This window comes from Harpia harpyja, chromosome 7, assembly GCF_026419915.1.
Source record: "Harpia harpyja isolate bHarHar1 chromosome 7, bHarHar1 primary haplotype, whole genome shotgun sequence".
NCBI classification, from domain to species: Eukaryota; Metazoa; Chordata; class Aves; order Accipitriformes; family Accipitridae; genus Harpia; species Harpia harpyja.
Genome location: NC_068946.1, coordinates 35,768,179 through 36,004,026, shown reverse-complemented (window position 1 = coordinate 36,004,026; position 235,848 = coordinate 35,768,179). Strand labels below are relative to the sequence as shown.

General features: G+C 37.9%; 1 protein-coding gene across 9 annotated transcripts; it reads left to right on the top strand.

Annotated features, from left to right (window-relative positions):
- The first annotated feature begins 4,402 nt into the window (after positions 1-4,402).
- Positions 4,403-224,187, top strand: B3GALT1 (beta-1,3-galactosyltransferase 1). 9 transcript variants are annotated; one of them, XM_052791520.1, is made up of 6 exons: positions 4,403-4,538; positions 51,297-51,360; positions 104,389-104,528; positions 161,895-161,999; positions 221,594-221,632; positions 222,208-224,187. In XM_052791520.1, exon 6 carries the CDS (start codon positions 222,437-222,439, stop codon positions 223,415-223,417), a length of 981 nt encoding a protein of 326 aa, XP_052647480.1. In that variant the 5' UTR covers positions 4,403-4,538; positions 51,297-51,360; positions 104,389-104,528; positions 161,895-161,999; positions 221,594-221,632; positions 222,208-222,436; the 3' UTR covers positions 223,418-224,187. The 9 variants fall into 9 exon arrangements, 8 of the variants coding, with proteins under 8 accessions (XP_052647480.1, XP_052647476.1, XP_052647482.1 ...); XM_052791521.1 differs by lacking the exon at positions 4,403-4,538 and adding an exon at positions 47,091-48,654; XM_052791516.1 differs by lacking the exon at positions 51,297-51,360.
- Positions 224,188-235,848: the final 11,661 nt, after the last annotated feature.

Below are 235,848 nucleotides of genomic sequence, written 5' to 3'. Positions count from 1 at the left end.
GGTTACAAAGTTTGTCTACTGAAGCAATCACTGTGTGTACTGAGGTCCTGCTTCCCAGGAAGTGGCTGGACATCACCTGCTGATGGGAAGTAGTGAACGAATTCCCTCTTTTACTTTGCTTATGCGCGTGGGCTTTGCTTTATTAAATTGCCTTTACCTCAAACTTGTCCATCTTATTTTCTGCCTGTCCTGTTGAGAAGGCAGGGTAGAGAGCAACTGGGTGGGCATCTGGCAGCTGGCCAAGGGCAACCCACCACAGCAGGGAATATCCACAGTATTTTATAATTTGGAAGTTTTGTCAGCCTATCACCATCCTGGAAATGGTTTTGTGTTTTCTGGTACTCCTCCTGGACATCAAACCCATATGCAGTTATTCCTCTTTGAAAGTTGGTCTGGGTTAGACTCACCTATTTAGCGCCCATACAGTTATTTCCTAGTAATAAAAAATATGACTCATATCAGAAAACAGTAGCAGGTAATGATGCAATTTATGTATGTCTATAGGTAGAGCTTTCATCCGATAAAAGGGGGGCAGGGCACCGAGAGACAAAGACAACAGATCAATCAGTGGAGAAAAGACTAGATGAAGCATGGAAAATCTGAAGATTTTATGTTTAGTATAGTCAGTCTCCAGCTGGATGCACAGTTAATATAAAAACATAATACTAGGCCTACACTTACTGCTACTTACATTAGCAAAATATCAACTCCCTGTGAGGTGATTCTCTCCAAAACCAATGAATTTCTTACATATAAAAAAATAGCAGAGAGACAAAAAGTAAAATGCCTGTATGAAGTCGTGAACAGAACAGGTGGAAACATCTTGTAACTGAGAGCCTAAACCACTTTCTTTAATTGGGGAGCCACCTGGGGCCACAAAGATTTTCTGCATGGAGATGGAGTAATTTTTCAAAGCGTACACATTGTTACTAAAAAGCAGAACCTCTCCTAAAACCTGATGTTAAAGACCAAATGATATACAGCAACTGTGTTTCTTTTTTTGGAGTTGAATTTCAGCACAGTTCCTACTGTCTGCCAAGGTCCCCAATACCAGCACTTAGACCACAGTTCGCACCTTGTTGGCAGTCTTAACAGCTGAACCAGTGATTAAGTAGGTGTGATTCCTGACTTCCTCCATCACCCCTACAAGTCTGTTGATCCAGGACAGAACGGACTCCTGCTGACAAACTATATGGGGACTGTATTTCTTATACTGTTTCTGCTGTGAGTAAGAGTAGTTCAGCTCCTGTACATCCTGTTAGTGCTTTTCAAGAGTACTATATTGTTTTTCAGAAAGAACTGTCAAACTCTTCTGCCTTATGGGACTGAAGGCTAAATTACAGTTTTGTGGGCTAAACTAATCTATGCAATTTTACTGGGATACAAAAAAACCCCACAACAGTTTACCAAGGTACTAAGAGCTCTGCTAAATTTTAGAAAATGTTACATGTACTGTAAAGCACTTTAATGAACAGGCCCGTATATCAGGTGTGCTGCTTTCTCTTTCTCACATGTTTTCCACTTTTAATTATTTGGTGCTCCTATGCCTGTAACAACAACCTTCCCTCTGAGAAGTTTTGTCTCAAACAGGATATTTAGCTGTTATGTGGTATATCCTCTTTCTGTTTGGAACAAATTCTGCTTAGAAATCTTAATCACTTTTGAAAAATTGTTTTAAGATATATTACTCTCTTTTTTTGTAGCTAAACTGCAGGTTTATGCTGGCAAGTAATGATTTAGTTACTTTACACAACTGAGCTGTGTATATGCTTGCAAAAAGCTGATGTTGAACCTTAAAGGCTACTCTTTTAACATGAAAATAATATTCCAACAGGATATCTGAATTTCTGTTTACATTTTTAGATAAAGTTTAAAATATTAAAAATAATGGCATTTATGTTCTAGTTATTATGAAAGAGCTTCACTTACAAGGATTATTTTTCATATTTCCTCCTTCTTTGTGCAATGCTTTAGTTCTGCAACATCTGTAAAACTCAAGAGTAAATAATGTTTGTTGTTGGGTTTTTTTTCCAAGATAAAGATATAGCTGACATTAAAAGTCAAAAAAACACCTCCTGCTTTAACAAAGAGTAACAAATATCATACTTTTTGGTAAGTATAAAATACTATTATTAACACTGTACTTTCTCAAGGCTTGAGGTGGCTCCTGAACTAATAAAAGCAATTTGCTAGAAGAAAAACATCTCTGAGCTATTGCACAGTGTCTAAACCAATAAATATTTAAAACATTTCTACTTCCTTCCAAACAGAAGTGGGAGTATTCAGCGTTCACACTGGACACAGTAAACTCAAATGTATCATTGCCACCAAAAAAAAAAAAAGGTAAACAGTTGAAGAGCGGGAGGAAAAGAAATTTACCACTGTAGTGGATCAGTCTCACCAGAATAAAATTTGCATTAAAAGGTTGCTATGAAAGGAAAGGGCATGACCTTCAGGTTGCTTAACAATAGTAGCAGTTCTGAACTCAGCACAAATAAGGGTACCTGCATCTGGTACAACCGAACAAGGAATTCTGCCCATAAATAGTATCCAATATTAGTATTAACAATAAATTCCTTTATTAAGACCTAACAAACATTTGCTTATGACCAGATTAACTTGAGAGGTTATTTCATTTTAGAAACATTTCTAAAAAAGCATGAAATATGATGGTAAGCCATTACGAATTAAATAAATCTCCACACCCTTTTGAATCAGCTGATAAAGTACAAAACTGGGTAAGGGGCCTTTCTTGACAAGCAAATGCCAAAACAGTGGATCAAGACCAACGCCACCGAAAAGAATCAAGCGGTGAACCATCTTTCTGAAATGTTTTCAAGTATTATTCACCTAGCTTTTTAGAGAGATTGGAAAAGAAGGAAGAGACATTTATTGTAAGTATAACTGAAAATTTAAGAGAGTCTAATAATTATTAGTTACAGAAAAAGAGTGATAATAATGCAGTTACAGTTGTACCCCTCTCCTGCTGTTACATCCACCCTTCCACTGCTCCTCTGGATCCCCTGATCAGTTTCATTCTAGGTTAGGAGTGTGAGGGGGTGAAAACAGTGATTTGTGAGCATGTGGAGTCCTTGGCCAGAAGGACTGTTCATGTTTATGATTTCTTCTTCCTCCTCTAGGATCCACTTGAGGTCATTTTTATCTTTGCTAATATTTTTGTCTACTTTTCTCTTTCTTCACTGATCTGCAGCTCCAATTTACTATGTACGTTACTCTTTAGATATGTCAGATACTATTTCTTCATTAACCTCAAAAACAGTTTCGTCCAGCTCCAGGCCTGCATTTCTTTAACTGACCATGGGTAAGCCGTTTATGGCCGTTAAGATCTCCAGTACCAAGCCTGTGACCCTTCCCTTATCATCCTATGCCAATACTCCTCTATGGTGCATCCTGGATCCTCACTTCTCCAGGGCCTCTGTGACCCTACCGGGCCAGCATACCTCTACGCTACATCACTGTGGTTAGGGCACAAAAGACCTCATTCCACATAGAATAACAGTGATGCAAAACTATGGTTGTACCCCATAAACAAAAGTTAAACAGAGACACCTGGTCCATCGGCAAAACCGCTGCTACAGCTGAACCAAGCAAAACACAGGTGCAGGCAGGTCAGGCGCAGCCGGTGGGACAAGCCTCAGTTCTGAGGCCTTGCAAACTCGGTACGAACCTCACGGCCAGCCACGGCGACAGAGGGTATTCGAGGGTCCCCCGCCGGGCGCCGGCATGGCACGGCACGGCACACCCAGAGCGCAGCGCGGCAGCCCTTCGGGACGCCGTCCCCGACGCCAAGGTCGGCGGCAGCCGGCCGCCGCGGGGATGATGCCGGCGGACACAGTTTCATTCAGCCTAGCGGGATTCCGCCGAAAAAGATGCATTCTCCCCGCCCTTCCCCCCCCTTTTTTTTTTTTTTTTAAACAAAGCGCCTCGGCGTGAAGTTTGGTGCTCCTGCGCACGCGGGGGAAGGGCGACGCACGTTTCCCACCTGAAAGGCCGGCCCTCAGCCCCGCTCCCGTGTCCAGAGCGGCTGGGGAAGGGCGAGACCGGCCCCGCCGCGCGCGTTACCGCTGCCGGCAGCCACCGCCGGGATGGAGCGAGTCCCGGCGAAGCCGAGGCCCTGCCTCAGCCCCGCTCGGGCCCGGCCCGACTCCGCACGGCCCCGCCGCCTCACGCCCGCGGCGACCCCCCGCTGCCTGGCACCGCTCCCCCCTCCCGGAAACAGGGCTGCCGCAGGGGCGAGCTCCCATTGGTCCTTTTCCGTCACACCTTCCCGCCTCCCCGGCGCAACGCGGGCGGTGATTGGCTACTGGCTGTTGTCAGTCGGAGAGGGCGAGCCCCGCCGGTGCCCGGGCTGCGCTCTCGTGAGGCGGGCGCTGCTGGCGGGTGCTGCTGCCGGGCGCCGCGGCGGCTGGTGCGGCTGCGGGCGGAGCAGTGATGCCGGCTGTGGGGCGGCGTATGGCAGCGGGAGCCCGGCGCGGAGCGGCGTGCGCCCAGGCGGGCGAGGGCGGCGAGCGCGGCCGGTAAGGTCTGGCCGCGGGGAAGGCGGATGCCTGCCTCCGTGCGCGTCCTCGAGCCGAAGGGGCCGGCGGCAGCGCCGGGCAGCGGTGCCGGCGCGGGCGGAGCGGCGGGCGGGCAGGATGCCTGGGGCGAGCGGCAGCGCTGGGCGGCGGTGGGCCGCGGCGGGCAGGGGTCGCGGGCGGGCGCGGTCCCCCGCGCCCCTTGCCGTGCCCTTTGGCGCGGCGGTCCCGGCCGTGCCCCGTCCCAGTCCCCGGGCGGGACCGGCGGCGCGGCGGGAACTTCGGTGCCGCCGCCCGCTTGGCGGCCGCCGGCGGTGCCCGCGAGTGCCGCGGCGGGGGGCGACACTAGCCCGCTAGTCGGGTCTGGCGGAGGGACTGCGGTGCTGGCCCCGCCGCTCCTCCGTCGCCTCAGGAGGGCTGGGGGGGGGGGGGAAGGGGGGCGCCGAATGGTGCCGCCGGTGGCCCCGGCGCTGCGGGTGAGGGGCTGCCGGGGAGGTGGGGATGGTGGCTGGGAAAGGCGGACCGCGCCGCGTCCCCGCACCCATCGGGCGGGGTGCTGCGGGTCCCGCTTTCCGCAGAGGGAGCTGGGGGGGGGGGGGGGGCGGGCGAGACTGCCCGGCGGCCCGGCTCGCGCGGGGCGGGCGGCTGCTGCCCTGCGCGGGGAGCTCGCGCGCGGGTGGGGAGCGCGGCAACGGCCAGCGCGGACGTGCGCGCGGCCCCGGTCCGGCGGCGGCGGCGGTGGGGGTGAGCGGCTCGGCGGGGCTCGTCTGGGGCGGTGGCTTGAAGTTCCCTTCCAAGGAAGGGTTTTACTCGGACGCGGTCCCGGACGCTCAGCTGGGCGATTCACACAGGCGGGGGGCACTAACGAAGGGGGTGGTCTCGTGGCCGCAGACGGTATCTTAAAGTTATTAAAACAGTTAGCTCAAAGAAAAGTTATTTTAAAGTAAGTGTGAGGGTGAGGGTTGATATATGACCGCTGGCTCTGGAGACGGAGGAATTCCAAAGATGAAATCCCATTTATCCGTGTGCGCTCTTCCTCATTGTTCTTCAGCCTGCTGTACTTTTAGGGACAGAAGATAACATTGGAAGGCTTTGAAGTACTGTCAAGTCTTGTTAATTTAGAAAAAAACAGCCTTTAGATGCTCTTTATAAACGTTAATGTAAACATTCAGATTCTTGATTGTATAACATTTTAAGGAATCGTTAGGATGCTGCCAGACTTTGCGATGATGGACATGATCCTTCAATCGTGGAAATAAAGAGTTTTGACACTGATTCAGTAGGAAGCAAGATAGCATCCACAATTAACAGTTGAAGAGAAAATAGTTTCTGTTATCTCTTGATTATTTTGCATGTGATAGGTTGGGCATTTTAAACATTAAGAAACATTTTCTGCAGAAAACATAAAGAGCGTGTAATTTGATTTGGGTTTTCGTTCTTTTGTAGCTGTAAGCTTCCTTCCCTACTTTCTAGGAGTGTATTGATTTGGTTCTCTCTTTCTTGATACAGAGTATTCTGATAAATTAATTCAGTTAGAAGGACACATTCAATCACATCATGCATAACAAGCTTTCAGAATTTTTTAAAATCATGTGATAGATGGCAAGGATGAATAACCAGTGTAAGCACCGTTGTTACAAATACATGCTCTGCTTTGGAGAGCTGAAGCCCAGTTTTACAGCTGAGGGGAAGGCTCTAGTAAGTGTAAAAGATTAGAGGTGTGGAATTTATTACTGATACAGATTAATATTGTTCCCTCCCTGTATACTTATCCACTAAATAATGTTTCTGACAGAACATAAATTGCTAATGAAATTTCAGTTTCTTGTACATCACTGATTCTGGGTAGATCCAGACAGATCCAGCAAATGTCATATTGGCAAACCAGTTTTTCAGAAACCTCATTTCGTTAACTCGAATCAATGTCTTCAGAGTATTTTAGGTTAATTTGGAGAGCAACCCTGATCCAAATACGTTGCACATTGCCATGATGCAATGTCTGAGATGCGCTCAGTTGTGCAGTCTGCCTCATACCTCACCTGTGTTTTCCTTACGTGCTTTCTTAGGAAAGACAACCCCAAATTTTTGTGGTGGTTTTGTGGCAGAGACCAGTAGAATTTTTGCAAAGCTTGCAGGCTGAAAACACCAAGCCCTTTTTTCCCTTGTGAGTGACACCAAATTTAATCTAAAAATCTAGTTTTTAAAACTGTAGAACCTTCAGCACATGAGTAGTCTTTATTCGTCATACTCATTTCACTGGGATTGTTATGAGGACACGCATGCAGGAGAATGTATGCCACTATTTCCTACATAGCCTATCTTTGTCTTAACTGCTTTTTTTCCTCAGAGTTCTGAGGAAACCTTTTCTAAAAGATCAAAATATTTCAATTGTATATCTTCAGAAGGGTACTCAATTCATTGTTGATTTCTCTTGTCTGTTAATAAGTAATGAACTTTTATGGAGCAGGGATCATCCCACCACTAAAGTGAATACAAATGTATTAACTATTTACTTGTTAAAAAATACTCATCAACCATAGACTTACTAATATTCATGATTATTATTATTATTATATAATGCTTATACCTAGTTAAAGCTAGAGGAGAATGCAGAAGTTTCAGAGATTCTTAACTTGCTTTTCATAATTTCTTCCATATAAAAGAAAATGAGTCCATCTGTATGCCTCCCAACTAAAAGGACACACATTAAAATAACAAAAAAAAAATTGATTTTCCTAAGCTGCTTTTGTAGTAGTAATTTTTAAAGGGAAGTATTACTATATGCAATATAATAAGAAATTTGGAACTGAAGCAGTCAATCATGTCACATTCTCCAACCTGCTGCCTATTTAGTTGCTTAGATAAAGATGGATACTAAAATATTCTTGATGTAATTTGCCATGAGTAGTAGGAAAATTATTTCTTTTGATACAGCTAAGGAAAACAAGTGGCATGCTCTTTTAGAAATAAGTACCTATGTACATTTAGTTGAACTACCGAAGAGTTGCAGAAGATGGTAGAAAAGATGAATTAATGATCTATCTCCTAGTTGTATTAGATCATGCAAATGGTACACTGATCTTTTCGGAAAAGCTAATGCTGTTTTTGAACTGCAGTTAAAATACTGGCTTGTAGCTGTTAGCACTGTCTCCAACATACACAGTGACTGTAAACACTGATGTATGGAAGCTCTGCAGAATTCCAGATAAACAGAAGTGTAAAATGCCTCCACATCCAAGTGTTCCCTTGGTCACTTACAGGCTTTAGATGTTTCCAAATGGTGATAGTACCTGCTGCTGCCTAACACTGCCATAGGCATATGTGAATGACCAAAATCACTCTTCAGCTCCTGTATCTCCTGTGAATGCTTTCCAAGGAAGTTAACAAAAGATAGTCTTAAACAGGACATGGGAATTCAGCTCCTGATGCTGAGGACACAGCTTTTAAACAGAGTAACAGAGGGAGAGAGGTGAAGATGGGCAAGTTGTTCTTTGACTGGTAGGCAGGCAGGCGTAAATTTCGGCAGAGCCGTGCAGGCTGCAGATGTATTGGTGGCTGAGATTAGCTTTCTAGAGTTCATCCAGGAGAAAGAAAGGTGTACAAGAGTCTCTCTGAGCCTTGGGCCTGCTTGTGAGTAGTATTAATACAGAGATGAATCAGGGTGTGATAATGAATTACAAATCTCATTCACGAGCACAACCCTCTTCTTATATTGCTACCTAAAATGTAAAATTGCTAGGTATTCTGCGGATGTAGTGGGTGGCGGACACTCTTTTTTTAACCCTTCTGCATTCTGATTTTTGTAGTTCTCAATTTAACCTCCCAAACTAATGGGAGTAATCTAAATATGTGCAATAGTTACTCATCAAAACTGTACTTTATTATTCCCTTAAGAATTGAAACCTATTATTTAATGCATAATTAAATGCATAATTCAATGTATAACATAATGTGTCACTACATAGATTTATGAAATACATAAGTATCCATTCTTTCCTTCTGAATAACAAGTTACCAAATACTGGCGAGAGAGCTAAGGGTTAAGAGTGAATTGAATGAAGAATACGCTATAGAACTCAAACCAAGTGAGAATTCCGTGGAGCTATATTTATTCATTTCTATGGAGTGTTGTCAGCATACTCCCTCCCTTTGCAGAAGGTGTTCTGTATTATCAGTAGCCTCAAAATATTTCAGTTATAATATGCCTATTTCATCTATAAATACTTTCTGTAGAAAAGGGCAGAAAATACCCTATAGATACTGGCTTTTGCACTCAGTTTTTTAAGACTGCTGTCTGAGTACCAGTAAGCTTTAACTCTCACTATCTTTTGAGACTTGCTGTAGTAAAAATGTGAATGACTTACGTGCCCAACCTTGCTTCCCTTTGAGCTGTTCTGCAGCTCTGCTGTTTGAGGGGCTGATGTTTGTTTCTTTTGTCCCTCAGCAGGTGGCTACATTTTCACTGAAATAGCTGATCCTGCTGTGGAACAACATCTGTGGCTTTGTGGGGGTCACATTGGCTGGAGTAATTCAAATATTTCCTCCTGGGTCTGACCCTTATTTTTGTTTAAATATATAGTGCTAAGTTATTGCTTAACATAGGATATTATATGTTAGAATTTATGCTGAAGGTCTGCTGTTATTCAGATATGACCTGTATCTTTCATAGTGGATAAGAAGCAGGAGTGTAATCTTTTTTTGTGTGTGTTTTTTTCAGAGCTTAGCAGAAGATTTTAGAGGAAATTGAAGTTAAGAATATCAGAAAAGCTGTATTGGGTCAGACCAGTGGGCCTTCATATTCAGGGTTCGGTCTCCAACAGTGATGTTAAGGGATGCTATTTAGGGGCTGTACCTAGCCACTTTATGTATCGGTTCCCTTGTACTCTCCCCGTATACTTAGTTTTCATAATGTCTTACTAGCTTCATTAAATGTCCCTTAGTTCTATTACTGGAGGATTTAGCAAGCAGAAGTTTTATGTTAGTTTATTTACCACCTTCGTGGTTGGTTCGATCATATCTTGCTTCAGACTTCTCTCCAACTGAAGAGCCTCTTTAGTATCTTTTTCTAAGGCAGGCACTCCATCCTTGTGATGTTTTGTTTGCCCTTCTCTGACTACAGTCTTTCCTTGAGATGCAGAGACCAGAACTGCACACGCTACTTGAGATGTGGGGGAACCAAGGTTGTATAAATGTGCTCTGTCTTGTTCTCAAACCCTTTCCTCATGACACCCAGTGTTTTGCTAGGTTTTTTGGTTGCTGTTGAACATAAAACTGTTAATTCCAGGGATCTGTCAGTAATGACTCCTAGAGTTCTTCTCCAAGTCATTTGTCAGCATGGTGTGTATGTGTTTTAGATTATTTTTCATTAGATGTATTGGCTTCCATGTATCTATACTGAAGCTCATTTGTCATCTTCTTGTCTGCTCTGAGGTGCTTCTGGAGTTCTTTGTCATCAGCATGGCATTAAGTTCTGTGCTTGAAGGCAACTTCGTGTCTGTCCAAATTTTGCCAACAGTATCATTCCTTACGAGTTTTTTCGTGCGTACATCTGATGTCTGAGAGGGATGAAAGTGCTGTGGCAAATCAGTCAAGGTGTTCATAGATCTTAAAAATGGCTTGTATGTAACACAGGCTTTGCTTTTTGTTGTTTTGGTTTTTTTTTCTTTGAACCTCAGTAAACATGAACTCAGAAGAATAACAGGTTAAGGCTGTGTCCAGAAATCTAGACCAGATAAAAAAAGGAAGAAAACTCTGAAAGATGCCATCATAGCACTTAATCCAACTGCACTGAATGGGGAAATGAGAATGGTAGTATATGGTATTTGATGCACATTGATTGCTGTTAAAATTATGCTTAATTAAAACCAAAGAAGCTTTTAAAAGTATTGGAGTGCAAAGTGATGTTTACTCAAATAAGTTTAATGCTTTCCTAGCCTCTCTACAGATTCACTACACAACAGTCTTAATTCCAATACCGTCTAATTAAGCACCTTCCACTTGTGAACTACATTTCATAGTATCATGAAAATAAGCAAAGCTTCTCCCCTCCTCCCTCCCAGTTTTGTTAGAGGTTAGGCTGGAAGCCCACCATATAAAAAGGATCTCTTCATGTTCCTTGTTCAAAAACAGGCTAGTCATTTGATATTCAGAGCATGTTGCTTAAAAGAGCTACTGCATTACAAACAACATTGAGAGTGAGGTTTAAAGAAACATTAGAAATGTATTATCAGTGTGCTGCATTATTACTTGGTGTTACTTAGTAATAAATGTGGTTTCACAGCAGCATAAGTGACTCCAGCAGCATGTCTGTGATGATCCTGTCTTCCCTTCTCCCAGTCACAATGACTCCATCTTTCCTAAGCCTTTGCAGAACCACTTCAGCACATTAGTCTGGCAGAAGACAACTCCTCCCCACTGGTTTAAAAAAAAAAACCAAACCAAAACAGAAAACCATTTTCTGCCAGCTTGAATCTGCTTCACAGAGGACCTTATGAAGGCTGATGCAAGGGAGGACTTAGAACTATGAAGGTAAAGGCAAGAGGAAAGCAAGATGGTTGACAGGCAGCAGTTAAATTGCCTTATGTGCTTGTCAAACGCTAGCCTGAAGTGCTGTTCTGTTTCTTGATCTATTGTTGTTAAAGTACTTGGCAGAAGTACAGGACTATTTTACTAGTCAACCTATTGCTTTGTTAATTTAAACGTTTAGCTTAAAGAATTATATTCTACATCCTTTTAAGGAAGGCCCCAGCTGTTCCACTATCCATTGATGAGGTCATCTGCTGTGTAAATCTGGCTGTCTAAAAGACTGTGATACCAACTAGTTATTTGCAGCAATAGGATTCTTCTTTTGTTTTGTTTTGCACCATAACACAGTTCACCAAAACAGGTTTTTCAAATTAGCATGGATTCAAGTATGTAACAAACATAATATTTCTACTATTTGAATTCAGTAATGGGCAGTTTAAAGTCAGCTTCCTGATCTATTTAATTGGTGCTATTTGCTAGAATCTGTAGCAGCCAAGACAAGGCAGGTTTTTTTGCCACAGGAAAAGGATTTGGTGTATCCCTTTTGCATGGTATGCTTGAAACTTGCCCAGTGCTACTTCATGACACACATGCAAAGTCATGGTCAGCTTTCTTGTTGGCTGATGCAGCTCAAGATTAGTTTAATGTAGAACAGTGAGTTCATGGTAGCCTGCAAGGATGTAATGGAAGGACATGAACACAGTTAGTATGTAGTCTGCACTGTCTTTTTTTTTCCCCCAGTACTTATAGGCCATGGTAGTGGTAATTGATGAATCTGTGCTGAATACATTTAGCAGCATACTGATAGAGCAGTGCCACTTGCACTGCTTATCTGCCTAAAACAGACTATCATCATAAAAAGTGGAACTTGTCTTCCATTGTTTAATTATGACAATATCTTTTTGTGTTAAGATGTATGCAATCATTCATCTAACATTTTTATAAGATACTTCAGAATCATCAGCCAAATTTTACTATATTCTTCCCTAGAAAAAATACTTTCATGTAGGTAGGATGGTACATGTAAAGGAAGCCACGCTGCTGTGGGCATCCACAAAATACTCTAAAACAATTAATTTCTTCTATGTACATTTTCTAAGACAACACTTTAAATCTCAAGAAATCATTTGGTCTGTTAGGCAGCTAGGAAGAGTGGCATTAGTACATTCATGGCATTGTACTGTAAAAATTTATAAGAGTTTACTTAAACCTTTCAGAATTTGCAAGATTTTTCCATGTAGAAAAATAATACATTTTGCTTGGATTCCAGACTTTGTAGTAAACCCACTAGTCTTTCTTTTTGCCAAGGTTTTGAGTATGCTAGGTGTTTGTTAAAAGGCCTCAGAAGACGCATCTTATCTCAAATGTAATCATAAACCGAATTCTGCTATGTGTAGTTCGCTACTATATTTGCTTAAAAGAAGCTAGGAATTAACAGCTTTGCTAAAAGTTGGGTGAAAGACTCAAAAGCATGAGCATAGTTGATCATACTGCAGGTTTTCATCACATGAATTAAGCTTCAGATGAAAGTTTCTCACCAAGTTAGTGGCAACTAGGTCAGGTTGAGTCTGATGTCTCAAGTCTGCATATACTTGGTTGGGATTCACCTGTACCCTATCAGTTTGTTAAAGAGCACATTACTACTTCTGGTCTGTACACAAATATTTTGCTGTTGCAGCTCAGGTGAAAAAATGTTTTGCAAACTCTGAAGAGGCTAGCCTACTTGCTGGAAATTTATATGTGCAGATTTCAGATTACTGTATGAAGTTAAACATTTCCATTGATAAATCAGGGGTTGAAATAGACTATAAAAGTCTGGAATAGAATTCGAGCATCCGTTCTGCTACTGATGTTGCAAGTTTGATCATATTAAACGATTCACATGGAAAATATACTGCTACTGAGATAAAATTGTTTTAACCATATATTCTGTCTAGTTTATGCAATTAGAACTCAAGGGGAGTAGAATTCAACATATATGTCCTAGTTACAAGTGAGAAGGAGATATTGAAATACTGTATTTATGGATATCTTAATCTGAATATTTCTCTGCAGAAATACAAAATCTTGATAGGTATAGGTATGAACAGAAGAAGTATGCATAGAGGCATAAAACAAACTAGTTAAACCAAGAACTAACTTCTAGAGGTTCTATACTGTTTATTCATTAATATCCTTACTTAAAAAGGAAATGAAATGCTATTGTTACTGGCACAAATTCTAAACATGGACAACTCTCTTGAAAAGTTCCAAACTAAAATGTCTGCTGTTAATTGTTTCTCATTTGTAGAGAAGAAACAGTAATTATTCCTCTTTAAGATTTGGTATTGATATCACCTGAAGTCTTCTGCAAAGTGAATTTATTACTGCACCTCACATTGTAAAATTGCTCTTAAAATGGTCATGACCGTTCCTGAGATTACAGCACTAACTGCGTCAAAAGTAACTGGCAAGAGACTTTGCTAGTAAAAGCAAAAAGCTCACCTGCAGGTTTTTGGAGAGGAAAGTCATGCCATAGCATCAGCTGTCCACTTTCAGACATTTTGTCATTTCAGTTTTCTGAAACAAAATTAATTCTTTTTAGAAAGTAAAACATAAAATGACACCCTGCAAAATGGCTCAATAAAAATTGCACAGAAAACAACTGAGTCATAAGTAATAGGTTTTCTTCTGAAGATGTTACACTTGTACTAGGTATCAGACTATGCATCGAGTCATAGTAAAATGTGTGAATGAACATGGATGATGCAGCAGAAGCGGTGGATCATGTAACAGGGAGATTGACACAGTAGGTTCCTGCTAGGTTTTGTTTGCCCTGCAAGGACTTCTTGGAACAAAGACACCCCACCTGGAGGTAGACAACTTCCCCGAGCCTCTGCCTGTTGCTGCATTTCATCACTGGCTTTTGACTGAGGCAGCTGACTGTTGCTGGTTGGGTTATTGTAGATCGCTCTGGCTGGCTGTCATGGGATCACAGGTCCACTTAGAGGTAAGCACCAAAGCATAGGAGTTTGAGCCTGGGCCAGACCAAACCCATTTTATATAATTTTAAACTATATATTACTATATGTTGTGGTTTAAGCCCAGCTGGCAACAAAGCACCACGAGGCCGCTCTGCTCGCTCCTCCCCCTCGGTGGGATGAAGAGGAGAAAATATAACGAAAAGCTTGTGGGTTGAGAGAAGGACAGGGAGGGATCACTCACCAATTATGGTCATGGGCAAAACCCAGACTCAACTTGGGGGGAAAAAACCAAAATCAATTAAATTTGTTACCAATCAAATCAAAACAGGATAATGAGAAGTAAGACCAAATCTTAAAACACCTTCCCCCCACCCCTCCCGGCTCAACTCCACTACCGATTTTCTCTACCTCCTCCCCCACAGCGGCACAGGGGGACAGGGAATGGGGGTTGCGGTCAGTTCATCACACGCTGTCTCTGCTGCTCCTTACTCCTCAGGGGGAGGACTCCTCACTCTTCCCCTGCTCCAGTGTGGGGTCCCTCCCATGGGAGACAGTCCTTTGTGAACTGCTCCAGCATGGCCCCTTTCCGTCGGCTGCAGTTCTTCACAGACTGCTCCAGCACGGGCTTCCCACAGGGTCACAGCCTCCTTCGGGCATCCACCTGCTCCGGCATGGGCTCCTCCCCAGGCTGCAGGTGGGCATCTGCTCCCCTGCTCCCCTCCACGGGCTGCGGGGGGGGGACAGCCTGCCATCTCACCAGGGGCTGCAGAGGCATCCCCTCCTCCAGCGCACCTCCTCCCCCGCCATCCTCACTGACCTCAGTATCTGTATAGGTGTTGCGCTCACATTCCAATCCCCCTACTCACTGCAGGTTCCCCTTCTTAAATATGTTATATCCCAGAGGCACTACCTTGGCCAGAGGGGGGTGCGACTTGGAGCTGGGTATGCTTCTAGCAGCTTCTCACAGGAGCCACCCCGGCAGCCCCCTCCTCTCCTACCAAAACCACACCACACAAATGTAATGCACTATTAACCACAAAGTCTGTGGAAGCCATGTATTGGTTAATGTGTCATAGCTGAGGTCACCTGGAAATAATCTCCTTTGTAATTTGAAAACTCTGAGAAAGGAAAATTTCTTTATAACCCAGTAAAAGTAAGCAACATACAAGTGCTAATGGAACTTAGTTTTTTGTAAAGTATGTCCCTATTTTCTGTGTGGTCACTCAGCCAAGTTACTATGCGCTTTCATTTCACTGTTAGATAACTTGTTTGAGGTGATTACCCTGTAGTGAGACTTCTGACATGAGCAAACAGGTCAATTACGTCTGAGCAAGTCCTGTGCGCTTTGTACAGTTGTCAGTGAAATGAAGGCTCAGACCTGTTGTATTTCTGTGTAAGACCTTTTGGGCTCAGGTGGTTTTGACTTTGACTGCGTGTTACCTCGTATTTGGGAACTAAGCCTGTACTATCCAGAATTATTGTTAATGCATTTTTTTCTAGCAAAATACCAATAAGGGTTCTGCATGGTTTTTCCAATTTTTATAGATCTACCCAAACTTTTTAAAAAAATGTTCTGTCCGTCTTCCAAACTCTATCCATTTTTATGTTATTGGGCCAATATGACTTATAAGCAAGGTTACACTTATACAGCACAGACTTGTTTGAAAGTAATTTTTAATCATAGTTTTAACAATGTGGCTTCAAGCAGTTGTATTAAAAATATTACATGTTTTTACGTTTTAAAAGGTGTTTTGTAATTCTCTTTAAGACAAAGCATGTGTGTGCAGACAGAATGAAGCGTCTACTATCCTGTATGTTAAAACATCCTCTGAATAAAAAGTACAGTGATTAATACCAGAAATCAGTTTTAGTATTAGTCACATTACAAATGCTTTTAGTAGTTCTTGTTTCTTTACAGTCTTTGAGACTGAATTATCTGTAGAACAAGCTAAGAAGTTTCTACACAGTGCAACAGAGACATGCTGTCAGCTTTGGCTCCCTGATTCCCTGTTGCTCTGAACACCAGAGCAGATTTGCTTAGGCCAGAGCCGATCAAGAGCAGCAGTCCTGACTGGATGTGGTGGATCAGTTTCCAAGTCACATTCTGGCCACTGCATGCTGTAACTAATTGGTCCCAACCACTACAGAGCACCTGGGAGAGCCAGATTAGATCTGCTGGGCCTGAAAGTGCTCTCAGACACATGGACGTACATGTGGTGAAGCTCAAGGATACTACAGTTTGGTCCCCTAGGAGCCTTAGCCAGGTGGCATAAGCCAAATCTGTGTTGGTGCTGAGGATGCTACAGAATCAAGTAGCTGTTAACTGGCTTTGTGACAGCTTGCTTCTCTTGCAGAGTGGAAACTTCATGCACTTGAGGGCCTGGCCTGGCCTGGCCTAGCATTTCCACAGTGATGATAAAAATGCTGATCAGAACTTTAGTTTCATCCTTTCTCAATTCAAAAGCCTTCTAAATATGCAGTATGTACATATTTATTTATGCATGCCTAAATTGTTAATCTATTATGTTGTCTTGTGTACTACCTGTAAATTCTGTAATTGCTTCGGTTTTGTATACGTTTTTCTTATGTGCCAGGATTTCATAACTCACTGGATGACTTTTTTGCCTGATTTGCCAAGAAGGGCATAGTATTAATAAAGGTAGTTCTACTTTGTTATCTGATTGACTATTTCCATGGAGAAAAATAAAATAATTTGTTTAACTTTCAAATATTTTCATTGTTGAAAAATAAAATCATGTGAAGCTTTTGAAGGTGATGACCATGTCTTTCATATGTAAAACAATAGAAATTGTTGTAGTCTTAGTTTCTTTTTCTATATAGTAGCTAGATAAGAATACAGTTACAGTACCAGGTTATCTCATGGGATATTAAAGTTTATGTGATCTTCTCTGTCTCAAAAGACAAAGATGTATAGTCTTTGAACAGTTCTGATTGGTGGTATTATGAAAAATAATTAAAGAACCATGGAGATGATGTGGGGTTTAGAAAATCTGTAATGAAGCCCAGGCTAGTTGAATTGAGGACTTAAAACTGGAAAAACACTTTTTTTTTTTTTTAAACTAGTAAAACTTAGTTAGGCTAGACATTTTTCAATGAGATGCAGTGGCATGCTTAACGACAAATAGATTTTCTAACTGTATAAGTAATATAACAATATATTGTAATGAAAATTCAGGAGGTGCTTCCTGTGAAGCATAGCACTAATATTTCATGTATAACCAATATGGAAGTGATTAAATTGCTTTACAAGGAAAAGTTGGTACCATGGTAGCAAGGAATATTACAAGCTAATACTGCCTCTATCTGAAGATGTATTGTTTTGTGGTAATGAAATATTGTAATAACCTTGCGGACCTCTAGAGAAGAACCTCAACTTTAGCTCTCTAGAGTTATTCTTCAAACAGTATTATTATTCTGCATAAATAATTTTTATGGAAAGAACAGTTACAATAAACAGAACCATAAGAATAGAATTACCATATTCAATGTTAACAAATGCATAGAAGGCAGGCTAATAATACAAGTATGTAGATAGAAATAAAATATTTTTTTAAAAAGTAAAAATAGTTGATTGCAAAGTGAGTTTCACATTAATGTCCTTATCCAAAGCCCACTGGACTAACTAAAAGTGATCTCTAAGACCTCAGTTAATTTCAGTCAGCCTTGAGTCCTTTCCCCTCTTTCATGAGAGTGAAAAGCCAGGGCTTCCCTGAATTTCAGTGAATCCAGTTTTCAGGTTTTAGGTAGTTAATACACCTTCAGTGCATTTAGCAGCTTTCTCTTTCTCGCATGCAACACAGTGTTGCAAAGATTTATAGTTTCCTTTTCCCCAAAAACTGCCGCCTGTGAGTTCATTGGGATAGTATCTGTACTATTTCATAATATTTGTTTTATCAGGGCTTAGGAGAACTTTGTTTTCGTAGTACTTGTTTACTGTCAGGAACACCTTGCTCAATTTTTGTACTGTACGTATTCTGGAAATAGATAAAACCGTGAAAACTGTGTAAGTTTGGGCTAGAAACTTAAGTTGGTGGCATAGCTAGTATTAAAGCTGACATGCATTTTAAGGTTTTAGAGGAGTTTTGAATTCTTAGAGGAAAGGGAACTTTGTTATTTAGCTCATTCAGTCAGGTTTTTTTCTGAAAATGGTGCCTTCTAAGCAAAACAACAGTAGTCTCTTCTCCATTTAGTGTTTCAGTTATTTAATTTTCATTGGTATTAATGGGAGTTTTGAATATATATCCAAGAGACAGCACAATTTGATGTTCAAGAAAGTAAAAATGATGGCAAAGATAAGATGAATAATATTTTTCTCAACCTATGTGAAAATTTTTCTGGCTTTATATAAGCGGTAAAACTGTGACACTTACTGTTATCTTCATCTTTAAATCTTCAAAGATTTTTTTTCTCTTTTGCACAGTGACTTGTCTACTGCACTTGGCTTTTTGAACCAGTTAAACCTTTCTTTTTGAGGCTGCTTTTCTTTTGTTTATTTATTTTACTATCTTTTATTTAACAAAAGGTAAACAAATTTGCAGTTTAAAAAAAAAAAGTTGAATAAAAAAAATATATGCTCTGTTTTACAAGGATGGTTTGAGCATTCCTAGGAAGCTTGTGTATTATTTTTTGTCTTTCTCTGTAAACTATGAAAAACTAGTTTTCAGTTTTTCCACTTCTGATCCAACTGGACTTTCATACATAGGAAGACATGCCATATGCATATGGTGCTTTGTTCCTTTCAAATATACAACTCTTTCATCATTTGGGGAGTAAATATAACCCAGTTATTTCTTGTTATGAGGAAATCCTGAAGGTGTTACCTAGAAATTTTTGTGCCTGTTATTAGCTTAAAAGGGAAATGGCTTTCCCTCTCTTCTTGCTGTATTATACCTTGTGTATTCATATAAAAATTGTTCTTTTGATTAACAGATAGAAGACCTGACCTTGCAGACCTGAAGTACGTAAAGCTCACAGAAAAGTCAATAGGATGTTTGTTCATGAAATGAGCATCTCGCTGAACTGAAGACTGTACTACTACTAATAAAACTTAGCATCAAGCTTAAATTCCTAATACCATACCAACTACACCATATTGAACTCTCATGGAAATGCAGTTTGAACTCCAATGTTTACCCAATATAGAAGCGATGAATACATGCCTCTAATGGAAATGCCATTTTTTTGTGCCAGCTAGTTACGCAGTGACACTGAAGATGATTACTTTGGTTCAGGAATTGAGTGTGTCATTTAGCAGTGTTCTAGCTAGGATTCATTTCAATGGCATTTTGTTAAATATGCCAATTTCTGTATAGTGTTTGACTTCTGGTGGTGGTGACATATGACTTCTTAGAAAGTTCATGTCTACTTCACACAGTCAGATGGTCTCCAGGGTGCTGTTCTAGGGTCATGTCAAAACTTGGCATAAACTTGTATGTGAATTTCATTTGCACTTTTTTTTCTAGGGTCAGTTTCACTAAAGGGTATCAAGGAAGATGCTTAAAGTGTAGCCACATGCAACACATGCTCTGCTTTTTATGAGAGAGGTATCAGTCAACAGGTGTTTATTGTCTTTTCCTGTTGTACTGAAAAGACAGATTTCATTCCCTTTAGAGCTCTGTAATAGTTGGGGAGAGAGAGAATTTCCTAAAGGGAAAGGTTAAGTCTGCTCTGCTTTTGCTATTTGCTGTTTGAATTGCTATTGTCTGTGGCTAGCTAACAGGTGCTGTTTTCTCTTCTGTCCTGGAATTGCTGTTTCTGACCTTCCACAAGGCTGCCTGCCAGTGGAAGCTGATGTAGATCCTAAATTCCTAAGCCTTGATAGGATTTCTCTTCTGAATTGATAAAACTGCATGCATATACTTATTTTTAGACCATTTGCAACTGAAGCACATATGTTTCACAGCATGATAGAAAGGGTGCAGGAGAACTGGTTAAGCATGGTTAGCAATTTTGGAAGCGTAAGGGCAGTGTGCCTTTTGGAAAATAATGTTGCAGAAGAGGTGTTTTTGAAAGTGTGCAGTAGGGGTATTTCAGTTGAATTTGGTAGTGGTGACAAGTGTTGACATCTGTAAAACATGAGCTCATCTCTCTATCCACAAAACAAACACAACACAAGCAGCAGCAACTTAAATTAATCTTCTCTGTGCCAATGTTTTTTATTTGTCTTTTATAATTTAGTATCAATGCCCAGTGAGCAAATTTATACACGCTTTATTTTTTGCTTAGTTACTGCCTTAAGTTAAAGGTTTTTCAGGGTTGATTTTTAATTGCCAACAAGTGTGACAGTAGCAGTGCTTTTATTTTTGATGTGGACAAAATATGCAGTAAACTACTCTAAAGGAACACAACTACACTGAAACTCTACTGTCTCTGTGTGCCGAACAAAGATACCCAAATGACTCCTGTACTAGAAGCAATATAATCACAATAGCATGAAGCTCCTTATATGTTAATTGACTCAGCTGAGAAAATACAACTGTGTAAGAATAGTCTAACACCTAAATTGAGTTGTCTACCTCTTCACTGAACCCAGAGTCAATCATGAGACGTTTAAGGCTCTTGTAATTTTTATGTTGAAGTAGAAAAGAACAGTTCTGGTAGCAGGACTGCCTGTAAAATCTTAATTAGATTTCTTCAGTGTCCATTGCTTTCTTGTATACCAGTATTATATAAAGACAGCAATAGAGAAAATGCATAAATGAATATTATTTGGAACAAAAGTTTCTCTAATGTTCCTTAAAATATTTGCTGTTCAGAAGAAAGAATTAGAGAGAATGGAGCTGTAATCTAATAAAGAAGACAGAAGTTAGTTTTGGACCATTCTCTATCTTTTTGGAAAAGTCAGAAATTCACCTTACACATCATTAAAAGAGGATATTGTGATTTGGTAGGGTTGGGGGGGGGGTGTTGGGATTTTTTTTGGTTGGTTGGTTTCAGTTTTTTACTGTCCAGATTAAGTTATTTGTTCTAATGTTCACTAATGTCATTTCAGCTGCACAAAAGAATCAGTGATGTATTCACTCGCTCTTCTCATGTTGTGAACCCTGTACTCTGTTTCAAAAAAACTACCACCTCTTGGCAGTTGATGGTATGCAGCGCTTTATGTGTATAGACCATCTTTTAGCCAGGGATTTCTTTCTTCATTCTACAAGCATCTTTTATTTAAAAGTTGGAAACCAGTGCTGTTATATACAAATGTACAATGGTTCTGTAGAAGTTACTCCTTGAACATACAGAATTTAATAGATTCTGTATGTACCACTGTAGCATGAACTTGATATAATTCTGTTTGGCAGCAATAGAACTTTCCTTTAAAGCTCAAGAGGTTGTCTAAAACTATAATGTATATTTTACATATATGTATATATCTTACAATATTATTACCCTGTTAAAAAAGCTAAACTTTAGGCATGACTCAAGACAGATGCCAAAATCTAATCATTGCAGATGCTAAACTGTGGTAGTATAGTTATCACTGGTGAGTTATCAGTAAGAGAACTCATACAGTTTCACCATTTAGCCATGCTGGAAGGCCAGAGAAAAGACGGTGAGTTTACAAAACTGTTGTACAGATCCTGTCTCATCATCACAGGTCCTTGGGTTTTGAGATGCGGAGGGATAGAATCACGAGGAAATATGCTTTGCATAATGTAGAATTAGTACTGTGTTATACTCTGGCTATCCTTGTCTGAAGTGACTACTACCATGTTAAGTACAGCAGTCTCGTCTAGTCATGGAACCTAATCTAATCAACCGTAGAGCTAGACTTACAGTTATTAAAGTTAGCATGACATTTTATGTGAAGCCAAATGAATGGTCCAGGTTCAAACAAACTGGTACCAGCAGGTATCAACAATTCATCGTCTGCTCCAGTCTTCCCCTTTTTAGCAATTCCCTCCTCATTTTTTTGGTAATGGTTTTGGTTCACCAGTAGGGCCCTACAGAGCAGCACAACAACAATACCAAACTAGCCATTGCCTAAATGTGCTAATCTTACCAACCTGCATAACATCAGACTTGAAGGCTTGACTTTATTTACGTGGGGAAGTTACTGTCTGCTGTTGCACCCTTTCCCCTGGCAGAGAGGGGAAATTCCAAAATTTTGATGCTGTTTGGTGGAATGTTCTGTTCATGTGTGAAGTATTAATTACCTGTTATTATTCAGTTATTTCCTTTAAAATATTTTATGGGGTGTTAAATGAATACCAATCTCAAAACAGCCAGATCTTATTCACTAGGTGTGATGTAAGCATGAGGCTAGTGTTTTTAAACAAGGCATAGTAATTTCTGGCTTTCCCCAGATATTAACTAAGTTCATTTAAATAGATTTGGGGTAACATAGGGAACAATGGTCTAGTTACAAGCTTATAGTTCTTTGAAAATATTTGCAATCCCATTCAGTATGTGAATGAAGTCCAATCAAAAGACTCTTTCTGGCTTTCCACAAAATAAATCCAGTGTCTCCACTCTTGCCAGCATGCTAGGAGTTTCATTTCCCATATGAAATGGATTTCTAGCTCATGACATGATTATAATTCCTGTATAAATGGTTAGTTTTTATTGGGAAGATATTTCTTGGTTTGGAAAAATATTTTTTTTTTCCTTGGTGCTAAAATTATTGAGGTGGGAGGTTTGCAAGAGAGAAACTTCAGTATCAGAACCCAAACCAGGCAAAGGGCTAAAAATGCATCTTAAGGACCATTAGTCAGAATAATTTGAGCTGACAGTAGCCAAGATTGTTTTATATATGAAGTTCATAAAATAGCAAGTTGGTTTCTTTAGCTAGGAAAAATACCTGAACGGGTACATTTCTGCTGCAGTTGCTAGGGAGCGGCTTATACTGTATCTGTGGGATATAATGGGAGTCATGTGTGAAATGCACTATGCTGATAATTTATCTCAAAGTGGTTAGAGCTGAATATTATGTTCACAGACCACATCTCCTTGTACAAAATAAGAAGATGAGATGGATGCTGTTAGTAATGTTAGGCGACAGCCACTGTGATATACAGGGTACAGTACATGTGTCAGTAGGCTGTCAAGAGCATGTCATTCCTACATGATTCATATCTGGGGCTATGATTAGGTGAGCAGAAAATTAATACATTGGCTAGATGGGAGGAAAGAACAGGCCACATGAGAAGAAGGAAAACCTGTATTTTGATCTATTTGACAGATCTGGGAATGAACAAGGTCCTGGGAATCCCAGGTCATGTACTCTTTTTAAGACAAGCTCATTGACTGGGAGTCTGTGTTGCCAGTAATGTTGTTTAACAAAATGAGGATGGGTGAATTGTGGGGGGATCTGACTCACCCTGCTCCAAAGTGAAGTTGCCACTGCATTTGGAAAAAGAGCTGCTTAGCTATGAAATGTCAACATCTTTAATAGAAACCTTTGTAATTACTTGGTTATAGAACTTCATTATTTTCTTTCAGAATCTGTCAGACTGGAATTATTTTTGTTGAAAACACAGCCGTAACAGTTTGCTATTATTAAAAATGTAAATGTAATAAATTATACAACCATAACACTGATTTCTTATTTTTGTAGCATTAAGCATTTCCAAAAATTATCCAAATATTGCTTAAGGTTTCCATTTTAATATCATATTTAAAATTTCACAAATATTTTTTCCTTATTGAATCAATACAGTGATACTGCCTTGAAGCTTAAATTAATTGCTTCACTTCTTTGAGCACTGGTGCAAGTATTTCTCACATACTGTACACGGAGATCCAGTGTGTTTTCCTCAGCAATTACTGCATTTGTTCAAAGTGAATTAGAAAATCAAAAATGTTAGGAACTCTCTTTAATTAGATGATTAAAGAACTCAGCAAGCAGTGTGATGTTCAGATGAAAATGAAAGGTATTTCTTAGCATTTTTAGGCCATGCTAGAATTCAGACAGGACACTAGTTGTGCTGTGCAGTTAAACTGCCACAAAAGAGTTTGCAGCCTCTTGAAGTTGTATGGCATACGTTTATAGTTCTCAACCAACTTGATCTTTCCAGGCTCAGCTGCCTCACCTTGAAGGATGCTTTCAATAGGCAATCTTACTGTAAGCTGTCTGAAAACATGATGTTATTCCTAACAGCAATTTGAAGCCCACTGGACTTGGCCTTCACAAAGCTTTGTGAGCAGATTCTTGGCTAATACATACTATCAAAATACATCTGAAGTTAATGAAGTTATGACTGTGTATAATAGCCAAAGATTTCCCCCCCAAAAAACTTCATAACCTGCTTTTGCAGATTACAAACTTCTCCAACCTTTTCTAAATGTTAAAGGTCTTTTTTTCTTCTCTAATCAACCTTTAGGTATTTGACTCTTCCTTTTAGCCTTCTTCCAACAGTGTACTTCTGTAAATTTTTCATAAAGGTCCAACATTTTTTCCCAAAGAGATCTTCTGGTATTGAAGCAACATCTCAAATTGATTCCAAAGGCTCTGTTCACTGTTCAAACTTGTGTCATGCCTTCTTTTGAATAGATTTGTTCCACGCACATTGTACTGAGAAACAGTTAATTTCAGAAATGCTCCGTATTAAATAAAATGCAGAAGCCTTTTTCTCTAACTTTTTGTATTTTTACATAATTGATTTCTATGCGGTTTATGTTATCGTAAGTTTTAATTATTGTTATATACATTTACATGTTTTTCATTTAGGTGTTTGGGTTTGCTTCTATGAATGACACATGTAAAACTAATCATTCAAAAGAAAAAAGGACTAGACACTGTAGTTGCTGTTGTATATAGTTCTCTACTATCCCACCTTCATTCTGCTTTACTTCTGAAATAGCATAATAACATTTCCTGTATTAATACAAAGAAGAATGTTTTATTAAAAAACAATCTAACATCTGGAAACTCTTTTTTGGTCTGTCTCTTAAAATATGAAGTACATTATTTCTATTCCTCCTTTCCTCCCAGTCAATTTAACTGTTCAGACCTGTATAATGAGCATGGGAAACACCAAGGCAGAGTTAAATACTTTTGCTTTCCTTGGTACAGTGAAAATCTCTGTATGTTTTTTAAAATATCTACTGTTGCGGATCTTCCTAAGGTAATTTCTTTTAGTTGAAATGGTTGGTACTTACAACTTGATTGTTGTTTTATTACCAGTAATGATCCTAATACTCATATAAGCTGTTACTTAAAATCCTTGAAAAGTCTGTATAAAAGCTAGCTAGGACTAAAAGCTTATTATGCATTCTTTCTGAAGTGTTAGAACTGCTGGAGCAGTAAGAAAACCATTAATGGTAGTTGATTTTGTAGTTTGGCATTTTCAAATCTTCTTTCCTGCCCTGGATAATGCCTGTTTTGTTTAAAATAACAGATAGGAAGACAAGTTTTGTGTTTCTGCTGCAACCTTTTTGTGTTAGATTTATAGTGTGCTCTCCAACTACCCTAACTCTGTGGAAACAGTTACAATTTGTTTTTACAAACCTGAAGCAGAAGATTTGGTGCAAAGTACTGGGTCCAAATATCCAATATCTTAGGGGAAGAAGGGGCAAAACTTGGAAAATAAATCTAGAACTGGATTATGAATGTTTAAATGGTGCTGGTATTTAGAGTAGGCAAAGCACATCCCATCTGGATCTTTTAGTCATTTAAATGGCTGTTTTTTGCTGAAATTCAGCTCTAATTTCTTAGCATCTTTTTGTGAAACTAGACAAAATTTTGTTATATCTTGTTTAAAAAAACCCCAAACATTTCAATCTGCAAATGTCAGGTGAGTTGTCAGATGTTCCCAGAGATGATACTCAGTCGTTTATAATGAAATACTATTTTTCTTTTATGTCTGTGAAGGAAGATGTGATTTTTAGGTAAGTATCTCTTCATAAGGGGCATTTGTAGCAGATTGCAGTCAATTGATACTCTGCTGGAGTTAGTCCTGGTAGTTATATTCACAGAAGTCTGTTACAGCAACATAGTTTAATTTCTGAGATAGCCATATAACATTTCAAAACGGAACATCTTTTAGTGAGTCACATTTCATTTTAGAGCCACTCTATTATTCTTGGTAGTATTATATATAACAGTATTACATATCGGGTTGTTACTATTGTAGTATTCTTCCTTGCATGTATGTAACTTGGATGCCTTTGCGTGAGGCAGTGTAAATGTAAAATAGGACAACAGCCCCTTCTCCAAAGCACTTGAAGTTTGCTGTTAAATGATTCAATCCACATTAGATATATGAATTATAGGGTATCTCTGAATTTGTAATTTTTACTGTCAAGAAAAAACATGTTTAAAGGAAAGGAAATATCTTCTAGTAAGCTGTATTTTTACAGACCTTAGCTTCATATATGATGGGCTTGTTCACAATCACTGATTTCTCTTACCTTGGAAGATGTCTTAGGTCAACTGAGAATTCAAGTTTTCATCACAGATACAAAATTTGTAAACTCAACATGATTAGTGATGTCTTGCAGACCATCTGCAAATTGTCTTTGCGCTTCCAGTATTTTTTATTCTTAAATACCACTTCAAGTTGATTGAGAAGAAATATTCTAAAACATTACTAGTGGAAAAAGGATGTAACAAATAAGCACATTAGCAGTAACCTGTTTTATACAGTAGCTACCTATTAAATTGGTATTTGTATGTGCTAGTGAAATGTATTTGTATTTTTGGAGTGTGAAAAGGCTCATCTTTTTATCAAGCCTGCTTGTGTAAGTCTGGGGTGGGGGAAGGAAGTATTTTTTTTTAAAAGGAATTACATTTTGCACAAGATTGGGGTTTTTGAGGCCCTACAGAGGAAAAGTCCATAGTAATAGTAGTGCATTTTATCATTCACTGCACTTTTCTTTCCAACAAAATCAAGTAGGCTTTGGCGAGCTGTTAAAACTCAGATATTTACGGGAGGCAAAATGAACATCTGTGAATCTCTACTTCCAGAGCAGCAGTCACCCAAAGTGTAGGCACTCATATGCAAATCCTGAGCCCTCTCAGGGAAATGTTCAGGAATTTGAGGTGTGGCCTGGGCAACAATACTGGAATACTGCTTCTGCTCTCTTCATTGTTATAAGTATCTACAAATACAAATATGTAGCTTGTTTGGCTGCAAGGGTAAATTGAACAATGTTGGGCTGATAAAACTTGCATAAACAGTTACAGTCCTGTAGGGAATAACAGTCAAGAGTTGCTATAGTGTGATTATGCCACTGGTGTTAACTCGTGTCTAAGCAAGGGCTAGCGTTCAGTTAATTTGGTTGGTTTACACCACATACATACAATTCTTAAATGTCTAGAGAGAGCAATTTTGTGACTAGTGGAGTAATTCAAAGCTGTAACTTCAAGGTTAAATTCTGACTCCTTGTCTTTAATGCCTTATATTCTATGTTCTTAATGCTACGCTGTTCCTGATGAACCTACAAAGTTTGCAGTCAAAGTATATTCTTAGTGCAGATAGCAGCTAAACTGCAAACAAAATCACACAAGTTTGTATGAGTGTACTGGTGGGCAGTATTTAAAATATTTAAAAAAATTTAAAAAAATAAAAAATTGCACAAGTTTGGTTTTGTCTGTGTGTGCTGGTGGGATAAGGTTAACTTTTTAGAAGCACTGGCATTCAAGCTGACAGTATGTTTCATCATTCACCATGGGCATCAAGTTGATGAAAACAAAATAGATCTTCAAGTGCTCATTTTATTTTTGTAATATGCTCATAATCAGGATGTAATCTCTTTTCTCATGGGCTAGCCACACATACAAATTTACTTGCTTTGTCAGTATTTTACTAAAGACGTTTTTCTTATCCCAGTACGTTTAAAATGTTTTTATTAGATGATAAAGTCCTCATAATTTCTGTATGATTTAAGTATGTGAAGTATCAAAACTTAAGTATTGCAACTGAAGCAGGATATGAAGAATTCTGATAATGCCAGTTATTAAGAAGAAGTTTTTCAGAATAAAATAGTTTTGTGGTTGGTTTGGTTTTTTTTTTCGGAGTCACTTCTAAGGAAAGTAAAAGAACAAGAAATGGATTTCTGGGATTTAAAGAAACAGAAATAAAGGCTCAATTAGCGGGAATGAAGAATTTGTGCTAAGTCTCCCATAACCTCTGTTGAAGTGCCTTTCCCTGAAATATGATCATAAAATGCCTGTTTGTGTCTTCGGTCATATTGCAAGATCACTGACTTCTGTATTTCAAGTCTTAGTCCTCAAACGGATTTTTGTAGCCATAGTGGATAGCTAGCTTTAGTCCCTTTGAAAGATAAATATTATATAAAAAAAAAATTCGTAACAGGGAAGACTAATTTGAAAACATGTATTGTCCATTTATGAGTTATGTTTATGCGGACAGAACCCATATTAGTGAAAGTGGTACAATCAATGTTCATTGGAAGAACTGTGATGTAATTAGAGTTTAATCTGCAAACAAGCTTTCTCCTTCCCAATCATGCATTTGTTCTCTCTCCTGCTTGGAATAGTTTGGGGTGCACTAAACCCAGATAACACCTGTATGTTTGCAAAAGGCTGAATGAGCTGTGGTCTGCTCGGAGATGTGGGCTGGGGGAGGGAGGATTCTTCTCTGCTGTGTTGCAGCCATGGGCTAGGGCTAGAGGCTGTTTCAAGCAGACAGCACTGTAGCTGCGCGAGACACTGTAGTTTATGTAGTATGTGTGTTTAGATAAATATTAAACAGTTTGGCCTTGCTGTGCAGAAGTGATCCAGAGATTCTGAACAGTAGTGAATCATCTTATTCTGCCATTCCACCCTTAATTTTCACTGCAGTGTTTACCCCAGCATTTCCACCCAACTTTGGGACAGCTATAAATTGGTTATGCAAGTTGTAAGACAAAGAAAAGGATCTATAGGAGTGAGACAAAATAGAAATTCCAGTGGATCACAGCTGAGGCCCAGCAGTCCTGTTCCTAGTAAAGATCCCACTATTGCTCCACAAGCAAATGTTAAATTTCAAACATTAGTTTTGACTCATTAAAATCCCTTGGTCCCTCTCAGAGCTCTATTTTCTGACAGAAAAGGTGCTTCTACAGTGTAGTTCCTTTAAGTTAGATAATCCTAGCAAATAGTTGGATTGTGCAAGAAAGACCAAGTGCTATTGTCACTAGACATCTCTTTTATGTTTGTGGATGGTTTCATATTACATTAGCAGAGATATTTTTCTGGATCATTCAGCTTAGCCAAAATCAACTGTGTAACAGAATGGGGAATATTACTTAGAATAAAATTGGCATAGCTGAACATAACGTAAAAAATGCTTCTATTTTAGTATGTCTAAAATGTGATGTATTTAACGTGGTTTCATTCTAACTTTTAAATACTAGGAATTCAATGGTTAACATACTGGACCTTGAGATGTACACTGAGACTGCTTTCCATCAAGGGTTCTCAGGGAATCACCTATGAACTTGTTACAGACCACAGTAACTTTGCACGTGACTGCCAAAAGGTCTTTGTTATCAATCTGTCCTGACTAGAGCCAGCTGGTGAGCGTGGCTGTAGGAGCTACAGGTTGTGTCCAACTGTGTGAGGATCAAGGTGAGGTCAGCCAAAGCAGGTAGCTGCATTCCAGTCAATGAAGAAGAATTTAAGCTGAATTGTGTTAAAGCTGACTAGTATCAGTCTACCCAGGGAGTTACCATGTGTTCCTCTCTACCCACATATTAGCTACTCTTTTTAGAGCCACAGACCTATGTAAGAAAATCTTTCAGTGAAAATTATAGTAAGTCTGAGCAGAGACTGACTAATGGGCAGCTTCCTTCAGCTTGCTGCACTGTGGCATCAAGTTTTGAACCATGGTTGACTCCAGTTACCAGCTATAAGGACAGTCGGTGAGGCATGAATTAAGTGATGTTGCCAAGTTCTCCTTAATGCAACTGTTTAAATGTAAATAAAGTTGCAGGAGTTGCACTGCAAGCTAGTTTTGTTATGATAGTGCCCTTTGGTAGATGTTCTACGTTCTGGGAATGAAGCTGTGGGGTTTTTTTAACTGATGAAGGTAACTAAATCAGTAACAATTACAGTCTTCTTAATTTAACAGTTGGTTTTAAAAGGAAAGTAAGAATGCCCAGTCAGCAATGGCATCATTTGTTATTCTTGCAGATTCTGAAGATGCTGAACAGGTGTCACGTCCTTCATGTGGGTTATGCTTGTTTAATGCAGACTTGGGTTTTGGGGGGTTTTTTTTAGCTGCCAACTAATTTTAAGGACAGTTGTGATCAGCATTTCCTTGATGATAAATGAAGCAGGTAAACAACTAAGAGCTCTTTGTCTTCTCTTCTGAAGTATGGGCCCAGTCAGATTGATAGCATCCACAAAACAGCACAGACATTTGCACGTTCCTACCCTACTGCCGCTGTGTTTGGTATCATAAGATATGGGGTCAAGATGGAACACCAAAATTAATCATTCCAAGACCTTGATGAATAGGAAAGGGGTTTTTGTTCGCCTGTTTTCTAAATAGAATGTGATGCAGTACAAGGATCTTTCAATAGCACTGTATAGGGGATCCCTTCTATGCCTGCATCAGAGAAGCAGAAGGGTAAATGACAGAGTTCCTGCTTCCCTTTCCTAGGACAGAAGATTGGCATGGTATGTTGATTAAAATGGTGAGAGCTTGTAGTCAAGAGAGGCCTCTAAAGCAACAAACTTGCATATGCATTTGTCCATACCGTATCCTTTGTGTCCATGTGTCTGGTTAGTGGACAGCCTGTAGACCACCTACATGCATGAATTTAATGCCCTAATATTTTTTTGGCTACACCTGACAAGCAGATAGTAGCCTTCTTAGGAGGTGATTCTTCCCAAACGTTACAAGGAGTTTCTGTGGTCTAATCTGGTATGTTCTAGACATTCAAAACATAACAGAAGAACTGTACTAAATATATATTCTATAGTCTTCATGAATCTGTTTGGATTCAGAGCCCCCTAGAATTAAAAAAAAAAGTGTATCTAATAAAGATACTCCACTCTGATAATAGCGGTTTAATCTTGCATTGTTGTTCACCAAAATCAGTGGTCCTCCAGATAATTACTTCTAATTTAAATTCTACATCACTGTTAATACCAAGTAAAATTAGGATTACTGCTCTTATATTCACAGTCTTTGTTACACATTTGATGACCGAAAAGATGGTTATGAAATAACGGTATGGTACAGGATTCCTTGGCCTTGCTGCCAATCCTTTATCAACTGAGGTGCAAAACTTGGGGGGGGGGGGCAGTTGGGCTTCTGACCCTTTGAGAAGGGCATCTCCCTTTGACTGACCAAGCTGTTTCAAACCACAAGTCAAGAAACAGGGGTGTGAAAAGCAGTTGCCTCCAGACCATAGCCAGCAAGAAAAAGGTTAAGGCAAGACAAGCAGTAAGGCAGAGAAAGGAAGAAATGAAGAAACAGTGATGCAGCTGCTATTTGTTTACCGATAACTCCACCTAAAACTAATTGTCCTATACAGAAAGCCGAAGGACTAGTCATTAGATTATTTTGGAAACCTCCAAAAAACCCCTTGGAAAACCTATTGCTTTCTACCTCTGCATTTAACATGTGAATTATTTTAATGTAATTCTTTTTATTTATTCCTGAACACAGGAGTACTTTGTTTAGCATAGACATCTTCATACAGAGGAGATGAAATTGCAGTTGACACATGAATAAATGTCTAAATTATGCTGTATGATGATAAGCATTCGGAGACTGTGTAGTATGTCCAAACCATTTTTTCATACAGAATGTTAAGAGCCTAGTAGACAGAAACTGTAATGATCATTGGTACCTATAGGAGGTAGAATAACGCAGGCAGCAAATAATAAGAATGATCCTGTTCGAGCTAGGTATTAGCCTGACTAATTCCAGGGGGAAAACAAAAAGTTTCTGCCATTTTTATAATTTTATTCTTCATTTGTATGTCATGGCCTATCAATCAGCTTTCTTTAACTGAAGCCAGCTGACAGGTGACACTGCAGTTTATCAACCACCAGTAAATAAAATGTTATGCTCCAGAAAAATTCAATTCCCAAAGCCCAGCCCTAAAAATCAATAAAGCTTCTCTTCCAGCTAAGGCATTTCTTATGAACATTAAGTTTCTAAATACAGCACTTTTTTCCTCACATTTCTTAAAAACACAGATAAAAACTAAAACCAAATTAAAAGTTATGGAAACTATGGGACTATAAACTGTAAATCTGTTTTTAATTTTCATAGACATTAAACTGTTTTTTTCATTTGGGTTAACAAGTAAACTCATCTAAAATTAGTAGGGATGCAAAGATTTATTATATAAGTCCTTAAAAACTAAAACCATGTTTTGAGTTTTGAATAGTTATAGTAAAACCTTATTCTCACTTTCTGAAGCTGCAGTTCGCAAGTAAACATCACAAGACCAGTTACTATATTGTATAGGATTTTGCTGCATTAAGGTGTATCGTAATACACCTAATAATGTTGTCTTTGTCAGTCAGTACCCAGCTGTGGTTTAGTTTGAAGTATCAAACTGTAAAGAATTAAGAAAACCCAAGTTAACCTTCATTAGTATTTACATCTTAAATACTTCGATGCAGTGTCGTTCAGGTGGCAGAGCAGGAGTATGAGCAGTCCAGTCATGGAGGCAAAGGGGTCTGTGTGCAAATAATCTGAAGTCTACAGAAGCTGCCAGGCAGCGCAAATGTCTTTTCTATTTCCTTCCAGCACCTTCTCTTGTTCTGAAATATTTTCTTAATAAGCTCAGTTTAGTTATCCAAATACTTATCTGGAACAAATTGAAACCCAATTCTGCTATCTTACAGCAGAGAAAAATTTAATTGGTCTCTGAACAACCTAAACTTTTGAAGACTTTTATGTCTTTGGGCTCTTGTTTAAATGGTTATGTTCAAGCTAAGTCTTCTAATGAAAAGCTCTTGCTTTTCCATCTAAGAAATCTAAGAAGATCCAGTGTATCAAAGCTGAAAATTCTGTAACAGATTACATAAACTTCACTGGTGTCGTGGTTGTATAAAATTAAACCTCCTGGAATTCTTTGTGTCACTCTATTTCTGGTCAGCGACATCTGTAGTCTACAGTGTTGCAGTTCTGGTCTGAAAATTACTGAAGTAGTCAGGCTGCTTTCTGTTCACTTTTAGGATATTAATCATTTGATGCATTCCCCTTCTTTCTGATCTTTTCCAGTGGCCTCTAGAGCTCTCTACCTCAAAGAGGTTCCTACAGCTTGCTGTTGGTGCAAACTGAAGCATTCAGCTCTTCATGGAAGAATCTGTAGATTGGAATATTAGTACTCCTAATACTTTAAAGGGTTATGGGGCACATTTTCAATGGGAAAGAATTATCATCCCCCTATCTTGAAGATGAATCACATGGATAAATTTATTTGGATCAAAAAAGAGATATAAAAATATCTCCAAGAGAAGATGAAATTCAAAGAAATCATAATCAGATAAGACCCAGAAATAATCTCAGGTCTATGTGTTAGAATTGAGCCCATTCACTAAATTAAAAAATTTGCTATAACATTCATGTATTTCTGACAGTTACATTTTCTTATCTTATAGCTGAACATCAAGAAGGACATTATATTCTGATATATTTAGTAACATCTTATTCAATAACTAGAAGTATATTGAAGCTTATATTTCTAAGTAGCATTAACAAGGAGATAACTGCTAAAAATTCTGCCCAGTGTGTGGAACAGGCTGTTTGGGGGGTTGCTTTGTGTCAGCTCTCTCTTTATGCTATAGATGAAAAATAGTTTTCACTAAGGGAAATACAGAAATAAAAGGAAGAACCTGAAAGTCCTGAGAACTTTTTTCCCAGTTGTTATTGCTTGTCTGGCAGTAGGATTTATTTTCCTCTACTGAGTGAGATTTTACGGGCACTACGAATAAAGCACAGCATTTTTTGTGGTTCCACTCAGAAAACCAGTTTCAGTGTGCTAAGAGAGTCCATCACTGGCCTTTTTTTCCACTCAAGCTGAAGCTTACTTGGTTTTGGCTTGCTTACCTGCTAGAATGCGGCAAGCCTCCCTGCAGTCTATGACTGAATCACTGTCCCTGCCTTACATAGCAGCAGAAGTGACTCCTGTCCTCACACACACCTGCAAATTACCAGTCTCTGTTCAGAATGTATCTTTTGTGTAAATAGTTGTTTTCATTTGAAAGCCATTTTTGTCACTGAAAGTCTTTGACTTTTATTGACGGTAGCTAATTGTTACGGCAATGAACTTGCTGTTGGGAACAAATAGCGTTCCAGCACCTCTGGAAACAATACCATGTAACATTGTGGTGTGTTTGGGTAAATTCAGGACACCAAGCTGAGGCTCTGTCTGGTTCTAGCTAGCTTCTGAGGATAAAGATTCCCTAGTACTTTAGCTTTCTGAAAAATGATTTGCCTACATCGGAAAAAGGAAAAGCTACCAGGAAAACATATACAGCTTTCTGTTTTGAAAGCCTATAGAAAAAGTGAAACTAATTTTTTTGCTTTGTCATCTGGATGATAAAATAAATACTGTAATATATTTTTAAAAAATAATCATACTTCATTCTTCACCAAATGATAATATTGGTGCAGAGAATTGAGGAAAGCTGTATTGCACATGCGTTCCCTGATACTCCATTTGCTTCATTCTATTGTAGTTCCCATGTAAATGGAATTACTTGTATGTTAACAATAAACAGAAAAATCGGGACCCTTCGACCATTAGAAAATCTACAGCATCTTCTAACAAGATCTCTTTTTTCCTTCTCACTCAGCTGAGAGGGGGTCAGTCTGTCATGAGGCTCGTACTTTTTACATATCCTAAAAACCCAATGTGGTCAGAAGGTTCAACTTGCTGAGCTTGGAACCACGTGTGACAGAAAACATTGCCACAGCAACCTTCCTAACATTATTTATGGGTGGAACAGGGACAGTCAACACCTGTTACATCATCTTCCTCATCAGCCCCCACCCCAGGCCTGCTGACGTTTAGAATTGGAAACACAGAGCCCAGCATTCAGCTACCTTCTTACAATGAGGTGTGAGAGTCCCAACCAAAACCAGCACAAACGTGAAAAAAACGGGGAATTTGTAATAATGATGAGAGAGATGGCATTGACAGTCTGACGCGGCAAATCCTTGTTTGCAGTGGGAATGACTTGCAGTTAGCAGATAAGGTCAGACAGAGGATGTTTCCTATGCAAGTCATTATCAGCCACAAAAAATGTTGCTACGTCACCCCTAGGCAATTGACCTTGTCATCCACACCTGCCTTTACTATTTTTCCCTGATACAAACCTGACCTTTTTATTCTTGAAACCTGTATGCTAACTATACACATGTGCATCCTGGGCAAAGAAGGTGAAGGGAAGAAATATGAGCTTCCATTATCTAAACAAACATTTAAATACCTAAACAAAGGAGCCAGTTCCTTAGTTTGTTCCATAAGATATTCTGGTAAGTAAATACCTTATTCTTGACTGTATTCATAGCCGTTTTGCCAGGGAAGGTTCTACATTAAGATATAAAAGAATTGTATAAGTATCTCATCCTCCAATATTTATTCTTGGTTTTACCTTTGTGCTATTCCTGAATCATCCCCTCCGTGCTCTGCATCTACACATGCACGGATGTACCAAAGGTCATTGATCCCCAGGGGAAAGGCTGTGTTACACTGAGTAGGGAAGACAACTGCTTCTGTTATGCATACCCCAAGGATAATCCCTCTCAGAGGAGGCATGGAAGAGCCTCATGGATTTCTTGGCATTAATTTCTAACAAAGATGTGAAGTTTTGATGATCCTTTTCAGCCTTGAATTGGCTAGCTAAAGAAGCGTGCTGCTGTTTGAACCCTTTCCAAAATCACTTGAGGTGATCCACTCCAGATCTGTAGTGAAATGTCATAACCTCTTTGGGTATGTAACAACCCAACTCTCTATATTAATTACATAAAAGTGGTGCCTTTTTTACTCTACTCTTACCAAACCTATCCCCTGATACTCATGTGAAAGAAATATTTTTACACCTTTTAATTCCAATTATACTCTGAAGAATGAAGTGTGGCAGAGGTTTAATTCAGTGTCACCTTTTTTTTCTCTCTGAAAGCACTAGTGAGCATGCAGAGAATGCAGGGAGACAGTGCAAGTTCTTACTGTACCTTTAATCTACTAGAAAAATCCTTTTCTTATTAATAATATATGTGAAAGAATGAGCTTCAATCCAGGTGCTCTTACCATATGCCTCAAATGATAACAATGAAAGCAGAGTTTTTAGAGATAGGAGTAAGAAAAGAATGTATTTAATACGTTCTTTTAAAAATAACTTCATATCCATTCATTTTATGGGAACTAATCTAACCACGCACTTTTAACACAATTCAGTTTCTACACTAATCTAGGATTTTGAGTTTTTGTCAAAGTATCCCTGCTGTACCTTTGTCAAGCAGAGTTTGAATAAAATGCCTGAATAGAAAGTAGGAGACACTAAGGAAGAAATCAAGCCATAAAAAAAAAAAAAAAAAATTGCATATCGTAATAACTATATAACATATTGCACTATGAAACAGAAGGAAAGCTCAGTGATTTTCCAGTGCACTCCCCTGGCACTCAACCCTCATCTGTGTCATACCTGCTATAATAGTGAATTAAAATAAATTCATTTTCAGTTTTCATTGTTTATTGTGCTCTTTCTCCTTCTACTTAACTTATTTATTCTTATCAAGTTGACTTCCATGAGGCTATGAAGAATTTTGGTGGAAAGGACAGCATACTTTCAGGCTTCTAATCTTTTAAAATAGGGAATAGATTACTAGAAAGAATAGGAAAATTATTAAACATAAATTGACATAGCTGGAAATGGAACCTCTAAGCTCATTCTGAGTTATGTCTTATTATCAACTGAATTTTGTATAATGTAAATCAAAACACATGGAAATAAAAGTACAAAAGGAAAATTAAATTCTTCTGTTTTTCAGCTTTTCTTTAATACATGTTTCATTCTTAGTAGAGAACCAGATCATCTTCCCTTCATAATTATAAGTAAAAAGCAATAAAAATGAGGATCCTGGTAAAGAAGGCTGGAGCCAGAGGAGTGGAGGGCAGGAGGGTACACAGGAGGGTGACAACTCCAGGAAATGAAATGTGTGTGTGTGTGCATCCACATACTCTGAAGGGAGGACAGAAATGAAGCAGGAGAGGGTGGCAAGAGCTCATTAAAAGACTGATGGAGAACAAGTGTCTAGAAAATAGAATTAAGAATAACTCAGCAAGGAGGTTAAGAATGAAACTTGGAGGTGCTGGGATATGTTTCCTAAGCAGACTGCTGCTACTGTGCAGGCGAGAGCTGTGCGACTGCGATGAAGAGATGGCAGTGAGACAAAGGAGGAAACAAAGCAGAAGTAGGCAGATAGCCCACAAAAGTGGGTTATTTTTGAAAAGGACAAGTCAGATTTGCAAGCTGACTCAGCATTATCACTTACCTAAATATATGCTCTTAAAGCTCCCCGGAACCTGACATTAAGGTTTTAACTTTCCTGTTATATCAATATAAGCAATAACTCAAACTTTTAAAGGTTTATTTTATAATCAACATTTCAGCTAAGCCAAGTGGATCCAACAGACATGTAAGCAATTCAGTTGGCTTTCACAATACAAACATTTTATACTTGCATACTATTATTAATCACTCTTTATGGTCTTAACACTATTCATAGTAGATATATGCTTCTGGATAGTAGTTTTGTTAGCTAGAACTGATGCAAACACTGACAACATATTCTGTACTTTTTAGGTTTTGTTTCTTTAGTAACAGTATAGTAAAACCTGCTAAGGATGAAGTCTATAGCACGTTTGCCAGCAAAATAATTTGAAAATGGCCACTCACCCCTGTAGATGGCTTTCTTTGCACCACGACATAAAACCACAATTTATTATTTTTTAGGCAGACTAAATAACTGCAATTCAGTAATACAGAAACTGAGCACAGGCTGATGTAGGACACTGTGCATGTGCACTGCTAGAGGGAGTGATGGGACCCCAAAGCATCCCATGACAGGGAGTGCAGCGCAGGGCTCTGAGTCATCACCTGTCTCAGCTGCCTTGTGCTACCACTGCTGTATTGCCACCAAACCTGAGCTGGCTCTGTGCCAGCCACATTTGTGCCTTTCATTTCTCATTCTGGGGTTGGACTGTTACTTGCATCAGGACTGTATGAAACCCATAGAAATAATTGAAGATGTACAGAATATAAAGATCACACAGCAGTGTATTAAAACAAATGAGCGTATCACTAAATCCTCATCTGTGAATTTGAAGACATACAGAACCCATGTGTTTCTGTATGCGTCAGGAGAACTTACAGAGTTAAATTTATATAATCTGACAATATGCAACATTTGTAGAATTGCAGCTGGCTTTTCATAGGTATTCTCCAAATATAAACTATTTTATGTGCTGAAAATCCTGAGATGGAGCTGTTGAGAGTAATTATGGAAATACAGTTTTCCCCAGGAGTGATATGCTTTTGGAATCAGATTTTGAATCCTTTTTGTTATGAAGAAGATAACTACTGTTTAAACAGAACCATACAGTTTCTCAGGTTTCATAGAATCATAGAATGTTTTGGGTTGGAAAGGACCTTAAAGATCATCTAGGTCCAACCCTACTGCCATGTGCAGGGACACCTTCCACTAGACCAGGCTGCTCAAAGCCCCATCCAACCTGGCCTTGAACACTTCCAGGGATGGGGCATCCACAACCTCGCTGGGCAACCTGTTCTGGTACCTCACCACCATCATAGCGAAGAACTTCTTCCTTACATCTAATCTAAATCTACCCTCTTTCAGTTTAAAGCCATTACCCCTTGTCCTATCACTACATGCCCTTGTAAAAAGTCCTTCTCCAGCTTTCCTGTAGGCCCCCTTTAGGTACCGGAAGGCTGCCATCAAATCCATGTCTCTCCAATTTAGAGACAAGGATGTTGTGCGGGACAGTGTCAAATGCTTTGCACAAGTCCAGGTAGATGACGTCTGTTGCTCTTCCCTTACCCACCAATGCTGTAACCCCGTTGTAGAAGGCCACCAAATTTGTCAGGCACGATTTGCCTTTAGTAAGCTGTGTTTGCTGTCACCAATCAGCTCCTTATTTTCTGTGTGCCCTAGCATAGTTTCCAGGAGGATCTGCTCCATGATCTTGCCGGGCACAGAGGTGAGACTGACTGGCCTGTAGTTCCCTGGGTCTTCCTTTTTTCCCTTTTTAAAAATGGGGGTTATGTTTCCCCTTTTCCAGTCGGTGGGAACTTCTCCAGACTGCCACAACTTCTTAAATATGATGGATAGTGACTTAGCCACTTCATCCGCCAGTTCCCTCAGGACCCACAGATGCATCTCATCAAGTTCTATGGACTCATGCACCTTCAGGTTACTTAGATGGTGTGGTGGGTTAAACCTGGCTGAACGCCAGGTGCCCACCAAAGCCGTTCTATCACTCCCCCTCCTCAACTGGACATGGGAGAGAAAATATAACAAAGAGCTTGTGGGTCAAGATAAGGACAGGGAGAGATCACTCACTGATTACCGTCACGGGCAAAACAGACTCAGCTTGGGGAAAATTAACTCAATTTATTACAAATCAACCAGAGTAGGGTAATGAGAAATAAAACCAAGTCTCAGAACACCTTCCCTCCACCCCTCCCTTCTTCCCAGGCACAACTTCACTCCCGGATTCTCTACCAACCCCCCGCAGCGGCACAGGGGGACGGGGATGGGGTTTACGGTCAGTTCATCACACGTTATTTTCTGCCGCTTCATCCTCCTCAGGGGGAGGACTCATCACACTCTTCCCCTGCTCCAGCGTGGGGTCCCTCCCACGGGAGACAGTCCTCCACGAACTTCTCCAACGTGGGTCCTTCCCACGGGCTGCAGTTCTTCATGAACTGCTCTAGCATGGGTCCTTTCCACGGCATGCAGTCCTTCAGGAGCACACTGCTCCAGCGTGGGTCCCCCACGGGGTCACAAGTCCTGCCAGAAAACCTGCTCTGTGGGCTCCTCTCTCCACAGATCCGCAGGTCCTGCCAGGAGCCTGCTCCAGCATGGGGTTCCCACGGGGTCACAGCCTCCTTTGGGAACCCACCTGCTCTGGCATGGGGTCCTCCACGGGCTGCAGGTGGATATCTGCTCCACCGTGGACCTCCATGGACTGCAGGGGGACAGCCTGCCTCACCATGGTCTTCACCACGGGCTGCAGGGGAATCTCTGCTCCGGCGCCTGGAGCACCTCCTCCCCCTCCTTCTTCACTGACCTTGGTGTCTGCAGGGTTGTTTCTTTTACATGTTCTCACTCCTCTCTCCGGCTGCTGTTTCTGTCTGTCCCAACTTTTTTTCCTTCTTAAAAATGTTATCACAGAGGCATTACCACTATTGGTGATTGGCTCGGCCTTGCCCGGCGGCGGGTCCGTCTCAGAACCGGCTCATATTGGCTCTGCCGGACATAGGGGAAGCTTCTAGCAGCTTCTTACAGAAGCCACCCCTGTAACCCCCCCCCTGCTACCAAAACCTTGCCACACAAAGCCAATACAGATGGTCTCGAACCTGATCTTCTACAGTGGGCAGTTCTTCATTCTCCCAGTCCCTGCCTTTGCCTTCTGTGACTTGGGCAGTGTGGCTGGAGCACTTGCCGGTGAAGACTGAGGCAGAAAAGTCATTGAGTACCTCAGCCTTCCCCATATCCCAGGTAACCAGGTCTCTCATTTCCTTCCAGAAAGGGCCCACATTTTCCCTAGTCTTCCTTTTATCACCAACGTACCTACAGAAGCTTTTCTTGTTGCCCTTGACGTCCCTGGCCAGATTTAATTCTATCAGGACTTTGGCTTTCCTAACCTGATTCCTGGCTGCTTGGACAATTTCTCTGTATTCCTCTCAGGCTACCTGTCCTTGCTTCCACCCTCCGTAGGCTTCTGTTTTGCGTTTGAGTTTGTCCAGGAGCTCCTTGTTCATCCATGCAGGCCTCCTGGTGTTTTTGCCTGACTTCTTCTTTGATGGGATGCATCGCTCCTGAGCTTGGAGGAGGTGATCCCTGAATATTAACCAGCTTTCTTGGGCCCCTCTTCCCTCCACAGCTTTATCCCATGGTACTCTACCAAGCAGATCCCTGAAGAGGCCAAAGTCTGCTCTCCTGAAGTCCAGGGTAGTGAGCTTGCTGTGTGCCCTCCTTGCTGCCCTAAGGATCTTGAACTCCACCATTTCGTGGTCACTGCAGCCAAGGCTGCCCTTGAGCTTCACATTCCCCACCGGCCCCTCCTTGTTGGTGAGAACAAGGTCCAGCATAGCACCTCTCTTCATTGGCTCCTCCATCACTTGGACAAGGATGCATTCCAGGAACCTCCTGGATTGCTTATGCCCTGCTGTGTTGTCCCTCCAACAGATAACGGGGTGGTTGAAGTCGCCCGTGAGGATGAGGGTTTGTGAACATGAGGCTGCTCCCATCTGTCTATAGAAGGCCTCATCTGCTTGCTCTTCCTGGTCGGGTGGCCTGTAGCAGACCCCCACTATAATGTCACCTGCCCCTGCTCTCCCTTTAATCCTGACCCGTAAGCTCTTTGTTGGCTTCTCATCCATCCCCAGGTGGAGCTCCATGCCCTCCAGCTGGTCATTGACATAGAGGGCAACACCCCCTCCTTGTTTCCCCTGCCTGTTCTTCCTAAAGAGCCTGTATCCTTCCATTCCAACACTCCAGTCATAGGAGCCATCCCACCGCGTCTCCGTGATGCCAATAAGATCACAGCCCTGCAGGCGTGCACACGTCTCTAACTCCTCTTGTTTATTCCCCATGCTACATGTGTTTGCATAGAGGCATTTAAGTTGGGCCCCCAATAAAGCTGACTTACTGGCTGGAGTGGCTGGAATTCGTTTGTGCTGCTCTTCAGGTGCTCTCCTGCTGACCTGTGATCTCTCTGCAGGCTCGGGGCATCTATTGCTGGCACTGGCATCAAACTGTTAGGAGTGGGATGGATTGAGGTTCCCCTCCCCCCGGCAACTTTAATTTAAAGCCCTCTTCACCAGCTTGGCAAGCCTATGACTGAAGATGTTCTTCCCCTTCTCTGACAAATTTGCATAATTATACCTTCATCTTGCCAGCTTACTGTGGAAAGCATCATAATGGAAGATGAGAAAATGTTTTAAGGGTGATGGAAGTTTTTTTATCCAGAAAAATCATTGGTAGTCCTCTGCTATTGTTTTAAAATGTCAAGACATATAGAAAAATCCTCTTGTAACTTGTCATTTTAATTTTATTACAATCAGGATAACACTTCTTTCATGTTCATGTACAATTATTACCTTAAAAGAACACTGAGGTCATGAAAGAAGGAAACACAACCATAGCAAACTTGGGTATCATAGTAGCAGTGTTTTCCTCTATTATTCACTGAGCTATCTTTGGTTCAAATGCAACATGCAGTGTTAAGAACATGCATTTTATGAACTTGAGTTCGGAAGGATTTCCAAAGGCTTCCTTATCAAAATGTGGCTTTTTGCAATGAAAGCTGCAAAATTGCCTACTCATTGCAAGGCTAAAGACACAGAGATGGATGACTTTGGATCAGTGATATACTTTTTGTATATTATTATTTTAGTGATAGAGCAGGAGGAAAATCACAACCTCTCAGTGCCAACATATGACCAAATTATGCAGACACATTCGAAACGAATTAATTAAAAAACAGAACACATGACAAAGGAGATTTGAGAAGTTTGTCTTCCGAAGATTTTAACAAGTTCACTTCTGAGAACTCGAGGCAACCTGTTCCCAATTAAGAACCTTACCTAAGATCTATTAAAATAATGAAAAAAGACTCCCTTTGACCTGGATGATTGTTGAATTAAGTCTTCATCTGCCTAATGGCAGATCCCTCACCTTGCAATGCTGACCTTTGTATGAGAGTCTCATTCTGGGATCAGCATGGGCTGGCCAGCAGGGAGAAACACAACAAAAGAAAAAAATAACTGGAATGTGATTCAAAGCAAAACTTTTGCCTTCCTTTGCAATAGTTGATGGTATTTAAAGTTTTAAGAAGGGGATGCAAAAAATCAGTTTTGGTAACAATACTTTCCTGTAACTCTGTTTGTTACACTTTTCTGATGCAAATTGATCTCATAATTCACAGATCATAGGAAATGCTACACTACACAGCAGACTGCTAAAGAATGACCAGTCACTGATGAGTTCTTTTTATATCAGTGTTTTGACAGCGGAACAATCTTGTTGAGTCTGCTCACACCTTAAACCATAGTGGAAGGCAATCACGTCAGACTGAGAACTCAAATTCTTATCATAGGAAACAGCATAGAGTACCTACTAAAGATACCCATTCAATGAAGTAAAGGTCAAGCACCACTGAGACAAGAGAAAAATCTACTGCACATTGCGCTTAAATTATGCTTAAATTATAAAGCAAGCCCTTTGTCAAAAGTGTATTCTAGTATTCTCAAAAAATAAGAATTTAATAGTCCTGCGGATTTAGATTATTTCATTTATCTTTTTAAAAAATCAAAATATCATACTAAACTCACTTGAAGTGAACAAATTTGGTGTAAAGATAGTTATTTAAAGAGAGAACATATTTTATCTCTGCCAGTAGTAGCAGTATATGTGAAAAAGCCAATCAATTCTGTCATGGACCAGGATGGTGGTTAAGAAATGGAAAACATCTCTCCTGGCAGGTTCACTATTCATTTCTGACACCTGGCTGGTACAATATTGAGCACTTAAATTTATGGAAGATGATAGTCTGAAAATAAACCATTATGCTTTCATCCACAGAACCCCCTTCTGAATTTCTTCACAGCTGATTTGTACAATATTTTTATTTTTTAGTAAAGGCTTTATTTCAGAAAGTTTTCTTACAAATGCTTGGTTATATGTGGATAGCCATTCATTCTTCATGCTTGTAAAAATTCTATGAAGTCTACCTAGCAGCCTTTTGCATCTGTTACAAGACTACAAGACTGTTTTGGTTTTCCTTTGTATTTGATGGGCAATTTAATCTACAAATGGAAAGTGTATTTTGCTTGCATATTGTTTGTAGCAAAGGCTGATATTTTACTAAAGTTTTTTGGCACTGAAACTTGTAAGTCTACTGTTGGCATGAAAACACTCTCCCACCTACTGAAAGAACGGTAGAAACCTGCCTTTTTGAAATGGCACTCAACAGATGAAACAGGTAGACTCCTTCCACAACCCTACATTTGTTCATTTTTCTATATTGCAGTTGCCTTTAAAATGCTAGAATTGTATAGAATTGGTCATACAGCCCCTACTGGAAACAAGCTTCCTTGTTTACTACTTCCTTTTTTATTCAATATATAAACACACAATTACAGAAATCTCAGAACTGTTTATTTGCATGTTCCATAACCTGTGTCCAGAAATTTTATTTGTTTTACTAGCTGTAGTGAAGACTAATGTACATGTCTTTTTCTGTAGATTAGCAAACCTATATAGAAAATAAATGCTCAAAGACACACACATACCCCCCCATTTCTTGCAAATGCAAGAATGCTAGATAATATTTCAAAACTGGTCAGCTACATTGCCACAGTGAAATAGCTTGATACTGAGAACTGTACAATATCTGCATCTCCATTTAACCTTGACTGTCTTTCTGGGTGCTGAGCACTGAAAATGCAAAGCTAGTTTGTGTAAATGCTTTTGTAGTATTCTGTGTACCTACCTTATGGGACTCACTGCAGGATTTGGGCGCAGGGGTGGGGGGAATCTGTGTGATTTCAAGCCGAAATCTCATTGGAATTAAAGTAATTTGAGTAATGGCCAAGATTTTCAAAGTGACCTAGAGGATCTCTGATTTCTTCTGCTTGAGAAAGGCAGAAGTGACATGCTCTAGAAGCATTAATTAGCTAGTCTAATTAAGGTTTTATAAAAATTTACAAATAAATGACTCTATCTTCTTTTGTATGAAACATTCTTTGTTATACTTTGTTCTGCCTACTTGTTAAAAGACCACCCACAGTGGCAGTACAGAAGGATATTACTACTCGGGCATAGACCGAAGTGCATTAGAGGAGATCTATAAAGCTGTAACTCACTGTGCTTTGGGTGAAAATAAAAACTATGGTGGGGGGGGGGGAAGACTTTCAGGGACATGCTTTTAATAAAATCTTGAGAAAATTTGACTCTTTGGAGTTTTAAATGAACACTCAATTTAGCTGGACCAATGCACTGACTCCATTTGATTGCATTTTTTCCAACAGAAAAGTTTGAAATGGCTTTATGTCGTACAGGAGAGCTGTACTCAATATGAAGTGTTTTAATGTCTGGGCAAAATTTGTAGCAATAAAGACTGATGAAATCTGGAAGTCTGAACTTGACAAGGCTGATCAGGACAGCCTGCAGACATTTTGAACCACTACAATTCATTCTTCATAAACACTGAATTCTCTTTTGAGAGAAAGTGTGGGAAAACTTGTTTGTTCTATAAAAACCATTATCTCAGCAGTGCACCACATATAGATTTACAGTGACTTTTTCTTCTAGTAGCTTGGCATATTGATCTTTGGTCACTGCACCGTACAGTAGCCCATCATCAGTGAACTGCTAAACTGGCATTTCTCTTTTAGAACAAGGTAACAGTGAAATCCTAGCTTGTTAATGTGAGTTTCCCCATTGATTTCTGTAACACTGGGACTTTTTATAGTATGAAAAAGTTTTACAGGCTAGAATAGCTACATGTTAATTACTCTGTGATACCTACACATTTCTAGAAACAGAATGTGTAATTCATGTAATTTCATTTTTTGGATAATTGATGGCATTTTCTGAAGAGAAAAACATGAATAAGTAGGTAAAAAGCTGAATAAATTCAAGTAAGTGCACAAGACAAGAAATACATGTCTGTCACTGGTGCTAAAGTTAATAAAAGATTATTTTAAAAGACAAGTTGGAAGACTAAGGAATGAGATCATCAGATCTTTAACACAGGAAGAATGAATGACAGTGAAGAGGAACAGCTGAATAAGAATGTAAACTATGCATATGGAATATGTGGGGTTTTTCTAAACATGTGGGACACATCTTTTCCATAGTGCCCATACAGAGCTTTCAGTAACCTGGAGTCAACCCCCATTTAAAGATAAATCATGTTGTCTCTCAAAATAAACACAACAATGTAGAAAGAGACTGTAAGTCTTTTGTCTTTAAGAAACACAGGTGTGAAAGTGATGCAGCCAAGTATTTTTTATACCTTATACAAACAGCAAGTATTTTTAATGCAGATGAAGGAAAGAAAATGTTAAAAGCTAAAACCATGAGTATTCACTATGAGGTTAAATGTAGTACAGGCAAATCAGGAGGCCTTTCAGAGTTTCACATCAGTCTTATAAAACAAACGTTGTTCCTGTAAAGCCCATGTCAATCTAAAGAAAGAAGAGAACATTTGTCTAAAGTGCTTCTCAGTTGCACAGAGACAGACATTAAGTAGTACAGTATCATTTTGAAAGATAAACCTATTTCTCAAAGAAAGTCACGGATGTCTACATTATTAAATTGCCTTTTGTGGAAACTTTTGGAAGAGTTCTTGATGTTCATTGTGTGCTAGCTATTCTCATTTTGGAACTGGCGGGGTTTGTAAATCCAAGAATGCCAAACACTGTACAATATAATATCATTTATAGTGTTTCCAGTAAGGGGGAAAAAGATTTTCTGAAGAATTAAAATCAAGTCAACGCTCCGTTATCTGCATTGAAAACAGACTGGAAGAAGCTCACTTTCCCAGGCTGAGGAAGAATTTAATTCCGCTGCTTCTGAACCTTGGGTGTGCCACCTGTGACCATCTTTCCCAGAACTGCTCAATGCGCACACTGTGCAAACACATGGAGCCAGTTCAGGTGCTGCATCTGAGTCCACCTGATCCTGTAAGACATTTTTGAACCAGAAGTGCCGGCAGGGCATGGCAGGCATGCTCAAACTGGCTTCACTTCAGCACATTGCCAGACAAGTTATGTCCTGTTTGGCTTCTCCAGAAGCCACATTCTGGCAGCACTCCAGAGCTGGTATCACCTTGCTGGACCTGAGCTGGTCTGGTCTATATCAGTTTTTTTTTTTTTCTCTGCTCATGGTACCCGTAACCCAGGCACTTACATACAAAACCAGGCTGCACATCATGCATGCACAATTCTTTCTTACTTACAGAAATTTTTAGGAAGTGACTTCAGGAGTATTGTCTAAAGTATTTAGTTCCTCTGAAATAAGGAGGAGCTTATTCATTTATCATTGAAGTAAGCTTCAGAACTTGCAAAAAGAAAAAAGTCCTGTTCTGCATAAACAGAAAAGGGAATTATGCCAGGAAGCAACACCTGAGAATAACCACTGGACAACCATTGCATGTCAGAGCAGCTGGAATCTTGTCTCAAAGAAGGTTTAGCTCCTTTGTGCCAATGTATTAGTCTTAAGTGACAAGCAGAACAGGCCTAGGAAGTAAGGCATAATACTTTTCTCCAGCTGTTTTCAATGAGGCATGTGAAAAAGAAAACTTTACAAAAACTAAGCATATAGATAGAACCAAAAATTTCTTAAGTCAACTCTTAATTCTGTTTTTGTTAGCTTTATCATTTGCTGGCATCACAAGGCACACATAGATAATATTGCCTGTCTTTTTGTACATAAGAGTATTGTTAATTGCTATGTCATTAAAAATTGTGGTAGGAAAAGGAGAATTTGTCTTCAGTTGACCTTGCCTTTTGATCCCTTCAATTTCAGCTAAACCTAAAGGTAGGATGAGAGAAGCATAGCACATGACTACATGACTACAGACCTCAAATTTCAGGGAAAGAAGCATTTTGGTAAAGGATCACCACTGAGTGAAAAGATGCAGTATGAATTTAACTATATTGCCAGGGAGTCCATGCAGGGGAGAGATACTATAAATGAAAACCCAGAATATAGTAGGGCTCATAAGATTTGCAGGTTGCAGAACTGCTTTGTTTTCTGTCAGAGAGAGCATATTCTTAGTTTAAATCTATTTATTGGGCACATCTGCTGCCTCCAGTCACTGCAGTGATGGGGACCTCATCTACCTGTAATGAATCAGCAGATACCATGTACTGGAGAAAAAAGAAAGGGGAGGAAAATTTGTTTTCTTAATGACATCCTTGTTAGATGGATGTAAACTGGCTACATCACAATCTAGATTAGGCTAGACTAGCACCAATGTTTTCTAAAAATAAACTTCTTAAATTCACAGATTTTAATTTGGCTGTACTTAGAAACATTAGTCATTTGCCTCGACTTCTGCTGGTATTTCTGATTATCAGTAGTTACTCAGAAACTCAGAACTGCCCTTGCAAGGCAGGTCCACCTTCTCCTGACTTGAGTAGTGTATTTTGCAACCAACATAATTATTTTGGATTTTTTCTTCTAACCTTTTTACTAGGTCACCATCTGTTACAGCAGCTGCATATTTTGTGTGAAGTAGATAGGACACTAATTTTGTATTTAGGAGCATGTACCTGTGAGAACCCAGTGTCCCCTGCTGAGCAAAGACCTTAGCTGAGCACGGAGCCAGTGAGGAGTGCCACCTCCTGAACCACCGCTATTACTCTCTGCAACCCTGGGGCATTTTATTGTTCTTGAAATCAACTGGCATCAGCTGTAGGAGGGACATTAGAAATAACGGTAAGCAATAATGAAATATTTACAAATGTATAATTTGGACAGGGATGTTCAGCACAGTGGGCATGCCAAAGTGCTTCTAGTTTTGGAAGCATTAAGGTTAATCAAATACGAGGTTTGACTCTGCAGTTCTTAACTGAATAAAGACTGTAGATGTTTTTCCTTAAAAGTTACAACAGGATTTGTCCTGAATATCTTAGAAGAATAGATGAACAGAATGATCTGAAAAAGTAAAAGAATTAAATGGCTGATGCCAATATGCAGCTTTCTGTAACAAGCAGATTTAACAGTATCAGTAAAATACGCATGCTGAAGGAATGCTTAACTTTTAACAGATTATGGTAGAATAAATTTGTGCAAAGCCTGCTGGGAAGGTAGCAGTAATACCACTGATTTAGGATGTACTGGACATATTTTTGCAGCAAGTGTCCATAAGGGAGACAATAACTAATCTATTCTTTGTGCAAATAAGGTGATGGGAAGTGAATTGATTGATATTTCTTCATTATATAAAATTATTACTTGTTCAAGAAGATAGCAGTTTGGGGGTTGATGTACCATTTAAAACTATTTTTTGCTGACAAGTAGTAGCTTGTGATACAGATCAGCCACAAAAACATCTCCTCTCCCTCTCCCTGCCCTTCTTTTAACTTGAAATAACAAGTGTGTAACAGACTTCACCAGCAGTTTACAGTCTTAACCACTTTCTCAACGACCTTGATCAACAAGTAGATACAGTTATGGCTGTGTATGCCAGACATATCTATGGAGAATGAATTACCCTTATGCAGAAGTCTGTCTCGTCTATTTTTTATAGATACATAAACAGTGTATATAAAAAGGTATATATTTCCAAAGGTATATACATAAACAAAAAATATATGAACAATTATATACATTTGTATATATTACTAATAGTAGTTAACTTTTAAGCAGTTTAGGAAATCAACTTGACTGTACAGCACCTCACGATATTCCAACCTGCTTTTAATAATAGAAAAAAAAATGCAGATTTTCACTCAGGTGTACAAATTAAGAGGACTTCACTGCATCTGGAAGCATTCAAGTGACTGCTGTGAGAGCTAGTTGCAAGTGTGTCAAATGAATACCATGCTGCAAGGGGACTAGTTCTGCTTCAGGCACCTGTGAACCACATTCAGTGACAAGTCTGGAACTTTTTGATAGCTGCATTTTTTTCACAGAAACTATCTGTTCACGTGAATAATCAGTTTCCTTAGTGATATTCCTTTTTTTAAGTAAGAACTCATCAGAAGAAAGCCCCTTTTGTTTTAGCTGCTTTTTCAAATAGTTTCAAATTAGTTCATGACTCCACACTGACTTATTTCATCTGCAGGATGACAAAAGCTTTCTTGATTGCATGCATATAATTTTCTGTTAATGAGAACTCCTGAGATTTCTAACATAAGCAGTGAATTTACAAAAATGGTTTCTTTTTTTAAATTCATTTCATGAAATACTACTAAATTAGGTCAGGCATGAAAGTTTCAGCCTCATATCTCTAGAAAGAACATAACTGTTATCATTCACTAGTAATAATTCATTTTAATAACATTCAGGTTAAATCTTCCGTCATTCCTGTTTGCCTCTATTTAAAACTACTGTAGTATAAATGAAATATTGGTCCTGTGTTTCAGGTAAAGATAAAAGTGAGTCCTCTGACTAAACTGTGTGATTTAAAGGAAAGTTTCACTATGCATTTTATAGAGCCATTAATAAAATTATTTAAAAATCAATAATGAGATTTATGTTGCTTCTCAATATTATTGATTTTTTTAGTGCAAAGAGTAGGTCATATTAGGCACAATATATTTTCTAGTTTCAGTACTGAAAATGGCCTTTTTCTGTCTTTGAATAGCCAATGCTCCAAAAAGAGAAGGAAGAAGATATTTTTTCAAAATGTTAGTTTCCTATCAGTTTTAATTTTCATTTCAGACCTGAAGAATTTGTATGGTGTATCTAGCCATAATTTCTCCTACTATTGCACATACCTTGCAAAAATTGTTCAACAAACTTATATTTCTGTAAAAGAAATAATAAAAGTCCATCATTATTTGACCATTATGCTATGAAGATTTCAGTGCAAATGAACTGTATGTAGCAGCTTTGTGATCATAATCACTGTTCATGCTAAACACAAAAATTATGTTTAAAAAAACCCAACCCTCATTTGTAATATGTAACCAGTGTTAGATTGATTTTCCTCTGGTGGGATAATATTTACAATAGGGTTTACAAGACTTCATTGACCAGCTGGCATTTTCTTTGCCATCTACAGGGGTTTTTCCTCTGTCTTCAAGTGTAACAGAAGTGATTTTAATTAGTCTTTCATTAGAGTTAGTAATTTAATCTTTATGAGATAAATGCAGGATGGCTCTTAGGATGATTGATAAGAATTCAGGTGTAAAACTGGTACCATCAGAGCAGAGATGGTTTGACTCTGCTGGAGTTTGAGCTATCAAATTCCTCCATGGAGAAGTAGACACTACTAGAAAATCAAGATTTTTCTGCTACTAGAAAACTATGGGAAGTAATTTATAAAGTGAAGAGAAATGCCCTCCTTAGGTAATTTCTGTTTCATATAACTTTTTCAACTCTAGATTAATTTAAGCTGTTTGTTATTTCAGGTTGCAGAAGACTTGGTGATGGGGGAAGGCACGTGAAAGAGAAACTAAGCAACAAAAGGCAAAGGTCAGGTAGAACGAATTGTTAGACTTACTAAGAAAGAGTGCTGAATTCCCTTATGCAGGCTAGTCCTCTCAAATAAATTCTTCCTTCAATTTGATTTTGTGGTGCTGTAGTACTGGGCTAGACTCTAGACCAGAGACCAGTAGCATCTGGAAATCCAGTGGTAACTCTCGAAGGTTACTGAGTTACAGTGTCTTTCTTACAAATATTTAGAGAATATGTGTCTGATCTTTATTATCTAAAATCCTATGTATCAACTCTGTATTTCTCAGAGAGAAAGCTGCAGCATCATTCAAGGCTAGTAGGTGGTACTGGATTTTGTAGAAACCAGTTGTAAAACCTGGAAGTTTAGTGGCAGAGACTCAGGTTGCTGTTCTTTAGGTCTGTCCTTGTACTCATCAAAGAACATTCTAGCAGATATTGATACAAAACAGGAAACCTCTTACTACAGCTTTCAACTTATTAAAGGTTTTCCTAGTTGGCAGTATGGGAATAAAAGCTCTTATAAATGGATTGCAGGGGGAAAGAAATACAAGGAGAAAATAGTTATACGAGTTAATGAAGAGTGGATTAAATTAATCAATTTTAAAATAGTTGACATGCTGAATAAACTTGTTTAAGAAAACATGCTGTCTTCCAAAAGATAGAAGGATCAGAATATAATGTAGAACCTGTAAAACAGCTATTGAAATAATACAAATAAAGAAATGCTTGAGAAATTTTAATATTCAATATATTGTCAACATTCACGCTCATTTTAAGATGCCAAAAGAAATCATTAATGAAATTTCTGAACTTCTGAGAATTAGTTTTGTAAAGGCATGAACATAATTCTGTGAAATCTCTGAAAAATGAGAGTAAAGAGAATATGAAAGCAGCATCATCAATCTTTCTTCTAAATTTTAAACCTGAACAATTTAGTGCTACCTGCCATTGTCCATACATTTGCACCAGCTGGCAGTATTGTTCAGACTTGCGCTATGATTCATACACAGAGCACACTCAAAAACTGTGCATGTCAAAGAGATTGTTACTTCTCTTGTAGTTTCCTACTACGAATCTAGGGGAAGGATGGCATATGTAATCAGTTAACTCTGTGTTATGCCAGGGGTGTCAACTGAACAAATAGATGATTTTTTTTCTGTGTTGAATTAGAACAGTGTTATTTCCACAAGTGTCTGCTACATACACAAAGGCAGAAAGTGCTGGCAACTATTTGGAACTTTTAAATTGTGATTTACAAGAAAGTTACTTAGAGTGCTTGGTTGGGAAGTTCTTCACATCTGTGTACCCCAGTCTCCTGTGTTCATTATTCATTGTATTTCTACTCATTGTTCTTTACTAGTGTGATGGGTTAACCCTGGCTGGATGCCAGGTGCCCACCAGAGCCGTTCTATCACTCCCCCTCCTTCTCAGCTGGACAGGGGAGAGAAAATATAACAAAGAGCTTGTGGGTCGAGATAAGGATAGGAGAGATCACTCACCAATTACCGTCACGGGCAAAACAGACTCAGTTTGGGAAAAAATTAACTTGATTTATTACAAATCAACCGGAGTAGGGTAATGAGAAATAAAACCAAGTCTCAGAACACCTTCCCTCCACCCCTCCCTTCTTCCCGGGCACAACTTCACTCCCAGATTCTCTACCAACCCCCCAGCGGCACAGGGGGACGGGGATGGGGTTTACGGTCAGTTCATCACACGTTATTTTCTGCCGCTTCATCCTCCTCAGGGGGAGGACTCATCACACTCTTCCCCTGCTCCAGCGTGGGGTCCCACCCACGGGAGACAGTCCTCCACGAACTTCTCCAACGTGGGTCCTTCCCACGGGCTGCAGTTCTTCACGAACTGCTCCAGCATGGGTCCTTTCCACGGTGTGCAGTCCTTCAGGCACAGACTGCTCCAGCGTGGGTCCCCCACGGGGTCACAAGTCCTGCCAGAAAACCTGCTCTGTGGGCTCCTCTCTCCACAGATCCGCAGGTCCTGCCAGGAGCCTGCTCCAGCATGGGGTTCCCACGGGGTCACAGCCTCCTTCGGGAACCCACCTGCTCTGGCGTGGGGTTCTCCACGGGCTGCAGGTGGATATCTGCTCCACCGTGGACCTCCATGGACTGCAGGGGGACAGCCTGCCTCACCATGGTCTTCACCACGGGCTGCAGGGGAATCTCTGCTCCGGCGCCTGGAGCATCTCATCCCCCTCCTTCTTCACTGACCTTGGTGTCCGCAGGGTTGTTTCTCTTACATGTTCTCACTCCTCTCTCCGGCTGCCGAATACCGCCGTCCCAACTTTTTTTCCTTCTTAAAAATGTTATCACAGAGGCATTACCACTATCGCTGATTGGGTCGGCCTTGGCCGGCGGCGGGTCTGTCTTAGAGCCGGCTGGTATGGGCTCTGTCGAACACAGGGGAAGCTTCCAGCAGCTTCTTACAGAAGCCACCCCTGTAACCCCCCCCCCGCTACCAAAACCTTGCCACACAAAGCCAATACAACTAGTTATCATCTCCTAAGAGTCCAGTTTGTGGGCATCATGTCAGTAGACAAGAACATTTGTCATTTTGGCTCCTTCTTTTTGTTTTAGTCTTTTTTTTTTCCTTTGTTTTCATCCTTTAAGGTCTTACTAGAAAATGCTTTAAATCTGTTCAGGTCAACAACAGAAAAAGAGTATCCCTCATTTGAATAGTTTTGGCTGAATGATGAGTACATGACACATCATAAAAAGATCAGAAGCGGTCTACCTGCTATTCCATAATTATTGAAGTAGATCTCAAGTTCTGTGTTTATAAGTTGTAACTACCTGAATTAAATTATAGCAATTAAATATATTTTAATTTAAGAAACATGTAAAAGTTGAAAAAAAATCACTCATACACTGCAAAAATAGGTCCAGCCATGATTAATGCAACGTCATGTTTGTGAATGGATAAATAATTAATTATTCAGTGAAATAAGTGGTCTGACTGAATATTCACAGATATTCTGTTACATGCAAATTAAGTAAATATAAATCTGGGGTAATGTTACCAATATGGCTATTTTTTAAAGTGTCTATGTGAGAAAATAGATTTGTGAGGAAAAGAGCAAGGTGAGGTCAAGCTGTGGAAAAGGCAATCAAAACCTCTGAGAGGGCGAATGAAATGAAATTTGATCATTCTCACATCCTGACAAGAAGGAAAGATTTTGTTTATCTTTTTATTGGCGTTTCTTTAAAAATCTCACAGTTGCCTGAAAATGTGGTTGTTAATGGTACCTGAATACTATGGTGACAACAATGCTATCTTAAATCCACACACCAACAGCCTAGGGTAGTATATGAGGAGCTCAGATGCCTTGGAATTGATTGATTACGGAAACATCACCTGTTAAAATGTCAGAAGGAAGCCACATTATGTACATCCTTTGACTCTTTCAGAACTTTCTTGTGTTGGATAACTTCATCATCATTTTGCACAGAGAAATGTGATTTTTTTTTCTCTTTTGTTCCTTAAGACAATTGTATGAATAGTAAGGTTACATATGTACACAGTTTTTATGGTTTGCTTCTCAAGGTCCTATTTAATTCATTTAGAAAGGTCTGACAACTGATGATGAATGACATAAGATGCATTACCAAGCAGGCAATCATTGCTTTTGACTTGATAGAACAATTGGGGAAGGGGGGAATCTGGTGGGTTTTTATTTTGTTTTTTCTTTTTTCTTATTTTGACACTAATACTCATTTAATATACCGTGCTCAGTGTTCCGTAGTTATTCCACAGATAACATCTGTGAAAATCCCACATCACTCTTGAATGACCCAAAGAGGACAGGACACACCAGATTTCATATTCCAGATCTTTTTGAACCAAAGTCTGAGCAAGTTTTAGAGTGAAATGAAATGTGGCACCTTCTGTGAACTGCATGAGAAGTAAGGGGAGGGGGGGTAAAGCTGCTTGTTTTCTTTAGTATCTCCTTTTTATGACATATTTCTCCCTCTGTAACAAGCATTTACATTTTGAGAAGCCAGAAGTCAAGTCATTTTCTATAAACATGTACTGGTAGGGAGGTGTGAACTCCTTTGACATCATTCTGATCCTATTTGAATGTCAGTGGTTGAAAGTTCACTGCTACTGTTCTGAACCCTTTAAGGAAAACTGAAGTCAAAGAGAAGAAGCAGACAGAAAAGTTCAAAGGGGGAAAAAAGGAGGAAGGAGAATGAGGGGAAGCAATAAAGAGCTCTCAAGTAAAGCATGGTCAATGGGAAGACTCAAGAAGAAATAGCGAGGTAACAAGGTGATAATGACTGACATTCTCAATTTTCAATGAAATGTAGATACCTGCTATAGAGGTTATCCTTTTATTCCTGTCTATTCATATAGGTCACATCCTATGCTGCTCTACCTTCCCTGTGAGTAGGATAGAGAAGTTTTTGCAGGAAGTAGCTAAGTTTTCCATTAAAGAGAATATTTAAATAGTGTATTTTTTGTAATTTTTAATATATTATATATATGTATGCATATATATATATACACACATATATATTATATGTATATGTGCATAGAATCGTAGAATCATTTAGGTTGGAAAAGACCTTTAAGATAATCCAAGTCCAGCCACAAACCTGGCACTGCCAAGTCCACCACTAAACCATGTCCCTAAGCACCACATCTACATGTCTTTTCAATACCTCCAGGGATGGTGACTCCACCACTTCCCTGGGCAGCCTGTTCCAGTGCTTGACAACCCTTTTGGTGAAGAAATTTTTCCTAATATCTAACCTAAACCTCCCCTGCCACAACTTGAGGCCGTTTCCTCTCGTCCTATCTCTTGGTACTTGGGAGAAGAGACTGACACCCACCTCGCTACAACCTCCTTTCAGGTAGTTGTAAAGAGCGATAAGGTCTCCCTTCAGCCTCCTTTTCTCCAGGCTAAACAACCCCAGTTCCCTCAGCTGCTCCTCATAGGACTTGCATATATATGTATACATGTATATAATTTATATATATTTATATATAATGTATTTTGTATGGTATATGCATATATGTATAAAAACCACCAATATTCTCACTTTTATTAACTGATGCCATTTTAGAATGCTGAATTGTTGCCTGGGACTATTGCCCTGTTTCAGGGCCTATTTTTTAAGACAATGTCTGGATAACAAATAACAGGTAGCAACTTCTATGTATGTATGCTGGCAGTTTTAGGGTAATGTAGAGCTAAATAAAAGTTTGTACTTTGTAAACGTTATTCTGAAAACAATGCAAATACAAGTCTAAAACATATTGCTGGAATTGACATACTAATTATATACTATTTTATGTTATAATACATTAGTATATATTTAATGTGATCATTATTTATATTATGTTCTTTATGATTCATATGTTCTCATAATAGCAATTTCGAATACTACAGAGGTGATATATTTTACAAGCTTGAAAGAGACCGTGATTTCTGCAAACTAACAAAATAACGCCAATTTAAAAGAAATAGTCTATTACATGTTACTTTATTTTATAACAGAGAGTGGACCCCTATGGTGGGTAAATCACTTTTCTACATACATTTCCAAGGTAGTATGTAGCTCTGAGAGTGCCTACTGAGTGTAACACTGCCAGCTCCTGGTTATCAGAATTATTTCTTCAGGTAAATTAGCAGGGAAATGAAAAAATAACTTACACTTCTATGTCCTCTGTTTGGCACTAAGTGTAACAATTCTGTTTACCATGCATTTTATGACTCCACCTAATAATCAGCAAAACTGAATTCTTGAACAGCTGTTAAGTCAGGCTGAAAGAAGAGGTATTTGAAAGAGTTGAGCTCACTCTAGTTGTTGAGTGTAACTGGAAACAACAAAAAAACCCCATCATGTCTCAAAGGCTTTTAGTCCTAAGAGTCGTAATGCTCGATGGAGTGGTAAACGAGTGTCAGGGCATTAGGGTGATTTTATACTTTCCATATTTCAAAGGAGAGTGGAGTTCTTTGCTTGACTGGTGAGACAAGACCTCTCAACCTGAAAAAGGAGGTCTCAGTAGAGATAAAGTTGAGAACTTCAGCTGTATGTCATTTGAACTGATTGAAACACTGTCTTGTTTTAGCTTGGTTTAAAGACACTAAACATTAACCTACAATGCCCCCCCCAAGAAAGAAGTGCTGTACTCACAACAACTATAGAGGGTTAAATCATGTTGAAATCAGCTGACTTACTATTCAAGTGGAAGACAGGAACGTTCTTTTTTTCAACGTTTCCTGTAAAGTACGTGAACTGATCCATCACTCGTCTAATTTCTTAAATTATTTTAGAGTTTGAGAATAGCATTTTAATTACATTCCTCATTTACCTAATTTAGTTAATCAAATATTAAAATATTCCTATGACTGATACTGCAACAATATGAAAGCATTTAGCATCAAATATCACTTAATTAAAAGCAAGATTTAATTTTTCATACTCCTTCTGTGTTTCACAGTAAGCAACCAAAATACTGGAGAATCGCTAACAACAAAAGGTATTGATTCAGGTTTCACATTTTCTTCTAGCATGTGGTAAATGCTACTGCATTATATAATACCAGGAGACAAGAGGTAAAGCAATTTTTTATATCATATTTATATCCACCAGTCTAAAATAAATTATTTTTAGAAAAAAGTTATTTGTAGAAAACAAACAGCATTAGACAAAGTGGCTTAATACAGAAGCCTCAAGCTGACATTCATCAGCCTCTACCAGAAGGAAAGGTAATTCTAGCTTTCTCTGCTTACTGTTGAAAGTTTGCAGTGCTGTCCAATGGCTACGTCTACCACTAGAGCTTGTAACACTTCTCAGACTCCAAAATGCCTTAGTAATCTTTGTATCTACTCTTTAGAATTTCTAGGTCTAGCTGAGTTTGGCCTATTGGGAAATTGGGCTCTGTAATTATGTTGTTTTCATGTGAGAGTGATTCTTGGAATCCAAATATCTCCCCTCTGTCTTGTCTAACGTTGTACATGACCCAAACTGTCTCTCTTCAGAGGCCTTCCTGTGGATTGTTTTGGGGTCTGCCTTTAGACTATTGACAATTACTTTTGTGTCATTCATTTATTCTAAAACAGAGCCTAAAAATGAAAGGTTCCTACCTATGTAGAGACTTGTCAGGACCCTGATGGTGAACAGTTTCTTTCATTTTCATTGCACTAGCACATAAAGCTGTTGAGGGTGACAATGGAAAGTTAGAATTGGCTGGCAGGTTGGTTAGAGGAAGAGGAACCCTATGATACACTTAGCAGTGATTTTGTCAAATGTTGTATAAAAAGTAGTGATGCATGTAGCAGTAAACATGAGATAATGATACACATTCATATCAGGATGGAAATTTACTTAATTAAAAGAGAATAATTTGAAGTCACTGGAAAAACTGATGGAGTATAGAAGCTGTGAAGACTTTTTTCCTGTTTCTCAACTGAGACAGCATTGGCTGGCCAGACATAATACAGCACCATATATGCCAGCTAGGTACAAGATTGTTGCTAACTCTGGAGAACTGCTTGTTCTGCAGCAAGAAAGCTAGATGATAAGCTACGTAGTGTGGTATGAATTTAGTTGCTTGAAAAATGAAAACTGGTTTGAGAACTCTGATACATGGATTTCAAGATAACAGTGAAGAAAAAATCATGGTAGTTGCCCAGATGTCTTGATTTAAACTTGGCTCATCTAGCAAAACTGTTGCAGGCATCAGTGTGTCATGATTTCATTCAATAAATGCATAACAAGAGTATTATTAGGAAATAAGCTGGAGCATTTTGGAACAGAACAGTTCAATAAGGCCATAGAGGGAAGATTAACCTCAGGTAGAAGAGTTAGTAATAGTTGCAAGTAACTTCTTACTGGCCAGTCTAAAGTCTGAAATATTTGCTTGTTTCATTCATCTTGGGAGAGATATAGGACATAAAATCTACTATTTTTTGACATTTTGCTAACGCTCAAGTATTAGACAATGTACATGAAGATCTAAACAATAAATGCTGGCTTTTGATAACTGGGTTGTAGGGGGTTGAGGTTTTCTTCACAAGATTAGTTATCAGAAGAATATAAAAGGCAAAAATGGAATCAGTCTGAATTCCTTTTTGACATAAAAGAGAGAGATTACTTATTTAAATCACATTTTCTAAAAGTAATTCATGATAAACTGCTACTTAGAACACTAACATGCCAGTTAAATATAACTGATTACTGTAATCCCTTATATTAACCTGGTGACTACATATTTTGTAATAAGCATTAGATTTAAAAGTAGCAAGAATGCCAAAAGAATCTTTGCCAGTAAAATAAGAACTCATGCACAGAATCCATAAAGGTTTTCTTTAGTTAAGTGGTAATTTTCTGATAATACCCACATTTTGTAGCATTTTGTCAGAGTATCCTGATACATTTTAATTTTTCATGTAATTATACCTTATTTCATTTAGCACAGGGATGCTTTGTCTGTGGAATGAAAAAGAATGAGCAAATGTCACTTTAGAAAGCCTGCAACCTCAAGATTCACCTGCAGAAATAATACTGGCAGCTTTGCTACTAGTCTACTTTCAACATCTTCCATCCAAAAAATAGACTGCAGTGTATTTCCCATATGGAAATACTCCATGGTGCTAGCTGAAAAACAAGACCAAAATCCCCAAACATCTACCTATTAAGCTCTGTCTTTATAACTATATGCCTTCTTCTGTTTCTTTTTACTAGCCGTTATTGTACTTTTACCTCTCAAGAGAAATTATCCAAAGTCTTCATTGCTTCCACCCTGAGTTTTAACTGTTACTTTAACCATTGCACCAGTCCCAATTCTAAACCCAAATTTTGATGTTCTTTTAAAATAATCAAAGTTCAGTGGATTTTCATGTTTAGAGATGCATTACAAGAGACACCAAAAATGGTACTGATTTAGGCTACAATTTCATGACAGGGTCCATGGATGTAAATTGTGTGTCAGGTTTGTTTAAGTACCAAAATCGTCTGCGGTCGTACATTGCTTGAATATGCATCACCAAGGCAGTTTGATACAAGGTGGCTTTTCGATGGCAGAGGAGGCTATTCGAGAGCAAATGACAGTAATTTGTTCCGAATAGTACTGAAGTCTGCAGTTATGAGTACATATCACAGCCTCAGCATTAGACTCAGAGAGGTGTTGGATTCACTAGTGTCTCTGCTAGGCTGACATTTAAAATGTTTCTCTGCCCTACTGTCTACTAATAAAATCCTTAAGTGCTTGAGTATTTTTCAGAGGGAAGATGAGAATACTAAATACCCTGAAGTTTGGGAGATTCACATGGAAACAACCAAGTTCTAACTCTGGCTTCAGTTGATATTTCGTTATTAACGCAAAGTCCACCAGCTTCCACAGGTCTGTTTCAGAATACTAATGCTGCAGTACACTGGTAAGAATCTGATATTCTGGCAGATACAAAATACACATTTCAAGCCTCCTCGAGATTAGACAGGGAGCTAAATCCTAAATTTGGACTTATTTTTTTCTAACTCTTTAATGGTTCTGATCATTGGATTAATCGATATGAAGCTTCTCAGGTGTTTTATGAGAGCGTACAGTATCTGGCTTAGACCCAGCTTGGGGTGAATCCTCAACACTCTGAATCCTCTGTGAAAATGGGTACCTTTCTTCAGCCCAGAATTAAGTATCAACATGTCTAAGACAGGATGGGCTTAGGCCTCCATTTCCATCCTGTTAATGCAAGTGACTACCTACAGACTGGTTACTGTAGCAAGTAAGCATATCTTGCAATCTCTGTGGATACCACAGAAAAAATTTGGTACCTATTTCAGGACTGTGATTTCCACTAGGGATCAGGGAACTAATGAATATGTGTTCCCTGCAATTTAGTCTATGTTTTAGTAATACCAAAAAAAGTCTATATTTAATTTCTCTGCATTTTTCAAAGGATATTTTGCTTGCCAGATTTTCCTTGTGCCTGTTCGTCACCTTCTAATATCCATTATTTGAAATTGCTAAGTACAAAACTAGAAATATTTCTTGTAGACATTTAGCACAGCTGAGCAAATACTTCACAAAAGTGAATAATTTAATAGCTTTTAACCTCTTTGCTCACAATTGTCTGTGAATATATTACTTTCCTCAAAATACAGTTTTTATTCATTTTTCCCGCAAAGATACAGCTATACAATGTAGTATAAGATGTAACTAAAGTATATTTACATTGATTTACCTGCTTGACATTACTCTGTTTGACTATGCAGAGCTAAATTAAAAAAGAGGGTGTTAGGAAAAGTAATCTGGAAACAAATCAGTGGTTGGGAGGCAGGAGAGTGTTTTGTGACTTTGTGATATTAAGAAAATAATGACTGGGCAGGTAGAAGGAAAATATCAAGAATTGGAAATAAACATTAATTTTAGTGAACATCTACTTACAGCCTGACTAGCCAGCATGCAGATACTTGAGTTGGCAGGGCAAAAAATAGTACGTGTGAAAAGAGCTATCCTAATTGTACAGAGGTTCCATGGTAATGTGGGATTCACATAAACACAGGGAAAACAAATGTCCTAGAGCAAGCTACAAGATCTGTCTCTTGTGAGAGCTAGGTAACACAGAAGATCTAGCTCAGGTACGTAGGCTGGACAATACAGTCTATCTTGGCATATAGAGGGAAGGTAAAAAGTTCTATTACAAGAATGATATGCACTCCAACAAGATTGCAATAAGAAGTCTCTGTCAGCACAACAGTACAGCGAGGACAGGGTGCCTCACAAATTATGAACTTCAGCTGGATCACAGAGTGTAAATTTTACTGGAGAGGGAAACTTGAAAGGTAAAGAGATCACAAGTGCAGCTTGTCTCTGAACTATGACAGAAGTTATGTTTAGAACTAGAAATAAATCTGAATTTGCCTTTGAATATTATTTAGGTGACAAAGGTGATAAATGAATAGGAGCATAAAGGTGCATCCTCATCGCAGAATTTCATATTGATGGTTTCTAAATCTAGGAATGTTTTCCTCTACTATGAACAGAGTACGTGCGCATACTGCCTGTATACTACAGACAAATGTAACTGAGAGGCAAAAGACAGTGGGTTTTTAACCCCTATGGGTTGTATTATTTGTTAAACACAGGAGTAATTTAAATTATTTTCTAACTAATAAATGTATACTGACTGCCTCAGGAGAATATATAGATCTTGGGAGCTAGAGGAAGAATATACAGATTGTAATGACAGCATAATGAATGTAAAGACGTAACTTTTTGAGACTCCTTATATATAGATGAGAGTTTGGTATAGTTAAGAATACCTATGTATTTTTGACCTTTCTTTGAAATACAGAAATGGTGCTTAGATACGAAATTCATTATGGTCTGCAGTGAGACACAGCTATTCATTTTTAAACTGATTAATTTAGGTTAGCATTGATGAAAGACTTCATAGGACTAAATATAGAGATATTATGCGCAAGTAATACTGTTTTATAAGCAGGTATCACCTGCCTAACTAAGCATTTATAGGTAGGCATTTTGTCAAGTTTTTCTGTATACAAAATAACTATTAAGTAGAAATTGTAAAAATGAAATTAATTGTGTTATTCCATACATGGAACACGGTTTTTCATCTTTGTAATGAAACGTGCTTCATTAGAAGCACAGATATGATTAAAGAACCATAATTCTGAAGAACAAATGGACAGAAGCATGCAGGCTATTCTTCACTATATGAAAAATTATAAAGAAAATGGCATCTATGGGTTTATCTAATAGTTTCTTGTAAACTATAAAAGGCAGGAATATGTAATCATCAGCTGGGCAGTCCTTCAGGAAAATTATCTGGATTTGCACAGACTGGGACCATCATTGGGAGTTTCAGCCTCAACAGCAGAGTTTGGAAATTACAGGGGATGGAACAGGTTTTAATCCTAGAGATTAGACATGGAGTTTAGATCATTTAGTGAAAACTGCTGTGCTGTGGCTATTTTGTGTTTATTGTGTAAATAAATTAAGAAAAATAGCCATCAGAGATACCTGGTATCATCACAAAGTCACTACAAAATTAAAGCATGAAGAGAAATGTTATGTTAAGTCATTCTCTTGGGTAGCAAGCATAAATCAAATTGGGTGCATCTCCACTGAGAAGAGACAGAGTGCACTTCTCATGTTTGTGTGTTACATGCTCTTAAATTTGCTGATTAACAAAGAACTGGTCCTCTTCTGTACTAAGTCTCAGCTGTAAATCTCAAAGGATTAACGTGCACATCTAATGGGACACTATCACCAACATAACTGACTTGTTATGACTAATAATATCTATAGTTTCGTAGCACTATTACCTTTATTAACTGCATTTACTGAATGATGCTGAACCCCCACAAAAGTGAGTCCTGAGAGCGCTTTTCTAAAACAAAAAAACAGAAACAAAATGGCCTATTAGCCGTTCTAGCAGGATGTTTTAAAATGATAAAGTAAGAATATTTTGCAGTTCTCTTTACATTGTTTCTAGTGAAGTGATATATGCAAAATATAATAAATTAAAAATTTTAGCTTATAATTGGTTTACTGTATAGACAAAATTTAAGAATAGCAGATAATGTATTTGTAACACAAAACTCAGGATTAACTTCAGTGTTTAGAAAAATGATAAAAATTATTAACTCTGTAAAATTATTACTTTATGTACACTATGTCTCTTGGAGCATCTAGAATCCAACCAGATGTCTTGAATTAATTTGAGTAGACAGGAGTGATAAACTTTCAAAGCTCTGCTGACCTTGTAGCAGCTATCACAAATTGCTGTACCTGAAGATCTTATCCCTTTGCTTTTATGGATAATTTTATCTTTGGCTAAAGGTCAAAATTAGTCCGTTCAATAAGCAATTTAAAATTAAAAGCTGTAATAATAGTTCAGTAAAGTTCTGTCATTTTGCTGCATAAAGTGATTAAATATACGTAATCATATGATTCAATTTTCCACTTACTGGTCTTCATGTGTTAAAGGATTCTGAAAGTACCCCATGCCGTTGTCAGGATTGTGTATATAAGTGCTTTTTTTTAACATAGATTTACTGATGCTTGTAAGTTTGGGGCTGTGTTTGTTTTTAAACATTATTTTTCACGGGACTTGCCTCAGAAGCCTTAACTGTGACTTAATGCAATACTTGTTCTGAAGCAATAAGATAATTTTTAAAAATGGAGGTGTTCATCTTTTCATGCATGTTGAACTCAGGGTTCTGAGTACTTCCAATAGAATAATCTACCCTACAGGGTTTACTTTATTATACTGGTTTATATCATACAGTTGTCTAAACACTACTGTTACACAGTATGAATATAACAGTATCAGCTCAAATGATACTTTTAAAGATAAATTTACTCACAATTAACTACACTAGGAAAGCTAAAATAAAATTTTTAAAAAACAAATTTTTTGCAGTAATTTTTTTGTATAAATAAGGAACTGTATCTTATTGCTAGTAATGCTCAGTGTATAAATCTTGAAAGTAAAACCTAATTTCTGAATTGATAGAATGGAAAAAATCTGCCAGATTTGTTCATGTGTATACCTTTTTGCAAGGGGAAAAGTCAGGAACAGGAATCAGAATTTACAGTTAAAAATTAATCTAATCAAATTTGATTTAAATCAATTTAAATTGTTTGTTAGAGGATTGTGAAAAAAAATTTTACTTGAGTTTGAACTCATGTTTATCTCATGGTCAGACACATACAGGTTTTATATTAACTCAAGTTTTCCAGGGAAAGCTTAGTCCTTACTGTGAGGGTCTGTGTGCAGGCAAGGACTCGTGTTGAGAATCAAACACTGCAACTCAGTTGTAAAGTACAACTTTACTTGGAGAGATAAGATCAGGAAGACTTTAGCCTGGCTGCACTTTTACATTTTCTGCCATATTGAGATTGTTGAATGAACTGAGTTTATTCCATATTTAATATGGAAAGTAATTTCCTGGGAAAGTCAAACTGGATGACAAAACTCCATGATTTGGACAATGTAAATTATTTATATAAAGAATATACTACTAGAAGAGAAGGTGAACTAAAAAAAACAATTCCAGGGGCGGGGGAGTGGGGGAGAGACGAAAGAAGGGTTGAGCTGCTTTATTAAAAAATAGTGATCAATGATCACAAGTAATCATTAATGTTTTAAAAGATCAGCTGAACAGTTTCCTAAAGACAAAGATTTAGAGACAGTGAATGTCTCCGAAGATCCTTTATTACTACAGCTGCTTTTAAAAAAATTTTTAATACATTCAAGAAAAAAAGAAAAAAAATTCTGAGTTCCCCTTTGTATGCTTCATTTTGTGAAAAGTTATTTTCAAAACTGACCCAAGAAAAGGAATTACAATTCTTGCTGTACACATAAGATTGCTTCAAGCACAAAGCGCCTGAATCTCCAGATTTTCTCTTTGGAATCCATTTAATCAGTTGGTCAGATGCAGCATACTAGTGCATGCTCGTACATGTTTCAAGGTATAATACAAGCCTCAGTACAAGCTGATGAGGTGACAGTGGTTCAGCCTCAAAAGTGATCTTTGAGTTTCAGCTTGCTGTGCCTTTTCACTTGGCCTAAATCCCTTGATCTGCTCTTACCTGGCTGCTACAGAGAAGCACAAGAGTGTACTTACTAGGAGGGCTGAGGACACTGCATTTGAGGCATCTGCAGCCTTCTCTAGCCCAAAGACTTTAGGAAGAAATCTCAGTGTTCCCTGTAGTAGGCTGGAACAGGAACAACAGGGACAGCAATGCATAAAAGGAACCTTTGTAACACTGACAATATACACAGTAAAAGCATTCAAAAGCATGCTACGGGTTAAAAGGAAGTATTGTACGTCGGAAGCTGGGGCAGAGAAACAAACCTATCAGGCCTAAACAATGACTCCTGCCAACTTGTTTCTTGTGTTCATATATTCACTTCTATTCAGGTTTCCTTACCATGCCCTTTACTGATGGTTGAGTGCTTGGCATAAGCCCTGCCAGCACATCCAAATCTGTGAGGGAACAACACTGAGCCTCTCTGTCAGAAATCCTGCTTCTTCAATGCCCTAGGCAGGTCATGAGCGAGTCTGATAGCTGCCCAAGCAGCACGGGCACAGATTAATGATTACCTTGTCCAGTTTCTGGCCATTCTAACACTGCCCTGGGCAGCTGCTGGATGCCATCCAGTCAGCAGTTTTCCAGTCCAGGAAGCTGTGGGTAGCTGTGAAGAAGCACAAATCACAGCTATCTGTCCTTGGCCTGTGCAATAACAGCGCACGGTCAAAAACCAGTCAAAGATACAAGAAACCGAGGGATTGGGCAATGCTATTTACACTAGCATTTAACATCTCTGCTGTTCGTAAGGGCACTTGGCTAAACTTGCTGTACATTTTGGGGATCATAGCAGGTATTTTATTCATATTAATGAGCCAAGATTATGCTGTATGGAGATCTACTGTACCAAAAAAATTTAAAACCATATTGTGGTTAATATCATTCCAGCTACTAATTTAGCGGCTGTTTCTTTGATATAATCTGCCCACATTCTTAACTGATGATGTGTTAAGAGATCCAACCCATTTGTTATGACTGATGACATCAGGGCCTTCTTAATAGTAACAAACATCAGCTATTAGATTTGAACCCCTGTCCTCCACTTGCATTTTGTGGGAGGTTCTTTAAACTCAAGGCTTCAGTGGGGAAAGAAGAAACCCTCCCGAAGTAATATGAAGATGGATGCAACCTGTACAGTTCTGTCCACTCTTTTCCTTTTATCTTCTTTATCACTGTGCTGTCAGAATATATTTAATATCATGTAAATTCTGATCTAAGGGAATTAGATTAGTTCCATATCCAGTGAATGACTTCAGTGTTTTGGAATAGTGAAGTCTTTATCTTGTAGAATTAAGTTGCTGGCCCAGCATACCATTAGCTTCAGATTATTAATGCAAATTTAAGTACATTAGCACAGTATTTAATATAATGAGGCCTGGCCTTCTTCAAAATGCCTGGGACCTTGATGAAGAAAGCTGTCAAACAAAAGGAGCCTGGTGGTCACTGGCAGTGGCATATCTTTAAGTTTACATGCTCCTACACACTAAATCAGTTTGTTACTTATCAACTGCTGGATTGGGCAAAGTTGGCTTTAGAGAGAACCAAGGTGGGGGTCAGCTGTCCCAACAATTCCTGGCGTACATCAGGATGGTAAACAAATGGCTTTGTTTACCCAAGCTAATGGGCATGCACATATGGTTTCCTATACCCTCACATAGGCAGGGCATAGTCTGTAGGTACAAGGATTTTGGTGGGAAGAGGCTTAAGCTCCACCATCCATTTCCATTTGCTGCTCCCGCTAAGGGACATTCACATTCCCACTGCAATGCTGTGGCTCATCAGAAGACCCAGGAAGAGGGCAGTGTTCCACAGAGCATATCAGTAATGTCAGGGCAACAGAGGATGGGAATTAAAGGAAGGCGGGTGGTTTAAGATTTACAGTCTTCTGTTAAGTCTTCACCTTAATCCTTACTATTTTCTTGCCCACTTAATAGGATAGCTTTGGGTGTGGGGAAGAAATCTTCAGAAGTGACACAAACTGCAGTTTTGACCTGTGCCAAATACAGCAATATGGCATAACTTTGGCAGGGGTGATTTCTAAACCTGAAAATTACTAGAGTGCTAAAACAATGAAATAAAACATGAAAAGGTTTACAGCTGCTATATATCAGATTCAAAGTATTTGAAACATGCCAGTAAGAAATATGAAAACATCAGTTGCACAAAACTGAGTTATCAGATCAATGCAGCTCAAAACTGAGAATCAAATATGACAGATGTATGGACGTACATTTTTTTTGTGGCTGAAGGAATCATTTCTGGGATAGAGAAATAGAATATAAACCAGTCATATGATATACCAAGGATCTACGATCTCTGGAAGCATATTTTTCCTATACGCCTGTTCATCTGAGGTGCTAGTTGAGAGTAAAATCAGAGATTATTGTGGTTGATTGACTAGAATCAGAACAGGGTTTAGCAGTTACAAATGCCAGAAATACAAGAGCTGAGGTATTTGTACATACACATTTTTTGGACATTCAGGGCACATCTAATACCAAATAAAATTAGCTCCGAGGTCATGCATCAGTCTGGTGATAATGATGTTAGTGGTTTTCACGAATACAAGGTCACAATATTTTAAGTAAATTGTCTACCACCAAATGTAGTTTGATGGAACCCAGTAATAAATAATATCTTTATCAATGATCTGGATGAGAGGATTGAGTGCACCCTCAGTAAGTTTGCGGATGACACCAAGTTGGGAGGGAGGGTTGATCTGCTCGAGGGTAGGAAGGCTCTACAGAGGGATCTGGACAGGCTGGATCGATGGGCCAAGGCCAATTGTGTGAGGTTCAACAAGGCCAAGTGCTGGGTCCTGGACTTGGGTCACAACAACCCCATGCAGCGCTACAAGCCTGGGGAAGAGTGGCTGGAAAACTGCCCAGCAGAGAAAGACCTGGGGGTGCTGGTTGACAGCCGGCTGAATATGAGCCAGCAGTGTGCCCAGGTGGCCAAGAAGGCCAACGGCATCCTGGCCTCTATCAGAAATAGTGTGGCCAGCAGGAGCAGGGAAGGGATTGTTCCCCTGTACTCTGTACTGGTGAGGCCACGCCTCGAGTACTGTGTTCAGTTTTGGGCCCCTCATACAGGAGAGACATTGAGGTGCTGGAGCGTGTCCAGAGAAGGGCAACCAAGTTGGTGAGGGGCCTGGAGCACAAGTCTTATGAGGAGCGGCTGAGGGAACTGGGGTTGTTTAGCCTGGAGAAAGGGAGGCTGAGGGGAGACCTTATCGCTCTCTGCAACTACCTGAAAGGAGGTTGTAGTGAGGTGGGTGCTGATCTCTTCTGTCAGGTGGCTGGTGATAGGACGAGAGGAAATGGCCTCAAGTTGTGGCAGGGGAGGTTTAGGCTGGATATTAGGAAAAGTTTCTTTACTGAAAGGGTTGTCAGGTATTGGAACAGGCTGCCCAGGGAAGTGGTTGAGTCACCATCCCCGGAGGTATTCAAAAAGCACGTAGACAAGGCACTGCAGAACATGGTTTAGTGGGCATGGTTGATGGTTGGACTCGATGATCTTGAAGGTCTTTTCCAACCTAAATGATTCTATGATTCTAATATGTAACCCACAACTCCACTGAATGCGTGTCTAATCTTGCTGACAATTAAAACTTATGCAATAATACTAGTTATAAAATGACCTGCACTAACAGAAGACCTGAAATACGATAAAGCAGTTAGTTTGCTCTGACTGCTGCAAGTAATGCTGAACAGTTTAGATTTGATCTATGCCTATCTTACAAACAGTTATTTTTGTTACTTATTCAGGTCGGGGAATAGACTCATTTCATATAGATGCTCAATTTTTTCTCAATCCTATGTCCAGAGATCTCTCAAATTGTACTGTGCCATCGCTCTATGTGATGACATTTGAACAAAGTTTTCTCAGGTAAACATACACAGCCAGGACCCAAGAGTGAAAAGACGATGGAAAAAGGCAGCAGCAGCCACCTCACACTGACCCCAGCACTGACAAGTTTGATCCTGAAGATCAATACTAAGAAAAAGAACTACACAGAATATAGACACATCTCCAAACATAATTCCAGATAATTCTTGAAAGGAAGGAGCTAACAGCAAGTCTCCAGAGAAAAAACATTTAGGTCCTGCCTTGCTTCAGGAGGCAGGACATATGGACAGCAGAACCTTGGAAGGAGGGAGCAGCCTCATATCCTATATTAGCACTGGAGGCCTGTTGTGTCACTTCAAGCACCTGACATTCCAAAAGAAGTAAGAAATAGCATGAATATTGAATTACTAGCAACTGAAAAGAAGAACTTTACTCCCCTAAGACTCTACGGTAATACTGCAGTCATTTAAATGTCAGCTGTCTAGCAGATGTGATATCTAGAGTACACTCTGTTAGAAGAGGCCTCGTAAGCTTTGGGGTGACTTTGTGTACTCTTTTCTACCGTGTGACACTGCAAGACCCAGTAAAAGCAGAAGGTTTGATCAGAATATGTGAGGAATCCAGAAGGAGAACAATTTTTGTACACAAAGATGCCTTGGACTCCAAAGTCAATTTTGATGACACGTTTTGGAGAGCAGTCCTATAATCACAGTTTGACAGATACAGCCAGAACACACTCTCCGACGAGGAAGTAAGTTCTCTGCTCATCAGTTACTTGCAGGAGGATTCAGTAGGACATGGGAAAAAAGGAGATAAAAGATACTTCTAACAGTAATTGTTCTTTGAGGTGTTATGTTTAGAATGGATTCTAGAATCTGCTCCCCCCGTTCATTAGGATGTAGACAGTAAGGGAAAACCAGAAGATTTTAGCTTTCCAGGCTTCTGTATCTTTACACGGAAACAGAAACTGGCACAGAGTACTTTTGGGTGCCTGAGCTGCTGTTCAGGTATCTCCAGGCTTGCTCAGATGAGGGACTGAGGTCCTGTATTGGCAGCAAGATCTTCAACCACTATAGCTTTTGTAATGTAAATGATGATAAAAAAGGTGGAGCATGAGGCAACATATTTTCAAGAGGGAAATGGGATACTAGAAATCATCTGCAATAGCTAAGGCAAACACAGCATCTATTCATTTACCATTAGGAGAAGGCAATGATGCACCTGCAAACTTCATTCTGTATTTGACCAGTTATTACTGAAGGAACCCAAGTATAGAGAAAAACTGAATAGATTTCAGATTTTATTTGCTTTGCCAGAGACATCCTGAATAGCAAAGACCTGATGCAGCAAATATCCTCTGAAGGGTGGTGCAATGATAGATTTAATGATGTTTGCATGATAGCTTGATATTAAAATAAGGATAAAAATAGAGAAGAATAATAGCCACACTTTGTAAAAAAAATTCTTTTAATATGCAAAGTGTGTCTAAGCCCATATTTAGTACTAAAACATTTGTTTTCTTATAGGTGTCTATGAACAAATGAGGTGCCACTTTCATAAAACAATGACAATATTAAGGTCTCTTAAGGAAATTACTAACTCCATTGTACGTTGAATTATTTATATTTTCTTTTTTAAAATTAACTTCAAGTGGAAGGAGATTAAAACTACAGTTACAATATTTCTGTGACTGTAAAGGCAGTGTGTTAGTGTGAAGCAAATTGTATGTTAAGTCTGATCAAATCTGTGGCCAAGGCCACTCCAGGCAAAACTAAAATGGAAAGCCACAAGGATGTTTTCTGGACAACAGTAATCCCAGATTATGCCGGTCTGTTCAAAGTTATACAGGAAAGCTTACAGGTATAAGGTGTGTGAAAAAATATCTTTTTTGAAAACTCATTCGTGCTACTGATCTTTCAAGATGATAAATGCACTGCTTTCAGTTTCAATAGGGAGATTTTAGAGAAAAGAAGAAAAAGGAAAAGGAGGATGATGAACTCACAGGATGAACTCACAGAGGAACATTTTAAGTGAACAGACATTCCAATGTGATTTTTTAAGACAAATGTTAATTTTTCATGTTATGACGACTTTCTTTCTGGAAAAGTTTATGCCAGTTCCATACATATAGAGGCTGGGAAGGGTAGTGTTACTTGGGAAACATTTACAGATGGAGCTTTTTTTTTAATAGGCAGCAAATTATTGCAGTAAGTTATGCAAAGGTTCTCAAATTTAAATGCAAGTGCACAGACACAACACAGGAGGACTTACAAAAACAAGGTGCTGTAACACAATTTAACTTTTCTAGGTAGGCTCAATGTGTAAACCCCCTTATATTTAGGGTCAGAGTAATGGATTTATTGAGGTTTGGTTGTAGATTCTCTGTCTTTCTAAGTCTTCTCTTTTTGCTCCTTTTGCTAGACATCTTGAAACATTAGCATCAGCAGCAGAAAACAGATCAGTAAATCAGCTTTACAGAGCAAACGCAGAAACACCAGAGGAAGGAAACTTAGGGATAAAGTCTAGTACTCCTCCATTTTCCCAGATATTACAGAAATGTGGTTTTGTGCCGTTTATGGACAATCTTGTTACTATGCAAGCTACTGGAAATGACTGTAATTGTTGTGCCACTGTATAAAGGTAGGGAATATTTTTTTCTTTGGTGAATGGAAAGCAACAGTTAGAAGTAAAATTGTTTTTTTCACAGGATATTATTGACAAAGCTGAGGAAACAACAAGTCTTAGCCCATGAAAACTAATATTTTAGGTTTGGGAGATGAATGATAAGACAAGGAATCCCAAAGCTCTTCACACAGGAAGACAGAATATTGCCTACTCTCAAAACATTCTTACTTTATGGATTTCACTGGAGGCTCCTCTTAAATCATTATTAAAATGACCAGAATGCAATACTTCTAGGAAAACAGTGAGAACAATCCTAGACATGTTACCAAAATACTGAAAAAAGACAAAGAGCAAAAATGAGTTGGATGCACTGTTTCATCCTAAGTAATGTGTTTATAGAGAAAATTATTCATTATGTCAAAACAAAATACAGTAATAACGTATTAGGAAACAAGGGAGTCTTGTAAACATTAACTGAATAAGTGCACCCATATTCTGTCACACTGGAAAGAGCCCTCTACATTTCTATAATCTTCCAGTTATGTTGTTAAGAAATATATAACGCTACAAGCTTGTAATTTGAAAACCATTTCAAATTATTTCAATAATGGAAATTATGCATGCATCAAAACCAAAAGTACCATCATTAAAGGTGCTTAAACATATTCTGAACAGAAATTTGCATTTCTGAGTATGAAAACCTGTGCAAAAGCATGTAGAGCAAAAAATGTAGGAGATTGCTGTGGAAGTGTTAGCTTTAGGTTACTTTCTCCCCATTTATCTTGAGAATGAGGCTGCTAGCTAGAGGTGTGAAGCAGGCCCTGCCTCTTCCTGCTTATATAGCCATTGCTTGTTTTTTCTTTTGTGAAGTTTTAACCTGACATTTCAATCTAAGTAAATCACACCAAGAACAGAGGTGAGACTTTTTTCAAATGCCTGTATCTTGCACAAATCCTTCAGTGTTTTTAAATGATGCTACATTTTGTGATAGCTTTTTTTTTTCCAGATTGCTTTATTCCATTTCTGTTGCAAGGGGAATTATCCAAGTCTGTCTGGATAAATGTAGGTCTAAGTCTCATATGATGTCATACATTCTTCTGGGCAGCTGCAGCTGAGCACATTTCATAACCTGGTTTTAGGTTTGAGTGTGAAGAATCATAGACAGTTTCAAGGCTACAAAATCCACCTAAGCCCCAGACAACTGCATTCGCTAATTAAGATGTTGTGAATTTTTGTTTCCTTTTAAGTCTGTTATTCTCACTGTCCTGACCTCTGGCTTGTTGTGGTTCAGCTTTAGCCTGTCTTCCTTCCTCTGTATCTATATATTTTAGCTAGATATTCTGCAAATAAAGATAGCCTGCCATCTGTGTCTAGCTGGCATGTCTACATCTGCTCGTGTAAAAAGCTTATTAGTATATAGCAGCTTAGAACATCAGTGTGGGTTTCTACTGGTTGTCATTGTCTGCATTTGTCTCTTCCTCTTTTCAATGGGGTAGGTGACAGTCTTAAATTTTCTACTATAAATCTTCCTACAATTTCTATGCTATCGAGGCTTAATGCAGTTTCTGTAAATAATTTTGACAACATGTGCTAAAAAGAATAGAATTACTAATTAATTTCAAAATGTGTATGAGCAAATCCTGAAATTTCTTTAATTGTAGAGTTCTAGCATGGGTAAGTTATTGATGAATAATGTATAAATAGTGGGAAAAAAAAGTTATTTATGGTAGGGAATGTTTATGTAATTTTTCTCTTTAATGAAAATTTTACATGATTTTGAATGTTTTTCTGCCCTGGAACCTAAGTACTTGTATGAAATCTTAATCTTTGTTGTGGTGAAAAAGAATCCACACTGTCTATGTAATATTTGAATTAATTTTTAATATGGTAAGAAAACATGATGTAGCTTTACTTTTAGCAACCCTGTTGCAACTGGAATAACTCCATCAAGTGAACTGCACGATTCCAGCATGACTGATAGCAAAATCTGGCACTTGTGCTTCTGTGAACGTTAGTGTAATTAATGAAGCATTTCAATGCACACAAGAATTTAAAAAATACTATTAATCAAATAAAAACATTATTAATCCAAGTTTTTAAGATTCATGGTATCGGCTTGGCTTATATACATAACTAGAAAATAATACTATAAAATGTAAATAATTAACTAATATGCTCAAATATTTCACAAGGTTAAAAATTTGCATGTTTCTATTCCTGGTAATCAGATTGATATCCAGAAATATTCCATAGGACCCCATTCCAAAATCATTCACCCAAGGGTAATAATGCATTACCATTCCTTAATATTCCTTATTTCTCCAGGTCCTTTTACCCTTCTAGTTACCTAGATATTAATCTTTTGTTCTGACTACCAATTGCTTTTTGGTTCCAAAGAAGAGAATTAGTCTGGTGCTGCTGCTCCTAAGTTACACTGTTTTACCATGAGGTTTAGTGTTATCTTTGTTCTTTCTCCAAAAGAAGTGCATAATAGGCTGTGCAATCCTTAGACAAAGATCCTTGTAGTATGGATGATTTAACAACAACATTCCAAGAGAGCTAAGAAAACATACTGCCTTTGTTTGAAATGCTTATGTTATACCTACATAAACGTTCCATAAGCCAACAGATACAAATGGTGCCAAATATGCTGCATCTTTCAAAGTTTCCATTGCCAACAGTACTTTTTGAACTGGCCAAGTTCAAGTGAGTTTCTTTTTATTTCTGAAAACAGAATATTGGAAAAATTGTGTACAGCTTTTTTTGAAAGCATACAGCTGCAAATCATAAAATGTTTTATTTATGATTATTTGATTAAACTAATGCATTGCATATTGTCATCACTTTCAAGCCCTATGGAAAATTTGGAGTCTAGCAAGGATTATTTATTGTTAGGAAGGAAATGAGTAGATGCAGTCAGTGGGTGTTTTATTCACTTTAAAAACAGACTATCTAGTATCAAAAGCAATGCACAGCGTACTGCTCACAGGGCTGGCATGACATCTCGAGAGCTCCAGAAACCAATTTGTTTCAACCTCCAGCAGCTCATTTCCCCTCCCACTGTTTCAAGAACTTGGAGCCAAATTCCTTCCCCCATGTAGTATTGCTGAAACCATTTGTGTTATTGTAAACTAAGATGAACTTAGTAGTATGTCTCTCCCCTTTCTCTTACATATTAAATCCTTTGGGACAGATTTTCTTTTATCTTATGCTGGTATTTATGTCTCTGTTGACCTGAGTAAGGAGTGCTGATTACTTTTCCCTAAGTGAAAAAAAATTGGGATCTTTGCAGTGTTGTGTTGGAAATTGTTTTTTGATGAGTGTCATCCAAATAACTCTTTCATGCAAGTCACATGTTTCTTGATGCCATCCTGAGTTAACATGGAGACACCTCAACTTGAGAAAAGGGGGGGCCCTGATCCTCTAGTTCAAACACTCAACAGGTTTTTTTTCCTCCCATTGGCTTCCAGGTTGAGCAGGACTACTGCCTGATTGACACTACAACTCCATGGCTGCTTTAATGCAAGATTTGTACGGGCAGCTGCGGAAAGGGTGATTGCACCTTCTTTTCCCCGATTTGCATGGCAGCGCAGTGAGTCTGACTGAGCCAACTGAAAACTAATCTTTTTTTTTGCTAGATTAGTTTTTAGCCAGATTAGCCCATGATCCAATTCATTGCCTGGCTGTGCAAATGCTAGCCTGGTGATGCAGGGTTGGCCGTGAGTAGAAGGAGCAATAGGAAGCACACCTCCAGTGAGGGGCTGCCCTCAAATGATATAAAGGTGACTGTACAGCTACAGCTGAATTACAGCATCTTGTCTTGACAAAGAAAAGGAAGAAGGGAGGATGTGATGATCTGCTGTTAACTGACCCTGAAAGCTATCCCATATTTTCACCAAACACATGGGAAGTGTGCAACGAATTCAACTTCTTACTGGCCTGAGTAGAACTGTAACACGCTATCTGTCCTGTTTCTGACGTGACAGCAACTGAATCCATTTGTGTCATGTTTTTCCCTTTTGCCCAAATATGTGAAGTTTAATTAATGACTTTTGTTAAATAAAGGAGGTAGAACAAAGAATTACAATGACAGAAATGCTCACATTCAGAAAGAGTCAGAAAGCAATTCTAATATTGAGAGAGAGGGAAATATATATAAAGGGGTAGAAAATGGAAACAGCACAGCATATCTATAAATAACTTCCAAATGAGTATGCAGTATATGGATCAGATGAAAACATTTTTATTCATGCAGAGGTCCTAATGTATCCTCTAGGCAGAACAAGTACTCAGCTAACAGATACTCAGTATTTCAGGTCAGGCTTTCTAGTAAACTGCAGGTGGTAGAGTTCTTATAATCTGTCTCTCTATGAACTTTTTAAGTGCACAAAAAAAGCGTCAAAAGGAATACAGAAATCAAAAGGGATGGTGGAAAAGAACAACAACTGAGAAAAAAAAGAATACAATCAGGCAAGGGCAAAAGAGCATTAAAGTAATCACATGGGGAATAGTCCCAAAGTAAATCCATAATATGTATTGTTGTGGGTTAATCTCTGTTGTGAATTACTAGTGTAAGTTATAGAGTATAATGCCACTACTAAAAGCTAAAGAACAAATAGAGCACATTAAAAATACTACTGTAGCAGCCACTGAGACAAAGATACGAACGTTTGTATTTTTTTAAACTAATGACTTATTACATTCTGCAAGCATCTATGTTTTAAATCCACCATGATTGTTTCATCTATTTCTGTTATCTATTAACTATTTCAAAAGGCCTTAAAAATATTCAGAGCATTAGAAAAATGCTAGAGTAAATGATATTTTAAAGGTAGATAATACATAAATATGATAGCATAAGGGGTAATGGCTCTAAACTGAAAAATAGGTAGATTTAGATAAGATGTAAGGAGGAAGTTCTTCACTGTGAGGGTGGTGAGGCACTGGAACAGGTTGCCCAGAGAGGTTGTGGATGCCCCGTCCCTGGAAGTGTTCAAGGCAAGGTTCATGGGGCTTTGAGCAACCTGGTCTAGTGGAAGGTGTCCCTGCTCATGGCAGGCGGCTTGGACCTAGATGATCTTTAAGGTCCCTTCCAACTCAACCCATTCTATGATTCTATGACTGTTTTGTAATATGAGTGTTTCAGTGTAATTATAAGTAATTGATTTCATATGTACAGCATATATCCAACATGATTTGCGGAAGTGCTGAGCTTTTGTCATTGTTTTGGTAACATTTATCTTTTGTAAGGTACAGGTGCTTGTGAACACAGCCTATGTAACTTGATAGAGTACTCCAGTAGAGATGAGCAAAAGTGAGACACCAATAAGCCTCCTGGTTTTGTTCCTTTTTTAGCCAACTCCTAACCGAGGTGCTCTTGTTCACACTGTGATCCAGTATGCCTTTGCAGAACTCCTGCTGTTGGCCCTTCCCCATATTACAGATAAATACTAGGGTGACATTTCTTAACCCCTCTACAAATGGAGACAACATTCGCAAGATTGGTAAATGAATAACATGACCAAAAGAGGAGAGTAAGGCTATTAATATTTAGAAAAGTTGCAGATCTTGGCTGTGACATACAACCTTCCATTTTTTCCATAACCTGACTACTTGGAGGTGAGAGACAAAATCTGAATCAGTAGCAGAATCCTGTTATTTATGGGAGACTATTTGCTGCTTGTGCAGAACTTATGTCTATTAACTCTACAATTTCAGTTCAACTTCCTTAAAAGCTTGAGTCCCTCTTTTATTATGATGCTGCAGCTGCAAGAACAGGGTAGAAAACACACTCTGAATTCCAACATTACTGAAATGAGAATTTTCTCAATAAATAATATATCAAAACCTGGAGGACTGGATGAAAGAGAAAACTTTAAAACATGCTGTGCAGAGTTTAAAATACTGTGAGCTCATAACTTGGAACACAATTGTCATCATTTTTTTATGATTCTGTGATGAGAGGCTGTAGAGGGTGCAGCCATTCACTGAAGCATGGGTCCTCACTTGCCAAGCAGTCCAACATGAAAATACTTCCTACTTTTTTAAGGAAGAGTAAATTCTAATAGGTGGCTTATTCTGTCTTCATATCAAAATAATTTCAAGGCACTAGTCACAGTAGTGTGCTGTAATGGTTTGATTCAAACTAGATTTAAACTATGACTGTAAGGACAGAAAATGTCTGGGCAGATACAAATATCTCTGCTAGCATCATTATGATTGCGTCTAAGCTTCCTGATATACTACGGATGAGCTGCTTTTCCCCTTAGCTGAGCTATACTCTGTTGAAGGAAATGTCAAATTTTGAAGAGGTAGCTGAGAATACAGTTCAATACTGCATTGTCTTGGTGAAGCCATGACCCAGCATTGTAAAGTCACATACATACTCAATTCCTTTACAGAGTTCACAATACTACTAAGTAAATAAGAGTACCATAACATTAAGACTATGGTGACATTTCTTGCTGTGGTAGCGTCTCCTGAAAATGTAAGTCTAATGGTGAAACACAACCCTTCTGCCAATTCAGTACTTGAAATAAGCATCAACAGTATACACAGCCCTTACACAATTTATAACTTGTTCCAAAAGTACCCGAACACTATAATTTACTTAATCATGATAAAGAGAGGTGGTATTATTTACAGTATAAAATTGAAAAACATCATAAAAGGAAAACTATCAAGTAATAACTTAAAAACTATATATATATATCTGCATGGGATTCAAGAGCCTTCATTTTTTGTAAAATTATTAATTAGGAAAGAAAAAAAACCTGTTCCAATTTTTGTTTCCTGGAGGCAACAGGAGAAAAACAGCTTCTGTCAGCTGACAGCCTCATGTGAGCAGCCAGAAAGGCAACCTGGTTAGAAGGTCGTGGCACAGTGTGACTATCACCTCTTCTACAGTGTAATTCCAAAAAATATTTCTGAAGTTTCTTTTTGGCACAGTTACTTGCATAGCCTGAATGCTAGAGAAAAATAAATGAGAATGCTAAAGAAATTGTCCTTGTCTCAGTAAGGATGTTTTCTGTCCTCTTGATACAGACTATGAACCTGTGAGTGCTCGTCTAGCTTAGCTGTGTGTTAAGCAACATCTTGATCATTTGGGCTCTCAGCAGAGCTGATTAAAGCTTTTTGTCAAAATGTTCTTTCAGGAAGAAATGATATGCTCATCATTATCAAAATCTCAAACAATAAATACTTGCAGAATATTGTTTATAAAAAAACCCTGATGCTTCTTGAAATTTCAGTTCAGGATTTAACTACTTCAGCTAGGAATATGTCCTAGTTTGACATTTTAAAAAAGGACAAAAAAAATACTGTGTATTCTTTTTTGAATGAAATTTTTAAATTAAATAAGTCATAAAGAGAGTCAAAAATCCTTTTGACTTTACTCATAGAAAATGCTTTGATTAAACCCAAGTGATTTTGGTAGGGATAAGGATTCATTCCATTAAAAATTTCAGAATGCTTTGTTTTCCATTTTGGACCTGAAAAACTGAAGTAGGAGGATTTCTAATGAAACAGAAAATCTGGTTGCTCTTTATTTAAAATTGAGCTCAGTGTTAAATGTAGGTAAGTTGCAGTTCAAACTAGAATTAATTACTGTCTTTATCAGCTAAATATAATGCAATTGTATTGATACTTTAGCCAAGAAGATATCTGAATACATATGAAACCCACTGTTTCTGCAATTTGGGGATGAATCAGTAGGAGGACTAAACAAAGAAAGGTAGTACAGTCAGTCTTCACATGACAGAACAAATGGAAATTTATATCTCTACCAGAATACTGTGCAACATAAATCACAAGACAGAAAATAAATACGAAAGACCAAAGAAAAGAGAGGCAGCACACTGAGCTACATGTACAACTGAAGAAATGAAAGCGAACAGAGAGCTAAGTATCACACCAGTATAATGGTGGAAAACAAATTACACAAAGAATCTGCAGAAAGATTCAAAACACTGGAATATACAAACATGTTTGACTTCACTACAGAAGCAAAGCCTCAGAATTTGTTCATATCGTTTGAAGAAGTTTCAAGCATTCCATAACACGTCTCCCATGGCCATTTGCAGAACATAGAAATTACTGTATTTTGTAATTTTAAAAGTCCCCCAAATCTATGGGAATTATGAGCTGAGTGTCTGTGGAAACTTAAAAATATCAATGTTTTCTTTTTCTCCCTAGTGAATTTTATGTTCTTGAGAAGGCACTAATCTGATAGCATTATGCTGTTTATACACTGAATGCACCCTCACACTCTACCAGCATGCCTAAAATCTTGAGCTGGAGGAATCGGTTCTAATGCAAATAAGGGTAGTTCAGTTTCCCTGAATACTGAAGTCCATGCCCAGCTAGGAATGTGACAAAGATAAGCAACACAGTGAAAAAAAGCACTATTAGCTGCCTAGCTATTCTTCTCTTCTCAATGCACTCAAAGTCTAATTACCAGGAGGTGAAATGCTCTGCATTTCAGCCAGCACAGTCATGTTTAGAAGCATGCAATGCTGCCTGCATTTCATTTCATATATTAGAATGAATATGAGGACATTTTTTCCGGTGAGATTCCTGAAATGTTCAATATCAGACATGTTCTGCTGCATATGAAAGCAGTAGGAGGCTGACCCCGTATGGTAATGCCATTGAACCAATAGTGCCTGTGAAACTCCTGCCCCGAACATGCAGTGGGGCATAATCCCTACTTGGGGATTTTGTGACCTTACAAAAAAGTTAAAGAAATTCTCAGCTTTCTTCAATGCATTGACCTTCAACACTGGCTCTCACAACAGAGTGGGTTATCTGTTAGCTTTCACCACATGTTGGATGCAGGCATTCGATCATGTGAATCAGAAGTACTGTGAATCTGCCTTGTCATGTGAGGAAGAAGTGCTAGCATCATTAGGAGTGTGCCTTTTAGCAGGGCAATGTTTGGAGGAGTATCCGTGGCTGCAGAGTTGCACTGGCTCTTTCAGCCTGGAAGCTGGTGTGGTTGACAGATCACAGATAAAACCACTGGCTCAGGCATATGGGCTCCTGATGCAGGACTCGAGCTGTGCTACAAATGTATGGTATTCGTAACTCACTGCAGAAGGTGTGATATGGGAAGGAAAGGGGAGAGGCTCATGCTCAGTCTATGAGATTTCATATAAAAGTCTCAAGAAAAGAGCAGTAACTGCTATTTTCCTGTGCTTGATTTTCTTTATTCTTTCACTCCTTTTTTAATTTGGGGGGGGGTCCCCTTCAACGTTTTAATTTTTTTCTTCCGTAGGATATGTCCACTTCTCTGCTATTTAATTTGCCCACAAATTTTGAAAACAATAGGGATGGTGTGTCAAAAGAGAAGGATGCAATTATCATCTAGTCATTCTCCTTCCTGTCCAATAAAAATAGAATACAACACAATTGGAACTCAGAGCAATAAAAAACCTCTTAGCTAAAATGTTAGTATTTGGAATTTAGGTGCTTTAGTGATGCATTTTTTCTTAATAGAAAAACATGCTGAGATGCAAGAAATCTTAGAAAAGATAATGCTCTGCTAAGGCCTGTGAAAATGGATTCAGTCAGTGCATTATAGAAAGCTATGGTTTGTTCCCAGAAAGAGCCAATTTTCCTTGCTAGTTTTAAAAGATAATGCCTTTAACTTTCACCAACAGGAAGATATTTTAGAGAAATTTTTGGCCCATTTCAGTTTGGCGGGGGCTCAAGTTAGTATTCTAACAGACCTGCAGCCCTTAAAGCAGTAGTATGCATTAAAAAAAAAATGGGTAGAGACAACTAAAGACCAAGACGTACTCATAAGTTAATGTACCAATGTAGCAGAGGAGCAAACTGGTAAGGAGAGCACATAAGAGAACCTAGCACGTACTAGGCTGCTAATATGCGTGAAGGGTAAATTCAGTACAGGACAAGCAGACAAGCTACTGTTGATAGGCATCATTTCATCTCGAGAAGACAGTGTTGAATTAATAAGAATGTCAAACAGAAACATATTTGCCCATCGAAAGCATGAAGAAAAACAACTCATATCTAGCAAGACTAAACAATTACCTCACCAAAAATGCATTCTGAACAAAAGACAATGATTATTCTGACTATTGCAGGTAAACAGACAAAAGGAAAAACTGTGAAAAAAGTAGACAAGATAGCTACATCAAATACTTAGGACCAAAGAGTAAGGAAATAAGTGCCTGGATAACAAGATTACAATGACCTGTTCATAACCTTTATCTTTCTAATATGATTCACTATAAAGCTACATTTCACAGTTCCAATTTGATTTTTGGTTGCAAGCATTTTGTCTATTTCAGAATACAGAGTAAAATAAAAAGGAAGACCGCAAAGGACACCCTCGATTTCATCTGATACTGGATCAAGCTATTAAGTTTTTTCCTACATTTATCAACATGAGATGGGGAATAAAAATATTCTCTATGTGTGTTCTGTGGAGTATAAGCTACCAAATGCGCTGGGGGAAAAAAAAAGTTTATTGTCTTCCTTGCCATATTATTAGTTTTGTGAACTTGCAGACTCCTCTAATAGAATCCTTATCAGCATTAACTGCAGACTGTACAGTGTGCTCCCAAGAGAGAATACAGAGGTAAGGCTTTCAAAGGGTATTAAACTGTGCTACCACAGGAATCGGGAAAGCCACAGCGATATGACTTAGATACCTGAAATGACTACCACGGACTCAAATTCTTGGCCAGCTTCATGGCAGCCTCTCAGTAGAAAACATCAGTTCTCCGTTTGGCTTTCTTTCCTGTAGGGGCAGCAAACATTATGGCCCTTTTTAAGCCTTGTACTTGATTTATATTACCAAAATCCTAGTGTACATGCAACCCTATCATCCCTAATGTTCAGTAAGTATGCCCAGGTCAAGACAGCTGAATTAGAATTCTGACTGTTTGATGGAGTATCTATCGTATGTTTTTCTCACCGTGTCTATTTGCCAAAACTTTTTTCCAAAAGTTTTTTGCATACTATCTTGTAGGGCAAGATATATGGAATTTAAGTTATAATTGTGATACAAGAGTGAAATTAAAGTTTGTACTGTGGTTATAGTTGTGTAGCTGTGTATCAGGGCCATGCCTGCATGACAAATCAGCACGCAGTCACCGAATTCCGGCATTGGTCCAGGAACTTCCCAGCTAGTCTCTGTAGAGATGAGCCCAGTGAAAAGACAAGGTAATGGACTGAACATCTGTCTGTCTTCACAGCAAAGCATTTGACTAATTGTTGCAGGAGGCCTACAGGTGGGAATTTCAGACTGTCCTGGAGACTACCAAAAGCAGCCTCTGCTGTGCATAAGGCACTTGATAGACACTGTATTAATGCTTAAATTTGTTAATTAACACCCTGGATAGAGAATCTGTCAGTCTGAAGGAGTCCCCAAAACAATTTCTGCAGCGTTTTCCTGCAGCTGCGGGAATGGTAACACAAGACAGTCTTTTGCATGTAATTAAGCTATTAGGAGATGGTTTGTACATACTTTAAGATAATTGACGGAAACATATGTATAGGCTGGAATGGTCACCTAGGACCCTATTCAAAAGACTGCAATAAATTAGCTTTTGTCTGTTAATAAATACTCAGTGAGTATCTGTGCAACACTAGTATATGTGCTGAGGTGAACAACTCAGCCAGTTTTTTGGGAGGCACTTTCATTTCTCAGACTCTGCTCCTTTCGCATGCAACTGTGTTCTGCTCAGCATCTGCTTCTAAGGGTAGGATTCACTGTCGAGTGACAAAGCTGAAGAAATTCTAAGTCTAGAACTTATAATATTTGTAAAGTATACTTTTTTTTGTACTGTTTGTATCAGGAAAAAGAAGTGGGGGTTTTTTCTTTCATTTTAAGAGAAAATTCAAAGTAGATTTTGGGAGTCTTTGACAAAGAAAAAATTAAAAAAGAATGTCTATCAAAGCGATTCATTGCCAAGTTTGGGAAAGGAGATGAGGTGAGTTGCTGGAAATATCTAGAAATACCTTTCTAGCAGTGCTTGTTTGCAGACTTCACAGTTGCACTTTCACGTTTGATTTTCATTTCTTATTGTACTTTAAAGAAAATTTCTTATTCTTCTCATTGAACCATGATAAAAGGATAGCTTCATCTAATTAATCTTTACTTCCAAATATAAGTTTGTTGAGTTGTTAGCAAATATACAATCTTAATTCAAACATCATAGTTATCCTTCCAGGAAATATTTGATGGTACTGATTATTCTGTGCTGCAAATTACCATATTTTTAAATTAAGGTATGTGGACCTATTATGAATTATCTGTGACAAAGTGATTCCCTTTTCAGGGAGCGGTGGAGGTTTGCTGGTGATGAAAGAATCCCCATTGGTTTTCATTCATGGTAAGAGGGAAAGTGCTAAATACCATCCCCAAGCTGCTGAAAGATACTTAGTACTAACAGGCTTAAAAGGCAGTGCTGTGTAATCTCTGTGAGACAACTGGCATATTTGACAGAGTGAGAGAGTTTAAATTGCTGTCTTACTGGAGGTGTAAAATCACAAGGAGCAGTGCTGTCAAATGGATTCTTTGGCACATGCATATAGTATTTCAAAAAGTAGTATCCTTAGAATTCCTTATCCAAAAAGTATGCGTAAAAAACAAGCTATCTGACTGTTCGTTTTCTTTGAATTATCATTTACTCACCAAAAGGCATGAAATATTTTTGAAATCCTACAAAGATCTATGTGGATACTCATTATTTATCTATGAATAGTCATTCCATCAGGAGTCATTTCAATTTAGAATCTTATCTGAAAGACCTTCCACTACTTCTTTCTACATTTTGATGTCCTTTCCTATCACCTGATTTTGTAAAAATAGTTGTAGCATTTGGTTTTAGTTCACACAAAAACTTTGTTACTGGTTAAAATTGAGTCTTTGTTTTCAGTGTATCATAGAAACAAAATGAATAGTTGAGATAAAAATGTACTGGTTCAAATGTTAAGGTAGAGAGAAATAAATTTGATTTGCAAAAGAGTACTTCAAGTCTCTCTGCCTTTGCTAGCATCAATGTAGAATTGATCTTCGTACTGTCCAGCAATAAAGGAGTGAAGAGATCAGGTATTCCTCCCATTCCTTTCATTCCTATCTAGATGTATATATAGATAGTATAATCTTGATTAACTGAGTTTAGAAAGAGATGGAACTTTTTAGCATCCCCAAGAATCAATGTTGCAAACCAGAGCTTTTTTTAGTACTTGCTTATATCAGAATAATTGCATAAATCACTTAGGCATCAAGTTTGAATATATTTCAGAAGTGTCTCATATTTTTAATGTTAGAAGGTACCAGAGGAATCAGCTACAGATATTGCACAAAGAAGAAACAGCCTTTGGCAGGATGACTTCTAGACCAAACTCAAGATATTCTGGGACTTGAATTTAGAAACTTAGATACTTCTGAAACTTGAGCTTAGAATCTCTGCAAGAGTGTCCTTGATTTCTCTCTGATTCTCCAAAATCTACAGTCTCTGTGTGGCAGCACAGAAAGATGACACCACATGGTTAATTGATACAAGTGAAATGTCACAAAGGGCTCTTTCCCTTGCAAAATCTTCCCTTGATAGAGAAACAAGAGGACTGGCTCCCTGTTTTGATCTGTATTTCTCCAAGTAATTATGCTTATATTGTTTTAGGATTCTGAATTACCTGAAGGTGTCCTCTAAATGTTAATTTCCTTTTACTGCTACGATAGGATATATTTTGAAACAATATGATCAAAGATACAGGATTTCTTAAGACAAGCTGAAATAGCTTTGAAGATCATAAACAGAATTCTGGGAGGTAAAACCTACATGGAAATTATTTAGTCAGATTAAGATGCAGAATTTGAGATGGCTCTAATTATTTCTGGTAGGAAGATGACAAATAGAAGGACAGAGATAAGTAAGAGTTCAGGGATCTATATTCTGCATGACTTCTGGAATTTATTGCAATGGAATAAAGCCAAATTTTTAAGGAGCAGCTACTTCAGAATTCAAATGCCATTTTTTTTCCACTCAAAGGTGAATAACTAAAGGGAACTTTATCTCGAGTCTGATGTTTAGGTATACTAAGTACTCCCACACTTCATCTTGGGAAAATCAGTAACACATGGTTAAGGAATCTGTAGTCTAGCTCTAACATCTTTTTTTTTTTTTTTTTTAATTTCACAGGATTTTGCTTGCATTTGTCATGTTAAAACGTTTTACGTTATAAATATTTAAAGGATCATTTGGAGGTGACACAACTAAAGTAGAGACTGACTAAATTGGTAGATACATGCTAAAAGAAACGCCAGGAAGCCTCTTATTTCAGGTGAACTGCTGGTAACCTCAGGCAGATACAGAATCATAGGCACTGGTGAGGCCGCACCTCGAGTACTGTGTTCAGTTTTGGGCCCCTCACTATAGGAAAGACATTGAGGTGCTGGAGCGTGTCCAGAGAAGGGCAACCAAGTTGGTGAGGGGCCTGGAGCACAAGTCTTATGAGGAGCGGCTGAGGGAGCTGGGGTTGTTCAGCCTGGAGAAAAGGAGGCTGAGGGGAGACCTTATCGCTCTCTACAACTACCTGAAAGGGGGTTGTAGTGAGGTGGGTGCTGGTCTCTTCTGTCAGGTGGCTGGAGATAGGACGAGAGGAAATGGCCTCAAGTTGCAGCAAGGGAGATTTAGGTTAGATATTAGGAAAAATTTTTTTACTGAGAGGGTTGTCAATCATTGGAATGGGCTGCCCAGGGAAGTGGTTGAGTCACCATCCCTGGAGATATTAAAAAAGCGAGTGGACAGGGTACTTCAGAACATGGTTTAGTGGGCATGGTTAATGGTTGGACTCAATCTTGAAGGTCTTTTCCAACTGAAATGATTCTATGATTCTATTTTAGGCACACTCCAATGCAGTTCTTCATGCAAGGCAAGTCTTATCCTCATGAAAGAAATTCTTTTGTCATTGTTTCACCTGCGTGCTGTCATCATAATTAAAAAAGCTTTTCATGGGAATTTCTGAATTCCCCACTATTAATTCCCTATTATTCAAGACTAAACAGTAGTTCCTTCCTCTTGTCAGGGGGGGTCTAAGATGGCAATAAATAATACTACCATCAGAAGAGATACGAGCTAACTCAAGCTGATGAAATCTCAGTTATTAAGAAATGAAAATTTCAAAACTATTGAAGCATGTGTTATAAAATATTAAGATCGACTTACTGTTTTTAAAGTCTTAACAGGTAATTTTGACTGTTTTTTTTGTCCTCTAAACATTTCATGTTTTGGTAGAATTCATTTCACATCATGGAAGACCAATTATGCCTTTGCAATTAATGGCTTGAAACATTTTAATTTCATTGAGGCTTTGGAGGCAGGAAGAAGTGCACAGAGGCGAAATAGTTTGGGGAAAACAGTTGGAACTGACAAAGGCAGCAAGGGATAGAGAGTTTGAATTGAGAATCTGAGACCTGGTGATTAGTAGTTTTTTAAAGATGTCTTCTGCTTGGGCTTTGCAGCTAAAGATAGGGGCCTGGCCTTCTTCCCTGCCAGCCTCTTACAATGATGCATATAGTTCTTGTGCAGTTGACACAACTGTTGTCATTATCCACCTTGCTGCCCCTGCAGGACTGAAAGGATTTTGCTGCTAGTCTACAATTTGCTGGTCTCCATATAAACCTAAGCATTATCATTAAACATCCTAGAGAGTTATGAAGTGCACACATTAAATGAGTCACAGAGATAGAAATATTCGGAGTCTGTTTATGAAAGATTCTTGCAGAATTTTAAAACTAGAATTTGGACAGAGTTTTTTCAGTACAGATTTGGAGCGCAGTCACAAAGTTTAGGCTCTACTAGCTTGCCAGACAACAAAATTGTCTTATCATAGCAACTACAGGGTTGTGGAAATGTTAGTTCAAATAAAACCTATTAATATTTTACTCCAAATTACATCACATGTTGGAAAGTGGAAACCACCTTTATTGCATCATGTGACAATAGTTAAAAAAACGTACAGACCCTCTGCCAACAAATAAGAAATGGCCTTACGTCTAAACAGGAACATAATTAAAACTAGGAAAGCAACCCAATTTCTGCTTTATGGTCCAAAATCCCACTTGGTTTCCTCTAGCAGCAACACATCATGCACTGCTACCCAAGTGACGCTTCTCCAGATTAATACAGGGAGCTATTCACAGTGTTAAAGGAAGAATGCTTTAGGCCACAGAAGAAACACAAATCATTTAAAGGTCCCTCTGCACAGGTAAAGGCAAAGAAACTGGAGAAGGGCTAGGAGAACTGTAAGCTGGTGCTGCATTTCTGTGTCTCAGTAGGCACTGTTTTTATCTTCCAGTTTGCAAGGGAAGTCTAAATAGCAAAACATGTCGGAAAAGAGGTTGCTAGAGACAGTGGATTTGCTGCAGTGGGCAAGCTGCAGCCTTTTTTGTTGTAATTGCAGTCACAGAACTGTTCTGGTTTCTCTTTCTACTGAGATTTGTTTTGGTCATTCCACAGCACTCTATCGTAAAACCTCTGGTTGTTTGGCGGTGCGCTGGTGCCAAGATTTGATAACTTATTTTAAAACTCTGGCTTATTTGGCTGTGTACTAGCAGCAGGATTTGGTAACTCATTTCAAAGAAGCATGAAATAGTACCATCTGGCCATTAGCATTTCCAAGGCAAGTATTGTGCATTAGTCCCAGGAAAGGCTGCAGGTCACCAGTGTGCTCTACTTTTGACAAATCTGCATGGGCTGTTTTTCTGAGATTGAGTTTGTACTTTTATTTCCTCCTGTGGAAGCCTACTTATTTTTCATTGATTTCCATTAAAGTAAGAAGAGCACTGATCCAGAAACAGTTCATGAATTGCATTATCCAGTTTAATTAGAATGAACAGAAAGTTTCTCCACAGACAGAAGAGTCAGCGTTCAGCCTAAAATGCAACTTCGGACAGTAATGGCTGAGGCTAGCAATGAACTGAAGTCACAGCCAATGCCAATTACTCCTTCCACTCATTATGCAGTAGATTAAGAATGATGCTACAGCATGTTCTCTATTTGAATATTTAGTAATACAGAGTAAATATGTCTGTTTAAATTTCTTTCTCAATACTAAACCATGTCAGAATCAGTCCAATAATAAGTTTATGTTTTAAGTCAAATTCTTGTTTTGCTTTTTCTATTTGTCTTAAAAATATTTTGATATCAAGCCAATTAAACGTTTGGAGTAACAAAGAGCTGACAAGCTGTATACACTGTTGTTACCTTGCTGCTGCAATAATTTTATGGACAGGATGTGAAATCTTGAAGTTCACTAATAAACTTGCACTTGGGAGAACATAAAGATACACACCAGCAGAGAACTGTGCCAGGGAAGTTAAGGGAAAAAGAGCATGCAGAAGCCTTCCCAGACCATGTAAGCTTAAATTCCGTGATTGTAGCATGGTGATACCCAAATACTTGCAAGAGATGAAATGATATCAGGTGGAAGCAGATGCCATACAAGCAGTTCTCAGATTCTGGCAATGTATACCTTGTGTCTCATTCTCAGTACAGACAAGTTCAGGGAGGGCAAGGTTTGATAGAGTCAGGCCATTCAGGGGAATGTCATAGCTCAATTTCACCATGATGATGTTATATTATCATAAAATTCAAAAGAAAAATATTAAGAGATTGGAAATTCCCTATAGAACTTGTCTTTTGGCTTGAAATGGTGGGAAAACTACTGTATGGTTAGAGAGTATGAGGGTATGGCCAAGCCAAAAGTTAGGTCTCCAGAGCTATCCCAAATGTGATATTAACTTTTTTTTAACTTCTTTGGCTTGAAGGACTGGTTACTCTCAACAGATCACACCTAGAGTATTGGGTCACATACTACACTAACTGATAATTACAACGAGCATTTACTAACCTTTGGCTTTTTACACATAATGCCTACAGAACCCATACAGCATACTCTGGATTCACTGCTAAAATCTCTTACCTTTGTAAAATGGTATCTTTGTTTCATAGAAAGGAATGAAGTATCAAAAAGTCAACATGTACTTTCCACTGGATCTGATCAACAGACACCTGGCGGTGGGACACAGAAACTAGATGCTTCTCAACGGAAGAGAGAATTTCTGACTGTTCCTCAACAAGGAGGACTAAAACAAACACAGCTGCAACTTCAGTACACCATCTTAGCTAGCTAAAAATACCTCACTTTTGCCAATAGAGATTTATACTGTGGCCACTTCCAGCTTTAGAGTATGCTCGTTTGGGTTGTCTCTTCCACCTGAGAACTGAGCTGGAAACTTTTCTAGTAGTCAACCACATATGATAAATACATCACAAGTACTGAAAGACCGAGCTACATCACACACTGTACGGAAAGACAAAAAAATATGCAGGATTCTGTGGACTAGTACTGACCTGAAATGTAGTTTCTTCCAAAAGCCATTACTACTACATTTTACAGCTGAAAACTACTTTACCAGTGAATGTACTTTTTATCCCTATAGGATAAAGTCATGGTAGCATCTGAGGCACAACAGAAACATTACCATTCAGATTTTGAAATTTTGAGTTGTTTTGTTATGAAAGGTTTACTATTGAGGCCATGTCTACCAGGTGGTTAAAAGTAGGCTTGCAGCTTGCATAAACATACCCAAGCAAAGCATCAGTTCGCCAAGGCATAGGCAGTAGTTTAGGCAAGGTCACACAGAGTTCAGCATGAGCTGACCACCTGCATTATGGGCTCCCACATCGACTGTGCATCCCACATAAAATTCTTTTCTGCAGCAGATGCACAGTCAGTGTTTGAGTTGTCAGACATAAAGTTACTCCAGCTGCAATCACAGTACACAGAAGGACATGAGAGATCGTGGGCAGGATAAAAATGGAGTAGCTAGTGAGTAGATTGCTTTACATTATTTTCACTGTTAAATAGTAAGCATGTAATTTTAAAGTAATATTGGCGCAGCTTAAAAGCCTAGACTCAAATCCAGCACAGCGATCTCCTTTGTTTCACAAATCTGACCAATGAAGTTAGTGATGGCAGGGGAATAACATCCCTCTGCACGGAGAAGATCCACAGCTAGATGGAAGGTGGCACAAACAAACCTCTCCACAGCTAGCAATTTTTTCCCATTGAAACGCAATGTTGGTGCCTCTCTCCTGTTCCAGGAGGATACACTGCAGGCAAAACTAGTTGACACATCTGCTGATATGCTACCTCCAGCATGTGTGGTCCAGGATCAGGAGAGGAGCTGCCCAGCAAATACATGACATGCTACCACCATGGCCAAAGAGCATGAAACTGGGTGGGAGGTGGAAGAGTGAGTCTGTACTAAATGAATGAGACCTAGCAGGCATGTGAAATCGAATCAAAGTAAAATGGAGTAGAATGGATGGATTACAAAGAAAGTTGATAGATAGTTTTTCTTAGTACGTAGTTTGTGTAGAAATAAAAAAAAAAATCATAGGATCATTAGGTATTTATTATGTCACATTAGAAGACCATTCTTGTCTCTTCAAGAATTTACAGCAACTCCTCACAATTTCTTTCTAAAAAACCCCACCTTCTTACCTTTTCAAATGCAAGTTGCTTACATGCATAATATACAGTATGTGCTTAGTATTCATGTAGGGGGTTTGCTGGTGAGAATTTTTTCTTTTACTTTGATAACACTTTCTTAATTTGGAAATAAATCTAGCTTTAAATCTTTTCAAACAGAAAAATACAGTGCATTTACATGACCGTTCTCCCTATGAATCATATAATATACACTGAGAATCTGCTGTGGGGGAAAGCTATTCTCACTTTTCCTTTGTGCACGATAATATATCTGTTTCTGCAGCAGTAATTTAAAACTCCTAAATGTTGCTAATGAAATCCTCTATTATTACAGTTCTGGGAAAGAGATATTTAAATACAAAGTTTCTGAAATGTATGGCCTTGGGAAATGTTAAAAAGGTGGCACTGAATTCTTTGAATTAGGAGAAGCAGTATTAAAAAAGAATATTACACATGAATTCTGCATATGGGATTTTTTTTTTTCCCTAAATGCTCTCAAGATATAATTCATTTCTTAGATGTGGTGGGATTCTCATAAGCAAAAAGCTCTCCAAAACTAGCCAGTCTTTGCCATCACAGATATATCCTTGTCTTAGTTATTCAGTTGACATTTCTACTTCTTCTAGGACTGGACATCTAGAGGCAGTGTAAATAAAGCAGATATTCAAGCACAGATAGGTCTGATAGGCCTATGTGCATGGCTGAAATGCACAGGCAGGAAGCTGAGCGCAGTGCAGTGATGCTTTGAGTGGTTAAGAGGCACCTTATGGCCTGCAATGAGAGCATCGTGGTTACATGCTCAAGGTTAATCAATAATCAGTTAAGTGAAGAAGTTGTTGCCACAGAATCAGACAGGCAGGAGCTCTTGATTTTCATGTGCCTCCTCATATAGCATGTGGTACAGTCTCTTAGTCACTTGAGCACTTTTACCAGGTAACCTTCCTTCTATTCTAGATGTAGGACATGTTGATGTCATACAATGCCTTTTGCTCTCTTCCTGTGCCACATAACAGTTTTCAAGGATTTGTGTGTTTTCAGTAAGTATTTAAGTTTGTGAGTAACTAAGTCTCTCTAGGGAGAGGGAGAAAATTTTGTGTAATGGTGTACAGGAAGATGATAAACAAAGAGCAACTATTCCTGTGGATTACTCTTGACAATGTCATTAGGTAATTGCCTGAAGTCCAGGGAAAATTATTTTCTTTACCCTGATGGTCCCATGAATTACAATAATTAGGTATTCTTGCAGAATTCAGCACACAGTTGAATGGAAGTCAGATCTACTGTTTGAACTAGCATTGTACATGGGCCTAAACCTAATTTTTTTCTTTGCTATTCCATTTTCTGTATTCAGTTATCATTGGTTCCTTAATCTGAGGCACTAAAGGCTGACTCTGCCCCAATATTGTGCATAGATAAGTACCTTCTCTCAAAGGAAATGACATGGACTGGTATTGTGATGGCATTCCTTGAGAAAAAAACTTCTTTGCAATTTTTGAGTTATATATAAACAATTTTATAAATTGCTTATATTTATTTTGCTCCAAAATGTTTTCTCAGGGATGTCTAAATGTATTTCCACTTAATAATATTTTTACTTAATAATAAGTCAACTTAGGTTTCTACCAGAAAAACTTGGTACAGTAAGACATACTAATAAGCACAGCTGTATGTTACTTTCTTGCATATAGCCTTTTTGCATAAGTATTGAAGAACATACTTTTGAGTTCTTTCTTAGTTTAGCATCTTAAAAAATATAAAAAGAAAAATAGCACTTATGACATTACAGTTCGAGTGTGCACTGTGTTGTGAGAATCAGCTAGTGTATTTTTCTTAGAAAAATACTAGAAGCTTTATAAGGCAATTTGAGGATACAGAAAGAAAACCTTATAGGGAAACACTAAAAGTCCCTCTGTGAGATTACTCTGTTAATTGCAGATATATTGCCCATATAGCAGAACCGGCCATTGCAAATTCCCATGTCATTTGAAAAATCATTCTAACACCAGTTATTAAAAACATCTCTGAAATATTATCTTGAAAAGCTGAAGACCAAAGTTTATGTCCCTGAAATACATGACAGGAAGAGTAGATAGATTAAATATTTCTAATTGTGCTGTGTCTGCAGGGTTGCAGCTTGTAGGCCTGGAAATGAACCTGAAACACTCTTATTTTTTTCCCCCAAAATATCCACCATTAGAAAGCCAATGTATAATAACCAATGAACCAATAGTTCTCCCACCTTAGTATAATAGTTTTATGAGCTGAAACACACCATGTAATCATCATACATACATACTCAGAACTGTCTCACAAAACTACCATAATAACTGACTGTTTCATTCTGGACAGAATATTCAAGAGTGTCTTCTCTTTACTGGACTTCCCAGTCAGCTGTCTAATGCTTCAGGAAAACAGATTCTGAGTGGGAAAACGCCTGACTGAATGTTAAAGTCTGTTCATTGCCAGTGAGAAACCCATAGTAGCTCATCAACAGTAATGGACAATGAGCCTAGAGGGAGAATAAAGATAGAAAGAATTAATTCATCTGAATCTAGTCAAGGATAGAGATTGAATTTTTTCTTACATTAATTCTACTATACACATTCCATATGGCAAGTATAATGGAAAATAAAGAAAAAATAAGATTAGTTTGTGTAAGGTCTTCTAAATATAGAAAAGAGATAAATGCTGTTTTATCTAATTGTTAAAGACACTGCTAAAAAATAATGATTAAGCAATGCAGTGTGGTGAGAGCAATAGAAAGTAGGTTAATCATCTGAAGCTCATGCAAGCCATGTTAGCCTCAGTTAGTCTTTTCCCTAAGGTATAAACACAATTTGAATTTCAAAAAAGAGCTTAACAGAACAGAGTTCTTTCCTTTCTGTTAAATAAGGATTTGGACCATAAAGAAATCAACTTTACCTTTTCTAAATTTCTGTGTAATCATCTGATCTGAGCTAGTAGTCTAAAATTGGTTAGTGTGAATATTCCCCATTAGCTCCAGAGAAGGCAATGGAAAAGTGCCACCAAATTCTGAGTCCTTGGTCCAAGATACTAAGTACTTTGAAATTCTTATGCAGATAGACAACCTTTGCTAAATGAGAAAGCTTTTATGTTATGCTATGTTACATATATATGCTCTCCATTCCATGGGGATATAAATCCATACTACGATGTAGCTAATTTATACCATCTGGGCATCTGACACAAAAAAGAGCTACAAAATTATTTCCCAATGTAATATTCAGAGACATGAAAAGCAAACCTAAGAAGAAAAAAAACCCATAATTCAACCCATGACCATGTGTCTAGAATAGCAGCATTTGTTTTCATGTTTTTTCTTTTTGCTTCTAGATTTTAAAAATTCCAAACCTCAGTTTTTCCTCTCACAATTGTTAATAAAATGTAGTACTGTAGGACTGAGGAGCTGAAGTTTAGTGAGGAATAATAGACTACATTAAATCTAATTGATCTTAGGCAGCCATCAGGGATATTCATAACAATGAGAAGTGACCTTAAAAATACTGAGCTTTTGCATTACATTTGTAGGATGGATGAATGTTCTCTCTCAACTCCCCCTCTCCAGCACTCTTTACTTTTAAAAATTTAACTTTTGCATTGCTGAGAATGTTACGTCCTTCATTTGGAAAGGAAAAAGAGCCTATTTATAAAAAAAATATTATTTTAGTTGTTTGTAAGTCTACCGTGGTTGATTTTGCTTAATTTTCATGGCTTCAAAAATGACTGGTTTTATAAATTTTATGGTAGTAAAGAATGTACTGAACTCACATGAATGACTAAGCTCCTTGAGCCAAAATATGTCTTGCAACTTCTGTTCCTCAAAATCAAACTCAACAAAAATGACAAAAAATGGAATCATAATTGAACAAAGAGTCCCACTACTATGCCACTATTGAAAGAAATTTGCTAAAAAAAAAAAAAAAAAATCCACAGACTTAAATTGCTCCATCAAAACAATTAAGTTGGGGTAGAAATTCAGAGGGCTTTTGATCTACTAACTAGAGTGTCTTCCTAATGAAAAGCACACATAAAGAAGTTACTTTGCTGTTGAAGCTTCTGAATATGGAGAATAAAGGACTGGGCAGCTTAACAGTATAAAAGAGACGCTAGAAAGATACTATTATATATACTAAAGGCAGTGTTCGAGATTTGGGGTGGGGAGGGGGAGGGTTGAAAAATTCTGATAGGAAAACACCTGAACATCACAAAGATGAGAACATCACCTGTACAAATGACTGTTACTTGCTTTAGAGGTTTTTTCCCTTTTTTTAGTGTTTTTACTAGACTCAGATCCGATCAGCCAGCAAGCTCCTCAGCATGTGTTTTGGATTCTGCTTTTCTGGAGAACCTTACCACAACTTCCTCACAGGCATTTATTTCATTTTTTTCTTTTTCTACTTTTTAAAGCTGCACTGCTTTAAATGTTACAGGTTACACGGTCTTAAATATGTCTTGATTTTACACTTGTGCATTTGGGGTGGCGGGAGGAAATACAGGTGGCTAGGGAAGCTTGCAAGTTTTTCTTGGAAGATTTGTGAAAATCTTTGTGTTTCATCCTAATACTGTTTTTCTAAGAAATGTTCTGACTGACTAAACTGACATCTTAACAAAAATTAACCAACGCATTTCCCATTCAGCTTTAGTTCTAGTTTAAAAGCACATTAATATATAAGGCATTCTGGACTTCAAAGCTGGTGAATCAGCCGCGTATCTGTGGCATGCGTAATCTTGGAATTCACAATATTGTCTATATTAGATTAATATTTGCCCCATTTTCTAGAACAATGCCAGACCCAGACTGATGATGTTACCTTGTTGATTGACCCTACTTTTTGTTGTTATAAATACCCTATTCCTTGCATTATCTTTAGAAATCAAAAGCAGTTGTATATATAAAGCTTCTTTAAGACATACACCTCCATAGCTGATTCTTTTTACACCTGTAATTTAGAAAAGATTAACTCTTTTCCCTTTGTAAAAGGAAATGTAATTGCCATATATTCTCAAGAGCCCAAATTGAGTTCTTCCATCCGATTTTGTGCTTCCTTCAAATTGTACTTTTTTTAAAGAAGGAAAGTAAGGTGGAAAATCAAACAAGCTAGTTTGGATTTTATGAATAAACCCTCAAACCCCATATTCTAAGCACACAGATAAAGATGAATTGTTTGTACAATACTTCTAAAAGTAATACAGGAAGCTTGCATTTCTTTCTAGAAATGGAGTGATCAGGAAACTGATATAAATTTTCTAAGAATATACATTGAGCTAGATTCATTTATATAATGTCATTGAAAAGCTTCACATTGGAAGACGTAAATCTTTGAGTAAATCAAGGTAAAATTATGACAGTTAACCAGAAAATAGACATGATTTATTTTCTGTTTTCTGTTTAGGTACTTACATACCTTGCAACTCTCTCATTCTTCCTTATAATAGTTGGGAATCACAGAGCCTGGAATGTATTTCTTAACATTGCACAAATTAAGTAAGTCTCCTGGTCTCCATGGCCCAGAAGCCATGCAAGGAACCTGAGTTTCCTTGAGTCCTACTCACTAGCCTAACTCTGTTATAATCCAGACCTAATGGCTAACCATGTCTTTGTCACTTTGAAACAGCAAACTCATTTTGAAAATACACGTACCTACTTATTCAGTGCTACTAGGTGACATGAAAACATTATGTTTCTGCTTATTATTTTCACCGATACTGGTTATCTTCCCAGTAAGGTGGAACTTTTAAAATTCATTTCAGTGTGACCTGAATGTGTGTGTTTTTAAAAACAGTTCTGCTAAAAAAACTTTATTGATCAGATTAGTCCCATGTGTCAATTGTGATCACAAGAGTTTCTAGAGAAAATAATCTCTTAATTAAATTGAGTGGGTATGACCTTAGTTTGAAATTAACTGCTTCACAACCTTTTGGCCTTCCATAACAGAACAGAGTTTGGTGGTCTCTGAAGCGTGCCTGAAGGCTTGGTTTGAGCTCTTAACTCTGCTGCCCATTGCATCTCTTTGCTCTTTCCTATCCTGCACCATTATAAAATAATTCTCATTTACTACTCACCACAATAAAGATCAGGAGTGTTTAGTGCGACAAGTTTTACTGCCAGATAGGCCAGTACCCCTGTCAGGAGGAGGGCTGGAGGCAAAAGAACAGCAGAAGTGAAAGAGTGTAAGACTATTCATGTGCTGTGGTTCTGACTCAAACAAACCACATACGCCAGAGAGAAAATGTCTGATTCAGTTTTCTGAGCCTTTCTACCTTGTTAATTTGGTCAGCAGGCAACTTAATGATCCTGATAAACTTGCTTTCAAACTCCTATCTTGGCTGTGCTACTGACAGGAGGAGCAGGCAGAGAGAAGAAACAAAGCACTGCTCTTTCCTTCCTTCCCACTTTCCAGACTCTCTCTGTTTGCAGCTTCAGTTCCTCTCATGTAACTTCCACGATGGTATCCCTCTGTTGATCTCTTTCTGTGTAGCACACTTCGAAACATGGTTTATTGCGTGTAACCAGGGTGAGGGGATACTTCGCATAGAGAGAGAGATATCTTGAAAGTAAGTTTAGGACATAATGTGGAAATTTGGAGGATGCATCATGTAGGAGATACCAGGACCAGAGGGACCAGGAAAGAGGGAGATTGAGGTTCAGGTTACCATTGCAAAGTTCATCCAACTCAAAAACATATACCACAGATGGCAGCAAACTGGTAATGCAGGCACAGTTAACTTCTTACAAGCTACTGATTCTCATTTTACATACTTGTTTATACATAGCCCATTCAGCCTTCTTCAGCAGAGGTGTCTGAGTTTTGCAATGTGAAGGTTCATGGATGCATGAATATTGGAGCTTTTATTATTTTATCCAAACAGGTTTGTTCTACTTTAATCGCAATATAACTAGCTTTCAAAATATGATATATGTCTTCAGAAAGCACAGTGAGGGAATAAAATAGGTACTAAATAAAATCTTGTTAATTGTATGCAAAATGAAAAAAAATTGATATAGAGCAGCACATGAGGGTAGTCATAGTTATAAAGGGAAAAAACCCCACATAATTATTTAAGGCACAGAAATCAACTATTTGGAATTCCTACCAGCAAGCAACTAAATTAGTAATGGATACTGGTATTTCTCAAATACTTGGTAATAATTAATATAAGATGATAAAAGACATTTCAAAATAAAAAGGAATCAAGAAAGGACTTTTTAAAAAAGTGTAAGTTAGCATAATGAGCTAAAAATTAAGAAATAAGACCCTCTTAATTTAGCAGTAATTTTTAATCTACTTAAAAAGAGGCAGAAATATCAAATGATACATTTGAGAGAGTTTTGCAGCTAACAATTGATCTGCTGTACATATGAACAATACCCTGTTGCACTACACTGTAATTAGCAGATTAATTAAATACAATAAGAACTGTATTAAAGACCATGCCTAACAAGAAATTTCCCATCTCAAGCAGACAACTGGTATGATAAGTTTTCACATCAAAGTACTGGAGCACAGATTTCTGGAGAGCAGATTAGCATCAGGACGGAATCAATAATGCTACAATGGTAAAAAGAGGCACAGAATCAGTCCTCCTTTTTATATAAAGGATTATGAAAGGAATAAAAAACTATGGAAATTGTAAGCATATTTAATTGTTCAATTTGGTTAAAAGAGGTTAAAAAGATTAAAAATAAATAACTACTTTTTTTCAATTGACAAAGCATCAGATGTTATTTATTCTTTCATCTGGAAACTCGAGACCAGTTGGTTGCACATCAGCTATTGAAAAAATCATCGTGTGAAAGTTAAAATGCCCACTGGAAAAGCATAGTTCAATTAAGTATAGTCTGCACAGATCAGTCAGAGAAGGTCATACTTTACTGACACGCGGGAGTACTGTGAAGATGTTGTTGCCATGACTGATGAAAGGAATTCAGTAGATTTATGATACCCTGATTTGACAACGCCCTGTCCTCAGAAATTAATGTCTATAGGACAGTGTTAGGACATAGGGGGTAAATGAAACTGCTAGTTAAAAATAAGAGGTGGAAAAAATGCATTTGAAAGCTTGTGTTTTCACATGGTTTTGGGAGGAATTATGTGGGTCTAAATTGAACTTCTGGTACACCCATATTATTTGGTTTGGGACAAGGATACTGATTATTTCCTTTTAAATTGCAACTGAATTTCAAGGTGAACATATTATCTGGATGAATCAGTAGATGATAAAAGTTTAGCCTACACAAAAGTAAACCCATATAAAGGATATAGCATGCATATACCTTACATAGTAGTGCCATTCGGAAATGAGGTGGTGTGAAAAATCCCTGAGCAGTGCCCTTCTTTCTATTGCTAAGTATCTCATACTATCCAAACTATGAAACACAATGCGAACATGGACTTGTTTCTGTTATTTTAGACACGTAATAGAGACCAGCTGGGCAACCACTTATCATGGGAAAATAATATTGCTTTCTCCCATGCCTAAACATGAGATCTTTACCAAGTCTTTGTTTGGACAAACATAGTTGTAAATTAACTGGTATATACCTACATTCAGCAGCTTTTTGGAAGATTTAGCAGTGTAAAATTATTTTTCATAAATTCTATCAGTGCCTTCTATGGAACAAAAAACTTCCTATACAAATATTAACCTACCCAATACAACTAAGAAGAGCAGATCTAGTACAGAATTTTAAGAGTTTTTGATATCACAGGGAAGGTGTCATCTTCTATAAAATGCAGCAAGTTTTCAGAGTAATTGATGAAGAGTTCTATCAGATCCACATTAGAAGTTCTTTTAAGATTTCCCTGTAACTGAAACTTGTGTTATCACTGAAGTATTTAAGTTATATAAAAAAGAATATTGATTTTTTTTTCCTAGAAGAGATTTGAGACAGTATAAAGAATTAATCAGAATTATGAAAAAGACTGTCAAAGACAAAGTCAAACTGAGCCACAGAATCAGAAATTAGGAGTGCAAGAGATGAGCTTGAAACTAGGATAAGGGGTAACTAAAGGTTGGATAAAACATACATATACACTGTGATGGGACAGTATCACAAGATCCTTAGAATCAATTAAAACTTGCATTTGTTTTTTCTGAACTTTTATTTCCCCTTGATCTGGCCTGAAAGGAGATTTTTTTTCCTACCTTTGTGAAAAGGGTTTTCTAGAAGGGAGACAGTCTGCCTCTTCTGGTTCATTTCTTAAAATATGCTAATGTCCTGGGAGCTTTCAGGCCCACTGTAGGTACTGTGCACACAGAAGGATCCTTCCCCAGTGAACTCAAGGCTCCAGACCCTAACATGCTTTGCTCCACAGCAAGTAATATGTAAACACTAGTCAGTACCCTGAACCCTATATGTCTCTGAAAAATGAGATTTCCAGATGGCAAAGAAACTGATCTGACTTGGTTAGTGAGACAGTGTTGTAGAAGCTAAAGGGACTAGAGCAGATAGAGTGACACCCCTGAGTGACGCCCCTATCTGATTATTTTTGAGCAATGGGAAGGGCGTAGTTCAGGTATGAGGAAGCACTCCAGCTCATTATCATTTTAACCAAGCCATTTTTATATAAAGGTTTTAAAACAGAACCAAGTTACCATGGAAACTGATTGAAGCAGAGACTTACTGTAAATTTTTTTCTAGACAAGGATAACAGGACTGACAGGTGGGCTGTAAAAGGAAAATGAGTGCAATATAGAGTTAGGCATGATGGTCTGTTTTCTCTTCCTAAAAGTGTGTCTTTTATAGCTCTGCTTTATCTGTACAATTTTCTACAGTGATATATTGAACATATTTTAAAAGAAGCTCCCACCCAAATGAACCTTTTATTTTGTCATAATCCTATTTGCAAGGGGATGTACGTGCTCTGGAGAAAAGAGCTGAAGGGCAGGGCACTCCACTTATTTTCCCAAATTATTATGTCTTGCCAGAATCATCAGGGAGGAAGAGCCATCACTCAGGAAATGCATTTGCATAAAGTGCCCTTTGCTGCCAATGTTTATGTTTTGCTCCTGAAATATGCTCTAGGTACGTTCACACCATAGCACAGTGCTCTCCTTGTACAATATGAAAGAAGGTAACAAGGGAATAAAGTGTTTTTAGTGAAGAAATACCCCTTTTCCCTTTCTCAAAATTTTTAAAAATATACCTATTTGCTGCAATCATATTCAAAGTAAAAAGGATTTGGCTCTCAAAATATCCTTCTTAGTCTGATGGATGATGGTAAGAATAACAGGGATTAGAGTACACAGCCACCAAAATACGGTGCCAGAGTTTTAAGAAGGGAAATTGGCAGAGAATGAACAACAGCAGAGCATGTACCTTTTCCACTTGGAATAGTTAGCTGTCAGCACTGGAAAACATTTCAGCATATGAATATGCAATACCTTTTTAAATCTGTGCCGGATGTTTCTACCTGCTGTGCTTAATTTCAGATCTTGAGTCATCATTAGAGAAAAATATTTCTCTTTTCCAATATAACTTTCTACCAAAAGAAAGGCGCGAGAAGCGGGAGATTCTTACTTGTACTCATCCTGATACTTTTCTAGCCTGAAGTTTCTGCTTCTTGGTTCCAGCTCTCAGCTGGAGTTGTGTTTGTACATGCCCTCCTGACATAAGCCATAAAGTAATTTTCATCCAGATTTTAAGAGGTTAGCTGTCATCAACAGTCATAGCTGGTCCCAGTGCACTAGAATCACAATAGATAGTCACCTTTTCCAGCATGTTTGCCTTACAGCTAAAAGTAATGCCAACAGCTGGTTTTGTTGTCAAAAGTAAATACACTTCTCACCTTCAGTCTCTGCCTTCCTCAGCACTGTGGGGGTGGGGACATGACAGATGGTTCCTGCTAACTAATCACAGAAAACATGGTATTTGGTGTATGGCATGCATTTCCAGGCAAATAAGAACACTCTTCATTTAATATCCTCCCTGTGAAAAGCTGGACACCTTAATAAAATGTGGCATGCTCTAAGGATACACGTATTACATGTTAAAGTATCAGAACTCTGCGATAAATGATGCGCAAGCTAACTGTTACTTGTCATAAGTGAATTTTGATGACTCTGTTTATTATATGTAAAGCTTTTTGGCAGTGAGAAAAGGGGAAACATGGAGCCAAATTCTGCTCTTTTTAGGCTAAGTTCATCTTTGATTCAGGGCTCTGTCCACCGTATTGTAGTTGTGTGTCTGTGAGCCACAGAAGGCTGCCTGTCTAGGCTCAGTGACAGGCAGGCTTATGCAGAGGCTTGTGCAGTCCTTGAGACTGAACACGCAAGGACTCCATGCATTAAAGGGTTGAACCATTTTTGTCATTTAAAAGAAGCCATTTAAAGTATTTCTATGCTTTTTGTCTTCATTCTGACATAAATCTCACTGGAAAAGGGCCAACAAATATGGCTGTTGTCCTCAAGAAAATAAGTTCCCCATGAATGTAGCAATTATTTTAAAGATACGCTTTTTATTTTAGAAAAGATGTCCCAAGAGTCTACAGTTTAATTCGATTAAAATTCCTTCACATCATTATGTGTTCCCAAACTTTAATTATTTTTCATACCTGCTTGTATGACAAAAATATGTCATTTCAAATAATCATGATCAAATTCCCCACAGAGGCATTTATAACTATCTTACACTTAATTAAGGAAGTCAGAAGATTAGAAATGAGAATGCTGGGAATAGCTAAGTTCATAAAACAGGACAATACAATTTTAATTTACAAAATCTTGCCTAAAGGCATGACTGCTCAAAAGCAAAGGTGGGGGAAAGAGGCAGAAGAGATGGAGGAGGGGTTGTTAGGAATTGGGGGAAAGCCAGGAAATAAGTTCTGGCAAAAAAAAAACCACCAAAGAGTGATAAAACAGAAAAAGAAACAGACAAACCTCCTTTGAATTGCAATTTAGAAAATTGCCATTTACAATATAAGGATAATTCTTGCAAGCCTGATCAGAATTCTGTGAAAATCACTGAACCCTGCAGAGGTGTCTCAGATAGGCACCTTGTTGTGAACTTCAAGGCCTAAAAGAAAACAGAAAAATGGTGCAACTAAACTTGTCTGTGGCACTTCGAAATATGATGGTCACTCTGAAGGTGTTGCTTAGGCTCCCAAAGGGCAACTTGCCAAACACTAGTAGATTCTGTTTCTCATAAGTCCACACGTTTCGTGCTGTAAGACACTTATATTATTTCTATGTGTTTGTATTGCCACATTTTTTTCAGAAAAAAATAATTATATAAATAGGTTTTGTGCGTGGATTTAAGTGGTTAGCAATATAAAAATATGGCAGTATTCACATGTGCAACCTTACTACATCAGAACTTGATCTCAAGTCTCTCATCATTCTATCTCTGTTTTCATGAAAGACAGAAAAAAAGAGTAATAAAAAAAAGTCTTTCATTTACCATATGTAACTCACGGATATTTGTCAATGCAGGTTTATCAATATACAGTCCACTCTCGTTTCATATGTGACAAGGAAGCAAGCAAACAGTGGAGAACGGCAGTAGATACGATGCAGATAAGCAGGAACGAAAAATTAAGGACAAAAAGACAGTGCAGTTTCTAAAAACTCAGGTAAGGAATTCAGGTGATTCTGTATAAAGTGTAAATTGTACAAGGAATCATCTAAAATAGTTTGTGCTTATCTTGCCCTTCCTAGTATTTCTGAGAATTACTGCTATATGTGTCTATGGACATATGTACCCACACACACACATACACCCTACTTACACCCACTCACACAACAAATTTCCTTTTTGAGCAAAATTGCCATTACCCTCAGTGCAAATATTTACTATACTGGTATTTCACATTTCTTTTAATGAAATCCATTTTCTATATTTCATTTTGTTTAAATAAAACATTGTACTATTTCCTACAGAAAGCCAAAATAGTAATATTTTTACAAAGGAGTAAACAAGAGTTGTGCTATGTGTGTTACTGTTCTTTCTCAACGAATCAATTCAAAGTTCTCAAACCTTACATTATCCTATCCTAGTACTGATCTCTTGGGGCATTACATGCACACTGCAGAAAAGCAACGTGTTATGACCTACCTCTCCCTTCTTACACTGGTGACAGGTGGGAAGTTCATTTAGAGCTTGAGCACACTTCTATTTCCTAAACCTGACTAGAGAGGAGTAAAAATATATTTACCAGAGAGCAAAGCTGGAGGAACAGTGAGCAACAATTCATCCTTTGCTACTCTGGTCGCCTGTTTGGAGAAAAGTTGCTGTGCTACTCGTAGTATCACAGTGGGAGCAGTAAATGTGGTGGAGACTGTACACTCTCTACAGCCTAAAACAAGCTGGGAAGCTAAGCTAACTGAATGTTACATGATGCAATTGTTTGTGACAGAAACATTCTTTTAATTTCTTAGATATACTTACTTTTAGAATAGATTGGAATTACATTTTTGCCAGAAGCATAAGATGCAAAGAAATACTCATAACTCAACATTACATATCCATCATTTGCTTATCTATCTGCTTAATCCTTACCTCTCCCTTCCGCTCACAAAACTAAAGCTAACGTGAGATACTGGTATACCAACACACATCAACTATTAAGAAATGGTTACTTACAGGGTTTTGCATTCCTGAGTAACATCATCAGCTTATCGCATCCATTTAATATATCCACAAAATAGAATTCCCCTTAGAGTTTGGCCTTGTAGAAGTGCTTTAATCCTTCAACAAAATGCCTATGTTATGCTTATATTTAACTTTTATAGAATGGCATCTAAGTCTTCCAGACAGCATGTTTCAGATGACTGACTCCAAACCTATGGAAATTCACTATTGAAATAGCACATTCTATGAATTCCCAGGAGCTCTGCAGACATTAAAAACAAACAAACCAAAATCCCCAGTCAAGCCTCCCAAACTACGTAAAACTCATTATTGCTGTTACATCATATCAATTTTATGTTGCACAATTTGTGATAATGCAATATTATGCATGCAATTCATGCTAACTTTTTGCAATTTGATAAGATTACCGCACATTGAGGCATTCTGCCTGTTCCTTTGTACATTGTTGATTCTTGTAAAATGACAGCTGCTGCATTTATGTTAAAAAAAGGCTCACAAGTATCAGCAAGGATGCCTCTAATGGGAGAAGCAGCATAATACAGCTAGAGTTTCTCTAGGACATGCAATATTCATCAGTTACAAACTTGGGAATGTCATATTGTAAAAGCTATGTGATAAAACTCAGCAAATGCTATGTGCAATGCTACACACATTACCATAATATGGTTTTACATCAAAAATAGAGTTTTACATGGGGCAGTCTGGAGAAAATATTAAACCAGTAGTCTCTAAAAATGAGAGTCCATATGCACAGCTATAATAAAATCATCAAATGAATGATTAGAACAATAAAGCGGGGGGGGGATTATTTGCTGAAAGCAATTAAAGTATAAGAATCCTAAATTAATCAACAACAAATCAACATCTCCAAATTTAAAAAGGCTTCCCTTTTACAATGTATCAGAATTTACAAGCAGATTGTTATTAATGTGGCCGAAAGTTAGCCAAGATTTCGGGAAAGTAGGTGCAATGAAAAAATACTTTATATTTCATGTGGCAGTTTCTGCCTGCAAATTAAATTCTTCCCATGCCAGTAAATTGAGCTTCACCCCTCCTATCCTGCAGTGTCATCTTTCGAGGTGTAGTCTGACTCTGAAGCAAAATCCAACCAAGGTTAGATCATTCTTTGGGAGCTATTATTCAGTCACCACTTAAATTTTAAATGACAAATTTTGTGATACTAAATAATGGAAATGTACAGGCTTGCTAGTTTTTGGAATAGTTTGGCTCTAAACACCATAGTCCATTAGATGACGCATTTCAAGATCTGTTACAGGAACAGAATATTTTAAAATTATTCATGCTAATTGCGCAATACTTCAGATGACATCTTCAAAACTATCATCTATTCAAGTGTTCAGTTTGAGCAGCCAAAAAGTTCCCTTTAGCCAGATCTGTACCAGGAATAAATCAGAGAAATTCTAGTAACTCTCAATATTTCCTATTATGGGTTATGCATTTTGCTTTCCTGTTAGTTTTTACCAGCAATTAGGAAGATAACTTTTTTTTTGTAAGTCATCCAAGTGACTCAATGCCAATTAAATATAACAGAACCTCACAGTAAAATGAATAGAGGATCATGGCTGTATGGCCCTTGTAAGCTTTGCTCTCCTTGCACTCACTACCAAACCCACTGGGTACAGTTTACCAGTCTCAAGGTTTGACACTGCACTGGTTTGCATTTGTAAATACTTGCAGCCCAGTGATGGCAGGAGGGGCTTAACTGCAATTGCTGTGCAAATTACTGCATCTATTTCCATTTCTCAGCTAATGTTAACACCAACTCATTACAAGTTTTCTGCTGTATTATCAAAATCTATGAAGTTTTCACACATTTCGGTCTGAATGCCGCTCATGCTTATTCCACATGTAATCTTCTGTTCCAGCCATAAAAAAGGCTGATGCAAAAATGACTGATGTCACTAAATGAGGGTTATTATTCAGTGAGAGATAACAACAGGCAGGGAGGGAAAAAGCCAGTTCTCGCTATTGTACTCAAGGGTGTTCTTCCCTTTAAAGTTAGCGGGAATCTTGAGTATGTGTTAACTGACAGCTCAGGTTTAAAGACTCCATGTTGTAAACATACTTGCTGAATTAGCAGGTATTTGTCTATTATTATCTTCTTCAAAGGAAAGCTATGTATTATTACAAAAGAGGAATATTTGTATATTTTTTCCTTCTAAGAATGTATTCAATTCCATACTAATGAAAGATAACTAGTGTTCGACAGAATTAGTGTTTACCTTACCCTAATAAATTGAGAATTTACAACTACATTTTTGTCACGGTTTAACCCCAGCTGGCCACTAAGCACCATGCAGCCACTCGCTCACTCCCCCCCGCCACCAAGTGGGATGGGGGAGAGAATCGGGAAAAAAAAGTAAAATTCGTGGGTTGAGATAAGAACAGTTTAATAGAACAGAAAAGAAGAAACTAATAATGATAATAATAACAATAATAAAATGACAATAATAAAAAAAAGGATTGGAATATACAAAATAAGTGATGTACAATGCAGTTGCTCACCACTCGGCGACCAATGCCCAGTTAGTTCCTGAGCAGGGATCCCTCCCTGCCCAACTCCCCCCAGTTTATATACTGGGCATGACATCACATGGTATGGAATATCCCTTTGGCCAGTTTGGCTCAGCTGTCCTGGCTGTGTCCCCTCCCAACTTCTTGTGCCCCTCCAGCCTTCTTGCTGGCTGGGCATGAGATGCTGAAAAACCCTTGACTTAGTATAAACACTACTTAGCAACAACTGAAAACATCAATGTGTTATCAACAACTGAATCCAAAACATAACACTATACCAGCTATATTAGGAAGAAAATGAACTCTATCCCAGCTGAAACCAGGACAATTTTAAATACTTTGATTTCTGTTATTCTGATAAACTCTGTTACCTTGACAACAAGAATAAAGAATGCATTATTTCATGATAAATTTTCAGTGCAGCAGTTTTAAATGGGTAATGGAAATTACCTTTTTTTAAATACTTAGTAATTTCTTCTGAAAAGATAAAAATGTTTAATTAAATATCAGAAATGGAGTGTCAGTATGAATTTTTCAACCTAAAATCTTATCATAACATGGTAATTATTACTACTATTATTTTTTAATAAATTTACAAACTATTCAAGTTTCACATTGAACAACTCAGGAAAACACCAAGAAAATAACACATGGAAGAGTTTAGGAATTGAACTCAAGGAAAGAATCATGTTCCAAAGTTTTCTCATGACAGACAAAGTTTTTTCTGCTAGTTCAATTCATTTAGTCAGTTAATTTTTTTGATTAATTGATCATGACAGCATTATAGCATAATATTGACTATATTAGATGTGTACACTTTCAAAGTCTTCAATTACTTTAAGAAAAAGCAGATAGGCCAAAAATTTTCTGTGCTTCAGAGGAAGAACGTTCAATTACATTCTGCGGGAAAATCACAAGTAAAGTTTTTTTGTCTAAACGCAGTTTTTAAGTAACCAAGGGGTGAACGGTGACAATATCTTAAGAGAATTTCAGAGGGGACAGAATCTTAAAGACATGATCTATTTAAGTAGTACATTGTGCAATATAAAACCATACTGTCAGCTACGCACCCCGATTTTAGTCAAAATGCAGTATTTAAAAATCTGGAACACTGGTTATATAAACTGGAAAAATAAAATTGTTAGTATGGTCAACCTCTGACTTTCACTTCCAGAGGCACTAATATATTCAATTTTATAAATACACCTCTACTTGAAAACTTGAAAAACAAGCAACTGCCCTGTGCTTTGGAGGTGCCTAAGACTTAGCTAAATACAATTTCTGTATCTATTTTAAGGCTTCTTTTGGTATGTATTCAACTGTCAATTCTCATATGCTTCTTCCAAAAAGATACTCTGCTGTATATTTGCAGTATATTAGGAACAGATGTTATTCCTGCTCTGCTGATTCACATTAGAGGACTTGTATCTTTGATGGATTATGAAGAGTGGATGAAACCATAAGTGAACAACACAGTATAGTAAACAAAATATTTAGGATTTCACTGCTCTTTCTAAATGAAGTTATTCACAACAGATTATAGATCAGTGCTTCCACACTGTTCTAAATCTAAGTCTTGTTATGCCATCAAAAGCTGACAGACTCTCAAGGTAAATGAATGGCAAAGTCTCACATCCTGATCACCCAGCATGATCTATATTTGCTGTAGTCCAGAAGAAACATCAACATCATTTGAGAGTAAGGACCACAACATGTCCGTGTATTGGGTCTAGCTGAGATGGAGTTAATTCTCCCCATAGCAGCCCTCGTAGTGCTGTGCTCTGCATTGGTAGCTAGAAAGGTGTTGATAACACACTAGTGTTTTGGCTACTGCTGAGCAGTGCTGGCACAGCATCAAGGCTGTCTCTCCAACATTTTTGCCCCCCTCAACGGCAGGCTGGGGCTGGGAAAGATCTTGGGAGGGGACATAACCAGGACAGCTGACCTAAACTAACCAAACAGATATTCCATACCATATGACGTCAGCTCAGATATAAAAACTAAGTAAAGGGAGACGGAAGGGGGGCATTTTTGCCTTCTGGAGCAACCACTAGGCATACTGAAGCCCTGCTTCCCAGCAAGTGGCTAGATTCGCCTGCTGATGGGAAGTAGAGAATAACATCATTTGTTTTTTCTTTGCTTTCACTTTATTAAACTGTCCTTATCTTGACCCACGAGCCTTTTGTTATATTTTCTCCTCCCTGTCCAGCTGATGAGGGTGAGTGATAGAGTGGCTTTAGTGGGCACCTGGCGCCCAGCCAGGGTCAACCCACCACAGCCCGTAATAGTCCAACAACGTTATTTGTAATATCAGGAATTTTCTGGGGTATAGTAAGCAGATCCCATTTTGCAAGCATGGCTTTTTAACTGTGATGCCTTCATTGCACGTTTGGCCAATCCAGTCAGTCACTAGTAAAGTACTGAACAGTTTCCTATCCTTTTGTTCCCAAAGATGTACATGTATGTTTTTGATATACTGTGTAGGTTCCAAAAAAAAAAAAGAAAACAATTGTTTTAAGTGAACAACAGAATCTGAAAAATTAACAAGATTAAAAGTATAGAACAACATGTTCCGAGTGACTTCGTTTTATTTGAATGCTCAGGTACCACAATAAAAGCTCTGCCACCCTTATTTACACCCTCATCTCCAAGAACACTTAATCTCCTGCTCAAGCCTGCATCCTAAAAGTAACATTAAGTGCTTTCCTGGAACAGACTAGTGAACTACATGCTCAGACGATCTCTATAGTTTCTTATTTTTAAAGCCATATGACTGCAATAACATCATGCTAGCAACAAATTATGTTATGAATTGTATATAACTGTATAGAAATAAAACTGCAAGGTATATAAGTCTCCATCAAAACTGAATAAAGTGGGAGAGCCTTTTAAAAGCTGGAAAATACAAGACTGAACATTGTGCTTAGAATGAAAATAGCCTTTTTTAATTCCTTGGTTACCCCACCAAAGGACCATCTGATTTCTATGAAGTGAGTTAAAACATAGGAGGTATAAATTCCTTTTTGCTGTTTAGAATATTATTGAATTTTTTTTTGACATCACAGATGACAGTAAATGTGATTAATGGCTGCGGATAATTAGAGTTTCATTCCAGTGGTTATTGCTTGTCAGTAACAATTAATAGCTCCACAAAAACCCCATTCATTTCACAATATTAAAGAATGATGGCTTGTGGGAATTATGATAAACTAGTACTTTCAATTAGATTTTGAATTATATAGTATATTGAATAACAGTTTATGGTTTTATAATAGCAGTGATGGTTTATTGTTGTATGGTAATCACTCTCATTACACGTATGTTTATCTGGAGAATTACGATTTTTATAGTTGTCGTATTAAAAATGGTCAATTGCATGTTACCGTTTCTTTAAAAGTATAAAGTGTTTTGGTCTTTATCAGTAAAGCTGATTTTGAATGTCAGTTACATAGGTTTTGTCCCAGTATTTGATAGGGAAGATGCAATGGTTAAGGGATGCAAAAAAAGTGTAAGTTCCTCAGCATCAAGCACAGCTGGTATGGCAAGTGGCACAGCCACCCAGTTGCAAGTCTCCTGCCTACAGTTGGCTGGGCTGTAGATATAAGGCAGTAACTGTCTCATCTGATCATTTCCAGAACTGTAGGAAGAGATGAGGGGAAATATTCAATAAAGGGAAAGATACTGATTTTGAAGAGTCACTGAGAAGCATCCTCACCTTTAGCCTTTTCTCCAGTAAATAACCTCCTGCAGTCAGAAGGAAAAAAAATAAACAAACAAACTAACAAAAAACCACAGGAAGGAAGCTGATTGAAAACATCATCTGAATCAGGACAAAACAGTGCATAGTTTGATGTGAGAGACTGGAAAGGGTATAGTTCTTTTCTGTGACAGCATTAAACTTAGAGCAAATTTTTGAGTTTCTTAACTAAGAAACCAGCAGGCTCTGAAGTTTAACATGCTTGTAAGATAAATCTTGAAAATGTAAGTATACTAATAAAAATTCTGGCTCTCAGGAATTCAGTGCATTTCTAACATTGACATCTATATTATCAGGATCTGAGTCATAGAACATTTAATAAAGTTCAACAAAGTGGAAAAGGGAACAATGTGAAGAAAGCTTTATAAAGTTAACTTCTTAATTAGCAAGGCACATGCTGATTTCACTTGCATAAGTGCTTCTGCCTGGGACTCTCCTTGACTTCAATTTTTTGATGCAGAGAATACAATTTCTATGAGAATACTCTAAATGAATGCGTCTTCTGCTTTGTCTTTTATTTTAATATGCTCTTAAAACTTACTGATAATTTTGATTATTGTTCTAATTTAATCTTACTTACACAAATTATCTAATGATATTGTAATATCCTTCCAGACAATGAAGTTATCCTAGTGTAAAACAAGGTAAGATGAGAATCTGTCCTGTGAAGCACTGAATTATTTTAGAAAACTAGGTTAAGGAAAAAGTCAACAATAAAAATGACTGATAATTCTAACGAAATTCCAAGTCAAAACTGCAGCCCATTGCACATTCTATTTAATATAATAATTCTCCATCCACTAATGATAATTTCCAAGTTAATGCCAAACTCTGATTGAAGTCAATGAGAACAGGAGCAGGACCTTTCTTATTACTATTTGATTAGTTTGTGCAAGTTTGCAAAAGCAGAAAATTACTGCTGGTGATAGGGGAACCTCAAAAGATGTACTTGTTCATTTCATTGGAAGAATCATAATGCAGAAGTTTGGATGATTATACAGAGATATGTAAACCTTTTTGATTTATTTTAATCCTGTCCTTCAGACCATCTGTTCAGAAATATTTTTTCTTGCAGTTTCATGATACTACTATTAGTTATTTGTTGTATATTAGCACCTAATGGCCCTAATTAGTGTTTGTTCTACTGTGGCAGGTGCTGTATAGACCATGGTGAAACCACATGCAGAATAAAATGGGACTAAGTACAAAAAATAACTAGCTTTGCAATTCCCAAAGTAAATTTTGACTAAGACTAGGTTAGGTGTTATTTTAGAACAATTATTTTTCTTATAATTTCTTTTCAATTCCCAATGTTTATTTGGAAAATAAAAAAACCCCAAACACCACCCAAAAAAAGCCATTGAATAAATTCACAAATATGATGTAAAACATCATGATTAAAGAGAACAAAGTATACAGTATGTATGTCAGGAATCTGATACAAAAGGACAACAGAGTTCAAAAATGCAATTCAGTTCTATTCTTTGATCTAATCTAATAAACCTTTAATCCTTCTATTGTCGAACATAAATTCAGGCATTGCAATGCCTGTAGATCGAATTCTAATCTCTTATTCAGACAAATCCTTTTCACTCCTCAGTAACTCTCAGGTTTGATGATACCAACAAAAAGAGTCCCACAATGTATGTTCCATATCCAGCACTGAATTCATCGGTTGGGGGTTACTTATTTTATGATTGAAGAATTTCTTTTGCAAAAGAAAAATGAAAATTTTTCTTCTTTATTTTCTGAATGCTTAAACGTTGAACTTTTATTCCTTTTCCCAAAAATATATACTTCTCATTCCTTCTGTGACATTCTTAGTAATTTTTTAACAGCAACGGTAAAATACATTATGCTGCTCAGTGTCTTGAAGCCACAATGATGTTCAGCCTTCCCTGGAAGAGAGACCTTTTCACTTTCACTCTGTTTTTAATTCTGTTCAGCTACAGTACAGGACAATTGAGCAATAAACCATAAAGTCAAGAATAGGCTTCTCTTTCTATATGTATGTAAAGGTAACGTTACTTGAATTCATTAAGGGTGGTGGTTACTCGGCACCTGAGAAGACTAGATATTGCCAAGATTCTCCAGCCAAAGATCTCAAGGTCAGTTAAATATAAGTTAAGATCCTAAGAAATGGCTGTATCCTCATTTTCTCAGCATTCTATTACCATTATGAGTGTATGAAGTATTTATAAGCTTCTTAATAAATTCAGTCACTTCTGAACGCCCTCAAAAAATGTATAGCAAGAAAGAGCTCCAAGAACAAAAATGTCGACTTTGAGTTTCTCTAATGGGAGAAAGCTTATATTCTATTTGCTTCAGGTTATACAAGCATGTTTCTTAATTCAGTCAATTCTGAGTGATAAACAAAGGGACATTTCTTATGCCACGCACACACCGCCCATAGCCACTTCAGGGCTCTGACTAAACTTGTAAGTGTTTGGCCCAAAAAAGAGCAACGTGAATAACCTTTCATTACAGTGTTCTTCCTTAAGAGATGAAGGTAGACTGTAAAATTTATGCTCTGCAATCAGCAAGGGGCAGCATATTGTTCTGTGGAGGAAGTGATTCATTCACAATTTCCACAATCCTGATGCTGGTAGTCTTGTTCTTGCTGCTTCCTACATCCTCATGGCCACCTGCACAGAAAGAGAAATGCAGTGGACATGCAGAGTCTGCTCTGCTTTGGTGCCACGGCAGTGCGCTACGTAGGACAGGTACACAAACAAGGACCAGAGGGAACCTCTGCTCCCTGGTAACTGCCCCACCAAAATGAAATGCATTCCTTCTCTTTTACGGAGTGATGAACAATGAGTAGTGCCACTAGATAAACTTAAGCAATTGCTGCAGGATAGCTAGGTGTGCTATATGATTGCATGCCATCCTACCTCCAGGTCTCCGGTCCTTCTACCCATCCCATGTCAAAAGGATGGATATGAAGCTATGCTTAAGGAATGGTTTGGGCCATACACCACCTCCCTGAGTCATTCCAGTGAGGAAGCTGGCCTCCCAGCACACACATGCATATTTCCATATACACACACACTATAGTCTCCTGGCCACTGGGTAGAAATCCAGGTGATTTTATTAAATGGTACTTCCTCTTATTTTATGCTTCTTCCAGCCATTCAGTGCATCTGATAACGAACCCACACAGTAAAGAGGGACTTGAAATAAGTATCCTGAGTAAAATCCAGTGCCTTGAAGTCAACTGAAATTTTGCCATTGACATAAATGAGGCCGGAACTTCTGCCATGGTCCTAAAACTGTTCTTCCTTAAGAAATGCAGCCTATTTCAGTTGAGGATTCCTTACCAACCCCCTACTCTTATACATGATAAACCTGCAATAATAATTTTACTGGAGTTAAGTATTGCAGTTTTGTGCAGTGTTATTTCAACTACATTCATTGCAATCATTTGCAGTTAAATGCAACTGGTAAAGAAGTTTATCCAGAGTTTTCTGGAAACATCATATAACTGCAGATCTTCTTCCTTAATACTGCTTCACAGCTGTGATCTCCACCTGAGCACACCTTGGTTTCCAAATGACAATGTCAGTTTGCTTTCAGTGTCTGAGACAGTATGTTAATGGGTATTCAGTGGCATGGAAGACACCTTTATAGTTGCGTGACTTTAAAGGCGTCTCTTTAAAAGAGATATTATTACTACAACTTGGTGCATTAGAAGGGTACTTTTCATTATTAGTGAAAGTTTCACCTTGAAAATTCAGTTTTGCGTGCTCATTTAAAATCGGTATATATGGACTGAAGTTCAGACTTCGTAATCTGTCTAGCTGTTAACCATAGTAAGGTTGTGCATGTGGTGGTGTGATGTGAAACTGAGATTATATTTCATCTTCCATATTAAATTTGGACTTTTTCTCCTGGCTGCAATTATGGTATTTAAATGTATGTGTTTGGGGTGCAGGGGGAAATATTGGAAAAGCTATGTTAGTGAGTCATCAAAGTTTTAAATTATTGTTAAATGATTCTGTTGTTTGACAGGAGTCTTTTGAAATACTCTATCCTTACCTTCTGATAGTCTTAAAATTGTTGTGACTAGAAGTTACTTTTTCGTTGTCATCCTTTTCTCATAGAGCCTCAAATGTTGGATACAGAGCCATTTCAAAGACTTAGATTTTCTGAATGATGATGCATAGGAACACTTTCTTAATTAGTTCATATGTTTTAGGTACAAATGGTTTTTAACAGTGTGCTGCAAAATCCACATTGGTAATTCAGTTACTGTTTTCAAAATACAGTATTTAACAAAACACTTAGGGGAACTAGACATTTCCTGTAAGAAAACTCCAAGGGAATGGGAAAGCCAGTACATCTGGCAGAACAGGGAATGTCAAAGCCTCATTAGCTGTCTTCTGGGTGCAGATTCCAGCTTCTGTGTGCCTTTCTAGTTCTCAAGTACCCAGCAGTTTTAGTGTGCCGTGGTTCATCAGATAATTAAAATATGCATACATTCAATAGCATAAAACTCATCAGAACACGCATGCAAAGATTTAGAAGCCGAGACCCAGCTGTCTATTGCTTTGAAGAATTGTGTCTTCTCTTCTTACTATGAGTAGCACCTGCCAGTATTGAGAACAGCAAAGCCAAGCAGAACATAAGCTATAAGCAGAAAGGAGGAATAGGCCACACAAATACTCTTTTGTTAGAATGAAACTGAGGTTGTCTGAGTATGTTTTCTAAATTCAGCCAAAACTTCTGCTGGACAAGCTCTCACTAAAGCATTAGCCACTCCATCTTTTCAGGGGATGTTATGTATTCCAGTGTCTCTGTCCAGAAAACTACTTTTATTATTACGGATGATGTGGGAATAATCTCCCCCAACATGCTGTACTGTGGTCAGGAAGACTATATTTAACATCAGAGATGAAGATCATCTTTTACCTTTACTTTAAAAGCTATGGCTTTTCAGAGTTTGGGGATTTTCTGCTTATTTACTAACTATACGTGTATGTTATGACTGTAGTGCTGGAGACTTTAATCTGATTAATAGAGGAAATAAAAAACTTAACATTTTACTACTGCTATGTTTACTCTTGCACTTTGTGACTTCATTCCTGAACTTCAGGAGAAGCAGAATTGTTTTAGTCTGCACTGCCTTTGTTAAAAATTCTCTCTCTTCTACTCCTGCCTTATACACAAAAAAAATAAACTCAAAGAAGAATTTGGCTACAATTTTCAATAGGAGGCTTATCAGTATTTGCTATAATTTCACATCAAGAAAGACCACACAATTATACTAAGAAGTTTCCTACAGAGGTCTATATCAGCTTCTATATTCATGTCATTGTTATGCTTATCAGGTGCATGGATTTCAGGCATTTGCCTTCTCTGACTCGTCCTTCTTACCTTCTATAACTTATGTTTAATAAGCAGGCAAAAGCTCCTCTGAGCTTTACTAGCAGGAGATAATTGTTCTATACTCTCTGCAGTTTCCTCTCCAACACTATAACATACATCAGTTGCTAATGGTTAATTACTTTGTGCACTTGCAGTTCAGTCTCCTGAGGAGTGAAATTAAATTTTGTGGTTTTAGCCTAGGAGAACATAGACTCAAAACACACACACTTAAAAGTTTTTCTGAACACTAGTCAAAGCAGTTCCTTGGCACACAGGACAGGATGTTGCAGGCCTGACTTTTATTCCAGGTGGCACTTGACTTGATGTTCATTGATTGCACCAATGGCCAGAACTACTTCTTTGCACCTACCACTGACAAGGACACCCTTTCCTCTCAATGAAAGACTGTTTTTATCCATTCCTGCAAGAGGCTGTACATACCACTGTAACTAAGTGATTCAGTAATTCAAGAAATATTCATTCTATCTGAATTTTGCTTACATTTGCTGGAAACTAACAGTCTTGGCAAGAGACAACTAACCAGCCTTGGAGCACTGTCAGTGCTAGGAATGTAACACTTGAATTCATTCATCCTAGGAAGTTAAGGAGTGCATTGTCATCTTTTGCCCAGACTTGATTGGATAGCTAGTATTTAAGTGCATGCACTGAAGAGAACAATTGTGTTTTGCCCATTTTTACTAGAAATATTGCTGAACCCTATATGCATTGTGTAAATTATGCCCAGATATCTTGGAAAACATGATAAACAGAACTGTTTGGAAATATTCCAGTGAAACGGTTTTCTCAAGAAGATCTGTTTTCATAAACCAGAAGTATTTTCCTGCAGCATTTTGGATTTTATGAATCATCACTGAATGGAAATCAGATTCATAGGATCCCCTTGTCTGGACTCCTGACAAGCTGTCCCAAGAGATCCAGAAATGTTTTGGATTTTTTTAGTTCTGAGCAAATATGATGTTCTGGGAAAAATTGGGATCAATTCTTGCAAAATGGAAATCCTCTTTTAATATGCTTTTTAAGGCATATTGTCTTCTCCTTTCATATCTGGTTCCCAAAGTAACTTAGAGAATGACCCCTAGGAGGTACTTTAAATTTCAGAAACTGATGATGGCCACTTAAAGCCTTTATAATACTGCAGGCAACTGCAGTTATGTCAGCATACAACCCCCCCCCCCCCAAACCCAAACAACAAAAAAAAACCAAACCCCAAACAAAAGAAGTCCCAGATGCTCTTTCAGATACAAAAACTGTGTGACTTTCAAGAAATAATTTTTGCCGTTTTTTTTGTCTGCTTTGGTAAGTTTACCTGATATGCCTATGTCAGTTACAAATTGTTTCTACTAGAGAGTGGGCTTTATCTTATGATTTGTATGACTATCAGTAATGATAAAAACCCGCAGAATAAAAGGCTTTTGTTCTCATGCTAGATAGGGAGCTTAATTAGCATTAATTTAATTCTGAGAGCAACTCTCACTTCGTCTCCCTTATTTCATAGAAGAGCTATTGCTGAGATATTTTGCCATCTTTTTCCTTCCTATAGGACAAATGCACCTTGACCTCTTCCTCCTCTCTTTTTCAGTACAAATAATTTGTATGAAGTATTTATATCGTTCTGAGGTTAAAAAAAAAAACCAAACCAAACCCCCTTGTCTATAATTCATTTGGATTTGACTTTGATGAGAGCTCTTCCTCTTGAATTCACAAGGATACAACTGGCCCAAAACTTACTTCCCTTATAAAAGCAAGCAAACAGAAACACTCAAAGATGGGGGGGGAGGGGAGGGGGGGGGAATCAAAGGACTTTTTTTTTTTTTTTTTCAATTAAGAAGAGGAATATGTTTGAGGGAAATAGACAAGTTCTGAAAGTTTTAAAGTAATTTTTTAGCCAGCTGTAGTAAAGGAGCTGACTTCTAATATTTTTCCATTTCTTTGAAGCAAAGTTCTTTATCTTCTCTAATGCTAGGTTGCAAGTACCAGGAGGAGAACTACATAGTAATTTATCAGTGCCTGGAAAGACCGGGGTTTGCCATATGGTTCTTCTGTAGGCAGTTACAGTTCTGAGTTTCAGCTATGCAACATTTCAGAGTGAACTACATCAATTTACATTACAGTGCTCTCTGAGATTTCCCCCCAGCTCATTTTAGTAGCACTAGGCATCCTAGACAAAGTATGTGTAAACTTTGGGCTATGGTCTGGCAGCTCAACAAGAAAGAGAGAATTCCTCTTAAATGTGCATTTCTCAGAATCACCACCCTTAAATTAGTAATTTGAGAATAAGGTTGGCTGCATTCAGTTCTTTCAGCCTACAAACAACTGAGCTGAGCTTACTCCGCTGACAGATGGGGAGGCTGCACTACAGTTCAACAGAATAACACTTAGCTTTTTGTTGTACAATTCTCCTAACTACCTGCTCAGACTGGCATCCCACTTCCTTGGGGGCCTGAACACATTTGAACTGATACTGTATAAAAAAAGCGTAGAATTAAGTGCTGTCAAACTGGCTGATTGTCTTTGATTACCTCTTCTTGGAAACAAGAATCAGAAAATAAGCCCTTTAACTTTAATACTAACTTTTTACTTTGAAAGACGAATTTCTTCATGCAAAACCTCTCCTGCAAATACTATCAGATAGACATATTTTTTCATATTTTTCTACTGTGGCGGCTTTAGAAAGGGCAGTACTCTGAAGTTCTTTGCAATTTATTTCAGCCATTCTGCACTACTAAGACATTTTGTAAACTCAGAGCTTGAATATAGATTAAGGTAATGTGATAAATTATGCAGAACACGATGAAGAAATGGTTAAATGGGCAAAAAGATCTGGAAACTGAGTGATTTTGCACCACATTCTAAAAATTTCCGCTGTCTATTATTATTTTGATTAATTATATAAGCACCTTTTGTTTATTTTGTTTCTTTGAGAGGGAAGAAGACAGAGCATATATTGCTTGGATAACCTTATTTTACATTTAGAGTCAGTACTCTTAAATTGTAAGACTTCATTTTCTAGAACATTTATAAAGATTTATCTTCCTAAGTACTTCAAGTTATTTGCTATAAAAAACTTCATATATTCATACTGATGAAGAAAACAGTCACAACTCTGGGGCCTAACTCATGCAGACTTTGTAACCCTGTGAATCACAGCAAAGTGGCACTCAAATTTTCAGTGAAAGTAGGTTTTTTGTTTTGAGAGTATAACTTCATTAGAAAATACTTCTGGTTAGAAACATTTCTGACTTTTTAAGTGTAGAAGCTGTAGCATTTGTGTTAGAAATCATTCTTTGGTAAGAATGCTTCCTGAGCAAAAAGACACCATCACTTTAAAAGATGACAAATACAGTAACTGTTTTCCATTTGGAAATAAGTAAGCTGACATAAAGTACAAGAAAAATGTGTTTTAACTGTTTCCCAACATTTTTTTCAAAAGAGAAACAGTAACAAAGAGCTATGGGGATTTTTTTTTCAACTTTCTTTCTAATTGATTCTTACTGGCAAAAGCCAGTAGACAACCTGTGTGATGAAAGACAGAATGCTTCCCCAGAAAATGTCAAGGTGGAGCTGAATGCTTCCAGTATATTTTGTGTGTGTGTATTATAGCCTCACTTACTCATTTTACATCTTCCAGTTGGAAAAACAGTTAAAAATATTTGGAAAAAACCCCAATGAAAAATATAATTTCAAAACAGATACATTTGGAACACTAATTCAGAGTTCTGGTCACCCTTCTCTTGTGAATCCCCTCCTTACCAAAAATGACATGAATATATTGCAGATGACCCCAAGCTGGGCAGGAGTGTTGATCTGCTTGAGGGTAGAAAGGCTCTGCAGAAGGATCTGGACAGGCTGGATCAATGGGCCAAGGCCAATTGTATGAGATTCATGGCCAGCAGGAGCAGGGAGGTGATTGTTCCCCTGTACTCGGCACTGGTGAGGCCACACCTTGAGTACTGTGTTCAGTTCTGGGCCCCTCACTACAGGAAAGACATTGAGGTGCTGGAACGTGTCCAGAGAAGGGCAACAAAACTGGTGAAGGGTCTAGAGAACAAGTCCTGTGAGGAGCGGCTGAGGGAACTGAAGTGTTTAGCCTGGAGAAAAGGAGGCTGAGGGGAGACCTTATCGCTCTCTGCAACTACCTGAAAGGAGGTTGTAGTGAGGGGGGTGTCGGTCTCTTCTCCCAAGTAACAAGCAATAGGATGAGAGGAAATGGCCTCAGTTGCACCAGGGGAGGTTTAGATTGGATATTAGGAAAAATTTCTTTACTGATAGGGTTGTCAAGCATTGAAACAGGCTGCCCAGGGAAGCGGTAGAGTCACCATCCCTGGAGGTGTTCAAAAAACGTGCAGATGCGGCACTTCGGGACATGGTTTAGTGGTGGACTTGGCAGTGTTCAGTTTACAGTTGGACTCAACTTTTCCAACCTAAATGATTCTATGATTCTACGATATAACCTTTGCCATAAAAAATGCTTTCATATTTCAAAAAGAAACCATCAGAAATGTAATGATGTCTGCAAAAGGCTTCTCTACTGCTATTGTATCTTACTTGAAATGTAATGGAAAAAATCTAAAAATTCAAGATACAACAGTATATTTAATGTCCTACACTGGTCTTTTACTAAACAGAAAGGCCTTCTTCAACGACTTGGTTAGTTGTATTTAGTAACTCTATATGAAATTATTATATCAATAAATTATTTGTTAAATTAAATCAAGTCAAATTACTGAAAGAAAATTTTCAAATGAGGGCTAAATGCTGGGACTTCAAACAGAAATTAGTTCTCAGTTACTACCAGTGTTATGCTGTTTGGGTGCTATATAGGTAGGGTTTTGCTGATTTAAAAAAAAAAAATCTTTAAAGCTGTGTTTCACGAATTCCTTGTTGTGCTCCATTCTGCTGTATACTGTACTTACAAGTTAAATTCTCTGTGAAGGAAATCCAAAATTGTTGTTCATGAGCTCTACAATAAAATGGGGGGGGGGGGGTTGTACGAGCCAACAATTTTCAAGTGAATAGGGCCTTTATAAAACGTATTTTAACACTCCTGTAGATTAATAATGTGTTAGCAGAAAAAGACATGTTGAGCTTAGCTCAATTATCCTTCCATCCCAATTATACTGTGACATTAAATCTTGTGACATTTAATAAGAAAGGCCATTTCACCCATGGCTGCCTCAACTGCTGACAATTTATGCAACAGTGTTCCCTTCTAAGAAACTATTCTAAAAGAAGGCAGCTTTCTCACATGCTGATATGTCTAACTGCCCACGTAAATTAAATAGGATGCAGCAAAATATATAACTGTTCGTCTTACAATTACCTGATGCCTTTGACTACAGAAAGAGGAATTAACCACACTGGCATAAATTCTTTTGCAATTGCAGTAGTATTGATGGACTAAAATAAGAACGAACTAGGGTACAAAATAACAAAGTATTTACATGTGGATATCTCTCATTTCTTTAAAGTGTTTCACATTTGTGAATATGAATTCACCGATTTAAATAACTTCAATTTTTTATTAAAAAACTGCTGTTAAACAAAACTTTTAATGACACCATTAAATAAGCCACTGGAATAAACCTAGTGTTGTCTTCCTCAAGGCAGAGCTGAGTGACAACCTTTAGGACCAGCTCAAGATTCTTTCCAGGACAACAAGCATACACACCCCTTATCATAGATTATAAGCAAAGAAATCTCAGCTAGCTGCTCATCTGGCTCCAAAACCAGAAGATGTATAGCTTGGTCTGCATCTGAAATAACTAGCCTTGCTGATAGGCAACTGGCTTCAGGATTTGAGCTGAATCTCCATGCAGCACCAAGCAACAATATATGAGTGGATCAGCTGGCTCTGTAGTTATCTTGAGGATTTTTGCAGCAAGTCGCACTGTGTGGTGGTGTAAAACAATTTCAACCATTTCAACTAACTTCTATCTCTAAAAGTTACAAGTATATTAAGTCAGGTGTATTTAAGACCATCATTTTCATGTTTTCAGATAACTATGGAGTCACACACTTCAGTAAATGGCTTGGCTTTCAAAAAGAGTCCGAGTACTGACAGCAATTTATTTTACTCCATTATGAAATAGAATTCTATGGTGACATGGCACATCTGGTCTATTGTTTAGGTAGGACAGGTGTTTCAAATCAAATATCCAAGCATTGAAGAGCAGGCTGTTTGCTGCAGGTAAAACCTCTGTGAAAGTCACAAGGACTAAAGGATTGCATCCTACTTGATTAAGACTGGGTAAACTAATGCAGGTTCATGCTCATGGTGGAAATGTTATTTTTTTCTGTGGCTCTATTCTGCCCAACAATAGCTATTTTGCAGTTTTTCTGTGATGTTACGACAACATAAAGTATAGGAAAATCAAATAACAAACAGCAAAATTAAAAGCTTAATCTTGTCGATCTTTTCAAAGGATAACAAAAAAGCAGCTAAATTTTAACTAATCCGTACTATGAAAATAACATGTTTTTACACATTTGTGGGTGGAGAGAACAGTGTGTGCTTTCGTGTTATTGGCAAAAGTTAATCCAGCTGCTCCAACTTCGGGGCATGCCACAAACTGCTGTGCAGGATGGGTAAATGAATGAATCATTGAGCCATGATCTTCCTCCTTCTTTGAAAATCATAGTTATTTTTGGTACAAAGTTATAAAAAGTTTGTTGGTTTTGTTTTGTTTTTTAGAAAATGCCTGTGCAGGAATAAGCACTATACAAAATCCTCTGAAAATACGCATTACAGAAAACACAGTGCTTTCACTGAAGATGCCCCTGGCAAGGACTTTATGCCAGTATCAGATTTCATGCACCTTTTCATGTAGTATCTCCATGAAGCATTCACACCTAATGCAGAGAAGCCAAAGTGTTTACATTTGTGGCAGGAGTAGATAAAACCACAGCCAGCAAAACACACTAACCAAATAAAAATTTGGGGGGGGGGGGGGCGGGACACACGACACGGGACCAAAACAATTAAACTAAGGTCTGCTTCTTAATTGTGGTAGTTCTAAGGACAAGAAAGAAGAAAGAGAAATATTCCAAACCCCAAGCCCATTTTTCTCTTTTCATTTCCATTTCTTCAGGATAAATTTATGTTTATAGGAAGAGTCAGATTTTACTGCACGTAGAGTACTGAAGCTAAATGCCACCAAAATTTCTTTGGCACAGCTCTAATTTCTTTAGAAACCAAATACATAGCTAACACTTGTGAGCATTTTAATGGCAGGATGAATAGATTTACAAACTTTCGCAGTGTAAAAAAGCCACAGGGACAGGGCTAGCTGTTGGCACAGAGCAGTCAGCTGCTCGCTGGAAAGCCTGTTGCCTTTGCATGTACTGGGTGAAATGGATGCTGACTTTGAACACTTGCTCCCTACTTCCACAACCCTCCTCTGCTGACATTCTAGGCCCTCATGTCCTTTTAGCAAGGACGAGCCAGAGTCACCCGTGGTGGTGGCACACAGGTACTGTCCCTACCTCCCTCTCCTTTTGGGGTTGGTGGCAGAAGCAGAAAGCCCAGCTTCCTGGGGCCTTCTCACCATGCTCTGTGGTCCTTTCATCCCTGCACCCCACAGGGGCAGCCTGGACACAGAAAATGGAGTCCATAGCAGTGGATTTCATCGTGGCATTTCATCATCTTCTGATACAGCAGAAAGCTGATTAAAGTTCTTGGGCTTGTGCTAACAGCTATAGTAACTAAGCCTGACTCATGCTAACTGCTGCAGGGTGAGATCCAGCCTGCCTGGGATGAAGGAAGAAGAGGTTCTCAGAAACTGGGCAGGCTGCAGTCTCTGTATAGAGAAAGGGAGAAGGGGAAGCCATACCGATGAGCCCCCTTTCACTTGTCCTGACATGCACTGACCTCTCCTAGCCAATTCCCCAAATCTTTGCATCCCTTCCAAGCCTTCCCCTCTCTCCTCACTGACTGACTTGCAGTGTTGCAAAACTGACCTTTGCCATTCCAAGACAGCAGACTGTTTTTCTCCATTGCTGAAGGGCCTCAGGTTGGTTTTGGCTGTATTTCTCCATCATTTTCTAACCATATGTGCACATTCCAAAACTATTCTTAGAACTGCATCAGCTACAAATGAAGACCAGTTGGTTTTTGTTTGTTTTTTTTCTTGTGCACTGTTGCTCCTTCAGTAATTACACTAGAAGTTAGAGATGATAAAAAAATCATGTAGACACCGCTTTACATCACCAACCTTTCTCCTATTACATAGGGCATAAGGATTAGCTACTTCTTGTTTATGCATCTAGAGGTGCAACAGAATCTCTACCCCAAAAAGATATGTTTTTTATCATTTCAATTCAGAAAATAAGTAGAAACAGTTTTGAGCCTTGGCATAGCATATTTGAGTCTCTGCCAGATAACAGCAACCTTTTTTGAGAAATACCAGTGCTCACATCGAAGGGCTTCAGTTTGTGGGCTGTTGTTGCTGTGGCCTTTGAACAAGGGTGGAAAAATATTTTGATTTTTGAATGTGTATTGAGCAAGTATTCAATTAAAATGAGAATTCAAGATTTGATTCTACCTTTACACAAGCCCCTGGGAAATTTCCCTAAAATTTTTATGTTTTGCAAATATAGCTCTGATTTCTATTTTGGCTTCTACATGTCCAAAACTGGTTCATGAATTATATTCCAGAATTATAACAGAACTCTCCAGATGCAACATTTTGTTAAATTCTGCTTTCTTTTGAAAAGCTATTCTTCCACTGTGATCATAAATGTTTTTTACAACAGGATTATAGAATCATTTGCAAATCCAGAAAATAAAATCTGTCATTTTTCCTGTTCTGCATGGAAATTAATGTAACAGATTTTTTAATTTGAAAGAGCGAATAAACATAGTGTTGATGAATTGCTTTAACTATGAACATGACTGGGAGATAGTAATAAAACTTTCTTAATAAGTCACCATCAACAATGCAATTTTTGAAGGGGATGATGATTACCTGTGGATAAAAAAGATATTCCATCTCTACCATGCACCAAACTGCAAATGTAAATTTTTTTGTAGTTTGTGCTGGAGCTGAAGAATGGTACCTTTGAGGTGGGTGCCATAAAAACTCAAAAAACCCCCATAATTCTGGCGTGCACATTGTAAAATAAAATTACAGGTCTTGATAAGAAAATAATTGTAATTACTTTGAGTAGCCTTGCATTACTCTTCTGTTCACTAAAACCTAATTACTGATAAATAACTTGAAGTAAGTCCATTTTCTCCTCATTGTAGCTGAATTACTTTAATGGACATTATGGGTCTGATTTTGCTTCTTACAAAGTCTATGGCAGCTTGTCAGCTTTCATTTAAATTCTAATCCCTAGAAAATTTTCCTCCTGATATCTAGCACAGTGCCTTTTAATATATCCCTATTATTATCAATCTAATAACATGACATAAGGCATGCTCAGAGAGTCAAAACACTACCCTTTGCTATAAATTAATGTACACCGCTGGGACTTCCCCTTATCAAACATTGAGTTGCGAGTGACATAATTGTTACAAGTAAGGCAAAGTTTGTAGGCAGAGAGAATTTATTTTATTGCACCAACTGACATAGCTGGGGGAAAAAAAAAAAAATCAACAAACCTAGAAAATTTTCTGTTCCCAAAAGCACATCTATTTTACCCAGCCAATATCAGCTGGTTTTAGCAAAATACACTCTCTCTTCCCACAAGCTTGCGTTGTTGGGTTGTCACAGATAAAACACGACTACTACAAACATTTTCAAGTAATGATGATGCCATGGTAACATGCATAAATATTATTTTTTGCCTGTATTGAGGCAACATACATCTACTGGGAGGGTTAAGAGAGAGTATTCCACAAGAAAAACAGTTCCTGCAAATACTAGTCCCCTGCTCAAGTCCCCCCCGTTTTAAAATTTTATAATTTTATATTTAAAAATTTTAATTAAAGTTCTCTCTCTTGTTTAACACAAAGAAAATGAGATTTTATTCACCATACAGGAAAATTAGGAAACAAGGGACACTAAGTGCTGTCAAGTGCTTACAGAAAACAAACCCACTTTGCCCCCATTGAACTACTCTAATCCTAGATGATGAACGTAGTATGAGACTTCCCTCTGTGGAGGTGATGTGAAGAATACAAGGAAATGGACTTTAAATGGCTAGACTAGTATATAGCAACTAGAATAATAGAAAGGGTATACATTTCGAGCCTTTATTTTAATTGGTAGTTTCCTTTGAGTAGCTTTATTTCCTAGACAGTAAGATACACTCCCGAAAGTACTGCAGTACAACTTTCCATAGCTCTTTCCTGTAGGTTTACTGTCTCCCTTCCTACATCAGTAGAACTTGCCATAGGCTTACTGTTTCCATTGATAAGTGTTTTCTTTTCATATACAAAGGAAAATGCAAGTGATTCCTTTTCAATAGCCTTCAGCTGTGCAAGCAAACAGTTATTTGTCACATGCAGGAGGACCTGTTGGTGTGGAACAGGCAGGCAGCTGCAAGTGTTTGGAGTCACACTGACTATCCTTTGAAAACATGTTCCTTAAAGCTTCAAATGAAGCAACAGTGATAATAATTATCAAATGCTTCAAGATAATGCTAAACAGAGTTCCGAGGCTATGACAATGCAGAAATAATTCCCTATAAACATACATCCCTAATCTTAATGCCTGAAGTTGGAAAGTATTTATGACAAAGTACAGCTAAGGTCTGATTCCACTGCCATTAAAATTGATGGGAATTTTACCCCTAGCTTCCATGGTAGCAGTTCATAAAAATGCATTTACTGGGGAAGGCAGAAGTAATTCATAAGTATGACTGCATGAATGCTTATACATATGCATACAGATATAGCTCAGTACATTCCTTTTTTTCAAAGTCAAGGTATTGGAAAAAAACCCCCAGCTCTGTCCTTTGTCTAATTTTATGTTCTTACATTCTTATGATATATTTTAGTATTGTGTCTTGATGTTTCCCATAAGCTTTCTTTTATGTCTAAAAACACACTAGTAATAATATCTTCAAGCTCTTCTATTTCTGCTATGGGTTAAATTTATATATATACATTATGGCCAAGTTTCTGTTAAAAAAAAACCCTTATCTTTGAAATAGGATTTGAATTTCCTTACTCTGTTTAAATGCCAGCAGTAATTACAATGCAGGACTTTCTCTCATGCAATTTCTCTGGCTTTTTAAAACCAAGAATTATAAGTTTGATAGCAAATTCAAATGAGCATACTACATGGTTTATCTGAAAATGCAGAGTCAGATTCAATTAAACACAATTAACCTCAAAAACTGCCACCACTTCTGAGGGTGAATCATATCCCTCCCAGCAGCCTCTCATGTGATGAGAGGGTCTCTCAACAGGCATGTACATCCTTCAGCCCAGAGGGACTGGCTCTGCTGAGCTCCTAAATGCCCACATTGTCCGTTTAACATCACTGCAGGTAATTTGTGCAAATGAAGCACAAGGACTCTTCATCTTTACAAGAGTTTCTTGTGCTTAATGGGTAGAGGAAGGGAAGGACTACCTGTGCAAATGAAGCACAAGGACTCTTCATCTTTACAAGAGTTTCTTGTGCTTAATGGGTAGAGGAAGGGAAGGACCGGTGAACTGTAAGTTGTATGGGACTGATTAGCTGGATCTGGGAAGAAGGGAGGCAAGAGATGCAGGCTAACTACTTCAGTATGAAAATGGTAATCATAGAGCAGTTCTATACTTTAGAAAAGGATTAAATTTTTGTCTCTACAAAGATAGAATTAACAACTCCAACTCCTAAAAATCCAACAACTCAGTCAGCTGGAAGATCCTGATGGAACTTGACGAGAACTAAATCAATAAGACTTTAGAGAAATGTAGCAGTACACCTATAGAAGCTACTTTGTAGATCATAAATAAGTCAGTAGTTAATGACATGTTGGCCTCCTTTGTGTGCTCCAGCAGTGTAAGTAAGACCTTGTACTGACTAAAAATAACTATCTTAGGATTCCTTTGCACTCAAGCGTCCTCCAGAGGAAAGACTGAACAGGCTGGCCCTGCAGAATATCTCAAGAATAAACCTTTTTCAGGATGCAGCTGTAGCGGTATCTTGGCTTTTCTAACCGGACAGTTAGGAGTTGGGAGCTGGAGAAATAATTTGTCTCTATAAATCATCTCCATTTGCTCATTTCCTGGAAACCTGCATTAAGCTCAAGATGTATGACTTTTTGCATCTCCTAAATCAGCCTGTAGCAGGTACATATTTATGTGAATCTATATTCCAAACATTCAATTTAACAGAGCCACATGATTACAGAAAGCCCATTCTGTCACTATGACTGTCTATCCATTGAATAATTGGCCTAACCTACCTCTCCGAGTGCCATTCTGAATTTTGCAGGTTTTATTCTAAAATACATTTCTTCAGACTCATAAAAACCCCTTGTTCTTCTGTAAAATCCGTTTTCTTTTATCTGAATACCAATTAAAATATCTGGAAGTGTATGTAGTGAACAGAATGAGGAGAAATGGATTTTGGCTATTCCTATGCTATCTAAGGGGAAGAGATGGAGTTCAGAAGCCTTAAGCCACCCAAAAACATAAAGAACCCTGCTTGTGAGCTGAAAGATGTAAAATTAAAAATTTCAGAGTAACATTTTACAGAGAGAAAGATTTTAAGTGCCTGAAAGGAGATGATCTTTTAACACAAAATACCTTCTCAATGATAACTGTAGCGTCAGTTCCATGACTATAATTAATCAGTAGCATAACATATGCTGTTAGGCCAACTAGAAAGGATTTCTGAAAAAATGTAACACATTCAAAACACCATCTAACTTCGCTAATCTCCAGTTTAATAATATGCTCTAATAAGATTTAATGCTAGTGCTTTTTCAACAAACAGATTTAACCAGGGAGCCAAGGCTGAAACACATTATTAATATGGGGGAAGAATATTTACATTCAGAAAGGAAAAACATGGCATATATCTGATGGATTACTTCATTAAATAAAGTCAAAAAAACACATCAAGGTGAAGAGGAAAATTTTGAAAGGATCTATACAGACAAACTATGAAAAACACTGACGTGATGCATATTCCGTGATCCTCAGTAAAGCTGGGTAAGAAGTTTCAGACAAATTAGAAACTTCATTCTAGTCTCTCTGACCACATCTGAATTGCAACCTAAAAATCATCTCATTGTTTCTGCAAGGAAAACAGAACTACTGACATGTCAGCTTCACGATTGTCAACCCGCCGGCCCAACCTCCCCAGAAGAAACACCTGTTTGTCTTTGAACTAGGCAACTCATTAGTTAGATGTCAGCCAAACTATAGAAAAAAATGTTCAGTTCTCTCCACTACCTTAATTTGACCTCCTCTCTTTCCCTCCCAGACATCACCTTAGCCACCATGCTACTGGCTATTTTAAAGCAGTATCTCTCTTTTTTGTCTGTTAATACTCATTTCACTTTGAATGGGTAATTTCATGCCCACTCCCTATTCCAGTTCCCAGGTTTGGCAGTCATCCTCTGTCTCCTGCCCTCTGTGACTGTGCAAGTATTTCAAACAAAGTAAAATGGTAAAAGAGGGGTTGAAATGATCTCTGCTGCTCCCTCCCTTCCAAAATCTTATTGCAAGTATCTTTAAAATGCAGTCTGTCATGTCTACAATTTTCTAATAAATACCAGTTTTGTATCAAAAGTTTTGCTTTCTATTTTGTTGGGAATAAAAGCGTTTAATCTAAACCAAGTTGTTCTCTCCTTCAGATGTCCACTTACAGCTGTAAAAAATTAATTTTTCACATAGCTTTAGTTTTCAGATATTTCACTGGGTGGGTTTTTTTAGCTCACAACAAAAAAGGGTGTAGCCATTTGTCCTCTGCATTTCAAATACACAGAATGAGGCATAAGTTTATCAGGTAAAGAGCCTGACCCATTCTTTGTTTTATATCAGTTTCTTTAGAGATGATCTTTCAATGAAGCAATTGCCAGGGCATGCTATATCCAAGTATTCCGTGGCAAACACAAAACTCTTTGTCTTGCACTAAGAGACTAAGACTCAGACACATCTTCACCTACAGTAAACATTAGCATTTCCATTCCTCCCTTCAAAGCGTGTCAAGAATCACATTGTCACAGAACCACCCTTTCCATTATCTCTTTGAAAAAAATGAAATATTATCAAATAGAAAAGTACTACTGTGAGGTAGCTGAGACCGCTAATGTAAAAAGTGACTTGTACTAGAATGACATAGAAAATGTTCATAACTGCCATTTGAGGAAGGGCAATGACACTACTACTTCTATCACAGACTAATTTGCACTGTGAGGTGAAATTATGTTCCAATATGATAACCCCTAACAAGATACTAAATAGATGTGTCACAGCTGGTCACTACCTTGAGCTAGCAGGTACCTAGTATGCCAAGTACCAGATCAGGCTGAATGCTGTGTGGAATGCAGGTGTGTTTATATAGCATAGTGCTGTTGCAGAAAGATGCAAATTGTCACTGCCTCAGAGACCAGAAGCATTACAGTTGTATCAGTGTGGCCATGCGTCCAAGACACTAATTAAGAAACTTGCTTTTCCCTTTTCTCCCTCCTGCTGAGGCCCATCTGACCTGAGGTATAGTCATGACCTGAGCATGTTATGAAGTGAAGGTAATACACAGAATCAGATGGCTGGGTGTCCCACAGGCAGCCTTGGGCTCATTCTGCCTGTGCTCTAAGCTAGCTGGATGTAAGTCTACCTTGCTTAGGCAACACTCTGCTCTTGCCGCACCTTGCTATTAGCTTGAGCACAGGCCCTTCAGATTAGCATTGACTAGTTCCACTCCCTCTGTGATTGAGGAATGTCTGTTTTAAGAGACTGAAAAGTCATTTGAATGCATGGAAATTTTTTTTGCCCTATATTGAGGAACACTTTGAAAGTTGTGGCTGTTCCATGAGCCAGCCTTTTCTGAGCAAATACAAGAGTAACAGGGTAAATTAGCCATGCTACCATGAGGCTTAGTCCAAGCTACACTGCAACAGGTTGTGCAAGGCACTGCACCCAACCAGCTCCAGCGTCTTTTCTTGGTATTGTATTGGTTTTTGTTGCACTGGACTGGGGTGTTATAATGCATTGTTGTACCTCATGAGAGGCAAATTTTACTGTCCCGACTAAAATATTAATTACAGGCCTCTGTGGGTTACGTTAGCACTTGCTATACAGTACTTTACGATGCATATACAAATAGAGTGCAAACAGCACACAGCGATATCTAAATTTCCCCCAGATATGTAAAGAGGAATACATATGTTGTCTTCTTTTGCGGCAATACTTTTAAAACATGATTTATTTTAGCTGATGGGAAGACATTTTAATAGTATTTAAAGGTGTAGTATATAAATTCTACATTTAGATTCTAAAATGATGCAGGGTAAACAAAATCTAAAGTATTTTATATAAATATGCTTTTATGATAATATTGAGGGTTCCAAAATTGTACTCTTGGAGAAGAAAAAAAAAAAAAATCTATTATCCAGCAACTTTTTTGCAAGTGTTTTCTAAATAAATAGTAGCTACATACATGAGAAATACAGATTTATCACCAAAATGTTGCATTTCTGTGTTGATACTAACTACTACAAAGCATTTTTATTTAATTGTAATAGCAAAAGTTTTTTGTATATTCTGGTGTTGAGTAACAAAGACTTTAAAAAATGTAAGAGAGACACAATATCTCACAGTCTAATGAAATGGAAAAAGAACAAGGCAAAAAAAGAACAATGTTGAGAGGGGAACAGAGGAAGAACTCACAGAAGAATATTTTAGGATAGAAAGAAAAAAGGGGCACAGGAGATAAGTATGTGTAGTTAGTAGACAGGAAATTTAATTCTGACAAGATATAAGGAGAAGCATTAATGAAGACATCATTTGTCTGGTTTGGAGAAAAGGAAGCTGAGGGGTGACCTCATTGTTCTCTACAGCTTCCTGAGGAGGGGAAGTGGAGAGGGAGATGCTGTTCTCTTCTCCCTGGTATCCAGTGATAGGACACATGGGAATGGTTCACAGCTGTGCCAGGGGAGGTTTAGACTGGACATTAGGAAGCATTTCTTTACCGAGAGGGTGGTCAAACACTGGAACAGGCTTCCTAGAGAGGTGGTCGATGCCCCAAGCCTGTCAGTGTTTAAGAGGCATTTGTACAATGCCCTTCATAACATGCTTTAACTTTTGGTTAGCCCTGAATTGGTCAGGCAGTTGGACTAGATGATTGTTGTAGGTCCCTTCCAACTGAAATAGTCTGGTCTAGTCTAGTCTAAAATGAAAGAAAATAGAAAAATCAAGGAAGCAGGAAGGAGAGAGGACTGACAAGCAGTGAGAAGGGCAGGAGAGGAAAACTAAGGCAAATAAAACTTCAACACAGGTATGACGTGGTGACAGGAGGGAGTTAGAATAGAGCTTGGTCTTCAAGAAGTCAGAGAGGACATAAGTGAGAACAATAAGAAAAGGAAGTTTCAGTAATAGGAAAAAAAAAAGTAAACATTATGGAAACTGCCCTGTCATGACAGGTCAGAAGAAAGGACAGGACAGCCAGCAGCAGACCTGGAAATAAGAACTGGCAGTGAAGCATGAGGAAGGGAAAATGAAGTTTGCTTTGCAGTATGCCGTTTTTTGTGATGATGGTAGGACATCGAGGAAAAACGTGCAGGGAAAATAGCTGGATACTGAACGTAAGTGAGGGATGAATGATGAAGTGTTGGGGAGCCAGATGTTATCACTCTTCATTGCAACATTGTAACTAAGATGTCAATCTCATGTAGGATGAGGCAGTGTTTTCTAAAGCTGAGCTGGACATGATATCCTGCCAGGGTTGTGCAGATGCTTTGCACTGTACACCACACAAATAGAACCTACTGCACCCCATGCAATCAATATCTTTCATTTACTGAAGCAACTGTTCTTGTAATCCTAGTCACTTTTGATAGTCCCCCCTCTCAAATCCCATTTCTCAGTCAACCGGTGTCCTTCAACAAGTCATCTCTTGTTCTGCTACCATAACTGCAATTCACAGGAAAGCTGAATTACACTATAGATAGCCATGTCTATTTGGACATGCATTTTAATGGATGATCTGAGTTCAACATTAGGTTAAACTCAGGAATACACTAATTGAATATGAAGTACAAGACAGAAAAGACAGCAAATAAGCTTCACATTCAAACTAGACTTTGTTTGCTGACAAGTGCAGAGAGGGTTCCCCATTACTATATGAAATTCAAGAATCAGATTTCTTACAGTTTGTTCCTGCGCAGGATAAACAGACTTGCCTCTCCATTTGCTGATTTGGACACCATCAGCATAATCTCATGGGAATGAACTTGGTAAACTACAACCACTTAGATAGAAGAGATCCCTCCCAGCTAGGAAGACCAAGACACCCTAAGTCAAGAGGCTTCTCCCACTTCTTTTCCCTGGTGCTTATACAGGCTTTTCATTTATCTGTTGGTTTAGCAGGAAAATTTACTTTTTTCTGTTTGCTGAGGTTGCACGCAGGCTTCTGTGCCTCCATATGCTGCATTCGTGCTTCTACCCCAGGCAAATTCAACTCCCTGAAACCCTAGCTAAATGTGGGGGGAGGCCATCAGACACATAGAAGAGCTTGTATGATTCTCAGCTTCCCAGTGGTCTGTAACCGCACCCATCATCAGGCTGGGAAGGGGGCCGAATAAGATCAGAGAGCACCTAATACTGCAGATTTATACAGGCTGCAGGTGCTCACTGCCTTTTTTTGCCATGCAGTGAGTGTAGCTACAGCATTCATCCAAGGAATGAGAATCAACAGCCTTTCAAAAAGTGCCCTAAAAAAAAAAAAAAAAAATATACGGTGCAACATTTATCCGGGAAAATGATTCAAATTTTGGGTCCCTAGTGACATGTGAGGCAGAGATAATATCAGCTAGGAAAAAAAAGGAGCAAAAGCAAAGATGGTCTTAATGATACACAAAATTCTAATTAAAATGTCTCAGCAAGCATTGAAATTTGTTTGCCACTGGTATTATGACATGCATACTGGATTTAATGTGTAATCAGTGCTAATCCATTCCAAGCCTTGCAATATCAGCAACATTTAAGGCAGACCACAACTGGAATTACACAAATAATGAGGACAGCTCAGAAAGAGAGTTTAGAAAGGTCCTCTAAATATCATTCAAGACAACAGTGAGATTACAAGAAATGCTGTGACCTCAGAAAACTGTCAGTCTTACTTCTTTTCTGTCTTGTTCTCCTTCAGGCCTAATTGAGATCTCTGCAGCTGGGTGCAGTATATGTTCCTTTTAACAAAATGTCAATATGGGGAAATATGTGTCAACACAACTGCTATAATTCTTTAAATCTTAACAATAAAGATTCTTTATTCCTGCCTACAGTCCAGACCAGGACTTGTGTGACTGTAAAAGCCTAATTCAATTGTTCTACCAGAAAGGAGAACATAAATATTTTTAAAGGACTTTTTGACCTTTCTTGGTCCTGTTGCTTCATTTGTTCTTTATAAACAGATATACATGTACACTTTTTAAGATCTCTTAGGATGAATAAATTTTTTAATAGGATCATTTGCTTATAATTTAATTGATGCTTTTCTTCTGAAAAGCCCAAAACAGAAGCATCTACAATCACTTACAATGATCCAGCTTGAAATGACCTACAGTTATGCATGTGACTTTATTTTAAAAAATAAATATCAGTAGTTTTCTTAAGGATCTTGGGGCCTGGTTGAGTAACCAGTTAATGATTTTTCATAGTTTTAAAGGATTTAGTGTCTGCTGGACCAAAACCTGTTTCCCAAAGAACATAAGACCTGACCCTGACTGGAAAATAAATCTCAAGTTGCAATCATGAAAATTGTAATTTCTCCCTTTTCTACAAAAAGCTTGCCAAAAAAGTCCAATGAATTTCAGAAATATGTAGAGACACTGCTGTTAAATTACATAGAAGTCTGAATATACAAACTCCTTCATCACCTTCTTCCAAAGTATTCTAAAATCCAAGTCAAGTATATTTTAATGTTGCACCAGTACGACTTGCTTGCTTCTCTAAAAGGCCACCAAAATGCCACTGAAGTTAAAATGGATGAGTTAACCTTTTGAGAAGTACTCAACAGCACCACAATTATTCTGACCTTTGACTGTACGATCCTTTAACTTTGCTAGCTATTCATTTAATGCCCATTTGTATTTTTTAAAATTATTGCTACATGATTGAAAACATTTGTTTGCCAATCCATCACTATGACATGTAGCAGTTTGCAACAATGAAGTATTGATGTACAACTGAAGTAAAGGTAGTTTTAATTATTTAAGCAATAATAAATAAGGCAAGGACCTAGATGTGGGGGAGGCAAAAACTACAGGAGGGGCAGAAGCCCACAGAGAATTGGCATGAATTATTTTTATGACCATCTTAATACATAAAACTGTTTTGATGGATAGACAGGTGTTGAGATTAAAAAAAAAAAAAAAACAACAAAAACAAAACCAAACCCTCGCCCCCAAAAAACCCCTGATGCTTGTTATGGCTTATCCTTCAGCAAGAAGCAGAGAAGAAAGCCTCATCTCCACAGCCTTAGAGCCTTCACTTCAGCTGTGACAGGAGGGGAATGGGCTGCATCCCATTAAATCCCATAGGGCTAAGGTAGAAGAGGGATACTCACCTTGATACTATTCATAATAAAAAGGTACTTGCATTGCCCAGCAGTAAAATGTTATCAACAGTCATGTTACAACATCATATCCCCAAACTCCTTCCAAGTTTGGTTACTGATAAGGCTTACCAGTAACCTGTCTCTTCCACTGATAATAATTAACCTGTTGAACTTGATCAGCAGCCTACTAGTTGAAGCATTGGTGACAGTACATTTTGGTCAGCAAAGTGACTTCACAGCCCAAGTGATCTCTTGGGCAGTTGTGCATGTCCAGAATGGTTTTCCTGCATGCCTTTCTCTGAGTGCAGAGGATCTAAGTTCATAACACCATTTCAGAGAGAAAATGTCCAGTCCAGAAGGTTGAGAAAGTCAGAACACAGATCTGCCCAAATCCCATGTATGAAACATACCCATAATGGGAGAGGAAGGAAATATAAAAATTGGATGTGAAATTATCACATGCTGCCAGTTGAAGAGCATAACAGCAGCGGCAAAACAAAGCTAGTACCTATATTAAGTTCCACTAGCCATGGCAGTACTTTTTAACCTATTTTCCTTCTCAATACCAACCAGTGTGTAATCAACCTAAGGTCTTAAAAGTCACTTAGGTGCATTGATAAATGTAAAGGCCAGAAGGCAAAAGCATCCAGAACTCAGCAGTTTGGTTACCTACACTTCTTTCAGCACTTCTTTATCAACTGGAAATTTTTTATGCCATTCGAAACGGCAAAATGGAGAGATGTCAGTCTGAAAAGAATGCAAATTGGACAACTTAAGCAAAGCAAGAAAAAAAAAGTATCATAAGCCAACTCCTAGACATTGAGTAACTGTCGGCAACTGCAATGCACCAACCCTGAAGGCAACAGCAAAACTCATTTAAAACCACAACCAGTGCATGTAGCTCTGTTTAAGAAAGTACAGTATTCAAAATACACCTTTTGATTAACAACATTATTTTAACTGTTTTACAGGAAGCTTAGAATAGCTCACAATGTCTCTTACAGCAAGCTGAAAGGATAATATTGTAGCCTGACCTTCCTGTACGGAAGAGGGCTATATGTCATTTTAAGTTATTTTGCTGCAGCTGTATTATGTACTGCAACAGTAACGTCTCTCATTCATCTAACATTCTCAAGATATGTATTAACAAAGAAATCTGGGAGTTGAGAGTGAATATCGTTCCAGCATTGATGATTCTTTCAGCACACAAGAACTGTGACAAGTCAGTCTTGCACTTAAACTTTGAGGAGATTTTAATGAGTAAAGAAGCAATGAATCTTCCAAGAAGTTCACTAGAAACATGCCAACTTATACAAGAGAAAAAAAAAATCCTAGAAACAAGAAGTTTTAGTGGAAGGGGAAAAGCCATCACTGAAGTTTCTAAAGAGGTGAGGAAAATGACTATTAGCAGGTTTAAATCACAGAGGAAATAAAGTAAATAACAAAAGAGAAAAGCTGACTGCTGCATTCCCAGTGGAAATACCTTAAATTAAAACAGAGAGATGCAACAGTGAGATCTTATAACACTAACCTTTTGAGATCATGTCTGCATTGCAAAACTATTCGCAAAGGATAAGTAAACCCTCATCTTCCTGTCTCGTCCTGTGTACAGCATTCAGAATTAAAGGCTAGATATTGAGACAATCCCTTCTCTGACTGTTCTCATAGTCTGAACGGCAGGAATCTAATGCAGTCATTTATGAACATGAAGAGCTAGACTGGAAAGTGATTATGTTAGAATAGAAAAAACATTCATGAGGACTTCCATTAGATTTGTTATTAAATTATTAGATTAAATATATAAGGACATAGCTATAACATTAAATGCCACATCCTATGAAGTCAAGTCACAGCATTTTCCTCTTAATGGAATCTTGAAAACGTGTCAATTATATCCCCATATCTTATTCATCCAACTGACACCTTGGCTGGCTGGTGATTTTGTACTTTTCAGACAGAAACTGTAAACCTGGAAATATTCATACCCCATTTCTGATAATTTTTTTTTAAAAAAAAGGTCTTGTCAATTGTGCACTGATGAAAATAAGTACCACCTGTATATTTACTCCTGCATACAGTAGAGGCAGTGGGATGCACAACTGCAGAATGCCACAACTATGCTGTCCCATAAAAGTGCATCGAAGAAAGCAAAGAGAAAGAGCACTGAAAATAATTTTAATAATTTTTTTCATGAGAATTTGACAATTTGTCAAAATCAAACCATTACGTAGAGAACTGAATGCTTTCAAAAGCAGATCTCCAGTGGAAGCTAAGAAAACCAGCCTCTCAAAAGGAAGTCTGCCTGGTTTTCTGTCAGCACATTTATCTACTTAGCCGGCAACTTGCTGAAGGCTAAAATGTAGAAACTAGCATAGTCTGAAACATGCAGGTGTTACATTTACCATCTCTTCACACAGTTTATCAAGCATAAGCCCAAATAACTAAATTCTCACAGTATTGCAATTAAAAATGCCCAAAGTATAATATTTCCAAAATGAAAGAAGTTCTTCAGATTTCTCACGTTGTCCATCAGGCTAGATTTAAGTTGAGTTAGGCTACTGGAAACCCATTTCCAAAATTAAAATCATCATACATTCTTACAGTTTCATTGGGTACAACGGCTAAACGTCAGAGGTAACATTGGGGGCGGCATCACTTGGCAAGTAACTGCTAATTAGGTAGCTGGGCCTTATGTACAGAGACATAATAATGGAAACTAGGTAATTACCAATATCCAGAATGAAGAGATCATATAGTTTTCTATAACTTTACAGTTCAATGTAACTTGGCTTTTTGAGCTTCCATATTGGAAATTGTGTTACTCCTGGTCTAAAATGATGCTTACTATTATCTGCAAAGGTGGGTAAACTGTTCAATTTATTCAAAAGCAAGGATGACTGTCTCAAAGCAGGAATTGAAACAGTTCTCTAACTGCCAAGATCAGTACCAGAAATGTAAGATGTTGTATCAAGATTTTCTGACAAACCACCAACAGATATGTATTTAACTTTACGTCTGATGTTTGTTTGGTAACTGAGGCAAAAAAGGTGCAAAGTTCAACTGCCTTCTCTCTGTTCAGTGTAGGAATGTTATGGTTCAACAATGAAAAGATCAGCATTTGGGAATTATCAGATAAGAAGTGAAAACTTGCCAGGTACTCCAGACATCAGTTGCTGTTACACAGAGCTGCAAAGTTTTATCTCATTCTGTGTTGCAGTCAAAGAGGTGGTTGCTTCTCCTGTTCACTAACATTGCAGTGGCTCCAGGAACTAGTTAAAAATACATTAAATTGAAGCCCTTTTTTTCCTGGCCTTACATATTTAAAAGCAAAGAGTTTAGAGTTGCCCGTTCATATATTCTATGTATATTGCAGAACCTGTTCTTGTAATTAAAATTACATGTACTATGTGTTCATGCACAAGCTTTTCTATTAGAAGAAAGGAATTTTGATCACAGTCTGTTGCAACAGGTGAGAAATAATTGAACAGTTTTTCAGGGATAGAATTTTAGTTTGCTAATAATAACATGTATCCTTCCTATTAAACACCAAATTCAACCAGCCCTAATCTAACGCTCACTGGCATAACTGCAGGAAGAATGTACAGTAAGATCTCAAGGAATACTGCTATTTCCTTCTTAAACAGTGTAGAGACATGAAACCTAAAGCATTAGACATGGAACACATTCATCTAGGAAGCAAAAGTATTTGTATCTTAAAAATGGGAAGATATAAAAATAAAAAGCATAAGAAAGGAAACCTTTCCAAAAAGCCTTTTGGGGACTGAAATATAATAAATGCTTCTGGAAGTTGAGAAAAAAATAGTTCTCAAGGACATGTGGTAAACTATCATTTATCACTCTCTCTAAATGTGTGATACAGATGTACCGTTAATGATGCTCACATTTTACTCTCAATAGTGTATGAACTAAGGTCTGAAAGTAATATAGTAATTTGTAAAAACAGCATATGTTCTTATGATATGCGGGAAGGAATATCCTCTCAAAACTGCATTTTTGCTTTATTGGATATAAGACTGTGAGAAAACCCTTAAAATCTGCCAGTTGTTGATAAGCACAGACAAATTTATGCACTCTTGTACAAACTAAATATTCTGTAATTTTCCAAAGGTATGTTATTTTACTATTTACTCATTTTTTTAAAGCTCCAATTCCTGGATAGTTTCTCCCAATAAGACAATTTGGAAAAAAATTCTACTGATAAACATGGTAATGGAAAAAACAGCATTTTTAGTTATGTATGTGCAGTGGTTTTCAAACCCTAACTTGGATCTGGTACCCTGATCAGGATGCTATGTAAGATACTGGAAAAATTGCAATCAGGTAGATGGGATTTCTGCCTCAGTGAGCTTACATTCATTATGTGTGACTCAAATAATGTCTGCTTAAAAGTGTGGTTTTGTGTAATAAATACTAATACGTATCTTCCTAATTTCTAGAATGATTTCTCACAAAAACTTTATAAACAGCAAGAAATCATTACAACACAGATACGTACTCACTGCATTTACAGATATCTAAGTAAAAGCCCAGAAGGCCTAAAGCAATTTCCTTATAACACAAAAGTTCTGATTGCCCATGACCTTCAACCAATAAATATCACCATATTTAGTCTGTAGCATGTAAATAGGATATAACCACCTAGGATGGTTAGGGATCCACCAAGGATCCCTATTATCAGCATGGTGATCCAGCAGCAGCATTTATCCCTCTAGCATGAAAGCCCAACTGCTTTTGAAGTAGAATCTTCATCCTTGGAGATACCCAAAAACCATCTGGACATGGTCCTGGGCAAGCAGCTCTAGGTGGCCCTGCTTGAGAAAGGAGGTTGGACCAGATGACCTCCAGAGGTCCCTTCCAACCTCAACCATTCTGTGATTTTGTGAAAATGGGAGCTGAGAGCCCATGTTGTTAAAGCACACTGAAATATGCAGCTACACAGACTATTATTACCAGAAATTAATATATCATGCTATGTGGTACTTCAAAATTAAGCACCCAGGGCATGCTCTTCCCATTCATTAGCTGTGACTAGCCAGCCTGTCCCAACTACATATCTATGGTCTAACCTAGGATCCAGCAAACACATGGTGATATGCTTACCTTCAGATACATAAATAGTCCAGCACAGTCAACCAGCACTTTTATATGCTTGAAGGCAATTATGCCCATTCATTTATATTAGATAAATGCCTTTACATATAGTTGCCTTTAGTAGAGCAATATGGTGTTTAGGATTTATGATTTACTAGGGTTTATTACTCTTGTGCGGTATCTGTATTTCGAACTCAGAACCTGTCATGTTAAAATAACACAAAATCAGTGAGAAGAAATCACATACCTACTCTGAGTCATTTCAGAGTCAGCACATGATCTCTCAACAGTGGAAATTATTAATAATTTACTTGCCATTCATAATTTAGTTGACAATTTTTGCCTTTTTTACTTACTAATGAAATGCCTATGAGTGGATCACAATTTTCTCATATTTATTATTCATTACAACTATTTGCTGAATAATTTCTGCAAACAGTTCCTCTTTTGTAGCTCACTCCCATTGTGAATGTTTATTATTCAAAATTTAGTCTGTGAAACTAATTATCTAAGCCATATATTAGATTTAGTTCAGTGTTTGCCTGAACATTGTTCTTATAACCAGTATGTATTTTCCAAATACCCTCTCCTCCAGTATAAACTTAAATTGTATTCTTCTGTGAACACTCCTTCTGTAAAGTTTATTTGCCAGGGTGTTCATAAAAAGCAAACACCATGAAACAATTGAATTTTTAAATCTGTACAAATATTGGGGAACATTTTTTCTTCAGGACCAACTAAGTCTACCAATGAAAGATAGTACAATCTCAGTTATTGAGCTGTTACTTAAATGACCAAACATGAAGATCCCATTCTTCTCCTCATAGTGAAAACAAGGAACATTTTAGCATCAAAAGTAGATGCCTTTTTGTTTGCACGTTTCTTGTACCTAGTTTTTCCAAGTATTCCAAGCGTTACTTAAAGCAATATAGTAATGATCTAAGTGCTACATCATTGCAGGGCGACTCTAAAACTGCTAGGGTTTTACTGGGAAGAAGAGTAAAAAGGAAATACACAAAATGAAAGTGCACACACCACACACCTCTCCTATAGCCCCCAAAATTTCACATAACTGACCTCCAAGTGTTTGTAGAGATCCCCCTCACATACCAAGAACTTAAAGCTTTTTTTGCTTTGTTTTTCTGGTTTTATTTGATTTCAGATTTTTGAGACTTGGCATACATTTGCTCATGTTTTCAGACTTCTTTCAGTAACCATTAGGACCCAACAATTTTTTGAGACTCTGATTTAGCAGCTGGGACTTTAAGGAAAACACCAACTATTGTAAGATACGTAATAAATCTGAGAGACCTGGCATTGTTGAAAGGCACTAGCATTGCAGAGCGCCTTTACAAATTTTAGAGAGGTAAAATACTTGCCCAGCTTCACACAGCTACTCAGTAACACATATCAAACTACTGTTCAACGCAGTAGCATTAAGAATTAGAACTGAAATAAGATTTAAGTGACACACAAATTCACAAAGGCCTTTCTGCAGAGGGATGAATTTTACACTAACTTACCCATCAATAGTTATTCATTTCATCTGAACTCAGAGGCATTAATACTATTAATACTAGCAACGATTTGATTCAACATTCAGTGATTGCTAGAATTAATAGTTCCACTGGATTCTAATTAAATCATTTAGAATTTGACTCTTCGGGAAACAACTCTAGAAAATGGTAGAACTACAAAACAATTTTTAAAATTCTGCTCCATTTCCACTAGTGGGTACTAAGACAACTCAGGCATATCTTTCTTTCAAAGAAAGATCTCACATTTTACTCATGGAATTGCTACTTACATTCTCTTACCAGTGTGCTTTCATCTTTGTGCTGATGCCGCTTTTGTTTACAAAATGGGTATGGTGCAATGGGAAGAGTGCTTTAGAATAGGAAAGCATTTGGAGCACAAGACTGATTCAGAATAGTAGAATAATACAGTAATTAGGATGTATTTTAATCAGAAAAAATATCAGGCGGGAAGGGTTGGATTTTTTTTCTTGACTTGTCAAAAACTCTTTTAAGATCTTTTTATATTCTTTTTAGAAATTTTACATATTCTTTAGCTATTATCTCTCCAATTTATTGCCCCCAATAATATGGATAATTATTCTAGGATCATCACTCCTCACCAGTCTCCTAAAGGTTAATGCTTTTTTGCAGCTGGAAGTCTTTTCACTGTTTACATTGCCGATTATCTCTTCGGAGGTATACTGCATGTAGACAATTGCGGGTCTTTCTCCTTCCAGGTTAGGAGCCGAGATTTTCCCTTTATTACGAAGTGTCTTGGTGTGGATGAATCCACAGACAATACCACATACAGCACTCCCTATAGGGAAGTGTAATACATTTCAGGTCTCAGGGCCTGCCACAGTTAAACTATATGCTACCAGCTACATTATAAACCATTCCAAGCATTAGTTGCTGCATTTTCTGAAAATTCAAAATTTTTACAGCCCCATCAAGGAAGCTTGCTTATCTAACATGAGTGTGTTTACCTCAACTTTAATGTTAGCTCCCAAGTCATAGCAAGGTACCACAGCTAGAACTGACCACAGCAAATGAGGTCTAGATTCTACGGCCATCTGTTTTAGTGTTCGTACCATATTTTTTAAGACACTGAATGCTAATGAATCCTATAAGAAATTTCTGAAATGCTTTGAAGAGGCACATCACTGTTTCATTATTTAAGCAAGAAAAAGGTTTAGTAAGTGCCTGTGTAAGGTCAAGAAAATTTTTCTTAAAGTACTCTGGTGTGGTTACCCTTTAAAGTAAAAGAAAAAAAAACAAAACCAGACTTCTAGGGTAAATATAGTTGTTCGGTCACAAGATGTCAGAATTTGCATCTCCTTCCCAAATAAATTATACACTATGTGTACCTGATGGCCTACTAGCCCAGATTTCTTCAGGTACATTTGCTGGCCACTTCATGTCATCAGGCACTAGAGATAAAAGCATACTAAAAACTAAATACATACTCTGGGATTCTTCCCTTTGTTTCCATTTATGGTTCCCTTTAGAAATATAGGATTTAGTGTGAAAACTGACACTAATATCTTCAAAATAAATTCTAGAGGTCCAGTGAATTGAACCTCCTTGAGGTGCATTTTTCTTTGTGTTGCCAGGATAGGTTCATCAGGACAATCTAAATCTGTCAGTAGTCCTTCAAAAACCGTTTAGCAAGCCTGCAATAACACTGCCATAGAGACGTAGATAAGTGACACTGATTATAGAAAGAAAATTCTACTGAGCTTACTTCTAATTGCTGGTGAAGAATACACACAGAATGCATGTGCATGCTTCACTGGAAGAAAGAAGAATTATATTTTATTTATTAAGAATCTCAAAGACAATTTGGGATTTTAATCTTACCAGACAGAGTTATTTTTCCTTGGGTTATCAAAATACAGAATAATTTTGCAACCAGTTATATGTTTTCAATTTTGCAGTCTTCTTTCCTCAACATTAAAACAAACTTCCATGAACTTAACAAAATTTAATAATATCTAACTAGCTGACATTGCTGCAGGTCTGTAATTGCATGTCACCTTGCAACAGTACATTGTCTAAATGATTTCTTTTTCCTTTTGGCAATCTACTGAATAATTCCAAACACTGCTGATGAAGGATTACTTCTACACAAATATTTCTTATTAAAATATCATACAGAAAATAAAATTTCTTATTCAGATGTGGACAACATTTGCTGAAAGACATTTAATATTGATTTAGAACCCTCTTTCTGACAGCTGCTCAGCAGGACAAAATCTCTTCATTTGATTAGACTCGAGGCACTCATGAAGGTTGTTACTGAGAAAGAGTCATTAGAGTTCTTCCTCTTTTTCACCTTCAGTTATGGGTATATCTAAATGTGCAAGTAGGTTTCCTTTTATTTTTTTTTTATTTACATATATATTTATTGAGAGTGTGGTTATATTCATATAAAAGCTAACTAAGGATGAATACAAAACAAAAAGGCAAAGTACAAAACTAAGGAGTCACATAAAATTGAAAAATAGTAGAAATTTTGAATGATGGAATGAAAAACAACGTTAGTAAAATAGTTGCTTGAGGGTGCAGTTTGATATGATTTTCTGATTTATTTTCTATAGCACTGTCTCCATTTAGCTGTAATAAACCACAAATTATAATTCTGCCATTTAAAGAATAAGGGAAAACTGTTAATTCTGCCTAACACTTGAGGTTTCTCCAATCATTGCTTCCTACTGATATTTAATGTTTAGCACATTCTTTGTATTTATTTCATGTACTCCCTTCCCTCAGTAACCTAGAGGTGAATGAATCACGCCTAGAAGATGGCAAAGGCCATATGAGGTACAGATGAACAAAAATTAGCTGCTGAGATTCCCCCAAATAATTGATTTTTTTTCTAATAAAAGGTAACTCTGAAGTGTTTCCATCTATCCACTGTGCCCACCTATTAATAATGAAATGTCAGGTTCTAAGGAGATATGGCTCAATTTATCCAGAGTACTGAATGAACAACCTGTTCATGACCATGGTCGTGCCTCCCTGTGGTATTGTGGTTCATAATGAAGCAAGTGTAGGATGCAGCCTTATATTCCTGACTTTTGTGGGGCACTTTCAAAGATGAATTAGATGTACATTACGGAGATTTCTAAAAAACAAAGCATGCACAAACTAGTTTGCTCACTTCTATCTCCTAGATAAGATTTCTCTTCAGTTTGATCACAGCTGACCACATCTCCATATGGTCTCGATGACAGTATATAAAAAATTCTTCATTCTGTTCTTCACACTCATTCTTCTGGAGCTTAGTTTAGGTTAATGTAATATCTTGGGTATATGGTTTTATGTCCCTAAATGTACATGTCCTTAATCTAATACACTGTTCAGCTGGGAAAAAAAAAAACCAGCAACATACTGCCTGTGAATTTATTCAATGCCTGATCTCCATCTTCTTCCATTCTATACATAAAAGTTGAGCAAGATAGCTCAGTTTTTCTGCCATAAACACAGATTCCATCTAAGTGGATTTGGATAAGACAAAGTGTTAATCCTGACCTGAACTGACAGCATTTATCACTAACCACACAGGTAGACAGGATTTAGGATGTTAATTAGGTGTCATACTGCAATGCTTTAACTCATAATTCCACAATCAATGGACTTCAGTGAGAAGTTGGCTTAAGAAGTTCCTTACTTTCCTTTCTAGCACCATTACTATTTGTGAAATTCTGCTGTAAATGCCATGAACTGATATGGGTTAAAAATAACTCTCCAGGAAAGACTGTTTTCCCAAGTTAGTATGCCTATGCCATAATAATATATACTTCAACCAATACAGTTGAGAGCGCTATCTTTCACCACATGAGGGCAGGACCACATGGTTAGGGGTGGTTAAACCAGCCACAGCACCCAAGCCACCTTGTCCTGACTTTCAGCCCCCAGAGCAGGCTTGTCCACCTTGCAAGAGAAGCTCTTGGCTCTGTATTTCCAAATTTTCAAAAGTGGGCTTCTCTCATTAATTTTTTTTTTTTTTCACAACAGATCTATTTACAATCTCCACCCTCTTCCCAGCAATCTCTGTAGGTTGTTATCTCTGAAAACAACTTCTAATATAATGACATTAAAGAAGATGCGCATTTGAAAATCTGGCCTTAAAAGAATAGCACAAAAAAGGTCAATTTACTCAGGAATCCCCAGCTTCTACTATCAAACCAGATATCGCCAGAGAAGAATTCTGAAATGTGTCATTAGGTCAATCCAGTGTATCTCACTGTGAACCTGAAATACTGATATAATTTTAAAATAAACAATGGCATGGGCTGCATCATGTAGATCCCAAGCATGTTCATTTTGCAAGTGACAGGAGTAAAAATGCCAATTTTAAGCTAAGCTCAAGAACAAAGATGGTGAGAGAGATTTAAATATTACTTAAATAAGATGACTTCTTTTATGGGCACAAGAGGGAAAATGAAACATAATTTAACATATGTCTTGCTAACTCCTACTTATCTGTGAAATATTAAGCATCAGCATTTTTTTTAATTTAAAAAGAAAATCTTGTCACTGCAGTGCCGAGGAAAGATGACATTCAGAGGATGAGACAGCTGTGTAGAGAATGACCTTGATGTTTGTAAACCCACTTTCCTTTGTTACAGAAATTGAAAGGAAGCCCAGGTCTTATGCTAAAGAAAGTAGAGTGGAGAACTGAATTTTCGTCTTAGTTCTGCCACTGATTCCTGCATGATCCCAGGCAAATTGCTTCAGTCAAAACTTTCACAAGCAGCTGCTGTGTATTCTGAGCACTCAGTCTGACACAAAAAGGATTAGGCTTGCAGAAGTTTTAAGAATTCATAGCTACAAGTGAAATAAATTGACTTGCTAGTTTTAAAAACTCCAGCTGTGGACAAATATTAAAAAATATGTACTTTGAGAAATAAGGTAACAATCATTTCACATTAGACACCCAAACTGGTCTGTGCTTTGAGGATATATTAGTGTGCCATAGTACCACGTTGTAAAATGGAGATAATAATAACCACTCATTTCACAAGAGTATTATAAAATGGAAACACTAATGTTTGTGAACTCTGAGATATTGTAGTTTCAATGGAGCCCATCACTCTTATGAGGAAATCAATAGTGTTGTATTCAAAGAAAGATTTGAGTGTTGCAGCAGGCAAGGGGGCTGCAAGCTGAATGAAGCACATTTTAAAACGACGTATTGGAATACTGCCCGTTAAATGAGTACTATCCATCTTGTGACCTGAATGAGGCAGGCACGGAATGAGTTGGAGAATAGTGTGCTCTTACATAATTAAAGGCTGTATCATAATGCGAACCCACATTTCAGCCCAAATACTTTAGAAGTTTGGCTAAGATCCTAGCAACTGAATGCAAACTGTTATAATGAGAAGTTCTGGGAAGCTTAAATATAGTCCTGTTTCCTGTGTCACATCGAACATACACTTATTAGCAAAGTCCTCATGAAACTAATGAAACACTTGGCAAACTAACACAAGAACAATTTGGAATAGCATTCCAATGCTGGAAGATCAAATCTTTCAAAAGGTTTTGTTTTAAGAACTTTAAGACAGAAATTCTCTTTGGAAGGAGTGAGTTTCTTAGCTATTTTTATGCAAGACAAGAATTAGGAATGCGACAAAATCTTATTTGGACAGGATCTGTTCATGAATTGAGTCTGGTCATAATCACTCAGATTATGATCTCAAGAGTTAGTACCATTTAATTAGTATTTAAGTACATGTGCTGTAGCTACATTTAATTATAATCCCAGATTCCTATATATTATCTGACTGATGATTGCTACTATTTGGGATTCAAACAGCTTCCAAAAAATAGGAAGTGAAAAACCTAATACGAATAACAAACAGCAATACAGCATCCTGTTACACAAAACAAGCCTACAATAAATCCTAGATCACATACAAAAAAAAAAAAATTAATCACCAAATCATTATCAAAGTATTAAAGCAAAAGAAGGCCCTAAACTAAGGTTTTCTCTTCTTTCTCCAGTGGTGTTTTGTGTTTTCTCTTTGTTTAGATTCCGATCTTACATTTCAGTCATATAGATTACAAACTTGTGTGGTGGTGCCCTAATTAGGTGGAGACCCTAATATCACAAATAAATCGAAAGAATCAGAACCTTTGGTTATATATCCTAATGATAAACCTGAGCACTGCATCCATACTGATGCTGTAAGCTATATACTGCTATACACTATACTGTACATTGTCAGGCTTTGTGTTACTACAGTGTTATTGCCTCCATTTGTAAAATTGAAGAATACCATGGATTCAACTGGTATTAAAGACAGGGACAGTGATGTTTGCAATTAAAAAGTAATACTGCAGTTGAGTTATTCCTACCTCCAACTTAACAAACATATATTTTTCCAAATTTCAAAAATCTCTCCCCAGTTCCTCCAAATAGTTTGTTTTGTCCACACAGGGACCAGTAAAAGAAAAAAAAAAAAAAAAAGTATGAATAATGCATAGTAAAGCCTGCTCGATTTCTTCTCTTAAAATTCTGCTTTAAGCTAAGTTTCCTTTAAAATATAGTTTGTTAAATGAAATAATAACTTGAACCACATTGTAGTAAAGGTAACTAAAAAGAAAGGCCAACATTCCCAGAGATATGCCGATATAATAGGTAATGCTCCTGCACCCCACAGGAATATCACAGAAATATCTTCAAAAGCAACATCCTTAGCTGTCCCACTGCCCCAAGAGACTCTCCCCATCTATGCCACTGCAGTGTTCAGTATGTATATTAAAATTTACCAGCTAGCTGCTGACAAACTGACACCGAGTTGTTCTTTTCATTCTCTTAGCAGGGAAAGTAATTTTGGTCTCTCTCCTCTATTCATGCTGATGATTTTCACTAAGTGTGCAGGGGATCTTTAGGAAATATATCATTCTTTCAAGTTTGGCTGAATTTACTAGCCAAAAACTATGGTTAAATATTTTTTAAGCATGCAATTAAAAGTTAAAAAGAGATAGATGACGTGATTGGGTAAGACTCATTTCTTTGAAAGGGTAGATAAAAACTGAAGGCTGAATTCTGCTGTTGTGCATAATCATTGTAAAGGAATTTGAGGAAAAACTATGGGATCAGTTCTGTAAGCAACAAAAGCAATTGTGGTAGAGTGAGACAGAGGTACAGGTTGCCAAATGGGAAGGAACAGTTTGGTAGGGAAGGATGTTATATTAACTTATTAAAGTGTATTATAAACAATCATAATGCGCAGAAATAAACACATTGGCAAGGGTCCTTCTGTTGACCAGCACTTCCTAGTTCTAAAAGCATCAGCTGCTGAACCTGGTGTAGTTTCAAAAGTGAGTGTAAAAAGGTAAGTGACAAATGCACATGAGTATGAAAGCCATATACTGAAATCATAGAATCATAGAATCATTTAGGTTGGAAAAGACCTTCAAGATCATCGAGTCCAACCATCATCCATGCCCACCAAACCATGTTCTGGAGTAAAATATATGTGAAATTATATGTTCCAGACAGGTTTCAGCTTTTTAATGGGACTAAGGTTACTGCTGCATATATGGAACAATATGAAAAGGATTTATAGGGACAGGTGGGAAGATTAAACAAAGGTGGACAATTAGTTCAGCTCATGGACTTAAACAGCCAAAAGCTAACCTCTTCACATGCAACTGTAGTGCTAAAATCACAGCATAGCTCAGTAGTACAAAAATCTTGACTTAGCCTATGTACACAAAGGCCTTTTATTTTCATCTATCTAAATAACTCCCTTTGCTGACAGGATTACGCTCCTGTGCGTTAGAAGTGAATACAAGATTAGACTGAGCTGTTCTTTACATAGGACATTTTCCTATTCAGGGCTTCTGAGTCAGAATTTTGGGTTTTAATTTAGTTATCCATTGACTATTTTATTAATTTACAACCAGAAAATCAGTGAGCACTGCAGTTCAACTAAAAGCCCTGCGTCATTTCATTGGTTCTGTGAACAGATCATAACTACAAGATATATCAGTGATATTGTTGTAAGACAAAATTCCATAGGATTTTGCCTAATATTCTGGAAAAGGAAATTATAAAGGATGAATACACAAGAAGTGATCTAGCGCCCCTAAAGATCTGATTGTCACCACTTAAGGACATGCTGATTTACCTTGCTGATGGGGATTTGTTTGTTGGCTTTTTCTCCATCCTCTCATATGACACCATCTATTTTTAATGTTGGCATATTTACATTTTAAAACAACCCAGAGACCCAGCTTTACTTGTATATCTTGCTAAATGTGAACAAAATTCAAACTGAAATGCATCAACTATTTCTGCTGACACCCAAGGTATCTATCTATTCCTTTCCCTTACTTCTCCATAACTCCTTACTTGGATTTATAAATCCTGTAGTTTGTTTGGCGTAACAGACTGTATTGTCACCATAATTTGTGATTCTGTTAAAAATCTCACAATATTTTATGAGATATTTTTCTTAGGTTTTCAGGTCCTTCAATCAAAAGTGTTTAGAAGGAAGTCTTAATCTCTTTTTGTTGTCAATTAAGACTGCACTTTTAGGTGTTACAGGGCTTAAAGATTATTTTTTTAAAGCCTCAAATACCTAAAATTACAAAAAAACCCTGCATGAATAAATAACATTAACAGGGAGCATCAGAGATTGACAGACCACTTGACAACAGTAACCTGAGATAAGTGTTAAGTCTAGCCTCATATTGAAGTTATCATCAAAGTCTCTGCTCAACTTCCCGTTTTGTTTAATAGATGAAAGATCTAGTTAAGATGATCCTAAGTCAAGAACTGGAGAAATCATGGAATGCAAGAGCTTGAGAAATATGAGTATTGCCAGTAAAAAAGCTAAGTAAACAAAACCCAGAGGGGGATTATACTGCAAGTGGGAGATCTAGGAATAAGAGCAGGAATCAGAGGCTAAAGAGCAGGGCTGATGAGCAAGCCACAAGACAAGGATGAGGTACAGTAATATGCAGCATGAGTAAAAACAAAAGCAACCTGCTGAGTGTCCTAGAGCAATTAGTGTGATTCGCTCCCGTGCCAGATGGTTAGGCAGCTATGGGTCAGGCAAAGAGACCAGTCTTCAATCCTGGTAGACCAGTTACAGCCAGGTGGCTGGCTACAGTTGCGTCTTGAAAAAAAGACAACAGAGATTTCTAGCTGAATTTCATAAACATAGAACAATTTCCATGCACAAGTATAACATGAACACCTAAAATATATTAGATACTGCTACAGACAGTATAAGTGGCCTGATTAGACCATTGAGAGCTTCGAGTTGCCAATAATCTCAGCCCATGGCTGCTTTCTGTTTTTCAGCCTTGCCTTCATTTCAGAGACAGATTTTAATGAGATCCACAACTTTCTCCTTATAGGTAGATATATTGCTGGAAATAAGCAGTACTTTATATGTGTGAAAGCAAATGTACAGGGCTGTAGACAGTTTTTTTTATATGCCACAGCAGAAAAAGTATCTGCAGTGCCTGTGTGAACCCATCAGCACAGAGATAGACATAGTGAAAAGAGTAATGGTGTATTACGCTTCATATGCGGCTGAAAACTCGTGTCAATTGCCAGAAAAGGGGAAGAGGGACATGGGAATACAGACAGGCAATAGATATAAAGAGACAGAAGTTTAATAGCAAGTATACCAAAAGAAAGGGTATGAAATACATTTGATACAGGTGAAAGATGTCAGTTTATTGCTTTTTATTTATAGACCTGCACAGATGTGCATAGTGCTTTGTCATACAAAAATTAAATTGATGCAGATAGCTCAAGGAGTAGAGATGTGAAATCAGAACTGGTATGAAGAGAATATTAGAATGAACTAAATTATCGGGGAATAGGAACCACTTTATCCTCTGGTCATTGCAATAAATACGCAATGAATTATTCTGAAGAAATAGTAACTATCTTGCTAATGAGGCCTAGGGTGTCTTCGTAGAATGTAGGGTGCTCAGACAGGAACTAGTGATAAGCAGATAAGCCTTTGGTAAAAAAAAAGGTGTAAGACTACAAAATACATAATAGCAAAAGCACCACGCACAGACATATCCAAAGAGGAGGTCTGATATCCTAAGCAGAAATTATTTCCTGAATAATTCCTGAATAACCCCTCAAAGACCAACCTTTTCTACAAACTACAGAAAAGATACAATACAAACAGAACTGCTTGTGAAGTCCAGAAGAAGCGCCAGTTAATTTCTGCTCCCAAAATACACAATAAAGGTATTAGAGTCCATAAATATAGTCTCAGAATACATCTTTCATATTTGTACACACTTAATTGTTCTGATTGATGCAAGACTTTTTTATTTACTTCATTAATACCTGAATTCTAGAAGGGAAGTGAATGGGAGGATTCAAAGATTCAAGAGCAATTGAAGGGACTGATTGAGAGCTAAATCTAGAATAATGCTCAGCTAGCACCAGTTTCTCACATTCAGACCCAAAAATGCGAGTGCATTATAATAGTTATTGTTACCCACCAACAAGGGCTGTTTGGGGTGCCACCACCTATGATCTTCTTTGGAGAAAGTTCTGTGAAGGTTGAAGCAACAGAAGTAATCTGATTAGTTTTCTGTAAAGTTAATTATAGCACCATTACTTGTTTACTTTGTTTTTCTGTAAAAAGAGCAAAAGGCTTGTATAAGGATAATGGATACATGTATTGTATTGTACGTATAAACTCCTATTCATATGAGATAAGTCACTGTAGCAATGCTTTGAAGTTAACGAACGTTCTCAGTTCATTACAGATAAAAATACTGTGTTTCTACCTTTAATATGAAATGAACGAACTATCAGTCATGTAAACAACTTCTGAGTTTAATTTCTGGTAGTGCAGAAGCAGCAACAGTGATTTGTTTTCATATATTTGAGATGTATAAAGATAGGCAGCAAACTCTAACTCTTCAAAAACTCCCCACACTGTTTTTAATTACTTTTCTAAATTTTTTGAAATGGAGACTTAAGAACTTTCTTTTTTGTAACACATAGCAGAACTTATTTTTATTTCCAGCACTATGAAACAGTAATGGTTTATTACTTAGTACTTGATAGGAGGATGAGTGTTATTTACAATGCTAAATGATTTTGAATTTTGAAAATCTTTGATTCAATTTCACAAAGCAGCAAAATGTTGTTTTAGATTGGATGCATGAGAGAATGAGAACTTGCTGGAAAACAGACAACTTGAGAATATTTCTAATAGGAACTGTTTCAGCTGAGAGAAAGAATAAAATGCATTTTCCTGAAGGACAAGGCATTATTTTTACCTTTCTTCTTATGTTTAAGTGCTTTTTTTTTTTCTTTTAATGAAAGTGCTATGGCAGAGTATTCATGTTTTGGTTAAACACAGAGCAAGCAGCAAGCTAAATTATATACTCGTTACAAATCTCATGCAATAATGATGAAATAAGTAAAATGACTGTAACCAAAGCAGATGCTTTATGAAGTAAAGTCTCCTCTAAATTCAGTATGTGTAAGCAATATAGAGAAAATGGAAACGCATTTAAAAAAGATGAAATTCTAGACTGGACTGGCTGGAAGTTTTAATGAGACTGTAAAATATTATGATAAGCCTGTGTTTAAAATATACTTGGCCTTTGTCACTGCGGTATAGAGCACATAAAAACTTAGCAAGATGTCAGGGAACATAATTAGAAGTCAAACTGGCGTGGAATTATGGTGCTCAACAAACACAAGGAGCCAGTTCTGAGCACCTGGCCTGTGATGAGAAGTGCTGCTGACTTCAGCACTAAGAAAAAATAACTGAAATAATTGTAGGCTGCAGGACTGGACCTTGGTCATTATTTAATCTAAACACAGTAGAGCTTCAGTTTTGTCAGAGTAGCATGAACTTTGCAATGAACAGCTATTTAACAATGAGGTCCAAATACTGCTGCTGCTACTAACTAAAGAAGCAGCCACTTAGTCTCAGGCAGCATACAGATGCCCTACTTACAATATATAGCAGTCATTACAAAAGAAATGGATAATTATAATTGAATTTATCATCTTTACATTGTCACATACAGACAGACACACACAATACTCTTTATTAGATTAGTTTAGATTAGCTTCAGGTATTTTTTTTCCCTAACTTTGAGGCCATATTTTAATAGAGGCATTTCACAAAAGGTTTAAGGTTTACAATTGGGTAAATTCCATTCAGCTTTGCAAGGATAAAATTTGCATAATAGAGCTGCAATTCAAGATCTTCCATGAATAAAATTTCTCCTGAAATATCTGACATTTCCAAATGGAAATACCATCAGAACAAATCAACTCTTAAGACTCAATTCTAGGTTTACAAAAACAGTTATAGAAAATAGGAATGACAAAACATTTTATTCTAAAAATTGAAAGTTTTGAGCATAGCCAAGGGTTTCTAGTTCTTCATCAACAGTTCACCAGTATTTAGCGTAAAGTACAGCAAGCATGATAGCGGTCATAATTGTTTTCTGTTTGCTTAAAAATATTAGTAGTAAAGCTTACTGAACTACTCTGGCTTGATGGTATGGCAAAAGTCAAGCATTGGAATGCCTGTTTTCCCACGCAAGGACATACAATGACATATGATCCTACACCTTTCCTTTCAGATCAAGTGGGAGGAATAAGGTAGCACAAATGCCTGTGAAAGACAGCTGGCATGAAAAAAATCATACACCAGACATCACTCTCTGCAGTGATAAATTCTTTAGCGAGCTAGATGTCTGGGAGAAAAAAAGAGTGCTAAGAAAATGAACATGCCTTAAACATAATCTTCATCATTCTAGTGAGTTTAGTTACACATACCCCTCCTATTGCTAAGTATGCTAAGTAGGAGAATACATCATGATAGCCATTCTGCAGAACATTCATCATCACAAAATCAGGTTCCTTACACAAGCTTGCTTGCTTAACACCTTCTTATTTGTGCATGTACCCTGTATTTTGTATTTATACCTGTCTGAGGAAGTTTTATATATAAAAATTTTAAAAGTATCCAAGGAAAAACAACAGAATTATTATAGTGCTAAAATGGCTGTCAAGAGTCAGAAGAAAGTATTATCAGAAATTGAGAACCAGATATTTTTAAAATTATCGCATTCACAGGTGGTCCTATACTAACCATATACAGACAACAAGGTGCTTTGAGTCGTGTTTCTATCACCTGAATTTATTAATACTCAACTGTTAGAGCTAAATATTCTAAAAAATGTCTCCAGACTCCCCATCCTATTTCTTCTTCAGTGTTCTAGAAATCATTTTGGATGCTGCCCCCACTTTCCCCTCTCCCTCTAAAAAGCTTGACATGGCATACTTTACTGAAAATTTCCTGATTAATCACAGCAATTTTTCATGTGACTTTAGTTAAAAAAAAAAAAAAAAAAAAGCTTATTTACCAGTGTGGAAAGAACAGTTAAATATTAAGGGCAAATAAGGACCTCCGAGTATATTAAAAGCATCCATTTTCTTTATAGAAGATGAGATTCGCGTTCATGTCTAAACATTTTACAGACATCTATACATAGTTTGTTACACAGGCAGTAACATAAACTCTCTACCAGAAGAACTAAAGCCACATAAATACTGGTTTGGGCATCTATGGAAAAAAACAGCATGGATACCTATGGCAGTTAGTGAGCAAGCAGCTCATACCCACAGTGCTCAGACCTAGCAGGAATAGATTTGCCATGTTCTTACTGCACAGATATATGGATCAAAACCCTCTGCATCTCATATAGCAATTTAAAACATGTAATCTTATTGATTTTACCACAATTTCTCCTGAAGGCATCTAGCTGGTTTGCTTGGGAAAAGAAGCCTACAAGTCAACAGGATATATGAGGTGTGGGGGATCATGTAATCAATCTGGAACAAAAGAAGTCAGACAGATTGACAGATAGGTGTTATCTTCAGAAAACCTTTCTCTTTCTTAGTCCTAATCCTTTTACACTTACACTTTCTCTGTTTTCTTGCTATGTGCTCCTCTGGTTTTTTTGCTATCCTAAAAGAAGTTTTATTTCTTCAATCTTTAAGTTCCTTCATACCTTCATTCGCTCTTTTATTCATCATATTCCTTGCTATACTTTTCCTGTTTGTCTGTTTATTTTTCTTTGTATGGTCCTAACCACCTCCTCTCAGTTTGTCCTTACATTTGCTCAAGCCCTTGCCAACTCTTCTGAACTGGCTTTAGTCATGGCTTAAAAATGTTAAAACCTGCCTCAAGCCTTTATACTTCCTTCCTCCCCCTCACAAAGAAGACGTTGCAATTTCAATGTGAACAATCAGTGTCAGTAGAAAAAGTGCTTGCCCAGGGCCTTTTAATTTTTTTTAAGATTTTGGAATAAGTAACTAAGAATAGTAGGTGAGAGTCCCCAAAGATACAAGCAGAAATGCTGTTAACCACTACCAGTTACGCTGAGCTGTAAGTTTCATTTTTTAATCTACTACTTAACAGTGAAAAAGCAAAGCAGAGACCAGGGTTCCTACTAATCACAATTTGAGGTTTGAAATTAAGCAAAGACATACTCAGAACAATTCAGTAGCAGTGTTTTTGTGCAAGGACACACGTGAGGTGAAAAGAAAGTGTTATTTACAGACCATTCAATTCATCAGTGCTGGAAAGAAAAATAACAACATTTTTTTTGTACTACAATACCTAGTATTCTGTAAATACTTTCACCAGTAAAAGTTTTAGGGCTTTCTGACTGCTGGCTAACATGGTTCTGGTGGGGAGTATGGCTGAAACACACACAGCGCTCTCCCTGTAGCCAGACACACCTGGATTGAGGCACACAAAGTTGAGGTGGGGATTCTGAACTCCCAGGCCCCCCAAACTCTTCCTGGCATATTCTTTTACCAGTTATACAGGTTATACTATTGTCTTCATAGTCCACTCTCTCATTTGTAGTAATCTACATTGTTGAAGTGAAACTAGATTGAAGTAACTAATTGAAAAGTTTTTCATTGCCTGAAATAATGAAACCTACAGCTTAAACTTAAGATTGTCATTTCATATACAGAATGGAATCTGCTGTTTGGTTGATCTTAGTAACTGAACTAATCTGTTAGACTAATTCATACATATTGCATATACATGGAGGACAGAATACACTTGTTTCAGCTTGCAGCTTAGATAGTGAGGCTCAACTCATTTGCAAATGATTGGCTGACAAAAATACAGAAAGAAACAATTCCTTGGTAAGAGTAATCTCCTATATGGGAATCTTGCTGGATACTCAGCTCTCAACAGATGCTCCAAAAGCAGCAAATATACTGGGCATTTATTCCTATTTGTTCTTGTACAGAAGATTGTGACCTTTCTTTTGACATGTATGCCCCACAGCTGTTTCACAGTCATCTTATATTACCTTAATAAGCTAATATGTAGGGACTCTCTCCCCAAGCAGAACAGTCAACCAAAACCACAGGGAAGATAGTTCAAGGAAGCATTTAAACTAGTATACCATCTTTTGTAGTGGGTAGAAACAAGACCAAGCACTTGAGTTTTGACCACTTTAGAGAGATTTCCTCTTTGCTGCAACTTAAGATTAGCCTTAGCACTTGGGTAACAGTCTTCAGTGTATAATAGCTGAGGACTGCCAGGAGATTTTTAACAAAGAGCCCTCTTCTCTGCAGTGCACACATGTTCTTTCTCTCTCCACATCGGGGCAAGAAGGCCCAAATTTAGTGATCAGAAAGAGCCTTGTACAACATTGCTCTCTTTCCTAAAAGCACTCCTCTAGGGAATTAAAAGTGATCAAGCAATTTGAGAAAGGGCAATCTCAGTCTGGGCTGAATACAAATCGAATATACAAAGTTGCACATCACTTAGACTTACTGCTAGTAAGTATTGACAGCAGCATGGCCTTTTCTCTTTCCTTGGACCATCTTCTCTTCAAGTCTAACTTAGATAGATCAGAATAATTATACTGCTTTTTGATACTAGTATCAAGATGTTCCTGACATTACATGCTGCCAGATTTCAATGGGCTGAAGGGTTATCTCTTAGGGCAGACTTATTAGGGGTGATTACTTTTAATAAGGATTTAAGAGAGCCTACTTTGTGTGTTGCAAGCTTATTTGTTTTCAAAAGAATTGTAGTAGTAAATAGCAAATTCCAGTCTAATTTTAATTTCCACAGCAATTCTATGCTTTCAAAATGATTAAGTTATAATTTCTTTCCATCTTTAAACTACAAAATTTGATGGAGTTCCTCATTGTTTTGACCCTGGTTAAGAATTTAAACTCTTTCAGATAGATGGCTTAAGAGAGCAGCATAGTTTATCTCCTACCTGCTTAAAGAAAACATTATTTCTTGTCTATTTTATTCCAAACTCAGACTAGAAAAAGAACAATTAGTGTGGGAGAGGAAGAAGCTCAATGACTATGAAGATATCGAATTTTGTAAGAAGTCCCAGTGAAGAAAAAATAATGGCAATTGTATTAATGGTTTCTGCAACTCAAAAATTTTAATAAAAAAAAAAACAAACTAGTATATTTGCATCTGCATAAAGAGACCCGTTCTGAAACCAGATTCAAATCACTAATGTTTTCTAATTGAAGGAAACCCAACAATGATTTCTTTTCCACTTCAGTTATGAAACCAAGCCAAACCATCTTCCTTCCTATTTATTCCACCACATCCCTTCTGAACTATTTGCCTGATTCATAGGCTACATCCCAATCCAACAGAGGTTTGTTTAAAGGTGGGAGAAGATCATGAGTTTTGAACGGAACTTGTTTATGGCTGAAGACTGTGACCCAGCCTCTAGCACTCATGATAGCCAGTACCGCAATGCTCACCTTGAATGAGATAACATAGGGAAGGTAATCTACAATCAGCTAACAAAGTTAAAAAATTCAGATTTTGGCACACTGAGCTCTAAATTGCATTTAATAGATTGAGGTAAAAAGTCTAAACAATCTTTCTTCATATGAAGACAAAACACCTTATTTGATTTATGTTTTATTACAAAAGTAGTGAGCCTAACCCCTAAAATGAATATTTTTAATTAGAAAATTATTTTGAAAAATTTAATAAAATTGTGAATTTTTAATTCAAACTATTCATAGGAAAATTTAAAAGGAACTGGGATAAAATCTGACAGAAAGCCAATTCCAAGATACTTGAGTTACAGTCTTTTTCATACTTTTGCCTTTGCTGCACCAAAATATAGTAGCTATTCATGCAGTGCCTCTATGCAAGAAAACTTCCTGATATAAATTCAACAATAAGAGCACTTACATATTTTGACCTATATTGCTTCATTTCTCAAATATTTTAATACAAGGGTGATTTCTATTTGTATTCTATAATTTTGAAAATCCACTAACTGCAAGACATTCTAAAATAAATGTAAATCATCTGGATGGGCACCTTCCAGTTTCTAATGGACAGGTGTTCATATAAAAATTCAACAGTATCAGCAACAAGCTGGCAGTTACTGGTGGGGTGAGGGGTGTTAAGAAATTATTTGGCTCACAGCTGAACTTCTGATTTAACCACAGCAATGATCAAATTAAGTCAAGGTCAAGTATGTGACAGAGCAGCTGTGCCATGCAGTAGATAAGGATTGCTGGTATATATGTAGTAAATGTGTTTTGATTTTCTAATCCACCATTCATGTCTTGCAATTCAAGGATACTGCAAGAGAGAAAGTGCCCTCCTGCATTCTCAGCCTTTATTTTGGGCTCTCCAGGTTCAGCTCCTTCCCAGGCTGCTTGAAGCCTTCTTGGTGGAGCAGCCCCCTAGCACTCACTGCCTCACTTCAGTAGTCCCCCTCTGGTCTACCAGGAAAGCTTTACAGCTGTCCAATATGGCAGGATAACCAATTAACCTTCCCCCCCACTGTATAGGAGATATATTTAAATCTCCCTAACAGAAAGAAATCACTGGACTGGGGGCGAGGTTCTTGCCCGCAGAAAATTTTACTCCCAGATATAGCCCATTAGAACTCTCATTAACCACTACAAATATATGCTTTCAACATGGAGCGGTTTGGGGCCCTGTAATGCTTTGGCTTCATAATCTATGATTTTCCTGTTTCAGTAAATGAACATATATTGATTTATGGCAGTTAATGCACAGGTACTAAAAACGGTGGCTGTAATTTTTTTGTACCCATCTGTCCTCCTCTTACTCCATCTGTTTCCTTCACTCATTGCACTGGAATCCTGCTTCACAAAATGGAATCCAAACTCTTTCGTGTAGCACAGTGTAAGTTACCTAGTTACCCAGCTGAAAGACATTTTCAAAATAAATCACTCTCCTTGTACTCTGTAGAAGGCAACAGACATTGATTTTGTTGTTAATATGTCTGAGCAATCCTTCTTTCAACAAAATATACAACTGTCAGTAAATTTCCTCTAATTTCAGATTGTGCACTTCAAAATAATACCATAAAGGCTCCTCATTTTAATCAATTATCGATTACACCTTGGGGACGTTCCACCAATTCCACTTGATGCTGCTTTTAAAGTGGTAAGTACCTACATAACTGTATGATATTATAAACTGGTTTAGATTTTTATAGCTAATACAACAGTATAAATGCACAATATTATATGATTTCATTAGATAGTATAGCTTTTATTAAACTGTGTTGACTGACTTTTTTTAATTCTTTAACAGTTCTTTGGCCTGTTAATGATTAAAGATTTTGATTTGACTCTTTATGCTCAATGTGTTTAACAGGAAAAGAAAACCTACGAAAGCCCTCCCCCCTTTATAATCCAAGATGGAAGATACAATATAAAGGCTGAAATTAGATTTTTAGAAATTTTGCATAGTACAAAAGCCACTACTAAAAACATTTGTTCTAGGGGATACTATAAACAAAGGATACTTCCATTATTATCTCATCTTTAAGGCAGTGTGGTAAGTGAGGTCATTCGAAGGTTAAGAAGGGGGGGAGTTGCTGTTGCTCTAGAAAAGGGCTCACACTGTAAATGTAAGTTTCTCAGTACTCATGGTGTCTTACTTTTCTATACTAACACAGTATCTAGAATACCTACATGCTCTAAATACTTTATTTTATGCATTTACTACTTCATTATTAACATCATATTAAAAGGGAATAGTTACATTTTATTTGCAGCTACAAAGGGCTTTTGACTGATACTGAATTTATACAGAATACAACATAGAAGAATACCAGCATACAGTTCACAGGAACATGCATTTAAACACACAACTGTGAATAGGGTGATAGTAACTCTACTCACCATTTCTTTTTTTTTATTAATCCCACATGTTATTTTACCAAAATTTCAGTAGCATAACTGCCTGTAAGAATTTTATTGAGTCAAAAGCAGTAAATTACCTAACCTCTTGAGACATAAAAGGAGCATTTATAATATAAGGGTATTTAAAAATACGTAGTGAGAACTTAAGTTGGAAATTACATGTTTTTCCAAGATGAAAAATGGAAACCAGTGCTGGTAATAACACTTTGTAAAATAGAACTTTCATGTTAGAGATCCATTACAGTGATGTAGATGACTAAAAAAAAAAATGAGGATTGCAATTCTTTTTATCTTTATGTGTACATTTAAATACATATAGCCAATTTTTCCTTTCTATGGCAGAGTTTGAAGTACTTACAAATGAAAGCAAAAAACAAATTGCTGGTATTAATCATACAGAAAAAAAATTAAAGTCTGTATACCTCCTCTGGTCTTTTAAAAATCATTAATAACAAAGTATTTGCATAAAGTTAAAGCAAGAAAACACTTGTATGTGAGAAAACATGCATCTTTTTGACATCTGCAAGCTACTTCTCTTGATCTGCTCTATAAATAGAAACTAATTATGGAGAGACTAAAAACAAGACAATGCCCTAGAAAATAAAAGAGACTGACTGTTTTAAATGTACTCAAAATAGTGTGAGTAAATCTGTATCATACAGATACACAACCATTAAACACACTTGAATTATAAATCTTTTTCAGTCTAGTCTTCCTCCTTTTACAAGCAATGGTTAAACTTCCACTAACTCCATTCAAAGCAGAATCAGCCTTGATGCATTCTTTCTCTAGTAATATTTTCTGGCCTACAGAGTATCAATATTAACTGTGAATGTCAGAAGAACTGTACAGGCTCTAGTGAAAAAAGTATTCAGTCCTCTGAATGGCTGAGCTCTGACTTTTAAGTGAAGGCAGAGATCAGCAAGTCAGCTGCTGTTCATATTGCTTTCTTACTCATAATCAAAAACCAGAGGCTTGGTGAGTGCTTTGTAAAATAATCCATTCCTTCCCAGGAATGTGATACAAGTTTTTTTTAAAAATAACTTTATTCTCCTGCTCTGATTATAAATATAACCTCAGAAACAAGTATGATTCAAGGCTAAATTCCAAACCCAAAAGCTGACCAAATATGTGGGTCAGCAGTGAGGTTGAAATTCAAATTAATATGCTGAGTCAATCTTGTCAAGGTGGGTGTTAGGGCTTCTCAGTTTGAAAGAGTACCTCAGCTGCTCTCTTTGGACAGTAATATTTCCCAGACTCACTGCAGAACTGCATATCAAGCTGTTTCTTAGACGAAATAGCAACCTGTTTATATATCAGCAAAAGGAGGCTGGCAAAGGACAAAACAGAAGGCACTTCAGCCACTCAGAGAGCACCATTAGAGGGACTGAAATGGAACCAAGTGGGGAAAGTTATCTTCCTTGGGAGCTGGGGCAAGGAGGTGGCTGGATGGACCCTCAGAGCTCAGCCAAGTTAAAAGTTGCATGCTGGATTTCACAAAATTAAATACAACCATGGCCTTTATTTTTAGACATTTGCACTAAGAGAAGGGAGATTAGGATGCCAGAAATGATTATCCTTCACAGGCAGAGTCACTCAGGAATCCTATCTGTATGATTGCAGATACTTGCAAACATTGATTCACCAGGATACAGCACTGAGCTACAATTCACATAGTTTTAGCGCCACGCAACAACCCAGCAGTCAAAAAATTTGTCCCATTAGAACAGTGTACAAACTGGCAAACTGCTATGCCTCTTTACAAAATCATCATGGGAGGAAATATCTTTAGGTTTGCCTTAACCTACCATCTGTCCACACAAAAAGTCAAAATGCATTAATTTACATACAACATTTTGCCAGCCAGTAGCAGCCGTTGCATTATTCCTTTCCCTCACCCTTCACCTTAAAAGGGACTATTCTGTATCCCTTCAGTCACGGCATACACATTTTCTGTGAAGAAAATAAACCAAAGCAACTGGATATGTATCAGTGTGCAAAAAAGCACAGTCTAGGGTGGAATATACAGCCCAGTGCACATGCTCTCTATTTGCTATATACTGCTACCCTGAAGTGCAGAATATTTGCACAAATGTAAGGAACACGCAACAGCAGCAGGAGGCAGCACTTGTAGCCCAGACCAGTCCCAGTCTGTGCCTTCAGAGACTTATTTCAAACCAGCTGGACATTAACCTAAACAGCATTTACTTGAGTTTCAAATAAATTACACATTCTTAGTCCTAACTTCCTGTTTCAGAGTGCAACAACATTTTAATCTATCCTAAAGTGAGGACAAAATGAATCATGTAAGTCTAAGTGGATGCAATGGGCATACTAAATGAGGAATGGGCATAATCATTTAAAGCAAAAGCAATTAGATCACAGGGAATGCATTTAAATACTTACAGCAGCAATTATTCCATTTCCAGCTACTTGAGACCACGAAACCATAACCTGAAAATTTAGTCAATGACTTCTGGTTTGTAGACAAGTGCTAAACTACAGGATTTTAGCTTTCCATGGTTAACTGATCAGAACATGCTTTTCATTCATTCTTGGTTTTCAGACTTTATTGTTAATGCAGAAAATCTGCATAATACTGAAAGCTGAAAGTGCAGTGTCAAATAAACGGAACTTAATATCAAACTAACAGGGCCTGTTGTACTTTTTGGTAATTTTTCATATTTAATTAACTGAAAACTTCACTTCTGAATTTTAATTCACTGACAAATAACTTCATCACAAAATTATGATTGCCTGTAGTGTTTCATGTCCTTCCAGAAGGCTGACTTCAAAAACATACAAACTTTGGAGGGGGAGAAGGGGGGCGGCAAGAAGGAAACACACTGGAACAACCTTAGCTTGTATTACTGAAAGCAAAATTCCCTGCACAAACTCAAACTGAATGGGATCTTGGAGGTGAGAATAGAGCACAGATTACATAAAGCAAGTTGTGATAACTGGACAAACCTGGCAAAAAAAAAGGTGGAGAATCCTCAAGGCAAGAGATACAACAAAATAACTATCTGCATTCATTTAAAGAAAAAAAGGAAAATGTTGACAATGTGTTCACATAGCCTTTTGAAAGGGAGAAATAAACTGGAAAGATTAAATAGGATTTATCAACCGTTGGAGGGGTATGCCTTTTTCTTTTCTCCCCTCCCACGTGCTGCATCATGAAGTTTAGCATTACCAGTACAACATTTTTTACCTTCTCAAATAAAGTTATGAACAGCAGTCCTGATGCCATGAGCATGGCAAAAGTTGCTCAGCTATGCCTGGTTCTCTCTGCTACTGAATAATCTACAATAATCAATGTATTAAAGAATAAACACAAAACAGTTGTCATGATGGCAACCTGATGAGCTATACTAAAATTACAGTTAATTATGTATGTATAATGCTGGGTTTAGCCCTCTGTAGAGGGCCCCAGGCTTGGCATGAAATTGCTCGTCATCTTGATAGGCAGACAAGAACAAACTGCACTGATATTCAGCTCAACATAATGGTGGTATCTATGTTGCAATGCAAAGAGGTGAATCAAGCATCATATCTCATAGAAAAAAATAGCATTTGCTTGTTTTATTTATACAAGTTTAGAGGACACTGACATACATACATAAAAGAAGGGGCACCGAGTGTAGTTCTTTTATGCGCTACAGGAGAACTGCAGAAGAAATGTGTGACACAGAACTATACATAGGCCCAGTCCTCAATAATGTCAAGGTTGCATATTTGTCCATGATAACCACTGAAGGTATGCCAAAACACACCATGCTAGTGGCCAGTCTATTACTTGCTTTATTGTGCCAAAGCATTTATAGGCAGGTCACAACTGCTTGGTAGCTCACACAGGAACTTTTGATCTCTTCTGGTCAGGCTATTGCCTCCACCTATTTTCTATTTCTTGCATTAATCCTTTGCCTGTTCACTTTGTCCCTTCCTTTCAGACACTGTACAGGTTTTGGCTGGGATAGAGCTAGTTTTCTTCATAGCAGTTCGTATGGTGCCATGTTTGGACTTGTGACCAGAACAGTGTTGATAACACACCAATGTTTGAGCTATTGCTGAACAGTGCTTGCACAGCATCAAGGCATTCTCTGTTTCTCATGTTGCTCCACCAGCAAGGAGGCTGGAGGTGCACAAGAAGTTGGGAGGGGACACAGCCAAGACAGCTGACCCCAAATGACCAGAGGGATATCCCATACCATATTATGTCATGCTCAGCCACAAAGCTGGGGGAAAGAAAGAGGAAGGGGGGACGTTCAGAGTTATGGCATGTCTTCCCAAGTAACTGTTACGCACAATGATGCCCTACTTTCCTGGAAATGGATAAATATCAGCCTACTGGGGTTAACCCACAATAGACACAAAATACCCAGTTATTTTAATTAGTAGCAAAATAGCAATGTATCCCTCTATTGTCCTCTTTGCACCTCTTTTTTCTTCAGTTATTAACAGAAAACTGAATGCATTTACTAAGAGCTAAAACAAAAAGAATACAAATGTCAGGCTTTTACAAGGTCACAAAATACTTGTGTTTAACTGGCAAGTTTGTGTAGAGAAAAAGTACCATGAATGGAAGAGGTCTAGAGTGCATTGTCTGATTTTATCAGTATTTCATTTACACTTCTGCTTCAATTTGATTCCTACAGACCATGTCATCTAATTAGTGTTTGTTTTAAAAGTTTGAAATTCAGTTCTGTAGCCAGGAGTATTAGTCGTGCTTATTTTAGCTGTTACTAACAAAAGATTTGCACAGAAGCAGATGACTCTTACTTTAAATCCTGTCCTAAGAGACGTAAGCTAATCCACTGCACTGATAAAACAAGATTGGTTTAGATTTACATATACGATAAAAATCCTCTTGAATAGTGTTTTGAAAGCAGACCAAACCCAAATCAAAAAATAAATTACATTACATAGTTTGACACAGAAATACAATGGTTAAAATTGCATAAGCCTAAGTAGGTCAGAACTCCCACTGACTTCCATATGAAGTTGTGGGGTTTTGTACTTGCCTTCTCTCTGAAAATATACATCTGTGAAATAAAGTATTTTGCAAAATGTTTTTTGATTCCCTAACTTTATTAACATAAGGTCATACTAATTTTCTGTCTAAAACACTGTTCTAGAACATCAGGAAAATACATGCAAAAATAAATATATTCTGTTCTTGAACTTATTCAGTTAGCAATAACTGCCATATTAGTGAATAACAAACATTTCAGGCAGACTGAAAACCATTTTTCTGTTAGAAATGCATTACAGATGTAATCTTAGACTTCGCTAATACATCAAGAGTTAAGCTCAGGGAAAGATCAATAATAGATTATTGATTGCAAAATTAAAAAAAGTTAACAGATATGTCTACTACTGGAATTTTCATTAAGTCAATGTAAGAACTCCAGAATGTATCTTGTAGATGGCCTGACTGTCTTCTATAATGACATAATTTTGCAGAGAAGAATCATTTGATAAATGATTAAAATACTGAAGCAAAAAGAGGTTGAGAAAGAGGTAGCAAATGTTTTATGCTTCTGTCAATTTATTCTCCTCCAGGAGTAAAAAGCTCTTCACAAAAGGAATTTAAATCTTTGAAGAGTAAAATATGCTAGTAAAAACAATCTCCCCTATGTAAAATAATATTATATACACATGACTTCTTCAGAGGCAAAGCAGGCAAGCTGACTGGATAACACATCTGGCACAATGTCAGTATAGAATATCGGGGGAAAGAAGTAAGAAAAAGGAAAGTTACATTTTGAAATTATATTACTATTACAGCAAAACAGATGTAGATTTTACCTGATACCACTGTCTCTCAAAGAACACTAATCCCATTTATCAACCAAAAATAACATTTGCCCCTCCTTCAAAAACAATTTGGGAAATGCATCTTTCTGCTACCTATAAAGAGCACACAGCCTGGATATAACTTTTTTTAGTTAGTAATCATAGCTGATTTAAAAGCTACGTGGACATTGCTACTCAGATATTATTATGGACCAAAAAACCATTCTCTCAACCTCCTCTTATCTGAGCCCAGAGGGCTGGTCATCAGAGAGATATGAAAACATACTCTCTGCTTCAGCAGGCTCTTAGTAGTTGTTCTGCATCGAAAGCACTGCGGAGTTCCTATAACATTAATTTAATTTGGGTAGCAATGATATTATGAGGCATCATTGTACACACAAAGTGCTGCTTTCCCTCATCACATGGTAACAGTTGGAACATTCATAAACACCAAAACAAGTATGAACATTTTTAATGCTGGAGATTCAACATACCAGTGATGTTTCTCTCACCGCCATGATTTTTCTGCTACTAATACACACACACTGATAGTCTCATATCCTCACCATTTGCCTTAACATGACATTCTGAACTCCTTTTTTTATATGTCCATAAATCTTTCCAAATCCTGTTGCTTAACCTCTAGTGATCTTGTTATTATCTAACTTCCCAATTAGTAGTAAATTCTAAAAATTTTCAGCTACTGAATAATCATTATCTTAACCGACAACTTGTAGTCATAGGACCATAACTCATTTTTTCAACCAAGTACGTCAAAAAGTAGCAGCCAATAACAAATTTTAACCTTTAATTTCCATATTGTGCTGAATATCACAGTGAGCAGAATGAGTTTTGTCACTGGTTTTAATGGGACTAATCTTGTAACTAATTAATATATTCTTCTTAACAAGACAAAAGTTGGTAAGCTTCCAGGCTTTAAATCTCCACTTGAAAACTCTAGCTTCTTCATCAGAGACTTCTGTAAGAAGTATTTTTGACTTACACCCAGACAAGTTACCTAGGGTGCTGCAAGACAGGGCTAGCATAGCATTACACTTGTCACCCAAAAATAGATTGTTTTGGAATCTTACCCTTAATCATATTTAAGCATATATTCCAGAGGCTACGGACTAAAACACAGCACCCCAAATTCCATCTCGTATCTTCAAAAACATCTGGTTTCCTACCTTCTCCATCTGGATAACTCTGTTGAAGAGCATTGATTACACTGGTCTTTGTTTCAGAAATAGAAAGCTAAAGCATACAAATATACTTGTCACAGCTAGAAGACACAAAACAAAACATAAGAAAAGTCTTTTGTGGTATACAACTTCTAACCCTCTTTCTAACACTAGTCTGAACAAAGGGCCAGGACTAAGCATTGCACATGTTTGTATACCCAGAGCCCAAGGAATTTGATGAGTTTTCATAAAGAAGAGCTTATAGCATTGTGCTCTTGATGAAAAAAGTTTGCAGCAGCTCCAGCTTTAAGCAATATAAAACAAGCTAGATGTCTGCACATTTTAGTACCCAAGGGTGGAAAAGCCTGAAGGAAATCTTGGGAAGAACAATATTTAGGCAGTCTAAATTTCCATTTCCACCTTGAATACAATTCTAACATGATCATGCAGATGAATTTGAATTTACTAAATTCTGTGTAAGAAAAAAGTCTGTTTACAAAAACAAAAATTGTGTATCAAAAATATTTGAAACAAAACCCTTCCCTCCAGCATATGGATGAGAAAGAATCCTGAAATTCATTCTCCAACAGGTATTTAGCAGAAGTTTTGCTCATAATTGCTTTTAGAATGACAAAAATCAGTCAAGTCTTTTTTTACAAAATAGGGATGAACCAAAGTTATCTCATGATGAGGCTTGAATCATCTTTAGGTTCTTCCTCTTCAGAATTTTTTTATGAAAGACATTTAAGAAGGGGTTCAGTTGTGCCAAATTAAGGTTGTAATGTCTGATCAATAGATAGGATATCAGATTCGAAAACAGAATCTCTTCTATCAAAGAAAAAAAGGTGCTCCTGAGTTCAAAAGCAGTATGCTTTTGGTCTCACTATATATAATACTGCTATTATAATTTCTTACTAGACCACATATCAGCTAAGAATTTCATTTACTGTCTTTCTCTTTTTTTGTTCACTGATCATAGCATAGGGATGTGGATAAGACTCAAGAGTCATTCTGGGGAAAAAGAAATTTAAAAAAAAAAAAACAACTCAAACTCACCAATTAAGCTACATCCCAGCTTGAAAACTGCTTTCAGTCACAGAATGGCAGACATAAGCACCTTGCCTCTGAAGATGATGAAGTGGCTTCAAATACATATCAACAAGAAAAGCATATGATAATACTAGGGAGTGTCTTGTTTCTTTTTAATTGATAAGAGAGCTCTTGAGTTTTGTTAATAAGCAATTCTAGCAGATTTTTGTGTTCAAATAGACAGAAAAACCTGCCTTTGTAAAACTTTAGTTCTATAGGAACACCAATGATATTTCTGAAAACGTACCTGCCTACAAGACAACTTTGGATCTTTAAACTGAGACACATGATGTCTTTCAGATCAGTGTCTACTCAGCTTAGGGAAAAACAGCAGCCAGGACATCATGAGCTACAAAAGTTGCTTGCATCTTTAATAATGCATAAGTACTTCTATTTCAGTTTCTTTGAACTTTATAATACATTAATTTGTCTATTTGTTTTTGAAATTACAGATGAGTGAATTTATGATTTTTTTTTTTAAAAGATAACTTTAATTCTTTCATCCAAGATGTCTTGCCTAAACAGAACTGATAACCATTAAAAGCATCAGTATAACATATTACTCACTTTCACTGTTTTGCTAGAATGCCCCTAGGTATAGAAACAATGCTTACTAGTGATAAACACAGACCAAAATTCAGACCCATGAAGAGATATATAATTCGTATGTTAGAAAGTTCTTGCATATGTGTGGATTATCTTGACAATCAATTCACAAAAAAAAAAAAAAAAAAAGGGAAGGTTGGGACCTAGAGGGTACATTTTCAAAGCTCTATACAGGAGGTACACTCATTAATCCTATTAATGAATAATAGGATTAGTGTATACACCACTTATATGTGGCTTTCAAAAAGTTCCACATTTAGACCAAACTTAAGGAAGCAGATGAAATAAAAAAAAAAAATCCTAGTAACGTATCAACCAGTGATTATTCCTTTCTATTCATGTATAAGCTGCTCAACAGTACTTTTATGTCTTTGCAGGAATTACCACTGCTGGAAAGCAGTAATTGTAAGGCAGATTTTATTGTTTTGGCTATAATATAGAAATGTTCCTGTCCTGCTGAATCTTCCATTTCTTCTTCCACATTGTAATAACGGGCACCCTTATATCTCTATAAAAGATACTACACAGCATAACTGTGTCCTCTACGTTAAAGAGGACACACAGGTTAATGAAATGTAGGATCAGCATTTCTCTGACAGTGTCTGCATGTTTTCTGCTTGCCAAGCTACAAAATACATTCAGACTTTTGGGGTTTTCATATATGAAAACAGCTTTTGGGGAAAGTGTCCAAACAAACATCTGTGAATGAGGGTTTTGTATTTGCTCACAGAACAGACACTACATCATGAGGATCAAACTTACCCACTTTGTCTCTCACAGGCAATCTAAAAACCACCACATGTTTAGTTGCCTGAGGATTTGCTGTTCTTATTTCTTTAACCTTCACAAAAGGACCATAAAAGGCATCAGGTAAAGTCAGTTTTCACAGTTACTATGCTAGACCGTCTTATTAGGAAACAAATGAAAACCACAACCTCATTCCACACAAGCTGCAAAACAATTTCCATAGTGATTTTGGCCAGAGTAAAGTGACACAAAAGAAAGATTCTGGTCCAAAATTAAAATCAGCTATGCATCAGCTCAGATATAAAATAGCTGACATTCCTTGCAGGTGTCTTGTGTATCTGTCATACCGTGTAGAATATTTTCAGGCTGAGATATGTTGAACTATTAACTGTTTTCACTTAGAAGAATATACATCAGAAATAGCTGATAAAAGCCTTTGAAGAAAAGTAATTGAAGGAAAAGTTGGACACGTGACTAATTTTTCTTTAGCTTTATCTTGGACAAAGTACTATAGTGAAATAAATTGCATAGGACTACTTCTGCTATTAATTTTCAGCAAAGCGTGAGCATTTCTACCACCGCCATTAAATAGTCTCAAATCCAAACACAGGGACTTTGCATAAAAAACAACTCTTTCCTAACATACATGACAAAAATCCTATGTACAGAAAAATTCTAGAAAAAAAAGAGCAGAAATTTAAACCAATTCAGCATTGACAAACAAAGGCACATTTTAGATGCAGTAATAAGTGCATGCCCTTCAAGCTTTTCAGTTTTATAGACAAGAGTGCAATTTAATATTTTTAATTCTATGCAGATGGTTATTTTTATTCCTGTAAAGCTAGCACAAAAACGGTCTAAACTATCACTAGTATGTTCTGGTTTATTCTATAATTTTCTATGCATTGTAAATGGGTGAAACCATTGCTTATGAATTCTAGTGGAAGGTATGGAATGAACCTTAATCACAGTGTTCTGAATGTCTCCTACTATGTAAGTTCAAAGCTGAAGTCTGAACCCTAAGTTTTTTGGACAGTGCAAGACAGAGATCCTGAAACATAAAAATAAACTGAGTTTGGATTAATACCTGCCCAATTACACAACAATCTCTATGAAATAGCACCAAAAGATATCCCCTCCCCCAGAATATCAACAAACGCTCTGGGAAATGAAAAGTGTCTTGTAAAAGAAAAGTGTTTAGCAATTCTGTTTTTCTGCTCTGTGCATCTGGTGTCGTTCTGAATGCACAACCTATATATAGCATCTCTGGATGAACTAACCAAAGGGCAGAACAATGACAAACTCACTGAACAGCCAAAGCAGAATCCCGCTTCAAACTCCCACCCAGGCAGCAAGTTGATATATACAGTGGCCAAGGATGGGTACTACCATTCACTGATTATACCCTCAGTTTCAAGCTACCTTTAATTAATGATTAAGTAACATTCAAAGCACAAACCTTGCCTATTCCCAGTTTGCTATGAGAGTTATGTTGTTGCAATCACTATTCAAAGCACTGAAGCTACCAAGCAGATATGTTGGACCATATGAGCCCTTCTTGCCAAAATATGGAAATGGTTTAAGCTCATATCCCAGTTCTGAATATTTCTGAAGAAGAAAACAGACTCTGACATATTAGTTTTAAAGGGACAGACTACAACTGTAGAATTAAAATTCCATCAGGGCATGACAGGCAAGGAAGGGAAACATTTCCCACTATAGTGACTGAGCATGCTGAGGGTGCTGCTGAGACACTGACCTTTGTGAGGAGGGAGATTAGGGATGGGAAGCATTACACATCTCTCATCTTTCTTCCCCAGTAACAGCCAGTCACTGCAAGAAAGCGTACACTGCACATACATAAGGTGCCATATTTCTGTTAGGAAGATTTTTCTTTTTATCCCCTCCATGTTCTGCTGTAATTCATTTCCACTTGGCATTCCAGCTGTACACCTTGCCCAGTATGTTTCGTACAGAAAAAGCAATAGCTGTCCTACCGCTGATAAGTGGAACAAGAATGAAAAGAAAAAAAAAAACAAACCAAAAGGTATTTTAATGCTCTACTTTAACAAGGATTCACCAAGGTCTGCCTGATTACCTTGTTATAATTTTTTTTGTTCAGTATTTTCTAGTAATTTTAAACTTGCAATGGTACTTCATGTCTCCATAGAGCCACTATTCCTGTTTTGCACAGATTATTAATTGTTCAGAAAGGTATTTGGAACTTTAAGGTCTGCACAAGCTCCTTAACCCAAAAAGTTGGGTTAGTATTACACAAGTCACTAATGGAAAAGTGACTCAGAATGAAAGTATTGATTAAAAATAGCTTGATGTGGTTAACCATAATTTATATGCTCTACCTCAGGGCAAGTAGCTTCTGACATACGCTTGGTCATGCTTATTGGAAAAGCTATAGTTTTTATATTTAGATATATTTACATTTTTACAAACAGACTAGGAAAAGAGATGAGGGAAAAGTCTTTATAAATCTAAAGGAACATAAACCAACTAGAATTATATGTTCAGAGCAGTGTAATCTGCAAGTTACTTAAACACACACTAGCCAATATTTCTGGTGATAATAATCATCTTTTCATTTACTTCAGAGCTATGTCAATATTAGGTTTCAATTTTACTGCACACATGTGCAATTTAAAATAACAAAATATCCATGAAAGTCTTTGTGCATGTTATTAGAGAAAAGGTCTTTCTTTTCATTCCATATGTAACATCAAGGTATTAATATGAAAGCTCTGTTTGTCTAAAGAGGCCACCTGGAGCTCTGTATTATATTGTCATCACAAAGCCCATTTATTCTACCTCTAGCTGCATATTTGTGCATAAGTCGGTCATGCAAATCAGATAGATGGTTCCAAGGATCAAACTTCACCCATTGCATGTCAGGATTATGTCAATCAAGGTGCTAAGAACCAGTCATTATACATCTATTCTATTAAAATGCAAACCACAGAACTTCAGGGTTCTGTGTATATTTCAGGAGGATCATAGTGTTCAAAAGTATTACACAATACGATAAGAGGTACCCACATGCAGGTGACTGGATGTTTAGGCTATTCAATGTGCTTTTATTTTGTAGTATTTTCTACACTTATAGGTCATAAAGATTGTCTAAATGCACACAGATTATAAATTTCATTACACAAAAATCTGCTCTAATGCACCACAAGGACATTTGCTTCATTGTCAAAGAATGCAGAAGGTATTTGACAGAGACTTTTAGTTGACTTAGCAAACATGGCAAAGGCAAAGTGAGGTTGCACGATAGCTGGTCAAGACAGTCTTAACTCCATGTAACAGGATGGATCATAATACAAAGTAATGGTGCATCTAACCTCCTTAAGAAGTCCATGAAAAGTACAATTTGGCCTCACACATGCTGTAGTTGAGAACCATGACTAGCTGTATCTGGGAAACTCCAGCTCAACTATAAATTGAGACTGTCAAGAGGAATGAGTGGCATATCTGATTTATAGTGCATAAATGAGAAACGAAGGAGGAGTAAAAGGCTATGGACAATTTTTAACACTGCATAGCCAAAAGACATTCTATAAACATAATAAAAATGCATATTGGGACACTCTGGGGTACAAGAAGAAATATGAAACTATCATCACACTTTCTTTTCTTCATGTGTGGCTTTCATACCCATAGTAGGTGACCATCCAGGATGCATGTTGCTTTTTCAAGGAAGCATTGAGAGACCTCAAGCAACAGAGCAGATTATTCTTCTAAATTCTGATTTCTGTGACAGCATACATAGTCAGTGTATACACAGCAAGAAGTATCCCAGCTTCCTCCTTTTTCCTCCTACTGCCGAGCCACACTAGATTGTACAAGATTCCTACTGACTTCAATGGTTTCAGTTTGGGCCACATTCTTTCTGGAATTTTGTAGCATTTTACAATCCACTATAAGATGTTGATTTACCTTTGTTGTTTCTTTTCTTGGTTTTCACTTAGACATTTAGGCCTTTGACACTGTCTCTCATGGCATACTCCTTGAGAAGCTGGCGTCTCGTGGCCTGGATAAGTGCACTATTCACTGGGTGAAAAACTGGCTGGATGGCCGAGCCCAGAGGGTAGTGGTGAATGGGGTGAAATCCAGTTGGCGGCGGGTCAAAAGTGGTGTTCCCCAGGGCTCGGTGTTGGGCCCTGTTCTGTTTAATATCTTTATTGATGATTTGGATGAGGGGATTGAGTGCACCCTCAGCAAGTTTGCAGACGACACCAAGTTGGGAGGCAGGGTCGATCTGCTTGAGGGTAGGGAGGCTCTACAGAGAGATCTGGACAGGCGGGATCAATGGGCTGAGGCCAATCGTATGAAGTTCAACAAGGCCAAGTGCCAGGTCCTGCACTTCGGTCACGGCAACCCCATGCAGCGCTACAGGCTTGGGGAAGAGTGGCTGGAAAGCTGTCCGGCAGAGAAAGACCTGGGTGTGCTGGTTGACAGCCGGCTGAATATGAGCCAGCAGTGTGCCCAGGTGGCCAAGAAGGCCAACGGCATCCTGGCCTCTATCAGAAACAGTGTGGCCAGCAGGAACAGGGAGGTGCTTGTTCCCCTGTACTTGGCACTGGTGAGGCCGCACCTCGAGCGCTGTGTTCAGTTTTGGGCCCCTCACTACAGGAAAGACACTGAGCTGCTAGAGCGTGTCCAGAGGAGAGCAGCCAAGTTGGTGAGGGGCCTTGAGCACAAGTCTTATGAGGAGCGGCTGAGGGAGCTGGGGTTGTTCAGTCTAGAAAAGAGGAGGCTGAGGGGAGACCTTATTGCTCTCTACAGCTACCTGAAAGGAGGTTGTAGTGAGGTGGGTGCTGGTCTCTTCTGTCAGGTGGCTGGAGATAGGACAAGAGGAAATAGCCTCAAGTTGAGGCAAGGGAGATTTAGGTTAGATGTTAGGAAAAATTTTTTTACTGAGAGGGTTGTCAAACATTGGAATGGGCTGCCCAGGGAAGCGGTTGAGTCACCATCCCTGGAGGTATTTAAAAAGCGAGTGGATAGGGTACTCCAGAACATGGTTTAGGGGGCATGGTTAATGGTTGGACTCGATGATCTTGAAGGTCTTTTCCAACCAAAATGATTCTATGATTCTATGATTTACTTAATTAAGTCCAAGCATTTAAATGGTCTTTATGACATCACTCTTAAGATACTGGAGTGCTACTGTTGCTATATTTACAAACACAATTGTTTATTTACTTGGAATTTAAAAATAAAAAACCCCAAACACTACTCATCTATTCTCTCCTGCTCAAAATGTATGGCTAAACATTTCTCAGATCCTTGCAAATACGTACATACAGACTTCAATCTTCACAGAATAAAACATCAGGAAGTTTCTAACAACACACAAAGAATAAAATGGCTTCATTAGAATTGTGCTTTTCCATCTATGAGGATTTTTCTCACTGGTCTGAAGAGTGTACCATGAAGAACTATGCATGCCAAGATAAGAGAAGTCTTAGATGTTTATATAAATATCTATGCTGAAACTGATAAACATGGAGTTTTCTGGACATCACCATAATATAACCCAACTGTCCAATTTTGTAGAAGATTATGAGTACCTCAGAAAAACTTCGATAAGTAGAAAGGTCTGTTAGATATTAGAGTAGTTCCAAGTTAATGGTTGCCTGATAGTTCATGTAAATATGAAGCTATTTGTCTGTAACCATAGCATTCAAAAGCTAATAATCATCTAATTGCAGCAAAGATAGCAAGACTCTGGTAAAAGGTATGGAAATAGATTTTTTACTTCCTGCAGAGAACTCCCCATCCTAGAGCACCAAATACCTCACAAGCACACCTATGACAGTAATCTGAAACAATCACTATATAGTTAAAAAGGAACTGGGAAATTCTGTCATGTGACATAACCATATATATGTAGTAGGGTGGAAAGAAAAGACAGCTCATGTCAGTCAAACTATACACAAAGTAAAATTTGACAAGCAGATATTTCTGTAACCTATGCTACTCCTTAAACATAAGCAGCACTAAGGCTTGAAATAAAGCAAATGCATCTTTCAGTTCACTTCAACTTGTAGAAAAAGAAGAGGTAAAGGACATCTGTTGGGATAACTGAACCAGAAAAAGATGTCCTCTGTGACATCCCAGTCTTAGAGCAACTAGAGTACTCATTGCATGATTAAACTCAGATTTTAGAATACCACTGATGATAATAAAAAGCAAAACTGAGGTTCTAATTTTTAGATGCCTGGAGCACCATTCACTCAACTGAAGATAGTAACAATCATGGTACTCTGCAATTAAGCTGTTCTAAAGTTTTTCATACTAGTGACCACAAAATTAGGCCATCCAAAAGTCAGACTCTAATTTTCTAGAAGTCTACGTCACTAATGGTTGTGAATAGCTGGGAGCAGCTCAGTGTAAAATAGCACTTGCACAGAGCTGGGCAGGAAACTGTTGTTTATTTTTGAGAAATTGAAAATCTTGTCCTAAGTAAAATTCAACCTAGCATATTTCTACTAACAAAAAAGTCAAAATTCAAGTTATTCCACATATTTAGTTTGAGCATTTACTCTTTTCATGCTGAGGACTGAATTTTAAAGATCAATAAAAAGCTCATTTTTTACCGAAAAGATCCAACTTTGAACCTGGAAGCCAGAATATCACATATGAAGAATTTTAAATCAAAGCCAAATCATTCTAAGAAAAATACATGTTGCATACATAAATAAAACAGAACTTCTTAATGAAATATTTATTCAGGAAAAAAAATCTATTTCAGATTGTAGTATTTTCAGCAAGATAAAAGTGATTAAATTTGTGGGAGACATATACAACAGTCCTTCCTGAATAAAAGGATGGAGAGGTGATATTGCATGGTGACTGGTTAATGGTATTATCTTTCTATATACCCAGTATTAATATATACCCACATATCCTTAGTCTTAATGAATACAGAATATTTGTACACTTAGTTTGGCATTTTCCTAGTGCTAATATTTCAGCACTGATTCATCATTCCCCAAATTTGTCACCTTTGCTGTTTTCTGTAGGACAACTGATGGACAGGATCTTCAAAATCTTAGTAATCGTATTCCTAACAAAGCTGTAGCATTCATAGGTTCTTAGTATTTTATACTCCCAGTCAGGTATAAAACTGCTGATTACTTGATTGTAATAAAATCACGGAATGACAGATTTTTTTACAGATGTTCAGAGAATTATTCATTCTTATTAAGAGATTTGCAACATACACAGACTTTGTATTTAGTAATGCTTAGCCCCAAAATAATCAACAAAATATTAATCCATATCTAAATGTCATTGGGAATGTCAGAGAAGCCTTTGAACAGCAAAAGCACAATATGCTTTATGTACCTGAAATCCCAGGCAGGGTCAAAAAAAACGTAACACGAGTATATTTTTCATCCTCCTGTGAAAGTGCCAGCACATTTAAAACCATCGCTCATAACAGTAAATCAAAATCTCTCAGTACTGCTTGTTGAAACTGGCTTTCAAGATAGAAGGTGAACAAAAAAGACCTTTTAAAATAAGTTTTAGGGAATATATAAATTGTCTGAACACTGCCACGGACAATCAGTTTTAATAGCATATGTCCGACAGCCTACTATGGTTACTTGGTGTTCTGGGAGCCTGCCAAAGAAAGAGACCCATCCAGAAATTATGAGAAAAAAAAACTCAAGCGAAAACTGATAATAACCCATAACTTACATTCTTCTTTATCTATTCTAAAACCTTTCATTCAGCATCCATCATCATAAAATCAGTGTTCCTGACACAGCATGGATTAAATCTTCATTTTAATAGAGAAATACTTTTTTTAAAAGCCTGAAATTCTTTATCTATTGACAAACTGTACAGTAATACATTCAAGATTTATCCTACTGCGCAACTTTCCAGCAGAGCATCTGAGAATTATAAATAACATAAGCATCACTGAAACATTGAATGATATAGGATCACCTAAGTTTTGTAGATAGAGAACAGCTAAACAGCAGAGATCATAGACCAAATCAGCAGGAAACCTTACGGCACAATTAATATCTCCTAAAATATACTCCTGTTTTAACTTCTAGGAAATGTTTCACCAGGGGAGAGTATTTGTTAAAGCAGCGACTACCTCCCTTTTTCTAAATAATTTAAGTGAACCTTATTTCTGACAGACACTGGCAACTCTGGTTACCAAGGGTTCATGTTACTATTTAATAAGAGCTTTGATGAGACTAGCTGGAGCAATACCTATCTGGACTCTGTAAAGCAAGCTGTGTCTGCCCTGAGAAAGCACAGTACAGGTGTGTGCTAACGAGGGTTCTGGTTCAACCACTAAGAGAAAATCTTCAATAGCTAGTAACAACAGGCCATGGACGGCATTTCAGATGCTGAGCCCAGAGCCCAAGAACCCGGTACCTGGCTGGCAGACAGCTCAGCTTTAATGGGACTCACAAGTTCGTCTCTTCTCTTCCTACTCCCGCACCTTCACTGCTCATCACATCACAAATGCAGCCTTATGGTTTTTCACCTTAACTAGCAGTGTGAGGATCACGCTCCTCAGAGCAGAGAAAGGCCAGGTGCTGTGCCTGAGAGAAGCCAGAAGAGGGGTAGGCACACCGGCACAGTGCGGCCAGCATCTGTCAGGCACACATGCTGCTGGGCCTGCCCTCCTGCCCTCCCTGATCAGTGCTCTGCCCTGGCCCCACGGCTCTCTCCAGCCCACCAGCCTGGGAATTAAGTCCAGAAGTGTGATTTTCCATAGTGAAATGTGTTGGAGGGACCCTAAATCCAGACCTGTACCCAATATCCCATGGTCATGGTGCACTAAGCTCCATCTGGACAGTTAAAGCTCTTGCACTCTCCAGAGAGATTTATGGATCTGGAAAAAGGCAAGGAGGAGTTTTGCAGCCTAATAGCTCTCTCATCTAAGAACGGGGAGCTCTATATTTTACTTTCGGGACCATTTCTTTCTTTTGTATTCAGCATAGCAAGGAACAGATGAGTAACTTAAGTTGGAAGGGCTCAAGCATAGAACAGCTATGAGATCTGCAGCTTTCCTCTTGTGTCTCCTACTTTACCAGTTTGAGACAGGCCCCTGACCACCACTGGGAAGCACTGAATTCAGTGCATGTGCCTGGAGGTGATGGCGATTTGGGGTGCCAGACTGCACAGCAATAGACTGAGACATTCTTTATTTGTAGCTGCCTAAACCCCTTTACCAAATCTACCTGTTTGTCAACGTTAGGACTGCAGCTAAAGCTGAGTCTGAAGAAGCCCTTGAGCTTCTTACAAAAGGAAAATTTATCAAGGAATTTTAAAATATATTTTGACATAGTCTGCAACATAAAAATCAACTTTCCTCTGACAGGATCTAAACATTTAGGACTCTTCTTTCTTGGCTTTGTTGCTGGACTTCTGATCTTTTTATGTCTTTTCAATTTATGTCTATAGTGCAACATTTTCAGGGAAAATGGCACGTGAAATTTTAAACTTCTATTTCCTTTTATATAACACTTAGAATATTCTAACCTGTGCTGGTTTTATACTATAGCTGAACACCCTAATTTCTTTTACACTTCTCTTTTCAGATTTTCCAGTAGTTAGTGGCTGCAGTCATCTAAACAACGCATTATAAATACCTGCCAGAGTAGGAAAGGCTCTGCTATCATGTGTTCTTAGGCAAAAAACATACAAGAATACTGAAGTGTCACTTTAAAATTACATTAGTTTCTGAACAGATGCGAAAGAGCTTACTTTCATATTAGTCCATGTAAGCCTACATAATCTCCTAACAATCCAGGATCTAAAATACATACTTTGTGCATCACTGCATACTCATTTGACAACAAGCTTGATAACATGCTTTGGTTTGCTATGAATGACTGAAATTTTGAAGAAACTGCATACCCCAACAAGCTCACAGAAATGTGCAATTTATGGTGAGATTTGCAAGTGCTCTGTACTTGTCTGAGTGCTTTTACAGCACAGTGGATATCAGTGTAGTGGATATGAGTGGTAAAATGGCTGTTGATTTTAATAAAATTTAAGTTACACAAGTGATAGATGCATTGAATCTCCAACCCTTACTGGGTACCAGTCCCTCTGGGCACTGTCATTTCCTGGTATTCTGCGTACTTCCAGAGGTAAAAACCCCATAAAATGAAATGTTCATATTTTAGTTTTCATAAATCATGCTTTCCACGAGTCCAGCTACTCAAATCTACATTAATTCAGCTCTGTTTTTATGTAGCAGATGGTTCAATGGGACTGACCTTCTCAGGCTGCCTAATGTCTCCCCTTAAGCCAAAGGTTCATTTGTAACTGTCCAATATCACACCCTTTAGATGTCAAGTGGACTGAACAGAGGCACACTTTTCCTAGAGGACAGAGAAGTGGTAAAACATCTCAATAAATGAAAGAAATTACTGTGAACTTCCAGGGAATAGCAGACATTTTCTGTCAGTTCAAAGTACTTATGCTACTATTTATAGAAGCTACTTTTATGTTAAGGACTTTTCAAGGCTGATATGGTCTGGTCTGATAGAAGGATGTTCACTTTATGCAGAGCTTGGAATCTGGCCCTAAGTTACAATGAAGCTGGAATGAGTTGAACCTTCGCAATTTATATTTTACAGAACAATGACAGTTTGCAATATTTAAAAAAAAAAAAAAAAAAATCTTAAAATCACATTAGCTTCTCTAAACAACCCCAAAAAGCAAAATTCTAAAAATCATAGCTATCTCTAAGCTACCTCTGTATCTCTTATTCTCCCTGCCTAGCATAAATAATACTAAATACAAATACCTGGTTGAATGTAGCAATAATTCCTTTATGTTATTATTGCCCAGTGTTAAAGCTGAATATAAAACATTTCATTACTTTAACACTCACTTTAGGCTTCAAAAACCAGTGCATTTAAAATAAACCTTTGCTGAAAGCTTTATTCAATGTCTCAGTTGTAACAAAGTCTATTACAATAACATGCATGAGATCTAGAGGTTCAGCACAAAGATGAGTATATCTTTTATATCCACAGCAGGGAGACAGCTATTTCCTCTCCTGTCAGGATGCTTTATTCAATAAAAAGAGAGAATATAAATTTTAAAATGCACTTATTTTTTTCTGCATCTCAAGAAATAGCAGCAATCTTAGGAAATTAAGAAAATGGACTCCACCACAGATATTACAACACTAGGCATTTTGGAACAACAAACTGAATCTCGGGGGGAAAAAAAATATATCTATATTGCAAAGACTTCTACACTTTGGGTGGTTAACTCAAGAAAGTCTGTCCTCTGTGTCCCCTGTGGTTTTGTACTCCCTTCCCAGTCTTCTTTTTTTATTTGTCTTCCTCTTAAGAAGTTTCTGAAATTTTCTGTATAGACATGTATCCATGTAACTTATATCCAAAGACATAAACCAACCTGCTTTTGGTGCATTAATTGGCAGAAAAAAATATCTACAGGGAATTTTAAAAGCTGAAGTTGAAGTTTAAGCAGGAGAGTTTTGAAAGCATGAAGTACCAGGGATAAAGAAGTGAAAGACAGGGTTAAAAAAAAAAATCAGGTCATTCTCTGTATTATGCTTTTTCATAAGCCATAGTGAATAGTACAAGTAGTACCAGAAATATAAAAGGGACCATCTATAAAGGTTGACATTCTCCTCCATGGATGGCTTCAGCGCCAAAATTTTTGTATTTCATTCCCATCTGACAACTTATCTGAATCACTTTCTCAGTCTCTTCCCTTGAGTATATTTTCCTAAGTTATGAAAGGAAAAGTGGAAGTAGTGTAAAACTTATCATGAAATCTTAAATTTTCCCTAGAATGTTTTGTCGTCTTAATTGCAAGAAATGCAATTGCAGCAGGAAAGGGACAGAAGAGAAAGAAATGGAACTTGGTCCCTGCCAGCTTTATAGAGCCAACAGTACTGTGACAACTGGTACTGACACTATGAATACTTTCAGGAAGTTCTCATTCACTGTAAAATTTTGCAGCAATACTGGAAAACAGCAAATGAGGAGAGGTCAACAGTAACCACATGCTCTCTAATGAAGTTTTGTTTCATGCTATAAAACCAGGGAGTCTAGCAAAGCAGAACTCACAAAAAAAGACTATGATCACTAACTCTCACTTTCATGTTTACATCTTCTGAATTGAATTTTTAAAAAGAGACTTTTCCCCCAGAATAATAACCTTTGGCAGCATCTGGAAGAATGACACTGCAGTGACATCCATAACACAGACTGTGAGCAGATGTCATGACAAGACAAGAACAATGTCTTGCAACAAAGGGAAGTGACCACACACAGTGATAGATTGTGAGGATGAAGCAAGCATTGCTAAGAACAAAGAACAACGAAACCATAGAATTATACTCTTTCCTCTTCCAAATTTCTCAACAGCTTCATTCAAAGGCCCTTCTAATAAGCTAGTAATTAGGAACATTTTAATTATATGATTGTAAGATGAAGGCAACCATGATAAAAGGAATTACAACGCCAAGCTTAGATGATGTAGATTCTACTAACATAGGATATTTTTACTTGCTCATTTTAGACAGACCTCTTTTCACATTACCCTGAACCAACGTGGATTTAAGATCTCTGTAATCACATTTAGCAAGGTGTTGTGTTCAAAATAATAAGAGCAATTATTCAGCAGGGTTTACTAGGCATACAGGACTTCTGGGTCACATCTGGTTGATGTCTTTTTTTTTTTTTTTTTTTTTTGGTGTCTATGTCAACTTTGTAGACCTAAAGATAAGTACATATAAATGCACCTTCTCTACTTTGTTTGAAAGGCCATCATAGGCCCTCAATTTTCCCCTCTTTACACATAAATGCATCTCATAATGTATGCCCCATGTTTCTATTGAGATGGATAGATGGGTGAATCCAACTATTTTCCATCAGCTGTATTTCTTCATAGTCAGCCAAAAAGGGGTCTCTAGTCCCTACAACAGCACAGTCCTCTTCTTCCATTATCATTTATTATTACATGCAGGCAATGGACACACATGTTCAGATACTGACCTGCATAGCTTAGGCACGATCCTAATGAGTTATAAACACATTCTGGGAAGTCATCAAGAGGAAATCAGAGAGGTGCATTACCAAATAAAGTGAGAACAATCGTAAAACCATACACATTTAGTCACTTTAATGAAATTAATGCATTTCCCCTGACTCATCTTATAAAATCCCAATCATCCAAACAAATGACCTGTGAAATAAACCTCAATCTAAATTAGTCCATAACCTTCAAGTCTTTCCCCCACCAAAATCTCTTGAGTGTTTAACAGGACCATGTCTCACTTATAAAGCAACCTTTAAGCTTCATAGGTTTATTCCTCAAGGAACATATCACAAAGAAACAGTACAATTTCCCTGTTATTTGCCTTAGTTCTAGAAAATATATAACAGGAATGTCCAAAGCACCATTAGACTGTGGAGACTTGGTTACCATTGCAAAATGCAGCAGTCTGATACTGCAAACGTCTTCTCAAGAACATACTTCTCCTACCCTATATTCTTTACAGAAATTGACTTTTCTATTCTCTGTCTTTTTTCATTGTGTAACTACTGAGTCAGCTTATCCCCAAACTTATCAGAAGTTACGAAACTGCAGTCAGTATCCATAGTAACTTATACCACTAAAGGCCTTGGTGTATATTGTTCAGTGTGGAAAACAACATGAAGCGGAAGAAAAAGCATCACTTCTATACTGCATCTCTCATATGCCATTTCTTTATGATACCATATACTGTTATTCCATATACATATTTAATTACTCATAATAAATTCTTCCATATTGTACATGGATAGGAACCATGCTGTGCTAGATTATGTAACATAAATAGCAGTATTTTACTTTTGTAGCATAGACATAAGTCACTTGCTAATTGGATTTTGCACATTTGGACATCAGCCTTTAATCTCATGCTTCATTGACCAGGGAAGAGTTGCATTTGTTCTGGGCTTCCTAATTGTGATATATATCTCTGATAGGATAATAGTCAATCAGACTCACCTGATACTTAAGATTTTCCCATATGAAGCAGGGCCTGAGGAAGTTAAAGGCATCCTGTCTGTGAAGTGTCCTTCACTATGTCCTTTAGGTGACATTCACAGGAAAAGTAGGAGGTCAATGATCATTGTATCTCATGACACCATGCGAGACATGTAGAATTGCTGATCCATATTATACCTGAGTGGATAATGAAAAATAAAATGTTAAATTCCTTGAATTTTTGCATGGCAAATAAATTTTTAATGACATATTTATGCAAGAAGCATCAGAAATTTCTAAAATGGATAGAAGAGTATTGGCTTAAAACCACAGGGTAAAATCCCACAAGCAGAGCCACCTGTAGGTCTACCCATAAGTCAGCACAGTTCCAGATCAAAAATGTCCCAGCAGATCCATTTTTAAGCTGTTGTCAAGCATCACTGCAAGATCCACTGTAATGTGGACCCTCTGCAAAAAACCCCTAACCTTGTTATCTGTAATAACAGATATTGCAGGGCCTAGGTTGTAATAGACTTTTTTTTTTTCTTTTAATCTCTAATTAAGTTAAGGATTCCTAATTAAAAAAAAAAAGAAAAAACAAACAACAACAAAACCAAGAAAAAACAAACAACAACCTCATTCTATTTCTGCAACTGTTAAATATATTATTATTGGTAGCATATTGTGAAGTTCTTCAAGTTTATCAGGGTTGTGTCAGAGACCCAACTGCTAAATTACGCAAGACGAAGAGAAGACAAAACCAGCCTCTCCTAAAAAGAAGAAAAGTCACCAGACAAGGGAGAAAGAGCAGTAGAATCACCCTTGTACCCAACAGAGAATTTATAATCAATTTATAAAATGCATTCAGTACACTGTCAAATTTGTAAGGGTTACAGTAATTCATCCTTTTTTCAATTTACATTTTATGTATTATGTCTCCAGAATGTCTTTACTTTTAATACTAATTATGAGATGACTAAATAAATGCTCAGTCTCCAGTATTATGTTTATTGCCCCCCCCCCTTTTTTTTTGGACATAATTTCACCAAAAAGTACCAGTTCTTTGTTTTAGATTCTAAATCACCTACTTGATTTTCTCCAGATTTGTTAGCATTTTCTTTTTAGAATATTCAGGTACTTGAGTTTTGTTGGCACAAGCAGAAAACAAATTTCAATACTGAACGTATGAGAACTCATAGAAATAGAATGGTAAATTCGCACACACAAACCTGTTCTAGAAACACTTGCAAACTTATCCAATGAATAAAGAAAGTAAAGCTCTACTGTTTTTCTTATCTGAACAGGAACAACCAAGTAGCATAGCATAATTTTTTAAACTTTGCAGTCCTTCTTTGAGATAAAAGCTCGGAAGACATTTTGGTAAATAAACATGAACACTGTTAAGAAATCATGATCTAATTATTGATATTGCACAAACAGAAAAAGACTACATTAATCATATAAATTATTCATTCTACAAGCTATAGGCACAACTAGGATGATATATATTGATGAATTTTACTTTTTAAATTTGCCTACTTTTTAGGCAAGCTAAAATGTCAGGTTTTAGTATTTATGTGTAATTCCATGTAATGCTACAACTCGCATCTCTTTATAATATTAGAAGTACAGTCACCACTACTAAAAAAGGAGAATTTGTTAGCATTTAGCACCCCAAAATTATTAAGAGAACAGGGAGGAAACCAACTAATAATTTAGCAAATAATATATTGCTAAATGTCAACTTTTACATGTTATCCACCTCACTTTAAAAAAGTGTCATGGAAGCAAAAGAAATGTCTCACCTTAGTTACAAAGTCCTTGTAGCAAGAGAGTCTGTACATGAATAGGTTTACTTTTGATCTTAAATGTTCATTTAAGTTGTTTCATATGTATCAGTCAGCAGGTTCACAAAAGAAAGGCAGTCACAGAGATCCATTTGAAAAAACAGGCCACAGCAATACTAAGTTTTCAACAAGCTGAAGGGTTGTCATAGGCTTTATGAGGCCTTAGGCAAGTGCATACCACACACAAGTATACAGGAAGTCCAATATATCATTGTTGGGGGTGGGGGGGCAGGCAACAAAAGGCTTTCTACACCTGCCAGGCAGATCTCCCTGCACACAGCCATGTGCAGGGTGGCACAGCTCACGTCTCTCCCTCCATCTCACATGTCCAGCAACAGATTCACTGTGCCGGGGCTGACAAGCTGAGTAGGGGGGGTGAAAATAGGGAAGCATGCTTTCTTGCATGTAAGTTCATGGTTTGAAAGTGTTGCACCATTTCTTCTGAGCAATCTAAGTTTTCCTTGCCTTAAAACAGCACTGTGGTCTATCACCTCACCTGCTCCAGAGTACTGGCTCTGTACAGCACCCGTCTTCGGCACTGGGAGTTACACCAAACAGCTGGGTGGGTAAGGGGAAGCAGCAGTGTCATATAACCTACATTTATGTGAGGCCCTGATCACAGACTTCCATTCAGACATGATTTTTTTGATATAAGAATGCAATTTGAAAATACAGATCTTCAGACCTCCACTGTAAATACAGGAGAATGACTTCAATAGGGAAACAAAAACTTTTTATCAGATGAAGTCCTGCCCTGTAACTCCTACAAGATTAAATTCCTAGTGTCTCTTTAAAGTCTCACTGCTGTATAATTCTTTGCTTTTAAGCCTCTTTTTCACATTCTTTCAATCACAGAAGTTCCCTCAAACCCATACTAATATATTTTAAAACACAGATTAGTTCTCTCGTGTATAATAAAAGTCTACTTAAATTATTTTTCAGCTTTGTTATCACTGAATATTGTGAAATCTTCCAAGAAACTGAATGTATCTCCATTCTGTTCAAACAAATCCACTTCAATGTTAACATTTTAAGGACTTATTTAGAATATAAACAGCACACATACTGAACACCCAGACTTTGTTCCACAGAAGCAAAATGAAACAGGATCCTTTGATATATTCCCCGTTGTATTGCAAATCAGAAACACACTTTAGTGCCTTCGTTGTGTTTTGCATAATATTATCCATAACACTTTCCCTGTTTACTTTTCATATTATTACAGTCAGGCCTCACTCAAATCTAGAATCAACCTGTCTCACAGGAAACAAATTTCCCTGGCGATGGAAAGGGCTGAATAACTCAAAGGATCGCAAGCCTCATTTTCATTCCTAAACTTGCGTTACAAATCTGGAAACGATTTCACACACGAGTAATTTTATAAACCTTTGTAATTTGATTAAACCTGTTGAGATGCGGCTTGGACCGAGTGAGGCCGCTTGTTCACCAAGGGCTGCCCCGGCCCCAACACCACAAGGCATCAGCACTTTGCTGGGCTCCCAAGATGGCTGCCGCCACTAGCACCCGCCAGAGCGCACCTTCCTCCTCACGGGCCAATGGCTTGATGCAGACCTCCAGAGAGGCGAGTGGTGCACTCTGACTGGCTCTTCAGCTGACGGGTAGAGGCAAAGCTCCCACCAGATTGGCTAGCAGGGTCTCGCCTGTCAGGGACCCTGTGGAGGGACATTAGCTGAGCTTTTCCAGAGAGCAGCTCGCCACTGGGGAGCTGCCTGAATTCAAGGCAATGCCATCAAGACTCAAATATCTTCTTTTCTCTTTTCTCTCCCATCTTTGCATGTGTGCTGTGCTATCAGCCTTTCAAATTATCCTTCAGTTCCAAATTCACTTTTTGACAGCAGTGCCACTCATATTTTGCATTTAGTCAGCACAGAAGCACAGCATTAAATGATTTCTAGTTAATGTCACAGTCTAGTTCTGGTTTTATTTCCAGCTCTGTTGGAGAGACCTTAAATTCTAATCAATCTGCTTTGATGGGATTTTATTTTTAATTCAGGAGTATATTCTTATTTGGTCTTATGAACATCTTCCACTTTTTTCTACCTACAGGGTCTATATTTAGAGCCTTAAATACTTGATTATCATGCTATTAAAACAAACAAATCTATAATCATTTAAAGACTGGCTGAAGAAAAAAAAATCCTCACTGTTCTGGACTGCTAAAACCTGAGTACAGCTACGCAACTTCTCTCTGTCTCTCAAAAAATTGATTTTCCAGGCTTTGCTGTGAGCCTTTGCAGTGCTTAAGACAAATGGATTGTATTATTGAATCCAGCCCTCAGGAATCTTACTTCAAAATAAATCAAAATGAGAACCATTCTTTCCTGCAGGCCCACTAAAAACCTGGATAGAAAAATAATTAATAGCTTCACAAAAATAAAATGAAGTCTAAATTTTATATGACTAGAGCAGTGTATAGAACACTATTAGCATGTTTATAACAATTATACGGAAAATGCAGATAACAGAAAAACAAATAACCCTAAGGTACAAGGACAACCGCCACCAAGTAGGCAAAATTAACTAACAAATTATTGTGCAAAGTTGTCATTTAATATGTAGCTATCAACTGCTTCAGTTTCATTTTGTCCAAGGTCTAGAAAATGAGGTCAAGATCAGTTTCTGCAGATTAATTCAGAGAAAACTGTTATAATAATCATAGACTTTCTGAAAAGTGAGCATTTTCTGCGGACTCATTAAAATCCTAGTTAGGAAAAAAAAATAATTTCAAAGTTGAAAATAAAGTGTAACATTCAGCCATAGCTAACCATATATATTTATATACTTACGTACAGAGTTCTCTATATAGGTACATAGATACACATTCACACTCAAATACATTATACAAGTAATTAACTATAGGTTTAGTGACTCATGTTGTCCTCCCACACATACATGTAGGTAATTAACATGCATGGGCTAATCCTTTACTCTCTTTTATACTTGTGCAACTTACAAGCTGGGGTCGGCATAGCTTCCCTCCATCGTGTTACTAATTTATTGCTGTGCAAAGCAGCTACCTGTTAGATGGAATCCGAGGTGGCTGATATCACTGATGTTTCCCTGCAGCTACACCAGTATTGGGCGGACCCCCATTTTCTGACCCATCTCTTGAACACATTAAAGCCATTTGCTCTAATTTGTTCCAGGTGGCTGTGGTCCTCCCACAAGGTCAGAAATAGGGACTATAACTGACCACACACATAACCACCCTGCTCACCTGCTGGTGTCCCATGACCAAAACAACTTGTTTACTAGCAACTGCAAGAGGCAGCTGCGTTGACTTCTGCCTGCCAGGCAAATCCTACCGGGGACTTGAATCTGACCACTTGTAGGAAAAGATATAAACATTAGTATGGGGAGGAGGGACATGAAGGACATGCTTGGTATTATGGGCATAGTAACTGAGTTTAGATTTTTCCTTATATTGTCAACAGCACTCTGGGCTGCTCTTAGTGTGTAAAGAATATATAGTTCAGTTACCTTTGCAGAATGCAGCCAAAAGAATTAAGAGCTTTCCCTGAAAACTGCAACTTTAACCCATTATTTTCTGCATTTCTAATGTATAGGAGGATGTGGCTGGTTTTACTGTTGTTGCTGCACATGTCCTCACAAATTCACATTCATTTCAACTAACGATGGCCAGCAAATAAGTCCAGGAGCCTGATCTGACATATGAGCCTGCCAGATTTGGCTACTGGGTGGAGGGTTCAGGTAAGAATGCCAGCCAGAGAAACAGAGAATTTGGTTGCATTGAGCAGGGTTTCCTAGGAAAGCTGCTATTCATGGGAAATGTCACTATAGTGGTTTGGCCTATCTACCTGCCTGGGAATGAACATGGCCCCCAAGCATACAAAGGTTGGCCCTCCACAGCTTAAGCTATTCACATTTGCCTCTCACTTTAGTTTCAACTTGCATCTCTGAGGCTCCCGAGTTGTTTTAGCCGTGTTAGATCAGATTTCCTGTCTCTGCTGTAAATGCCATTCCATTTTCATCCAAGCAGGTGTCCCTGCACTCCTCTTGACCCAATCAATTATAGAACTTATTTTTCTTGTGGCCAAGCTACTTTTTTCCTTTGATCCATTTAACCAGCCTACATTTGCTCTCCATGAGGTGAAAAGCAGAGCTGTAGCTGGGGTCATTTATTTGCTCTATGAGTCTCTGAAAGAAAATAAGTTGCCAGCATAAAACTGTATTTTTCTAGTACACATTCAGAAAGGCCCACGCAGCTTCTGAGAGTGCAGGAGAAAATGATTGGAGCCAAAGGGCGCCATGTTCCGCTTTTTGTATATGCCAAACCTGGAGCAATGCCACACACCCATCCGCTCACTTAAAAGGTCCCACAGTGTGGTATTAGTAGTAGTTGCTTATGGAGGGGTGAGTCAGTGCAGATGATCTGCCCAAGTTTTTTCTATGCATAATATTCATTTCTGCAGAAATATTACACTGATATTTAAAACTAGAATTTTTTTTCCTACATAAAAGTAAACTCATGAAGAAGAAGAGATAATCATGCCTTTCTATTAAGAATCAACATTTATGCCAGTAACTTTTGGCATGCCACCAATCCATCTTCATATCTCAGTTTATTTTATTGTAAGTTATACCTTAGACCAAATTCTCTGAGTTTCTGAGATCTGCACAAAATCCTTGTCTCACCACTTCCCTCACTTGCTATACCTCACGCATGCCCCAGAGCATTATCTGTCCCTTGGAGGCTGCCAGCTCCATACTACTGCCAAGCACCACCTCGTAGAAGCTGTCTAAGCCTTCTTCGCTTTATCATAAGGATATAGTCTTCACTGCCGCAGTGCAGGATGCAGCATCTACCACGCTAAATTAAAACTTCAGCAATAGCCCAGATCCAGCTCTGACCCAGGACAGAGAGGTCTAGTGGGTTTAAGAAACTAGTCCCTTCTTTGGAGTGCCTGATAAATCACAAGTGCTGCTGGTGTTCTGTACTTCTGGAAAAAAAAGCTAGTAGATACCCTAGAAGCTGGTCTTTAATATGTACATGTGGGTGATTTTTCACACTTGGATAGGGTGTTAGAATCTGAGGATATAATCTTTCATTTTTTTCAATGTGTGACACCAGAGAGTACCATAGTATGAACAGAAAAAGCTGAGATAGAAAAAAACCAAGTTTTGTGTGCTCATCTAATGCAGATGAACATGCACTGACTTGTGTAAATCACAACCCTCTTCACTCTGAGTTAAAATGATGGTGATGATGGTGGTGATAATGTCACTGTTCTGGCATTTTATGATGAAATGTTCAAAAAGCAACAATCTTACCAAAATAATTTTGCTCCTTTCAACTATTTTTTTTTTATTGTCTCTGATAAAAATGAGTCCGACACTCTTTTACTTTGGTCATTAGACAAAAACTGCTTTCCCTTTGTGTGAGAAGCAGTACCAGATCTCACGTTCTATAGTGAGCTGTAATGAGGTCATGAAGATGCAATGAAGAAACAAGCCCCAAATTTCAATACTAGTAGCTGCAATTTTCTGTAAAATTCCTGAATGCTCAAAGCGTCCTATTTCAGATCAATGCATAAATTAGAATTTAATTTTCTTGTGACTTTCACTATGTTCCCAGAAGCACTCAGAGCTGTAATATGCCATTTTAGTCTAAATGGAAGGAGTACATTTTGCTCTCACTTAACTATGTAACCTCATTGACTTCAGTGAAACAAGACAGCATGAGACAAAGTCAAGTCTTAACTGCAATTATAGTATGTATATAGAACACTATATTTGCTATTTATGATACAATGACAACATTTTGAAGTGAGAGGTCAAGGCTGATCCTATTACATTAGAGCATAAAGATAAATTTGGTCAAAGGAGCAGGAATAATATATTGCATGTAACTGAGTTCTACTTTAGCGTATTTAATTTGTTAACATTTCCATTTGGTACTTACCAAATTATCAAGTTAATGAAAAATAATAATATGCTACCATAGTGCTGTGCTTTAGGTTAAAAGATGGCTACAATATATTATTGTTCTGCTTTTTAATTTAAATCAGGTAACGTAAAAGGAAATCTTACAACTTTTTTTGGAAACACTTTCTATAGAGAGAGAACATATAAAGGCATGCTATATAATTAACCAATAAAGCAGTGTTTCAAAACAAATGTTAGAATACTAAATATTGAGTGAAATTTAGGCTTGCTGCAACTCCAGTGAAAGGATAGAACTGCTTCCAGCTCTTCAGGCAATCTTTAGAGGTTGAATTTTCACATCCCTGCACCCATGTTTTAAAGGGCATGCCCAGCAGCCATTTCACCTCCTTCTCACCCAACCCTCAGTCCTGTTCTTAGAGAGGCACGACACTGCCTTAACAGCATATCATGGATTGCATCCATATCAAAGCATTCACGATACAACAGTTTCATAAGATCACCCAGAATTCACAAGTTCCATCTTTACAAAGTCCCCGACTGCCAGACAATACTGTAAATGTATAAAAATATCTGCATAGGCATTTTGCATTATAACTTGGCAACACAAAATTACAGTAATTATAAATAATGGAGTCTCTGTCAGGCTTTGGTGATGGGAATTCTGAAAAAAGCCACTCACAGGGAACATCCCTCTCCCTTCCCCACGCAGACATCTACTCAGCTGGTGCTTTCCAACAACGGCACAGGAGAGCACAGCCTGAGAGTGAGGAGAAGCAAGGAACGAGCTGTTCCACTCACCATGCTTCTCAGTCACTGCAGGGTGAAAACCCCTTTGGGAACCAAACTTTAGGAAGGGCTCAAAGCAAAGGTAATTTCTGCTGTGTGAGCCAATGGCAGCAGTGCAGAGGACAGCTGCAGACTTGACAGCTCCTACTGCTCCAGCATGCACAAGGCAAGTCCTGTAATTGGGAATCCACAGCTTTGGGGGATTTGTCCTTTGCCTATACTACATCACCAATGCAAATCCACATGGAGATTTAGATTACTTCATTCTCTTCCCTATGCTTTCTATTAAACCATGTTTGCAGAGGATTAAAAACAGCTGATAAGCAAGGCTCCAGTGATAACATGAAACAAACATTCAAAGTGCTTTAGATTATACGTGCAGAATTTAGACCCATTTTTCTCAGACAGAATCAGAGGAATAAAGCAGGTCACAGTAAAGGCAAGACAACTGGCAGACACAACATCAACTGGTTAGGGCAAAAGAGCATTTTGCTGGCGGATGTTAAGCTTTCCCTGCCCACCCTCTGTGTTGGAGCCACAAGGTTGTGGCTGCCCATGACAAGGAAACAGAGGAAGTCCAGGTCTGTCTGAGAAACACTAAATAAACATACTGCACAGCTTCCACAATTCTCCAACTTTGCAGCCTTCACCAAAAAACAAGCATAGTTTTATATTCTGAAAAGTGATGACACTTACTAGCAAGTTAGAAAGTAAAAACAATTAACTACATCGCCATACCCTCCTTTCTCTCCATCCTGCAGAATTGCCTGGCCCTGAAGAGGAAGACAAAGATTTTAAAAATATGAAAACTTTAAAAATATGAAAAGTTACATCTCAACCCTAGACTTTAAATAAAGTTGTATGCTGAAATGTCATTACTTATCAGAAAGTTTAAAAGAAACAGGTACCCAGTGGCTTAGTGGCTTGGAGAGAACACTTGGTAAGGGTTACTCACTGAATTTTGCTCCAGCATAGTTCTGATGGGTTTGAGGTGTGAAAGCAGGTTGCAGTTTGATAAAGTAGGACTCCAATTTTGATTATTGAGAAAATGAATCTTGTTCTATCCCATTTTGACAGAGATAGCAAACATTGCCAGCACAGCTGTGGGAAGAGTATAGAATGGCCTGGCATCTCCCTTCCCAAATTCATGACCAAATGGTAAAAGTGATCCCAAAGATTGTAGGAGGAAATGTCTGTCAACTCACTACAGCTGAGTACAACTGCATGATAAATTACATTTTCTGATGTTTTTCCAGACTAGCTTTAAAATCCTGAAGTGATTGGATGTAATCTATTATTGGAATAACAACATGAGCATCATTAGAGAAGTGTATTTCACAAAATTGAAAGGTTTAAAAAGCACAGCTACTGCATAGAATTTGTACTACTTTATTTGGCAATCTATGTGCAGATTTGTCACTTGTACAGCTGTCCCTAATAGGGTCATTTCTATAGCAAGTGCTGGAGCACCTCTCCTATGAAGACAGGCTGAGAGAGTTGGGGTTATTCACCCTGGAGAAGAGAAGGCTTTGGGGACACCCTATAGCAGCCTTCCAGTACCTAAAGGGGAGCTACAGGAAAGCTGGAGAGGGACTTTTTACAAGGGCATGTAGTGATAGGACAAGGGGTAATGGCTTTAAACTGAAAGAGGGTAGATTTAGATTAGATGTAAGGAAGCAGTTCTTCACTGTGAGGGTGGTAAGGCACTGGAACAGGTTGCCCAGAGAGGTTGTGGATGCCCCATCCCTGCAAGTATTCAAGGCCAGGTTGGATGGGGCTTTGAGCAACCTGGTCGAGTGGAAGGTGTCCCTGCTCATGACAGTAGGGTTGGAACTAGATGATCTTTAAGGTCCTTTCCAACCCAAACCATTCTATGCTTCTATGATTTTCTTGCTATGTGAGGCAATTGGATAGTCTGCTCTGAAAAGCTTCTATTGAAATGCCTTGGCTTTCAAAGTGCTTGATCTTATTTCTTGTATGGAAGATGTGTTATCTGGTCTCTTGTTATTGTTCTGGAGAGGGTAGAACTTCTTTTCTCTTTAATCATTGTCATAAAGTTCACAAAATCATTTCTTTCAAACTACCTCAAGTTTGAGATTCTAAACTAAAACTTGATGACAGAAGTGTCAGTGTTCTGTTCAGAAATGGCAAGGACATCTGGAAGCTAGGGAACATTAAACAAACATCGTATTACACCTGTCCTATATGGAGGTTCATCAAATTAGTAGCTCGTAGCAACTGAAACCACTCAGCTTGACTTTTAGCTGGTGACACATCTCCCCTTGACCCCCTGGCAGCAGCAGAACTTTCAGGACTTAACGTCACAGGCTGGATGAGCAAGAGTCTAATACAAAGAGAACTTTTAGATCAAAACAGAAAATTTGAAATAAAATGCTCTAAATAAGTACTGGAGCTCTATTTGCATTAATAAACATTTATGGACAATTATTTCTACTATTTATGTCCTGTACTACCTGCCGGCATCTTATCAAATGAGATCCTATTAAATCAAGCTATAACCCTGAACTTAAAAGCTCACAGTCTAATAAAAAAACCCAAAGCCAAGCAAAGCAAATTACATAGAACTATAAGTAGAGAGGAAAATATGCAACATAGGAAGGACAATGGGAACTAATTAATGAATTTTCTAAGTAAGACTCAGTTTGTAGGGAGAGGTAGCACTTTTTGTGAGACAATATTATATAGCAGACAAAAGAACAGACATGATTTTAAGTATGCAACACCAGCAAGGCCTGAAAAAGAAACCACAGACTTCAGCCTAAGGGCAGCTTGCAAACAAATCTCCATGTTTAAATTAATTATAGTAATCATTTATAAAATTTGAAAGAAAAAGCACCTTTAGAGAAGAAGTGAATGTTAGCAAAAAGGGAGGTGATTAGGTACTGGGGGATAAGCTCGACAGATAACCAATTAATTATTGTCCTTGGAACACCAAGGGTGTCTTACACAGAAAACTGCAATGTGCCATAAAAACCAATATCTTTTGAATACACAATTTGTACACAAGAGTCTTAAGAAATTTCTTTTCCAAGCTCATCTTCTTTGCAAGGGTGACGTTAGAGATGAAGCTGTATTCTCCCAACTATACACTTTTGTCTGTTCTCACATATTTGAATGAATTCACTCAGTGCATAGGGGTTGTTTCATTTTCTCTAAAGAGTTTTCCCAGGGACACCCGATGCACTGGATGAAGTTTGTCGAACCTTGGAAATCCTATGTATGGGCCATTCCATGATAGGGAGCATTTATTGTAGCAGCTTTTGCATTTATTTCTTGGCTAATGTCTGCTTAATTTAGTATATTTTAGTCTGTCAGAACTTTCTGATGACAACAGTAGCAAGAAACAGCAGGTTGTTAGAAGGCAGGGAGAGGGATCTCTGGAAAAATTATTTCACCGTATGATCTACTGCCAGGAGAAATTATAATTTAAATATACTCAGCATCTAGTTAATTTGCCTGCTGCTTTATACCAATGTAAAAGTCAAACAAATTACATTCTTGTTAATGGACTTGCTTAAAACAGATTGGGTCAAAATACAGATATTTATACACTGCAGTCCACCCAGAATATATCTCAGGTTTTATTTTATTGCAGGTTTTCAAGGAACTTTTAAAAGGAAGTATTTCCTGTGACACAAATACTCATTTCCTTTGATGCAGAGATTTTTTTTTCCCACCTCTATTTTTGTCCTCTTAAAAAAGAACGAATAGATTTTTGGAACAAAAGAAAACTGGGCAGTAGTTTTGCCACAATAAAGGAGGAGTGGAATGGAAGATACAGCAAAGCATAAAAAGTGTAACAGTGAGCCTCCTGGAAATCTCAGTGTCTCATTCAAACCCATACTAGTCACAGAAGCAAAGTTCAGGGTGATTCCAATGGGAGTTGTGTCTGCATAATGATAATGAGACCAGAAATGTCTTTGAATAAGAAATAGCCCAACTTTTAGATAATTACCTGATACCAGAGCTTTTAAGAGTAAAATGAGGCATTTTCTTCTGAAGTCTTAAAAGAATTCCAAATCTAAAACTGTATCTATCAACTTAAGCAATGTTCTGTTTATTTTATCTTGAAGCTTTGTTATCAAGAAACCAAACAAAAGACACTTTTGGTCAGCATTGCCTGATGACTGAACTTGATTTCACATTTTTAAACATAGATCTTTGAATTCTACATTCAAATTTCCAAGTTTTACTGATATCCCTTTCTGAAAAGTGGAGGAAAAATGATTCTCAGAAAGATACCTTTTCCAAGAGAAATGTAAAATGAGTGAAGTGATGAGAACTTCATTCTCATTCCGGTGACCCTGACCCTCCTTGAATGCTGCCTGAGCAATAAATAATGGCAAGGAGCCCATATTAGTAGTCTTGCATTTTAAGTATCTAGATATAGCACAAAAATGTTTGTATTCCTCATTTCAATTTGGAAAAAAACACTAATACCAATCCAAAGTAATTGAACATATTAAATAAAACACAGAAAAAGGATTATGCATTCATAATTGCCCATAAAGAACGGGCTCTTCTGATGGCATCAGAGGTTGAAGGAGACAATGTTCCCTGGTGGTGTGGCTTTGGGGATGCTGGAGAACGCTAGAAAAGTTGTGCAAACACACTGACTAGTTCACAGCAGAAGGCAAGTTCAGCTTGTACCTTGTCTGTGGTTTTTCAAACCTGGTATGCAAAAACCCCGTGTGGGAAGCATGTGCAGATATGTCTAAATAATTGCCTGGAATTTACACTCTTAGATTAGGCTTCAACATGTATGCGTAGTTTTGAGAATTTTGTACGGAATAGCTTAGCTAAAATATAAGTCTTTAGTATTTTTAGTATTTAGCATGGTTATTACTGAAAACAAATAAGCAAAATAAAACAGCTATTGTAGGCTGTTTTTTTCTGATTTATTTTTCAAGCAAATAGAAACAACAGTTAATTCAGAGCTCAGACAAACTGGTCCCTCCAACTATGCTACAGAAATTTGAAAGGGGAAATTTTTGTATAAAAGAGAAGGGCAAGAACCTTGGCTGTGTGACTGACAATATGATCAGGGCTTCCACTTTACACAATGTGTGCCAGCATCATCAGCGTTAGATCACCGATGCAGGCAATTTTCTGACAGAAAAATAGTATTGTCGTGAGCATGTGCATTAGGCAACTGCTGGGTATGTTTCTTTTGATAACTTCAGCAGCATCTTTATCTCAAATCTTAATTTTAAAATCTGGAGCTGTCGTTTGTCAGAGGGGTGTTTAGGCTTCCTTTAAAACCATTACACTTTTAATGCTAACCTGCTGGCGCTAAGAAGCATTTCCACCAAATGTTTTATTCAACAAGACTTAAGAGATAGTTTTGTCAGATGTACTTCCTGTCATCTGTTATTACACTAGATCTTTTGATATTTGAGCGGAAAAGCTAGAAATAAGGATGAAGGTCAGTGAAATGGGAGGAATATAAACCTTGTCTTTCACTATTCCTGTTTTCATATTGTCCATCAAAACCACAATTTGAAAATGTCAGATAACATGAGTTTCATTTTTATTTTAATCACTTAACTGTATGAAACTATAATAACTTAATGGCTATGCAGCAGATTTATCATGAGGAACAGGGATTATAGTCTGCCAATTCTAGATTACTGTTCTTTTTACAGGGAATCCAATGCTAATTATGCCGTTTATGTGATCTGGTATTTTCAAAGGAATGTTCTAATACATTAGAAGACAAAAGCAAATATTTAAAGGTTTGGAGCTCAGATGAGCATCTTAATTTCTGAGACTGCAATAGTGAGCTGCAAATCTCAAGTGAACAGGCACTCTTTCTCCAGCCATTCAGTGTTTACATTTCTAATCATGATAAGAAATCAAAAATAAGATATATTTAAGTATTTCAAAGCTTTTAAAATGCTTGATTTTAAAAATTAAAACAATATTTTCACATCTAACCCTGTTCAAATCTAAATTAATATGACTTTTGGGGTTCCATCCATATCAAAATTCTGATCATTAATTTTCCCACCACTTTAAGAAATATCCTCATTAAAGGAGATGCAGATCTTTAGCTAAAGCCTGAAAATATGAAAGTTGCACTGATCAACAACTATTGCAACTATCTAATGCATTGCTATATTGGACTGTACATGTTTACTTTTACACATGTCTCAGCATCTCCACTACTGACACCATCCATCTTAAAGAGTTGTTTCATCAGAAACAGATTATTTCTCTTCCCACTGCAGGCTAGATATAGCAGTTGACACATAGGAGCTGTATGTGCAGTGGCTGCTGCAGCTTAGTTGTCATTTAGGAGAATATGAGAGTTACTTTATCTTGACTACTTAGGTTCATTTCTGTGCTGCTTGTAAAGCATAGCAGATAACAGAACACAAAACAGAGTGGACTCGTATGCGAAAGCATCAAAAGTCCATCATCAGGATTTTAAAAAATTTTGTTTGGCTTGTAGTCTGTTTGGTTTTTATATTGTTTTTCTAATGCAGAGTAAAGACTCCAAAGGCCTTATTTATTTTGAAAATAATGGTGTTTATATTAAAATGCTTGAGCCACGAAAATCTTGATCTGGGCACAGCCTAGTTCCTTACTGCCATTTGTTGTTAAGCTTAGCACCTATGATAGTGCCAACAAAAGAAGAATGCAGCATCTTGCTCCTAAAAAAAGCATTATAGATAAGCAGACATGCTGGACATGGACGAGGCTTAGGGTGGTGACAGGACAGAGGTGATAACAAGAATTCTAAAAGTAGCAACAGAAATGAATGCACAATCAGTTGTGAGTCGAAAAGTGCAGGTCTTCTTTGAGTTAGCCACTGCTTCTTGCAGTATTTACTAGATACGATACGGTATACAGGGAATATAAAATTCCCATCTGGTATTTAAAATCCCAGAAGCCTGACTAGCTCTTTAAATGTTATCACATGTTAAAATAGGAAAAGCCAGATGTTACATTTACAAAGTCAATGTGCTGCATTTTCTTAAAATCCAAGAGATGCCCCTGCTAAATCTAGTCTGTCAGCATTGAACAATTAATCAGTTAAACAGCATAACCTTTAGCAGAGAAAGCAAGCATTGTATGTTGTGAGATATAAACAGGCATGCATTGCCCAGGCCAATTATAGGCACAGGAGACAGAAAACGAGGCATCAGCAGGACTTTCAAATGACCTCGGTACATTAGCCTTTCCTCAGAAGACATACTGGATTTCTCATGTTTGGAGTCTAAGGCAGTGCAGCTGCTGCTGATCGGATGCTGCTATACATCCCTGGTAGGAAGCTGCAGATGTTCAGGAGTTAACTAGCCTTCCATGAGGCAACACAGGGGTCATAGTAAAGAGCTCTACTTCTTAGAACTGTATCTAATGTACCAGTCTAGGCTCTATTCAAAATACTTTAAAAGAACAAATATCACAACAGGCCTGAAAACGTACTAGAAACATACTGTGGAGCCATTTCAGAAGTATTTCATATGATTTTGGGTCCCTTTCAAGAAGGGACTAAGCAGCAAAAAGCTTGCAAACATCACAAGACCCAACTCAGTAGAGAAGAAAGAGAGATGACAGCAACAACAGTAGCACAACAAGCAGCTTGAGACTCATTTATAAATTTAAATGTCAAAACTGTAACTGGAAACTGTATCCGCATGTGCACGTCATCTTGGAGCGGAGAGAAGTATGAGCAGCAGAAAGGAAGAATCTCTCCTCAAGTAACCTCTGACAACACTGGTTGTGTAAATGCTATTTACACTGGGAGGTCCAGGCAGACTGTAATACCCCTCACAAAAGCAAGAGGAAAGACAGCCACAGCCTTGGCCAAACCCCCTTTCATTAGCCACTGAGAAAGCACCGCACTCCCAAGTTGCGTGCAGGTTGTGGGTCCTTCTAGCTGACTTCAGCAATAGATCCCTGGGCTAGCTTTGCTCCCTGAAGGTCTTTTCTTATGCAGTGGGATACAACCAACTACATTGTTCAGGCAAACCCTCAGGCAAAGTCTTTGCTATAACATTCAATACAAGATGCATCGGTTCAGGGTGGAAGAAGAAAACTGCAGATGACATTATCAGGCATCCACTGTAAACCAAAGAACTCCTCCCAAACGCGATGCCTATAATTGAATGCCCCATTTAGACAGAATGCAGAGCAGCAAAATGAGCTGCATGCTCAGTTTTAGCTGGCTGAGAGTACTTCTGCAATCACCTTGCTCTTGCTCATCAAGTCATTAAATTGCTTAATATCCAGTGGACATCAAGGAAAAGTTTCCATCAAGCAGGAGAGCAGAAAGCGTATTATTAGGCTGCACACAATCACAATTAATATGAACACCTCACGAGCACCTCTTCTACTGCTCATTGCCCTTGAAATTTTGGGATTGTTTCAGACCGTGAAAAAATACTGAAAAAGTTTAACTTACACATATGTGTGCCCTAGCACTTCTAAAAGTGAGACACAGTGGAAGATTTTATTTCATGAAGCACACCAAAATGTAATGCTATCTGTATTCACATTCATGCTACCCTAAACTTGCAGCAACTAAAATCATTATTGACTTCTGAAATCTTAGCACAATTACTGTGCTACAACTGCTTCCATCATTATTTAAACACTTCATCCACCACTGAGATCAAGCACATGGCCATTCATGGGGACCTTTAAAGATACCAATCCAGAATAGTTTCACATGACCAGTCCGGAAGTAATGGAGAAGTTACGGTAAAAAAGAGCAAGGAGGAAAGAATTGCAGTGACACACCTGAAACAAATAGTGCCATGTATGTTGTTCTTTGATATCTTCAGTCTAACAAAGCAGACTGACATATTCTGTGAAACTGATGCAAGCTGCAGTGGTCTATTATGCAGCAGGTAACAGTAAAAGGTGTAGTTTATTCTGGAGTAAGAATCGTTCAAGTCCAATTAGAAATGTGATAGTGCTGAGGATAATGATAGAAAGAAGCTGTTTTCTGTAAAAGCTTTGTTTGATTAAGTCTGCAAAAGCATCTGATCACGCAGCAGCAGTTTTAAGATACAAAATTAAGTGATTCTTGTCTTCTCCAAAATAGTTCTGATGAAAATTCTTTCATCTAGATGAAATAAGCTCTAAATTAGTTAGAATAACACTAGGCATGCAAATCACTCTGTAGTCTTCACTTAATCCATAATATCTGTAAATTACTTCAGCTCTGTCCGTTACTATCATAATTTCAGAGAAAGTACCAAGTATTTAAAGGCAATTCTCGGATGCACTGGATCAGAATAATCTGCCTACAGAGAGTTAAAAATAGTTTACAGGGTTTTACATTTCTGCCAGCTGATAATATTGAAAAATAGTGATCTGTGTGGGACATCTCTAGTTTGCAAATAGCTACCAAATCCAGTATGAGCTTTCCATGGACTCTCCTGCATTTTTGGTCAAAAGTTACGGAACTAAGTTCCCAGGCCTTAACACAGATCTGCTGGGATGCTGCCCCAGAGCCAACACGAGAGGCAAAACCCCTAGACACTGGCTCTGAAGCAGACCTCCCCACACAAGGGGTTTGTGCTCCCCACCACTGCTGGCCACGCGGAGCGCAGTCCAGGCGGGTGCTCTCAGGCCAGCCTCTAAAGCGTCTCAGCTCTCTGGCCTCCATCTTTTTCAGACTGAATGAGGATAGGGTGGGTGAGAATGCCACGTATAAAGCATCGGTTTAGTACTGAAAAATTCCTTTGCTGTAGTGCTGTAGTGCCAAGATCCACCACTGATTTCATAAAGGAATTATCCTGCTTTGTAGTTTATCGGATGAAAGGAGATAAGCGAGCACTGCAAACAGGAACAAGATAGCGCCAAGCATTCACAGCTCCCATTAAGTTCAGTTGTATTAACACTGCCAAATTCTGTATAAACGTTGTAACAAAGGGATAGTAGCTGTGCTAATCAGAGGTATTTTTCCTAGGTAGAAAGAAATGATTGAAATAACACACTACAGCAGGCTGTTATGGTCTTGTGGTCCTGACAAAGTTGTATTGAAACAAAAAGTCATAGTCCTTAAAAAAATTTCTTTCATTCCCTGGCATTTAATCTCAAATGTCAATAGTAACGCTATAGCGAAATGACTTTAATAGGCTATGTGGGCACTCAAGATCAACTGCCAAATGGAGAAGAAAGGCAGAATTGAAATGCCCTGCTATATTCTTTTTCTGCATGTATCACGTAAAGTTACAGCTAAACAACGTCTAAAAAGTACTGCAAAAATAACTTCACTTCTCTCAGCAGGTTTTCAGAGACTTAAAGGAGATCCGCCAACAGAGATGATTTAATTGTTTTGGTACCTATTTTTCAGGCTGGTTTCTTATGAGGACTGTAAAATGCATAATACGTTCTACAGAAGATTGCACATTCCCTCTGAAGGGCAGTTTTTAAACGGCAGATGCCTAGGGGCACTGTTATTTGGTAGGTGCCTAATTTCTGGATGGCATTCGAGGCTACAGATGTTGGCTATATAAAGACAACTCTCCGCAGTCTCTCTCTCCCTCCAGAACTTGAGATGCTGGAACATGCTGAAATTTAAGACCCTCTTCAGTGTCTCCAGAGGTGTACACAGAGAGAGGTAGATGCCTTAGAATACATAATCTTGTGCTGCAGTCTCTGGCTTTGTGATACAAAGCGAACTTTCTTGTCTTCCATTTTATTTTATCTACAGGGGTGGCTGACAAATGACCTACCTCTCAATTCAATATATCTACTTTTAGAAACTTGCAGTTTTGTTCTTGTCACTGCTGGTTTCATCATTCCTCAAATTAAAAGATGGTACTTCTAAACTTTTAGTTACTTGACCAAGGCAACTGAGAAACCATCTTTCATGTATGATACTGTCTGATGGCTTTTCTTCCATATGTGCCAGATATAGCTATAATTTACAGGTTATTTCCTGCCAGCCAGGATAATAATCTGGTATCACTTGAGGCAGAAAATCCTTCTGGTCATCCAAATACAGCGTATGGGGCAGCTAAAGAATGTTTGTAGATTTTGTCTGTTGTCGTATCACTAAGATGCTGACAATCTCATCTACACTCCTTCCAGACAGCCTAAATTAGCAAGCCTACTCTTATTTAGCTTGTCAGATCACTCTTAAAAACAGTTCTTGGTTTTTGGAGGATTTTTCGTATGTTTTATAGCTCATGGCAAAGCAATCTTGTTACATGTGTTTTTCATACAAGCTGTCATTCTGAAGTATTTAAAAAATACCCTGCTCTCTCCTGCTACATGGCAGAGCCTGTTTGCAGTAGTTTATTAAAAAGGCAGTGTATCACCATATTAAAATTGCTTTTATTACCATAAATGTCAGTGCACAAATTTTAAGTCACCACCGCTTTGGCTATCTTGGATTGCTGTGAGATTGAACGAACACAGTCCCTATAACACAGTGTTTATGACAAATAAAGAAGTTAAAGCTGAAAGATGACAGATATGATTGACTTCCCCCAACTGTGTTTGTCTCTAAACCTCTCTATATCGCAAGCTTTCTAGATTACAGTGACTAAATTGTGTGTACGTGCCATTCTCAGGAGGTGACTTTTTTCCTAGATATGTTTAATCTCTCCCAAACACCCAAGAGCCAGAAGGTGGATCATTCTGCCATTTTGTTACCTAGTGAAGGTGCAATTCATATCAGGTTTATTTTGAAGATGAGTGTCAACAGGAGGAAGACTCAGATATCAATCCAGTGAAAAACTACGCACCCTTTAGTTGGAAAACTCTTCTATCTCATTTTTATCTCTATTTATTATTATAACTTAATTTAGATGTGTCGTGGTTTAACCCCAGCCAGCAACTAAACACCACGCAGCCGCTCACTCACTCCCCCCCACTCAGTGGGATGGGGGAGAAAATCGGGAAAAGAAGCAAAACCCGTGGGTTGAGATAAGAACGGTTTAAGAGAACAGAAAAGAAGAAACTAATAATGATAATGATAACACTAATAAAATGACAACAGCAATAATGAAAGGATTGGAACGTACAAATGATGCGCAGTGCAATTGCTCACCACCCGCCGACCGACACCCAGCCAGTCCCCGAGCGGTGAATCCCTGCCCCCCCCCACTTCCCTGTTCCTAAACTGGATGGGACGTCACATGGTATGGAATACACCGTTGGCCAGTTTGGGTCAGGTGCCCTGGCTGTGTCCTGTGCCAACTTCTTGTGCCCCTCCAGCTTTCTCACTGGCTGGGCATGAGAAGCTGAAAAATCCTTGACATTAGTCTAAACACTACTGAGCAACAACTGAAAACATCAGTGTTATCAACATTCTTCACATACTGAACTCAAAACATAGCACTGTACCAGCTACTAGGAAGACAGTTAACTCTATCCCAGCTGAAACCAGGACAAGATGCAAGAAGTTATTTTTTAAAGTTTCCTGGGAAATCCCAAACTCAAAGTGTGTTTCAAAAGCTAATAAATGACTTAATCACAATCATGGAAGTAAGTAATTTGTGACAGCAAATACTTCTTGCTTTTATTTTAGATAAACTATACAGAAAAATCACAGACAACTCCAAAGCAGCATTATTTTTAGCTGACCTGTGGGATTTAGTGACTTAGGTTGGAGGTACAGAAGAAAAAAAGGATCAGCTGCATATTGGCTCTTACCATCCTAACGGTGGACACTTTAACCAATATTTGGAGTAAAAACATACCAAATTTCATCACTCTCAAAACATTTGGATGAAAGTTGTTAATAGGTTTGGCCTGATGACAGAGGTTTGACCCTACACGCAAGAAGTGTAGGAACCTGATGAGTAAGTGATTGATACGCTATCTTCAAAACTGCAGCTTGGGATTGCATTTTGCTACAATATTATACAACCCTTGGCAAGCAATGAGCAGTCTATCCCTCGTTACACCATCTGGAGAAAAAAACAACAGCAAAAAAACCCTGACACACACACACTCTGTTTTGGCAAAGGCATGTGTGGGAGAATAGCCTACCTGAGCCAAGAGCTGTCTTTGGCTTCTAAAAAGAATCTGGCTGATTCAGAGGGTTGTGACAGCCCCTCACCATGTTTTCATTTTATGTCAAAATCAGAAAATCACATCAATCTTCTCAAACACTATACTATTCATGCCCTTTAAAGCTGCTATATGCACGAACAAGTTTCCTGTTAAAATCCAATTAGGTTTCTAGTTTAAGTTCAAAGTGATCTCAGGAGAGTCAAAGGATACAAAGAATCATTAGGTATTGTGAAAACAAATGAAAAAAGTGAAAAAAAAGGAGTTATTTTTTTAATTCTCAAGAAGTGCTTGAATTGATTTCCAAACATTCCAGTCATCACTGAAATTTAAACCTAAATATTTAATAGGCAAGCAAAGGCTTTTTGGTTTATTACTTGTTTGCAATCAATGCAAGAGGAAGAAAGGAGTTGTTTGCTTGGTCTTATTCTTGTACAAGGAAACCTTGGGGCTACTGCTACAGTCCCCAGAGGAAAAAGGGGAGCCCTCAGCTCCCTCATGATCATTTAAGGCAGGAGTGGGGCCATGAAAACAGGTTTGCCCCGTTTTGCCCTGTCCTCTCACTTCAGGCTGATGATGCCCCTTAGCTGTTCTGATCCAGGCTTTTGTGTGACCATGAGGCAAATCTGATCAGGGAACTGATCTGGCTAAAAATAATCGTAAAGTATAAATGAACACATGGATATTTTTTGTGGTGGTACCGGCTTACACACACACACACACACACACACTGTGGCTCTAATTTCCCAGGTGCAGATGCAAAGAAACGTTTTCCATCTTGATCTCACATAGTATTTCTCAGCTCCTGAAGCTCCTGTCTCCAAAGTCAAGGCACAAACAGCCGCGGAGGGGCAAAGAGACCCCCTTTCTCCTCCTCCTCAGGCAGGGACTGTTAATCTCCCTCAGCCATTAAGGGGTTCCTGACTGCTGGGAGGGCTGTGGACAGGTGACCTTGGCCCTGCCATGCACCCAGCAGCACCCTCCACTGCTCCCCCATCTTCTGCAGGAGGCATGTGTAGCAAGGAGTTGAGAGGGAGGGAAGACTATCAGGAATAAGGGTTAGGAAAAGTAAAAAAATAATTTGACATAAATCATCTCAAAAACTTGCTATTTGGAGTTTAATTCAGCCAGCCAGCAGACAGGGGGAGGAATTGAAATGGAGCTCTTTTACCCAGTTTGTGCATATTTTTCACAGAATGAATTAATGCCTCGCTGAAAAGGTGATTTGCAGTTGGCATTTCAGGCAGCCTTACTGCCTCGCTCTGGAATTATTCCCATTGTTGTTCACACAAAGGGAAAATAAACTCAACCACTTGCCTTCCTTTTCCCTGAAATATATGTCTAAGATCACAGCTTAGAAAGGGAACTAAATGGCAGATGGCAGCATCTTTGCAAAGTATGTGCACTCTGAGCTATACAGACTAGCAAATTAATTTGTTCAAAGAAAAAGACAGAGAAAGAGAGAGCTTTTCTTTGCACGAGAAAGAATAATAAAATGTTGAAGTTCTCTTTAAAAGTACCGGGGCCACTCTTAGTTATGTTGTTACAATGTAGCCAAAAGAAACAATCAAGAAATTTTTTACATCCCTTTCCTTTGGGGCATTACTCTTCATTGTATCAGTAGCAAGAAAGACTTTTAGAGAATAATTCGAAATTTTCTGCATTTAGATTGTCTTCCCCTCACCTTGAACCACACAGCACGGGGAGGCTTCACTCCACACGCCCCAGGCAGGATTGCCTGTCCTCCTTTGTGCACCGGCAGGGTTTAGCCAGACCCCCCGCCTCTCCAGCAGCTCTTGCCCTTGCTTTGCAGGAGAGTGCCAGGAAATCAATTATTTTCTCCCAAGCTGCAGGACAAAGCATTACTGATGTTTGCACCACCTTCATGTTTTCTGGTTTTTTCCAAATGAGGAGGGTGAGTCAGAGTACACATTCTTCCTCACTAGATAGAAAGCGCCAGAGGAGACACTGGCTGTGTCATCTAACGGACTCCCACGTCAGGCATTCGGTCACACAGCAAAGCAGTGTTCCTCCCATGGCCTGTGTGATCCCACGACAGTTGGCCCGGCAGCTGCTTTACCGCATTTCATACCGTTTTTGCTTCGTGCTGCCTTTGATATCAGAATAGCTGGGAAATAAATGGAACCACAGATTGCAGACTGCTTTGAAATCTCTTTTGTTCAAGAGACCTCTCAGATTAAAATAATGCTGAAAGGAGACCGCCGAAAGCGAGAGAATGGTTTAGGATGTTGAGGGAGACCTGCACAGAGTTTAAACATGCTCAGGAGAATCCCTGTTGTTTCCAGCCACGCTGAGCCAAACACCTTCCTCCAGAGAAGGTCTAAGTTCATGTTATTTATATAGCAATCTCTTCTGATTCTACGCAAAGACTAAGCACCCCCAGAGTTTGGAAAATGATCAAAAAGGGGGGTTGATCTTATGTTGCTTCTATAAGAAAAAGAGTCTCCCAGAAGAATGTCTCTCTGGGAAACTGCTCTAATTCTTACAACCCTGAAGTATGTATTAAAATTTGGACCCTTAACTTGCTTGGCATATTTTATTACCATATTACCTGCCTCCTTGGGGTATACAGCTGCTCAGTGAGCTTGTGTTTATAAAGCTCTCGAAGGTCCCCGGATGGAGAGCTAAGAGACGCAATCTATATTTTTACACTGTATATTCATGTACTCTCTTTCTCCTTAAGGCTTGGCCTTGAATACATGGATAACTAAGGTATGATATGATTCCCCTTGGGCACAGTGACAGAAAATATTTACTGTTTATTGCTTCACAAAGTTGATTTCTATCAGTATTGCATTATATTCCTACCCAAGCAGAAGCCAACACATCCCAAAGAAAAGTGGGTGGTAAAAAGAGAATTTTGTCCGTCGAGCTGCATCAGAATCAAGGCAGACAGCATCACTGACACCGAAGATGGCTAACGGCACAACGCACCAAAGCAGAGCAACAGAAAGCACTGAGCAACACTATGTACAAGTTGCTGCATAATCTTCTCTGGAGCAGCACTGTAATCGCATGCTTTACCCATGCCACAGTAGAGTCTCAGTAAAAGTCAAGCTGGGAGGAGGAGAAAGACTGCTTTCATTGCTTTTCAACTCTGAATATGCTTGAGGCCATCCTTTACATAACACTACTTTGCCTATGTTTTGAGAAATCCTTCAGTATAGACAATGAGTCTACATTTACACCTACATCAACCCACTAGGGACAACACAATTACAGGTGGAGAAGCCAGCTGGAGAGTTTCCAATTATTCTGAGAAGTTGCAATTGCAATGGTTATGCTTCCCTAGTCACAATAGGAAAAAGAGAAAGCAAAATGTGCTGGCAGCATAATGAGTCCACAGAAATGGGCCCTGTTATGTTTAGGGAAAGAACGTCAAACACACATGCACGCACGTTAGGAAAAAGTTTGCTTAGCTATTTTCCTACTTATCAGTCACTGCAAATACCCCTAATTAGGAAGGCTCACAGACAAAATATGTGAGAAATCAGAGTTAGTATTCCTGACTACTCACACAGTTCTTCAGGATTTGAAATTTATGCTCCCTAGTGAAAACTTTAAAAGTACACATGAAGGACATCTCTAACGACATAAATGATAAAAGTGAGTTGAAACAGGAATTCAGATTTACTCTTTACCAGAATGCAGTTCTTCCTGCAGCTTTATTAGATACCCAAGATTATCAGCCATATTCTGCCCACCTGGGAGATAAGAGTTATTAACTGAGAAATTCTCACGAATTGTTCATCAATAACCGTTTGGGAGAAAACTTCCTCAGTTTTTTCCTACAACAACTCTCATAGGGCTCAAGTTAAACTCTAATCTGAGCACAAATGGAAAAGCTGTTAACGGACTGCTTTCTCTAGAGACACCCAGGTTTCTTTCACTAAGACTAATAGACAATGTTCACAATTTTTGTAAAGGGAATAAAGCGGAAAAATAAAGAAACATTCTTTTGGGAAACAGGGTGGACTAAGTCAGCATAGCTGATAACCCAGAATGGATTTACAGTTTAGCTAAGGAGGCAGCAACCATTTATGATCCCAAACTGTATTTTTCAAACTTGTGTCCCAGCTGAGGACACAATTTGCTGCACTTTTGAAAGATTGTAGAAGAATGAGGACAAATTTACTCCTGTGGATTCACAAGGATATATATTTACCAATATACTACAGCATGCACTCCTTTATTGGATTCATCCAGAAAACTCCAGTTACTTTGAGCCCCTTTTTAAATCCTTGCCACAAGAGATACGGCCTCTTGTGTTGAGTGCATGTTCTATGAATGCGTAAGTGCAACAGTCCTTTCAACAACAAGCTTCAGAAAACTAAATGCTGACAAATTGTCTGGGGTCATGTCTGTGAAATGCTCCATATGAGCTATTTGAAAGAGCCTGACAGTACCTTGCTCTCAAATGTTAATAGCTTTGCAAAAAAAGCCCTCTTCTGCAGCTGAAATTTTTCTTGTTCAATCCCCAGTAAAAGTAGGTTTTCACTTAAGTTCGAGCAAAACCCCATCTACCATTTAGTTATGATAAAGTAAAAAGAAACATGTTTCCAGTCTTCATTGCAAAGGCAATCATAAATAGCTGACAGCCGGAAGTGCTGGTCCTCAGCTGGACTAAGCTGCCTTGAGGTCAGTGGGCCTGTGAGCACATACACCAGCTGATGGTTACACCAGCTCCTAAGCAGGAAAGCACCATTCCATGTATTTAAGGCTAATGGCCAAGCCAATAAAATGTCTTCCCAGCTCCTTTCAGTGCAAAGGGGAGGCAAATCCCACATTTCCAAGAGGACTACCCCTTCTCTGCAAAGTAACTTGTTTGGAAAGCCCGGCCGGCACTGCAGGCACTCAGTGCTGCAGCTGGAGAGGTGCTGGGGGAGCATCCCAGGAACACCTACCAGCTGGAGGGGAGGGGGCACAGCCAGCTGCAGGCAGCCACCACCTGGCTGTGTTAGAGCTGCAGTTATTTGTCTCTGCCAGATTTAAGGTGATGCTATCAGAAAACCATGCCCAGAAAAGTTCCTGCAAACTGGGGAACCTCAATCGTGACTAACCAATTGCCAAAAAAAAAGTGTATGTCTAGGAAATGTTTTCCGTATTTTTGAGAATAAGTCATCTGGCTGAAGTATGGGCCATATTTTCCAAGTTGAAGACAAAAGTAATTTGTTTGGTTGGGGTGTTTTTTCATGTTACAGTTCTGCGAGAGACAGGTGCAATTTTGAAAGCAACAGCTTGCATTAAACGTATCACAACTACTTCACAAAGGGAATTAGAAACTTGAAGCTTGACATATAAATAGCTCACGGTGACAAATGCTTCACAACACAGCTTCACATTAATTACTGTAATGCAAACATGAAAAAAACTGAACTGCAACCTATTCCTGGATGGACAGAGCAAGGCTCTGGGACCTCTTCAACATAGGGATTATTTCCAGGGAAAAGAAAAAAAAAAAGCCCATGTAGCCACAGTGTCACAACATCCAACAATTTCCTTGGACATCTGATAATATCTAATGTTTTCTCTTAAGCACAAAATGTTGGAGCTATGCTATTATATGATCACCTAAACTGACTGTTTACAAAATTTTCTAGCCTCATTGCTGTGGAAGAAATGAGAAAATAATGTGAATTCTAGGCATTTTTCAGCCTTTAAAAAAATCTCTCTCCATCATTCACAGGTAAAAGAAATATAATGATTACAATAAATATAGGTATCATACAGATACACCTGAGATATGGAAGAATCCCTCCAGTAACTGTCTATAAAAGCTGTGCTCCGAGGCTGTAAAAATGTATTTATACATAGCAATAATCAATGTTTCCAGCCTGAAGTGCCCTCAGTTTTGATGCGGTTAAAAGCAAAGTTCCCCAAGCATCATGACCGACACCTTAATGGGCAGGTTCAAAATTATTTTAGAACTTTTCCCAGTAAATCCAAAAGTTTTAATTGTTTGTACTTTTCCTCCAATGCCCCTGATAGCATGTAAATTATGGGAAGTAGATTCATTATCCAGTTCAATGAGCTATCATCACCACAGAGACTGTAAGTGTGATTTCAGGTGTTCCAGTCTTCACGTAATTGTTACTTATCCTTTTTGTGACAAAGATTAATTGAGAGCGGCAGTGCCACTAAGGTAGGCATCTATAGAATCAAGGCCACTGTCATCTATTCTTGGTGTCATAACCCAGACCACTGTTTCACAGGCATCGCTGTGAATACAAAGGAAATGAAATAGTGAAATTTAAGAAGGTTAAGGCAAGAACAGCAGTATATTTGATTTCGAACACTATTACTTGAAGGTAATTTAACCTTTTGACTCTGGTAATAAATTATGTAAAATTGTTTTATGAGTAATAAAGATTTTGTTAAAGCAGTTCTAAAGGTTTTCCCCTTGAAATTTTTTTTTTTTTTCTAAGAACTCAAAGCCTCTTTTTTTTGTCCTAAACTTTCATTAGATGCACAATATTGTAGCCACCAATTTGGTGGTGACATGAGCGAAGGAACCTTGCTGTGAGATTTCACAATAGAGTGCAGCACAATAGCTAAAGAAAATAATGGTTGTGGCTATGGTAACCCAAAGTGAAATATGTTATTTGCATCTGTTTATAACCATACTGAGATGCAATTTACACATTGCTGCTGTAACAGGACATGATTGATGTAATCACAAATGACCTATCACAACATGAAGTCACAAAGTGTTTTTTAAAATTGTTTCTGAAAAGCATTCGTGGGAAAAAATGCACAGATCTGACACTTGACATCTCCTGGGCAACTTTAAAAGGAAAAAAATAAAGAAAAAGAAAAGAAAATGAAAAGAAAAATATTTCTGCTTAAAATTATTCCACTCTTTCATTTTATGTTATTCATTTCTTTTCTCTCCCCTTTAGTTAGTGCAAAGGCTATACACCTAAAATGCCTGCTACTGAAGTCAGCAGCAAAACTCCCATTAACAGCAGCATGCACTGGCTCCAGGTAAATCACTTGCAATCAGCAATATAGCAAGACAGAACTGCTGATTGGCATGTCCCAAGTTCTAACATTATTTTGAGTTGAGTAAAATCTAGCTATTAACCATTCTAGATTAATATCTGACCAAGCACAGCTGGTTTGCTAAAACTTTAGAAACCCATCCATTGTACAGACAGTCCTCAGGGTCTGGTCTGTCCTATCATCTCTTCCCACATGGAGTCAGCTGTGTGATACCGCTGTTGGAGACTTTGGAGAAGACTAGGTTGTCACAAACATGCAATGACTATGACAAAGAGGCTCATTTTTAAAAAAAACAACCAAAACACTAAATGGGCTACTGAAAATGTAATGTTGAGACATGCCAGATGGGAGAAAAAAAAACATTTCCATTTCCTACAAATACCAGATTTTATTAAATCATACTATTTTCTGGTTAGCAAACCAACTACGCATATTCTGCTTTTATGAAATACCCAAACCCAGACAGGCACAGTGTCTAGTTTGGACAAGCTTGAATCTTGATCTATCACCATGTTGTCTTCCACCACCATTACAGGGGGTTCTCCAAGGCCAGTTTTATTCAAAGGCAGATTTACCATGAAGAAAATGCAGCTACAGAAGCCCCATGCAGCCACATCTAGTGCAGACCAGGCTCCTAGTCACCACCAGAGAAAGCAGCTTCTCCCCAGTCATTCTGAAGCTGATTGCTATCACCTGATTCCCTGAGGAGTGCTCTGTGTGTATGAAAAACACTGAACAGTGTATGGCCAACCTAGCAGCTCTCAAGTCTCTGCTCAGAGAAAGCAGGGAACTATTTTCTGCATAGAAAATACTTCCTGAGCTGCAAAACTTGGATGGGAATTTATAGCTACAAAGCTCCTGATGTACAAACCAAGCCAGAGAGAAAAGCTGCTAAAACCAACACTGAGATCCCACCTCCATATGTTGCCAGCCAAGCAATGGTCCTTCATGCCAAGCTCCCATTTCCTAACCAGTAATTTATCCCACTCCCCTCAGCCATGGTAAATCTGACGTTTGTTGATCAAAATATTCCTAAATATTTCTTTCAACTGTTTGATCTTCTGCAATTGAAAATTGTACTTCACAGCTTAGTCACGGTGGAAACTGTTTACTTTTTAACTTGCAAATTATTTTGTTGAGAAAAAATAGGTGCATAATTCATTCTTAAGCATGAGAAAAAAAGCAATGAAAACACAGTTTAATTGTTTTATGTAGGCTGTCTCGGCACTTCTTGAAAAGGAACAGAAAATCCTTTTTTATAGAGGTACATTCATTGAAAAAGTATAAAGTGGAAAATACAGAAAAGTCACTCATATGCAGATTTGCTTTCATGTAGAGTTAACTATTAACTCTTACAAGACTACACAGTAGCTCTTTAAAGCTTGGGGAAGTTTCGCCAGCATGGGCACATTTACAAGAAATTCTAAAACTTGCATTTTCCCTATATAAGACTTAAAAGCTTTTCATAAAATTCCCTAATGAACAGTCATTCTTACCTTTTGTTCACATTAAGAGCAGGTAGTAAATATTGAAAAATAATTTATAAATCCCAAATTTATTTCCAGAGTTCAATTCTTCAATTCAGTGATAAAATACAGCATAAACCATCTGCAAATCACCATTCATAAAAAGAGAACTGTTAGTATGAAAGAATCACTTGTGCAAATACTTGCGTTCACATTCTGTTACTGCCTAGGGTAAAGCCCATCATCAATATTTCTGTGAACAAGGAATGACTCTCTATGTACAAACAGCATATCTTAAAACATAGCCTGATTTTCAGAAAATATTTGTTCTTGTTGCTTTTGAAGGAAGAGAAGGGAAGCCAGCCTCTGTTAACGTATGACAGCTGGGACCCCCCAAAGTGGAAGAACTGATTTTTCTAAAAAACACAGACCTGAAATGAATGCTTGTACTTTCCTCCCCTCAACCCAAGACTGTGGCTCCTACATCTGTTACAGTCCCTTACCACTTATATTCTAGAGGGGAAGGTCTTCCTTTGAAGCACTGATTTGGTTTCAGGTCCATTACACACAAGCACAGCAAAAGCATTTGGAATACTTAAGAAACCTTCAAATGAAGTTGCCAGAGAGGAGCTTGCAATCTCCTGTTAAATCACCTATGCCATCTGTCCAGAATTTCCTCAAGAAATTACTATGAAAACATACAGCCAAGAACATAACATCATCTCCAAATTTCTTTGTAGATGTGTTCTTAATGTTCAGGATAATTATCTTCTCAACAAGATTTGGTAATAATCACAGGCTTTTCCTTAGGTAATTTAAGGACTTCGTAAATGATGAAGACATTTCAATGTCTTGGTCTATATGCAGATGAAAGCCACGATCATAGAAAACTCTTACAAAAATCTCTCTTCAGGGGAAATGAGAAGAGTTTGCTACATTTACTAAATAATTGAGCAGCTGCATTCCCTCTTTTTTTTCAGGGAAAGGAAAAGGTACATTTTGGCAGAGATGCACAGTGTTAATTTGATTCGGTGGTGCTCTGCCTAACAGGCTCCTGGGCATCAGGATGAGCAGCTGCGGCCTCCCTCAGCTTCTCACTCGGGGTCATCCCCAGGGCTCAGCATCCTGACTCCTCCGCTCAGCACCTACATTATGCCTCAGCAGTAGGTAGCGACATGGTATGGATTACAATTATGGCAACATGCCAGGCTTCAAAAGCTGTGGTTTCTATCATGTGCATCCACTGTGATCTAGTTACATTAATGCAACCGCACTGACATAGGATGGGCTTTCTTGAAAGAAAAAGACCAACAACCTCTCAGCAGAGACAGCAGCGTTCCAAAATATTAGCAAAATATTGCAGTTGGCGAGTAACATTTGCTGAACTCATTTGACGTCTGCCTGAAAATTGCCCATGAACAGTTAGCAAGATTCTCAAATGTGCTCATTATCTGGAGGATTATTCTTGATGTGCAGTCAGCTTGTAAAATGTTTGCTGCAAATACAGTCTCCTTCGGGTCAATTACTTAGAGAAGTTACACAGTACTGCTTTCCGTGCTCCAACTGGGTGGTTTCTCTGGCTTGCACAGCATGAGCTGTGAATAGCACAATTAAGTGCCCAACTTCGAGTCACAATATGGAAACACGGTGCTAAACATTTGCTTTTTACAATCTTCTACCCTAGCAAAGCTTGAGCCTTTGATTACTTACAGTATGCCAGCCAGGTTGGGATAAGGGACAGATTGAATTAAAACATGTTTAAAGTCAAGGATCCAAGTGCTTAATGTTGCTGCTGCTCTGCTAAAAAGCTTTCTTTCGCCCCACAGAACAATGGAAAGGAGGTGACGCTTCCCTTTGCCTGTGCCAATGTCCCCCAATGTGACATACCCTATCCCAACAGACAAAATCTAAAGATCTAAAGCTGATAAAAGCTTTCCACTCTCCCTGTGACAACCCATATCCTGCTGTTAGAAGGTCTTCAAATTTCAACACCAAATTCAAGAACATCATGGCAAAACTAAAAAAAAAGAAAAAGTCATCCTTATAGTGACGATATAGTGAATCCAGTGTCACGACTAGAAACACAACAGAGTAATGATTTTGCCACACATTTTAATATTTAAGGCAGCTTTTGATATATGTATTATTGACTAGGTTAAAAATGTTCTGAAGAAGTTCTGGGCAAACTGCTAAAGGAACCACGATAACATGTGGGCATTGAAGTGCTTTCAGTTGTTCTTTAGATGAAAGTAGTGACCTTAGTTCACACACTTCATTCCTCCCCTTTTCCAAATGAGTAACTAACACAAAAGTTTTAACGCACTATAATTTGAGCACATTCATTTTACACTCTAACTTCCTTCCTTGTAATTCACATCTTTGATATACAATTCCCAAATACTGCATGGCTGCAGAGTTTAGTTTCAGGTCACAACACTTGACAAGGAAAAGGTTTGCTGTCACAGACTTTGATACTGTGAATAATTTTGCAAGATACCTTCAACACAGGAGTAATTCTAGGAAAGCCTGAGCTAGGCACTTGTTTAGGTCCTTGATGAATTAGCATCATCTTTTATAACAGAATTTGGCAACCTCTGAAATACCTGACTGCTAAATCATCACAAAATATGTATTTCACTGCTTAGTTCATGTTTCCCTGCCTAATCAAGCTATGTATTTTCTTGCTTGTGCAAGCTAAACATTATTGGAATTACCGTGCAGGAACAATGTTACAAGAAAAAATTATTCCTTGTAGGACCATTTGCCCTATGGCCAAAATAATACACGACATAGCTACTTATCTAACCCCTTCTGCGATCCTACAAAGAATGAGAGATCAGTCCCGAAAGTGACAATATCATCAGCTAAAATAGCAGACCAAGACTCCTCAGCAAATTTTGTTTTGTATTTGCACTATTTGCCTATTTTGTTTGTGCTATTTTATTTCAAATCTGTTCCCAAATATAGCAAAAAGCTCAGGTAAAACAGGAACGTGAACTTTAATCTTCACATCTTCACCTCACAGCAGACTAGGAATAGCAGAGACCCCATCACAAGAAAGCAGGGAGCTCTCTTTTTGTTTTTCCCCTCAATCTTCCTAAAAAATAATTAAATCTAAAATTTCATTTGTCAAGAAAACTACAGCCAGTTCACTCTTAACCACTTCCCCTGCACTTTGCTAAAAAATTACCACAGGGATGGTGTAAGACACTCCAAACCAAAGAACACCATCTAAACTCTTATTTTTCTTTAAAAAAAGGCAAAACAAACAAACTAAAAAAACCAAACACACAACAGGAAAAAGATAAACTTATTTCAAGAGACAGCAATCCAAGGGCCAATATAAGAAATACTCATCCTGGACAGTTATCTGTAGATTTCATAACTGAGCAAAAAAATCCGTACCATAGCTTAGAATCTTTCTTCAAAATGGTGTAAGGCTTTTGTTGCTTCTAATCCTTTCAGAGCACACAAGATTAGACGTCACAGCCGTGACATTGCTGGACTGAAAAGCTATTTCATGTAATTTTGCAGTTTGTAAGAAGCACTGGTTACAATTTTCCTTTCCCTCAGATATCTGCACAGTATTCATGGGAACTAATGCACCTGCCTTTATTAAACAAAAGATGTAGAAGAATATACATGTTTAGAGAATGCAATATATAGTTTCCTAAAAATAATTCATCATATGCAGAATATTAGATGTATTTGTGAGACCTTAATGCTGGAGTCCATTAAATACACTGACCTACATAGCTCTTACTCTACATCTCCAATCCATGACTGCTGTATTTCTTTATTAACACAGTCTTCTAGACTTTACGCTCTTATGTTTTCATTACGTTATGGCATTTCACACCTGGTGTTTTCCCCCGCTGGGATTTCCAATGGGGGCGGTTATTAGAGGTTCACAACAAAGCCAGAAAGAAAACCAACCTACCAGATCAGGGATGTGTTTCGCCTTTCTCAGAACTGCGTCCCAGTGACCCCAGTGGGTTGTTACAGCAGGCCAGATCCCCTCTTCAGACATTACAGTAACATTTGTGTATATATTTATCACAAATGTATTTATTTACAAGGATGTATGTGTGTGCGCCAAGATCATTGTGTTCTGCAGCCCTATGGGGCAATTAAAGGCCTCACTTAAATATAATGCTCCCAAGCATTTACTGCTACTGTTTGGTGGGAAAAGATCACAAACCCCAAGCCTTGTGATAAGTAGTGAAGGAGATCAGAGTCAACCTCTACCTCATTAACTTGCCCCGGCTATAGGGCAAAATCGATTGAAACTGATGATGCTCTGAAACAGGTCACAAATTCACATTCTCCTGTTTCGTGGAAGGGGAGAGGGGTATGTGGGTTCTGGTCATTAAATAACTAAAAGTGTGTGTAATGAAGACAAGCAGGACAGCACTACCTATAAGAATGTACAAGGAGATTATGGTCTGTACATATTTAGCAAACGTTCAGATTGTTTCTCTGCTGTTTTTACACCTCAGTGTGAAATATTGACGCAGGATAACAGTCCTTTAACTCTGATAGCCTGCCTAGAGGGGGGCTTTGTCTGCACAAACCCTAAGCAACAGATCATCTGGCAGGAGACCCTGCCACGGGGCCACCTCCAGGGCCACACTCTCATCTGCTTTCGGAGAAAGGAAAAGGAGACCATACATATCCAACGCAGGGGAGGCATGGGCTCCTCAAAAAGCATTTTGATGTAATCCAAGCAATGCGTTAAGCAGTGTGGAAACAGAAAGGACATTTCTAAGACAGGGCTTCTATCTTTTTATCTGAATCCATATATGTTTTTTTCTACCCAAAGTAAATATTAACTATTTCAAGGACTCTTGTGGAAAGCTCATTTGTTGCATGCTTCTACTATCCTTTAGCTCTGAAGCAATGCAATGACAAAACCCAGGAACGCGGAGCCTACAGGCACTCTCCAGCTACTGGTGTGCCTTGGAGGAGTCAGCACTGATCCAGCAGGCTTAATGCAGCTTGTCTCATTTCCACGAAATGATGATAAACAGAACTCATTCCCAGGAAACGTGATGAAAGCAAAGGAAGCTTCAGGGCTGGCACATTCCCCGGATCGAGGGAAGCCTCAAAGCTCCCCGGTGCCAGAGGCAGGACTGGCACAACAGCAGGGAAGGGCTGCCGGTGCAGGAACCCCAGCCGGGTAGGCAAGCGCTCTGCGTGCCGGCCGGCAAAGTGACACCGTTAATAGGCTGCCATCGTGATTTATCTTACATAGTATACAAATGATGTTTGCTCATGAAAAGTAAATACTGGTTGGGGGGAGAAGAGAAGGAAGCCAACAAAAATAACTGAACTGTGTTAATTTATTTCTAGACTTTTATGGAGTCTACTCAGGCGCTGATCTTTACATGGGTAAGACAGCATACGTATCTCTCTCTCCTGTACCTTTACCAATCAGTGCCATTCTGTCTGATTTCCACCAAAGTATGCTCTTGGTATCAGGACAGATATTAACAACATTTAGATCAAATGAGATTTGTAGGTATTCACGTACATAGCTGCCACCAATGCTATTCATCCTAAGATAAATTATTTTTCATTCTTTAAATAATTTTAAAATGCTCCATGGCATATTTTGAAAGATTGTCCAGAAAAAAAATGCTAGGAAGCAAGAAAATGCTAGAAATGAGAAAATTATTTTCATATACCTTTAAAATTACCTAAGTAGCCAACATACTATGCATGCTTCACTTTTTTTATATATTATCATCTATGAGAAATTATCAATCATAAAAGCATTACTTCAGTTATACTGCGATATTCTAGTACACTATCTTGCATTGTGGTATCTCATGAGAAAAAAAAAGGATATCCAAGAAATGCATTAAGACACTTAGCTTATTAATGGCCAGTCATATTTAAGCTTGTTTTTATTGCCCTAGGCTTTTATGATCGAGCAATGGAAAATTTTTCTTCATATTTTTCAGAAATAACAGAAAATTCCAAGAAATGGAAGCCACTGCTAGTAAAAGAAGAAAAGCTGAGTATCATCAGGGTTAATAGCTCCTATGTGAGATCCATGAATGATTACAGAGTTACTTTTATATATCGAACTTTCATGTTTCATTAATAATATGCTGCCTCTTTGGGACATAGGTGCGCTCATGGTACGAAGGCTATTTATTCATCACATGGAATAGAAGAGCTAGAGGAACAATGGCTTCAAAGGTCTCATGCTTATACATTTTGACAGTAGTTTGTTGGGCAAGCGCTCTTTGGTACTTAAGTATAACTCGTCCTACTTCTTCCTACACTGGCCACAGACAGCTCAGTAGCATATCCATAGCCAGAAAAAATGTTTCCTTTGGCAACATAAGAACTCGACCTATAAATCCACATTCCTTTGACTTTCTTATCAATGAACCCAACAAATGTGAGAAGAGTGTCCCTTTTTTGGTCATTCTTATCAGCACAACTCACAAAGAGTTTGATGCAAGGCAAGCCATTCGAGAAACGTGGGGAGACGAAAACAACTTTAAAGGAATTAAAATCACCACACTATTTCTTCTCGGAAAAAATGCAGATCCTGTGTTAAATCAAATGGTAGAGCAAGAAAGCCAAATTTTTCACGACATTATTGTGGAAGATTTTATCGACTCTTATCACAACCTCACTCTGAAAACATTGATGGGGATGAGGTGGGTAGCAACGTTTTGTTCAAAAGCAAAGTATGTTATGAAGACAGACAGTGATATTTTTGTAAATATGGATAATCTTATTTATAAGCTGCTGAAACCTAACACCAAGCCAAGGAGAAGGTACTTCACTGGTTACGTTATAAACGGAGGACCAATAAGAGATGTTCGCAGTAAGTGGTACATGCCAAGAGATTTGTATCCCGACAGCAATTACCCACCCTTCTGTTCAGGCACCGGCTACATTTTTTCAGCTGACGTAGCGGAACTGATTTACAAAACCTCCCTTCATACCAGACTTCTTCATCTTGAAGACGTGTATGTTGGACTCTGTCTTCGGAAGCTGGGCATTCACCCCTTCCAAAACAGTGGCTTCAATCACTGGAAAATGGCCTACAGCTTGTGCAGGTACCGCAGGGTCATCACAGTGCACCAGATAACACCAGAAGAAATGCACAGAATTTGGAATGACATGTCCAGCAAGAAACATCTTAGATGTTAAGATTTTTACAGATGTAAATACCTTTTTTAGTAATTTTGGTTTAGTCTGGTTATTTTTTGACAAAGCGATCTGCTGATTTACAGGTTAAACTGTGGGATACTAACTGTGAAAGGATTTTTAATGACTGATTTTTCATTCTCATTTTGACTACTGGTTTACAGACTTCAGGCTCTTTTCATAAGGACATTACACCGACCGAAAGGATCTAGAGTCAAAACTCAGATTTTGTATATTATCCTCTATCACACATATCAGCTCCTGCATCTGTATATAAAAGGACAGTAATAAACTATTTTGAGCTACTTAACAGTTCATTCCCCAGCCTCTGAGATAAGACTCGGGCCCTAAGAATGAAGAATTACAAACATACTTTTATTCCTGTTTTGACACCCTACAACCATCTCTATTTAGAGCTTTGTTAATAAATGGAGCGGTATACATTTGCACTGACCTTACACCTATCTTGACATGTATATTTTATAGTACAATGTGTGCTATTCCCAAACAGCTTACTGATGGTATAATATCAGAATTTAGACAGGTAAGAACATCAAAGTCTCACAGGCCTTAGGAAACAAACCAACACGCTGAAGTATATTTTTATTTACCAAACAGTATTCCTTTAAATTATTTCAGAAGATACCCCATTTCTTTCCACTGCCTAAAGTAGCCCCTAAAAGATGTAACACAATTTTATAATTAAGTAGAATGTATAGGTGAAATAAGACAGGGAAGATGTATGAAAAACTGTCTTAAAAATACGTGGGAAAAGTATTGCAAGCGCAATGTTTCTCATTAGTATCAGTGGATCACTCCATTAAGCATCTTGCATAGCAATATATAATTATATTGAATAATAAAAGTGTCAATAAGCAGTGTATTTCTTCAACATCAATCAGTGCACTATTTACCTACAAAAAAGTAACACAGAAGCAGCTTTTTAAGGGTAAGCTCTAGTTTTTGCTACAGTACATATATGAATGAGAGTCTAGCAGATTTTTAATGGTGTAGAAAAGTAGAATTTTGTCCAATAAAAGAATGCAATCAATTTTCTGTTGATTGGGCAACAGAGTACATAACAGTTACATACAACTTTCACAGCAAAATAGAGGGCTTTTAAGAAACACCTATTAGAGAAAAACAAATTCTAGCCTTTGTTACAGATCTGCAGCTCCCAGGTTACTCATCACAGAGCCAACACTCACTAAGGTCCCACTCAAGAGATCCCCAGAGCACGTGACAGAAATCAAATATACAAGATAATGTGCTTATGTGTTTTGAATATGAATGTTAATGAAATATGAGAATTATTTCCTGGAAAATTCTTCGATAAATTCAAGCCATCTCTATTCAGCACCACCTTCTAAAAAAGCGCTAAAATATGACGTTGCTCAGCAAATAACTTGGAACGAAGAATTCATAGACAAGTTACAAAGACACAAAACTCACCAAATATATTATTGGTCGTAGATTACTCACACCATCCACAGCACACACAAAAGCCTCATTCATTTCAGTCAGCGTTACGTGTAACATATGAAAAACTGTTAAGTCTGTACGTTATTCAGGTTGTCTAAAGTTGTCAGAAATTTACTGAAAAAGAATTTAAAGGAAAACTCTGACCTGATTTTGCCCTAGGTGTACATAGCACTTTACATAAAATAAAGAAGATGCTAACAGAGGAATGAAGATGCTACCCCAAAAGGTTTGTAGTTTCATGACAAATATTTAGTCTTTTTCACAGATGTAGCACTACTGTTTCGAAAGGAACTACTTGTAAGGTAAAGCATACCTGGCCTTCAAGCCACAAGCAGTAGTTGTCGGAAACAAATCTACTTCAGACTAAAGGTGAAGCTACACAACAGATAGCCCAGGAGTTACTGCTAATCAACAGCAGCTTGTGCACCCTTCATAAATGAAAAACAGTAATTTTATATAAAAATACAGAATCTCTTGCAGCATAATTAAGATTTATCCTTCCCTAGTTGACCTAGTCCTTGTTAAAGTTACTTTTGCTTCCTACCAAACTCAGAACTCTAGCTAAACAAGGTCCAACTAATTGCATAGATGAATATATAACACGCACACACCGACTGGGATAAGTTCAGCTTTCCTTACCCAAGGCCCAGAATATGCTTGTTTAGGAAGGGAAACAAGGGTGAAGTTCATCCCCAGCCCTCAGGTAAATCAGACAGCATGGATGCCATCCTACTGGGAACACATTTTGTAGTAATTTCAACCCACAGGCTGCAATCACCTCTACTATCCCTCTACACTGTGCAGTAATTTGGGGTTTCTGAATCCACAGCCAAATGGATTTGGTGGCCTTACTTCTCCTGCTGATGCTTCAGTGGCCTTTGGTTAGTAACCAAGAGGACAGCAGGGCTCCCAATCCAGATACCTCAGGGCTTAAGTAGCATGGCAGCCTTGAATTTCTCCTAGTACAAGTAGACTGCATTAATGATTGGAAGGTACACCTTGAAAATAGTATCTGAAAAAAATATATTTCCTGCCATTTATAAAGAGATAGATCTTCAACAGAAATGTAAATGTTCATCTTGAAACTGATGTACATATTTCTAAGGCATTTTCTTCTGTATTCAGCTGTATATATGTGTAGTCTGCTTGCTATGTAGTATTCTGTTATGCATGGAGCTGAGTTAGGCATTATATTTGTTCAGTGTTTCAAGAGCCTTAAGCATGTGTGCCCTAACTTTTGAATGTACAAGATTTTTTTTTTCTTTTACTGTCAAGCGAATTTAAAAGAACACAACAAAAGCCTAGTTTTCTACTTCTATTAATTTTCTGATACTAGACTTCACTAGCTTGTTACACCTAGGTAACAGATTTATTATTTTCTCTTTGCTCAGTAATTGCCGTATTGCACCCTGGAGATGGAAAGGGAGCAATATGTCTACTCATAGGGACAGCTTACTGTCCCTTCCACTCGGTAGTGTTTGTGCCACATGGGGTACTGTTAACAAAAAAGTGTTTGCATTAAGCTTCCTTTAATCAAAAGAAATATTTCTGTTACTTACAGGTCATTTTGTTTCACTGGGCATGGGACAAATGACAACTTGGTTAAGACGTGCTGGCTTCTAGTCACTTCAAAAGTGTGACTATAGTCACATTTTGATTCCAATACGTACATGAACACAGCACATTGAGGGAAGAAGCTAGGGGGGAAATGCCTCTCTTTAGGAGGAGTTTTTCACAAAAGTATTTTTTTTTGCTAAAACTGTGAGAGTATTTAAACAGAAGTCTCAAGGTTCATTTTCCATCTTTCCTAATAATAACGTTAAGTATCAATTTTGACTCTTTATTGGAATTTTTTTTTTGTCTTTATAATGTAGATGGCAATGGCAATTTGTAAATTAAGAGTGTAATTAACTAGAAAAACTTGTCAACAGTAACCGAACTTTAGGTGTATCATTATATATGACTGGCTGTACTTATGTATTTATTTGTCTAAATTGTATATATTGTTTTATCTATAGTGTCTGTAGGAGTGCATTCTTTTAGATTAAAGTATTATTTACAGTTTTGTGGGATTGCCAGCAAAGCTGCTAATCAAGATACTATTTTTTTGTATCAATGTCAAATAATAAAAAAAATTAAGAACAAAATCATATGAAAAATTGAAGGTGTCCTGTAAGTTCTCTTCTTCACTTCTTTCTAGAAATGTAAATGGTATTATCTGAAAACACAATACCAGTGAATAGGCTCATTTCTCATAAGGAAGAATATTGTGCTGTAAAAGCAGATTTTAAAAAAATAATTGGAAAAAATAAACACAACAAAAATATTACTTTTATTCATTATTTGTGCAACAACTTCATCAAGCTGCTGTCCAGACTGATCAGGTGTACTACTACATTTGACACCAAAGACTTAATCTTAAAACAGCCATGGCAATATCTGGCAAATTGGCAGATGGGTTCATCAGCTGCTTTGCCCTATTCAGCTGCTTTGGCATCCCCAGCTAACAAGACCAAAGTCTGGCAGTTCTAAGGTGGTGAAGCTCTTTGACTCCCTTGGCCTGCAACATGATTCTTCCGCTACCTCCATGGTACCTTGATGAGTATGGTTGCAGCCATCAAAAGCTACACACAGGGAAAAAAGAGAAAGCACTAGTGTCCCAAAACCCACATCTCATAAAACCACAATAAACTCACCCTGAAGTTGCTGTGTGACCTCTGGGAGGGTACCCATATAGAGGGAAGGGGTCCTCTCCTGGCCTCTTAGAGCCACATGCTGACTCTGACAGAGCTTTTGCTTCCCCAAGCCTACCAAAAAGCACCAGGAAATAAATGAAGCGGCACAATCTGAATACATCCAGATTACCCAGTTAGTCTCATGTAGCGTTTGTCTCCCAATACAAATATATTAAGATGGTGTTTTGTCCAGTAGGAAGGCCTTGGTGACCTTAGGGTCTTCACATCAAAAAAAACCCCCACAAAACACAAGAACATAAAAGCAGGACAAAGTCCCTTTTATTGTAAGAACTAGCCAGAATAATTCCTCTCTCTCCATTCTCCCCTTTGCAGTTTCCTATGTAGAATGAAACATCTAATCTCTTTGACTACTGATTTCAGAGCTCAGTAACCCAAACTCATTCATGAAATTCATGGGAAAATAACACACACTCCTGAGAAGAAACATAGCTTTTGCAAACCAAAGTGTATTTTCTTTGTGTCACCTATTTCAGAAGCAGCTGAAGCCTGCTGCAGAGTCCTCAGGAATCCCAGGAGCATCTGCAGCGATGCAGCAACCTTACAAATCGTAACAAGATGCTTTAAAACAATTAAGAGTTTCACATACAGTAAAAACCCCTCCAATCATTTTCATTTTTCTCTTGTTTTCACCATAGCAGCCTGAGTCTAATTGCAACACTTACATGGTGTTTAATTAATATACAGCTTGGAGATATACAGATATTAGCACTAGTAGGGTGGATTTCATGTAGCTTGATTATCTTAATTACAAGCATTCTATTTTCTCATTTACTTAATTGATTGTCATAGATTTCCAAAGAAATTTGCACTGCCCTAAGTGAAAACAATATGTAAAAAAACCTTCTTAAAACTGCTGAAGCAGGCCTATTCAAGCAGCAACGTGCCAGAAAAGGAGATCCATATGACATGAAACATTGTACTGAATAATATCTGCTTACTTTTCTCTTGTTAAAAATAGGAACTTCTGAAATGGAAGGAGTCATCTGGGAAAAAAAAAGAGAATATGCCTTATTGATTCAACTGCACCTGTAATAGAGTTGTCTCAAGTATCTCCTCTGATGACATGCCTAACACAGGAAAAAAAGATCCATTTTTCTGCTAGGTCTGCATGTTAGCTGACTCCACATTATATCTCTGCCTCACCTCAAAGAGCTAAGGAGAGCAAGAGGCAATTTAGTCGTCATGCAAGATTTATCTTTGAGCATTTATTCTGCAAAGGCAGTCTTACATATCAAGCTGTGTAGAATTACGTGCAATGGTTTTGTAATGCAGACAACTTTTATCTGGAGGAAGCAAATATCGCAAATTTGAGGTGTGCGGGGTAACACCTACTATATCTACAGCTAAGTCAAGACTATCAAGAATAATTCCAATCCCTACATCCCTTTTTCCTTTAGGACTTCCTTTCTCTAGCCTATTTTCTAGCATGACCTCTTTCCTCAAAGAGAAAGCAGACCTCTCAAACACCTTAGTATAGCAGTAAAAGCAAGGGGGAAGCAGAGAGCTCCCTGCAGTATCATTAGGGAAGTGCTAGCGGGCCCAGAGTACAAAATTATGTAGCACGACATCCACCCTCTTTTGGCAATAAAGATAGCAGCCACATAAGTGAGATAAGCCACAACCAGTGCCTGGACTCATCCATCTTGCTACAGCAGCCATTGGGCTCCAAGTGCACCATGCTCAGATCACGCATCAATTCTTGCTTAGCATGAGACATTTATAGGAACATCTTAAAAGAAAAGCAGTGCCAAAGTGTAGCAAGAGCAGAAGGGGATAAAACATTCTGAAACATTCTAAAATATTTATTATTTATTCAACTTCATTAAAATCCTTCCTCAAAAAGAATCTTCTATTGCAAGAAGTTTCAACAGTTATCCATTATCCATCAGATCTTATCCTCATACATATTCAAGGACAATGAAGTAAAACACTGGTCTCCATTATCTGCTGTACTGCAGACTGCATTTGGATTGAGCTGTGTGAGGCAAGTCAGATTTGATTCAAGTCACAAGCCCCATCGGTTTCAATGGCATTTATGCCTGTTTACAAAGGGCTGAATTTCATTCTCTGTGTCCAGCTTGGGTCTTACTCCTACTCACAGTGAAATCAACTGGGATATCATCAAGGTTTCTGGGGAAGAACACTGTATTCCAGGCGGTACTTCACTCACCAGAAACTGCAACTCTTCTCAAATGCAAGCAGGAAGACAGAGCAAGTAGCAATCTCTCCAATTTCCCATTAAGCCTACTCCTTATGAAGAAAAAGTAGAACACGAGACCTGCAGGTTTGTAACCTGTGCAATGAAAGCAGGCATATAACACTAACTCTTGACAGGAGAGGGCTCTGTGCTGAGTTATCTATCACCTGGCTCTCTGCCAGTTCACAAACATGTTACATTCTGCTCATAAGAAGTCTGTTTGGCAGCGCTAACAAATACATGCCACTGGTGAGAGCAACAGCCCCACAGGGCCATACCTACTTCTTGCAATTGCTCCTTTTTCATTCCCTACACAGCTTTTATTTTTGCAGTCACGGCAAGTCCTCTCCTCCATTCGTCAGACCAGCCACTATGCTCAAAAACTTTTGGTGAGGACCCCTTCTGGCTCTAGTGTCTCACCTTTAAGCAACACTAAACCTCCTGCCTTTTCCCGGTGCTCAGCTAGCTCTTCATTTAGTGTAGTTCCAGCACCCAAAGAGCTCCCCCTCCACATTCACATGCCCTTGCCATCACCACAGCTGCCCCATCTCACAGAGCAGACTCCAGCCATCAGCAGGTCCTTCAGCTGTGGCTTAGCCCTCAACACATTTCTATTCCCTATCTCTCCTCCTTCTGCCAGTAAGCCCTGGAAAGCTGTCACCTGCCTGCTTTCCTACTATTCTTTCTTCTCCTTGCAGGACTGTTTACTTCTCTCCATTATTAGTTTCTTACAAAACTGAGACTTGCACATGTTTTGCCAGTCTCAACTTAAAGCCATTACCATAAGATAGGATGCACACCTTGACTTTCCACCACATCCTTCTCCTCCCTCTCTTTTCTGCACTTCAGCTTTTTGCTTGATTTGCAAAAATCTCTTTAGCCTCGCTGCATTCTTCTGCACTTTTAATCTGCTTCAATCTGGTACATTTCCCTGTTGTTTCCATCACTCTTTCCATTTTCCTAACGTGCTTTTACATAGCTCAGCATCCTCCCATCCAATGTACCCATTCAAGCCAGCCACAAAAATAAGAACACAGGGTTTTATGAAGAGATGGTCCCTACTTGAAGGGTTTACGGTCCTACACTGTCCAATACCTGGTAAAGTGAATTCAGTGAGTTTCAGAGGACAAGTAGCCCGTGAAGTAGTTCCTTCAAGAACCTTTTCCTTTGTATTGCCTAGTCTAGTTTTAGGTATATGGAAAAAACAGGTCCATCATCTTTCATCTTGCCTCTGTCTGCAGAGATTATTGCACAATTCACACAAGACAAAAATGTGCCTAACAGATCTTGGTATCACACGCTTTCTTTGTATGTTTTTTCCTTGTTCCTTTTACCTTCCCTCACATAACCTTGAATAGTTCACCAGAATTCAAACCAGCATTTTTTCACATTTAATTTTAACTTCCATTTAATCAAGTATACCTTATTCCGTAATTTCAATGTTTTAATCTTTTTATCTGCTTCTGCTCCCTGTGTTGCCTCCACTTTCCTCCTATCTTTCTAATAGTCAGACATCTGGCACTGAATCTATTACAAGAGTATTTGCATGAAGGCTGAGCACAGCAGTACTTTTCTCTGTCCTTGTTTTTGAGGTATCAACGACTGCATTATTGGATTAGTTTCACCAGACAGGACAGCTTGTCTTATATTATCACATTTAAAGCAGAAAATTAACTTGTGCTAGCATCTGGAACAGACAGCAAGCCTACAGAGCTAGAGTAGCTATAGACAGGTGGCAGGTGTCAAGATACCCAAGCTATTTTTAAAAGTATCTAGTTAATGAACTTTATATAGAACACCATTTCCCCTCACGAAGGCCACAGAAAGGTTCAGATCATTCAGGATGAAGTCATCAAGGTGCACTGAAGCTTTGTATTATGTTTGCCATCACTTTGGAACCAATCCTTTACCTGCCAATTTTACCAAGTTTTGATTGCAGGATGGTTTATGAAACGAAGTATTGCTGCCTCTGGGGAGTGGTATCCTGTACTGATGAGGCTGACTTGGTACTTCCCGAGTACCATTTTATTCTAACAAATTACAGCATATCAGTACATTGAACTGCAAACTCAGCTGATGCCAAGGTTGATGATAGGCTGCTTTAATTGGTCATTAAAAGCCAGCATTATTTACTGCCTTGTTGCTTGGATTCAGCATTTCTACACATGGGTATAAAACTAATGGGCTAGAATAAAGAGTATATACAGCATGTAATTAAAATTACATTTTTTAATAGAGGAATATACATGCACACAATGCAAGTGCTGGCATATACTTAGAAGTACAGGTTATGGAAGTATATATTTTAATTTGTATTATACTGCAATTTAGCTGTTACTTCAAACAGATGGGTGAGTCGTGCAACATTTTAAAACTCATTTAATTACTTGTAAAAGTATTTGCTTGTGTTAATTAGGTGCAATAAATTACACAATGGTTCACAGATGCCTTTAAAAGGGGTTTTGAACATGTAGTATCTACATGAAAACAAACTGAACCTTGCAAGCCAGTACTTGACAAAGGAGTTATTGGCGATTTGTTTTATCAATACAGAAACAAGATCAAAAAACCCCACCATTCACACAAGACAAAAATGTGCCTAACATGACAGATATTGCTGTACATTTGCACGTCAGAGATAGATGAATGTCAGGGATATAATGTAGACAATATATCCATCCATATGCTTAGAAGAATGATCAGACTAAGTAAATGTGAACTGATTACTCTTATTCTCCTCCCAAAAAACACTAGTTAAGTGTGCAATTGAGGTAGCTAGTGGGGGGTTACTACTGTTTGTCCTTGTTCAGGGCAAAGTCATTTCCTAAAACATGAGTCATGGGAAGAAGGCCCACAGGTTAATCTAAACATGTATTAGCCTATGAAATATCTAGACCCCTACTCTATTCACTTGAAGGTTTAAGCTTCAGATGTTACTTCTTGTCTTGAACTCTGGGGACGTCCTATAACAAAAACCTTCATGCCCAAGAAGCACCAACTCTATGAAAATAAACTACAAACAAAAAGAATGCATCCAATAATAAGTCTAAGTAGACAAATAGAAAAATGTCTCACACACTAAGTACCATAGAGGACTACACCCCAATTAGATAACCAAAATCTGTAGGGCAAGAATGTTTATTAAACTCCTTGGTTGCAATATTAGGAAAGCAGAGGTTAGCAAGGAAGGCCCTTCCCACCTCTAAGAAAAAGGGCTGCCCTCACGGCACGGCTACTAAAGAGCACAAATGAAGTATATCCTGACCCATTGAGATCCTACAGATCCTACATCCTGAAGACTCACATCAGCCCCAAGTTTGGGTGCTTTCTAGCATCACCAGGCAGAAACCTTGCAGGATCCTTGGTTACACCTTGGCACAAAGCTTCCACTGGGGAATATCACATTTTACCTTGGAGAATAAATCATGGTGCCCCCAAATATTACATTTTAGGATTTCTAGTCTGTAAGGAGAGTGAACCCTTAGCAGATAAAGTTGTCTCATTTGTGACAGATCATCTATTTCCTGGACATTTTAGATGATGAAATGCTTTAACTTTTTTTATGGTTTTTAAATTGCTGTGCTGGAAATGTCATTGAAAACAAGCTTGCACTTTTATCTTCTGCTAAACCCAAGAGAAATATCACTTCAGAGGAGTATATTACATTTCATTTGAATGCTGGGACAGCCACATCAGTAAGTAAACTAAAAACCATATGGATTGTCAGTGTTAATACTACCACCTGCCCATGTTTTCCCTTTCCAGCTCTGATCATCGATCATATTTCATTCTCTTCTTTTCCATGCCTTTCATTTAAAAAGTACGTAGCAGGTTGGGGGTTTGGGGGTTTTTTTTAATGCATCCATTTCAGTAAGGCTGCATTTTGTTTAAGGAAAAAAAAAATGCTTGATGTAATGCAAACATTTTTAAAGAAAAATAGAAAAAATTGCACATGGAAAGTTGTACTTGCATGTGAACACTGGCTGGCAACATGCACATGAAACAGAGAAATTAAATGAGAAACACTTTGTTGTTCCTTGACAGGTGCTGTGAGATGGGTGACAGCTCAGGAGGAGAGATTTGAGCAAACAGGACTGTCCTTTCCCAGGTTTTACTTTTACTAATCATGCTATTTTTTGAGAGCAAGAAAACCCAATCCAGCTGAAGATTGGGGGTTGGACTAGATGATCTTTTAAAGGTCCCTTCCAACCCAAACTGTTCTATGATTCTTTGAAAGGATGCGAAAACAACATCACTGCCCATAGGTGAAGAAACTCCGCACAGGAGAACGAACAAAGGAGCCTTACATGTAAGGACTGGAGACAAAAAACTTGGGAGCTGCAGAAATTTTAGTGGAAGTGACACACTACAGGTGACAAAACTATTTGTATCTTTGAAGCCTATGTCAAATAATAACAAAGCTTTAGAAAAACATACATGTTCTGAAATTTATGTAGACCACTGTCTCTGATCCACAAGTTTATTCTCAGTTTGCTGTAATGCCAAGACATATGTTTCCTCTAAGCAGTAATTCACAATGGGTGAGGCAACATAATCTGTGGCATTTGCAGCTGCCTGGAACACATCAGACAATTGGCAACAGACTTATCTTAACAGCTCTTAAAGTACATATTTGTGAAACTGCACTTTTAATCCTATCAGTACGCACATGACGATGAAAAGCAGCAGTACACACTCTGTCGTCTTCCCACGACTCATTCTAACATGCCTTCCAATAAATTCGGTTCTAACAGTGCATTTAAGCCAAAAATACGTATTAGATACATCAAATTTGAATTACAACATAGACTTAATTTAACTATAAACCACGTAATCCATTCCCTCAACATACGTCACCAATAGATAAAATTACTTCAACTTAAAAAAATTTTTTTTCTGGAAAAATTTCTTCCATGCTAGTTTGAAAGAATGTCTAAAACAGAAAGAAGTTGACAATATAAACTTAAATGGTATACACCAAGAACTTAGCTTCACCTGCCTGACTATTAAAATGGAATTTATATAGGTATCATTTCGTATCTTGCAAAGTAAGTGCATTTATATCCTTGTTCCTAAATGTGCCAATATCTGCACTAAGAGGACATTATATACAAATAATCTTTCTTTATATTAACTTACCATAAATTCAGACATTAATATAGTTCAGTTCTACAAGAACGGCTAATCTTTGAAATCCTTTCCAGAAGACAATAATTTTGCCTTTAATTATAAAAATTATTTTCACAGATAAGATTTCTTTTGTGACCAAGGCAAGGATTACGATCTTTGTTAGATAAGCAGTAGAAGCATTAATTTCCATTGTTTGTTATGTATTTATATTAGATAAGTTAACATGCATGCATATTTGTCTCCAACAGAAGCTTTTAAAGGGTTCTCACTGAGATCTCCTTATCAATTAATATGTATAATATGATTGAAATAACCAGGGAGCTGCTCAAATCCTGTGTACAGCCCCCATCAGTTAATATTTAAAATAGGGAAACAATAACTAGACATAATTTAGGCTCTAGGAACTAACTACTAGACAATGGGGGTTTACATTTATGTCAGAAAAGGTAATAGATTGTGGTCTGGTCAATAAATCTTGAAGAACCACTTGGAACTGCCAAGATTAGGGAAGAAATAGGTAAAAGGTAATTCCTACAGGGGAGATCATGACCACCAACTCATTGACCACCTACTCAAATGATACCACCTACTCAAAAGAAGACAATGAAGGAAGAGTCTGCACACTAATTTACCTGAGGAGCGAAGAAGAAAGCACCAATCATTAAGGAAAGTAACAATGAATATGTATTAGTTAAGTGTATAAATGTGAGAATTTTTGAGACAAGGGTGTGCTGTCTTGAGACAGGCACCCATTCATGTGCATCAATGAAATTAGTTTGAAAATACCTCGACTCTGTATGTTGTTGGCTTGCACACCGGGTAAATGAACCCCGCTTGTGGGACAACAATCTGAGCATGTAAGCAGTTGA

What these genes read in the sequence shown, in the direction of transcription:
- B3GALT1 (XM_052791524.1), top strand. Translation starts at nt 222,437, where the DNA reads ATGGCTTCAAAGGTCTCATGCTTATACATTTTGACAGTAGTTTGTTGG.